The 204662-nt window shown below is 37.2% G+C and overlaps 9 protein-coding genes across 16 annotated transcripts; 6 read left to right on the plus strand and 3 right to left on the minus strand.

Annotated features, from left to right (window-relative positions):
- The first annotated feature begins 7563 nt into the window (after nucleotides 1-7563).
- On the plus strand, nucleotides 7564-11422 carry LOC122321898 (nascent polypeptide-associated complex subunit alpha, muscle-specific form). Its single transcript, XM_070283121.1, has 3 exons — nucleotides 7564-7679; nucleotides 7796-8711; nucleotides 10150-11422. The coding sequence occupies exons 2-3, from the start codon at nucleotides 7830-7832 to the stop codon at nucleotides 11389-11391; spliced, it is 2124 nt and encodes a 707-aa protein (XP_070139222.1). The 5' UTR covers nucleotides 7564-7679; nucleotides 7796-7829; the 3' UTR covers nucleotides 11392-11422.
- Nucleotides 11423-31412: 19990 nt separating this feature from the next.
- LOC108132474 (uncharacterized) lies at nucleotides 31413-32903 on the plus strand. The gene is made up of 3 exons (XM_017251907.3): nucleotides 31413-31553; nucleotides 31617-31836; nucleotides 32158-32903. The coding sequence occupies exons 1-3, from the start codon at nucleotides 31551-31553 to the stop codon at nucleotides 32550-32552; spliced, it is 618 nt and encodes a 205-aa protein (XP_017107396.2). The 5' UTR covers nucleotides 31413-31550; the 3' UTR covers nucleotides 32553-32903.
- Nucleotides 32904-45475: 12572 nt separating this feature from the next.
- LOC108132489 (uncharacterized transmembrane protein DDB_G0289901) lies at nucleotides 45476-144203 on the minus strand. 2 transcript variants are annotated; one of them, XR_001773706.3, is made up of 7 exons: nucleotides 143481-144203; nucleotides 136454-136681; nucleotides 92964-93014; nucleotides 77380-77424; nucleotides 66575-67294; nucleotides 64739-66490; nucleotides 45476-48564 (listed from the first exon to the last, which is right to left on the minus strand). XR_001773706.3 is itself a non-coding variant. In XM_017251924.3 (6 exons), the coding sequence occupies exons 5-6, from the start codon at nucleotides 67160-67162 to the stop codon at nucleotides 64790-64792; spliced, it is 2289 nt and encodes a 762-aa protein (XP_017107413.2). In that variant the 5' UTR covers nucleotides 67163-67294; nucleotides 77380-77424; nucleotides 92964-93014; nucleotides 136454-136681; nucleotides 143481-144203; the 3' UTR covers nucleotides 64738-64789. The 2 variants fall into 2 exon arrangements, 1 of the variants encoding a protein (XP_017107413.2); XM_017251924.3 differs by lacking the exon at nucleotides 45476-48564 and having other exon boundaries at nucleotides 64738-66490.
- Nucleotides 69328-161215, plus strand: LOC122321897 (angiopoietin-related protein 3-like). Its single transcript, XM_043212951.2, has 4 exons — nucleotides 69328-69393; nucleotides 69451-69919; nucleotides 69973-70456; nucleotides 161170-161215. The coding sequence occupies exons 1-4, from the start codon at nucleotides 69328-69330 to the stop codon at nucleotides 161213-161215; spliced, it is 1065 nt and encodes a 354-aa protein (XP_043068886.1).
- Nucleotides 161216-164179: 2964 nt separating this feature from the next.
- On the plus strand, nucleotides 164180-165025 carry LOC122321911 (uncharacterized). Of its 3 annotated transcripts, none has more exons than XM_043212980.2 (2): nucleotides 164180-164324; nucleotides 164382-165024. In XM_043212980.2, the coding sequence occupies exon 2, from the start codon at nucleotides 164391-164393 to the stop codon at nucleotides 164907-164909; it is 519 nt and encodes a 172-aa protein (XP_043068915.1). In that variant the 5' UTR covers nucleotides 164180-164324; nucleotides 164382-164390; the 3' UTR covers nucleotides 164910-165024. The 3 variants fall into 3 exon arrangements, with proteins under 3 accessions (XP_043068915.1, XP_043068916.1, XP_070132538.1); XM_043212981.2 differs by having other exon boundaries at nucleotides 164195-164324; nucleotides 164372-165025; XM_070276437.1 differs by having other exon boundaries at nucleotides 164197-164328; nucleotides 164382-165025.
- A 5122-nt stretch (nucleotides 165026-170147) lies between these two features.
- Nucleotides 170148-171531, plus strand: LOC108132471 (fibrinogen alpha chain-like). Its single transcript, XM_017251905.2, has 3 exons — nucleotides 170148-170798; nucleotides 170859-171342; nucleotides 171438-171531. Exons 1-3 carry the CDS (start codon nucleotides 170204-170206, stop codon nucleotides 171487-171489), a joined length of 1131 nt encoding a protein of 376 aa, XP_017107394.2. The 5' UTR covers nucleotides 170148-170203; the 3' UTR covers nucleotides 171490-171531.
- Nucleotides 171532-179342: 7811 nt separating this feature from the next.
- On the minus strand, nucleotides 179343-189896 carry LOC108132515 (dual specificity protein phosphatase 3). Of its 4 annotated transcripts, none has more exons than XM_017251960.3 (7): nucleotides 189775-189896; nucleotides 189180-189463; nucleotides 183327-183386; nucleotides 181750-181919; nucleotides 181559-181687; nucleotides 181094-181218; nucleotides 179343-180636 (listed from the first exon to the last, which is right to left on the minus strand). In XM_017251960.3, the coding sequence occupies exons 2-7, from the start codon at nucleotides 189195-189197 to the stop codon at nucleotides 180431-180433; spliced, it is 708 nt and encodes a 235-aa protein (XP_017107449.1). In that variant the 5' UTR covers nucleotides 189198-189463; nucleotides 189775-189896; the 3' UTR covers nucleotides 179343-180430. The 4 variants fall into 4 exon arrangements, with proteins under 4 accessions (XP_017107449.1, XP_017107450.1, XP_017107451.1 ...); XM_017251961.3 differs by having other exon boundaries at nucleotides 181094-181191; nucleotides 189775-189895; XM_017251962.3 differs by lacking the exon at nucleotides 183327-183386.
- Nucleotides 189897-195365: 5469 nt separating this feature from the next.
- LOC108132456 (fibrinogen-like protein 1) lies at nucleotides 195366-196816 on the minus strand. Its single transcript, XM_070276519.1, has 4 exons — nucleotides 196692-196816; nucleotides 196064-196634; nucleotides 195527-196010; nucleotides 195366-195417 (listed from the first exon to the last, which is right to left on the minus strand). Exons 1-4 carry the CDS (start codon nucleotides 196755-196757, stop codon nucleotides 195366-195368), a joined length of 1173 nt encoding a protein of 390 aa, XP_070132620.1. The 5' UTR covers nucleotides 196758-196816.
- A 1745-nt stretch (nucleotides 196817-198561) lies between these two features.
- Nucleotides 198562-201744, plus strand: SdhBL (Succinate dehydrogenase, subunit B (iron-sulfur)-like). Of its 2 annotated transcripts, XR_011444298.1 has the most exons (4): nucleotides 198562-199194; nucleotides 199251-200043; nucleotides 200699-200786; nucleotides 200876-201013. XR_011444298.1 is itself a non-coding variant. In XM_017251896.3 (3 exons), exons 1-3 carry the CDS (start codon nucleotides 198801-198803, stop codon nucleotides 201078-201080), a joined length of 1392 nt encoding a protein of 463 aa, XP_017107385.2. In that variant the 5' UTR covers nucleotides 198565-198800; the 3' UTR covers nucleotides 201081-201744. The 2 variants fall into 2 exon arrangements, 1 of the variants encoding a protein (XP_017107385.2); XM_017251896.3 differs by lacking the exon at nucleotides 200699-200786 and having other exon boundaries at nucleotides 198565-199194; nucleotides 200876-201744.
- Nucleotides 201745-204662: the final 2918 nt, after the last annotated feature.

The raw sequence follows: 204662 nt of genomic DNA on the forward strand, positions 1-204662 counted from the left end.
AACGTTTTCACCAAAAGGCCCTCTTTTGGGCCACATTGTATTGCCAATTTGGCGCTGCTTTGTGCCTTTGCCACTGCGTCTTTGCTTTTATTTCTCTAGTTTTTCTCAAAAAGCTTTTTCGAATTTGAAAATTTGCATTTTGTGGAAAGTGCAACAGCAGTCGGGGCAAAGAGAGAGGGAGATCTTAATGAATTGCCGAAAATCGTACAAAATGCAAAACGAAAATTCAATTTGCAGATACAACAACAGGCAGAGTCAAAAAGCCTTGGAAGGACTCGGAGTAGAATTCGAAATACCCTTAGAGTGGGAGGGGTATTCTATATAATATTATTAATTGATTAAACTTAAAAGCCAACCAAAAACCTCGAGAGATTATAGACAGTATACTTCTGTTCTGACCAAATTTCCACCAAAAAGTTTGCTATTCTAGCCCTTAAAAAATCGCATTTTGCTTTCATCATTTCACAAAAAATAATAAAAATATAATAATTTATATTTCCAAGGTAATGACAACAAAATCTACTGGGTATTCGGCGTGGCAACAATAAATAAATTGCACATATTTGCGAATAGGCGACGCCTTTGCAGCAACTCTGCCGGCAAATTGCCGTTGATTGAATTTATGTATGTGTGTGTGTGCCAGAGGGGGCACTGAGGGGGCGTGGCACACACACAAAAGATACACAAAAGACTCTTACATGCTTCATTATTTCTGTGGCTAAATTAAAGGATAATAGATTTATATGCTTGCCTGGGCCCGAGACGCCCGAGAGCCTAGAGCCGGAGAAATCCGTAAGATACACACACACACACACACCCCACTGCGGGTATCTTGTAGATGCAGATGCGTGCACATGCAGATACTGGTTACTCCCTCGAGAGTCTCAAGAACAATAACAACACACTCGTTCTAAGAACAAGGCCAAGAAGTCAAGAAAATATATGTACATAGTAACAGCTTTTCTCTAAAGTTTAAAGATTAAAAATAAATCATTTTGAGTTAGACTTTGTTTTAGTTTAGATATATTGTAGCACCCTTCTATTGTATCTAGAATATCTTCTATTGTATCTATTAGTCCAAATAGCTATGTACTATTTTGGACTATTTATAGATATAATAGGACTCTTTTCCGCGTTAAAAAAGTTAAAAAAATCTAATTTTTTTTAAATCTTAATTATCAAAAAATTATTTCGAGCTTTTCCTTAAATTAAAATTAAAACAAAACTTTCAAAATTGGAAAATGGTTGGATCTTCTGATTTCAATAGAAAACAAAAAACTTCCATAGGAAAATGTTTGGGAAAAAACATAGAAGCACTAAAATAAATTTATAAAATCGGATATTTCAACTTTGGATGAGTATTCCAAAGATATGGTGCCCTCTAGATGAATTTTTTTAATTTTAGGTGGTATACATACATTATCTTATCCTAGATTCCCAAAAGAACAAATTCAAAAACTTCAAAATATATTTAAAAACAATTTTAAAAAAATGCAAAACCTTTTGCTAAATATCTACCTGATTATTGTAGATTTTGTAGAAAACCATTCCAATTCTTTTTAGCAACTTAACTAATTTGAAAAATGTATTTAAAAAGAAACGAAATAAAAACGAACTAAAATATACAATTGAAAGCCATTTTCTGCCTATAACTTTTTTTTACAAAAATGTTTGAAAAATTCAAAAATAGAAACCACAGAACGTGCCATTGCACCACATTTACCGCAATATACACATATATATTTTTTTTCGGAGATGGTAGGGGCATTGACTAAGGACATGACAAAGTCCTGGCCTGTCCCATTCTGTATCCTCAATTTATTTTAACTCACTTACTCACTTAATTTTTGCTAATTTCTGGTGTTGTTGCTGCTTTGCCTGCCTTTCGGTCGTTAGGCAAATGATTAAGTAATTGCCTCTTGCCCCTAAAAGAGAGTGGGGTGGAGTGGACAGTGGACAGGGGCCGGGGACAGGGTCAGGTCATGACCATCAGTGGCTCATTAGTCGGGCCAGGAGCAGCAGCAGGAGCTGGAAAAAAAAGGCCGCCTGCTCCAAATGAGCAAAGGAATTACGCGGAATGAAGAGCGGCAAGACGACGCGGGAACTTTAAACCAAAAGTGGGTGAAGTGGCAAGTGGCAAGCAGCGAGTGGCAAGTGGTGAGCGGTGAGTGGCGAGTGGTGAGTGGCGGTTTCATTGCATAAATTAACTTGGCCAAACACAATTTTGCAATTATTCTGCAATTAATAATTTATGTGGCCGCTGTCCGAGAACCGCACACTGAAAATGATGAAGGGCAGCGGCTGTGTTGGCTTGGAAAAGGGAAAATTGCATGGCGAGAAAATCTAATCAGTTAATGAGAAAAAATATAAATATTAAGGAGAGGTTAATATGAATAATAATATAATAAATAATTAATATATTATTTAATTAATAATTATTGTTATTTTGAGTTGTAGATAATCTTTTATTTAATAACTTTTTTTTTGTGTAAAGCCTTTTTTTTGTGTTTTTTTGTGTAGAGAGCCTTGAAAATATAGCAATAAACCAACCATAAAATACTTATGGTTATATTAAGTATTATAAATTATTTCCTATTATAAAATTAATTACCATATTTAATCCTTAATTTAATTAAAAAATAATTTTCCTAATTCTTGTTCCTAATTCTTCCTTATCCTTAATTTCAAACAACTTTGGCCTCCTAAATATAACATAAATATATACATATATATATATTTTTTTAAGTACCTTAATGTGTTAAGATCACGGTCCTTTAAACGTCTTTTGAGCACCCTTTTGGACCACCCCAGCTGCCCCACGCTCCGCCCCGCCGAATTCTATTTGCACTTGAAGTTTTGCGGTCGAGTTGTCATCGTGGTCCTTTGTGGATGTCTGTCACTTCATTAATGTCACATGATAACTGGAAATTGTTGAGCCCTGCCCTTGGCTTTAAGTGGCTTTCACCTTGACGTCCGTTGGCCGTTGTCCGTTATCCGCCGTTTGCCGACTGCCACGCCCCCAGCTGGACAAGCCAGCCCAAGCTGCCCAGTTGCCCATGTGTGTCCGGGGGGAGTGGAAACTACATAAAAAGGCGATACGGCTGGCCACAAGGGAACTCATTATAGCAAAGTCCGGCTAACAAGTCACATTTCACGTGTGTGTGCTTTCGGAGTGTGTGTAGGTGTGGGTGTGAGTGTGTGGGTATAAGTGTCCATTTGGAGTACGTTTTATGAGTGACACTCGCACGCCCACGCTCACACTTCCAGTGCGCACATGTGTCTGTGTGTGAAGAGGTCCTCAAACAAGTTTAGACTCCAGATATATCCATTAATATTTTAAAAATAAAATAACTAAGGAATTAGGGAAAGTAATAATTTGGAGTGCTAGATATCCAAAAATAATCCCTATCCTTTGGATCTATAAGAAATATATATTAGAGATGCAAGGTCTATTAGATATGGGGTTCAAGGTATTAAAGAATTGAGCTTATGAATTATAGTTTTTTGATAAATCTTATAGATCTGAAACTTATAAGTAGATTTGATAGATTTTGATTTTATAAATAAAGTTTAGGTGTTTTATATGGGTCGTTATAGATATTAAGATATTAGATATTATAAATATTAGAGATCTTATAGATATAATAGATTCTGTGGTATATTTTTAATATCGTTCAGACACTATATATAGTTCTAATACTATAGATTATATACATATATAGTATAGATACTATACCACGAAGAGCATCTGTTAGAATAGTAACCTTTAGTACCTGAAATATGTTGTCTATGATACCTATAGGATTTATAATATCTCTGTAATATTCTATAGATTATATAGTATTTATAGTACCTAAAGTATCTTAAGTGTCTATAGTATCTATAGTATCTAAAGTGTCTGTAGTAACTCTAAAATATGCCACTATAAAATATACTACAGATACTATAGGTATTAAAGGTACTATGGATATCATTGATAAAAGATTAAATAGTAACAGAACCTGAGTCTTAATTTTTTTTTTAATCTTAATTTTATTTTTTTTTTAGTATTTTAAAGTCCCAAAAAACATGCCTTAAAAATATTAAAAAGTAAGCTTTTCAAAGTTACATATATCTTAATAAACAACAATTCAGTGTGATATTCCAACTCGTTATCGAATCTATAATTAAGAAGTGACACCTCGCACTTTAAAAAGTTGCTAATTTTAAGAGGAGTTTTGCAAAAAGTTGGTAATTAAAAAGGCAAATAAAAACCTTAAGACTGTTGATATTTTTAAGAGCAAAAACTTAGACTAAGAAGTTTGGAATTGGAAGTGAGCTAGAGAGCCCAAGCTACCCTTTGCTATCCAATCCCACTGGGTGTGGAGAGAATCGCATCCGCATCTCACAGGCACATTCTGCACATTATTGGAAATCGTGCGCTTCGTTAGCGGCAAATCTGTTGCAAAGTAGCCCCAGACAAGAAGACCGACCCCTGCCCTTATCCTGCTCCTGAAAAGCCTATTTTCCTGCCAGCCACCCACTTGGATAGCCTTCGTTTTTCGGGGTGACAGTCCAAGACATTTTCCTGTATTTGTTGTCCCTTGGCCTTGTGTCCTTTTTTTTTGTATTTTGGTGGCTTTGTTGCCTTGAAGCTTATCATTTATTGCTGCCGATTGCTGGCAAACCACCACCCACTCAGCACCCCAGCCATGTCCCTGAGGACACCACCCTCTGCCTTCTTTTTGTTGGATTTTGCATATGCATATGCGTGGCAAACGAAATGAAACGAATGCAAAAAGTGCCAATAAAGAAATTTAATTTAATTTCCAACTTTGAGGAATATATGTATGTGAGGAGCCCAACTCGGATCATTTCTCGTCCTCTTGTATCCATTTTTTGTCCTTTTTTGCGGCAAATGAAATCGAAACTCATTTGTCAGCAGTTCGCATTTAAGGCTGTTCATCTTTAAGGGAAATATTTGAAAAAAATGTCTGGAAGATTGAATGGATGGATTAAAATGTACGGACTTTTCATCTATTTTATCTTGAAATAAATTTAAGTTTAAGTTATTCCCAAACACAGGAAGTCGACTCTGTCCGGGATGTCAATCGAAATTCGTAACCCAGACTGTATCACTTCGAGTTCGATATTGAAGCCAGACGGAGAATAAAAAGTTCAAATTCGAAATCGCCTTGGAATCGAAGTTGGAAAATATTTTGTGCCATTGCCGTTTGTTGGGTGAGTCTCTTTAACTGCCATGGGTTAACCCAAACATCTGTTAACCCCTGGCTGATAATTCCTATAATTTTATTTTAAATGGAATCGAGGCAGAACGCAGTCAAGTGGCGGACATTAAATGGCCATTTTATAGTCGTTGTGCGATCTTAAGTCGGGATTTGCATTTATAATTTATGGCACTGGCCCTGCATACGCTTTATTCTCACATTCTTTGGCTAATTTCGATGATTTTCGCGATAAAACGGAAGCGGTTTTTTAAATGAGTTTTTCTCGCTTCCGCGTGGCGGCGGCCGCCACTTTGAAGAAAGTTTAGAGGCGTTGAAAATCCTTTGCCGTAATCCCCGACGCCAACAAGGCATTCATAAATTTTTAATTTCGGTTACAAGGGGAGGAATGAGTTTAATACATGAGTTTATTCATATATGGGGCTTAGTGGCCGAAACAACAAAGAAACCCCATAAGCCGGGCTTAAATTGTCTCGTATTTTTATTTGCTGGAAAAACTGAAAGGCCAACACACACGTAGCTCATTAGGTGGGGATACACAGTGGATATAGAGAGTCTTCCGATCCAGACCAGAGCAGAGCTCTAAAACCTACACCATTAAAGTCAGTTCTAAGCCCGCATTGCATTTTGTTTTGTAAAACATCATAATTATAATGAAATGGCGACTCTTGGTGTATTGATTTCAAAGTTCGGCAGCAATTTCAAAATGATTTATTATTTTTATTTGCCATTTTTTTGTTTTGTTAAAATTGGAATTGAATATCCGACTCTTGTCGGAGGAGAGCAGCAGGTTGGCGGAACTGAAAATGGTTTAATTATTTAGTAACCTGATGCTTAAAAGCTTAACAAGCAATGGCAGTGGAAATGCTAATGATTATGGGGAGTGTAGCCTAGCGACCGGATTAACCCAGGAGGAGGCCCTCAGAAGCCTGGCCCTCAGAAACCCAAGCCCGGCAGTCCTTGTCATAATTTGGCCAAAAATGTTTATGCCACCATTAAATCAGAGTTGAATTTTCTGCTGACCACAGACCCCACAAAAGTGTCAATAAGTGTGGCCTCCGCCTTGCCAGGACGAGGACGAAGACCAGGCCTAGCCTGCCTGCCAGCCTGCCTGGGCCAGCTGGTGTCCTTAGCCTGGGCAAACAATAAAATATTCAAAGTTTATAATGTAAATTAACCCAAAGTCGTCCGATGTCCTGTCGCATGTCGTGTCCTCGACTGCTGTTGCTGGTGCTGGTGCTACTGGTGCTGCCTCATGAATACACAATATCCTGGCACATGTATCCTTCTCTGTCTCGGTTACCCCTTTTCCCAGCATATTTCTTGGGTCCTCCAGCTACGCTTTGAGCCCCATCCCTCCTTCTATATCCCTTATATCCTTGGCCCACCCATCTTGTCCTGGCTAATCAAATTTTATTGGGCCACTGAGTGCTGCGAGGATGGGATGGGATAACTACCAAGTGCACTGTGGACGTCCTGAAAGTCCTGGGTTGCCTAGATGTCCTGGATGTGGGCGGGAATTAAAATAATCTGATTAAAATGTGGGAATCTCAGAGAGGAATAGTGGCCTGAAAATGGCCATTCACGAGTCCTTCATAAAGGAATTTATTCACCTGTCTTGGGTCCAGGTTGTCTAGGATAACAAAGGAAGTTTTCTTTAAAAAAAAACTTACAAAAATAAAAACTTTGCAACTATTGAAACCTTACTTTTAAAAACATGAAATCCTCGACTAATATTTTTAGCAATTTTTTTGCTAAAATTTTCGACTTGTTCTTGGGGGAATATCCTTGTTATTTGAACTCTGATCCCCAAGCTCCTTCTAGCCCGGCCACGCCCATTTTGTTTAAGTGATGGGCCGCCCCTGCTTAACAACTAGCCGCTTATTCATCAAAGCCCGCAAATCCAAAGTCGGGGGAATGATGAATGCCACCAGTATAGCTACAAGACTCCTGGACTCCAGGACTCCCGTTCTCCAGTACTCGAGGAATCTAGGATTTTGGGTGTGGATTGAGTGTTTGTTGTTTGTGGCTTGGGACGGTGGTGGTGGCGGGACATAAACATTTGCAGGCCCACATGAAATGTCATCTTTCATTAGATTAACGATTGTTCCCCCAGTGTTCGTCCTGGACGAGCGGAGTCCAGTGGCAAAGCTCTCTGCCCGAAATCAAATCTTCAGCAATCTGTTCTCCCAAATGCCTGTGCGGCGCACACTGCCCCAAAAAAGGAGGTTGATTGTGGGCAGTGTGTGAGCTGGCCCGGCATATGGTTCCCCACAAAAAAGTGTCAAATGCGTGAAGAGCCAAAAAAGCGAGGAGACCCAAGGGGGGGAGAGTGGAGCCCGGCAGGAGCAAGGAGCCAGGACTCGACGTCCAGGACGACTGTCAACTTGAGCCTGACAAAGTATTTGCGGCTTGCCAATCATTTTTTGTGCGTGTGGCCGAAGGGGAGTGCGGGTAAGGGGGACTTTAAGGACATGCACTGAGAGAAATATATAAATACTTAAAGCTTATAGAACCCTCTCTTCAATTAACCCTCTATAATTTAATAGATTATCTTTCGTATCTTTTAGAAGTGCCTTTTCATTCCTGGAGATCCTAGCTACAATGCCTAAGGAATCCAAGAGAGGGAAATCCTCCCTAGATGAAGCAGCAATTGATGCGGAAATAAGTGATCTTCTCCAACAAGTGATCGCAATGGATGATGACGAAACCACCCAGACTGAACCACGGCGCCGCCTTGGGGCCCAACCTTCAGCCTCACAATGCACTCAGGACAGTCAAACCACATCTTCCCACGACTCGAAAACCGAAACATTGGAGCCGCAGCCGACGAAGCCCACCATGAGAATGGTGGACGCGCCCGAAACCATTATCGAACTGGTGGACCTGTACGTTCCGCCCCCGTCGCCGTTTTTTTTTCAGCCAAGCCCGCTGTTCTTCATGGGCATACCGCCGTCTGCCGGGTGGCTGCCCAACCACCAGCTCCCGATTCAGCGCCCCTTCCACCAGCAACAGCCGCCCATCTTCCCCTACCCGAATGCAATGGGTGGGTCCCCACCGGACACCCCGCGCCGGGGTCGAGTGTTGACCCGAGGATGCAAGAGCGGCCGGAAGCCAGCTGAAAGCCGCGGGGGCAGGGGTGGCCGGATTGGACGTGGTGCCCGTCGTGGCCGTGGAGGCCCTAGAAGCCGTGGAGGCCCTGGAAGCCGTGGAGGCCCTGGAAGCCGTGGGGGCCCTGGAAGCCGTGGAGGCCGTGGAAGCCGTGGAGGCCGTGGAAGCCGTGGAGGCCGTGGAAGCCGTGGAGGCCCTGGAAGCCGTGGAGGCCGGGTTAGCCGGGGTGGACGTGGTGGTGGCCGTGCAGGGACCCGGGGTCGAGGCGGTGGGCGAAAGCGCAAGGAGCCAAGTCCTCCGCTGCCACCACTGCCGCCGCCGCCGAATTACTTTAAAAACTTTTTAAATCCGTTGGAGAACGATATATTTCCGAGGGTGAGTTTATCATATAAGAATTAATTTTTTCAAGATTTATTTTAATAACTAATCAAAAGAATAGGTAAAATTTATAGTTTTTGCTCTCGCTTTTGGGTCTCAAATGAATTTAAAACTGTACCTGGCCGCCTAGAAGTATGCTAGGAAATATTTAAGTGGCGAAAGGTTCTAATTTGTTGTTTTACTTTCAATTTGTGATTTTTGCCATAAAAGAAAAGCTTAACCCTTTGTTAAACAACTTTTTAGATGAGATCTGTTGCATAAATTTTATAAATTTTAATTGTTTAAACAAAAGTCAAATTTGTGTTAGTTCGTTGTGACTTGAAATATAATACATATATAATTATTTAGCAGATTTTTAATATATATTTACCACCAACAAACAACCCAAATTACCTACATGCCATTTTACACGATCTATTAAAACTAAATAACACTTCCATAAAAATACTCCTAACCAACGTGATATAAAACTCTTTTTTCCAAAAAAAATCATAACCGAGAATTAGAAAAAACTTTAAAATTTAGGCAAAAACAATGGCAAAAATTTAATTGAATTTTAGTTATAACCTCTCTATTTGATGGTAAAACGATTAAATTACTTAAACTTGTGCTTTTTCTGAGAAAACTTATCTTTTATGCTCGTATGTGCATTTCTTTTTGAAAAAAAAAACCTAAAAGGTTTGATACAAAAATCGGTGTGCCTTATATACATATCTAATCATTTATAACTTCTGTAATATCACTTAACAGATACATAGCTTTAAATAATTATTAAAATTATTATTTCAAAATTTTGGCATAATTTAAGTTAAAAGGTTGGGACTTCTTAGTCATCTAATTCGATTCGATCGCCAATTTTCATAATGATCGATTGAAGAGAAACTTGAATCTCCATAATTTATTGATTTTTTTTATAATCTTCTAATAATCATTACAAAAAAATGAAAGTACACACCTTTTTTGAAAACTATAATGTCGATAAGATAATACCTAACCCGATAGTAGGGTTAATTGTTTGTAGCTTATATTTGTCTTAAAACCCGAGAGATAAGGAAAATGTTGTTATTGACTTTATAAGAAAGAGCATAAATATAATATAAATACATATAAATATAAACTATTATTATAAGCCTTTCCAACAAGAAAATACCATTTTTTCCACTTGTATGGCTAAGGATTTCTTGGCTAATCCTTTTATAATAAAGTGGATCTGAGATCCATAACAAAAATTTAAATTGTTTTTGTTTTAACTATAAACCATTAATGCATTAAATTTTCCATAGTACTATAGTACGATAAAATTTAAAAAAATGCTTTCAAACTTTTATGAGAAAATCACACTGCCTTGAAGAAACTACTTCTCGAAACTCTATCCAGATCCGTAATATCCTTCCCCGCCAATGCCACTGCCCCACTAACGTCTACTTTGTCGCAGGTCATTGTACAGCCTGCCCACCGGCCCTGGCGGATACCTAAGAACCTAAACAATGTTCCACCGCCGAGAGTGTCCCGATCCCTCATCGCTCCAGCTTGCAAGACGCCGGCACCCATGCCGATGATCCAGCCCGTCATGCCGAGTTTACCGCAGGGAGCCAGCCTGGGGGGAGCGCCAATGGCACGCCCGGTGGGCAACATCACGCCCGCCGCCGCCCAGCTGTTACAGAACCTGAAGCTCTTCGGCCCGAACGTGACCATCTTCAGACTGGGAGGTCCGGAATCCAATCGATTTCGGGCGGTGTTGCGGCAACCGAACGGCCAGCAACGCCAGATGGTCTTCACTGCCGAGCAGTTGCAGTCGTTCCGCAATAAGATACGCTTTCAAGCACGACCCCGTCCGATTCAGTCACGACCCAATCCACCTGCCCTGCGTCCTCCGCCGCCGAATCCCAAGCCAGCACCGATGACCACAGCGATAAAAGGTGCAGAGTTGCAGAAGCCCCAGCTCTTCAAGATGCTGCCGCCGAGAGCGCCGCCGCCCCAGCCACCGGCCTATGCCTATAGATATTCCGGACTACCCCAGGCCACGGCGGCACCTCTGACTCCATTTCCCTTCAATCGCGAACACATCCCAGCTCCAAATTATCCAGCTCAACCAGTTGCGCCAGGACCTACTACTGCCCTTTCCACTTCTACTGCCCCTGTCCCAGCCTTTGCCCTTGCCACTGCTACTACCCCTGCTCCTGTACCTGTCCCTGTCCCTGACCCTATCCCTGTCCCTGACCCTGCCACTACAACAGCCACTCCCACTACCACAGCCTCTGACACTGCCGCGGCCGCTGCTCCTGAGCCTAAACCCCAACCAGTACCCTTACCGGAACCTGAGCCTCACCCAGTTCGTTACTCGCCATCATCTTCGACCTATCGATTTCGCAACATACCAGTGTCCCCGGCCGTTCCCGCGATCCTCAAGCACAAGTCCCAACTGAAGCTACTCCAAACCCGCCAGGCCAAGGCCAGGGCCAGAGCCGCAAAGGAGGCCCAGGAAGCCAGGGAGGCGGCGTTGGCGGCGGCGGCGGCCGCGGATGCAGCAGCTGCCCGTGAACAGGCATTGAAGCGTGAACGGGAAAGCGAACGGGCCCAGGCGGCTCAAGATCCCCAAACATCCGCCCAGGCAGCCGCGAATAGTCTGCTAGCTACCTTCAATCAGGACAACAAGGACCAGGGTCCCGTACAGTAAGCTCATCACAACAAACAAGTCGCAGCCAGAGTCGCAGCCTCTCCTCTGTATAGTTATTACTGTTCAAATATAATTTTTTTAAATTAATAGTAATATTTATTATTCAAATTGTAAGCATCTGCATGGTTAATCTGCAAGAGATCGAGTATTTCGATCAATATGCCGTGCTCTCTGTTTCTTTCCAAAAGGAACTCTATCCACAAGCCTTGCAGGCAGCCGTATGCTTCGCTTTTCAGTGAAAAATTAAGTCACTCAGGGGTCGGTACGTTGAGTGTCATAAACAGCAGCCCTATAGGTAAGATAAGGAACTAGACTTTACTAAGGTGGGCAAGTTGGGCAACTCCATCTTGATCGGCAGCTTTCGAAACTCCTAAACTAATTTGGCTTCCAACTTTCGAACAGATTGAAGGCTTCGAAAGTCTCTGTTAAGTTGGCACTATTTAACTGATTTCTGTCGGAATGAATTATCATTCTCTCCAAACTCCAAACTGTGAGAAAAATACTATATTATATAAAACAATTACAACTAAGGGGGATTTCGTGATATAGTACAACGCCTGGTATCCGTTAAGCTGAACCGATCTTATAGACTCTAGAGTCTAGACTTACACCTACTTAGTCGATTAGGCAGATAGGATTTCTGTCGAAAATAGCGTCATCTGGACTGACTCTGGAGCGTAGCTCCATAATTTTAATTCAAAAGAAATAACAGTGTATAGTAATTATGTATAATTTTACGATTTTCTTAAAGTTTCCCTTTCCAAAAATCGTCTATAAAGTTTACCTTACCACTTTACTTACTTGTCTTAAGGAATAACACCACAGAAACCCCTTTTTCAAGCGCTTTTTAGACTAGAAGCAATGAAACATAGGTATGTTGTTATATTTAAGAGTTAAACCATTTATTTCCATAACAAAAAACAAAATCCGATATGGTCTCTATCCTCAGACCTGTGGCCCTTAGACCCTCTGGAAGGCCTCCACAGCACGCAGCATAAGTGGAATAGAATCATTAATCTAGTACACAAGTATAGCTAGCAAAGGGATAGGGATTTTTGGGGAGCGAAGGCCCTTTTAAAAATATGGATTTTTGTAATTTTGAAAAAAAAATTAAACAAAAAGTCTTAATTTCACATACCATAAAATTGGAACAGCTTCAACCTAATATATTGAAAATTGCTTGGTTATGCTGCGTGCCAGATCCAAAACTGTGATTTGAGCGCAATGCGTCCAGAGTTTTAAAGTCCCTCTGTGGCACTCTCTTACATTAATTTATATTTTTTTAGAAAAAAAAAACAAACAAATGTTCATTAAAATGTTCCATGTAGTTTCTGCGTAATCGCTAATTTTACTAAACAGGGCGTATATTTTAATACTTTAATTTATATACCCTTCCAGAGGGTATTCTTATTTTGGTCAACATTGAGCAAAGCAGTAAAGGACTCAACTTTGACCTTATAAAGCAGGGGTGGCCAAGCCTATGGCTCCTCGGGCTCTCAAGGCTCCCCCCGTTATTCGTAATTTTTGGCGCCAGCAAATCGGGCCAGACGATCGAGTCTCGCGGTCAGTGAGCCGTAAAGATTTACAAAAACAATGCTACACGAATTCCGAGGCAGGTAGCGGGCCCGACCACGCGGTCCCGAGTTTGCAACAACAATTATTAAGGGTCCGTTAGATTTCGTATTGACACCTATCCCGATGACATTTTCAATCCAGACCTGACAGGCTAGCCGTCTTTCCGCCTATCTCTCCGCTGGTTGGTTGCATACGATTAGGTTCTGATAATTAACTTAAATAATTAAAAATTACTCATTCAGACTGTTCTTGTTTGATTTTTTTTGTTTTTTTTTTTTATTTGAGGCTTCTTGGTGCAAAAGAGTTCACTGATAAGCTCATGTCATTATGAAGTGTACAAAGGAAGAAAGAAGAATAAATATTTGTAGACGTTAGATAGTACACTCCATGTGAAACCCAGGAAGGGGACGGGACATATACGTCTATCAGTTGAATATCGTCGTGAGGATGATTGTCCAAAAAGGACTCGGCCCAGTCACCTTTACGGCAGCCGTCTTTGCAGTTGCATCCAAAAATATTGCACGACCCACGTCCACAATAAGTTCCAACGAGGAGACTTCCATCACCACAAACTGTGACCTCACACAAATGGTCGACCCTCTTGGCTTCAAGCGACTCACAATTGTGGTGATCTACCACGAAATTCAGGACCATTTTGTCGGTACAGCACACGGCACTGGATCCTCCCAGGAAGGACACCAAGCAGACGGCGACGAGCAGCATTCAAACTAATGTAAGCCCCATGGCGACGTAAGTAACTGAGCCAGGCACTAGCTTTCATTTGCTATTTATACCCGCCAGTGGTCGTAGCTCTGAAAAATAAATCCCTTAAGAATTCGCTATTTGATAAAATAATCTAATAATCGCACAACACAAATCGGCGCAAGTATTATGACGAAATGAAAATCCAAAATGTTATACCCTTGCAGAGGTTATTATAGTTTAGGTAAGTTTAGGTGTCCCTAAGTCCGTCTGTCTATTTTTGAAGCAAGCAAGTCTGTCAGTTTATAAGCTATCGACTCCAACCTTTGCACAGTATTTGCGGTTTATATTCCATCTTAACTGCAAGAGTATATCAATTTCGGCTTATATACTTTTTTTTGGCAATTTTTAAAAAATTTTTATAGTTAGTTTTCAGATGTTTTATTTTCTTCCAGTCAATCGGGTCAAAATTGACAAAGCTATGACAAATTCTAGACGTGATTTTAGGATTTCTTATAGATTTTCAAAACTTTAAAGCGTTTTGTAAAATGTTGCATTTTAAACTTTTTTTCTTTTAAAAATTAAACGAAATTCTCTCTAAATATCGAACTTCAATTTTCGAACTTGCTTTCTATAAATAGAATTGAAGTATTTTAGTTCGCAAGAAACTAAAACTAAAGAAGGGCTACAGAAGGGTTTCGTAGAAGTACTAATGACGATTAGGTTACACACGCTGAGGCTCAAGGTAAGTTTTCTTCCCGTTCCAGTTTTATTTTTCTTAATTACCTTTCTTTTTTTTCTATACTGTTTCGGGAATTACTTGGTGGAATTTTTCGGGGCTTTACTCTACACGTGCTATTGTAACTAATAAGAGAGGGCACACGCCACTTCCTACGCCCTTGTGATCCCGGCTCCGGCCTATTTGTTATTTTGAGTTCTGAATAATAGAAACAATAAAAAATGTATAATTTACTGTGGGAGTACGAGATAAGAATTTATGAAACATATACTTAAAGCACATTCAAATCCATAAAGTCGGTGTTGAAATTTTTTATCATCTTTTATGGTCTGGAGCGGTGGCTTTCTCAGGAGGCATTCAGGGGGCCTTAGGAATCAAACTATGTTTCATATTCATCTAATTTTAAAGAATTCCAAATTAAAAATAGATTTTACCACTCAACTAAGGGTCAAGTTCAAAAACTGTTATCAGAAGCTTGAAACCGTCTCCCAAAAATAATGTACGATTGGAGTACAAATACAAGAGACCTATTAGTTGGGTTAGTTATTCCAAAATCGCCGCCATGAGATTAGGACTAGTTTTGGCTCTCCTCGTCACTGTCAGATTGATGTGATTCCTGAGGGGATCAAACGCCATTTGCTGCCAAGCCTCCATGTATGAACTATGGAGTTCATAGACAAAACATGAGGTGACCTAGGCGCCGAGATGGAGGATGCTGACGGAAAGCCGATCAATGGCCACCGTTGGAGGCATAGCTTCCGGATAGCTTCCGGACCGCGGAGTCCGGATCCCTGAAGGTGACCTGAGCCGGAGACATAACCGTAACCAGAGGCGTGGCTAGAGCCGGAGTAGCTGACGTGGGTAACTGCCGGCGCTGAGTAGGTCTTCCTAGGAGCAGCAGCATATGACCCATGGTGAACTGAGGCGGTTGGCGAAGAGTAGGAGGCGGCTGGAGCGGAGTAGGTGGCGGCAGAGGAAGAGTAAGCGTTAACAAAGTTTTTTATCAAACGACACGATTGAGTTGACTCTTGAAGTTCAAATTTCAGAGATATGTATATACACAATAAAATACAATAAAATAATTTTAATAAATATAAAAGTATGAATATTTATCTGCGAAGAACACTTGGGAAGATCCCATGGCTATGATTGATTAACTGAATCGGGCACTAGTTTTCTATTAATACCTGAGACAGTGGTCATTATTCCGCCTTATCGAGCTCGTCATCTGATGATTCAATTATTCGGCAGAATTCATTGTTCATTATTGTGTAGAATTCATTTTAATCTAATCAACATTTGTGCAATCTAATCACCCAACTATCTTATTTCTTGATAAGTTGTGCGGAATATTTGAGAAATAATTAATAATCTTCTCCCCATTTTTGAATGCATGGAATTGGAAGACTGTAAAAGAGAGAACTATCTGGTATATCATTTATAATTCGCCAATTGTGTTACCAACGCAACGCCCAGATCAAAGCTGTTGGTATAGCTTCTGAATGTAGATACATTGTACATTGCTTTCTTACTTCAAACAATAAATTTTCTTTCTTTCTGTAAAAAATAAAACCACTATTTTCTTTTTGCCAATTTCCAAGTATCAAATATATTTTAATATATATAGAAATTTTAAAAATATATTAAAATAATATAAAATTTATGCTGTGGGTAGCAAGGATATAAAAATGGTAAAAACTCATTTACTTGAAATAGTTCAAAAGGTTCAACCACTCGAGACCCGATTTGGCAGTATTTCTAACAGAATCAGCTCCGTTTGATTCGATTGCATCCACCACCGAAACTCTGTGACGCCTGTTCCTGGCCAAAAAGGAGTCGACCCACTCGCCATGCCTGCAGCCGCCTTCGCAATCGCATCCGAAAACGTTGCACGGCCCTTTCCCACAATAATAGCCAACGAGCCGTAATCCGTCGCCACAAATTCTGATCTGACAGAAATCGTCAACCCTCTGGGCATTAAGGGCGCCACAATTATTGTTTCTGACCTTAAATTTTAGGGTCATGTAGTCGGTGCAGCAAACTGCACTTGATTCTCCCAGGAAGGAAACCGTACAGACGGCTACGAGCAGCAACCAAACTAGTAGTGGAGATCCCATGGCAATGTAGGTAAGTACTGAGCCAAGCACTAATTTTCATTTGCTATTTATACGTGATTGTGGTCAAAGCAATCCGTGGTGTGTCATCGAATTTGCTATCTAATAAGAGCTGGTATAAATTAGGTACATATATTCTTGATCAGCTCAACAGCTTGACTCAACAGCCGAGTAGATATATGTACTGTCAAAGATTATAAAGTACATAGATGGGACATCAGGGCCCAAAACGGTCAACTTTTTGGGTCGAGCTTGTTGGTGAGGGGGGAAACGAACATGCATACGATTCTTTTTTTTAGAACTCTTTACATGTATCCGTCAACAAAAATGTGAAACTATGTGTGTATGTGTGACTGCTCGCACGACGAAGTAAAAATGTTTTGGCTTCCAAATTTCAATTTCAATTTCTCGTTTCTGTTTTCGATGCGCCGATGTGGTAGTTGGTAGAACAAATAGTATTTTTGATCGCCGCCGATCGACACAGGATGGTAGAGTAATGCATAGAGTAGTTACTCTATGTGTAATTTTTCTGTGTTCAAATCCTAGTAAGGACTATGAACTTTTTCGTTCTTTTATAATTACTTTTTTTTTATTTTTCCTTAATTATAATATTTTTCTTTAATTTTACAATTTTAAAATTTTTTTGTTCTTTATTATGTCCGGCTAATAAAATTTCAAGGGAGTCCTTCCGGTATTTTGTCATCCGACACGTCCGTCACTTATTTTTAAAACCATTGTAATAGAATGCAATTAAAAATAATAATAATAACGTAAAAATTAAAAGTACAAAAAAAATAATAAAATAAAAGTAAATATAAAAAGAATCATAAAACTAAAACTTTACCAAATCTGAAACAACCGCCCGCTAATGAAATTGAATCCAGGACCCATGAATAAGGACCGCGCACTATCCATCTAGGCTACCCTCGAAGTTGATTTTATGATACTTAAAACTGGTGTTAGAGGAGGCGGTAGAATCCATACCAAAAACAGAGCTGACGAGTAAGGATAGTAAAAGATATTTCTTTACAGCGGGTTCCACGACGGAAAAAATGAAAACATTTGAGAGCGGGTTCCACGACGCGGCCTACCAAAATGCCGTAGAACCCGCACTTATAGACATTTTTACAGCGGGTTCCACTACGAACTGAGACGATGTTAAGGTTATTTTACAATTTTGTATTTTTTTTTATTGGATTATAAATTTAGGAAAACACATTAAAATAATAAAACAATAATATAAATAGATTTAAAATTAAAATAAAATTGACTTCCCGAGCCTGGTTGGAACTCGTTTTACTTTGCACACCAGCCAAGCACTCTACCACTCGGCTATTCCTCATTCGTTGTTGCGCGAAAAATTTCTCAAATTTAGCTTGTCGCGCAATGGAACCCGCTCGTTCCAGCGGGTTCCACTGCTGGAACCCGCCATAGAAAATTTTTCTTTGTATGAGATGTCCCATCTATGTACTGTATAATCTTTGCTAATAATAAGAGCTCGCCGTTCACTAAAGCGAAACCGTTTTTATACCCGGTACTCGTAGGGTATATTGTATGTTTGTAAAATAGAGAAGGAATCCTCTCCTTTCCCATAAAGAACAAGTATATACTTTATATACTATATTTTTGATCAGCATCAACAGACGAGTTCATGCCGAGATATAGCCATGTCCGTCTGTGCAATATACCCTTAAACTATACGAGTACCGGGTAGAACAAGAAAGATAAGGTTAATGTTGATCGAATATACATATTTACGTATATCGCAAAGGTTGGATGCAGTTGGCCGATCCTTTTAAGAGTTTGATTCTAAAATATTATTCATTATAAACTTTATTTTTATAAAAAATTTTAAATGCATCCAATCTTTTCCTTAATCTCTAAAAAGCCAAATGTGAAATTATTTCCGTTTCTTCTGCTATATGTAATATTATGTAGGTATATAATAGGCCGATCAGGTAGGTTAGATCGGTGGGCCCAAAATAGAATCAAGGCTGTAGCATATATAGATATAACCAACAATGTTACGTCCAATCTAATCAACCCAATCATCTGACTTCTTGGTTAGTAAGCAAATTCTAATGGAAATATAACAAGAATAGAATTACTCAAAGCTTTTCTTAAGATAGTTTATTGTAATAAATTGTTTATATTATGATATTATCATAAGGATCAGTCAACTATATTCGGTGGTTGCGATATATATTATTTTTTAACAAAAACTGTTCATTCATTCATTAACAAAAACTATGCATTATTTCAAGTATTATTTTTAGTAGTACTCATGAGTAATAAGAAGAATGAGTAATTTGAATTAAAGTAATAAGCATTTTATGATCTACTACTTAAAAAACTTTCGAAAAACTTGGTGTGAAAAAAGGAAACTTGGATAAAAAAATATTTGTTATATTTGTATATCACATACCAATATTCATATTCATGTTTAATGGCTGACTCAGTAAATAGAGACGTCATTGTCGTTTAACCAAATCGTTCCTCCTGAAGGACTCTCGTAAGCCTCCCGCATCCTTTAATTTATTTGTTTTTTTTTTTAACATAATCAGTGGCCCGCATAAAATGGCGCCCAGAATGTAAGAAAAAAAATGGATAAAAAAATGTTGAGAAAATTCAAGGAGAATGGATATCGAAGGATGATAACAAAAAATGTGAACAGGACATGGACGCTGACTGATTAGAAAAATGTTGTAAGACACAACTAGCGGGCAGGACAGTAGCAACAACAGCACCAAGTATAACAACAAAGCGGAAATAAAATAAAAGAAAATGAAAAGAAAAGCAAAAGAAAGTTGCAAGGGGGAGGAAATGAATAAAAAAGAAATTCATCAAATTTTGAAAGCGTAGCAAAAAGGACACCGCCGCCTGTTCAGCCAGAAAGTACAGAAAGGAGACAGGAAGCGGCTTGTCAGCACGCGTACACCAACAAAATATTGCTGAAAACAGTTAGCGAAACAATTTAATGATGAATGATGGTCAATACCAAAAAAAATGTCTGGCATTGTGCCCAGCGGAAAGCGGAAGGAAGCCATCGTAAAGGGAGCGGGTCGAGGAGATCCAAAAAAAAGTGTAAAATGCAAAGAAAAACTTAAAAGAGCTGTCAGGTTTCGGGGCTATAGATGATACCCTGTACTGCTGAAGTCGGCTTGCTGGACATAATTTATATATGGGTGCTGCTGCTGCCTGCAGGCAGGACTGCTAACCGTATCGAAATATCTGAAATCCTTGTCGGTTTCTTGCCAGGAATCATTATGCGAGACTTAAAATGGCATTTATCACATTGACAAACTTCTGTTCGCCTGTCTTCCCGGCCATTCCCACATTATTTTCCCCCAACCCAGACCTAGTCCTTTTCGTCCCTTCAGTCATTCGTCATTCGTTCATTTGGCAATCAGAAATGAATTTTTTTGCTCCTCTAGTATTAGTATGTGTGTGTGTTGTTTTGTTTGTTGTTTTCGATTCCTGTCAATTGGCATTTGTCAAATGACTTTCGTCCTTCTACTCGGTTCCTCTTGGCAGGGTCGGGCTGGGCCGGCAGGACGAGTACAGTTGCGCTTTTCTCCAGCGTCACAACACGATAAGGAGACACACAGGCTGAGACTACTAGGACTACTGGGAGAGGAATACTCTGTCTGAGGATACTTTCAGGCAAATCTTTTGGCATATCATTTGAATTTGTGCGAATTCGGAATTGCCATTTCCTGCTGGTCATTTATCTGGGCCTAATGCGCTCCATGACAAGCCAAAGCATCGAAAGCATCCTGCCCAGGATCAATCTCGTATCCACACAGCCAGCACCCCCTACGTACCGCCTGCTTTTGTGATTAACAGGTCCTGCATCTCCGAAGGACTGATTGTTGTGGATTCCAGCCATTCCATTCTAGCCGATGGCGAGGCACTTAAGTGGTTGGATGCAGGACTCGCTCAAGCCAATTAAGATGCACTGAGAACAATAACTAAGAGTTCTTATTAAGAATAGGACTTGGGCCTGGAACTTTATGCAATTAGTATCTTCAAAATATTTTTCACACATCTCGTATCTCTCAGTGTGGCTCAGAGAGGAGGCCTGGCTGAGCAAACGGGACATCCCCAAGATCCTTGAAGGTGGACAGGCCGGGGGAATTGGCCTCGGGCCGTATAATTTTATTGTGATGAACTGATAATGTGACATTATTGTAACTCATTTGTCAACAAATTACGGGGCGCTTGAGGTGGGCGTGGTTGTGTCCTGGGCCTATGTATCAATCAGTGGCACAAGGATACGCCACTTTCTCTTCTTTCTCTTCCTGTTCCTGTTCCTGAACACCCACACACACACACACACCGACTCACATACCATACATAATAAATGAATCGTACATGCATTGGAAAAGATCAAAAGTGTCAATAAAACAAAAGCAGACAAACAAAACCCAAAGCGAACTGAAAGCGAACCCCAAAGGGGAAAAATAAACATGGCCAGGATACCAGGGCCAGGACCAAGGCAGGACGAGGGCAGGACGAAGCCAAATGACAAAAGTGGCAAACGTGGCATAAATTACAATGCCACCCACTTGCTAGTTTCCCATTTGCGAGGAAAAAAGCCAAACTCACACACGCAGCCCGACATGGAAAAATAGAAAATCCCCGCTTAACAAGTGGTCTCCAATGATGCGCAATGGCCGACGGGAATAGATATAAAAATAGCAACAAAAAACTAAGAATCATTTATACTGTATACTACTATATACCATTTACTATACATACTATATCCTAAAAAAAAAGGGGGGTGGAGGATTGTGTCCTGCGCCCTGGACCACCCACTCCACATTTGACAAAGTAAATCAAGGAAAATTAAATGAATTATTGCCGCAATAAATGTGGGCGAATGGCAATATAAATTGTATATGTCGCCACTTGAAAGAAACGACAAAAAATATATAGATATATAAAGATTTGGATGAAAGTAAGAGGGGAGCAGATGTATATACTTCAAAAAAGTATATATGTACCTTCCAAAAAGCCACAAAAACCTTGTAAAAGATCCACAAGAAACTTTTCTAGCCTGATTGGTTCTTAAGATCCATCTAGTATCTCTCTAGAACTATAATAAGAATTTAATTTTGAATACATATTTTATTTATTAGATTTCCCTTATATATATTTCTCTATTTGCCATTTGGACTTTGATTTATTTCAATTGCTTATACTTTTGTGCACGAGTTTGGTCCTAGTTCTTATTTTTATTTTTTGTTCAGACAATGGTGATGGCGCATAAGTAGAAATAAATAAAATTGGATTAATGGCCGGCTCTCGAGTATCCCAGCGATAAATTCCACTGGCTCTGGTGAAAAGGATAAACTATTCCAGTGACTTGTGTGTTTCTGTTTGTTTTATGTTTTGCTTGTATTTCTCTAGTATTTTTTTTCTCTCCTGTCTTCACAGACATTGTTTCAACTGGTAGCTGATGGCCTCAGTTATGGTTCATTTAGCCTTGTCAGCTCTGAGCTGTGACACAATATTTTCTTATTGCATCGCAACGCAATCGCTCCACCAGGAGCCCGCAATGCTGCTGGCCCTCCTACTCGTACTCGGATCCGTCCTACTCGTACCGCCGGGGAACGTTAACAAAATATATAACAAAAACAATAATATGAAAAAAATAAGTTGTGAAGAAAGAAGTAGCTTCCGAAGGCTATATACTCTTCCTGATATAGTTTGGATTAAAATTAAATAGACATTTTTGGAAATTATCCAAGCGTATAGTATAATATAATATACTAATTAGAATGACAGCTCTTCTTCTCGCTTTCTTTAATAATTTAAATACAGGGGAAACTTGGGAAATAAATTTGTAAAACTAAATTAACAACTACAAACACTTGAATAAAAACTGAAAAGACTACATCAACACCTAACCCTCTTAATCCTGATCAAAATTGTATACTCCTTTAGCCATCCAAGCTGCCTTTTAAAATATTTGTTCTTCAATTTTCCATATATTTATGTTACCCTCTGTTAGAGTATAAAAACAGGAAAAAGAACAGGAACAGGAACGGGAACAGGAACAGGAGCAAGTAACAAGTAACAGGAGCAACAACAAAAGCTTTTAAGGCCGCATACATTTTTAATGAAACGAAATACGGCCATTAAACATTCCAGCGACTGAATCTCTCGGAGACGCTGCTGTCAAGGCATCCTGAAAGGCAACTCCTCCCCAACACCACTCCATTCTGGCAGAGACCCCCTCCTTGGGGCACACGCCCATGGCCAATGTCCCGCCTTTGGCAACAATTTAAACTTTTATTAATTTTACATACACAACAATCCACCACCACTGCTACTGTTACTGAAAATAAAACCATTGTTGTTGTTGGGGGTTATTAAAAAATGAACAAAAAACAAAATATTACACACAACCATATATAGTAAGTATGAGAGATGAGAGAAAAACACGGGATTCTTTTCTTAAATTAATATTTCTTTGGTGCAGCGGAAAATCGAAACTGAAACTGAAACTGAAAAATGAAGGCGGCCTTTGAAGCTACCGGGTCCTTCATTTATTTTCGCCACCCCGGCGTATACTTAATGTAAAGTCAACCTCTGAGAGGGGCATGGGAAAGGGGATTCAGGGGTTAAGAATTGTAATTGGAAGACTCTACGGGTAATACTTTTCATTCAGGCTTAACATCTTCAACTTTCGTTTGAAGTTCAACTCCCAAAAGAAATGAGACGAGAAAGTAACGAAAGAAAAAGTGTAACAGAATAAACTGAGATTGAAATTAAATTATAAATAAAATATTTTTTAATTATAAATATTAAAATGGAGTACTTGATATTTAAATATTATAATTTATACTTTTTTAAGTTTTTAAAGAGAGTTTTAACAATTATTCCTGGAGTCTGAAACTTTGGGTTGAAATTTTATAATTTTTCTTTAGGGTTTAATATAAAAAATTGAAATAATCTAGAATTTTAGCAAATAAACTTAAAATGTATTACATTTCTAAATGAAATTTATTTTCTGTCATTAAGGTTAACAATTTCAAACAATTTAAAGAACCGACAATCCCATCTCTGGACTTCATGACTGTCATATATCGAGGGAACCGCCCAATTTTTTCCCAGCCCAGCCCAGCCCAGTTCAGTTCTGTCGTGCCTTGTCCAGTGACCCTCTCATCCTGCTGATGAAAAGAAAAAACAACTATTTGTTATCCCTTGTAATTTGCATGGGCGCACCCAAAAACGTCAGTCAGCCAGCGAAGGGGGACAACAGACAGCAGGGCCGGCAGCTTGACACATGGACGTCTCCATCCACGTCTTCCGCGTCCGTGCCGGAGGTCCTGGCTCCTTGGTCCTTGTGCCACTTTTCCTTCTTCACTTTTGCCACCAACTTCCGCATTTCCATTTTTTTTCCTCCGTATTCTCCTTTTTTTTCTCTCGCTTTTAATTGATTTCGCTTAAGTCTCATAATCGTGACACTTTGGCGCCTTTTAATTTGATTTTATTGGCCCTCAGCATGCCACAGCCTTTAAAGGGGACCGAGGGGTGGTAAATGGGCTTGGTAAAAATGAACAAAAAAAAAGGGTTTTCAAGGAGCTGACCCGCGTCAATTGGCGCATTTTATGACGGCAACCTCGGCCGCGGCGAACTTTATTATTTTGTAAAAACACAAAACGACAAAAATATCAAAAAAAAAAAACAAAAAAAAAACATTGACATGGAACAACAAGGAAAAACACGTTGGCTGATAGGACTGCGTGGAGGCAGAAGGGTGGAAGGACATTCCTCTTTTTAAGATACTTTATGCCTTTTTACGTCCTGTTTTTGTTTTTAGAATTTTTTTTTTAAAACGTTTTTTTTTTGTTTGGTTTGTTTGCCTTAGCGCCGCCTACATTCTCGTTTTAATTTGCGTAATTGAGTGGCTCGTTTTAATTTCCATTTCCTTTTTTTTTAACCAACCGGGCTTATTCCTTTTTTTTCATTGCTGATAAGCAAAGGGTACCAGGAGTCCATTGGACAATCCTAGTGTAAGATTTTTAAATACTACACTTTAACATAAAAATACAAAAACTTACCAAATTACTAAATAAAGTATTATCTCTCCTCTGCACTTCTCAAAATGTTAAGTTACGAAACCTAGAAAATAATAAAATAATTACTGAGAAATAACTGTTATTTTCAACTTTACATACTTTTACCTTTCAAGATATTCCATTTACCTTTACACATTTTCCATTATAATATCCCCGTGAATTATTAGAAAGGGTATCCCCCATTTTTAAGTAAAGTCTCATATGAATTGTCAAAGAAGTTGAATTCAACTTTGCGTAAACGATTTGGTAAAGAAACAAAAAAACCAAGGCAAAAAAAAGGATGTGCCATAAATGGCAAAGGACCAAGGAGCATGGAGCACAAGCACAAAAGAGGGCTTATTAAATTGTTGCCTTTGCCTTAATGAAAATGACAAACTGCCAAATAGGAGAAAATGGTAAAATCCTGGCCAGTTTCAGTTTCAATTTCAGTTTCGTTTTGAACTATTGGTTGGTCACTTCAAAGGAAATTTCGTATGGTCCTGGAAGTCCAGGGAACCGGGAGAAAATCAATTTTCGAGTGGGAGACATTTGACAAGAGACTGCCCGCAAACAGTCAAGGACAAATTACATTTAATTTAATTCCGAGCTGGCAGCGAGTTTCACTTCCTACCTGACACTCTCTATCACTCAATGCCCGGCATCGGGGCATCGGAGCATCGGAGCATTTAGCCATCCATCAGTCCCTTCCCTTGACTTGTTACACTGAAATAAATGATTTGATTTAATTAGAAATTGGTTGAGCTTCTTAAAAAATAAGTAAAGACTCGATCATGTCCGATTTATACATGAAACTATAGCATACTTTTTTGGTTTCCAAAGTCAGCACAGTGTTCCTTTTGTTTTTTTCCTATTAATTCAAAATAAAAAAAAAATATTAATAAAAATCCTAGACATTTTTTTACCTGCATATTTCGTATCCTGTCCGACTTCTCCGGCAGGACATAACTGATGATGAAGTTGCTCACTCAAGCGCCACGCCCGATGGAAATTCAGTTGCCCATTGGGTTTGCCATTGATTCCATTTCGCTTCTCATCCCGAACAGGAATCCTTGCTGGCAGGACATTTAATTTATTAAAGAATTTGTAAAGCAATAAGTTTGTAGCCAGTCAGAGAGCTACAAAGTCTCCTCCATACGCTGCCCTTCGTCCTTTTTCGCCGTCGCCGTCACCGTCTCCGTCGCCCGAGTCGATAATCGTTTTCATTAAGCCAAGCGACAGGGGGCGGCCAGCGTGCAACACGGCGGCTTAATTGTCAAGCCACCCAGCCGCCCAACCCCACAGCCACCCACTCACCTAACACCACTCGCTGCCACCCACTCTTCCATTCCCACCCATCAGTCAAATGGACAGTCGCACTAAGCGACACTTTTTAATTAAAACGTAAGACCTGAGGGGGAGTGATGGGACTATATAGTGGGTAGAAAGTGGAAGTGAGAAAGTCATGCTTGATGAAATGAAAGTCTCAGGCAAATCTTTCGCTGCCTCTACCGCTGTTCCTAGCACTGCCCCTGCTACTGCCTTCAAGGACCACAAAAATTCAATCAAATCGAAGGACATTTGCCGGAGCATTCCTCATTTTCCCTCCTTTCGAACATCATTAAGAGCGAACTGTAGATGGAATTTGTTTTGTCTGAAAATTAAAAGAAGGGTCAAACTTTAGCCAGCACAATTGAGCGATTGTGTTTGGGAATAAATTCTTAAACAAGCCGGGAACTGGAAGCTCAGACTTTAAAGTCAAGTTCCCTCTCAACTCTAGTTTATTGCGACTTGAAACCATACTATTTTCTAATGAGAATTTCCGCTCTAAACATATAAGTTTCAACCCAATCTAATCCAAGACGCTGCACGCCAGGACTATGCTATAGATAGGAGTTGATATGGCAAGCCCCTGCCTGGATTTTCCCCTGCTAGCCATCCAATCTCTTGGGCAAGGATCATTAGGCGCCGACTGAAGGCAAGAGAGTTGGGTTGCCAAGATGTCCTGGCACTGCAGCTGGCTTACAGAGTAAGAAAAGGGATAACTAACATTCTAAAACTGTGTTAAAAATGTTAATATTTGTTATACTCTTTCCGCTTTCTTTGCAGTGTAGCTGCAAATTCGGATAGCCATCACCTTCATGTTGCGGCTGCTCATTTGCGTAATGCACAAATTTAATTTACCGAAACGCCGCCCGAGAAAAAAGATGCTGCCCCTCAGTCGCCCGGCATCAGCTCCTCCGCCTCCAACTCTGGCCACGGTACATCAACGGCGAGACTCGCTTACCCGCAACGCATTCAGAGCGGCCCGCTGTCCGCCACCCCCATCCACAGCCATCTAACCCTCTAACCCTTAACCTCCTGCCATCCCGGGCTCACAATTTGAGGGAAAGAGCTTACGTTAATTGTGTGTATCCTCCAGCTGTGCGATCACTGAAAAAAAGAAAAGGTTTGTTTTATTTTTAATCATTTTAGATTTCAACGAATATTCTAAATAATAAATAATCTAAAATTATTTTAAAATAATTCTTACCATTTATTTTTAACCATTTTATTTGCTTTTTTCAAGAACCTCCATTTTCCAGGTCCTTCTCGGCCAGGAGGCCAGGGTGACCCCAAAAGGGAGTGAAAAAAAACGTAAAGGAGTGCGAGGCTGGGCGAAGCACTGCCTCGGTAAGTACGAAACGGCTAAGGCCCAGGAGCAGGGCTCATTTTAATCAATTTTTAATTTAAATTTAATAGAGTAACACGCTTGGTGGCTTGGAGAAAGGGCCGGCGAGAAAGTGCGGGCGAAAGTAAGAGGCTGGGAATGGGAGTGGGAGTGGAAGTGACACTGGGTGGCTGAGTGAGAGGTCGTCGCAATACATTGGTGTCATTTTACACGCATTCCTAGGTAAATAATCTTCAGAGCGTCACTAATGCGATGACTTTGTGGCACTCCCGCGGAGAAAAGGAGCAAGGACATTGAGGGGGCCATAGCCGTAAAATAGGGGAATATGTGGCGGCCAGGGGCAGGGTGGATAAAAAGAAGGGGGAGGGGCCAGTGCGCCCCGGATGGGTGGCAATGTAAATTTGCGCGTCATTTCGGTTCGCGGCACAAATGTGGGTTAAGGTGTCACCGAGCGCCGAGCTGGCGATATTTAAAGGATTAAGTGATTTCCCGGAAATTAACACAAGTGTGGGTGGGTGGCAGGATGGATGTCCCGGCTCCCATCAACTTGGCCTTGCCTTCGCCCAGCCATTCGGTTGGTTTAAGTGGGTGTTTCATAGGGTGGCTGGGTTGGGTGGTTGGGTGACTGGATGGGCGAGATGCCATTGCGGGCAGCCGGCAAATTGCGTGTTATTTTGACCATTATGCTCGGGGGCTTAACGTAATTCAATTTATGGCCTTGCAAAGACTCTGCTCTCCTCTGCTCTGCTCGACTCGTCCCAGCCCCTTTACTGTCAATTGGTTATTTATGCCCGCTTTTTAGATTTCAGCGGTTAATTAAAGCACATTATGCCTTAATTGCTAGATTAAAATGCCTTTTTTTCTCGTCCTGAGTTCCTCCTCCTGGCAGCTTCTTTTGGGTCCTTATTTCGGGCATTTTTTTTGTCTTTTTGGCCAGCAAGCTGACCTTTCCCCGCACTTTGAGATGCCTTTTAATGACTCGTAATTAGTTGAAAATTAAAAAGAAAAATACAACTTACTGCCAATGCGTACTGCGAATTAGACGCCTCCACAGGATATTTCCATAAGAACTTAAGTAAACAAAATTAATTCGAGCTTCTTATTTAAAATGTTGGCTAAACACACCATACAATTTTGTATTCGATAATCGATGATCGATGAAATCGTTTTCCAACACCCACCCGATTTTCAGCTTTGCATCCCCCAAGCCTATACACTTTCCAACACATTTTTCTTGTTCTTTAGCTTTTCAACACATATGTATGTATGATCATCTGATTTCAAGACTTTATTTTCATATTTCAAGCATGAAATGAAACACAATAATTCAAGCTTTGCTAATGAAACCAACTGAAGGGCTCTTAAGCTGGACGTGAGTGGTAGCAAGGAAATAGAGCAGCAATGGCGGGCTTTGTTACTTATCATATTTTGCAGCGTCCAGTTTTGTCAATGGCTTCTGAGATACCGATGGCATAAGTTGACCAATACTATTTGGATCGTTAATAGGATCGTCAAGCCTCTATTAAAGATGATCAAGAAACACCGTCTTACCGGGATCCCTTAGGATCTTACTACCAGCGAGTAGACGAGCAGCAACTGGCGGAACAGTTGTTTCAAACAGAACTTGCCTGATGACTGAATGTTCCACAATCCATGGTTCGACTTTAAAAAGCCAAGTAATAGGCTTTTCAAATTGGAGTTTAAGCCGCTTTTTGAAATTTGTGATGAAAATCATTAAAAGATCCAGTAGCATGTGTTATCGCTCTGTTGTACGACGAAGTTGGCTTTTTCAAAATTACAACTTCCCGCTGGATGTCCAAGTGGCCTGAATGCGCCAGCCTAAAAGCCTGAGGATGCAGTTTGAAGGCCGCTTACTTTTGGGTAAGTCTTTAACAGTCGATTACATTTTGCTAAGCTAACACGGTTTCTATTCCCTAGTGAACGAGATCCATCCGGATACAAAACGTTGATTAGATGGATCAATACTCCATCCTCGCTCAAAACGTAAGGAAGATCTTCAGATGTGCGTCGCTTTTTCCGTTCAAAAAGCTATCGGACCCTATTTTTCCTGGACCCCCTTGGAACAGTATTTCAAGAATCTCAACATATTAATCACATAGCATAAGCATGTATGGTTCATATTTCTAGGTCTCTGTATATATTAGTTATAGTCTAGAATAGTTAATCACTCTGTAAAATGTGCAATAAAGAATCTATATCGAGTGCTTAGTTCGAGATGTGTTTAAGATTGTTTCCAAATTATATTGACCAATAAAATTGAATGGGGCTTAAAATTTTTGTAACACAGAAATATATAAATTTAAATTTTTTATTCATTTTTATTTCATTTACCCGAAATTTCCCTGATTTTTCGGATCGTTAATTCATATTTAGAAACTATTGTTTTCTGACCTTATTTTGAATTTTTTAAGATTAACCTGAACAGTTTTCTCCTTTTTGCCATAAATTATTTTTAACTTTCTCAAAAAAAAAATATCCCTAATTTTACGTCTTAATATACAATTAATAAAGTAAAGAATTAAAGTTCTTGTGGTTCCAAACGGTTTAAATAAAAATGAAATATGCCATGGCCAAATTTAAGACAAAAAGAACTTAATGTCCAATTGCCAACTTAATATTGTTACCACAATCTAATAATAATTAATGTGGTTTTAATTTTTTTTCATATGAGAAATGGAATTTTGAGATATTGGCACCTTTGTACATTGGCATACCTTTCGAGGGGGTGTCGAGTGGCGGTTGGTGGTTGGTATTTGGCGGTTGGTGGCTGGCCAGGTGACTTTGAGTGGCCGTGCACCTGTCATTTGTCAGCCAGAGTTGCACCTTTGATGGGCCTGCGATTGGGGCCCGGCTGCGTTCGGCAGCAAACTGCATTTGTCCACTTTGATTGTCATAATTGCATTTCTTTGTATGCGTGTCCTGGGCGTGTTTGAGGGACTGTGGACATGTGCGTGTGGATGAATGCACAGCCTGCAGTGTGTACGTGACAGGAACTAGAAGAACTATCACTGAAAAAAAAAAAATGATTTCTATAATTTTTTCGGTAACTTCCGTTTCGGTTTCAACAATTTACTTTCTATAAAAGGTTAATACTTTATTGTAGTGTAATTAAAGACATAGTTGACAGTATTCTAACATAATTTAAAAACTTTTACGGACTGTAGCTTTTAGTAGCTGATTCTATACATTTCCAGTGGGGGAAAACATCGCCTGGCGGAGGCTGTTCTGTCAGAGCCATCGGCAATAGGGTGGCCCAAAAGGGTCAGGTGGGCGGTAGGAGGAGGCGGCGGCTGTATAGCTGTATAGCCAAAGCGGCGTCAGCCAGCGTATAATGATATTAGTCCCGGACTAATGTATGCAAGCTTCTCTAATAAGCGCACTGCACATTATTAGTTATTAATTAGCCAGGTGAATTGCCCACGAGACTCTGGGACTAACACACACACACACAGCCCGTACCTGTACTTTACTCATACATCCGCACAAAGAGGTGTGCGTAGGTGTGGCTTTTGTTGTAAGCCCACCGACCGCATTGAACCACTATAACCCATATATACATATGCATATACATATACATAGATATAGCTACAATGGCCGGCGGTGTTTTTCGACTGCTGCCTCAACATGCTGAATTATTAGAAATGAGCTAATTGAAAAACTCACGCACAGACCCACATACACACACCCATAATACACACAAGTCTCACACTCCTGCATACTTCACGTAACGACGTAATTCATCACGTAACGTGGGATGTAAATTGACAGCTAACAAGCTCAACGCCGCCAGATGCGAAAACGCCAAAAAAAAAGGCTGAGGGCTGAGGGAGGAAAATACTCTTTAGGTTTGGGGCTCAGATACTGGCCCCACGGAAGCTAATGAATTTTCGAATTTAATTTTACATTTAGGAACTTAAAAGCGGCAACAAATAAGATCAAATAAAAGTTTTCTTAAAATATATAGTCATTCTTGCAAATAAATCAACATTAACTTGCAATCAGGGATGCATAGCTTAGATTACTATTATTCCAATATGTTTAAAATACCATGCCCATTTAAGTTTATTAAACATGATACAATTGTATATAATTGTATCATGTAATAAACGATTTTTAAGGAAAGTTTCAATCGATAACAACCCTACCCTCCCTAACAAAATCCCCAACTCTACATCACTAACTGTCAGCTTTGCTAATTCCATCACTATCATATATCACTAGAATATCACTAGCATATTCTGAAAAAAAAAACCAAAAGCGAACGGGAGAAAATGGTAACAGTTTGTAAAGTAAAAATTAAAAAAGAAAAACTAATATCTTTGTGATTATTGATTCAGGATAAGAAGCTGCGTGCTGAAATGGCTAAGCGCCACAACGCCACAGGCCTATATAGGCGCTTGCCTTTCCAGTATACTTACAAGAGTCGACTTCCGCAGAAAAAAGGACTTGTGAAGCGATGCATGATACGTATTCTGAAAAAAGTGCAGTTTAAAAATAAAAACAAAATGAAGAAGGGTTCCAAGGAACCAAAAACACGTCCATCCGCTACTGAGAGGGGTAAGTTCCATCCAGGTTATAGAAAGTAGTAAGATCTAGATAAGAAAAAGCAACATTCTGCTTGTCATCGAATGTCACCCGGGTGACACAGAAGCTTACGTGCTGGCGAATAAAAGTGTCCTGTTGAGGATTTTGCAGCCAATTGTGCAATTGGCTAATATGCTGTTCATTTTGCTCGTTATTCCCAGTTTCCATTCTCTGCTAAACTTATATAAGCCACGTGTGTTTTTCCATTTTGTTCCCACTGATTAGTTCTTTGGATTAAGTTGCCCGCTAGAAAATGTATGCAACTGACTTGTTTACCGCGCTTTTTTTTCATAGAGACAATTTCCGAGTCCGAGGCCGAGGCCGAAGCCAAGCCAATGGAGTCCGAGGCCAATCCAGAGGAGTCCGAGGCCGAGGCCAACCCAGAGGAGTCCGAGGCCAACCCAGAGGACTCCGAGGCCAATCCAGAGGAGTCTGAGGCCAAGCCAGAGGAGTCCAAGCCTGGAGGCCACGAGTCAATCCTCAAAAAGGTGGAACCAATGCAGGAGGAAGAACAGGAACCGGAGCAGGAGCAGGAGCCGGACCAGGAACAGGAGCCGGAGCAGGAGCCGGACCAGGAACAGGAGCCGGAGCAGGAGCCTATCTCTGCACCGCGTAAACCCTTTCCAAACTTACGCGGGATAGAATTTCGTCGCAAATCCCGCTGGAGCTTAGAATATGATTGTGAATGAACGCAGCGATTTTCTTGGGGTCCGGATCCAGATTCCTCATCACTGGACCACTGGACCACCGGACCGCAGGAGGTCAGAGCAACAACAAGAACGGAAGGAGAAGGCAACGAGAAAAGGCAACAACGAAATACGAAAACGAGATGAGACGAAACGTGCCACATGTATGGTAAATTAACACCCCCCGCCTTCAGAACGGGACTAACACGACAAGCCACACTACAAGAAAATAATTGAAACATTTCCAACACTTGACCACATTGCAATGAAAAACTCACTGACTGATCACAACCCTAATTGTGCAGCAGACACTTTTAAATAAAGTGGAAGTCTCCTCGTCGTATATCCTTTTGAAGGACCATTATTTCTTGCAGTGGAATCGTTGAAAAGTCGCGCTGCAACTGTCGCATATTGAAACGTTAATCGCATTGCTCTTTGCAGTTCTCTCGGCGGGGAAACAGCTCGAAGCTCGGACTTTGGTCAGCAGGGGTTGCATACTTGGGGAGGCGAGGCGGATCGGCGGTTCAGGGGGCAAAGGCCGTCATATTTAGTTTTCCTTGACGGTCGCAGCTCACACAGCTGGATGTCCTTACGACGTCCAACCATATTCCGAATCCCATTTCCATCCCACTCTTAACTCCCACCTCCCACCAAACGCCCCAAAAGCAACGTTTGCGATGATTACTTTTGGTGGTTGTTGACTGTGGCAAGTAGACCAGACCAGACCCGCCCATCGCCCACTGGCCGCAGCCCAGAAACCACCGCCCACCGCCCCCCTTTACCGTTTGCAACGCCTCTTTGTTGTTCGCCGTGTGGTCAATGACATTTGCTTGAGAGCGAGAGCTGCAGAAAAAGCAGAAGCAGCAGCAGCAGTAGCAACTACTAGGAGGAAAAATCAATGCAATGACCTGACCACCCCATCCTTTTTTGCCACCTCTCTTAACTGAAATCACCACTTTGGGGATATTCCCTCAGATGCTGAAGACTTTTGGCTGCAACACCTGCAGACAGAAACAGGAAATCCAGTTTCTGAACTATAAGGTACCCGATACAGTTGAGGGAATGGATGAGTCGCAGCTTTAGAAAGCCAACAGGTCACAAGCCTTATGTGGAAAAGTCTATCTTTTGAAGGTCCTATCTAAAAATTGTTTCTTTCATATTCCTTTTAATTATTCTTAAATAAATAGATCTATTCATGAGAAACATAAAAACCATTTGTATAACATAGACTTTATACCTAGATTTAGATACATTAGAAACCTAAAAATCTTATGTAGAGATGTCTATCTTTTGTATGATACATATATTATATAGCGTCTGAACTATAAGACACACATAGATCTGAGACCTAGTTTTTTATTGGCTTATCCTTCAGAGATACTTGAAGTAAATAGGTGGCATCAGAATCATAAAAGTCTAATGAATAATGATATATGTATGTTTCTTATAATAAAATATTTAGCATCTAATACCTATGTTTTTTTAAATCCCTCCTCAGTAAACAGAAATAAAAAGGTATATCCATCAGAAGCACAAACCATATACCAGGTACACCTAGTACGAGGTATGAAATAAAACCAAACACCTCTCACTCTCGCTCCTGCCGAGTGTTTTGGCACAATATTTCACAATTATCATAAATTTCGCCAGGCACTTTCTTTTTAAACTGGGAATTTATAGGCGCACTTGTTTCGATAATTGGATGTCGGCCATGGGCGTGCTGGCACTAGGGGTTACAGGGAGCTCACAAAAAAAAAAAAACAAAAAATTGCAACCACTTTAGTTGAGTGAATCTGCATTTACGGGAAATTTATTCCGAAATTTATGAGGCTCACTTTTTATCTCAATAATTGGATTTCTTGTTTAAATGTTGCATTCTTTATGCCTGTATGCTTGAGTGGAATAATTAAGTTTTCGAGGAGCTACCCATATACCGAGATCAAAACTAAATCATTTCCACGCCCAACCCCCAGAATACTTTAGAATTCATCAGCTTTTCTGCCTCATTTGGTTCTCATGGGCTAGGCGCTTAGGAAACATTTTGCGGGAAGCCCACCCAGTCATCCAGTCACCCACTCATCCAGTCATCCACTCACCCAGTTAGCTGCCAGCAAATCAAATTCCAGACATTGGCCAAAGGTTTTCTCGCACTTGGCCCACCTGCCGGAGAAATGAGAAATTGCGGTAGCAACAAGTCCTCCAATTAGCCGCGTGCCTCGGATTCTTGCCACCATTTGCCTCACCTGTTTGCTGCTGATTAGCTGCGTTATACACTGAAAGCAAAGCCACAAATAAAATAAGATTAACCATAGATTCTGTGAGAGGTAATATCTATTCATATCTATTAAAAGAATAACTATTAATATCTTTTGCTCTTATTTCAGAGTAAAACATTTCTCACTGCACTTGCCGTGTTAATTGCCTCTCATAATTGACCAGAAAGGACATGGAACTCTGAGGTTGAAATCGCCGGCAAAGCCAACTGACCTGAAGGCTTAATACCGACCTCACCGCTTACCCTGGCTAAAATGGTCAGAAATTGGTCAAAATCTTGCCACTCCGGCCGACCGAAAAATGGAAAACTAGAAATTGTGCCACATGGCCGATAATTCTTGTGGACAAGAGACCTAAAATCAAAAACCAAATACCAAAACGCAAACCGAAAAGGCAAAAGGAACTTGGCCAAAATGGCAAGCAGTAGCGGTGAAAAGTGGTGGCCGAAAACCAAACGATGTTCGATGCAACCAATTAGGCGAACAATTACCAAAAGGACCCATTTAGCTGCAAGGATCTGTGGGTCTGACAAATCAGAAGTGCTGTTGCCGAATTGCGTTTCTGTTTCGCTAATGAGAGGGGTGTCCTATACCCCTTGCAGAGCGTATTATAATTTTGGTCAAAAAGACAGAAGCTTGGGAATATTTTTCAAAATTTGTATTATAAAAAATTGGCTGGTAATGAAATTCTTATAAGGATCAGCCAACTATATCCTATATTTGCGCTGTATATCCAATCATAACTGCCAGGGTATATCAACTTTGGCTCCGCCCGTTAGCTTTCCTTTCCTGTTTATAAATAGGCATATATATTTTGATTAAACCTGCAATTTCAAGGCGGTTCCGGAGATTACCTACAAGTCGCTTAATTTTTTAAAATTTCCCAAAAAATAAAACAAGAAAGAAAAGCTAACCATAAGACTTTTGACCAAAATTATACCATAATACAGTCTGCAATGTTATAAAAAACCCAAAATATTTTTTGAATATTGAACCTAGCCCCCTAGAATAACTTAGAATAACGAAAACAACCTTAGCCCCCTCTTAAAATAAAATATAATACAAACCAAATTATGCTTTGATTTCTATTTCTAATATTTTGCCATAACTTTATTGAGCTTCGCAGTTTCCGATAAGATTAGCCTCCGATAAGATTGGCTAGTGCCAAAGATTATAAAGTACAAAGTTTGTGTTAATGAATAAATGAACATTTTTTGATAAAAAAAAATAAAACCCAACATTCCCCTAATAATTTTCTCGATTTTGTTGTTAATTTGTTGTTTGTGGAGAAAGGAAATACATTAGTTCTTGCCTTATGCCCAAGGATAAAACAAATGTTTTAACTTGAGAAGAGTTTTATTTTTGAGTAAAAAATAAATACCATTATGTTAAATATTCATTAGGTTACTAGTGTGTAAAAAAAAACTTTAGACTCGTCTGTGGGGTTGACAAAAAATGCAATACATTAATGGACAGATTTGGATGATTTATGACGCCCAGAACAGGAGCAAATTAAAAATCTTAAAATCAGACGGAACTGGTTATTTTTCTTAAAGAAAGTGGTAGTATTTTCCATATAATAAATAGTATTAAGGAAAATTTCGCTTTTTCCAGACCACTGGGATATTTAATTTTACTCAAGTACTTTTCAGGCAAGAAACTCTCAAATAGCCTTAGCCCCCACACGCGGCTAGACTTGCGGTGCCACACTATGAGACAGTAGCGCACCTCCTGTATTATTTTCTTGCGCTGGGGCACAGCCGACTCCAAATCCTGGGTGCAGCAGCACTCATGGATCTAACAGACCTCGCCTCAACCTACCCGAACCTACTCCCACAATAAATTTCAAATTTTGTATTGTTCCTATTAGCTAGAAATCTAAATAACAAATAGTCCGAAGCCGGGATCACAAGGGCATGTGCCCTCTCTTATCAGTTACAATAGCACGTGTAGAGTAAAGATCCGAAAAATTCCACCAAGTAATTCTCGAAACAGTATAGAAAAAAAGGAGTTCTTAGGTAATTAAGAAAATTAAAAGAGGAACGGGAAGAAAGCTAACCTTGAGCCTCAGCGTATGTAACCTAATCGTCATTAGTATTTTTACGAAACCCTTCTGTAGCCCTTCTTCTATGCTTATGTAAATGTTCTTGAGGTACTTTATAATCTTTGCTAGTACTGTCTACATAATTGGAGAGCTGTCATGTGGAATAAAGTGGATGTGATGTTAAAGGTCGGAAAACAATTAAGTAGCGACAAGAACATAAATATATATAAATATGTATATATAGTATTTATTGCATAAAGCAACCAAAAGGAATGTTTAAATTCATTTTAATATCATTGTTCTAATCATAGAAATGGACAAAAACCCGCAAAAAATTAAGATAGACTTGTTCACCAAGGAAAATACTACAGTAGTAGCAGAATAGTCTTATCTTTTAGAGTCTAAGAGTCTATCTCTTATTTCGTTGTTTATTTATTGCTTTTTTTTGCAACATACATATAAATGTTTTGCAAAAGCCTCTAGGAGTAAGTACTTCTAAGAAGAATTTAAAAATATAAACAAGTTCTTGTTGCTATCGAAATGTTTTGCGACCTTCGACAACACATCCCTATGTACTCGATCTTTAGGATTTTTTTTACTTTTTAGTAGATTTGCACTTAAGGTCCCAATTCCGAAAAAGCACTCGCACGATGACTGATCTCCTTATCGGAACCTCAAAGATGCTATAAAAAGCCGGAGCCAAGAGTCTCTCAGCATCAGTTCTTAATTAAATGAAGTGAAATTAAGTAATTTTTCAAGAAATTTTATTCTTAACACAAAAAAAAATACGAAAATGATGCTGCGAGTGGTCATAATCTCTGCAACTGTTTTTATTTCCGCTGCCCTTGGATCGGAAGAGGTAATAGCCGTTTGGATTGTTTTTATTTCGAAAATGAATTATTATTAAAATTCCACAGTCCTGCTACCTTTCGGAAGAACAAGAGGACGAGTGTGCTTCTGTGTGTTATCCAATCGTTAAGCCCCTCTTGAGGTATTTTGAGAAATGCCAGCGCAAGGATTCTCAAATGTCACAGATCCAGAGGGACTATTCGGTATTGGAGAAAAAGCACTTGGAGTTGCAGGAAAGGGAACTGGTGAAATATGCCCAGATATCGCGCTGCAAGAACGATTACTCTGACTTGCAGAAAAGGTATTCGGATGTGCTGCTTCAACTCAATGAACTTAGTGCCAAATATGAAATATTAAAATTAATACATCTGGAAGTTGACGAACTTAAAGCTCGCATAGGTGAAAAAAATACCCAAATCGATCTTTTAAAGGATCAAATTAGTGACTTAAAGGAGAAAAGTGAGCTTGGAATGTTGACAAAAATATTCAGCGAAGACATTGAAAAGATGGGCAAACTTGTGAAATCTGGAGAAATTTTACAAAACCTTCAGGCAGATATTAATAATAATACAAAGTCGCAGCCACAAAATAAAGATAAGATGGCACAAAATAAAAGTTTGGATAATAAAAAAGTGGAAGCGGAAGTAAAAAGTGAAGAAATGTTAACGAAACAACTTTCCGGAGAAAAAGATAAAGTAATTCCAAACACTAGAGTTGCGAACCCGTTGGATACGAAAATAGCTACTCCATCTCTAGCCAGTCCTACACTAGCCAGTTCGCCACCAGCCACTTCATCACCAGCCCATACGTACCGGATTCCGACCCCGAACTATCTTCTTGTACCTACCCCTCCCCCTACTTCACAGCGCCGTCCCGTTGTTGGTACTCGTCCTCTTTTCCTTCAATCACCCCAGCTGAAACTGACTAATAATAAGACGAAGTAAAACAAACCAAAGGTAAGTGGGTATAGCTCTATAATTTGCTAAATAAAACATCAAATTCTTTAGCTTTTCCAGATAGTTGTCCAAGAAACCAAACCATCGTTCAAGAAATTCAAATCCCGGGATCAGACCCTTTCAAAGTGGTGTGTTATTTCTATAATCACATTGGATCTGGTTGGTTGGAGGTTTTTTTTAAATATTATGATTCAAAAGAATTTAATCGCACATATGAGGAATATGTAACTGGATTTGGAAATGTCGACACGAAGTCGAGCGATGGGCGCTTCATCGGTCTTGAACGATTGCACCTTCTCACGAATGGAAAGCCTAATTCGTTCATTTTATATTCAAATGGAGGGTATCAAAAAGGCGACAACATTCAAATTGGGAATCGACGCGAAGGATATATGGTGAAAAGTATTACGGAGCGTAAGAGCACCGGCGCAGCTCTTAGGCTTTTGCAGGGCATTACATTTTCCACCTTTGATCGAGATGAGGATGGAAATCCTAATCATAATTGGGCAAAGGAAAATGGCCATGGCTGGTGGTTCGATAAGTGAGTTTTCTAGTTTGGTTTTAATTAAATTTATTTTTATTATATTTTCTTTTGATAGAACTGGTATCTTCGAAAATGGTTTTTTTATGAGTATGCTGATCCGAAAAGAAGATTAAACAGAATTTTTAAAAAGAAAAGGTTGTACAAATATCTATTTAATAAAAATAAAAGTATAAATATGAAATATATATGTTTCAAATATGAAATATTAATTAAAATGTAATTAAAATTCTATTATTTAAAATAAAATTGTACTCTTCTCAATATGAATTGTACTCTTCTAAAAATCATACTATATTTTAAAGACCTTCTTAATAGTTGTTAGACAGTAATAGCATTAATCTACATGTATTAGAGATTCTCGTTCTTAAGATTATTCTACTAAGGAATCGTATATGTTGTATCTTAATAATAAAAGTCTTTAAAAATGGAGATCATTGCCAAGTGAATTTTGTTTTTGTTTTTAAGGTAGATCTGTAATCTACGGAAAGGACATAAATAAATAATTTCAGATTATCTACGTTATCTGTACGTTATTAATCTGGACCCTTTTTAAGTCCTTAAATAAAATATGTATGACTTTTAAAACTCTCCTGACTTGATTTAAAATTTCCGTATTTTTTTAATATCCTTCAATTGGTTTCTAGTTAATTTCCTTTTTTTGTGGAGTTTTTATGCGTTGCAATTAATTTGTTGGTTTATTACGGCCGCCCACTCAACACTCCTGACAACAAGGCTGCCTCTTTGTCATTTAAAGCGATATTTATCATCGTTCTCTACTTTTAGGCTCATTTGCATTTGCCCCCCAAAGAGGTGGGGGCAGGGGGGTTGGAGTGGAGCTAGAGCCGGAGCCGGAGCGGGAGTGGGAGTGGCAAGGACTTGGTCAGGACTTTATGCCCCACACAGGAGTGTCGCCTGTCCGATAAGTTGGCCGTGTTTTTATGGCTTCCACGCTTCGGGCCAAGTTGTTTGTGACAGAGAGGTCCTTTCTGCCTCACACTCCTGCTCCCCCCTCAGACCTTTTTCGTTTTCATTTCATCAATTAACCAAAAGGCAGCAAAAATGTGTTTTTGCCCTCTAATTAGCATCTACATAAACAGAGGGAAATCCTATTAGCACCCGCAGGACCCTCCTTGCTTCCCGGCTCCTTTTTTTCAGCTTTTTGTTGGTTTTTACCCATCAACCGGAAGTGTTGTAAAAAACCGAAGCAACATAAATACTTTGGGACCAACAGGACATTGCAGCTCATTAGCCACTCGAACATGGAAGGACACTTGCGTCCTTTCACAAAACGGACTTGCCTCAAAAACTATAATTGAAATACAGGTTAGCTTACAAATTAGTTTTTAATTGACTGGATTTTCTTTCAAAGTCGCTCCTTTTAGTTGGTAGACTTTTAAAGATCTTAGAGACTCTCTTTCTGGTAAGTAGGGAAGGATTCCTGCGGAATAATTGACGCATAACTCCGTTTCAGTGTCACTTACCCGCCTTTGTTGCTCCTACTCCTTTTTTTCCTGGCACTCTGGGGACATTGTGTCAACTTTTGGAGTTCATTTGTGAACTGCTCCTGTTTCGGCTTCTGGGTTCTGGGTCCTCCTAATTTCTCTCCTGTCCTGGGTGTTCATGGTCTCCATTGAACCCACGACCACTTCACTCCCGGTCCCAAAGTGACGATCCTAAAAACAAAAAAAACAGGCGCCAGTTCCACTTCCACTTGCATTGGGAGCCCTTTTGGATTTTTGAAAGGGCATTTTTGGGGCATGTTGGGGGTTTAGTTAATATGTGTTTTTAAATTACACTAGGCTTATTAACCCTAATTAGGTAATAACCTTAAATAATGTGGAAATAGTGGCTTTGATAGCTTAGATAGAAAATGATGATATTTAGGTAAACTATAAATATTAAAAAAGTTTAAAGGCTGGGCTTTGAGTTAAACTGAAGGATATTGAGTTAAACTGAAGCAGTTTTTGCGCCAGAGCAGTAAGGGCCTTCTGGAGGTAAAGGTTATAATTTTTTCTATAAGGTGCAATAATATAATACCTATTACTTTCAAGGAAAAGATTGTTATGCAGTAGAAAATTTAATATTTATAATGTGATATTTGTTTGTTATAATATATTAGATATATATCCATAACATAGGTTAAAATGGTTAAGATTTTATTCAACTAATATGGTAAAAAATATTTGGATAAACTGGCAGAAAGAAACCTTATCCATAAGGTTAGTTGCAATGCTTCAAAAATTGAATATATTTAAACAAAAAACCATACCTTGTGTTAATAAAATACTCTAGAAGAGATTGTAAAAATAATATTCTTAATTATTAAGTTAAACTAATATTAACAAATCATGAAGAGTATTTGTAAGTCTTCCAACACCAACTAATAGAGTCCAACTTTATTTCGCCTTGAGCCGTCCCCATGTGTACGTATCTAAATGTATCCATATGCCTGAGATACGGGATACCAAAGCCAATTACCTGTGTGTCTGTCCAGCCCCCGTACCGTATCTCTTCACCGCCCCAAAAACAGGGAAGGGGACGGCGATGTCTGGGCCTGCGGCTGCTATGGGAAATACAAAACTGAAGCTGGGGCGGATTCTCCGAGGGCCATGCGACAAATTTGACTTTTATGCTTTTGAGAATTGCCTGTGACACAGATACAGATACGCACGCGAGGCAATGGATACAAATACCACCTGACTGCCACACACACTACCACCCACCCACCTACTCACTCACTCATACATAGATGAAGGCACATATGTATGCCCCCGACAGTTATGCAATTACAACAGGTACAAAAAACCCAACGAGGCACTTGATGCGACGCCGTCTGTCCCCGGTGATAATGATGATTCTCTCAGGACGATCATCACGGCGCGGCAAGATGAGACTGGCCAGCACCGTCATCATCATCTTCAACGTTCTGATAATAATGATGATGATGATGGAGTGTTATCCCTGCACTGAGGGATAACTTTTCCACCAGACCGCACTGAGAACAAGGACTATTTTCTTCAATATTTTAAATATTTAAGACAAATATCTGAAAGCTTAAGAGTTTAAAAATCTTAAAAACTGTCTTAATAATAAGTCATTAGGTATACTTATTTGTTTTAATGAATCACTACTAATTACTTAAAGTTTTCTTTCAAAAAACATAATTAATAAAAAAAAAATCAGTAATAATTGTAAGCTCTTTTAATCTTTTAAAAGGCCCATTTGCGATTCACTATATTTTTTAAGCTAGTTATAAATGCACACCTTTTTTTAATTAGCTTGAGGATTTTGTATTTTTTTATATTTGTTAGGTTAAAAAGGTTAGCATAGTTTTTTGAGAAAATTACGCATACGACTCGTTGTCATGGTCTTATGGAAATATTTTTTTCTTTGTTCTTAAAATGCGTAGCTATAGTTTTTTAATAAGCTACATTTTGATGAGAAATGGTCCTTTAATTGTTTTCTTTATAAAAATTTACGTTCCAAATATATTATGCGTTAAAAAGATGGATAAAAAATAATTAAATTGCGAATCCTGAGCATGTACATAAATATTTTATTTTCCCATTGATTTTTTAAATTTAATGGTAAATACCTTGTAATTTTAAGGTAATTAATTCAATAACAGAAAAGAAAAAGTTTGTGAAACAATAAAACCATACTTCTTGATCTTAAATAACTTAAATAAAGTTTTTGGAATACTTAAGTACAACGTTATCGAAAGATATGGGCTTCTATGGGCTTACAAAAAAATTAAAAATAATTCAAATAATTGAACAATGAACATTTTACTTAAAATTTTCTTTAGAAAATAATAGAAAATATTTTCTCTTCTAAAATAAATACTTACAATGGCCTTGGCTACCTATTTCTACACAAACTTTTGTATACAGACCTTAACAAAATGATTTTTTTTCAGTGTTTTTTGAAAATGGATCCCGCCAGCCAACCAGTCAGCAACAACAAAAGGAAAAAAACCAAAACAACAACAAGAGCCAGAGCAGAAGAACCGTCCCGAAATTGTTTGCCGGGTAATGCGAGAACTTTTTCGGGGTAAATAAGTGGATGGCCCTCGGCTAGGAATCTGCAACAGAACACTGCCAAAAACTCGATTCAGGAATCCGCCAGGACAGGCCGGGCCAGGACAGAACAGGACACATATCGCCCACTCTCGCAAAAGTAGAGAATTAAAATTCAAATTCCAATTCATCAAGATAATCGCATTTCAGAATTTTTATTTGCCCCAAAAGCGCGCCATACTGGTAAGTCACATGTGCGAGTGAAATGGAAATGCAATAAATGTTGACTCTCTTTCATACACACACACACACACACACACTCAAATGCGTGAGTGGTGTGTGAATGTAAGTGGGGAGGGTGTGCGTGTGTACTGATGTACTGGTGTTTGGTTTTTGTTTGTGGAGCGTTCGGGCAGCGGATGTTGTAAATATTTGCAAATAGCCGTCACAGTTCCCAGACCAGAAACTCGACCCGAAACTCCTCATTCCATCAGCTCTGACCCTCTGACCCCACGCCACGCCCACCTTAACCCGCTCTCGACTGGCCGCTGTGGAGTGCAAAAAGGGGTTTTTAGGGCCAATTATTATTAATTGCTTTACAGATACAGAACAACCGACACGCCAAACCCCAAAACGGCAAAGTAACGAGAAAAAAAGGATATCTCATGATCTCATGATAGCAGGAAGCCAGAAAGAAAGTCCTGTTGCAGTTCTAATTATCTGGTCCGATTTGGACAAAAGTCATTGGCGGCTTAAAGCCATCTCGGACCTTAAAGACGATGGCTGGCTTGGCCCACTTGGCGGAAAGTGGCTCACAAAAATGGCTAGCAATAATAATAATAACAATAAACCAGAGCTCAGTAATAGGGATAGAGTGGCAGCCAAGTGCAAGCTGTTGCATAATGCTGGAATATACATACATATATACTGACTTTTTGGCCAGATGGATGGATGGATGGCCCTGGCAATTGCCAAGCGGATTTTCCACTCGAGAGCGCTTTCTGCCCAGCCTCCGCCGGAAAAGTCTTGAGCAGAGTCGAGTCGAGTCGATGCACCGAAGCGTTCAAATTTTTAATCATAATATTTTAAGCAATATAATTGCAAAAACTAACAAAAGATGCAGTAAGCAAAAAGCGGCCAATGCCAGAAATGCCAGAAAATTCTACCAATAATTTGGCTCGTCGAGTTGTGCGCAGAAATATACTTTTTGCATCTGAATGAATCGATTGTTAAATTGGATTATTCGACTATGAATAGTTTTCCCAGAGAACAATATGAAATTGTGTTAAATCAGGGAAAAAGTCGAAGGAGCATCTTCAAGCGAGAAATAATAAAGCAGGTCAGTTCGGGCATTCAATTCAATTAAATTAATAGGGATGAGCCAGGGCTTAAGTAAGAATTTAAAAAAAATTAATTTTAAAACGAGGCAGAGATTGAAATTATGAAAAGACTATGAAAAAAGTAAAGCCAGTAGATGGTGGGTAATTTTTGTAAAGATTATCTCTTAAAGATAAGTTTGTTTAAAAAAATTATAATTGTATATTATATAAGTCCAAAAAATAAATAATGAAAGTAAATTTTTTTAAAGAAGAAATTACATAATACTGAGTATTTGATGCACCAGATGATGCATTCTCATGCAACTGAAATGTATTATTTTATATTTGTAACCTTTTTTTCGATAAAAATTTAAATTCTCAAGGGTTTTTTGAAACTGGTGTATCCAAATTTTTATATTTTAAAAACTATTTATAATAGAAGATTCTTTATTAAAAACTTAAAAAGATAATTCAAACAGCTACACTTTTATGTCTTTGTAGTTTAAAAGGACAGAAATATGATCAACATATGAAAGATATAAAAGCATAGGATAACAAAGTACTACAAAATATATTATTTCAAGAAATATTCTTGAAAAATAGACAAACCACTCTTAATTATGAAATATCTTAAGACCCACCTTTTAATTTCAATTCAATACTTATCCATTTTCCATTTAATGGTAAAAAAGTACCAAAACTGAAAATAAGAAACCGGAAATGCCGCTCTGGAGGAGCAACAAGTCTTAACCCTTGAAGTGCCCATCGAGCCCAAAAGTGTGCTACGAAAATGTTGTGTTCGATGCCTGCAAGTATGCCATACAAGTTCTCACTGCCCCAGCAACATGTTCGCCCTGCAACATGTTTGAGTTCCACATCGCCATTTGGATGCTGTTTTCAAAATAGAAGACATAAGTTCAAGTTTTGGTTTTTTTCGTTTTTTATTTGAATTTTTTTATTTTTGCATTAAATCTTTATTTAATTCTTTAGCGCTTTTGGCGCATTTTTAGCGTTTCTCTAGTTACGCGTGTACGCTTTTGTTGTTTTTTTTCGCCAAGTTCCACTCGATTTTCAATTGGTTTTTTCATAGATTTTTCTTTTTTTAAAACGTTTGTAATAATAAATATGCATAACGTTACTTACAGTTTCGCTTAAATTAATATAATTAATTAGTAATAATCAGAATAAAGTGTAAACTCTGTAAATGCCTGTTGTTGTTGGTATAGTTCTTTCGTTTCTTAACTTTTTCTTTTTCTCAATCGTTTTGTCGTGTCTGCGTTCTTTTCGTTTTCTTTTCTTTTTATAGTTTATATAAAATATCACATTTTAAGCTTTTTTTTTTTAGGTTGGAAAACCAAATGTGTTTTGAACCAAAAATCGCGGGGGAACAAAGCAAAGCAAATCTAGTAGCAAGAGACCCAAAGAACGCAAACACTCGGATCGGGGATCCTGTTTCCAGGATATATCTATTCTGCCAGCCATTTCCTTGGCGTAAGCCCATTCTTCATTTCATTTATGATTTTCTTAGTTTCTTGTTTTTATTTTTGTTTTTGTTATACATTTAATATATATTCTGTGGCTTGTGGTGCTAAAACTTGATTTTTTTGCTTGACTTTACGATTTATCCAATATCTAATGCGTTTCACTTTCATTTAATATTTATTTAGACATTTAAAAGTCTGCAAAGTGCAGCTTGGGAATTTAAAATTGTAATTTCTCATTGTATGCAATTGTTTGTCTGTCTCGGTTAGTGTGTGTCTTGTTGTTCTTGATGCTGTTTCTGTTTCTGTCGATGAAGAAAGTGCCCCAAAAGCACGCCACACTTTCTTTCAACTGCCATTTCCATTTAGTTACTACAACATTAATTTGCTTTGTATATTTCTTTTATTTTATTTTTATTTTTTTTTTTATTTCCCCTACAGTGCTTTTTTATTTTAATCTTCTTTTTTGCATGTCAAAAGAAACAGGTATGGAAAGAGGCAGGCTAAGGATTTAAAAAAGTGTGACCAGACTTGAATAGCTTCAAAAGAAGAGGAAAAATATTTAGAAAAACCAAAAGCGTTCGTGGAAATTCGTGGAGTTTTTTGTTTGAAAAGTTTTGGGGAAACTGGAAATGAAATTCTTCTAACAATTCTTGCTATTTTATTATCCACACCAGTGGGTGTGTGGGTGGTGGTGTAGACGAAGATGTGTTCGTGTGGAGACAATACCATTTATCGTAAGTATACATATAAGGTATGTATTCATAGGCTTTAATCGCTTTTATTTAATGAATTTGCTTAAGACACATTTTTTTTGAATAAGTAAGTGAAACAACTGGCCAACTGTTTGGTTTTACTGCCTTTTTTCAACTACATGCACATAAATTACAGATTTATCATTTAAATGCTTTTAATTTTCGTATTTCTCTTATATTTTTGTTTCTCTTAATTTTTTGCAAATTCAAAGTGGACAGGCAAATGACAAAATCTTATTTATTTTGCTTTAATTTTTACTTGCCTTGTTGCTGTTGTTGTTGTGCGTCAATTAAATTGTTTAAGTGTATTTTTTAAATTTGTTTATTATTTACAATTTATTCAACATTCAGAGCTTAAGTTACCACACACAAAAAAAAAAAAAATTCCAAACACGTTTTATTAAATATCGTTTGCTTTTATTATTATCAATTATTAATTATTAATATTCGTATAATTATAATCCACAATTTTTACTCTATGTACAAGCATTGCTATTTTATAAATAATAAAAAAAAATTGTTTATATTTAGATTTTCGTATATATATACTCATATAAATGCAATATGATCATGTTTTCGTAATTACTCATTAGCGTAGACAACTTGGTGGTGCGCAATCTTCTAGATTCTAGTTAACCACTTAATTATCCACAAAAAAATTTATCGCTTCTCGCATAGTCTACTTCGGATGCAATTAAAAAAAAAAATTGGCATATAACATAGATTCGTATATACATGAATAAATATATATCGCTTTATATTTAAATATATATAGATATATATGTATTTGTTTATGTTGCGTATGTGTATGTGTGTCTTGTGTGAAGACAGGGGTGTGTGTGTTTTTCTGGGCGGGTTATATATGCTCTATATTCTAGACGTTAATTATATAGCGGTGCCAGATCTGCCAGACGGTTAATACATATATTTTGAATATATATATCGATCAATTCTGTGCTTAGTAACGATAAGTTTTAAAATGTACCCCCAGGTGACCTAAAAAAAACACTTTGATATACATCTATGCAACATACACCATTCATCAAGTATCGGTAATCGGTTATCGCTTATCGTTTACCGTTTTGTGGCCTATCGTTAATCGTTTACTCTCTTCAATGGGGGGTTCGCCTATCTCTGTGATACTTTCCATTCCGTTAATCCACTTGATGCTTCTCCTTTTAGTTACTTTGTTGTAGGTACCTTGCGTTTCGCTATAATGCCCAGTTATCGTTTATCATTTATCATTTATCGCTTATCGGTTTTATCGACTTTTTCTGTATCTGGTTACAACTCTTCCCCCCATTAAAACCCCCAAAAAAAATACTCATATAACCTACTTACAACATATCGGCTATGGAACCGTAATGCTGTTCCTGGAAAATCGGACGACAGCACTCCTCTACGGCATCGTACTTGTAGTGACGCCGATTTCGATTACGATTTCGATTTCTCAGACTCCTCTGATAGTTAATTCCCCCCACATAGATCTTTTCTTCATCTATTTCCTCCACCTCTTCCTCCTCCTCCTGCTCCTCTAGGTCATCATCCAGCCCCTCCAGATCCTGCTGCTCCCGATTAAGTTCGTCCAGCTCGAAGGGATTGACTCGATGCTGGGACGGTAGGGAGTAGCGCTTCCGGGGCGGCTGCAATGATGACGTAGATGATGACGTAGACGCTGATGACGTCAGCTGCTTATGCTGATAGAAGCTACTGTAGCTATTGGGTTGATGGTAATAGTGGATGGCATGGCATGAGGCAGTCTTTGTATTGTATTCCTGGAATAAAGAATAGAGATTTGGTAAGTTAGAACCTTGGATTAATAATAATAATAATTTAGAAAATGTTATTTTAATACAAAGATAATAAATTTTTTAAATATTTGTTATCTAGTATATACAAAGTAGAGATAACGTTAACTCTATGAGAAGCGAGGAGAAGAGATGTGGTTTTTTTCTACATACTAGTATACCCTTTTTTATATTTAGATACCATATCAATATATGGGTTTTATATTCCCTCCACACTTGAATAAACAGAGTTTATTTTAAAAGAGAGAGATTTTAAAAACAATTTATCTAGAAATTGTATAGAGTTTCCAGGAAGACCTCTTAGTGAAATCCTAAAAACCTTTCTGAACTCTGCGATCTTCGGGGAAGTTCAACAAGTTCGGCACCAAGGCGGTAGGGCGGCCAGGCGGCTTCTGGTCAAGTCAAGTGTGGAGATTCAAGCAATTGACTTTTGGCAGCTTCTTCTTCCATCCACTTCCGGTTTCCTACCCTCACTCCCGTCGTCGTTCGTCCTCCTCTTTTATTCACTTTCCTGGCCTTTGGCGAAACGAGAACGAGTTTTACTAACCAACTGAATATTGTCTGCGCTAAAATTTGTTGCCACAATTTGTTGCACAAATTTTGTGCTGCTGCTTTTGCTTTTGGCGCAATGCCTTTTACATCTGTGGCCATGTGTGAGTGTGTCTGTGTGTGTGTAAATAACCAACATAATGGCATAAAGGTCGCATTCTCATAAAGTTGCCGCTGACTTTCAGTTTGGTATCCTGTGTACTGCGCCCTTCCTGCCTCCTGACTCGTGCCTCCTGCCTCACTGGCTGCCTCACTTTTTCGTCGTCGTGTGCGCCCCGAATATTATCAATAAATTGCATCTGACTGCCAAGCAGACAACAAAACGGTAGCCCTATCTGCACAGGACCTCTGCACATCCTGCGCCCCCAACCACCCCAATACACTTTCCATTTTTCACCTCACCCACGTAGTGGGGTGAGGGTTCAATGCCACCTGACTAACCAGTTATTAAGAGACAGCCAGAAACGACTTAAGTACAGGGCGAAAAAATATAAATATTTAAGGGAGATCTATAATAACTTTTGTTTTATATTAAAATTTATATTTTAATAAAAAAAATATCAAAGAGATTGAAAATGATAGAGACTATTAAAAAAATATAACACTACTGATATAACAGTGTAGTTTAGGCTCAGACCTCGCATAGAACCGCACCTTGTTCTAATTTATTTATTGTTGCATGCATGTACTTTTATTGGGTGCACCCCCACCCTTGCCACCAGCACACCACCCCCTTTAACGCTTGACCGCAATATTGGAGAAGACCCAGCCAGGACTGGACCCAGAGACCAGGTCCCAGGGACTTTAACAATTATGTTTTGCCGGGTCCGGTGAAAGTCAACACTGGAAAATGTCTGACAATTTGATGCACTTGTCGCTGCAAAATCGAGGGTGGATGGTGGTGGGATGGCTTTGCCATTTGGTGCCAAAGTTATTAAGCACTTTAGCAGCCGGTTATTTTGGGGCAAGGATAAACGATGGGTGTGTGCCCAGAAGCAAAGAGGGTTAAGGGCTCGGGTGGCTAACACCCAACCGGCAGCTGACCCAAACTGGCTGACTGGCTGACCGGCCGGCCGACAGGGAGATGAGTTTTAAAAGCGGCTTAAACAGGCAAATGTATTTTGAAACAGTCAGCCCGAGTCTGAAAAGTGTCCGCCCTGTTTGCTCTACAGGGGAAATAATATTTAAAAGGAAAATTTAGGAAAACAATTAAAGGGAAGTATTTTAGATTTTTCAGAGGGAATGTTATTAGAATTTCTAAATATTGGATATATTATATATAGATAGATATATTACAGAAGATATATTATTTTCAAAACTATTGTATATACTAATTAATGAAATTTTATAAATAATTGAATACTTTATAAAGCACATTGCTTTGGTTCTGGCGCCTTTACTGGTATTCGTTATGCTTTGGTCCCTCTATGGTCTCTATGATCTCTTGGTATTTGGTACATATTTTACAGATTTTTAATTTTTGTTTAAAATCTATTATTAGAAAATAAACAGATCTTCTCTCAAAACTGGAGGAGTTTTATTCGAAATTTTGTAACAGCTTAAGTAACATTATTTTCAAAACTATATTCCTTTTAAGGAATATTTCTTTGGCTATGGTCTACATATTCTATGCTTTGGTCTCTCTGTAGCTCTGTTATTTAAACTTTAAATCAGCTATTAATTCTACAATAATATTATATCTTAGCTTCAGAATTCTAATAAAAATGTATACTCCAAAAAAAAATTGTTCTCATCTAAGAACTAAAAATCTAAAAAACATATGTTAAATTTTTTGCTCTGTGAAGGACTGTCCCCCCTGTTGACTTTTTTGTTTCAAAATTTATTGATGGCGACGTGAGTTTTTCATGCCTCGGAAAATCGAAGAGGTAAGAGGAGGGTAGCGGGGCCTTATGGCTTGTGGCATGAGGCATGGGGCATGGGGCAAGGGGTGTCTGCAACGTGACAAAACCCATTATAGATGCGACCGCAAAGATAACACTCGCTTTTCGGTCCAGACTCGACTTCTGATGGATGCCCAAACACAAGTGTCAGCTGGGGCAAGGTGAAAGTGGGCGGAGAAAGTTATAGAGAGAGAGAGAGAGGGAACGGGAGAATGGGAGGCAGGCAGAAGGACTTCAGCCTGGCACCCCAAAGTTTCCATAAATTTCATTTTGTAACCATCAAAAAGTGAAGTCAACGATAAATTGAATGGCTGCATGATTGACTGAATGAGTGAATGAGTGAATGAATGAATGAACGAAAGGATGAATGAACGAATGAGTCAGTGTCAGGTGAAAGGGGGTCGCAGGGCAGGACATCGTGGCTGTCGTTTGCTTGTCGGTCATTGTGTGGCTCGTTGCGTTTCGGCCAGACATCAAAATCCACAAAAAATCGTTTTCAAAAATGAACAAAAATTTATGTATATTTTGGGGTATATGCATGGGGCTCTCCACAGGAGAGATAAATGGCCTGAAGGACGAAAAAAGTGCTTACAGTCGGGGTGGAAAAAGTTCAACTGCAGCCAGGTATTGTCTAAAAAACGGATTTAATCCCAAATCTGCTGATAGCCGTAGCCAAGCTTTACTCAATGGCTTAAATATATTATTTTCAAAATAGTTCAACAGTTAATGAAAAAGTGTACATTTTATTGTTATTATTATCATCAATAAAAGTTAACCGTAATTATGGCTTGTTGCGAAAATAAAGAATATATATTTCATAAAGTGGTACATACAATTTATGAAATCTGTTGATAAGTAATGACGATGATTTTAAGGGGATATTTCAGATTTATTCGTTTTAATTTTTAAAAAATATAAACATTGTATTACATATTTAAATATTTTGCAGAGCTCGGTGCATTACTTTTTCTTACAAGAGTAAAGAAATTAATAAAATACTTCAAAAAGTGGCTTTAAAAATAATGAAGAAACTTTCAAATATTAAATATTAAATATTATAAAATATATTAAAAATACATTTCACAATAATAATGTCTTTTACAAACTTCAAGTCTATTGAAAATTTTAACTAACTAAAAGGACGTTCACTAAAGAATAGTCACATAGACTAGAGAATAGTAAATATACCATAGAAGACTATAGAAAGTACTTTTGAAATCTCCGGATTCGGAGATGCTGGAATGGAGATTGACGCGTCATTCTTTATCGGACTCGAGAGGTTGCACTTCTGAAGACAATAAAGCCACGGGCTGATTCTAATCTCTGTTAGGGATGCGAGAACTTTATTATAGGCAATCGAAGTGAAGCATATGCGGTGAAGAGTATACTTCGAACCTCGAGAATGGCACCAAATTTCCGCCTTTGATCGAGATGAGAATGGCATCTTGGTGGACTTGGCTGGTGGTTCTATTCCCAGTGAGTATTCTAATATTGTTTTGGTACAAAAGTTTTGATTTTTATTTCTATTTACTATTTTCATTCGATAGAGCTGTCTACACCAATCATCCCACCTTTATAAGAATGATGATCCGAAATATAGAGGGAATAAATAAATCGAAAATAAGGAAAGAGTCAGCGCGTATAAGTGAGCTTTTCAGAAAAGAATATGGAAAGAAAACATATGCATACATAAAAGATTTATTCTTTGAAGTTTGAACTTTGCTTTTGTTAAATTTAAAGTTTTAAATAAAATTAAAATAATGATTGGAATAACTCAAGTTCAACATTCTTCAATATCGTTGTCGTTTTACATTTTTTAAATATATTTTCTCATTTTTCAGAGCCCCTTTACCTCCAAATACCACAAAAAAACAATTAAATAAAACCGCTCTATCAAAGTAATATCCACTATTTTTTCGCCCCCAGCTGTGGGGGAAAAAATGTGCGTAAAAAAGCGTCAATATAAATATAAAACAGGCGACAACAACAATGCCAAAAAGTCAAAAGCCGTCAAAAAGCATCATTGAAGCAGGGGCATGAGGGGGAAGAGGGGCAGATAGTGCGAAAAAGGGATATGTCGGGGGGTGTATGGAGGCGTAGAGGCGTGGAGGAGTGGCAGAGGTAAGCGCCAACAGCTCCATAAAACGAAAGTCTGACGTGGGCGTCACCTTTCTGGCCAAGGCGTGCCACAGACATGTGACATGTGCCATGGCAACACCCCGCCTCTCCTGCCTCCCTGGCCAGGGGGGAGTGGCAGGAATCACCTGCCTGCCCAGCCGACAATAGTGCGGAAATATTAAATCTGCGCGTCAGCCCCAAACGAGTGAAGGTACAACCGAAAAAAAATGATAAAAAAAAACATTTTGAAGTGAAAATATTCTCGTAAAAAGTAAAAAGAACGTATCGGGATTCGGCAGGATTCAGGAGGATAAAGGGCGTGTTTAAGTCTTTATATAAATTGCAATAAACACGAATGGGGTCGTAACCATCAGCAGGATGATGCCAGGATACAGGAAGACCAGCAACTTGAAACTGATTATGTATTGATGGAGAACGGAGGAACTGACTATCAGCACTGGCTATAATGGACAGAGGGAAATGGGTTTTCGATTGCTTTAAAGAATTAATACAAAGGGAGAGGGTTTTCCATTGAAATTAATGGGATTTCAATCATATAGTTAGTTCAAAAGACTAAGAAATAGATTATTAATAAAATATTCCAGTATATGTATTTTAAAGCCCAGAGCCCCCGTTAATATTTCCTTTTAAATATTTCAAAAAACAACCCCACCAATAAGCTATTAGAAGCCGCTTTAAATATGGCTCTGGGCTTCCTAAGCCCTGCTAAGTTATGGTGGGTCAGTTCTGTCTGGAAATCCTTCCTGATGCCATCCATCAACTTGAAAGGTAAAGCGGCACAACCAGAACCAGAACCAGAGGCAGGAGCAAAAGCAATGGCGGCCCAGAAAAAAAAACATTGCCTACTTAGCAGGGCGAGGAAAAGTGAAGAACACTTTCTTGCAATTTTTTTTGCATGTTGCACTTAAAGTTTCTCTCTCTCTCTCTCTGTGTATTTTGTTGTTGTTTTTCCTTCTGTGTTGGAAAATTTCTGACAGGTCATAAATTGGCGCAACGGGCGGCGGCGGCAACACCCCCTCGTTGCAACAAGGGGTGGCTTTTTTCGTTGGCGCTTCGAATGCCAAGCCCAAAACAAACACTTGCTCACCCCTTGGAGATACAGATATATATATATGTGCGAATATATATATCTGATGGCCAGGCGACTTGTTTTCTTTGCTTTTTTGTCATATATTTTTATTGCATTTGGTTTTCGTTTTTGTTGTGTTTTGTGTGTTGTGTTGTGTGGCATTGTTTGTTCTCGAGAGAAACCAAACCAAATGAAAACGCATTCCCCGCCAAACAGTGAAGGCTACAACTCACAACACACACACACAAATAAAGGTGTGAAGCTACAACAACAACAGGAGCAACGGCAATAATAATAACAAGCGGCCTTCTGGCTCTGCCTTCATTTACATACTCACTGTCCTGGAGTGTGTCTGTGTGTGTGTTCTTGCAACATGTATTTTTTTTACACTTAATGAAGCGCCAAACGACCAGGACCAAGTATGAATATAAAAAAAAAAAACAGAAAACAAACAAGAAGCTCAAAATGCACTTGAAATTAAAATATTTTATAAGTAATTATTATTAGATTTTAATATAAATTATTGTTAGACATCATTATTTATTTTTAGACTTTAAATTTTTAGATTTTAATATAAATTATTGTTAGATATCATTATTTATTTTAAGATTTTAAATTTTATTTAGAGTCATTTTAGAGTTATAGAATCATGTTCTTTTTTATACTCTTTTTAAAGGCAAATTTCTAATGGTTTTACTTTAAAAACAATTAAAAATCCTAATCAAGACAACTGAAAAGAAGACTTTTTTTTTGGTGGTAGTATCTAATAGGTCTCTCTAAGTACAATCCTGAGATTCAAGAAGCCAAGAGATGAACAGTCATTTTAAAAATATTATTTTAGCTTTTCTTAAATCGAAATAATATTTTAAGAAATTTGAAGTGCAACTTTTGAGAATCGAGGAGAAGGGTAAATGTAATGTCTATGTAATTAGTATTAAATGATATAAGTTTTTAAAAGTATTAAGGTATTATTATTGATATATTGCATTATTGGCAAATCTATATTGAAATATGAATAAAAAATGTAATAGTATTATACAGTATTTACAATTTCTTTTAGTATTTTATATAAAAAAAAGGTTTTAAAACATTTATATAGAACATAAATAACATTTATATAAAGATATAGAAAGGAATGTAGGTATACATAATAGTCCCACCTTAAGCCTATGAAACTAAAAATATTTTTATAAGCTCTTTAAAAAATTTTCATAAATAATTTCCTATTAAAAATTTTAAAAATAAATGCTATTTTAGTTTAAAGTCTTTCCTTTTTTTTCGACTTCTCCAAGTGTGACAAATGCTTTGGCACCTCTAACCCCCGCCACCTGGCACACCCTGTCACCTGGCACCTCTAGTGCCTCGTTTGTTGGGCTTGTTTATTAGCCAGGACGACCAGGACCCAGGACGACCAGAACGAAAAGCAAAAGCGTGCAACAAAACAACAACCAAATGGCCGAACGTTGCCGCGCTTAATTGTGCGGCCAGCAACCGGAAACGGAAACTGATTGTGCGGTCTGGCAGGACAACCACTCCAGTGCCTCCCTCTTGCCACAGCCCCCTCTACCACTCCCTCCAGCCATCTACCCATCTAGCCACCGCGGTTCTTCACTGATTTGCAACAAATCTCATTCACATTAAGCCAACGCGATTTGCCAGCGTTTTTAGTCGCCATGGCGGGCGCAGTCGCTGGAGCTGGCACTAGCACTGGCACTGGCGGCTTTCCAATCAACGCATTTGACATTCAGCCGAAAGTACCCCCCGCATACATCAACACCAACATACACACACATTGATTAAGCAAAGGAAGAGGGTCCTGAAGGGTTGTGGGCGGGGGTGGTAGGTGGCCACGTCAATCGGTTTGTTTGTTTGCCAAAAAATTGACTTTGAGATTCTATTTCTCTCGCTCTGTTTTGTTTTTTAGCCTTCTCCTCCCAACCAACCCACCCGCCTTTTTCCTGATTGATGTCCTGAGATAAGGGGGCGTGGCAAGGGCCTAAAGGGGGGGCTGTCGTTTGCATTTAGCAGTTGGTATGCCTCTCCTTGGCAAAATCAACAAGAAAACAAGAAAAAAGTACATCCTATTGCGTTCAATTGAAGCTGCGCCTTTCATTCTATTTTCATTTTTTTTTTCTATTTTTTGGTCCTTTGTCGTAATTGATGTGTCTGCGTTGCGTTTTGTTTTCCGTTTTCACTTACAAGTTTTCCATTTCCCTTTTTTTTCGACTCGACTTTTTTGTTTTTTTATTGGCGAAAAAAAAAGTGCAAGAACCCGCCAGGCCAGAAAAAGACTGGCACATCTCTATTATAACTTTCAGGACGGTTACGATGACGATGACGATGACTATGAGGACCGTTAAAGGAGTAATGGAAAATCCCAAAGGATCAGAAGGAAAACCCCCGAAAAAAGGGAAACCTAGATTCATAGTTTTCTAAAGGGGATTCCATCTAGCTTTGTATTTAGCTTGGAGGTTTAAGAAACTTTACTTTGGTTTTAATCGGATTTTGTTTTTGAAAGTATGGGAAAATATTTCAAATTATTTTTTAAACAAGTTTAAAAAATATACTTTTCAGTTTGCACTTCAGTAAGAGTTCAAACTGACTCTTACTGAAGTTACTAGAATTTCATTAATAAATTTTTAAAGTTTTAATCTGGGACAGAAAATGAATATTTTTTTATTTTCAATTGAAAAAAACCATTAACTTGTAGAATTTATAAAGAATTAATGATAAAATCAAGTATTGTACCATTTTTCTTCTTGAAGGATAATTATTCTTATACGAATAAGATAAGATAGATTATAATCTATTAATTTGCCACATACATTATTAAATTGAGTACTAAATATGGCTCATAAATCATAGAACAGAATATAATATTATAATATTGTTGTCTTATAGGGACTTCATTTTTATTAAAAAGTGGTTCTTATAATCGTTCATTGTCATATAAGTATGTATGTATGTGGAACCTATCATTGGTTTTAATAGAAAATGTAAATACTTCAATATCTTTTAAAATAATTTCAATTCAAAATTTTAATATTTTCTAATTTTAGCAAAATTTTGCTTAAACTTTCATACTTAATTCATACTAAGATGGTGAATACTTTTTGCATGGCTGGGACTTTAAAGAAAGATATTATACGAGTATGAGTATTACAGAAACCTTTAGCTTCCTATTAAGAGTTAAAGCCAATGAACTATTTTTATAATTCATTATTTTTATTATAAAATTCTACTGAATAACTAACAGAGCTTGAAATCCTAAACTCACAAATAGATATAATACCTCCCAATCAATTGTCTCAAGCCCAAGATCCATCTTTGAGGAGACCCTAAAGAAGATTATTGTGCCATTTATGGGAAGGTAAAACACACAATTCCCATATGCAGCCACAAAGTGAGTATAATGTGTTCACCTATTGAAAGATTTGAATAAACCTTTGATGGTGAGGGGAGGGGGGATTCATTACGCAACCGAAAGAGCCGCAACAAATGTTCCGTTTCATTCGATTCCATTTCAATCCATTTCATCCAGACTCTCATCCCCAACTCTCATCTCATCTCATCTCATCTGGCATTATCAATAGCCATTCACGCACGTTTGCCCGATGTTAATGCAGTCATCAGCTTAGTCCGCTAAGGGAGATGGGGGCATCCCCGGTATATCCAGATCCAGGCAACCCCCTTTTCAAAATTAAACCACGCACCAGCTGGGTGAGTACGAGTACGAGTGCGAGTGGGTTTTTGTAAGGAAAGTGTAAGAGCCAAGACCTCAAGTCGATAATTTAATGGTCTCTGCCGTTTAATCTGCATTGAATTTATTATCTTGGAAAAAATTAATCTTGATATGTGGCCAGCTTATGTCGTCGGAGGAGTCTGCCACTGCCAGTGGGTCTGTTCACCAAAATAGCTAAAAAGCCGCGACAAGCACGCGCTCTCTGTGCCGCCAACCAACCAACCCCCGGACCTCCGTTCGCCGCCCATGAGTAATTCCGCCTTGAATATCTCATAAAAATTTGCAATTGTGCGGGCGGTGAGTGGTGTCTCTAAATCTTTAAAGAATTATTTACTACAGTTTTCGTCTTAGACCGTGTGCGAGTGCCAGTGGTGGGTGAGTTTTCGGCTCGACTCGGTACGTTCGCTTAGACAACCCCCAAAAAAAAATATATATATGAAGCCAAGGAGTATCACTCTCCAATGCAGTGAGAGAAATATTTGGTTTCTAGAAATGCAACTGATCTGAGAATTAGAGTATATTTAGAAGGGATTATATTTAGATAATGTTTGAATAATACAAAATGATCAGCAATATATAATCTTTTTAAAACATGTATAATGAAAACAGTCAAACAGACACTTAGAACAATATACAAAAATAAGCTACTGATCGGTAGTATCTTATGACTATTAATCATTATTTATTTAATATTTTAAAACGTTATAAGCCCTTCCGGACAAAAGGATATGCGGACACGCGGACAAAAGATCAAACCGGCATGAGGACCCGCGGACAGATCATAACATCATAAATAATACATAATAATATAGAATATATATTACTTTATTAAAACAGTCTACAGGACAATAGGATACACGGACAAGGGGGCACGGACAGATTAAAAACACACCATAACTATACTGGCTTGAAAATCAAAAATAGGAAAAACCATCCAAATAAAAATCCTTACACAGAATCTAAGATCTCTTTCTCTCTCTCTTAAGACAATAATCTCTTAATTTCACAAACTAACCTCCCTATTTTCCTCAGTGTTTATTCGACGTACTCGTACATTTCGGAAGGGAACTCCGGGCAGACAATGTCACCACCAGCTACCGTTGAGCCACCCCCGAAAATACAGTGTGTGTTATTGCTCTACGCCTGCCATTGTCCTTTGGCTACGGAGCTCCGGCTCCGGCTCCTGTTCCTGCTCCAGCTCCAGCTACGTCTCCGGCATTGCGCCATTCGCTCACCACCCCACACCTTGTCTACGTCCGATTGTCCGCTTGTCCGTTCGTCGTTGCCCTTATCCTAGCCAGCCCTGGCTTGTCCTGGCGCCTTGCCAGAAAATAAGGAAACGCCTGGAGATGGGAGAGAAGGACTAGAGACCCTGGGCCAAAAAAAAAAAAAAAAAAAATAGAAAACCCGACCAAGCGGGTCCTTGTCCTTGCAAATTTATTGTGTTACCCACGCGACTTTGGCGCCAGCGGGTTAAGGTTTTCCTTCGCCTTCCTTCCACTCTGCTACACTCGCAGAAATACTGCGCATTGGATTTCGTCCTCTGGTTAGAGGGGAGGGTGTCCTTCGACTTAGAATCGACTCAGAAGGGATGACACAAACATAAGCGGTTTAATGATACACGAAAATAAGCAATAAAGACCCAGACTCCGGGTGGAGGAAGGCCAGAATTGCGAAGCTGGAATTGCAAATATTAAATTATGCGTACAAGGATTAAAATGTGTTTAGTGGCGTTGTTAAATTTCTTTTGCCGTGTAGTCTGGCCCCCTGGCGCAGTTGTACCATTTCGATGAGAGCGTCATCGTCTCGAGGCCTCCATCATTCAATTTTTAATCAGTCCGGCGCAATCTCGCTTTGGAAAAAGTCAACCAGGAGCCGGGGGCACCAAGTTCTGACAAATTTCCAAGCTCCCTGCAGTCCTGAATTCTGACCCACCAACCACCCCACCCATAGACTCTGAGTGCCCAGCCCACTCCCCAAGACGAACTTGTTTAAATAGAAATGTTGTTCATTTGGGCATTTGGCTGTTTGTGTGTTGCTGTTGCTTTGGCTTTTTATTATATGGCTAAGTGAATGTTTATGCCCGATTTCCTCGCATATGTCCCCCATTTCTCCTCGTCGTCGCCACCGCAATCCTTTTTGGCTTCATTTCTTATCGGAATACTTCTAAAGGGCACTGACAGAAATAAAAGTACTTTTTTTGAAATATTTAAAATATATAACAAAAAAATCGTTACTGTTCCTGATGGGTTAAAACTTTTTAAGAGATATATAGCTTCTCAAACTTATTTGATATTATAACTAGTGAAAGCTTCAGTTCGTTTATCGATTATTGAAAAAGGTTTGCTTTATTGAATCCAGCAAGACTGAAGACTAATAAATCAATTTTTATAAATCTAGTTAATATCCTATAGTTGCCATTTATAAAAATATCAATTAAAAAAAAACTTAGTTTTGATCAAATTAAATCCCCTATTAAAAATACACATCCGATTATTATGTATTATTACGATTACGATTAATGGTGACATTACTTATTGCATTTTTTTTCTATCCATCAGGTTCAAGTTTTTAATGTAATTTTTATAATCTTCATACTTCAATTAGTTCTAGCTCTTTATAATTTATATTCATGATAATCAATGATAATCAATACGATGTTTCATAAATGTTATTATTATAATTATAATTAAAGGTTAACAAAACTAAACTAACTTAGTGGGTATATACTGGCAGCGAAGTCTTTGGCTTTAAAGTCTAGTAGATATTGAAACTTATTCCATGTTTCATAAATATATTGAAAATTCTTAATAAAACTATTCCAATAATATTTTTTTTTTCTAAAACTATGATTCCCAATTCATTCCAGCTTTTTTAAAGAAGTAATAATTTTAAGGATGCTTTTAATCTTAATCTTATTTTTGTAACTCTAATTCCCTCTAACTCTAGTTTTAGCTCTTTTCGAGTTAAGATCTTCCAACTAATCTCCATGAAAACCCAAAAATTCTAGTGATTTTCTTTGAGTGCCACATTGTCCAGTTGGGGAAACCCTAAATCGTCGCTCCTTGGAACATTCAGAGATCCATTTTCATATTTGCCCAAAAGCAACAGCAGACGCTTTTCCCATTTTGCCGTTTTCCCCCATTTTGATGTGGCTCTGATTTCATTCCGAGTTCCTTTTCCTGTTCCTTTCTGTATTCGCTTCCGGGTCTCCTCTCGTTTTTCTTTTTTTTTCTCTTGCCTTTTCTTTATTAGCCGGCGCAAGTTTAAAATGTTTTATTATTGTTGGCAACATTTAAACGATTCTCAGAGTGAGGGAGGGATTCCTTCAGGATAGGGTTACTTTTGTAACTTCAGGAAACTGACTGACTGACTGTCAAATCGAGTGTGCACAAATCGTTGGCAGATAGAGTTGCCCAGAGACCAAGAGTTTCGGGTCACATGCGAGTGTAGGGAAAAGAAGGGATACAATATCATTATTTGGCAAAGGGAAACGGAAAAAAGAGCCTCAGGATGGGGACGAGAATGAGGGTCAAGGATGCCAATGCCAATGCTGATGATGATGAGATGTCTGGGCTTTCAGCCAAAAACTTTATTCCAAAGTACCCGAAATGAAATGCCTTGAATGGTTGCTATTGATGAGTGTATCTCTTAAATATTTACTTTTATCTAAATCGTTTCTCATGAGCATCTAGTTTTAATCTTTAAACTTGGCCTTCTTTTTTTTTTTAAGGAAATATATTCCTTTCATCATTTGAGTCAAGGTGAATGCCAATAAACTAGCTTGAATGGCAGGGAAGTGAATAAAAGTTAGTGAATGGTCGAGTGAATGGCATTCCTAGTCCTGGCAAGTGGCGATTGAATAAGGATATATGCCTACATATATCCTGTATATATCCTTATCCAAAGACCCACACACACATCCATTGAGGCAACTAACCATTCAGTGAGAGACTTACTCGCTGCTCGCATTTCAGACATTCATTCATTGATTCTTTCATTCAAATGGCATTGAATGAGTGCAGCGGCCAGGCTAGGGTTGCCCTGTTCTCCCCTCGCTTTTCAGTGCATTGCGTTTATTTCACATGCTACTTAACACCCGAGGCAAATTAGTTGCGCCTCGGCGCAGTTTCGAATATAAATCAACGCCCGGACAACGGCAACAACATCGAATGCCCAAATAAACACTGGCTGGCAGGGCAAGTAACGAAGCTACTGATACCCTATAGGGAAATCTGGATTAGATATCCAGCCACTCTTTTGGCAAAATCTAATAAAGCTTGGACTTTAGTTATTATTTAGGGAAAGCCCTCTTTCTATGGAACTTTGTGATACCCTATTCTTAGACCGACTATACCGCCTTCGGAGCCATTTCCAAACAGATTTTTTATGGTCGCCGGCGATACGAGAGTAGAGCCATAGTGTTCACCCTGCGGCTGCCACACACATGTGCCCTTCCTGCCACCCTGCCTGCCTGGCTGCCTGGCTGTTGGCCGCATCCTGCCATCCTGCCACCCTGCCCCCTGAAGGGCCAAAGTGTGTTGCTCTTCCTCTAGCCACTCCACTGTTGCAGCATCCCCCTGGGCTGGCGGATGGGCAGAGAGCCAGCCCTGTCGAATTGCATGGAGAATGAAGCCTCGTATCGCTGCCGCCTCGTACGCACAATTGTGCAAATTGACAGATTTATAACAAAATGCAATGAATAACGGTATTATTCACACACCCAGCAAAGGGCATGGCCAGAGGGTGGGCGGCTGGGGGGTGCTACTGTGGTGTGATGGCAAGATGCAATGGGGGAGGCAGTGTTGGGCAAAGGCACTCGCAAAAAAATCGCTTTCTTTAGGATAAGATTAGGGATTAGCTAAGGATTTATTTTTATAATAACTTATATCAATATATAAATATTTACATATTTCTATCATTTTAAAAATATATATTATATATTAATATTACAGGTTCTCCTATGAGTTTAATCAAAGATAACTTTAATTGAGTTTAATCATACATATTAAATTTTTGTAGCTAATTTTCATTAATATTTTACATAAATTTAAAAAAGTAAAAACTTAATAAATCATTTTAAAACTACATACAAAAGATACAGGCCTTTCTTTGAATTTAAACAAAGATTTCTAACTTAATTCTTTTAAAACGTCTAACCTTAGGTTTTTAGCAAGAAAATCGGGTAGGATTTTACATATTTAATATATATAATATAATACATTTTTATATATTTAATATATCTTTGATTTAATTTCCATAAGGTTTTTAATATAAATAAAAAAAGGAATATATTTTATTTATTTTATAATTTGTACATCTTTTCTAAAATATGTTGCTTGTTTTATATTAAAATTTTAAACCTATCTCTGTATTTTTAAATAAGTTTAAGTTAAGCTTTAAAAAAATTGCTATTTTTTATGGTAACTTGGGACTTACTAGTACTACTGATAACTAGTTTTTTTTATTAAAAATTCCTAACAGATTTTAATAAAGTAAGCTAGAAGGGCAAGTAGTTAGGGACTAAAATGGGCTACACTTTGTGAGCTACCAAGATCATCATTTTCAAATTTTAATATTCCTTCTACCATCTTTTATATCTTTCCGTTTTATCTCCTATAATAAGGGAAGTCTTTCTTATTTTTCTCTCAGTGTAATTTCATCGCTTTTTTGTTGTTTTTCATCTGCTAGACTTTTCAACAGGCTTCCTAATAGCCTTCGCTCTGCTCCCTTGTACTCCTGACGCGCCCTCATCTCGCACTTGATCCCCCCGGCTGCTGGATTCTACTTCTCCGTCTGTTCCGTTCCGAAGTTCCGAAGATTCCGGATAATCCCCGTGACCAGTATAAAAATGGGGGCATATGTGCGGCCGTGGGTATTTCGAGTAGGCTCTGGTATTTCCCACACTCCTCCCAAGGAGCATGTGCGGATTAGCCCAGTTTCGTTTATAAATGAATTTTTTCCAACTGAGTATAATTTTTTTTTGTATTTCGGGCATAGTGTCCGAGCGGTTGGGGTGGTTGGTGGTTGGATGGGTGGGTGGGTTTGAAAAATCTATGAAGTTCAATCAGTTTTAATTGATTCATTTGTTGTGGAAGAGTGAGACAGTGGAACAGTGGCAGAGTGGCTGAGTGGAAGGGATGAATCAGGTTCTCAGCCCGCTTCTCTGCAGATAATGATGATGATGTTTTTCTGTGGGCCTCTCCTCCCCCACCAGCTACCCGGCGAGTTAATAAATTTATTATCTTGGGACTTGGGACTGGAATCTGTGCAGTGCATGGCCGTCTCTCTCACTCGGAATTGTTAGCTCTCCTTCCAACGGAAGTATCTCGTTGATTGTGAAATGGAGCCGGCCGGAGCTCTACTCTACTACTCTACTATATACGAAAACGGGGCCGCAGATTTATTATGATTAAAGTTGAAAAGTTGAAATTGATGTCCAAACCAAGCGAAAGATATAGGGACTGCTGGATGGGTGGATGGTGGGGGTGGGAATTATTGGGACGATGATAAAGATAATCATGCCAGATGATCTTAAATGACAAAACGGCCATAAAAAGCAATCAAGTTTGGGTCTTGAAGCCACCAACCGGAGCCCATAAACGTTGGGATTTCATCCAAAAAAGGGGTTTACTTCTGAGCTACGTAGTTCTAGCTTAAGTTTCCTAATTTTTATTTTTGTAATATTAATTTTTTTAAATTAATAATTGTAATATTTTTAAAAATGTTCAAAGAACTCACCATAACAATAGTCCATTTCTTGCAAATGTGACGCAGCGCCTTTTTGTAGCATCACGGTTTCATGGTCCAGAAGTTCTTTTTGGGTTTCGTGCCAGTGGACAGGGCCACGTTGCTGCCACTGGTCATGGTGGTGGCGCCACCGCCCATGCCGCTGATGATGCCGCCTCCGGTCATGCCTCCCATGGACCTGCCGGAGGCGCGCTGCTGATCCGCCGAGCACCGTCGCGGATAGTTGAAGGGCGAGAGGGAGCCGACGCCGCCGCCACCCCCAGCCACGCCACCAGACTCCGGCAGGCCACCGCCCGGTCCGCCGACACCGCCGCCACCCCCGCCTACCGACAAGGTCATGCCGATGCCCTGGTCCTCGCCGCAGCTGGCCATGCTGCTCTTGGAGGTGGAGGTGCCCGACGCCGTCGAGGATCGGCAGCTCCTCAGGTTGTGCGGCAAGGTGTTGTTGTTGAGCGAGTGATGGTGGTGGTGGTGGTGGTGCGGCATGCCCTGGTGGTGCAGGCCCTGGTGGTGCATGGGGCCGGTGGGCGTGGCCGACTTGTAGTACCGCAAGCTCTCGTTGTAGCTGGCGCCGCTGCTGCTGCCGCTGCCGCTGAACCCGGAGTCGAGGTCTCCTTCGTCGAACTCCGGGTTGATGCAGCTGCTGTGGCCGTGATCCTTCAACTCCATGCTGTTCAGGGTGCTCGATAGGTTCTCCAGGCTGGCGTGCGAGGCGGAACTGGAGTTGGAGGCGCCCCCGGCATTCGAGGCCCCACCTAGCAGGCCGCCGCGCCGCGGTCGCTGGTTGATCTTGCCGGCGGACGAGGGCAGTGGCGTGACCACCGCCGTGGTGGACACGGAATGGCCCCCACCGACTGCGCCACTGGCTATGTTCGGCTCGTCGCCGGCGGCATGATTGGGACTGATGTCCGGCGGAGTCGGGGGCATGATCAGGGCCTCCAGCGACAGGTTGAGTTCGTCCAGGACCCGGAAGTGGTTGTTCTGTACCCGCCGCTGCTCCTCCTTCACGTTGCCGACACTGGAGGCGCTGGCGATCCGGTTGTCGGAGAGGACCTTGCGGATCTTCTGGTCGCTCACCTCCTCGTACAGGTTCTCCGTCGTGCCGTACCGCGTGGTATACGTGTGGCGGTCGCGCTCCTCGGCGCTCGGCGAACTGGAGGTGCTCTGGCCGTGCCCGTGGCCGGTGGAGCTGCTCTTGGAGCGGAAGCTCTTGGCCAGCAGCGCCCGTATCGAGTTCCGGGGCGGGCTCTTTTCCGGCTGCCGGGGCAGCATCTGCACCGATCCGGACACGGATGCCGAGCCCGATCCGCTGCTCCCTGCCGATCCCTGGGCCGGCACGTTCGTGTGGCACTTGGCGGCCCCCGGCTCGTAGTAGGCGTACGAGTAGACGTGGTTGAAGGGCGCTGCCGCAGTAGCTGTTCCGCCCACGGCTCCTACCCCGACCCCAGCCCCGGCACCGACTCCGGCGCCTATTCCCGATTCCGATCCTATCGAGCCCGAGCCCGATCCAACCGATCCTCCGGCGGCGCCACCGCTTCCGTTGAATGCCACGTGCAGCGAGGGATTCGAGGCTCCGGCTCCGCCGCCTCCGCCGTGCGAGGGCGTGGCGCTGTTGCTGCTGGGAGTCATCACTCCGGCCGCGAATCCGTAGTCCAGCGAGGAGGTGGAGGACGAGCTCTGGGTGTTGGGCGTCGGCTCGAAGCGCTCCATGGTGGCGGCTATGTTCTTGCGTGACCACTTGACCTGGTTGGGGAATAGAGAACACACATTAGCCCCTGATTTTCCCCAGAACCCCCCTGCTAGCTCCCAGCCGGAGCACGGACTCACCTGCTGTTCCATTTTGTGGTTGCTCCTCCGGCTGTAGTTCCTCTGCCAGCGCTCCTGGTAGCGGAATGCCTCGTCGTGTCCTCCGCTGCCCAGCAGAAACTGGTCTCCGCCGAGGCCGTTCTGGGCGGACGAGGAGGGCGGTGTCGGCATGCAAAACTCGATGCTGTCCATGTCGTCCGGATAGATCAGGTGGGAGCCCACATGGCTCATCCCGTGGTTGTGCGGGTGGCCCAGAGTGGCGGCGTTCGAGTGGCCATGCCCGTGCCCGTGTCCATGGCCGTGGCCGTGGCCATGTGATCCCATTCCGTGGCCCACCATTCCCATGCCCAGGCCGTGATTGTGCGACGCGCCATGACCGTGGCTCAAGGTCATCTGCTGGGCCCTCTGTGCCGACCTCATGGACCCGCCACCACTCACAGCACCGGTGGTGCGGTCGCCGCCCGACGGCGCCGTGTGTATGGCCACCGATGTGGTCTGCGGATGCTGATGCGGATGCGGATGCGGATAGTCGCTGGCGAACTGCGGCGAACCGCAGCGATTCTGGAACTTGGCAGCCGTTGCTGCTCCACTGCCTCCGCTTGGATACATGTCTCCGGGTTTGTCGTACACCGCTCTCGGCTAACTATTCTTCGTCCTCAAAATATTAATTTCGTTTTGGGTTTTAGTGACTTTTTGGAATTAAAAGCGACCACTGCAACTGGAGAGCTGGACGAGCATCATCTGGGGGAATACGAAAAGCCATTAATCAGCGTTGTAGAATAGTGCAAGGGCGAGGTATGGGGCGTGGGACGTGGGGCAAGCTGGCCAAGAGGCAGAGATGCATGACTGACATGCCATGCCAAAATCCCACAAATAAAAGCTGGAATTATGTGCACCACGCAGCACTCGGACTCGGACCAGAACCCAAACCCGAACCCGCACCCGCAGTCGATTCCAATTTATGCGCAAACATTGTTGCCACACTAAGTGGCAGGCGGTGGGGCACTTGAAAAAATTATCTACCTATTCTGCTAATCATTAAGGTATAAAGTAAAAGACATAAAGCGATATTTCCTTTCAGAAATTCAGAAACAATTATCAAGTTTCTCGACTTTATCTGCCTGTCAAGATCCGTGAAGAGAACTTCCACAACAAGTTGGGAATTTTATCAAAAAAATTGTTGAAAATGAAACTTATTAAAAGAATGATTATTTTTAAAAAGAACATAATGAGAAAATCATTTTAAGGACCCAATATACTTTAAAAAATACCTCTTAATTTAAGAACTTTGACTTGAAAATATTTAAGAAATAAAGAAAAACAACAAATTATTTTTTTTAAATATTTGTTCTTGTTAATTATTAAAGTTTTGGAAGGCGGAAAAGAACTTAAAACAAAATGTAAAGCCTTAAAAGTTTAAAGAAATTATTTGAAATACGTTATTTATTAAAAATTTCATAAAAAAAAGTTCCAGAACCAGTTTGCAATTGCAACAGAAAGTGGATTTTTGGATTTTGAATTTTAAATAATACCTCTCAATGGATAAATAAAAGCTTCTTGTTAAAAATTAATTAAAATAAATATGTATATATATGTATATATATATATGTTGGAACAAAAAATAAAAACTTTAAGTAATTGTATGATCAAGAAATTATCTGAACTACTTAAATAATAAAAACTAAATAATCATTAAAACATCATCGTTTTATTCCTTATAAATATTAAAAAGTTCATTTTTTATTAATTATTAATTTTTTATTTTTTTAGTAATTTAATTATTAAGTAGTATTATTTTCAGTGTCATCTCGGCACGCATGTAAAACATTTGGCGTTGGCATGCCAGGTCCTCCCCTCTCCCCGGCCAACATCTTACGGCCGCACCCACCCACATCCAAGCCCCCCGCCACTGGCCAGTTCTCCTCCTCCTTCCACGAAATGCCATAAAACAGCATTAAAGCCATTAACAGTCAAAGGAGAGACGAGCCAGCCGAGCGAAGAAAAAATAAGGAAGAAGCTAGTGACGAGAGCCACTCGCTCTGCTCCACCTCCCCCCCTCCCCCCTCCGACCACTGTTTTTTTCCGTGTAGGGCGAGAAACATAAATCAATCAGAGGGCATGGCTCCCCTTATGAGAGGCCCCGGCGTGTGTCCGAGATAATCCTGCAGGCAGACATTCCACATGTAAGTCGATCTCAAGGACGAAAGGTACTTTTCAAGCCTCTTTAATATTTTGTTGCCTACTTTTAGGGTTCCCACCCAATTATATTCTCTACGAGGAGTAAAGAGACTATAATACAAAGAGTAATAGACGGATTATTTTATACATATTTTTAATATTATTTATAACAATATAAACAATTTTACAATTTATAATTGTATATCGCCTATTTATTTATTTAATTAATAATCACACATTCCATATAAGTTAAGCTAGACTTTTAATTGTCAGAGATAACGTGACTATGACGTCATGGAAATCTATATAAAAGTACTTGCTAAACAAGAAAGCTGCTAATCAGCTTTCACTAATCTCCCACAACCTTTGACATCACATCCGTATACCTTCTGTCTGTGGGTTGTTTTGGACTCAGCGCCACAATTCCGAAGAAAGAACCTGCATGAAGACTGATCTTCTTATCGGCAAGCTCAAGCTCTAGGATGATTTAAAAAGCCGGAGCCGAGAGTCTCGCAGCATCAGTTGAAATTATTCCGGTGGCTTTTCAAGAGGAAACTTAAAAGACTTAAACTAAACTTAAACTTAAAAGTACGAAAATGGTCCAGCCGGTGGTGCTCTTGTCTGCGATTTGTTTTATTACCGTCGCCCTGGGATCGGAGGAAGTAATACCCGCTTCGAGTGTTTTTATTTTGAAAATTAATTTAAATTCTATTTCACAGTCTTGTTATCTCACTGAAGAGCAGGAGGACGACTGCGCGGCGGTCTGTCATCCGATCGTGAAGCCCCTCCTGAGGTACTTTGAGAAGATTCAGGCCAAAGAATCCCAGTTCCAAAAGGAAAACTCAGAGTTGCAGAAAAAGTTGCAGCAAAAGGGTCTGGAGTCCCTGAGAAACTATTCCGACTTGCAGAAAAAGTATTCAGATTTGCAGGAAAGCTATTCAGACTTACGAAACAGGAAGGTGATTGAAGTCGAAAATCTAAAATCTCAAATTGGTTCAAAAAATGTGGAGATCAAATTTCTAAAAGATAAAATAAGTGAATTAAATAAAACAAATGAACTTGCTACAAAAATACTTCGCGACGACATTGCCAAATTGCGCGAAATAGTAAAAAATAAAACTTCGAATAATGGAACAGCCAGTCCATTACCAACCAGGACAGTCCAGCAACAAGCTCCACCCTCCAAAGGTAAGTTGGCAGAACCCAATAATTGGCAAAATATAAAACATCGAATACCTTAGCTATTCCAGATCGGTGTCCGCAAAGCCAAAATGAAACTGAGATCATCCAAGAAATCCAAATTCCAGGTTCAGATCCGTTTAAAGTGGTCTGTTACTCAGATGAGGAGATTGGTTCTGGTTGGCTGATTGTTTATAACCATTGGGATAAAACAAATTATTTTAATCGCACGTATGAGGAATTTGAAAGAGGAATCGGAGATGTCGGGACGCAGTGGGACGATAATTACTTTATCGGACTTGAACGATTGCACCTCCTGACATCTAGAAACTCTTATGAGTTAAGAATGAATCCTTACAAATGCGACAGCTTTATCGTTGGGAATCAAAGCGAAGGCTACATGGTGAAAGATACCAAAGGGTGTACTGGAGGCATATTGCCGAACCTTAGGCAAGTCAAGTTTTCCACCTGGGATCGAGATGAGGATGGATATCCCGATCGTAGTTTGGCAAAGGAAATAGGCTATGGCTGGTGGATCGAACCTCGGTATGTATTCTGTTTTCGCTTTATATTTTCTTTTATCTCCAAAAAGAAACTTTTAACTACTTTGACTAATATCAAAAAACCTTTTTTTTAATTAATTTTCATTTAATAGAAGTGCTACATACTTCACTGCGCTTAAAATGATGATCCGAAGAAAGGATTAAAAAAGAAAACGGCGATTCTTAGGAAATGGGAAAAATTATACAAAAATGCATCGAATAAGTTGTGTTATTATTAATTTATGTTTGTGCATATATACATACATATATATTTAATATAAATGTATAAATGTAATAATTAATTGTAATTTTTGTTAATTAAAAAGAAAAAGTGTCCATTATCAAAAATATATATATTTAATAAGGATATATATTCCACAATAATAACACCCAATAAAATAAAAAAAAAAATAAAATATGAAAAAACATTTTTTATTTAAAACAAGAAAGGGCGGAGCCGAAGTTGATATACCCTTGCAGCTAAAACCGGACATATATCGCAAACATCGGATATAGTTGGTCGACCCTAATGAGAATATCATAATATAACCAATTTATTACAATAAAAAATCTAAAGGAAAGTCCCAAGCTTCTATCATCAAAAATACCTTCATCATCTTTTATAATTCTAGTCTAGCCAAGTTCTGGGCTAGCATCTGTTCTAATAGTATTAAATATTTTTTGTATTAATTTTGTAGCCTAGTTTTGGGCTACTATATGTTGCAGTTTATGATTTTTAAGGAGAGACAGAATGCTGTTACTAATGGCTTTTTGATAAAAATATACAGCGCCCATCAAATCCACAAAAAATGAAATCTAAATTCCGAGCCCTCCCCAGTGCATTCCATTCCATACCGTACCCGTGTTCTGGCTCTGTTTCTGTTACGGTTGGATTTTTATTTCCTCACTCTGATTGATATATCAAATTGATAGCCATCCGTCGCTGCCGCTCTATAGCTTTATAGTCGGATGTTTAGTGTTCTGTTTGCCGTTTTTCTGGCTTTCTTTTTTATTTTGCTTGTGGCACTGGGAATACCCAATTTCCACTGCCCCGTGGATGTATAGTATTGCCAGTTCCACTTACCAGAGCTGCAAAATGTTTTGGGCCTGAATTCTATTCTCCATTCTAGTTTTGTTCTTTTTCGCTGTTGGTTTTTTGGCCCGATTGCATTTCACATGCAAATTCTAACGAGTTGTTTGTGGTCTTGTCGAGGCGTTGCCAACAAAAGTTCGACTAACAAAAAGATATAACAAAAAAATAAGCAAAGCCATGATAACAGGCAGCAACAATGACAACAATATGCCCGTTTATTTGCTGCATTTTTGCAACATTTTGATTTCGCCTGATTGAGTTGGTCCAAGCTGGCGTTCAACTCCCCTTAAAAAAATTGCAAAAAAAAAAATGGAATATACAAAACCCATATAGAAAGTAATACAAAATGCATAACTCCAAATGGAAACAACGAAGCATCCGCACTGCCAATTGATATGAATTTTTCAATTAAGATTTTCCATGGATTTATAAAACATTTATGTATCTTTGAAATGATTCTGCAACATTGATGATGCTACTAGTTTCGGGCGGGTTTTTTGAATGGGAAACGTTATTTTCTTTTAATTTATAGAGTTTTTCTTAAGGGGTTATATACCTTTTTTATTTTCAAAAAAACGAAAATTTTTTTAGTGGTTTATCTTGAAGAACAACTCCTTGAGAACATTCTCCCATATTTTCATAGAGATTGGAGCAGTAGAAAAAAAGTTACAGCGCTCCTAATCGCACGCCTTGTTGCGGCCTTGAACTGAACTTGAAACTTTAAACGCGAATATCTCGAAATGGTGTTTCTTGAAAAATGACTTTGCGGTGACATGGATTGGCGGAAAACTACTGAACCGATTTACTTCAAATTTTTTTTAAAATGTTCGTAATGAAATTCTCTTGTGCTTGAACGATCGACTTTTCACGCGCAAACTTTTTTTTCGGCGAAATAAATTTTTTAGTGAAATTTCTAGAGACCAAAACTTTTATTTTTAGCATAAAACGCTGCCATATCCAAACAAAAACAAAAAATTTTAAAATCGATCGTTCAAGCACAAGAGATTACTCTAAACTAATGAAATATTTTTACTTTTATGGTTTAAGTTGACCTGTTTGACCTGGGGAACTGTCACCGCAAGGCTCGAAAAAAAAAAAGGCCTCTAAGGGAAACAGCCACCCCTTAAAAACTATTTAATATTTTTCCACCAAATTTTGCACAAACATTGTTAATAAAGTGTACTATCAAAAAATTAAAACATCAGTGTAATTAAATAATTGCTACATACCTAAAAAAAAATCCGAACTTTGCTCATTTTCTTCGACAAAGAAGGTATATAACCCCTTAAAGTCTGACCCCGACCAGAGCGATCTGGGCAACGAAAACACTTGCCAGCACTTGCCTAATGCAATTTTCAAATGCAAAAGCCATAAAAATATCCATTTTAATCGAACACTTTGTTGAACTATAGTATCTCGCCTTCTAGTCGCTCGTCGGCATGTCTATTTTTTAGCCAACGCATGCCATGGTTGGCAAGGTTGGCAAAAGCAATTTAGAGTCGGAATCTTCGGACGCCTCCGCTCCAAACCAATGCAATGAAGCTGAAGGAGCAGCAGCTGGCAGCCGGCAACCGGCAACCGGCAGCTGGCAGCAGCATTGAATATGTATCTTATGGATACACCTCGGCATCCTCCAGCTAGCTATCTGCTGGCCACGTTATTTGAATGCCTCAGCTGCTGGCTGACGGCAATTCGATTTCATGCTGCAATTTAATTTGCTTCACTCTGCCAGCCCAACTGCACCGAAAGCATCGATTTGAAAAGCAAAAGTAACTCAAGGCGTGCCAGAGACAGAGGGCTGGCAACAGGTCCTGGCCTGGGTCTAGGGCCACAGGACCCCTCGGCAGGACTCTGGAGTTGGTTTGTCATTAGCACATTTCGCATGTTGGCCATCATTAGAGACCTTCGATGGCATGGCACTGGCCGCTGCTCAGCACTGAGAGAAAATAAAGTGAAGCTATGAGGCACGCACTAGGCTTTGGAGGGGATTTGCGCCTTCTGATTTTTCTCAGTGCTGGCACATCTCATATGTTTCTTTATTTCAACAATGCCCCTGACACGTGGCGTCAGCACACTCTTCCCCTTCTCCCACAAAACCCCAAATTATTCATTGATGTCAATGGCAAAAGAGGAGATTTTCCTTTCAGCCCAACCGCCCTGGTCTTGGTCCTGCTCTTGTTCCAGGTCCTCGTCCTGGTCCTCGTCCTGTTGCCTTGAGCCTTCTCCTGCTTGGCATGCATATGAAAATTGGCCAATTTGGCGCAGCGTTTGGCTTCACTTTGTAGTTGTTGGCAGAGTACGCTTGTGCGACCGCTTCCCATCCACCACCCACTCTATTCACCCCTTCTTTTTACGGCAGGAGGGTTACTACAAATTTTCAGGCACTAGCTACATACACTGCTAGAAACTTGATTTCACTGAGATTTAATGCATTAAGATGTTCCTTAAAAAAATTACCTTTTTCCAATCAAATAGTGAACAAATATACCCTAATGGAGGTTATTTATAGAAGCACCTGGTATCGTATAGTCTAATATACAAGAGAGCTATTCAATTCGGGCTATATAGTCCTTTTTTGCACCTAGTTTTCCTAGATTTTCCTCTAGTTTCCATTAATTTTTAACCAACTTCTATCAAGAAAAACTGAAAACGATACTTTTGCAAAACCTTACAGAAATTTTGGTTAAATAACATATGAAGCTTATTACAATATTATTTACATTTTGTTCTTAATTTTAATCAAAAATTAGTATATTAATCTATTACTCCTAAAGGTCTAATACTTTTACCCTACCTACTGTAAAGTCATTTAAAATTTAGTATTTATTATTTAAGTTTCATTTAGTATTAAGTACACACGCTTTAAGATATTATCAATTGCAAAAAGAAACGGGAACACTTTAAATTCATTTAAAGTTTGAAAATAAAGAAGCGAAATAAAATAGTTGTATTCCTTTTCCATCCTGTACTATTAAAACCAAAAATAACTTTTACTTCTTTTTTTATTAATATTTAAAAGAGTTTCGAATAATAAATATGTTCAAATTTCCTTAATTTTTCAAAATTATTTTATAAAAGAAATACGGCAATGGATGTGTTTAAAAACTTATTTAAATAATATTTACTTAAGAACCTGGTACTTGACTTAACCAAATAAGGGTGTAAGTTCTCTTATTTTTATTTCTTTGCAAACAATTTATTTCTTAATTTTAGTATTTCTCAAAAAATGTATTTTAATTAAAAGTGAATTAAAAGGAATGGAATGGAATTATTACAAAAAGCTTAAGATTTAAAATTAAATACTTTTCTATAAATCTTTTTAACTGTTTTAAAATGAATTCAAGTACCGGGTATGATATTCCAAAACTATATTTTTTTCTTAAAAAAACTTAAAATTTTGTAAAAAAAAATTGAATAATTCTATCAAAATTTCAAATATTAAATATTTAAATATTTTCCCACAGTGCACCTGCTGTTTCCTTTTCGGTCGCTTGTTTGCGGTGGTGTCCTCTGCGTAATGACTTTAATTAACATACTGAAAAAGGGGCGTGGCAATCAAGAGGCTAGAGTCGGGCCGGGGAGGGCAAGGCGAGCACTCGAGCGGAAGCATTTTTGCCAAAATAAAGAGAGCAACAGCCATGGCAACAGTGGCAGTGGCACTAGTTGGATGCCAACAATGTGTGCCACAACTTGGTGGCCAATTGCAGCTGCAACAACACAAACAATAGCCTCGAGGGGTGGGCGGGGGTGGCGCGGGGTGCTGCACCAACATAGCTCAAAAATAACAACAAACACTCGAGGAAAGTGAAATGCATTTTCCAACGAATTGGACAAATATTTGAGAAGAAGAAATGAGTGTGAAAATGTACATAGCTGAAGAGTAAAAATTTATGGAATATTTATTAAAAAATAATATTTTAAATGTTTGCTCTTTTTAAAGAATTCTATTCAATTTCGGGCTCGAGGAGGAATATCTGGAGAATTGACACACAGAACCTGACTCGTTTTGAGTTGGGTTTAGGCCAGTAATTTGCTGTGAAGGGGTCAGGCTGGGGTCAGTTGGGCCACCGCAGTTCAACACCCGATAATCGCCTCGATATTTCTTCCCAGGCCGCCCTGGCCGCCAGGCTTGCCTTGTACCTGTAATTCATACAACTCATCGAATATTTGATTTCCGGGCCTCCTTCATCAACTCGAATCCCCAGTGCCCACTTGCCCAGTTGCCCCCATGAACCCGTAGACTTTTTCCTCGGATTTCCACCCACTATCTGCCAGCACCCGGAGCACCCACTCAGGCAAATCTAACCAAATGCCAACACAAATTTTGTTTGCCTTTTGTATTAGGTTGACAAAAATCAACAGCCAGCCGGGAAAACAGGAGCCGGTGGGGGTGATGGGTGATGGGCGATGAGCAGGAAACTCCGGAGCGGAGGGGGTGCCTGGAATCTGGCAGATTGTTGAAGAGATTTATGTTGGCACTACGCCCACGAGCGAGGCAGCCAGAGACTGTTTGTCTTTTGCAAATGTCGGGCAATATTTTGCGGTAAAAGGTGAATTTATTAGCACTACGAGGGGGGGCCCTCACTTGCACTTTTGTGACTCGGCCAGGGGGCCGGGGAGGTGAACAAGTAGGGATTATGTTTTGGAAAATGTATTAATATTGCACTAGTTTTTAACTCATTTGGTCTTTGTAGTACAAGTAAATTTCCACAAACTACTTATTATCACTACTATACTTTGAAATACTTTTGATCAAAATGTACTTTGACTCTTGACCAAAAATGTACTGGATATATAATTTATTTTTAAATTAAAACGCAAATTTGATAGTTTTGTTGAGTATAACAATCTTTCCAAACTTTACAGATACCTTTTAAATATTTTAAAAAATTTTTTTTGAATATATTTCTTATGAAAAGAAAGGGCTATCATATGCATTGGGTATATGGGTCTAAGCTACCTTTCTAGCTTAAAATATTTTTGTAAACTTGTATTAATATTTGTGGGTTATTTATTAAATATTTATTAGTACAAGTGATGTTGAGCAAGAGTATATATAGTTTATCGGGTCAAAAATGTCATACCCACTGCAAGGGTTTTAAAATTCTTAAATGATTGACTTTGAAGATACTTTATGTTAAAAATATTCTTTAAAATATAAATAAATATATTTCCAAAAAAAAACCTTTTTAAACCTCACAGATACTTCCAACATCCAAACAAAATTCACAAATCAACTACCTAGCTATTCCCACTTTCTCACCGTATACCTTATCCCACAGCCCTTCTTTTTGGCTTTGGCCGACAATTTAAAACACATTTTCTTGGCCTTCCAAAAATATCTTTTGACAAATCATAAACAAAACGCTTCACAGAGAGTGCTGTCCAGCTGCAGATGCCTTTGTATCTCTTGATACGGAAAATCCAGAAAAAAACCTCTTACCCACAATCACAATAAAAAGCCACACATAAGATGCATATCAGAAGTATTGAGCCAAGATGTGGAGCCCTTCGCCTCCTCAGCCACCCAACAAAAAATAAAAAACCAGAGACAGGGGATTATTTTTTTGGGAATGGGGGGGACTACGGAAAGATAGGCATCTCTCGTTGGGATTGTTGCTCTTCAAATTTCTTGTCTGTTTTTGGGCCGTTAAGCCGATTTCTGGGTTGCGACACAAAACACAATAAAATCGAATCGAAATCTGGGTGATGACACGAAATGAGGGGAAAAAGTTTTTCATGTCAACGCTATCATTTTGGAAATTCCACTACGGTTTTCTCAGATCTATCTCATGCCCCACTGCCATAAAACCAAACCGATTCCGTTTACTTACCGAAAATATTGTTCCAGTAACGCTGTACGACAAAATACAAAGTACCTGAAATGACAAGAAAGCGAGAAAACATTAGAACCGAGCTGAAATTTAATTAGCATGCGTATACTATACTATAACAAAAAACCAAAAAGAAAACTCCATCAATGATGGAAATGCTGAGGAATCAGTTGGAAAAGCAACCATCAGTGTACCATCACAATGTACATAAAAAAAATGTGACTTACAATGCCGGGGCCAAATGAAATTTCTCAACCCAGACCCACAGACTTTGAAGGCCTCGGGAACAAGCCCCAACCTCCATGCTTTTCTTGTAGCATTTTGCTTTAGCTTTTTCATCATTTCAAAGTCAAATGTTGGATAAATAAAACAGCTTTCTGTAGTTTTTCGTCCTCTGTTATATTTCTTTTTTTTCCTTTTTAGTTTTTCCCTGTATGTGTGCTGTTTTCGTTTATTTTTTTGAAGCATTTTCTCCAGAATTCATAATTGAATGTTTCTCTCAACTTTGTGGGGATGATATGGGATTTGCAATTGAATTAAATTCTGATGCCGTTTGTCTATGGATTTTCCAGTTTTTGAAACTTTTCTGGCTCTGACTTCTGCCGGTTGCCTTAGACTTTGCTGGAATTCTCATGATTGAGATATTCCCGGTAATAAATATTTTACTTTCAGAGTCTGGAGTTTCATTAGAGCCTCTAAAATATTGTATATAATTAAAAAGAGTATTTTTTTCAAGCCTTTCTCAAATATGTTTGAGATTTATTAGCTAAACTTTTTGAGAAGCGACGAGAAGGGTGCTTTTTTTTCTCAAAGAAACCTTCAGTTATTTATTTAAAAAGAAAGAAATCCCTAAGCTGCTTTTAATAATCATAGAAAAAGTGAAAAAAAACCAAGCCCCACAAATGTCACTGCAAAAATGTTTTAATTGAGCCAAGAATGAAGGAATAAAAAGCCAGGCCCAGACCAGACTATGCCAGAAGCTGAAAAGAGTGAAAGCATTTTAGCCACAAAGGCAACCGTATAACGAATAACGAATAACGACTAACAACGAACAGCCATGGCAAGAGTGGGCAATACAAATAAAATAGAATTTTAAACCACAGGCAAGCGTGCGTTATTCATTTTTGAATTTATAACACAATTGGGAGGAATGCGAGTGAATGTCAAAGGAGGACTACCGACTTCTCATACCTGGTATTTGGGAGGTATTTCAGTATTGCTATTGAAAGATGTTATCGGTAGGAGTACTGGGTATCACATTGTCGGGGTTTTCTTTGGAACCTGTCTTCCTTCTTATAAAAATAGAAATAAATAAGAAATAAGAAGAAAAAAAGGGGAAAAAGTCAAAGGAAATCGTGTCGCGGCAAATGTGACAGCCGGCTACCGTTGCTACATCATCTTACCTGCCAGCCATACCTCCCAGTCATACCTCCCCATCTAACCATCCATCCATTCTGAAGCTGAAAAATGACTTGAGTTTTGAGTTCGCGGCAAATTGACAAAAATGCAAAAATACAGAGGCAACACGAAATGGCATAAATAAGCTTCCAAGAGGAGTAGAGTGTAACCTGTTACCTGACAATTTCCTGACACATTTCCAGCGACACCTTTAAAATGCCATGACTTTGAAAGATAATTTTAAAGGTTTCCCTTACCCTTTTTTAACTCATGTGGCTTAATTTTTTTTTTTGGTTCAACCCCTAATCATTAGCCAATTGTCAATCAATGATCTAAGAGAAACCGCCACCATGAACCATGAAGGCTTCTATACTTTTGCTTTTTTCGGATCGAATGTCAGAAGACCCGCAGAAGAGCAACCCTTTCCCAGCTCTCGAGTTCCTGTTTCACTCCAAGATATAAATCAGCTGAAGCTTTAAAACAAAAAAGCCTATTTACTTTTATCTTAAATAACAAATTTATTGTTGTATATTTTCTTGTGGAATTTTTTCCACGTTTTCCAGAGGGGCGCTCTCCTACTTGTTCGATGTTTCCAGTACAATCAACCAGGCCGACCTTGCTGGGCCCCTACGAGTGTGCAAATATGTGTGAAATTTATTTGCCACAACCCATCGCTCCCAAAGGGTTTGAGGTTGGATTTTTGTATCCGGATCCGGATCCGGATCCGTGGCATACATATTACACGTACATACGTACGTACTACAACCCTTTTTTTTGGGTCTCAGGCTCTCAGGGGTGGTTGCTTGTTTAAAAATCACTTGATTGCACAAATGCTCATTGAGCTAATTTTATTTGGTGTGTTTAGCCCCGAAGAAATGCCAGCAGAGCCGGAGAGTCGATGGCAACTTGATGGGATTCCGATTTCCATATGCCGGGGGAAGCCCTACCTGGCCTTGACTAAATTATTAGCCGACCACCACGGCGAATGCTCGGCAAGGCGGAAAAATGTGTTGTGTCCTCCTGCAAGCTAAAAAAAACTGAAAAGGAAACTTGATCAAATTACCTAAAACCCAAGCCCCGAACCAGAGCCCGACCGTACCGTACCGCCCAAAACTTTTGATGCACTTGAGCCGTGTCGTCACAAAATGCCAAAATGGAGCTGGTTCCCCGCCTCTGGTGGCCTTCGCTGCCGACCTTTCCTTTGGGGTCGCTTTAATTAATTACATGAAACGAGTTTCTTTTTGTTGTCCAGCTAATGGCTGGCTCCCCTTCCTCCAAGAAAGGACAGACATTGTAATGAAAGACGACCAGGACGCTAGCGTCAAGGTGTTATTCAAGTGGTGGCCCTTTTCCTATTTTATTTCGCTTTTAAAGAAAAAACTATAAGATACCCGGTACTTTACAATTCCTTATTGCAGATCTAGTCCTTTCACGGGATTTTGGATTTCAATTCATAAACTTATTGCTGTAGAAACTCGTATAAAGAGGATTTAAGGTATCTTTAATATAAATGGGTTGTGGTAAATGGGTGCCACTGCCACTTGCCTTTGAAAATCAAACCATAAACCAGATACTCTAGCATCTGAAGTACAGATTCTAATTTCAAATCATAGACATGCCTTGTGTATAGTTATACACTAACCGGTACTCTGGTCTCTCAGGTACTTTGTAGAGTGCTGGTGGAAGTTTTCATTTGAAAAGTTGAGGTTGAGGTGCAAGACCTCGGCAATACCTTCTGCACTTTCATCAGCATCTTCTTCTGCAACTTCGCACTTCAAATGAGTTTCCAAGTGCGTGACAAAGTTTTCCCTCCCAATATCCCTTCTCCTTTCCTTATATATTTTGGGGACTTTTCGTTTTTGTAGTGGCCCTCTTTGAACTTTGAACTTTGGACACGAGAATAAAGCAAAAAACACTCTAGACCCAGTATTGTTTTTCTTACCAACTAGCCTTCGTGTTGGTCATGTTTGGCAATTAAATCATTTTGACCATAAATCGAATTTCGCAACACACACATCCTTGGACGGAGGGAAAGAGAGAGAGAGGGGGAAAGGACCTCAGTGTTAATCCAATTAACTTGGCTTGCATCAAACACATTCCTTTCCGACCTATTGAAAAGGCCAGGAGCAGAAGAAAAAGACGAAAAGCCGAAATAAAGAAATGAAAACAGTTTCAAAGAAAACTCAAACTTGAAGTTTTATAGTTGCCCGGGCTCGGGATCCTCCACTGGCTACAAATTTCATGCGAAACTTCTCTGGATCTGGAAAAACTTTTCACTGGCATTTCATTGGAATACCTTCCCCATATACCCATCCACCATCTAGCATCCAGTAGTAGCCCCCAAAAGGTGGGCCATCAAGCCAGAAAAGCTTGTCCTGACAAATGTTTTCATTGATTTTTACGACCAGTGAACGTATAAAATAAATTCAGCCTTGTGTGTTTTAAAATAATACAAAAAAAAAAATAAAAGAAATCAGGACTTTGTAAGCTGAGGCGCAAAAAAGAACCAAGGACAAAAAAGAAAAAAAAAAAAAACTTTATACAAAAATCTCTGGTTGTTTACTTTCGTTTGTTTTGCGTGTTTTCGTGGCTGTAGCTATTGTTCCAGAAGGTGAGGTTGCTCCACTAGTGTCAGTTTTACGATTGCCAAGCGGCCTCCTCCCCCGGCCCCCGGTCCACGCGATTTTCCGATTTCCTCGCCACAGTACCCCAGTACTTTTCCCGCCCTTTTCCGGCTCGCTCCTCCCATGCGTGTGCGGGTGCGTGTCCTGGTCGTAAACGCATCGTAAACAGCTGCCATCTCCACCCACAACAAGACCTCTTTTTTTTTTTTTGGCACAACTGCATCATCATCAAAATTATATTTCATATCCACCTTTTTTTTATGCCCAAGGACCTTTCAAAATAATGGACATTGGCCTCTCTATCAACAGGTTGTTGGCTTACGGAGGTGAGTTATCTGTACCCGTTTATGGAAATGTTCCAGACGGAATTCATTACAAGTGACGAGTTGGGGACTGGATTGGAGACGACCATACGATACCTTGTATTGCTTTAAACTCAGACTTCTTTTAATTAGATAACAGTGTAGTCTAAGAAACAATAATTAAATTCTGTATTAAATATTTCTCAAGATATGGTTTCGTAAAAGGGGATAACTCACCACTATAAAAATAAACTATTCACATTTTATTATCCATCTATGTTCAACCAAATATTATATTCCAGACTTATAAAGAATCTTCAGCTCCCACAAATATAGTAGCCTCATACGATACCCGGTACTCCTTCAAAGTCTTAACACTCCACTTTTTTTTTAAGAACAGCCTCCCATCACTCAAGCATGATGATAAAGAATAACCTTAATATCCTATCCTTCCTTTCGACAAGTACCGGATATAACTACCATGAAATAATATGGATTTCAATATTAATAAAGTGATAAACGACAACCTCCTACGATAGACACGGGGTTCATCATGAAAAGACCTCCCTGTCTAAAGATGAATTATCCCCTTTTATAGATTCATATAACTCGAAGCATTCCAGATGTCATAATATGATGTCACAATGCCTTCTCATAAAAAACACACCTTTATAAATATTTGAAATCATTAGTCTTGATGGAGTTTTGGAATTTCGGAAAGGGGCTTAGGGTTTTCATCACACATGTCATAAAAAACAGAAATATTAATCCCCTCAGCTTCTTCTAGAACTCTACTGCCTGGAGTTTGTAGTACTAATTGTGAACTATAATTCATGAAAATTGTCATAATTGCTCTGACTCTGGCTCTGGCCTAGTAGGACTAATGGCATCTCCCAGATAAGCCAACGAGCGACTCCCTCGACTGTTTATCGGCGTGTCTGTGGAAAGGTTTGATTCGCCCAGGCCCATAAAAAAGTTACATTCGTTGTTGGTGTCGTGTACTTGTCCTACGATTGCAGCTCCCCGTTTTTATGGCCATGGCCATGTCTATACTTTTATTTTTATGGGCTTTCGAATTTTCGAGTCGTAAAATGTCTTTCAACAGGGGAACAGCTCAGCGGCATTAACTTATTATTAATAATAATCCGGCGTCGCGACCGAGTTCTGGGGGCCTCAACTTTAAACCCTTTGGCTGGGTGGTGGTGGAGGAACTAAAGTTGTCCCTCTCAGAGTCTCAGACTTCCAGTCACCCAGTCTCCTAGTCTCCTAGTCTCTTGCTCTTCTGTAGTTTCCAGTTCATTCCGACACATAAAGCGAGGAGTCGAGCCCAATAAAATGTAATTAATTTGCAAAACTTTTTAGCCCACACACACTCCCCGGCCAAAAGCCAATAAAGCCGGGCTAAGAAGAGCTGGGAACAAAAGGCTTTCCCTTCCACAGAGAGGGAGAGATGAGTGGAAGAAATAGACAAGACTAAACGATACCCGGTACTAGTTGCAGGATAAGATGTATCTTAAAGGAAGCCGCCATATTCTTCTACAAGTACCAGGTATAGATGCCTTCAAATCTTTCTGCAAGTACTACGTATAGATATCTTTAAGCAAAAATAGACAAGACTATATGATACGTGGTACTTCTTGCAAGCTAAGATATATCTTAAAGTAGCCTGCATATCGTTTTACAAGTACCGGGTATAGATGCTTTCAAAAATATGGAAAAGACTATACGATACCCGGTACTGCTTGCAATAAAAGATCTACGTCTTTACACAAGTACCGGGTATAGTTATCCCAAAAAATAGATTAAAATAGAAATGAAATATAAAAGAAAAAATAAAAGCAGAAAGCAAGGCAACAGCTGCTCGACATAAACTTCCAGCCAGAACCTGGGAGAAACTTCTCTAACCAAAAAGAGGGCGCACAAAGAAGGCGTGGCACGGGGCATGGGGCATGGGGCAAGGGCAGGGTTAGCTTGCTGCTGGCATTGCTGCATTAAAAAGTTAATAAAAGTGGAGCATGCCACAAGTCGTGCCGCAATTTGCGGCAGCTGCAGCTGCGTTCCAGCCAAAGGATATAAGTAATATATAGGTAATATATATAGTAAAATATAGGAATATAAGTAATCCTAGTGCCAAGTCCTGGCCATAATGCGACTTCCCCTTTAACCCGCCAGCCACCCAGCCACCCAGCCAGCCAGCTAGCGAGTGGAACTTGTTGCTCTTTTCAGGTGGCATAAGCTGCGACTTTTGCACTTGCATCACTTGCCTCCCTTCTCCACAAAAAAAGGCCAACAATTAAGACGCTCAGCCAGGCAGGAAATCTTAAGTTGAAAATGAAGATTCTACCTAGAATTCCTACTAATATCCTAGCTCTTTCTTGATTAGATACACCAGCTGGGAGAAGCGACTGGATTTATGGACGAGAGCTCCGTCATAACGATCATCAGCATCAATAAGGTTTAGCTAAGATTGGGCCAAGATTTTCCTCATCAGTGGCTGTGCCAGAACCCATTTCACTTCTGTCATGTGTCTCCAGTATCCTTGATATCCTTGCTAGTGGCGGATAGGGCTGCAGGGGATGCTGCGGAGGGAGTGCACATTTATATACTTAAGCCCCAGCAGATGGCAACTAAATGCAACTCTGCTGCCAAGTGGCAAGAGCTCACTTCCACTTGCGGTTTCAAGGGTTACTACTCAACGCTACTCGAGTGGCAATGGGTATGGGTATGGGTATGGTATACACATATATATGTATACCTACTGTTTGGTGCACACTTTAAGTAATGCCGCCAATTGAAAATGTCGAACAAGTGCCGCAAAATGCCAACAGCGACTGCAGCTAATTAAGAACGCATTAAAACGATTTGCCAGCCCGAGAGCCTGGGTGCCCACGAGCCTGGGAGCCCCATAGCCCCAGAGCGCCCTAATGTCGCTCTAAAAGGATTCTAAACTCCACCCAGAGCCATCGATCCAATCAATGAATAGATTTAGCGGACAGGCGATTATGCAACAGCCGACAGTGCAGCAACTCAATTGCATAAGCCAGGTAATGCTTTAAAGAGTGGGGGCACTGAGGACTGCCCTTCCAAAATACTCCATAGCTCCCCTAAGCTGATTAACTGCCCGCACCCGCCAAACCATTGAAATATCGGGTTTCGAGAAACCAAACTAAATAATTTCTTAAATGAAAGTGACTTTCAAGAGAAACCCCTCGAATAGCCCTAAAATATATCAAGTTTCAAAGGCCCTATGGCCATATACAGTGTCATATAATCGTGAAATGTTTTATTAATTTCCGCCAATGAATGGGGAAAAGTTTGGAATAAAAAACCAGATGCAACAAAGCAATCAGAGAGATTGCCTTACTTTGGCAACTAACTTGCAGCCGGCCTTTGCAGACTGCCTTTCCAGCCAAACAATAACCGAAAAACTTTAGCACAGGCCATTAGAAATGTCCAACAACAAGTGGCCGAAAAAAAAACTTAAACTCCAACTTTTCTGCTTCACGTATGACTATGCCTGCTGGTTGTGTGTGTGTATACAAAAATATTTTCAATTACAAATTGTATTTTTCCGTTTAGATAAGCAAAATTTATGGCAGGACTTGGGTCCTTGATCGCAACTTTTGCGTGGCGTCGCCGCCGAGTCCTGCGGCCAACAAACACTTTTGCACTTGGTCGGCGACGCTTTCTTGTAAACAACTAAAGGGCTGCGGAATCAGAAGAAAAACCCCAAGCCAGCAGACGCCCGAAAGCCGAAAAAACTGCAGCCAGAACTTGAAAAGGACAAAAGCTACAAAGAAGGCAGTAAACTAAAGTCCTGCGAAGGTGAAATGCTCTACCAGCCACCAGCTAACCATTTTGAGAAGCGTGTAGAAGGGCGCAAAATAATTAGAGAAGGCCACCCACCAGCTAGATTCTTTGAGAAGCGCCTACAAGGGCACACAGACACCCAAGCTCTGGCATCGCTTATCCTTCATCGTAGAGACCCTTGCACTCATGAAGTGCATTAGAGGGTATTAAGAGAAGCGAAGCGAAATGGCGCACAGATTTACAGAGTATTTTCTTCTACGTGCCTCTGGCTGGCGCCGCCAAATGTCACGTACGCCGACAGTGGCGTCCAGGAAGGAAGTGGGCGGAGGTCTGCCCCAGATGGGCAGATGGGTGGATGGGCGGATGGGGCGGGGCTGCATTGCTCATATGGCTGTCACATGAATGCAATTGCCAACTTAATATGAAGGCAAATGCAACAAACTGGACAGCAAACACAGACTCAGACTCATCCTTCCACAAAGATCCTTTTTTTTTGTGTTTGCCGCCTTCCTCCAGGGTTGTCATCTTTTCCCAAAGAAAAAAAATTGCAAATAAAACTGCAGATGCATAAAAAAAATAGTGGCAGCAGCCGTTGCAGGCTCTAGTTTCAATTGAAATTCTACTGTAAGACGTTGAAGCTCGTACTACGTTTTTTTGTTGCGGCACTTAGTGCCAGCCCCAAGGGGCGTAGGTGGGCGGGGGCATGCTCACGTGTCACCGTCTGGCATTATCGATATTTAAGTTATTTTCACATTTAAATTTTCCATTCACGTTTCCCAGGAAAATAATAAAATTTAGCCCAGAACGGGATACCTGGTTTTGCATTCTGCATTTTCTTTGCCAAGATGCTAGGCGTACTTTAATGAGACACGTAAGACGGCCTGGAATATATGTATATGTAGGTATATGGTATTGTGTGTATAACTTGAGTACGAGTCTACGGGGATTCAAGTCGCTAATAGCCTGAGCCAGAGCCGGAGCCGGCAAGCGTTTTTGAAGCGTGTGAAGCCATCAAAAATGGAATTGACACGTTCGCTGCCAGATGCACGCAACAAAAGCAAAAGGTTTCCCCCCCAACCATCTACCTTCAACATTTTTCCTTTTTTTTCCCCGTTTCTCCTCTTCTGCTCCATGACCCCACCCCGACATACGTCGTCTTATCATAATGATGACGTTTACATTTCAATTAACGGCCAACAACATAATTGCAGCAGTCAAATTATATAATTACACACACAAACAACACACGCAAAGGAGCAAGCAGCTCATATGCATACTCCCATACCAGCCATAGCTCGTCATACTCCCATATATTGAAGACTGAAGGCAGCTGCATGTGCAACATGGGGCAGGTGTTGGCCCATGTGTCAAAGAATAATCATTTTGAAATCACTTCAAAAATTCAGACAGCGGCGGGCCGAGAGATGCTGAGAAATATGCGTGCGTCATGTGGGATCGGTGAGGAGGCCGAGTGAGCCGAGACAGAGACGGGGCCAAGTGGAGCCCCCACCCCCAGCCTCCAGGCACCAGGCCCCAGGCCCCAGAGCTACAGATGTCAAGTGTTCCGGGTATACTTTGTTCGCCAATCCTACTCCGGTGTCTTTCTTTCTCTTTTAATTTCCTCAATAAAAAGAAAGTAAGAAAAGTTCGGGAAAGATTATGAAGTCAGAGAGGAAATAATATCCAACTTGTCATATATAAGTCAATTCTTTAATATAAAGACTGTTTGATTTTAAAAACTATCAAAAAAAAAGAAATAGGAAATCTTTAATTTCTAACGTAGGAGTGGAACTTCAAGACATAAAATATTGGGAATAATTGGAATTGAAAATAAATAATAAAATAAAAAATATATGAAAATAATAATATTTCCGCCGAAAAGGAGTCGAATTTTAATCTGTAACTTCAATTTTAAGAATTTAATACAATAATTGAAAACAAAATAATATTTCCCTCATGCAGAAGTCGAACTTTAACCTCAATACATTGATTTCATGAATTTTCTTCAAAAAAATAGTAAAAAAAATAATATTTCCATTGAGCAGGAGTCGAACTTGAACCTAGAGACCTTAAAGGGCTTAAAAGGCTTGCCTTTTTCATGTTTTTGCTTCGTTGAAAAATACCATTTAAATACCGTTTAAAAAAACTGCAAATTTTTAATTATTTTTGTTGTCTTTTATTTATTTCGAAAAGTACCAGTTGTTTTCCGCCATTGAAACCAAAACCGAAAACGAAACTGAATCCATTGCCCGAAACTGAATTCCCACAATGAACCACCTGAGAGAACTTAACACCGTGTGGCGGGAGAAAAAAAAATCAGAAAAAAAATAAAAGAAAATTAAAGGCGAAAAAAAAAGAGAAAAAGCGAAACACACATTGAATTGTTTTCTATCGTGACACATGAGAGGCCTTCATAGGCTTGTTGGGGCATAATTTTTCATGGCACACATTATAATCTCGGCTCGTCGTAATTTATTAACGTTTTTCCTCGGACCCAGTCCCAGTCGCAGACCACTGATATTGCGATACTATATTGTATATTTTATATATAGGTACATACAATATATGCGTGTCTCTTGCGGGTTGGGCCTTTGGCGGTTTCGCTTTCAGAGTTTTATTTCAATGCGATTGAAAGCAAATTGAAAGCCGGCACCTGCCAGACACGCGGCACACGCGGCTACAAAGCAGGGAAAGGTGAACCATTTGTGGTCAGTAAAGGGGAACATTTTAGTAGAAATAAGGTATAGCCTTGAACATTGTAGTCCTCTTTAAAATATATTGATTTCCTTGCTTTTTTAGAGATATTAAATCAAAACTCCTTGGTAGGACTTGATGAAGCGCATTAAACAAATAACGCCCTGGAAATATTTTATTAAAAACGCAACACTCTGGGCAAGGGAGCTGGCCAAGGGAGGCCTTCAGATAAAGAGCCCTTTCGGCTAATGCCCCAGTGGCGTGTGTGCCGACATTTGATGGCCCGAACACAGGATGCATTTCAGCAAAAAGGTGCAATGGAACAGGGCCCTAGAAAATGGCCCTAAAGTGGCCCACTAATGGAATTCTAACTATACACTATAAAGTCTTTTAAAGTTTAATACTGAAATTTGTTTAATAATAAAAAAGTAAAGCATATTTTTTAATGCATAATTAAATGGAAAATTACACAATTGAATTAAAAATGAAAATGCCACCCACGCCCATGTCCCGGCCAATTGCCAGTTAGATTTTCAATTTGCCATTTTCCTGAAATTGACAGTTCAATTATTGTCATTATTCGTGTTAGTTGTTAGTTGACTTTCGAGTTTAAATATTATTATTATGATTATAATGTTTATGAGTTTTATTGTCGGCTTTTGTGCAGCTTTCGGTGTCAGTTTGTAGTTTTTATGGAAAATTAAATTAGCCTGATTGGCGTATGCATTTTTAATGTCTCTGCATGCAATAATAAATTAATAGTGCGACTATTTATTCATCTCGCAATGCCCATTTTCGGGGGTGGGCCTCACCTCTCCAGATATTCCAATAAAAACTTTATGTTATAATTAAAGGGCCGGCGGCGGGGCCAAGAAGTCGAGGGATGAATAATAAAAATTAACGCCGTCTTGGAGCCCACATAATTTTTCTATTAGACAAATATGACCAAGTGCAGGAATGGTGGAGGAAGGGCATGCAATAAATTTTATTAAAAACACGCTATATACAAACAAACGCATAAACGCGCAGTACCCCCCCTAGTACCTGGGAGAGGAGTGAGTGAGTGAATGAGTTTCTGGTACATTTTTTTGGGGTCATCATCATCATCATCGTCATCCAAACGTGACCGTCGCGTCGCCAGAGTTTTGGTGACGTGATGATCCCCAAAACTCCGGCACTACTTCGGTGTCCAGCTGAGACAACAAACATAGAACGAAAATAAACAAATATCCCAGAGACTGACTGCTGCTGCACAGGCACACGTGAAGGTGAAGCTTAAGAAGTTGTCGGGCAATCAAAACTCAAGATCTAGGGCTCTTTCGAAATATTCCAAAATATTATGGCACAATACGTGATATTTTGGGGAAACTTTAGTTCATATTTCATCATTTTTGATTGCATTTCAAATATTTTGGTGTATTTTTGGATAAATAACATAAATCAAATACTGTAAAGTGTGCCCAAATCTAATTATAGCTGTAGCTGACCAGGCTCATAATTATTTTAGAAAAGCATTAGTTTCTAGCTTAAGTTTGGTTATGATTTATGAATAATTGGTGAGATAGTTGAAAAGATAAATTATTATTGAAAATAGAACACATACTTAATATGCCAAAATCTAAAAAATAGCAACTGTAATGCTTAGATTTGTTCTTAATAATTATATAAAAAATAAGTTTCTAGGTTAAGTTTCAAGCCTTTAAGTTTTAATTTAAGAGTTACCCGTTTTACAATAATTCTGATTGAACCAGTGTTTCAATTTAAAACTTCTAAACATTTACTAGAGGAAATTCCAAACAAATAAATATTAAAGACAAAATCCGGTTAAGTGAGACCAAAACTAATAATAACTTTCAAATGTGACCAAATCTCAGCAAGATTAAGATTAAATCATAATTTTATTTTGAAACTTTTGTATAATTTAGAAATCAAAACTTAAACCATTCCCCATGCATCATGTCAAGTAAGAAATGTAACCATTTTCCCCACTCAAAACCGATAGCCAAAACACGGTCAAGTGTGGCCAAATTAATGGACATTGAATGAAGTTGACCGGCTGTCATAAAGCGTTCATAATTACTTTTCACACCAGGCGGCATCGGCAAACGCGTGACTAACGATTGGAATGGGGCTGATTTGGGGGCAAACAAGGAGGAACCAGAGGCGGGGGCCCAAGGGCCCAACGCCAGACAGACGTCGGCAAAGAACAGAAAAAAAATACAAAATAAGGCTGGAAAAAATATTACAAATAAACAATCATAAATTTCTATAAATTCTAATTGAAAGAGTTGGGCAATGGGGTGTCTGTTTATAGGCTTAGAGCGTATTGCCCACGACATTTGTTTATTTATGTCAAATGACAATAAAATTTAATAACTTTGACACAATTTAATTAATTTCGATTTTTCAATATGACAAAATAAAAAAAAAATGTGGAAGGAAACGAAAACGAATAACGAAAAAATAAAACAGCAAACAAACAAAATTGGAAAGCCAAACAAAAATCAACACAACATAAAAATTTTTACGATAGGCGGTTCGGTTTTAGGAGGGGATGGGTCACGATTGTGGAGTCATAAGCAAACATATTTATGAAATACATACATATACATGTATGTAGTATTTTTTTTTTCACTAAAATGTGTTTTTCTGTATGGGTAGTTTTTGTTTTTCAAATATGCAAAAAGGGAAAATTGAATTAAAATCCAACGAGGAAATTTACAAAATTAGAAAAAAATACATTCAAATAAAAAGTAAAAAGGTTTTTCATTATCCAGTATCTACTATTCACTATCCAGTGTCCAGTATCGACTGACCAGTATTGCAATTCAAATCAAATCGACTAAATTAAGAGCTTTGAGGAATCGCAATCGAAATCAAAATTGAAATCGATTTGTTCCATTCAAGTTTTGAGTCAATTAAAGGTTTTGTTTTTCCCCAAAATACTATACGAGTGTTTTGGAGTGACTCTGCCACCAAAATGTCATATACTACAGTGTTTGTCTTCATATGTCTCTCCTCCTGGACCGGCCACAACAAAAAAAACCGCAATTGAAATGCAAAATATTGTTTATTTGATGAAAAAAATGAAGAAAAATTAATTTTGAATGCCCTTGTGGATCGGGGCTGGATAGCTTTTTAAACTGTGACAACATAAAATAATTGTTAAAATCCAAAAATAACAATAAAAGTGAGTGCGAGTGTCGGGCTGGGCAGCAAAAAGCAATTTGCGATGCACCACCAAAAACCAAAAACCGAACCCCAGTTCCCAGGAGGGGGGCTAGCATTCATGTGTGTGTATATGGCGAGGTAAATTTATTGATTTCCATATATTTATTTGTGTAAAATGCCATAAATTACAATTATTTAACAGGGCTGTTGGACGACTGGCCGTAAAGTCAACGCTTCTCTATGTACGAATATGTACCGTCTCCATACTCCCCTTGTAGTTGGGTCAGTAGGACCTGCTGCTGTTGCTGTTGCTATTGCTGTTGCATAATTTGTTAGCCAAATTGCAACTCAACAGGCCAGGTAGGTAGCGTCCTGGCCCTGGACTCTATCCGGCCCGGCCATCGAGGGCCCAGAGACCCGGGCAAACAAAGACCGAGAGAGCAATTCCTGGGGCAGGCTCATCAAATATGCAAAATTTTGCAAGTCCTTGCAGCTATCACAAATTAGGGATGAGCTGTAAGTTGCGGCAACAGCTTGTATGAAGGAAATCATGGATAATGGAAGAATTATTCGTTTCTGTCTATTTAAGATTTTTGAGAATCGTATAGAAGGGACATCTTACCACCTAACATGTTGGAGAATCGCACAGAAAGGTTTAAGAATCGGGTTATGCCCAATCTTTTAAAAAAATCAAGCTTAAGTATTGTTTAAAAGCTTTGTAACTTTGGTGGCACATCTCGTAATGGCTCTGAAGCCATAAACCTTTTGCCCCGCCCACTTTGGCGCCCACTCCACCAACGGAATGCAGGCATTCCTGACCATCGCTCTCCACCGCTCCGACGTCCACCGCCATTTCGGAAAATGCCTCCTTTGGCTCTCATTCAGTTAGGTTGCCCTGATCAATCGCTTGGTCATTTGTTGGCTTTCACTCGATGAGACTGTGCTTGTGTGTGTGTGTTTATCCTTTATGTACTAGTATGTGTGTGTGTGTGCAAGGACTATTATGTCCGAAGCTTATTAACTGCGGGTCTCGCAAATGCAATGCAAATAAGCAAATTTGCAATCAAAAGAACGATTTTCATATTTAAGATGGCCAAGTGCATGAATATGGGCGTGGCCATAACAGAGGCATGCACTTAATTTGGCAATTGTCTCTCCACATACACATATAGTCGTAGGTATGTATATTCATATACAAAGACAAGATATCAGAAGCACACACCACCACCCACTGTGTGGGGGCGCCTGTCTTTGTCATTAATATTAATTTCGTGTTTAATTTATTGTAATTTACGTGCATTTGATAAATCGTGTTATTATAATCAGTTGACTGGAAACGTGAAGAAAGGATATGCCAGGGTAGACACTCGAAAAAAATAAAGGACATAAGTCTAACAAATAATAAAAGAAAGCTTAAGAGTGTAGTAACTCTACTTATAATAAAAAAAACATTATTATTAGTATTATTATTAGTATAAGTATTTAATATTTTATTTGTAATAATATTTTGTAACCCTGTAACACTCTAGCAAATTAGGCAAGGGTACTTTATTATGCCTTTGACAGCTTTACGGTTTGCACTTACCTCCTGTCTCCTTTAAGTTTTCTAGTTTCCTTCAAGCCCGAGCTTTAAAAACTGCAATGATAAGCAATTATAGAAAATAAAGATTAATTTCTATGCGTGTATGGTAATTGTTTTTTCAAAAAAAAGGTCATAAATCAATTGAGCATTGGTGTCGAATCGTTCAAGTTGCAACAAGCCATTGCCATTTTAAATTTTCAATCCTATTAGGCGAGTCTGCATAAAAACCTTTCATAGCCAGCATATATTTATGAGAAGCGCGTAGAAGGGCGCAAAAAGCACAAAAGGGCAGCCACGGGTAATGTCTGGGCAATAAACATTCCCTGGCGAACCCAGCTCATGTGGCAGAGAGAAAATGCTTAAGGACAAGTGTCGCATAAACGAATGCGTTCTAGCTTTCAGTTTTTTCTCTTTTCTCTTTGTGGATTGCATTTTTATAACAAAATAATTATATTTATGCCACTGGAGAGAGAGTCCAGTGCATTCAAGTCGAAGTAATGCAAAAAGGCGAAGCGCAAACCAACGGGTTTCTGAATGAAAATCCCCCTCGATTACCCACGATTCCGTCGATTCCGATTACGATTCCGATTCCCGATTCCCATTCTACCATTCCATTCCTCTGGCATATAACGGCATCCATTACACGCAACAACAAAATGGCGTCTGGGGCGACAATGTGTTGCATGCATGTGTATGTCTGTGTGTTGTCGTTGAAATTATTTTTATTATTTTACACAATTTTTATATGCTACACTCTGCGTTGCGAAGCGAACAAAAAAATGAACTTTTACAGCTTACAGCATGGCATAAATATTTAGTACTTACTTGTATATGTATATTGTTCTTGTTGCTGTTGCATGTTTATATTGTTGTATTTAATGAGATTTTTGAACTTTTCTTTGCCATAAGCGCCTTAAGCGTCTCTGTCCCCATGTCCCTGAAAAAACACTTTACAGAAGCCACAAAATGGAAAGCAAAACCAGAAATATTTGAGAACTTTTCTGACTTTTGCTCTTCAGGGGGTATGGGAGTGTGAAAAATATTCTTAAAGCCAGTAAAGCATCTTAAGTATTCCAACCAATCTATATATGTCTTAATCATAGTCAGTTATTTTCATAAAATTATATCATTTGGTAAGAGATAGACATCTAAATGACTTCAATATGGATTATCGTATTCCATAAATTGGACTTTAGCTTCCCATAATCATGAAACCAATTTATTGTCATCACATTTGGGTCCATTAGTTTGAGCTTTGATAGGATCTCTGATCTTAATCTCGAATGCATTAGTCAAGCAGTCTCCCCCATTCCGAATCAGAGCAGATCGCTGGAAACCAGTTTCTTCTTTTCTCGTGTGTGGGTTGCACAACCCACCTGAAAACCGGTGGCCGAGACTCCAACGCATTCATTAGTTCTCATTAGGAGACAAAACATTTTGGAGTCGAAACTCGCATCCGAACGATAAACAAAGCATTTTTCAAAATCGAAGCAATCGAAGCAAGGGCTTGCTTACCGGTTTTTATTGCCGTCTCTAATGAACCTCGATTAATAAATAAAAATATAAAAGGAAAAGTCGCTTTTGTCGTTTTGGGTGGTCCTGAAGAAAGCTGAAAACTCTCCAGTAGGTGTATAATAAAGCCATTATGAGGAATAAATACGAAAAAATTTGATCAAAATATGGTATTACCTCTGCCCAGGTATGTATCGATTGAAACTTGTTTTCTTTTCGGATCAAAATACACCCTCAAAGCAAAAGACCTAGAAATGCATAATAATTTTCCATTTAGCTTCATTATGAATTATGCAATGTGTGGCGTAGAGTTTCAAATTTTGGGGGAGGATATGACCGGCCTGGCAATGACATAAGCGTTTAAATATTTCAAAGGAGCCACCACGAGGGGAGCGAAAAATGAAAAAGAAAAGCTCCAAAAACGAAGCCAAATATGCGACTATAGGAGGACAACAAATGCAGGCCGAAGGCAAAATCGGGGGAATGTATAAAGAGTATATACACATGACCGTATGTGTGGGGTAAAGCAAACATGTGACATATGCGGCAATTAATGCCGTTAATTATTAAAGTTAACACCCAAAAGCGACATGCACAAGTCAAATAAATAAACACGCAGCAGGGAACGAAGTCAATGGCTCTCGGCCAGGCCGGGCGTACGTAAATACAAGAGGTATATGACTATATGGGTGTATGGTTAACCCCCCAAAGAACCCCCCTCTAAAAAAACCCATAAAGTGCCCCGCCCCTGAAACATACGCCCCAACAATTAAGGACAATGCGTACTAATTTCAAACGAAAACTTCCATCGCGACTTTCCAGCTGAAAGTGAAGCGGAAAAACGGGCCACAAAAACAATTTTTATAAAATTTTCAAGAAAATAAAGTTTAAAGAATAGTACTTTTGGTGTAGTAGAACCCTGGTCTGAAAAGGTAAGAATTAGAGCTTAGAGCTAAAAAAAAAATATGACTAAAAATATTAAACAACTAAAAATACTTTGAGCGAAGTCTAACCTTAATCTAAAATGCTATAATTCGGAGTTTAAGGTAAAGATTTGGTTATTTTGGGCCAAAATTTAGTTTTAAAATTGATTAAATTGAAAAAAAATCAAAGTAAAAGTATGAATTTCTCAAAGCGCAGTCGAACTGCCCCACCTCAAAAGTTTTCTCTGAGAAAAGCCAACTTTTTATGACAAGTACCGGGTATCACACACAGCACATTTGAAGACTCCCCATGACTGATGCTCCAATTCAGGCTCACAAGTCGGGGGGTATAATGATTTTTATTTATAAAGTGCCTTAACCCATGCGTGCCAGCCGGCCCGAGAAGAGCCCCTGTTGGGGAAGGACAGTTGGCACATAAATAATTTACACACGCCCCACCCTTTGGATTTTCCTGCCGTCCTGCTGACATAATTTTTCCCTCTTTCAACAAAAAAAAAAAAACCAAAACCCCACAACCCCAACTAGGGGGACCCACAATTAGGGGGCGCAATTTTAGAGAGGGTGGGCATATTTTTAGTGGGTTAAGAGGAGAGCTGAGTAGCGAGTAGATCGAGGGGTTTTTCGGTTGACAAGGGCAGTGCAATGCATAAGCAAACAAAACTTTGGCAATTTTGTGCAACTTTTTGGCTTCCACATTTTGTATAGAAAGCATTTTTTTTCCATCCTTTGTGTGCGTGGGTGTATGTATGTGTTGAGGAAATTATGTTTTTTGAAAAACAGGAACAGGAAAACCTTGGCAAGTTTGGCAGCAACAAGGATTTGAGGGTTTCGTCGTTCCAGAGAAGCTTGTAATTCCATTTTAGAATAAGCTTTGTTTAGGTCAAATCGAGTTTAACTTCTTTCGGTTTGGCTAACAAAAACAGTTTACAAATAATAAGAAGGCATTTTCCAAGATATTCAAGGATTTAATAATCTTTCCCCAAATTGAGAGTCAATTTGTTTACAGTTCTTGAAACTTTTTAAATGGTTTATGGAATCAGTGACTTGCTTAGCTATAATTGCATGTTCTCAGTAAGGGTTCGACTAGGGTTTGAGTTACCTTTTTTTTTATTTTAAAAAATTTTAAATTTTGTATTGACTGAATGTAAGCAAATCCTGATTTAAACAGACGTTTTTAAAGCTGTTAAAACTTTTTAGAGCGCTTATAGGCTTAGTCACTTGACTAAGTGACTCTACTCTCAATTATTAAAATAAAAAAATGTGTCTATATTTTTCTTAAAATTTTGAAAAAATTGTTCCACTTTGTGCTGTCATGAAATGCCAATAAAAGCCGACAATGACGATGAGCATATGATTTTCAATTTTTGCCGCAAATCCAGGCACACACACATACAATTTTGCCTAAACTCTTGTGTTTTTTTTGGGTTTTGTTCTCGACCAGAGTGTCAATGGGCTATATCAGTCCCCTCCTCCTCCACCTCCACCACCTCCTCACCCATAGCCACGCCCCCTTTTTGGAAACGTTAAGCGCCATTAGGCGGCTGGGCAGACATTAAAAACAGCTGCCATCGTCGTCTCCGTTGTTCCGTTGTTGTTCCTGTTTTCTGTCGTTGAGGCAGTTTTTTGCAGGAACGGCACTGGGCTGGGGGGCGATGAGGCACAAAAATTGCCTGTTTATATTCGCAGCGACAGCAAATTTTATTATTATTTTTGTTCTTGACAACGACAACAACGGGCAGCAGCCAGCAGCCAGCAACTAGCACCAGACTGAAGCAGCAGGCCCAACAAACTAACAAACACAGTCAGCGTTCAGTCAGGGAAGGACAGCTTAAAGCCAGGGGCGTCAGTGGTAGGGGCTACTAGCAGGGTCCGGCTTGAAGTTACCAAAACAATATTCCCGAAAACTATTTAAAAGTTGAGTATTTAGTGGAGGGTAATAGGATAATGGATGAAATATAGTTATACAACAGGATCTATGGGAATGTTTTGGAACTCTAAATTAAGTTTGAAATAGTATTTTTTATTTTCGAAAAATTCTAGAGTTTATTTGAAGCTCTTTCTAGAAATTTGTTAAGATTAATTTCTTTAAATCTGTCTAAATTAAAATTAATCTGTTTTCAATTTAACATACCAGGAATTGGGAATGGAAATGTTTTTAAACTCTAGTTTTAGTAAAAGTTCTAAAAATAAAATAGTACCACCTTTTTTCGAAAAAGTCTTGGGTTTTCTTCCAGCATTTTCTATAATTTCTTTCATAGTTCTTTTAATTCTATACGTTTTCGATTTTAAGATTTTGAAACATCTCAGGAATTAAAAATTGTACTTTAGTTTCAGTAGAAATTGTATCATTTACCTTAGAAAATCTCTAGAAGTAAATTCTTTATTTAGAAGCCTTTTTTTAAATTTCTATAATATTGTAAAAATCTTTTCAGGGATTACCATTTATTTTTTATTTTATCGACTAATCTACTTGAAGCATTTATTAAAATTTGGAATGAAACAAAAACTTAAAAAAATGTTTTTAATATTTTTTTAAGCAATATACATACTTTCTAAAGGTTTCATAAAATTGATCTCTTTTAATATCCAGTCTTGTTTTGAATTTTTCGATGCCATTTTTATTACTTTACATAACTTTCCTCATAAAAAAACCCTATAACCCTTTAAAATAGATATTTCCTCTTTGATTTCCTTTCTCTATTAGTTTTCCCACTACCCTGATGGAATCAGAAACCAAATCATTTGTTTTCCATGTTTTTTGTTGAATTCCACTTTAATTCAAAGCCCCCTCACAGTCACGGGTTAAATATGCACCGACGCATTGTACTTAGAAGTGTTTGCCTTCATTTAGTTTCGTTTCTTGTTTTTCAGAAATGATTCTTTTTTTCATATTCTTGGTTTTTGTGGTCACCGACTGCGCGCCTCCAATTAAAGAATAATTCATTTCAATTGAAGTCAATCAAAAGAAATTATTTCACGCTTAATCAATTAGAGAGTAAGAGCCCCAACCAGGGCACTAAGAAGTACCCATATTGGGGCCCATGAAGAAGACCCGAATATTCAAAAAGAAATGTGTGCTGTACAGATTTTATTCCACTCACTGGCCCAATCAGCGGGATAGACCCGACAGACAGGCCCAAGAATACCATATATAGTATCTCCAAAATGATCCTCATCATTATGATATATGGAGGAGGGGCCGACCGACCGGGCACTGGCAGTCCAATACTTGAGCTTTGCTTTTAGTTTTTTGGGAATCCAAACAAATTGATTCCGCAGAGGGTGTTGAAATGCCGGGAAGTGGCACTTGAAGAAGCATTTCGGAAGATAAGCTCATAGGCTTCCATATAAAATATGATCAGAGGGTTCTATAATCAGGCTGGGATTTACGAGCCTCAGAAAGATGGAAACTCAAGGGGCAGTAGCGGCACTTGAATGGGACTCTCTTCAAGTGTTCTAATTATGTGGCTTACTGGGAAGGAAAAGCGGAAGCGGTTCTTCAGATGGAAGATATGATAATTTTGGATAATTTCAAGGCAGATATTAAAACATACCAGGTTGGCTTGAGGGTTTTAAAGACAAAAATATTCACCTGTAAAGAGAAAAGATAAAGGTTTCAGTTAGTTTAGGATGTGTTTTCTTTAAAAGTAGCTCTTAAGTCTCTAAAGTATGTATTATATATATATCTTTAAAATAATCTATTAATTCTTGTACTGGCCCTACTTTCAAAGCATATTCCTTCCTTTATTCTTTGTATTTTGAAAACCAAGCCAGCTTTATGATGAAAAGAAACAAAAATAGACACATATTTCCTCACAACTCTCCACACTTACTGGAATAATAATAAAAAATTCATTATAATTAGCAGATGAGAGAGCATGTTAAGAGTTAGCTGGAAATCTGAAGCCATTTCTGTGCAAACTACCATGTATATATCTTTGATTCCAGACCACAATCCGCCATCCACAATCGCCAAGAAGCCAAAGCCACGTCATTCCCCAGATCTTATAAAGTATTTATAGTTATGTACACGATATATGGTGTCTTTTTGGTGTAGCAGCCCCAGTCCCCAGCCTAGGGGGATGTCGCAAACAATTTTTGCTCTTATGCAACGCCCACCCAAGTGGCGACACCAGACTAGCGAGTGGTGGAGGCGTGGCTGGAGGGGCAGAGGTGAAGGAGGCAAGCGTCGCATTAATTTGTCATTTTGCGCGTATGCTGAAAACGACGGGGGCAGAGTATACACAGAGACAGAGAAAGGGAACTTAGTGGAAAGCCACATCAAGTGGCATGCCACATAGGAAACTTTAGTTTTTTTTTTGCTTATGCGTTGCATCCCCTATTGCATTTTTTTTTTGTTTCTATTAAAATTCCTATTTTTTTTCAGGCAAGCGGCTTCTTTTACAGATTTTGCAAAAAAAAAAAGAGGAAAAGTGTCACAAAACTTTTATGGTGGCCATGACACGTCGTCGGTGGTTGGCACCGCACTTGGTGGCACCACCGGAAAAACCACCAACGCCACCGCCTCAGCTGGGAAAGCCTCTGATCCTTCTTGGCTGAGCTTCTACGGCTACTTCATTTGCCTGGGCGCTCATTAAAAAAAGTTGCGACACATACAAATGTAGGCACTGCAAGAAAAACAGGAGCTAGAAGTTCTTAAAAATTAATGAAAAATATTTAAAATAATGTTTAATATTTATAAAGATAAAATAACTAAGAAAAGTGGCTTTAAAAACTGAATACAAATATTTTGAAAGCCACCAAAGTCTTAGACCCTCAAAATGTCTCTCTAAAAAAACATCTAAATTTTTAAGTTAATAATTTTTATAACTTAACTTTAATTAAAATATATTTATTTTTAAATTTAAAACCAACTCCTTGCCTTTTTAAGCAATTCCCTAGACAAAGTCAACACGTTTCCCTGCATGTCAAGTGCCAGTCACTCTGGCGTGGCGGCACCTCCTCTCTGCCCGAATTCCTTCTCCGCAAATTTTCACAAATTTTTGCACAATTTTCACAACTTTTCCAGCGATTCCTGTACACCATCAACACTTTATGTTTCTTTTTTTATTTTTTTGGGAAAATGAATGTCAAGAACGAGTGAAAATTTGCGCTTAAATGCAGTTGAAATGAGAAAAACTATGAAAAAGGCCAGCGACCTGTCGCCATTACTGCACATTTTTCGAGGGTGCATGGAAAAATTTGTCAGTTTGTTTGTGGCACTACCGCCTCTCCAACACCCTCCCTATTTCTTCCTGTTTTCTATTTCTTCATTTTTGCTGCATTTTGTTTTCTAGCTCCCCTCGCAGTTTTGGTCATTACACATACGCGATGGTGATGACGAAAGGACTCATAGAGGTTCTCGACTATATGATACCTGGTACTTTTCTCTTTCTTTAAAGGTTTTTTTTATATTTTTAAGAAACCTTTCGAGGAATAGTTTCTTTAGAAAAGATGGTGTTGCCTACTTTTGGGGGTTTTGATTCAAGCCAGTAGAGAAAAAGACTAAAAAGCCTATAACTCTTCTAAAAATAACCCGATTTTTCTGAATTTTATTTTCTAGATATAAATAGGCCTTTAGTATACATGGTATGGAATGAAACCTTTAGCAAAACAAGAAAAAGGGCTACAAGAAAAATGTTATTTTTAAAGCCAAAAAGGGCTCTATATCTCTATCTCTTATAGCCTCTGTGATACATGAACTTATACAGATTGGTGGACACATGGACACTGCTAAAAGGACTATACTTTAAAGAACTTGAACATAATTTCCTCCCCTTATAACAAACATTCTTACAAAAGCAACATACCCTCGCACCCCACAAGTACCGGGTATTACAAAAAAGTAAAAACTGTGAAAAAGGCTTAGGGAAGTCACTGAAGCGCGGCCACCTAGGGGAATTTTACATCAAAAGCGTGCAGCGGGTAGGTTGCCAGCCAGGGGTGAATGCACCTGCGGTGTGTTCAGGTGATGCATCCAACAAAAAAAAACCCCCCAAAACTTGTCCAACACCCGAAAAATAGACAACATTTAAAATTGAATTCCAAGCCCCAAAAAGAACCACAAATTAACGGCAACTAGCCCCGCAAGAGGCCATCAAAAATAACCGAAAATCTGCAAATTATCTCAGAATGGCCATAAAAACCAGCTAATGGAGTCAAGTTTCGAATGAATAACAAAACCCCGAAGCCCCACTGCTGTGTAGGCATAAAAAAAAATCTAGAAAAGCGATAGTAGTCGAAGATGAATCTCTATATTTTCGCTTTACTGGGGCGACTGAGTCTAGGAGGCTAGAAGGCTAGAAGGAATAGCATTTGGCAGTCAGACTGCCGCCAGTGGCCCTATAAATAGTCCAGATAACACTAAACCAGGCAATCAGCTTAAGGCGAACCTCTTATCTTAATGTGTCGTCGTTTTCGTCTCTGAAGTTCGCGAGACATTTTTGCTAATTAAGCTGTGCGACCGACTGGTTCCAGGGGGTGCAGTGCCAATGTCGCCCCAGACATTAGCATTTTTATACTATATACCCTTCGCCTCTATAGATATAGTATGTATGTATTGTATATGGCTGAAGGAAGGCGAGTTTATCTGGTCAGAGTTTATGTCTGGCAGCGGTCACTACTTAGTCTGATTATTGTTATTATGGCGTCGTAGTTTTCATAAATTCCCAGCAAGTTATTTTCCCATAAATTCCCTAGGTTCCAGGTTCCAAGGATCCAAGTGAAAAAAAAAATGGAAAGGGCAGCGGCCAAAAGGGGTGGAGGTAGAGTAGAGGGAAGACCAGGTAAATGACGACGACAGCAAATGACAGACGCCAGTGGAATGAGTTGCATACACTTTGAGAAAAATTTTATCTCAGAGGTTTAAATTTAAGTTTTTATAATTAAATACTATTAATAAAAATTATTTAAAAAGGCTTGATATATAAGCCTTATTTTTATTAATGTATATATAATTTAATCGACATTTACTCAAAAAAATAATCAGTATTACTACTTTTAGTATTCTTCCTAATCAGTATTAAATATTAAAAAAACCGTCCACTTTTTCTCTAAATAGGGATTCATGTTCTAACTTTCTTTTAAGCTTGGAGCTAAAACCACATGAGAAATTAGCTCCTAATAAGGTGTTTTTCTTTAAGAAACACCTCTATAAGGTGTTTTTCTTCAAAATAATGCTTAAGTTCTATTGAAATAAATAAAATTATTCCCCAAAAGTCTCTTAATAACACTTTCTTTTATTTTTTTTTAGGATTTAAAAACGTATTTTTTTAGGATTTCTTCAAAATATTAAGAAAAAATTTGGAAAAACATGAGAATTCTAATGAAATTCCATACCTTTTAATTAAATAATTTTGAAAGCTAAAAAAAAACATAATATGTAAATAAATTTATAATTTCAAAAATTTTAAGCTACTAAACTAGAACCTTTTAAGAGCTCTCACCTTCACCAAAACCAACCCAAAAGTACAAGTTTTAAATGCAAACTTTTTTCCCCCCAGTGCATAAACGGTTAGGTACAGTAGTAAGGTTGTCCTGTCAAGACCTAGACAACTAACGAACCAAAGAAATAACAACTAAAAAGACGGTGACTATGGCAAATCTCTTGGCAGGACAACAAAAATAACAACTAGGAACGCAGAAAAAACAAAAAAACGAAAAAAAGAAAAATATCAGAAGCAGCAAACGATGCGATGTCGAGACATGTGCAATGTGCAATGTCCTTTGGGTATACAATTTAAATTGGCATTCCACATGACAATATGTGTGGCAAAGTGAACGAGGCAGGCAGGCAGGCAGCGGTACATACTAGGACAGGTAAGCTAGAGGTAGAATACCAGGCCGGGCTTGCCACTAAATGGCGAAAAAGCTAGACCAAAAGTATAGTTGATTATTTCTTTAATTTTTGATTGAATTATCAAGGATCGTCATCTCTGGGGGATATTAATGCATTTCCCCCAACGCTGCTCGGGCTGATTATTATGATGGCCAATGGGCCCAAGGGTTGCCTCGTCATCGCTTCCAGTTCGACAACGTTGATTTTTTTATTTTATTTTTTTTTTTAACTTTTTGTAGTTCCCATCATCACAATCGGCGGGTAAACAAAACAGGCAACTTGGCCTGAAACGCTTCGATGGCATTTGTTGGCCTGTTCCGCTAAAACCAAGGTCTTTGGTTTTAGTAGGTTTTTGGTGTTTTGTTCTCTTGCCTCCTGTTTTGTATTTTTTATCTGTTTTTTTATCATTTCATACCCCTAGCCACCTCAGTTTTGTGTTTGCTATCGACTTTAGCACCTTGCCCGCGTATCCAAAGGTGTTGGTAGCAACACGAATGCTTTCACCTTGGTAATATCCTACAACTAGTAGGGTATTCAACTCAGTCGATCAGGCAGCGATTAGTCCAACTGATCTATAAGCAGGGTAAATCATTACTTAAGCACTGACCAGATATACTTACGAGACACGACTCTGTCGGACGTGGACGTGTCTCGTTTTTACCGTTTTCGGTGTCTGGGGAATGCCAAAAATGTTGTGGGGAGGAGGGAGTATGGATCTCGGGGCCTGAGAGCATTTTGTACAGTTTTGTAAGGTCCCCCCTCGTGGACCCCAAACCAGATGCAGCATCCTTCTGTTCTGGTCATTTATATTGTGGACTCTCCATGTGCATGTGTCAAGTGGACTTGTTTAATAATTTATGATGAGGCCAAAAACGTAGATCGTGCGTTGCGCATTGCCGGCCATTAATCATGGCCAAGAAAAGAGCCAGCAGCAGGGAGATGGCAAGTGGCAGAGCCAGATGGCAGGGGAAAACAGGGCTTATTCGGTTTTGGTCAGAAAGCAGCCAAGGAGTTGCTTCCAGTTGCTGCTTCTGTAGTAAAAGTTCAATTACCCGCCAAATCAAAATTCAATCTGCTTGGAGGAGAGCAAAAATAAGGCAGGCAGGCAGGCAAGTAAAAAAAAAAACTTTACCAAAACCCAAACTGACACAAAAAAAAAAAACAAACAAAACGAGCCACAGTAGTCCTCCGATAAACGTGGCATGGCCAGGAGGGTGGTGTACTTTGGCTGCATATTGACTGCCAACTGGAGACTGCAGACTTCCGACTGCCGACTGCCCGATTCCCGACTCTCCACTGCAATGTGGCAAAATCAAAAATTCCAAACGCATACACCAGACAACCATGAAGTGGGTAGATGCGACTGAACCGGAGAAAAGACCAGAAGAAGCCCCAACTAAAGCCCCAACCATACCATACCATACAAGACCCGACCAGACCAGGAAGGCCAAAAAGCGAAGCGAGGAGTCGACTCATGTCATGGCGGGTGGATGGATGCTCTTTGCCTGATGGATGGGGGATATGGTATCGGTAAGAGTACATATATATATTGGAGGGGGCGGGGGCGGGACGGTGCGAGGGCTACGGAGAGAGGCCACTTAGCCACGCCACAGATCAGATGACAGCAGCCCAAGACGCGACCAGGATAACAGACGGCACAGAAAATCCACAAAAAAAAGGCAAGAAGAATTCCAAAACTTAAAAGCTGGTCAACACACACAGTTTGGTAATACACTGCTGGCTGAAAGTGCCTTAAATTGATTAGCTTTTAGGCTTAGTATAAGCTATCTATTATAGAGACTTGTATAAAAAGGGAGTCTAAATTAATAATTAATTAACATGTTGATAACTGCCTTCTTTAGGTAGAACTTTGAAAAGCGTGTAAAAGGGCGCTCTTTGAAAAAATTATTTTAAATATTTATATTTTTATTTCCTTGATCTCTACAGACTATTTATGTTATGGGATATAGAGATTATAATATAGAATATAGGTCAAATAAATGGGATAACAAATACGAATAAATTAGTCAAATATAACATTAAATATAATATATATATATAATATAAATATATATAATAGAATATATTTAATGAAGTAAAGGATACAAAATATAGGAAATAGGTATGTAGCATAGCAGTATCATCCTAAGGATATACAATTTTAAATAATTCTTAAGATATATTCCTTACAAAATATTTACTGCTGTAATAGATCAATTATCACCCCTTCCACTCTATAAAAACTATCTTGAACCTCTTAAATATTTCTAATCCCACATCTTTGGCAAAGGACTCTTTTCGATATGCAGATATTCATGTTAAACCGCCAAACCAAAGTCCCTGACAAAGTTGATGGACATCCCCCGATGTCGGGGGTACGACACACACTCGCCAAAAAAAAAAAACCTAAAAAGTAAAGAAAAGCACAAACACAAAAAATCAGAAAGCATCCAGGGAAACGAGTAACGCGGGTTTTTTTAGCCTTCATGCGTGAGCTTCGCTTCGTCCCGGACTTTCCTTCGCTGTTGGTTGTGCCCCGGCCGCCCCCCCTGGCTGCGTTGGATCTGCCACGTAGTAGGTGCAAGCATAAGCGCTACTAATCTGCTACTCAGTGGCGTATCAGGCTAAAGGCAGCTGAAGTCGAGGCATGCCACCAAACAAAACCAGCGAGCAAACAAACAAACAGATGAGATGCGAGAGTGAAGAGGCCGCAATGGCGGAATGGCAATGGCAGGGGGGGCTCCTGGGGGCAAAGGGTAGCGGGGCGACAGGTCGTGTGAGTGATCAGACAGCCGCAGATTACGTATACGCCGCATTGCCTCAGCAGAGCTGACAACTTTGGCTTCACAAACTCCACAAACAAATAGGTCATTGAATTTTTTTTATAATTTTTGATGGGAGTTTTTATTTTTTTAAGGATATTTTGTTTAAGGATTTAATATTTGATTTAAACAGGTTTCAAATCATTAGGCTACAAAATAACCAAATTTTTCCTAATATAAGCGCCCTTCTCCTCGCTTCTCAAAGTTTTGAGCTAATGAATTATAATTTACTTTTTATTTATTTGATTATCTTTTGTTTGTTTTTGATAATTTTTTAAAGAAAGTTTGAATTTTATTTTGCTTTCAAGTATCCCATAAGCTTACATTTACTTCAGAAAAGTATTTTAAATTGAAACAGCGCCCTTCTCCACGCTTCTTAAAGGTTCTAGCTGAGGGGCTAGGCAAAAGTTTTATATTTATTGCATTGCCATGCTTGTTTTTAGAAATTCTCCGTATCTATTGGCTTTTAGTGAAGATTTTATTTAAAAATACTCAAAACGCTTTATTTTTTAAAGAAAAGTACTTAAAATACTTTCCCCCAACAGCGCCCTTCTCCGCGCTTTTCAAGAGTTCAATCTAAAGAGTCTTTCGTTTCTTTTTAGTAATTTTTTGTATAAATGACTTGTATTTGTATTTAATATATTCCATCTTAATGTTTGGCCTGAAATTTGAATTTATCAAAGAAAACTATTTCAAATCCTTTTTTTCTGAAAACATCGCCCTTCTCCACGCTTCTCAAAGCTTTTAGCTAAGCAATAATATCTCTAAGATGAAAATGTATCTCCATTTAGTCGAGCCCACCTTTCCTATTATTTTGGCATCACCGTTTGAGGAAAAGCCCAACGGCTGACGGCTGGAAAATGGTAAGAGGTCGCTTAACTTTCTGACTTTTGGCTGCGGCTTCTGTGGCTCCGGCTGCTACTGCTGATGCTTCTTCTCCTCATGCTGATGCAGCACAAGTCCGTACAAAAAAAAAAACGAAGCAGCAAAAATTTATATATATATATAGAAGGAGGAAAAAAGTCTCCTCAACTCTTCTACTTTTCTGATTTTTTTGTTTTTTTTTTTGCTCTTTTTCCATCTTTAGTGCCGGACGAATCTGCTTAAAAAGTCCGCTCAGGTTTTGTTTGTGCCGCAGTCTGAGTCTGAGTTGGAATCGGAATCGGAGCCGGGAGTCGTCGCAAGAAGCGCAAGCAAGCCCCAGAAGCTGGATGCTTCATTTGTTATTCAAAAGTTTCTTGCCTTGCACTTCTTACATTCCCTCTGTCTTTATTTATTTATTTTATTTGCCTGATTTCATTTCATTTTGTTTCATTCCGTTCCGTTTCATTTCTCACGTACGCCCAGGCCCTGTCTTGCCTGATATTTCCATATAAATTCCTTATTTTTTTTTGCCCAGAACTTAAAGAGTCCAAGTCCAAGAAATGCATCCCCATTTTGGTCACAGGAATTCCCTAAAAATGTCTCAGTCGCAATGTCGCAAAAAAATAAAATAAAATAAATGAAATGTTTCGACTTAATGGGCTTTAAATAAAGACACAATAAACAATCAAAAAATAAGCACATATTGATTTAAGGAAAGCCGAGAGCAATTTATGAAAAAAAAGCTAATCCCATTAAAGGCTGAAAAAAAAGAGGGCAACTGACACAGAATGGGATTAAAATATTTATAGAACAACAGAAGCCTTGCCATTGGGTTTATCTTTATAGAGACTGGCGATACTCCCCACCCGGGGTTGGCTCATATTCCAGCATATATTTGATTTCATTTGCGGAAATTGTTTGATAAGCATTTTCCACCAAAAAAAGTTAAAAATATAAGCAAAAAAGTGGAAAATTTATGTGCAATAACAAACACAAAATTTATGGCAAACAGTTTGTGGTATTTATTTAAAAACAGATACTGACACGCACCAGATAAAAACAATGACATTTTGGCAACTGGAATAAAATATTTAACTTTTTTTCAGCTTTTTCGTGATTTTTCTTGATGGCCATTTCCGAAGAAGGTGCTTCCGCCGAGAGATAGTAACTCGAGTCACAATGTTTAAATGAAATACAAATATTGAAGATAAAAAGTATGCACTAACTTATAAATAATACGCTGCTAAATGCCTTGATTTTTGTTAAAATATTCCTGAATATTAAAGTAACTAAGGATAAGTATTTCAAGTATTATTTTAATACAAAGCCCTTCTCCACGCTTCTCAAAAACTTAAGCTAAGGTTTCTCATCCTTTGAGAAATAGAAAATATACCATTCTTTAACTTTTTAATGATGGTTTCTTGATTGAAGAAGTTGCTTTCGCAGATGGTTAGTAACTCTAGCCACCAACATTAAATGAAATACAAATATTGGAGGTAAAAAATATGCAAAAAAAAAAAAAAAATACGCGGCTAAATATGTGTAAACACTAATTATGTTAATTATACTTTTTCTGCCTGCCTTTCCACTGCCCTTCCACGACCAGCAATTATGCTAATTGTATTTTCAATTATTATATGCTTATTTATTATTATTTCTCAGCATTGTTGTTGCCGATGATTAAAATTATACAAACGGTGACTGCGACTTGTGAAAAAATATGATGCGCTGCCTGAATTTTAAGATGATTTTTTTTCATATTATTATGGCTTATATGGCCGGCCAGTTGGTAGCCGGCCAGTTGTTTGTGTAAAGTCAAAATTAAATTGATTTTGCTTTTTACAGACGGTACAATGGCTGTCTGGACATATAATTACACCCACATGTATGTTGGAACACGAACTCGCAGCCGGACATAATGTATTCACACATATTCATTAAATAATTATGTCCATAATTAAAAACGAAACGTGTGTCCTGGGCATGGTGGAGGAGCAGGAAGACCAGGATCCAGGACCAGTACCAGACCCTGGTCCACTACCCTAACTAAATGCATATGGATTTAACCCGGTAAGTCCCATTTGAACTTTTTTTTGTGTTTTTTTTTCAACTTCAACTTCATTTCCCGGTGTTTTGTAGCATTTTTTCACACTCACAGTCACACTCTGTTTTCCTGTTTATTATTCAACTTTTTTTTTTTACTTTTTTCCAACCTAATTATACCACCAGATTAAATGTCTATTAACTTATAATTTCATACATCTAACGTATGTAGGTTCGAGGGGAAAAAATCATAATTGGTTGATTATAATTATAATTATTAATTTTTTTTTGGTGAAAAAAACTCTATTTTCACTTAAACTTAAAACTTTGCCTTTTATAATTTTGTATTTCAATCAAACTTTATCTCTTTTATGGTTTTTTTATTTTTTCCCATCCGGAATGTTTCGAACTCTGGAGAGTGTTTATTGGCGCCACCTGGTGTGCGTTAAACGATAGCAGCTGCCGCCGATCTATATGCTCTTGTTTATATTTACAGACAGCAGTTCATAATTGCCCCCAGACCATTTTCATTTCCATTTCCCATCAATCCCCCATTTCTGTTTCATCTCTTGCAAAAAAAAATCCTTATTTTTTTTCTCTGTTCTGCTGCCATCTTCAAATTGCAAAAAATTGACGCCTTCTCGTGGCATTTGTTTAATTAAAGTGATGACCCTCTTCGCTCCGACAACCGCGCTATATGTATAGTAGTATGCCCCTCTGGGCATCGGCAATTTCTTTACCCCGCCGGCAAAAAATCAGAAGCCGCTGGCATTATTTAAAATGCAACGCAATGCGGCGCTCGAAATGCAATCAATGTGAATTAAATTCCCCAACTGGGACCCGTACAAAAGCCCAGCCAGAAAACCAGGCAAAAATCACCCAAAAAAATAAAATAAAAGAGAAAAGAATAAAAGCCCAAAACGATGAGGATGGCCAGGAATCACAGTCACAATCACTATCCGAATCCGAGTCTGAATCGGATTCCGAATCCGAATCCGGTGCAGGTCAGGTCAGGGATTGGGGTCAGAGTGTTTTCAGTTCGGCCGCAAATATTTTATCCAAACTTTAAAAATAAAAAAATAATAAAATGCAGGCGGCTGGCTGGCATTGTGCTGTTGAAGATATATCCTGTTGAAGGACAAAAAATTTAATTGAGCGTAAAATATTTTCAGGAGCGAAGATAAAATGGCACATTCAAGGTGTTTGCCAGCCGACCCATTCAAATTAATAAATGAATAAAAAAAAAACGTTTTTTCACTGTTAGGCATATAAATAATTAACAAGTCAACAAATTTGCATAGTTTGTGCTTTAAATGCGAAAGGAGGCATTTCTCGCCTTAATAGATAGCCTACGAATGGGAATCTAAGCTGCCTTAAAGCAACTGATTGAATTTTTAATCAAACTTTGAATGTTTTACTTCAAGTTTTGAAAGTGGTGCTTTTAATTAAAGTCTTAAACGGCGTTTCTATCAAGAATTTATGAATCTGTGTTGGTGTTTTTTTGTTTAGTTTGCTGTCTTGTGAAAAGGCGGGTATATAGCTTGGAAAAAGTGCAAGGACAATCTCACTTCCTTAAAAGTGACCTTTTACTCGTAATGCCTTTTTTCATATTTCATTTTTTAGTAATTAAAGTGTTTTTTTTATAAGGAATGAATTAGTTTATTAAAAATATGGCGACATCGAAAGGTATTTTGAATATACTGTCAAAATGTGTCCAGTAGTCTCAAAAAAACTGGTTTCGAGAACATGTCTAAAGTTTTATGTTTTTAAGGGATATGTACAAGTATGTATACCTGGGAGGCATTGCCGCAGAATGGGAAATTTCGACATTTGCCGGACTCTATCTTATGTTATGTTATTTTCAAGATCCTAAAGAACTTTATAAGCGAAAAAAAAATTTTTCAATTTTTTTGAATTGTACTCAGATGATTACCCCCCTTAAGCTACTTGTTAATTTTTTTGTAAAAGTTTTCTTGAATATTTACCAAATTAAAGCATTTTCCAGAACATTATCATACTTCATGACTTCTAGGCGCCCTTAAAAGTAGGCAATGGAAATATGCGTCTTTAGATTATCCTTTTAAAAAAAATGTATACTTTAGAAAAAAACTCGTTTTCCTTAAGAAATTATTGAATTTTATTTATTTTGTATATGTAAAGAATTTGTTCTATTATTTGCTCTCCATGCTATCTTTTTAAGATTTTTAACAAAGTTCGTTTCAAGCATCGATAGTCTATAGTCCCCCTGCCTCCTGTCCAGGAAAAAGCCTTCTTAAAAGAGCAATCACTTGATACTACAACTTGAAAAGTCTCTGTATTTAATTTGCTCTTTATATTCACACTTTTTTTTGTATTTAACATTTTTCTTTACGGCGTTTACTGTTTACTGCCTTTCAGTGACGGTGCCGGTGCTGGTTCTGGTTGTGGTTCAGGTTCAGGTTCTTGTTGAACAAACTTGTAAAATTTTAATATTTTGCTCATTTCCCTCGCCCGTTTAAGGAAGTGAAATAAAAGAATTCATTTTCAATTGCTTTCACTTATTTTTTTCTGCTTTGATTTTTTTTCCCCCCCGCTATTCTCTCTCTCTTATGGTACTTTGTTTTGTTTTCTTGGTCACGCAATTAATTTCTGCACGCAAACTTTTGTTGGCTGAATGAAACAATAGCCGCCATGCCACACCCACCGCCATGGCACTAGGCACTGGGCACCCACTAGGCATTGTCTTGGAACCCATTCGGGGCCCCCCTTTCGGGCCATGTGATCGTTATTATTAGAAAAGTTTTATGCACAATATTTTTCTTGTTCCTTCTGATTGTTGTTGGTCGTCCTCCCCGACTTGGCCTGGTCTGGCCTGGCCCTCGTTGTTGCCTTTTGGGTTTTTTTTTGTTTTGTTTGCACCTTCCACTGCTACTTGACCATGCCGACCCCCAAATACCCACGCCCCACGGCCCGGCCGATCTGTCCATTTCCATTGCTTAACCCTCGACTGCCAGCCATCATACATCGTTTATGTTACGTGACTTGTTTGCCAGATGAATGCAAAATAACAGAGAGACCCCGAAGGAATCGGAAAAATCAGTAGGTGGCTGCGGGGAAGCCCACACATCCTCCACATGGGCATATGGGTGTGCGACGGCTGGAAAAACAGCGGAAAATCAACAAAAGTACAAAACAAAAAAAAAATGAAAAAGACTGAAAACGAAAAGAAAAACAGTAGGATAAAAACAAAAACAAAAGAAAAGGAAAAGCTGGCTCAGAAAAGAAAAGCTGAAATGGGAGAAAAGGCGGCTTTGGTAATGAGACCAAATTAAACGATGGCCTACGGGAGACTTCTTCAGTTCAAGGAGTCAGCCAATTCCACTTGGAGAAAATGCCATTAATTATGAGTACTCGTAATTCAATGGTATTTTCTTATTATTTAAAAGTGGAAAAAACTAACTCCCACCTTCATTGTTTTTAAGGCTTGTTTTGAAAAGGAACATTAAATCAATCCAAAAAGGCCAAGACTTGCTTGTGAAGTACCGGGTATTATGTATATATAGTCTTTTAAAATGAAGTTTAGAGAAAAACTTCGTTATAACTCTATATACCTTTTAACTCCTTATTGGAGTTACAAGGTTTATTTTATAAGAAAAGCCTCACTTCGAAATATAGCGCAAAATTACAAGTAAAGCCTAGTTTGAGAAGTACTGGGTATTATATGATTTTGAAGCTGAAATGAAGAGAGAAACTTCTTCTAAAACTTAGTTATATTTTATCCCTTTATTGAAGTAAGAAGATTGATTTGTTTTCAACTAAAAACTAAATCTATAAAATTCAACTCAAGAAGTATCAAAGTTCAACCTGGTATGAGAAGTACCGGATAAGTTGTTAAGAAACATCTTTAGAGAAAAAATATCTTTAAACCACAAGTTTGGTATGAAAAGTACCGGATATTATAAAATTATAAACTCCCATAAAGAAAATCTAACTTGAAACTCTGTAGATTTTAAGGCCTTACTAAATAGTAAGGTTTATACGCTCAATTTTAAACCCGAAATCTTTCAAATAAAACATCTACAATTTCATAAAAAAATATATAAATTAAATTAAGTTAAGTTTACGAGAATAAGTACCGGGTAGTAAGGACACTTGGATAGATAAATACCAACTAAAAATTGTTGACATCTGGTTTTATGTTTTTATTGGAAAATACTAAAAAAATCGAATTTAATACAGCCTTTTCAGGGAAATAAAATTCCTTCTTTAAGGATTGAAGAATGATTCTATAATTATGATTATGATTCTATAATTTGGGGAAGTACGAAGCATCACATTTGAAACTCATAGTTAAGATCTTATAAGTCTATAATTTACTTTAATATATGTATTTATAATAGTCTATTTATTTATTTATTTTGAGGTATGTATAAAGGTCATGGAATTTATATAATTGAATATATAATATTTAATAAATATTACCCCCTAACTGCTCTCAGTGTGTTTGGTGTTCAATTCCACAACTCACTCCGCTTGGAGTCACTCCGAATGGCTGTCTGCCATTCGCGCCCTCACACATCGAGCCATCCGTACTTCTCGTTCCGCCCTCGCACTCGTTCCTCCCTCCCCCCACTGTCTGTCGCGCCGTAAACTTTTCCCACTGCCTACGGCCAGGGCCTTAATCATTTTATCGATTCGCTGTGTTGTTTTTGTTGCTGTTGTTGCCTTTAATGCATATTAAACAGATGTAAAAATTTACACTTCAATTACAACAACTTAAGCATGAAAAAAACAACAAGACAGCTGGCAAGGATATCCAGTAAGGAGCGGCCAAAGGAAGTTGACGGATGGATGGAAAAAAAAAACACGAAAAGGTTCGGAACTGTAAACTGTAAATGATGCTGCAAGGGGAATCACAATTTAAAGCGAAAGAACACAAAAAAAACAAGGTGAAAAAAGGACCAAAAAGGATACAAAATAAAACCAAAACATATTGAAATTAAATGCAACAAAAAATCAATAAAAAAAAAAAAGGAAACAGGGCGGAAAATTCGAGAAAAGGATATTAACGAAAAGGATAACTCCTAGCTTAATATTTCCAAAATATCTATTAATATGCAAAGTTAAATATTTCGTATTTTTTATCCCTCTAGAGAAAGTATCTATGTATAAGCAAGTATCTTTAAAAAACCAGAATACAAATACCCCTTACTCCTTGTACATTTTTGAACACATTTTACACAAAAGGATCTGCGAGTTGTAAGCTGTTTGTGTTGCGGCTAAAATTACAAGTAATTGAACCTCAAGATGTGCCTTTTTCCGCTTCCCATTTTGGTAACATGTGTGCGGCATCTCAGTATCGGAAAAATAAAAACAAGAATCCAGACTTCAGACTCCCAACTGTCGACTCCCGACTTTTGTAGCAGCAGGATGCTACAACAACAATAACAAAAAAAAGGTTTCATGGGAAAAAGGGAGCGGCGTCAAGGGGCGTGGCAAATCGCAACCCATTTCAGCAAAAAAAAAAAAAAAGGGAATCAGGGGAGAAGATTTCTTTTCACATTTCAGGCATAAATTCTGGTTCGTTTATCGATCCAACCGATCGATCATACTTAGCTGGGACATAAACCAGCTGTTCCATCCCCGCCTCTACTTAAAGACACGCCTCTTTTTTATGGGTCGAGGCGTAATAAGATCAGGCAAAGGTGTTCAGGGGATTTGTTCGGAAATTCGAGAGGATCTTGCGGTTTTGATGTCAAAATATTTGTGGCAAGTCATTAAAAGTGTTAAATGGGGCTTAAAAAATAAATAAAATAGGTATTAATAAAAATGAGAAAAAATAAGGAAATATTTAAAGCATTTAATATTCAATTCTCCATTTTTTTAAAGCACGTTTATGGTCTAAAAACTCGAATAATAAACAGGTCTTCTTTAAAGTCTAAAAATCAAAAAGAAAATGCCTAAAAAAATCACAAAAAAATTTAATTACTTTTGGGCTTTGATCTTATTTCATTATCTTAGCTATTATTTCTTTTTTATATATTTATTTGTTGTTAAAAATTCAGTTTTTTTCACACAGATTTCAAAGCAAATATGCAAAATATTTCTTAGTACCACATTAATGCATCAGCCCAAGACAGAGGCGTGGAAAAGAGAGTAAGACTCCGGAAATGGAATCTGTCTGAAAAAGACCATAAGACTTGACCAAAATATGGACTAAAAGACTTTAAAAAAAGTCAAATCCTAATACCCTTACACATGCTTAGAAAAAATTATAGTTTCCATTAAAATTTCAAATAAAAATTAAGTATTGTTACTTATTGAAAAAATGTTATATCATTTTTATTGCAGCCTTTTTTTGTGAGAAAAGTGCCACATGATATGGGAAGAAGTTTCCAGCCAGAGAGCTATGCGAAAAAAACGTGCAACAAACTATGTTTATGGAGGCTCTTAACGGCCCCGCCCTCTTAACCCCACACAGCTCGCGGAGAGCTACCTCCCAAGCCCTTCCCACAGTACCGCTTAACCCCGCAAATGTCTGGGGCCAAGCTTAAATGTTGGCGGCATGTCATGGAAATAACATTAAAAACACATTAAAACCGCGAGTTTCTGGCCAGTCGACAACAATACCAGCAACAACAAACAAAAGCTAAGCGATGTGAGAAGCTAGCGATGTGAAATATACACAGAAATATGCACATATATATTCTTATGTATATACCCACATATAACCCAGGAATGGCAAAGGCGACAAAGATGCGTTTCTCTTACACTTGAAGGAAGAAAAAGTTGAAAAAGTAAAGAAACATTTGAGATTTGGGAACAAAGTTGGGAATTTGACTGACCAACGGGCACACTGAAAGGCAAAAGGGAGTAATGGTCACACTCTAAGAGTACTCACACTTTCTATAAAATAGTACTCAAATAATCCCTTAATAAATATAAATAATTATCTCTCATGAATATTTAGAAATATATAAAATAGGAAAAAGATCTAAAAAATTTACTTCTTTTCTAAACTTAGATGATCAAACCAATACACACCAAAAATTTCCTCAAACTACCTAAAATAAAAACCCTAAATATATTTTAGCAAAATATTCCAAAATTATACACTAATATGGACACACTATAAAAAAAAAACTCACATGGTCGCACCATAAAAAATCCTCAAACTTCCTTAAATAAGAGTTCGCCTTTTTTCCCACCTTAAACCGCTAATTATATCATCAATATATAATGCAAAAAATATACCGATTCACCCGGAAAATATACACTGTGACCCTAATGATGCCAGGAATACGAATATCATATATCGATGAAGGTGTTCTTTAGAGCATTAAGGTGAACGCCTGGCGGTGACCTCAATGAGAAATAAATAATACATTGTGCGGATGTGCTTGTAATAAACGTAGTTCCTACCTTAGTTTTTCTTATTATTCTTATTATTATTTTGCAAGAGACCATCCACAACACATACCTGCAAAGAAAGAACGGAAAAATATAATCATAAATTCATAAATAAATATGTATGTAGGTTGTGTAAATTGGTTTTCAGGTGAGGAAAATATCGTTTGGGAACTACGCTTAACAATTAATTCAGATTGAGGCCCAAGCCCGAGCCCAGACCCAAGCCAAAGCCCAAACCCAATCGATTGGCATCGCATCGAAAGGCGTATAGTTAATGTTAACTATATGTTTGGCAGACACGCCTCATTAACTCAACTGCCCCCTGTCAGCGACAATAATATTACATAAATACAGAGTATGGTAGAGGAGGCATAGGGCATGGGCATGGGCATTGGATGAAATAAACAAATTGTGAATTTACAGCACGTAAAATTAACGAATTTCTCGTTAACATCATCAACGGTAGAAATTAACAATTTTGTTTGCCAATCACACATCAATGAATTATCATTAACAAACCGAATTTATCCACACGCGAGCGAGGTGGCGAGAGGGCGGACAAAAGTTACAATCATAATTGAGGTTAACCCCAAAAAGAGGAAAAAAAAAATGGAAAACTCAACAAAGAGAGCAGTACAAAATTAATGGAATTATAGACTATGAAGGGTATACTTTAGTGAAGAGCTATGGAAAATCTTTTGGTTAGAAATTTTGATGAGAAATTAATTTTGGAATGTCCGTGTCTCCGTTTGTCTTTAAGACAATAAAGCTCAGTGTATTTTTTTAAAAACACACAGAATTTTAAGCTTTAAACACAAATTGAAAAAAAATATTAAAATAAATTTAATATTCGAAGAGCAGTAAGCCTGTCTGTGGGTAAGCTTCTCCATATGTCCGTATATTAGGAAAGAAATACATTTAATAATTAACAGAAAACCTTAAAAAACAGAAAAAAACACAGAAATAACAGAAACCTAGTTAGAAAACTTTAAAAAATATTAGTTACAGTATTTTACAGTATACTCAAATATAATAAAAAACCAACTAAACATTAAAATTCAAAAAAACTATTAAGCTTTTCCATCTGTCCGCGAGTCCCTTGTTCATTTTAAAAGAAACCCCACATTTTCAGCTGACTAAGCTCCCCCTTTTAAAATTCAATTTATGGCCCTCTGACGAAATACAAATAATGATAAAAAAAAAGAGAAAAAATATTGTAAATATTTCAAATGTTATTTACCCAAAGTACTCTAGAGTGCGTCATGGTCTTTATCGTCGGATTTCTCACACTTTGCAAGCCCGCTTCTTAACCCTTAACCCCTGTCAGCCCAGTCGAGCTCTAATCAATTTGCTTTGAACTCGAAATTCAATGAATGACTTGCTCGCATAAATATGAATATCATGTGTATATATATATATATATAAAAGATATATATATATATATATTGTTTGTTGGCTTATGATTGATGATGCCATTGATTGATGCATGACGCGCTTTCTTCACTTTTCCTTCGCTGACATCGTTTGTTGCCTTTTAATTGAATTTTTCCCCGAAAATATGCTGAACCTCAACTTTTGCATGCTTATCAGGATGGCAGACAGGGTGTGTTACACCCATCACCATACACCCCAAACGAAATAAAAGAAAAGGAACAAAATCGACGAAAATATCGAATAAAGTTTGTTGAAATTCGCCTCATAATCGTCATTGTTGAACACGAAATTATTGCAATATCATGGGACGGTTAACCGCAAAGGAAAAAAAGGAATATTATTATGATAAGAAAGAGTGGTAATGGATCAAGGTGGTTATACCTGGTACTTGGGGGGTAAAATGGTGGGGAAAATGATGTAAAAGGTAGAGCGAAATGTTTCGAGATCTATAGAGTACTATTTTAAGTACTGGGTATTTTTAGTTTTCCTTTTATGTATTATCCCTTAAGTTGCAGAGCCCTATTTAATATTCCTTTTGAAAAATTTAATAATGCTGGTACTTTAAAAGTACAAAAGTAAAGATATTAATGAGTCTTAAAAAATGGGAAGCATTTTGAAAGTTAACAGAGAAGTACCGGGTATCATACTCTTTATGTTTAGTTGTGTGTCCTATAAGTAACAAGAACCTATTTAAACGCTTCTATTTATATTATTTTTTTAATATTTATCTTCAATAATGTTACCTTGTACTCAGAGACTATAACAGTATACATAACATGAAATATAAGTAATATGAAAAGATAACCGTTTCAAACAGTATTCTAGAGTACTAATATACTATATTTCTTCATGAAAATGTAAAGCAAAGTACCAGGTATAGTAAAGTACCAATGTATAGCTCCTTTTTTTAATAAATTATCCTATAAGTTACAGAGTCCTATTTTATATTTCCTCTCCAACAATTATCAACCATCAAAAACATAGGCCTATATAAGAAAAAAAAGTGAAAAATGAGTTTAGAAAATCCCTGAAAATAAGTAGTCTCTAAAGTCTGTTTCTTATGATGATGAAGTGCACACGCACTCCTCTTAGTTTCAAGACTTCCTCTCAAGGATTTTCTTTTTTTTTTGTGATAAATAGCCCCGGCAAATCAAAATTATTTATAATTGTCATATTTTCCACTGTTTTTTATTTTGGTAAAAAAAATGAGCAACTTGCCACTTGCCATTCGCATCCAACATATTTTCCGGCTGATGGGGCGTTGGGGCTGACGACTAATGCGGCACCTTGAAATGGTTTTTATGGTCATGGCGTGCGTTGGGCCATTTCAATTAAACGTCTCTGATGATGATTATGATGATTACAGGGGGGTTATGGGGGTCTATAAGGTCTTTGGGTGAGAAGGTAGTGAGCAAGACTAGATGAAGTATTTTTTTTTTTTTTTGGTAACTTTTAGTGTATCGTGGCCATAATCACAGCCACTTTGTCACCCACCCAGTTTGGCTCACTTCATGTGGGGTCGTCTCTGTCTCGAAAATCCGGTGCCCCAACCTCGTTCTAATTTTTTTTTAAGCTTAATGCAACTGCCACACGCAAGTGCCGCATAAAAACAAAATGTTTTGCGGGCTCTCCATAACTCGTCCAACTCCCCGAAAAAAATCTCCATCTCGTTCCTATTTTTTCTTCCTGTTTAGGAAGTTGTTTGGCTTGTTTCTTCTAGTTTCTGCACTGAAACAAAATAGCTATCTAGTTTCTAGAGGAAATTATAATGGTTTAAGCCTTGGAGTCTGAAATATTTCTCACACTGCACTGGCTAGTCCCTCTCCCTTTCTATTACTGGCCGGAAATGAAGATGATGCAGCACAAAAACTATGAAATAAATAAACTACATGCCACACCAAGGTGGAGAAGGGTGCACCGAGGGCATGCGGCGGCATGGGGCATGTGGCAAATGAATATACATATACACAGAAAATGCCTTCAAACTCCAATGCCACTCGAGCCAACAATTTGGCAAGCGAAAAGGAAATCTTTTGCGAAACAAAAATAGAAAAGATTTCAGATTTTACAAAAAAGGGAAGAGAAAACACAAATAGTGGATACTTTTGAGGAAAAAAAATGGAAAATCCCTTCATGCATTACTCATACATAATTAACTTTCATTAAATCATTTTAACTAATTTATTTAATTCAAGTTTTGAAAAACTTTTAAAAACAAAAGCAAGAAAAACATTCCCCAAAGTTCCGCTGTTCCCCAAAAGTGTCCACTTTTGTTTCTTCTTTTTTTTTAAACAGAAGTGTAAAAAAACTGGAGTAAAAACTATATATAAAAAAAAAACAAAACGAAATAAAGGAAAAACTGCAAAAAGGGCAAAAGAAAACTTTTGGATGTAATTTCAGCAGCTTTTAAGCTAATTAAGTTAAAATGGAAACATTCCAACAGTTTTTTCCTATTTTTGGGTGTTTTTTTTAATAAAAAATAAATCTATCTTTAAACTCAAGAAGCTTTACTTGTATTTCTATTGGTATTTTTTCAAGTCTTTGGAAAAAAGTGAAAGAAATTAAGTCAACATCGCCCCTAAATTGATGAGGTGCGGCACTTGATGCTCTTTCCCCTTCTCCCAAAAAAACAAAAAAAAAACACCCCAAATATATGTATATGTCTTATATATGTGTTTCGAACACGGTTGCGACACCTTCCCCTCGAAAACCCCAACAGTTCCATCATTAGACTCCGTCCAGACACCTTTCACCTTCTTCCGTTTCACTAACAGATGACAGGGCGTTCGGAAAGCGTCTTGCAACTTTGTAATTACTCATTAATATTTTGGGTTTATAATTTTTAAATAGTTTAGTAGTTAACGTTTGAATTCTATCTATGATTTTAGACTTCAGATTAGGTATTTCAACCTTCTAAAACTTGTATTAATACATTTTCTTAACTTTTAATATACATTAAGGCTATTTTATTCTACATATTCGCATTTTATGCTCTATAATATGATCTACTTATCTATAACAGGTTCTAGAAAAGGCTTTATATTTGTAAGTCTTTTAACAGAAACTTTAGTTTTTACTAAGGTTTTTAAATTATTAAATTTAATAAAGCTTTTAATAATTAACATTAACTAACTTCTGTACAGAACTTTTGCTGATATTTTATAATTTCTTAACCTTTTCAAATGCATTTTTCTCTACAAACCTTTTTTGGAAGTTATAAGAATAGGTATGTCAAAAGTCTTATAAAGGAGACTTTACGAATTTTTAGTTTTTCTTTTATTTTTATTCGAATTAATTGTTTATTGAGTCTATTGTTATTTGATTTTATTGAGTTAATTGTTTTGAACTTTTAAAAGATTGAACTTTTTAAAAGAAATTTCATCTTTTCTTTTCGCTTAAAAGCATCTACATATAATGCTTAACTTAAGATCTTAACTTAAGCTGAATAAAATCTTCAACTTTCAAGTATAACTTTGCGAGACTTTTTAAAAGGATTTCAATTTATTTTAGAACAATTTGCAGCTTCTATATTTGTATTGCTTAAATTAATAAATTTTAAAAATACCTAATCATTTTCTTAAGCTAAAATATATTATTTTTATATCTCTTAGTATCTCTTATTGTTCCCAAGGCCCAAACCTGCTACCCTGTGATTAGCGTTTATAATTAATTAGCACCTGCCTGCTCCGTTTCGCTTGATGCCACCAAAAAAAAAAAAAAAAGAAGAAGAGTATGAAGGCAGCCCCCATCCCCCAGCAAGTGGAGTAGGGGGGACTACACGAAGAAAATTAAAGAGGAAAAGTAAAACCAGTGGCTGGCTGGAAAAACAACAACCACACACAAGATTAAGTTCATGTAGGCGTTTTGTCTTAATGATGCAACTCCTCCTCCTCTGGCCTCGGCTGGGAGCACCCACTGCTGCCACTGCCACATTTTGTGTCGCCTCATTTTCGTGGGCATCCCGAGTGTCATCCAAAATTAATTGCTAAACAAATGTCTAATCTTTGCCATTTAAAAAGCGCATAAATCAAGCGCAAATCAAACACTACAAGCTACAGCTGCACAATCTTTGAGATACGCAACTTCAGAGGCAAAACACATGACAGTTTTTTATGTTTTTCTCCAAAAAAAAACTGTCTTTTTTTTTGGTGAATGGCAAGTGACTCAATTGGGGGCAAGTGCCAATGGAAATTAAAATGAAATACACAGAGACCCAGAAAGAGAATGGAGAATTGGGGAACGAACAGAGGGAATAAATTAAAAATTTTGCGTGACCCAAGGATGTGTGGATAAAGTGGAATATTTATTATGAATTGGAAATGGAAATATTCAAATCAGGGAGTGTATCCAGAGTCAAGGGAATAAATCAAAGATCAAAAAGGATATACTATATATGTAAAAGTAATTCAAGAACCAAACACCTTAAGAAATAAACAAAACAAAGGAAACCAGCCCCAAGGCCTGCAAAAGTGCACTTTAAAGACTTTTTCTTTTCTAATTGTATAAATTTAAATATCCGTTTATCCGAGTACTTCCATATATATATATATATGTATATATTATATATATTCGAGAACCTCAAAAGTTCAAAATGAAATCTGTGCGGTGCCAACGAGTGGCCGTTGCCATTAGATGGAAGTCAGCCTGGGCAGGCTAGCCGGGCAGCTAGGAAACTAGGAAGCTAGGCAGTAGCTGTTGGAAAAGTCCTGAAACTCATTTCCTATGCTGCTTCAGCTTCAGCAACTCTCCACTGGGCCATGCCCTCGCCCCCTTTCGCCTTTCTCTCCTTTGGCTTTTCCTTTTCCCCAAAGGTCCCGTTGGATGACACTCCTTCTTCCCTCCTTCCCCATAACTTTTCATTTTTTTTTTTTTTTTTTTTTACTTTCCTGGTGTGGACTATCATCCATTTATGATTTAGTCTCTCTTCCTCGGCTGTCCCTGTCCTTTCGCCCAGCTTGGTTGCATTTTTATTGCCAACTTTGTGTTGTTGCACACCAGTCAACACCTACACACACCCGCACAAAGTGCATATATATGTATATGGACAACCCTATTCCTGATGAATCCTACCTGGGGGTAGTACGGTTTCGCCTTCAAGTTGGTAAGGGCAAGCCTGTCCGTTTGTCCGTGTGTCCGCGAAAATACTTAAAATCAAGCTAGTTTCTTCTGTTTTTAAGATATAGGTCTGAAACTTGGGATATAGTTTCTTCATATCATTGAAAATTCTTGCACTTGCGTCCTTGTCCGCTTGTCCGTCTGTCCGCGAAGTTGCTATAAATTATATTTATATATATAGCTAGATATATAGCTACACCTTATTCTTAAGGTGTAGATCTCATAAGTGACATACAACTTACTCAATAATACTTTCTCCCAATTATCAATAATCTCTAGGACTGTCCGCTTGTCCGTGTGTCCGTCAATTAGCTTTAATTGAAGTTAGCTTCTTTTATTCTTAAGATATAAAGCTGAAACTTGAAATACAACTTCTTTAAAAATACTCATCTATAATAACCATTAAAAAAAAATTGAAAAAGCTTGTGTATGTAAAAAAAAAGCACGTATGTAAGCCTGTCCGCCTGTCCGTGTGTCCGCGAACTTGCTCTAAGTCGAGCTAGCCTCTACAATTTTGGCGTTATAAAGCTGAAACTTGGGTTACAACTTTATTTTTATATCCTCTACCTTATAAACTAAAACAAGAATTATAAAACAAAAATTTCTACCTAAAATCTTAAATTTCTTGGCCAGTTCTTGTCTTAGGAGTAGTTATCCTAAAGAGTATATCTTCTTCGTTGAAGCTTCTCTATATTTTTGGCTTTTGGTTCCCTCCCTATGGAAGTTGCTTTTCCCTTTTATACAATTTCGTATTTTCTTCCTTTTTTTAACAGTTTTTGCCTCTCACTTCGCACTCTTTTTGAGTGCAAAATGTAAATTTTGATGTCACTGGGAAATTCTCCTCTACTCTTCTTCTCCTCTGTGCTTTTTTTGGGTGTGAGTCCTGTAGTAGTCCTTTAGTTCTTCTTGGTCTATAGGCCATTGACGAGGACGAGGACACTGTCCAACATGGTCAAGTTAAGTTCGTTGGTCCTTCGTGCACTTTTTTCTCTTGCACCCAGTGCACTTTCTCCTCAACAATTTCATGCTTGACTCGAGTGTGAACTTCCTAATTTTTTTTTCGCCTTTATTTTTCTTGGCTTTCATCAGTTGACTTGTTCGACGCTTTCCCTTCCGCTCCTGCACTTTTCCACAATTTTTTTTCAAGAGTTTTTCTTTTGAAAAAATATTTATTTGGACAATTTTTCATTGGATTGTTGAAGGCGAGAAGCAGGAGAAGTATGGAAGTGGGTTGCCTCCGCAAGGTTACTTGTTTATTTGGCCACGCCTCTTTGGCCTTCTTCCGCCCCTAGCTTCTGTTGCTGGCTCTCGGAATTTCAACACTTTTGTGCAAATTTTGATGCAGTTTCTTTTTCTATTTTTTTAAATTAATCTTTTTTTCTTATAATTTTTTTATTATTTATTCTTGGTCTTCTAATGCCAGCCGCGGTCTCTGGAAATCTTCCCACAAATACAGTCTGCAGTCTCGGCCACAATTAAACTTTACGACTGCAATTTTCGTGGAAATTCTTCCTTTTTTTTGTTTGGTTTGTTTGGAAAAAGTTTTTGTAAAATTTAAAGCGCTATAGTCTCATACCAAGATACTCCGTGAACCTCTGGCAGCGACTCAGCGGGTCTCTTCTTTATGCCACATGGCATTATAAAGTGTATGTATGTACCATCTAGCTAGATCCAAGAGCCAGGGGATGGGCTGGATGGATGGACTCTTTAAATGGAATGCGGAAGAAAGAATAGCGGAATGGGCTCTCCATTAAAACTGAAACTATCTAAGAAGGGTTTCCAGCTGAATTTATGTTCAAATGTTGAATAGTCTTCTGAATTTTGAATGTTTTCCGCAGCTTGTCGCTTTAGAAGAATCGACATCTCCGCCAAAGTGATTGAATCAGGACTGTCCTTTCCGGCCAACCTTTTATCCTTTTTCTTTGGCTTTTCGGCACTATAGCTCTCCCCTCTCTCCGAAGCTTAATTAGCGAACTTTTTGTCCCGAAAATATCTGAGAGATAGGCGAGCCTTTTTGACTGGCTGGCAGGCTAAGTGGCCTAGCCTAGGTATCCAGGATAATGGCATCTCCTCTCCATTGATATTTGATTACAGGGCCACGACAATGGAACTTTTGTCCGCCAAAAAGGTTTTCGTTTTCTTCTTCTTTCATTTCTCTCATTCTTTTTTGTTTTCTCCAGCTTCTTCTTGTTGGTTTTCTCTTGACATTTGATGTTCGGCGGCTTGGTGGTCTCAGCCTCAAATTTCAATGAGCATTGGGCCACTTAAGTGGTGAGCCAGAAAGGACGAGACCAAGACGCGGCGACAGGCGGGGTTACTGTCATTCGATATTTGCCTAAAAGTAGCTCAGGTAGTGGCACTACGGGTAGTCCTCAGACCCGGGCCCGAAACTAATGCGCGGGAGGCAAAGAAAACATACTTTTAAATAAATCTTTATTTGGGTTTTTAGATACAGAGAGAGAAATGGCTAGCTAAATATTATTAAAGAAAATGTTATAAGCCATTATAAGGATAAATATAACATGTTTTCTCTGAATAGATGATATAATCTTTAACAAAACCATCTTAAAAATATTATTCCACCTCTCTATAGAAACAGTCCCCTCTAAAAACAAAAACCTGGTTAATGAAGCATTAAGAATGTCTTAAGAAAAAAACCCCAGTCTCAGGAAAGGACCAAGGAAGTCCCAAAAACAAAAGGGAGAACCCGAAAGCCGAGAATGTTGAAAACTGGAAGCGAGAGTTACTTTGTCTCTGGGCCTCGCCTAGAAGCGGAAATTGCGCTAAGTGCCCTGACACGCAAAATAAACATTCTCTCGCTCTGGGTCTCTCCCTTTCCCCACTTTAGTAATAATCCTTCTCCTAATTCTCTGCTACATAATTTCTCCTATATATAAAGTACATATATATATATAAATATTTTTTTTTAAACACTTTTTGTATTTTTGCGGGTGCAACACACTCTTGAGTACTCGAAGTGAGTCAGTCAGCGCAGTTGGCAAAGGGCTTCCCACTGTGCACTGTTTCCCCCCCTTATTTTTACTGTTTTTTATTTTATATTTTATTTATTTTTTTTTTAATGGTGAGTTGGGTGTTGCCCAGTGTCGGGCAATAACCCCTTTTTGGTCGAAAAGGGGGGCCCGCGTTACAAAATAACAACAACAAGAAAACTCCCCCATTTAACCAAAAAAAAAGGGGAAGCAGAAAAATTCCATACATTTTTAAAGGGTTTCTTATGTTTTGGATTATTTTAAAATAAAATTTAACTTTTTTTAACTTAAAGTAAAGAGGAGATCTCGAAAAAAGTCTTACGAATTCTTGAAAAGAAAATTAAAAGTTTAAAAAATATGAGAAAGGGATAAAAAGTAATGAGCTTCGAACCCAAAGCTGATTAGTGGCTTATAAATCTCCTTAGAAATCCATTATTTGCGAAAATCAGGCCTCTAAATCTTTTACATTTTTGCCAAAAACAATAAAAATATTTTTGTTAAACACTCGGTTTCGAACCCTTAGCTTGTTTTCCCCTAAAAACCAGCTTGAAAGGTCCGAGAAAAGAATCAAGTAGAGAAAATCGGGCCAACAACCGCAGTTGGTTTTTCCCGGTAGTTCCCAACTCTCCTGCTATTTTTTTTGTCGCCCCACTGTTTCGTTAGTTTTATGACTGACTCCCTCCCTTTGTAAAATTTCATTTTTTATTTTGATTTTTTTTTTTTAACTCTTTTTTCCTTGCCTGCCAAAAAGGGGGAGCAAAAAGCTGGAGCTTTGATTGAGAGTACCCGTACCCAGTCACAAAAGGCGAAAAACTACAGCCACAAAAGGGAAACCTACCGCGACCAGGGAGCTGTACTCTCTGACTGTGACTGGGACTGTGACTTTCGCAGTGACTTTGGACGGTGCTCAAGTCATTAGGCTCGGCAGAGAAGCACCAGAGGGCCGTAGTGCCGGAGTCAATAACCAACTGCTTCCCCTTGAGCCTTTGTTTGACAATTTTCAGGCGAGGGCGAGGGTCCTCTCTGTCGAAGGGAAAGAACCCCTCTCTGTTGGAAACAGCAACCTGGTGTTTTTCGCCCCCAACCTTCTGAAGCTGAAGCACAGTCATTGTGTCTTGGCCAGGCCAAAAAAAAAGGGGGAAAAAATCAGTGAAAGGCTTGCGACTTTGGGGGAAGTATTCCTCAACATTCCTTAACCTTAAAGTTGCCTTTTTTTTGGGAGGAAAAATATTAAATGATTCGTAAAGCCATAAAACGATATGAAATTGATAATTTCTTTCATCTTTGTAGAGGCCCTTTATGCGAATAGCTATTCCAGCTTTCCATCTAGAATTCTTGTTCCATTTTTTTTCTTTTTTTTTTTAAGGAAGTTTGAAGCTCAAAAGCCAGAAGGAGAGCGGGTCCAAGTCCAAGTCAAGAAGGGAATTACATACAAAATATTTTATAATAAATTCCAAAACGGCAAAAGGAGCAAAGGGAGCCAAAGGATCCAGAGGAGCGCACATGCAAATAGCACTAGTGGAGGGCAAAGAAAAAAAACACAAAGTATTGCAGAAAAACTAGTTTCTGTCGAGCGCCCCCTTTTTTCCATTTTCCAAACACCCCACCCTCCACCTCGTAATACTCATATGTAGCAGGAATTATGATGACATACAAGGCGGGGCTGGGGGATTGCTGGATTGCATGGCGCTATGTTTTGCCAACTTGTCTACTTAATCCTAACGTGAGGGAGTGGCTAAAAAAATAAAATAAAAAATATTACACATATATGTACATATATTTCAAGAATTTAAGGAAAAATAGGGAAAATATATACGTACATATATAGTACCTGCGTACATTGTTTGGAGAGGGAGGACGAGGGTCATTTGCCAGTGCTGGCCATGCATGTGCGGGGGCGGTTGCAATTGGCTGGGGTGGCAACCCTAAGCGGCGTCTCTGATTATTTGCATAAATTAATTACAAAAACGTTTCGCCTTGAGCGGCAAGCGGGGGCGAACTAAAAATAAAAGGGGGGACTGGCACGCACATGAGGTTCGCCAAGGTAAACTTTTTTAATTATGAAAATTAAGTGCAGCGACGACGGCTGCAGCATAAGAACAGCAGCGAGATGAAGAAGCGACTCTGGAAAAGGGGGGCCGTCGACACGAGCAGTACATGCAACATGCCACAGAAGGGGTATGCGGCAACTTTACGAGTGTCGCTGGCAAACAGATGGCTGCATTAATTGGATCTGCTGATTTTCTTCTTTTTTTTTTTTAACAGTAATCAAGATACAAGAACCAGTCACTAATTATTTAGTTTTTTGGTTTAAAAGCTAAGATTTTACTTTTAACTTTAACTCAATCTCTTAACTTGTCTACAAAATTTAGAATCACTGTATTTCAAAAACACCCCTGTGGTTTTAACTCCAAGTCTTCAAAACAGAAACCTTAAGACTTAAAAAAAAAATAACTATAACTATTTTCGACTATGATACCTGGTACTTCTCCCCTATAGTCCATGCTTTTCAAGGTTTTTTTATGCCAGTAGATGAAGTATTATTAGTGTTATCATGAAATTTAGTATTATTCACAAGGAATTAGTATTATACATAGTGTTAGTATTATTGTTGGAATTATTATAGTAATTATGACAATAGTTATATTACTATTAATAATTATACATATAAGTACATAATTAATACTAGTAATGTACGAAGTATTATAAGTATTATTAGAAAAAGGTTTATGAGCAGTTATAGAACTCATAGGTAGTATTATTAGATTAATAAAATTATTAGTAGTACTATTAATTATAATAAAGTATTACAAAATATTACCTGTATTAGTAGTACAGCAAGAAGTACTAGTATTTTAATACATCATACGTTTATCAATAATATAAAGTATATTTTTAAAAAAATATTTCTCCCTAAGTACCGGGTATAAAAATATTGCTTCAAAAACTTGTTTTCAACTTTATATTCCTGACCCAATTTTGTTGAAAAATTAAAATACTTAAAAATAAGGCAAGACAAGGCTAAGCCTCTACCCCCCACCCTACCCATCATTAAAAACGTATTAATAAACAAACAAAACAACCAGTTTAATGAGTTTTAATTAAATTTCGAAAAAAGAATGCAAAAGGCAAACCTCAATGAATGATATTTTCAGGTTTGTTAATATTTTTTAATCATGAATGATTTATGCATTCCTGGAATGTCATTCCACCCTTAAGAAAAAAGCTTCAAGAAGGCAATGAAATATAATCCTTCGAAACTTCCTGGATAATTCCTGGAAAACTAATTTTAAAAGTCTAGAAAATAAAGTGAAACTGAAGCTGAAGTCAGAGGGGCTGACTTTGAGACTGAATCTGACTCTGAAACTGACTCTTAGTCTCAGAGAGTCAGAGTTTTTTTTTGGCGGGGATTACTGGTAATTCATTTTTGGACCATTACCTGCACGGATTTAACTGTTTTTCGCTAAGCTCTGACGGCGGCTCTAACCCTCTGGTTGCTGGCTCTGGAATGACGGCCACTCCCATTCAATTTGCGGCCCCAGAAAACCGAAAACCAAAAACTGAAAACCAAAAACACCTGAGAAAAAAGCACTTAAAATTCCACACAATTCGCCGTCAAACGCTTAACGCATGCGCAACAAAAGGCTTCAGAGCAACTCTACCTTTTCTTTTTTTTCTGTCGTTTTTGGTTCGAATCGGATCGCTGGGCAAAAATTACTTTTTAAAATGGTGTAACACAAGTTTTTTTTTTCCCTCAAATTTTAATTTTTTTCTTGGCTCTAATTAGCTGTTAAATCAGCGTTTCGGTTGCGGTGCGTCAGGGTGTAGGTGTTGCGGGTATTAGTCACTCCAAAGATTTGTTAAAAGTTTGTTAACTTTTAATTTGATTTATGTTTATAATTTTAGTATTCATTGTAGTATTTTTACTGGTATTAAACACATTTCTTATCGTTTTGTAGCACCCGCATTTTACAATTTTTGTTATGAAAACCGGAAATTTTTATCATTAGCTGGGAAATTTTATTTTCGCTTCGTTTCATTTCCACTGATATTTCCACCCATCCGCCTTTTCCGCATGTGTCTTGTGTTTTCTCTTCAGAGTTTTCCTTGTATTTTCTTTCTAGAGTCCCAAGCGTTTTCCTGACCTTATCCTTCCTTTTAAAAAGGAATGCGGCATGAAGGGGGTTAACAAGAAGTGGCATAGGAATTGAATTGATCAGGGGGTTAGGGGTATAGGTCTGCTCTATAGGGGTATTGGTTCATGTAGTGGTACCTTTTATGATAAGTGCAACAATTGTTAATTTATTATTATCATTCTTTAGGTAAGAGGTAAGCATAAAATTATAACCTTATTAAAAAAAATGTTTTTCTAAAGCATTTTCCTTACATACAACATGCCTGATATAGAAGGATTATATGGGTTTACATTTTACATATTTTTTTAAACATTATTATGGATATTTTTCTTAAAACCAATCCCTAAGAAACTATAGTATTATTTAGGTCGTATCCCTGATCTAGCTTACAAGCCCCTCATATACATACCTATGTATGTATTTTTTAGTATATTTTCTTGAGTTGTAAGCTAGCTCTATAATTATTATATTATTAGTAATATCTTTTTAAATACTTTTCTTTTAAAATCACTTCTAAATTAATTTCTTTTATTAACTTAACTTCCTTTTTATTTAAAATTTAAAGAGTATTGAAGCTCTTCTTGAAGCTGCCATTGGCCCTGCACTTTTTTGTGTCATTTTACTTTTTGGCAGTTTTTCGCCTTTTTTCGCCCAACAATTTTTTATCGAGCACTGGCTCCCCCAAACCCCAAGCCCCCTGCCCCTGTCCTCACTCCCTTCCTGGCTGTTGCTTTATCATTTTTCTTCGTCTGCTTCCAGACCCCTCCTCCGCCCCCTCCCCAGCCCCTTTATTTTTTGGCCAAGCTTAGTTTTTTGGGTTCGAAGGCGACGCGACTTCCTGCACTGCCAGCGACATACATTCCCAAAAAAAAAAAGAGGACACTGAAGGAAGCTGAGGAGTGGGGGTGGAACTGGGAGACAGGAAGCAATACATTCACGTTTTGTATCACTGTGTGTGTGTGGGGGGCGGGGAAGGGGGGACAAATGATAAATGAATTTGTGATAAATGAAGCATGTGGCCAAAAGTTGAAAATACTTTTTACACACAGTTTTGGATTCCAATGGGTGGCTGGTGGGTCTGATGGTCGGTGGGTCGGAATTTATATCGAATTATGAATGGAAGCCCAGCCCCATCCCATCTCAGTCCAGCTCAGGCTGGCTCATTGGCCCAACAGATATCAAAACTCCCGACAGTTTCGGACAAAAGCCGGGCTTCATTACCATTGGCTTTTCCGGCATTTCGGCAAAAATGGCCAAAATGCGAAAAGGATCAGGTTTTACAGGAAAATAAAAAAAACTATTTGAACATTTTTCGCAAAAAGATATTTGAAACGTGTTGAGAGCCAAAATGTCACAGAATTTCAAAAAGGAAAATGTCCAACATGTTTAAAGGGAAAGTTTTTTGAAAAATAATATTATGTTTCAGAAATATTGAAAATAAAACTGAAAAACTGAAAATAAAATGATTTCAAAAATGAACTTCTTAAAATATTTTCAAAAAATAATATAAGAAAAAAATAAATTTTATATTTTGGTAGTATTTAAAACAAAATTCGAAAATTCAAACTTTTTAAAAATAACAGAAACAGAAAGAACACAAGTTTCTGAGTTTATTTTTCAACTGACTATATATTTACTATATATTTCTCACCTTTCATTTTTTTATCCTTGCAGAGGGTATTATACCATAATTTTGATTATAAATACTTTCAGTATTTTTGACAAGTTTAAAAACCCTACGTTATTTGGATTTATTTCTGTAACTGCTGGTCATTATTTGCTCTTCGATTTGTATACAAAAATCTTTTTTTATTTTCTTCATTCCTTTGCCTTGTTTTTACTTTTTATTTTATTTATTTTAAAGTTTATTTTTTTAAGTTTTTTTTTTTTTGAGAAAGTAGCCAAACAAGTGAATCGGGAGGGCGGGAAAATAAGTGTGAGTCAGAGGCAGAAGTGGAGCGATTACTTTTGAATAGTTTAACAGCTGTTCCGAGTGACTGTGCATTGGAGAAATGGTAGAGAAATGGTGGAGAAATGGTGGAGAAATGGGGGGTGAATGGGGGGAGGGAGGCAGAAAGCGCTGAAAAATGGGGGAGGATGCAGTAAAATAAATGGTCAAGTAATTGCGAATTGAGATTGGTGCGGGGATTAAGTTGAAAATGAGTGGCTGATTTTTTCTCACTTTTTGGAGATACATACATATATATATATAGGATAGTTAAGTGTATAGCAGTAGTTCTCATTGCAGTTATAGGAGAAATGGGAATAAAATAATGTGCTACTTTATAAAGTTAATAAAGCTGAGGGTTTTATTTTATTTCTTTTATTTTGTTATTTTCCAGCCCACTTGCAAGACTTCACTTTCCGAGTTGCTATTGAAATAATAATTTCCTTTTCTTGGCAATTCTTTCTCCATTTGATCCGGGAAAGTTGAATCCGCACAATCCAATTCCAATTCCAATCCGAGTCCCAAGCCCAAGCCCAATCCCGAGACTCTTTATTTTCTGAATCGTCTAGACGGGGTCTCAAGGTGCCCATTGTTTTGTATTCATGAGTGAGTGTGTTAGTGTGTTGGTCAATCCATGAGTCTGTCAATGTATAGGTCATATATATATATATAATGTATATGTATTTGTATTGCCATGTAAATCAATGCATTATTTTCCCACGTCGTTTCAACAAAAAAGCCAAAACTCATTTATCAGAGGCGGCATTTCAACAACAAAAGCGGTAACACCAATAACAACAACAACAATAAAAACAACAACAACAAACAAACATCAGCCCACCCACACACACATAAAACAAAGTAAGAACAAAAACAACAACAATATTAAAGCCTATATCGAGAAAGAAATGAGCAGCATCATCATTTATATAGTCCATTGCCCATTGGCCTTATAAGTCTGTATTTTAGACTACAATATACACACATATATTTGTATATTCCGGGTGTGTAGGAATCATCAGAATCGTTTGTGAATTATAAACAATCGACTGCTGATGATTATTTAGTGCAAAGCCTATTAAGGCATCAACCTCAGAATAAAATGAATTGAAAAAAGACTTCAAAATTTACATAGAAGCTTCTCTTAGGTTAGACAAGGGCATTTTCTATATAAAGCTGTGGATAGACTTTTACTTTCTATAATGGAAGGCTATTATTTAAGGATATTTACATTAGTTTAGTTTTTAAAAAGTTGAACAAAAACTTTTCTTTTCTGTTCTTTTAACATGTCTTGAAATGGCTGAAAGAAGTTTCATTTTTGACTAAAACTTCCCTTTTTGTTGGATAACTTCTTTAACTTTATTATAACTATAACTTTATATATCTTTTTTTTAAGACTTAATTTTTCAGGCCTACAATAGCTTCCTTAATGTTTAGGGCTTTCTTCTTGAACTATGATACATGTATCTTAATCTGACTCTACTAACTCTACTTTCTTCTTAAAATAGCTAAGTGATTAACTTACTACATGGATAGCCTACTAACATTATTTAAAAATAAGAAGTTTTATATATTTTTATATATATAAATATATATTTTATATTTTAAAGTCTGAAGAATTTACATATTTTCCGGTAGGATTTTAAAGAAACTAATCTGTTTTTGGATATTTAAGAAAAGTATCTAAAACATATCGTAGACCTTTAATAAACAATTTTATTTTCAAAGTTTTCTTCTTGAATTGTTATATGTTGAATAATTTTTATTCTTTTAACATACTCTATTTATGCTCCTCTTCTTAGTTACTTAATATAATAATGCTTTCTTTTAAAGTAGTGTCTAAAACATTATGAAGGCATTAGGATATCTTGTCTCCTTATATTAGACGTTTATCGAGAAACATCGATTTTTAAAGGACTTTCATAGCAAGATAACATTTACAAGTCTCTATTTCTCAGGTCTTTGTGATAGACCCTTTATATTATTCTCAGTAATTTGAAGTAAATACCATTGTATCTTAAGATGTTACAAGTTTTATATTTGTTGCAAATATACTAATAGTTTTTTTCGATTGATCTTGAGAAGAGACACTTCAAATATAAAAGACTAACATCTATCTAATATTTTTCTTAATAAAAGCCCTTAGAGAAATGCCTTACAATGCATATTTCTTACCCCCTTTTTGTGTATATTAGACCAGCCCTTTGTCCTAAGAGCTCCTCCCTTCTTTGCAACATCCTCTTGAAGATTTGTTCTCTTGTTTTTTCCTGTTTTTCATGACAAACAAATAGACAAGATTTAATTTATGGCCAGCCATTTAATTGCGAAAAATTGGAGCTCTTGCTGATCCCCCGACTTTCTGGAGCGTAAGCCCAAGGCAGGCACACATATCGTATCTTCTTGTATATAGACCATGTATATGTATATATATATATTTCAAATAATGACCACAAAACTGTCATTAGACACGGCGCATAAACAGCAGAAACAACAATAATGGCCAGTAAGCAGGGCGGCCGGAAAAAAAAAACAAAATTAAAGTGGATGGCAAACAGAGCGCATCGATGGCATTGAATAATAATAATTCCCGACTTGGCCAAGTTCTTGGGATAAATATTAAAGAGTATTCCCAAAAAACAAAAGACAAAAATTATAAGAAATAATCTTTAAAAAAAGACTATTTTTCATGAGAAAAATAATATAAAATATATGTCTTTTTTTTAAAACCTTTTTTAATATTTGGTTTCTTAAACTTTTTCCCGCAGTGCCTTATTTTTCTCTTCTGTTTGTTCATAATTTGTTTGTGTTGAGTGTTTGTTGGAAGCTCCAACCTCAGTTTGTGTGCATATTCCATTGATTTAATTGATTCAAAAAAAAAATGAAGAAAAAAATATTCAAATCACAAAAGTGTTAAGAATCTCGAACTAGAAACCCTTTCCTTATTATAGCTCCTTCCCTTTCTTTTCTGTTTCCCCCTCTCTTTCCATCTCTTTAAACAGGTTCTGTCAGCGAACTGTGAAGAATTCTTTTTTTTTGTTGTTGTTGTTGTTTTCTTTCTTCGATGTGCGAGTTTCGTGTTATTCTTCTGAACCTGCGTGCCCAAGAGTCCAAGTCCAAGTCCAAGTATCCGAGTATCCGAGTACCAGAGCCCAAGAGTCAACATTCCTGGCTCCCCCTCTCCAAATACAGCACATAAACTGAAAAACCTGTTTTCTCAATAATAAAAACTAATTTATTTACTAGTTGTAGGTACAAAGAAATACCAATAACAACAACAACAATAGCATCTACTTTGAAAACCTAAAAAAAACCATGGCGACAAAAAAAAAGAGTGGAAGAAGGTTTCGAGAAGAGAAAACTGCGTGTGTGGCTAATCAGAATCAAATTGATTTAAATTTGAATGGTTCGACGGTTAAAGTGCGATCACACACACACACTGGAGAAAAAAACCAGGCAAGTGGTGGGGGAGCTCTAAAAAGTGAGAAAAAAAAGCGACAAGTTGTTTTCAACTCAAGTGAAGTTAGGGCTGCTTATCGCAAACGAGTTTGATTTTTTTAGAGGCGGCCTTTTTCTTTACTTGATGGGCTAAGGGTTTTGTTATTTCGGTAACAGATTTTTAATATTTAAGTTTAGTTAGGTAAGTTAGTTGAATTAAGTACCTAAAACATCGCAAGAGAAATAGAGTCCACGACTTCTTGTCAAAAGCGAGGTTAGTTTCCACCCCAGTCCAGACTATCTTTTATCCTTAATATGTAGCTACGTAATAGGTATTTTCTTCATGTAATAGGTAACCTTTTACTTTTTTATAAAACTAAATTTTAAATTTAAAGTGACATAATCAAATAATTAAAACACCATATCTCTGCTAATTGGAAAATCAAATATTGAAACAACCTGAGACAAGAAAATCACGAAGCCAAAGACAGAATATACCAAGAACATAGTGCATATATATAGAATAATTGAAGAAATTTTCCGCAGATTTTGCAGCTGCTGTTGTTATTTTTTTGTTGGAAAATTGCAGTCTGCGGAAAAGTATTTAGAGGGAAAAACTGAAACTGAAACTGAACTGAAACTGAACTGAACTGAAGCTATAGAGGAGCCAGCCGGAACAAAGAACAATAACCGAAATTCGAAGAAAGTATCTTAAAGATACCAAAACTAGCCAGAGCTGGAGCCAACTCCTTGGCTCACAAACACAAACACACACACATAGGGAAAAGCCAAACAAAAGCAGCGGAAGTAACTGGGGTGGAGGTATACTATATGTAGTCGAAAGCGCAAACTTTTGCGCTCACTTTTGACACAGTAGATGAGCAACAAGATACACACAACCCAAAAGATACCACCATACTATAACAGATACGGATACTGAGATACTGAGATACGGATGACTCAGTCAGGGGCGACTATGGTTGGAAGACTTTTCCGGAGCTTGACAACAGGTGGCTTCACTTACCTGTCTGTTTATGTTTTATTTTTGATGTTTTTCTCTCCTCCAGCTTCAGCTACTCCTTGGCTGTATCCTTATCCTTATCCTTGTCTATTGTTGCTGTTCAATTACTTGGTTACGGTACCTTTGTTTTTCCACCTGGACTCTTGGTTCTCGGTCCTCGGTTCTGGACTGTAGGCGGCCCTCTTCGCATCCAATGGAGGCGCAAAAGTTGCCCAAAGTTCGCCGGCTTAGCTGCAAAAAGATAGCAATTTCATCAAGAGTTTCGCCAATTTTCCAAATATAAACAATAATAGCCTCCGAAATTGATAAACAATGCACTTTTCGTCACGAAAATATTTGCCCTAAGTGCGGATTCTTTGAAATATTTTGCCCAGAAAGCCCTCCACTGACTCACTTCTCCATGAATATTCATTAGATTCTTGGTTTTTTTTTCAAAAACTATTCAAAATTAACACTTTTCTGCTGGACAATCCAGTTCGTCAAGCTGCCATTAAAAATCGAACCACTTTCTGAGTCATAAAATGGCAACCGCAACCAAAAAAGACTACATCTCTTTTCGATTTACATCTGATTTTGAAAGTCTATTAACTTTAATTTTAAATATTTTCCAATATAATTCTCATTAGATTCTTGAAAGACACAAAAAGAAATGTTCATTTTAGACGTCTATATTTTACTTTACAGTTTTTACATCTATTTTCATACTATCTCTTTTAGGAAAGTCTTAACTTCTAAAAAATGTAAAAGCTCTACTCTAAATACAAATATAAACCACAATAGAGTCTATATTTCATCTTTCTCTCATGAGGTTATATGGCAATATCTGCTTACTATATGGCAATAATATATATCTATTATTTTTAAGGTTTCATGAGATTTACTCATGAAGTAATAGCTAAGGTATTAGATATTAGGATGGTTGGAATCTAATTTTATGTCGCCTGAATATGATTCTTTTGGAAGTTAAAACCTACACATATGTATATATACACATATCTCACATATGTATTATCCAATGAATTATCCCTAGATGCAATTAAAGCTGAATTTATCAAATCTCAATAAGGATTATTTAGAATGTATTTTGATATAATAAATAAATAAATAAATATGCAGATTCAGCAGGAACTGACCCTCTATAATGTTTTCAAGATTTTTCAAAAATGTTTCTGAGAGACTTCTAACAAAAGGTTAAGATAGCATAACTAACTAACTAAATGCATACATATGCATATATATATCTGGGACAGCTAACATACCATTTGTAAGAGGTACATATGTTTTAAACAGTTTCTATTTGAATTCTTTCTTTAAACTTTATAAATACAAGACCATAATCTAAGAAACTTTGTAGTATATTTTTATACCCTTGCAGAGGGTATTATAATTTTGTCCAAAAGTGTGCAACGCAGTGAAGGAGACATCTCCGACCCTATAAAGTATATATATTCTTGATCAGGATCACCTCCTGAGTTGATATGAGCATGTCCGTCTGTCCGTCTGTCCGTCTGTCCGTCTGTCTGTTTCTACGCAAACTAGTCTCTCAGTTTTAAAGCTATCGTCTTGAAACTTTGCACACACCCTTCTTTCCTTTGCACGCAGTATATAAGTCGGAACGGATCGGCCGACTATATCCTATAGCTGCCATATAACTGATTGATCGGAAATGGTATAACTTTGGTGTTTTTAGAGTTAGAGAGTTCAAATTTGACATGAGAGCTATTTTTGGCAAAATAATACGACATGCCAAATTTCATAAGGATCGGCCGACTATATCCTATAGCTGCCATATAACTCAACGATCGGAAATGACCCAACTTTCGTGTTTTTGAAGATAGAAAGCTGGAACTTGGTACAGATTATATTTTGATCCATCCTACCAAATTTCATAAGGATCGGCCAACTATATCCGATGTTTGCGATATATAACCGGTTTTAGCTGCAAGGGTATATAAACTTCGGCTCCGCCCGAAGTTAGCTTTCCTTTCTTGTTATATATTGTTTTCATCATTTTCTCTCTCAAGGCAATCTCTTAGTCACTTTTTTAGTCCAAAACCCCAAAAAAAAAACACACACACCCAAAGATACTCAATCGAATTAAAATGCATTCGAGTAGCAATGACAGTGACACTTGCCCCAAAAAAAAAAAAAGAAAAAGCCAAATACGCAAAAAAAGACAATAAAAAAAGGCAAACAAAAAAAAAAGAGAAAAAAGAAAAGAAAAAGATACAGATACAGATACGAAATGGCACGGCGGCAGAAACTTAAACTGTGGCAGAAGTTATTGTAACTTTTGGCCGCCGGCGAGGCAGAGCCAATCGAGGGGCACATTCAGAGCGGAAGTGGCAGAGCACTGAGAGAAAATTCATTGATATATATAGTATTTTTGAGATATATATACATACGTGCCTAAGTAATATTTTTCTCTGGTTTAAGGTTTTAAGGATAGAACCTTTTTTGGGACATCTTCCAACTTCTGACTTTTAACTTCTGACTGTTTTTTATCCAAAAGAGAAGCAAGGAATAAAATTTCTTATTATTCCGGCAACGTGGTGTGGGCATTTCCGTACAAAGATGCTCTTTAAATGATTAAACGCTCGGCATTACCAAGTTTCTCTCAGGGCCAGCTTTGGCTGACGTTGTCTTTTTTTTTAATATATATATAATTTTTTTTTCTGCTGAGATTTCATATGAAATGACATCAAGTCGAGCGAAACATCACGCAGAGCCACACTGCCTGCCTGCCTGCCTGCCCTTCTCATTAACATTTTTTTTGTTAATCGATTTGAGTTTTGATTTGATTTCGTTATGATTTCGTTTAGCATTTTAATTCGAAAGCATCATAAAAGCGTTTAAAATGGTAACAAGATGGAGCTAGGGGGTGTCTCACATTTATCTGAAAGATGAAAGAACATTGGACTAGACTAAGTGCTAAGGTTGTTTTGAGGAAATACAACTCCCACGCAGTCCAGATACCGACTTTCCCAAAGCAATTCCATTCAAAAGATTTGGAAAAAATGTTGCAAACCCGCTGACATGAAGACATCAACATGCGACACCAACTGCCGGCCAGGTCAAGTGGCTGAACGTGAATGGGCAGAAAGCCCTGCCATCCTGTGAGAAAGAGCATGACCCAACGGTTTTCTCCACTAGCGGAGCGTAGAGATAGCCGTCTGTCGGGAAGGGTATACTGCAGTATCTTATAGATCTTGTATCTGGCGGGGTGTCGCTGGGTGATGTGCCCTTTTTTATCAGCCATCAGGCCTAGTCATAAGAGCTATGAACTCTTTTCCTCTATCTATGGTTGTTGTTTGAGAAAATTAGTGTTTTTTACAAATCAATTGAAAGAAGTGACAAGAGAGGGCAGCTATGTGATAACCGGTACTTGGTAATAGGTCTTTTGTAATTGGTTTTGTTTGTTAGGACTAACTAAGTTTCTAACTAAGATTCTAACCAATTTTTGTGAAAATAAACGTTCTACCCTATAAGATATATGCTTTTCTATGTTAGGTTTATACTCTACAAGTATCAGAGTATCAGGTTAAAGCGATCAAGTTACTTATGTATCAACAGCTAACATTATCAACTATAAAAAAAACTATAGAAACCCGCTTTGTAACACCCGGTATTGGTTAGATGAGGATAATATGGAAATATGTATGTCCAAAGATGGAAGCATCTATAAGGTAGTTTTTAGAAGGTATTAGATTAGTTGAAACTATATCCCTCTTTTCAGATAAATATTATAACTAAAAACCAAAATATCTACAATACGGTGCTCTAAACCTTAGAGTCTTTCAAAAGCGTGTTTAAAGTCTTCTTTGTTTAAAGATATATATGTATACTTTATATCTATCATATTTTATTTATTTTAAGGCCTACCTCGCTCTATTACCTACAAGTACCGGGTATAACTATTAAGTTAATCACAAATATCTCCCGAATCACCTACTTATAGGCAATAAACACAATAGACACAAGCACAAGTACCGAGTATAACCACCAAGTATTATATTAAAATTTCTCCAGAAAGTTTATTTTCCTGTCTAGCACGCGGCGACTGCAATAAAAGTTAAATAAATATATAAACCTCAAGCCCCAAAAAACCCCAAAAAAAGCAACAAAAAAATAATAATAAACATGAGAAACACCAGAGAGGCAAGAACCAGGCCCGTGGGCTTCCAAAAAAGGGGCAACCCACTGATAGCCGGATAACCGGACTTGGAATCAGATGCTGACAAAGGAAGTTCAAATTTAATTGTTGGAGAGCCCGCTGCCCGGAATTCTAGCAAATATTTTATTATGTTTGTTTTTAATCACAGCCACAAATCTTGGCAGACTCTCTTCTCCCATATCGCCGTCCTATATCTGCCGAGGGTCTTGGAACTTCATTTAGTTCGTTTATATAGTTAGTTTTATTCCATTTATTCTCTTCTACTTTCATTCCGTTTATTCTGCCTTTTGTTTTTTTATGGCCCGGCCGGCGGTTCACATAGTTCTCCTCTAGTTTTAAACTCTCTATTACGGTTAATGGGAGTGTTGTTCCTAGTCGGGGCTCTGGGCACTGGGCTCTGGGTGGCGAAAAAAAAAAAAAATTGAAATAAAATTTCGATTTCGCTTAATTGGCATTCGAATTGGCGGCGGCTCATTAGTGCCTCGGCGAGCTAAGCTCCCCAGCAAACGATTATGCAACACACTGCCCCAGCCATTTAACAATGTCGGCCCGTCAGGTCCCCAGCCCCTGCCACAGAGTCCCCCTGCCGCAGAGACCATTAAAATGTCATATATGTACTTGCCGCGTGAGATAGAAACTAAGACTAACAAAGTCTATCTTTTTTGGTTAACAAAAATTAAACATTTTAACAAGGAAAGTATTAGGAATTTAAGGTTTTAATTGAAGCTTTGTCGTGGACTTTATTTGAATAGAATAAAATAGACTATATTAGAAGTAGACCCTTTAAGAAGAGGGTCTAGACTCTATAGAGTCTGCAGATCTATAAAGAAGGACCCTATTTCAATAGACGCTTCTTGAAAAACTAAGGAATTTCCACAAAAAAAAATCTAATATTTTTAAAAACATGAAACTTTTACAGTTTTGTGATAATATTGCAGTTTTTTTTTTAAACAGAATTCTAAGAATACTCTTTAAAAATAATACATAACAAAGCATTAGGCCACTTTTTACCAAAATAACGATTATAATTTTAATCTCAAATTGATACAAAATATTTGTCCCACAATCCAGCCAATTATATATAATCATATATATTATATATAATATGATAATATTTCTATAGTTTCGCCTAAATCTAACATTCTATTTTATTTTTTTCTTTTACTTTTCTAACAAACATAGACCACGCAAAGCTTCTACTGTAAGTTTAGATATATGGAGAGACGATACTTTTGCGGAAATGCACTGATATGTTCATGTACCAAGTATAGCTGCCATATGTATTGCTTCTTTACAATATTTCCATTAAATGACCCTTTTTTTATGTCGAAACTGTGAAAGCTAATTGAAAAGCTGTTTTATTTGAAATTTTTCAAAACTTCATTCACAATACACCATTTGTTGAAACTTTGAAACATTTAAATTTCTTTACTTGAATAAATCTTAACTATTCTTTGAGATTTAACAAATTTTAACAAAAGTTTTAACATACCCCCGAACTGGTATCACTTTTTCAGACAAATATTCAGGAGTTTTACTTAATTTTGAACATTTGTAGAGATTGTTTAAACTTTTTGTAGTACTTGTAATTTCTTTTATTTATGTGTTTTCTATCAATTTTTCCCATCCCTTTTCCCATCGTGAAAGTTTAATTCTTGGGTATTATTTGAATTTTCATACAGCTTAGTTTTATTTTACGATATACATCAGCACTTTTTTGAAGTAAAATTCACTAATATTTACGTGTTTCTAACTTTTAAAATGTTTTACAGATTTTTCAGATTGTTTCTTTGAAAATTCCTAATATGTACATATGTGTTTTTTAAACTCTTAAAGATTTATCAACTTTTTTAATAGCTATACTCTACTGATACTCTACTCTACTATATACTCTACTATACTCTACTGTGTTCTCTGTAATATCACTATAAATTTTCATACATACATACATATGTTTATAATCGCACTATATGTATGTATGCATATTCAGACTCCGAAAATTTTTTTAAGATTTAGTTCAAATTTTCAAAAAACATGTACAACGAAGTATATCTTTTTAAAAAATCCTAACTACATATAACCCCTTAAAATGTCAAGTCAATTATGGACTGGCCCGTTTTACAATTTTGGGACAACAATTTATGAGTTTTAGAATAAAAATACAGAATTTTTATAGAAATATTCCTATCTAAGCCCCTAAAGTCAAAAATTCAAGCATTTTAATAGGGTTAGGGTAGGTATGGTTTGAAATTCAATAGGTCTATAAGGTATACAATTTTAGAAAATTTGTAAAACCTTTCATTTTTAAAGCAACACTTGGAAGTTAAACTGAAACCATTTAATGGAATTATTATTTGTGTATTATTTTTGGCAAATAAATGTAATTTTAAGAAAAGAATACAAAGAATGGGAAGCAGACCTGTAGACTGAGGACGAAGGACAGAGGAAGAGCAAAGGTGGGAAAGGTGAGAGGACAGAAGACAGAGAGGGCTGCTCAATTACAAAATGGGAAAACAAGAAATGAAACCACAAGAACTGGTAAAAATATTGTAATGAGAAAAGTGCACAATGCAAGATAGAGAGGGAGTGGCACACATACACATACAGTATCACTATCACTCACACAGACACATACCAAAAACACACACACTGACAATGGACAGGTAGGCAAAGGCAAGATCGCGTACTAACTCGTTCTCACTCTTTGTGGTACAAAGGTATGCAATTGCATAGCATCTCTTCTCGCTCTAGCCCGTGCAAAATGCAAGTGAATGGACAAAAAAAAAAACAACAAAAATTAAACAGTATTTTTCTCCTTTTTTTTTCTATTTCACCTTTTTGGATGCCGTTTCTTACCTTTCCTCCTTAATTCTTAGGAGTCTTTATAGAATTTTTATTTTTGTGAAAATTTCGGTAAGTATTTCGCAATTTTTGTTTTGTTTCTCGTACTCCTTTTTAAAGATTTTTGAAATGAATTGAAATATTAATATTTTTTTACTTTTGGCACTCTCTTCTTTGATTCTTGAACTTTATTTTAATTTTTCTTAAATTTTTCTTTTTTTTTTGCACTTTGGCTCACATTGAAGAAATTTTTCTCTTGGGCTTGGGACACAGAAAAAAAAATGCAACGATTGTTGTTTTTTGGGATGATTTTGATAGGTTTTATTGGATAGTTTATATCCTTCGTCCTTTTATTTCGGAGGCGAAACGAATAACGATTTTGATGCGATTTTTTTTTCTAGATATTTGGTTTTGTGATTCTTCTCAAAAAAATCGTGTATTTGTTGGTTGGTTGTTGTTGTTGTTGGTGGTGGTACAAGAAGTAGAAGAAGAACCGGTTTGTTACAATTTCTCCTTTACAAATATACACACACACACACACGACGCACGCACACTCGCACACACACCAACAACACAGAAGCAGGCACCAGGCACCAGAAGAAGCACCAACACACACGCGCGAGCGGCGGCCGTATTTTCCTTTCTGGCCGACAAAAATGCCGAAAAACTCACGAAAAGCCGATTTTTCTCGATTTTTCCCGTAGCCTCTCACCGAGAGAACTGCTCACACCGACTTACAATTCCGTATTGAGGCGAGCCGTTCCCGCTAACGTTTCAGAGAGCGACAGAGAGCCATTACATCCAACATCGAACCGTTCGCAGCAAACAACATCGAACCATCAAACCAAACACCACCACTATGGTTTTGTAAAAGAATTTATTTTAAAAATTTATAATTTCTCATTTAACATAGTATTTTAATTAAATTTTTATTATTTTTATTTTTTTTATAGATTTTCCTTATTTTTAGAAAGAAATTAAAAGTGATGCTGCTGGGCTGGCTTCGAACTTCAAACCAGCCCCAAGTGTTCGATGTTCGATAGGGGACTTTGTGGATTCCATTTGACTTATATGAATATATCATTATTTTAATATTGAAAAATATAGAAAAACTATTTTAAAAAATAGTAGATCTAAAAAACTTCACTTAAAAAAAAATGTAATTTAGCTTAAACTATAACTTCTATATAAAATAAAAATAATAACTCAAATATTTTCCACCATTTTTGAAATAAAACTACTATTACTACTGTAGTATAGGGTATTGGTCTAGTCTAAAATTCCCCTAAAAACTGTGAAATATTTTTTTGCTTTTATTTTTTTTGTTAAGCTCCACTATGGGTGAACCGGTTCAACAGGATGCAGGAACAGGAGCCGGAGCCGGAGCAGCAGGAGCTGGAGGAGAGCCAGGCAAAATGCTACCAAAACAAAGGTTTGCTTAAAAAATAAAATATTACAACAACAAAAAAAAAAATGAAAATAAAAACAAGGAGCTGATCTCTCTCTTTCGGTTTTTCTAAAGAGAGCAAACCGACTTGACAGCAATTTTTGCCACTTCTCTGGCAACTAAAATGGCAAAGCCACACTCTGGAAACTGGGTGAGAACCGGTTCAGGTTCGTTCGCCCAAGGAATGCACAAAAAAAAAATACAAATCCTAAAAAAAAATATAAAAAATTATACAACAACAACAACAAAAGCGGCAGCAGAAACAGCAGCAAAATGCAATGCTGGAAAAAATATCAAAAGGTGCAAGGCAACAAAGCTGAGAAACTGTGTAAATTATTTCTAAAAAAATATTAAAATTTCTATTAATATTGAATATTAAAAGTCTCTTAAAAATGAAGAACAAAAGTATTGCAAAATTTAAAATATTTAAATTTATATTTATTAAAAAAACATATTTTAAGCTTAAAATTAAAAAAAATGCATTTGAAAAATATAAATATATATATTTAATATAATTTATACTAAAAAAAACCATTAAAACCAAAAATATTAAATATTTTAAAATTTAAAAAAAATGGGTTTTTTATTTAATTTTTGTTTGAAAGTACCACTGTAGCCCAATAGTTTGGTCAGCCAGCCTCCCGCCTCACCCCCTGCCCCCTCTCCAGGCCCTCTTTCGGCGCAAAAACCAAAAGGAATGACATAAATCTGCGTGGCAAACAAAAGACTCAAGCAACGAACGTGCCACAAAAGCGTGTTGCAACAAAAGCTCGAGCCTGCAACTGGATTACTGTTACACGACATGGCACATAGTGCAAGAGGAAGCAGGACAGAGCTACCGAGAGAGTGAGACAGCAACATGGGGTCAAATGTTGCGGATTGCGGGCTGCGGGTCCGCGAACTTTTGTAGGTGAACTGACTTCTGAGACTGGCGGCTCTCGAGTCACCCCAAAAATGGTAAACGGATGATGGGAAGCCGTCGGGATGGGTGGCTAAAAAAAAGAGGTGAGGCTTAGAGGGATGGAAGGGTGAATGGGAAAGAAATGGGGAAAATTTGGGACCAGGTAACGCCTGGCTTTTAACAAACATATTGTCTTTTTATTTTTTTAATTTATGAGAAAATTAAATGTTGTTTCGGGAAAAGTGAATATATTTGTTTTTTATATTTCAAACAAATTAAATTTTAAAGAGTTTATTTCTCGAAAAAAGAAATAAATAAAGTTTAAGCTTATCAATAAAAAGAAATATATCGGTATTATGCGGAAAGTCCTAATGTATAGTAATTGTAAATGGCTTTCCAATTCCTACACATTTCTTGGTCTTGTTTTGATCTTAACTTGGTCTACCTCTAAGGTATCTTGCCCCTACTAAGGTACATATTTCGAGAAGTGCCAAGACAAGGATTCTCAAATATCACAGTATCAAAAGGACTGGTCGGCCTTGCAAAAGAAGTATTCAGATTTGCAGGAAAAATATCAGGAAAAATATGGCCAGGTAAACTGGTCAGGCCAGAATCAGTCTAAATTGCTAAAAAGGCTTTTCAGCTTCAAAAAAAGTAATTCGGACTGGGAGAAAAGGTATACGGAAGTGCAGGATAAATTAAATTTGTTGCAATTTAGTCATCTGGAAGTTGAAAGTCTTAAAGATTTAGTGAATGAAAAAAATAAGGAAATCCAGCTATTAAATGATAAAATGAGTGTCCTTCAGGAAAAAAGCGACCTTGCAATGTTGGCAGATCAACTTCGCGAAAATATTGTCAAATTGGAAAAATTGGCAAAGATTGGAGAAATGAGGAAAACTGGAGTTGCAATTTCAGATAATGAGGCAGGGAAAGGGGAACAAATACATGAAAAAAAATCAACAAATCAATTGGCTAATACTAACAATCAAATTAAGTCGGAAGCTGAAATTAATGGTAAGTTGACCAAACCGAATAATTTACCAAATAAAACATTTCCCAACTTTTCCAGACCGTTGCCCATCAAAAATTAACAATGAAATGTTCCGCCAAAAAATTAAAATCCCAGGATCAGATCCATTCGAAGTGATCTTTTTATCAAATGAGCTGTTAGGATCTGGTTGGATAATCGATTTTGTTAAATTCAATTCTTTTGATCCAAAAATGTTAAATAGAACGTATAATGAATATAAAAGTGGATTCGAACAGTGAATACTTTCCTGAATACCGGTAGTGAATACTTTATCGGACTTGAAAGATTGCACCTCCTAACGAATAGAAATCCTTATGAGATAAAAATAATTTCGAATAAAACGATTGAAAGCTGCGACAACCTTGTTATTGACAACAGGAGTGAAGGATATATGGTAAAGAGTATTGGCAAATGTACTGGAAAAACAATTCGGAGCCTTAGTCAGGGCACCAAATTTTACACCTAAGATCGAGACGAGGACGGAAATCCCAATCATAATTGGGCAAAAGAATTAGGGTTGGGCTGGTAGTTCGATTCTAGGTGAGTTAAATACAATTAAATACAACTTCAGTCAAGTATTGTATTGTTTTTGATATTTAAAGAATATGAACCCATTTTTATGAATATGAATTAATTAAATTTTAATTGTAATTGTTGGCATAATTGTTCCACAATTGTCTAATTATGGTTCTTGCTTATCTTCAAGCGCACCACTCGGTTGACCATTTAAATCGGTTGAGCATTTGGAGGCCGAACTCTGAACTTTATTGTTTCGACTAACGGCGGCTGGCTGGTATTTTGGTATCATTTAAGCCGCATTTATTGTTCTGCGGTTTTGTTTTCGCTTTTCTTTGCCTTGGCTTGGCTTGGTCTCGGCTTGGCTTGGCTTGGCCACTTAGAAGCCGCCAAACAAAACACTCGACTCTGCGCACCACAAAACCAAAAAAAAAAAACAAAAAATATGACCTAAAAAAATTAACAAAAGTAAAAAAAAAGGGAAAAGAAACAAGCGACGGTGGCAACAAAAATAAACAAAATGAATAAACCGCAAAATAAATAAGACAAGAATTATGCAAAGCGCAGACAAATGCGCAAATTTGAAAAATGCCACAGCAGCTGCGTTTTTGGGTAAAAAAAATCTATAAAATATAAAAAACCTAATATAAGCAAAGACAAGTAGATGTTTAGGTTGTCACTAAGTATTCTTTAATTTTGTTTGAAATATATCTAAAGTGAAATTAAAGATGAAAACTTGCCAAGAAAAGTATCTAATAAAAGCCTTAATATGATTAATTTGATAAAAATAACTGGCAAAAATAAACTTATAAAGTATTTGTTTTATATTAAAGTACAATTATTAAACATATACAATTTTTCTGGCCCTTGAAACCCAAGTAACCCCTCAAAAAATAAGCAACTAATCTTTAAATAAATCACTTTTTACAAAGTATCTTTTTATTTTTGTTTTTAAATTTCCAACTAATTTCTCTTCACTTTTTTTTTGTCTTTTTTTAGCTTTTTCTTTAAAGTTTCAACGTTTTGAATTTTAATTTCCAAAAAAAAACGTGAAAATATGTGCCTTGGCTTGGCTTGCTCCCCAAATAATACCCCACCCTGACTTTTAATTGTAAGCTATAAAAAAATAAATCAAATATAGATATGATATATTTAAAACTACAAAAAAAGAGAATTTTTCAATTAAGGTATTTACTTGTTTAAATATTATTTTAAACAAAATAGATCTTTTTTATTATTTCATTGTAAGATTTCTGTATAAATTTTTAAGGTTATTTAAGACTTTCAAGCTTCTGTGATTTTGATTTTTTGTATTTTGTATTTTTTTTGAATGATTTTAATGATGGCTGGCCGATACAAAAGGGCGTTGCTGCTGCCATTGCCTGGCTAGTATGTTGAACAAATATTACTCATGGCTCTTGGCCCGGCCCGATCATGTTGAACAGCATAGCTAACACCCAAGAACAACGTGACGAACAACCCGGCCAACAACGAGTCAGCCAGTCATTTGGCCAGTTAGTCAGTTAGCCGACCAGCCAGTCGATGACAAAAAAAAAAGAAGAAAAACGAACAACGATCGAGGCCCAAAAGTTGATTTCAAGTTGTGTGCTCAGGCCGCTGACTGATTGTCATGGCACGATAATGAAATAACATGGCTTATACCATGGCCTATACCCTAACGAACAAAAAGTGTCGAGTTATAGCTCTTTTTTGGAAAAATAATTTTTTTTAATAAACTTCACAAGGGGTCCATATAAAATGATAAATCTAAGGATAATGTTTCTTTAAGGTTGCGGTTGGATTAGTATTAAAAAAAAAAGTTTAGTAGAGCTACCTCTATCAGGACTGGATTTTTTTGGGATCCTAAGATGTGCAAAAACAGCTAATTCTTAAATTCTAGAATAGAAGTTAGGAAATTAAATGCAGGACTAAGCAATATACATTATTTTTGTTAATAGTTGGCTTAACTAAGCTTAAAAATTATAAAGAGTTTGAAGTTATAATATTTTAGTAAACTAATAAAATGAAAAGGACAAAAATAATTATAATACCAATTCTAAGATTACTTTTAATAATACCTAGATTACTTTTTATATCATTTATAACATTCCTTATGAAACGAAATACCTCCTAAATTATACCATATCTAAAACCATTTATAAAACCACTACTTATAGTACCTTTTTGAATAGAATTTAGAATACTATAAATAATAATTACAATACCATTATAAACACTTTTTTATAGGACTTACAATACTACCAAGAATATATATACATATTAGCATTTATATCATCATATCATTTATAAACCATTTATAACACTACAACCACCGACAATACTATTCAAATCACCAATTATAATACCACTTGTAATACTTTTTATACCAAAGCTTACAATAATATTTATAATATATTTAAAACCCATTTAATACATTTAAAAAAAAGGAAAATTTTTCAAGAAACTAAGAATTACAATTATACACATCTTATTTATATGTGTCATATTTAAAATACCATTTATATATCTTATAATCTATAAAATCCCATTAATAAACATCTTTCTAATTTATAGATCTCATGCATCTTGAGGACAAATATTTATATAGAATTCCTTATTTCGTATGGAGGTTACGTACTGTTGGTAAAAGTATCTGAAATATATGTGACTTTATGTGGCATAGTTTCTCGAACGAAACGTGCAACAACGCAACGAGGCATTCCTCATCTTTGCTGGGCTTTGGTATTGTGTCTTTAAATACGTATATTTTTATAATTTTTTTTTTTTTTGTCAAATGACTGGAGACTTGGTTGGGACTTTGGGGTTCTCTTGCCTCTTTAGAATGCAAGTTGCGCCTGCGCAGTGGAAAGGATAGGGGGCAGTGTGTGTGTGTGCCACAATGTGGTATCATAATCATATTATTTATGAGTGTATTTGTTTTGTGCCGGGCCAAGCGGATACGTCGCCTCAATGGCAATGTGGCAACGTAATTGCCGTTTTGTGGTCACATCTATATGGTATATGGTATCCGTTTTTATGGAACTTCACTTTATTCTGCTCATTTTTCCAGGCATCTTTTGTGTGCCACTCACTCACTGTTTGTTACTTCACATCACACTGCTCCACTCCACTCCACTTCACTGCATAGCACTATAGTATATTAGTAGACATATCTGGGTATATATACAATATATGAATATAGTTACAATATCCACATCAAATGGACTGGCAACTGGCGACTGGCCACAAAAGAGCAGAGACATGAATGCAATGCCGTGGAGCATGTGTTTTTGCCATTTTCAAGGGCATTCGGTGACTTACTTTAACCCATTCAATTGTGGCTCTTAACCCTATAAAAATTTGTCAGTTAAAAGCAATAAAAATACTTACTGTGGTTCAAAAAATAGATCAGTTATCAGTAATGCTTCTTCTTAAGGAAGAAAACTTAGAGAAGGTTCTTATGGAACTGAAGATAAATTGAAGACTAAGGGAACTATTTTTTTTAATTTAAAACAAAGATATGGAAAAAACCTTAGACGTTAAAAAAGAGTTCACAATTCTTCAAGTTTCTCTACAAAAGACAAAGTCTATATTATATTGAAGTATTATAAGAAATTGCAGCCTGATTCTTAAGCGGATGTTTCGGAATTAGCATTTTACTTCCTGGTGTGGCATCAACCTGAATAAAAACTCTTAATAATTTTATATTTTTTAGAATTTTTTTATCAACCTGTTTTTCACAAAACTATTATTTTATATTTCTTGTCACATTTTCCAAAGCGATCCCTATAAAAGAAGCCAGTATGCCCTATGGCTATATTTATATCCACTTTTAATGGATCTGATCCTGGGATGCGGATTTCCTGGATCCGTTTGTCCATTTGGGTTAGCCCAGTAGTCCCTTTGGGTTCTTTGAAAACCATCTGGAAAAAATAAGGAATTCAATGTTTTATTTAAAAAAACAGACTTCCTTTGATTTCTGCTAACAACTTCGTTTGAATAGTAATACTAATAGACTATAGTAGTATTAGTAATAGTATTAGTCAGTTGATTTCTTGACACTTTTCCACGTATAAATAAGTCCCTTTCTCTGCCTCATTATCCGAAATTGCAACTCCAGTTTTCCCCAATTCTCCACTCTTTGCCATTTCTTCCGATTTGACAATATTTTCGCGAAGTTGATCTGCCAACATTGCAAGGTCACTCGTTTTATCTTTTAATAGCTGGATTTCCTTATTATTTTTGCTTACTAGATCTTCAAGACTTTAATTTTTCAGATTCCTTTATTGCAACTGAACTCTGAGAAATCCTATTTAATCTGGGAATCTCTTTCCTGGCACTTCTCGAAATACCTCAGAAGCGCACTCGTATTCCTATTCTGCAGTTAAATAACACGACTGTGGAATTTTCAAATAAATTTATCCGAAAGCGGCGGAAAAAAGTCGCAGAGATGAAGACGACGGGCAGGATTATTATTTATTTTTTTGTTTGTAGAGAACTTTGTTATGGAAGAGTCGCTGGAAGAATTCGAACTGATGCTGCGGGGCTCTTGGCTCTGGTTTTTTAAATCACTCCCGACCTTGAGCTTGAGTGATTCTGATAAGAACAGTCTTCTGTCTTCTTCGGGATTGGGTCAAAAATTGCCCAGATTCTGGGGGATTTAAAGGCTATGAGGGATTAGTGAGAGGGAGCGAGATCAGCAATAAGAGCTTCTTTATATTCTTATATTTTACATATATATATATGTATGATATGTAGGTATATACCCCAATTCTTTAATTGATTTAAAGAGACTAGATTTAAGACTAGACGATTTAGTGTTTTATAAATAATTTTTTCTATATTAATTATAAACATTATTGGCAGAATTAGACCAAGAGAAGAATCTAACAAGATAATAGAAATTGGAATCTCCCTTTCTCCTTTTCATTTGAATATTTAAGAAAAAAAACTGATCGTGTACCATACACACTTATATGCTACTGCTGGCTGTTAAAAGAAACAGCCACTTAAGTGCAAGCTAAGTCCTAAGTAAGCCTTCCCCACATTTTAGTTTTTAAACAATTTCAATTTATAAATAGCAAAACATAATTTCAGCTGCCACTCAGTTGAAGCTGTCCAGCCCGTAGAATCGCTTATCGATCGGACAGCCTCTACTCCAAGCCAGTGTTCTTTTTTCGAAGCGAGGCCTATGAATCATTCGTCACCATGTCTCGTTCTCCTCCAGATGAATCATAAGCAGATCGGCTCTAGGGCATTTTTTTTAATATATAGTATCTGCAACAATAGGTTCTAAACATGTTACATTTTTTTAACAAATACTTTTTAAGAAAAAATGTTTAAAAGTCACCTGAGATATGCATTGGAAGCAAAAAAAAGGAAAGAAAAATGTATTGCCATGCAAATATGCGTGACGATAACGGATCCCTGACTTTGTTTCAAGTTGAGAGGGCTCCACCTTTTAATGCACTCGGAGAAATTAGGGACTGCCCAAATATATATTAAGCTTTTAAAATATAGATAGATTTTTTTATAGATAGCGATTTTAGCAGAAGATTTAAACATTTTTAGGACTTCACGTTTTTCAATTTCCATAAGATTAAGATTTTAGATTTAAGATTTCTAATTGTTTTTTGATACCGTTTTTTGTCAGTGTCTTAGCAACTTGTTGGTTAGAACTCTTCTGGAACCACTTGGCCAGTCTCTGGTATCTAGTCTCGGGGCCTTGCTCTCTTGGCCACAATTCATTTCACATCCATGGACCAGGCCACAACTGAAGGCCACTGAGCAATGCAGGGAGATAACCCTGGCTTTCGACTTTGATATTCCATTTCAAGCTTGGATTTTCTGTTCTCTATAAAGTGCCCCCCCTTTCAATGTTATTCTTAGTTGTGTTTTTTTTTATTTTATTTTGGTTTGATGGCATCATGCTGTTCACAGCAAGGAAAAACAACAAACATTTTCGGATGCAAAGCATTCGGCCCAGGGGCGTTGTAGGTGAACGGGAGGGGCGGCCAATACAGTGGACTATGGGCAATTTCATTACTTCATCTGGGAAAATACCATTTTTTGATAGAGAGACCATTAAAATAATTTAAAGAGCAAAGCATTTACAATAGAGGAATATTCAAGTTTTTTTAAAGAAAGAGGGCAACACTTTAAAGTTATCGGCTCTTAAAGCCATTCCGATGAAAAATAAAATAATTTTAAATTTACAAAAACATTACTGGAACTTAAGAGGACCAAAAAACTGTCACTTTAGGAAAAATAACAATTTTTTTTATTTTATTCTAATATATTATTCTAATAATATACTACATGGATCAATAAGTCCCGAGACTAACCCAGAGATGGCGATCGTAGTAAGCCAGTAACCAGGTCTTTCTACTACAGTACTAACCATTACTTAAAACGTGTTATGTCGATTCAAAATATTAAATATGAATTAAGTAAGTTGGATATTCCAAACCGTGAAAAACGAGATCACCGCTCACAAGATCCCAATGGCTACAGAAGTGAAAAAACAAATATATTGCGGGGAACCCCTTAATAAAGTAAAATTCATAAACTTCTATTCTTGGGGAATTTTATTTTTGCTAAAATGAGTGTTTTTAAAAATGGCAATTTGAATATTTATATTTTAATTTAAGAAATGTATATTTAAAGACGTTAATTTTAAAAGCTTCGAACTTTTAAAATGAATCTATAACCATTTGTGGAATTATATCGATGTTTTATGGCTTTAAGAGTAAGCCAAGCCTATTTTTAAAGCCAATTTTATTTTTTATTGATCTGCTAATATAACATTAGGTAATTAATTTAAGTAAAAAATAAGCTATGATAAAATATTTATCTTATTCACTTTTTATTTTATTACTTAAAGTGGTGAAATGCCCCATAGTGCAGTGGACGAAGGGGATGGGCCACTCGACCCAGCACAGTGGGCCGCCGGCGAACAAGTTCAAATTAAAATCACATTCCAAAAGCCCAAAACAAGAGAGACACTAAAAAGCCCAAAGCCCAAATTGAAAATTTAATTATTCTCATAAAAAAACCAAAAGCTTATGAAGCTCCACTTAATCCGATCTAATCCAGATTAAAGATTTCCAAACAAAATTGGAGCTTACAAGGAAATAAGAAATAAAACAAGCTCAAGTAAGTTTCTCATAAAAATCTTGAAAAATATGGCCTTTATTTTAGTCCACTGTGTTTGGCAAATGCCACCCTTTAACCCCTGTTCGCCCCACACCAGCTGGATTGGTTCGTGTAATGCGATTCAATCAATCCGTTCATCGCAAAATGCATTTCAACTTAAAAGTCGAGAGCCAAAAGCCGAACTGGCCTGTTCACTTGGTTCACTCTGATGATCACTATCGTGGCTGCTGTGATCTTGGCCTCGTTACTAAGAACCTGGCTGAGCAATCCCCCTTCGCCAGCTCCTCCCCCAGAAGCCCTAGTCTCGACAACGTCTTATAGTTTCCTCATTTAAAGCCTCAAGTCACATGGCATTTAATTTAAAATTTAATCAAATATAACACTAGTTTGTTAACTAGTGTAATTAAATTCACAAAAAAAATGCAAATAAATGCACAATTTTGTTTTTCCACCTGAGGTGCCATTCACTCAGTCACTCGGTCACGCCCACAAAAAGGCCACCTCCATATGATTATAGCGGGCGAGTGGGCACCCAAAGACAAGTGCTACCAATTTTTTTAGTGAATGGAACTAAATGGTAACAAAAACGAAAAGTCACAAACATCAATAAACTAAACCAAAAATAGAGAACTAAAAAGGCGTGCAAACAGAAACGGAAACAGAAATCGTGCTTTAAAAATAAGTTAAAAATAAAGTGGGGTTTTTAAAAAAAAAATAAAATCACACAAAAAATTTGAATATGCATAATATTTCCGGTACTTTCCCATTTTCCTTTTGAACACATATATATTTTTTATTGAACAAATCTTGACAAAATCAACTAAAACGTATCAAACAAATAAAACCAATAAGTAAAGGGAAGGTTATTAATGAATAACAATAAAACAAAAAGTAACAGAGGAATTTGATATTCGCTCATTTATTAATAGACATTAAGGCATTAAAACATTTCATTTTACAGACTTTGTTGGTCTAGTAAATTAACTTAATAATCAAGTCTATTAAATAAAAGCTCACTTTTGGTGAGAGTATTTAAAAATATATAAAGTATGATGTTTTCAAAGCTATACTCAAGTAGTCTATTTTTGGAGGTGTCTATGACGTTATTTAAAACAATTAAAAAGTTAAGGTATCACGATGCCAGGAGGATCACCCGCAATTGCTGAAAAAGCTTTCCAGCTTAGAGAAAAGTATTTCGGACTGGGAGAACAGGTATACGAAAGTGCAGGATAAATTAAATGTGTTGCAATTTAGTCATCTGAAGGTCGAAAACCTTAAAGATCTAGTGAACAAAAAAATGAAGAAATCCAGCTATTAAATAATAAAATAAGTGACCATCAGGAAAAAAGTGACCTTGCCATGTTGGCAGATCAAAAATATAATCGCAAAAATATTGTCAAATTGGAAGAAATTGAAAAGAAGAAATGGGGAGAAATGGGGATAGCTGGGGTTGCAATTTCGGATAATGAGGCAAAAAAAGGGGGTCAAATACCTGGAGAAGTGTCAAAAAATCAACTGGCTAATACTAACAATTAAATTAAGTCGGAAGCTGAAATTAATGGTAAGTTGAACGAACCGAATCATTTACAAAATTAAACATCGTATTTCCCAGCTCTTCCAGACCGTTGCCCATTAAAAATAACCGGTAGTGAATACTTTATTGGACTTGAAAGATTGCACCTCCTAACGAATAGAAATCCTTATGAGATGAAAATAATTTCCAATAAAACGATTGAAAGCTGCGCCAACCTTGTTATTGGAAACAGGAGTAAAGGATATATGGTGAAGAGTATTGGCAAATGTACTGGAAAAACAATTCGGAGCCTTAGTCAGGGCACCAAGTTTTCCACCTAAGATCGAGACGAGGACGGAAATCCCAATCATAATTGGGCAAAGGAATTAGGCTTGGGCTGGTGGTTCGATTCTAGGTGAGTATTCCGATTTTACTTTAAATTTTGTTTTATCTTCAACAATTTCTTCAATTTTTTTAATTTTATTTTTTTATAGAGATGATTACACCTACGATGGTGGTGATATAGGGATTATTATCCGAAGAGCTGACTGAAGGAAAAAGCAACCTTCTTGGACTTGAAAAATGAAAAATTACAAGAAAATATATCGAATATAAATATTAATTTAAATGTAATTATTTTATAATTTAATTTTTAGATGTACTTTTATTAATTTTTAATTATTTGATTCTCTGAAGAAGTCCATTTAACTAACATCACCTTTCAAGAAACATAATTTTTAAAACATTTTAGCTTATTGGAAAAATTATGAAAGAATCTATACTTTATTTTCCATTTAGCAGTTAGCTTCTTTTTTGAAATTTTTTTTTTTTAAATATTCCCAGGACTTGAAATGCATTCGCCAAGCACTTCAACTTATCGAATAAATCAAAAGTCAAAACTATTACACATTTTGCGTTTCGATTCCCAGACAATGTGTGGCACCTCTCAGCCCGCAGGGCCCCAAGCCCCCTAGCCCAGCACCAACCTCCTACTCAGGCAACCCCTGACCCCTCTTGGTCCGCCACTAACCCCTGATTATGTCTTGGCTTTAATTGCTTCCAATGGGCGCCTGCAGTTGCTGCCGCAGTTGCAATTGCTTGGCCACAGTTGGGTGTTGCATTTGGACACACTACTCGAAAATACACTGCAAAAAAATATCTCAAAAATAGAGATATTAAATAATACAAAATTCAAACATAAGTTTCAAAAAGCACTTTATGATTGTTCTAAATATTAAGCTGAAAATTGTGATTTTCATCAGAAAATTGAATACATTTTTTTCAGTGTAGAGTGTGCACTGTGTCGCAGTCTGAAGTTGTCTAACATTTGACAGTTGTATGAGATTTATGACGCCGCGCACTCGATCATATTTGACTTAATTGACAGCGGCAGCCACGACAAACTGCCATCGGCATCTGTCGGACGTCGCTGTCTCGGTCGCAGCTTCAGTCGACGTCGCAGTCGCAGCAGCCAGTGAGAAATCAAAACTAAAGCCTTATTTGTTTTTCATTGCTCTAATTTAAGCTCATAACTAGTAATTGTAGACCCAAAAAAAATTTATATTTTTCCACAAAAAAGTGTTTAGAAGCCGGCGGTTCATTTCGTTTTTTTATTGCCCTGTACTTAGAGGGGTATATATGACTGCAAGGAACTGTACATTTTAATTCAAAATCCATTACTTGTTAGATCATAACTTTTAGAACTTTTATCTTTAAAACCCTTAATATTGTAACCAAAATAAAATTATTTTTTCAAAAAGTAGTTGACCCGCACTCAGAGGGGTACGTAAGGTAGTAAGGTACTATAAGTTTCAGATTCAAGCCCAAATATTTTTTAAAGGAAATGTTAAGTACATTGATTCGTAATTCGTAATCGAAACAAAAATAGTGCAACTTTTTCGACAAAGGGATATTTAGAACCCTGAAATTTAATATGAATTTATTTTTGATGAACTGTAGTTAGAGGGTTATGTGAAACTCTAAGAAACTTTGATTAAAATAAAAATCAACTAGTTTTAAAACAAAAGCCCTCTTAACTCTAAATTAAAACCCACAACAAAAATATTTAATTTTGTTCTGCAAAAAAGTGTTCAGAATCGTGAAGCTTTCTTCGATTCCTCATCCGATACTCAAGCGGAGTACCTAAAACGATTTTTGTCCGATTCTCAAGCGGAGTAGCTTTTACACCTTCTGTATCGATTCCCCACTATTCTGCATTTTAATTCTGAGACTAAATATTTGTTGGATGTTTTGTCAATTTTTCGTAGGTGGATCCTTTGAAAATGGTGCTTTCCCCTGTAGACTCCACAGTGATGGTTATATATTCCCCAATTCTTATCCCATTCTCAAGCGGAGTAGCTTAAACACCTTCTGGATCGATTTCCCACCATTCTGCTTTTAAATCCTGAGACTAAATATTTGTTAATGTTTTTTTCCATTTTTCGTAGTGGGATCCCTTGAAAATAGTGCTTTCCCCTATAGACTCCACAATGATGGTTATATCTTCCCCAATTCTTATCCCATTCTCAAGCGGAGTAGCTTTTACACCTTCTGGATCGATTTCCCACCATTCTGCTTTTAAATCCTGAGACTAAATATTTGTTAGATGTTTTGTCCATTTTTCGTAGTGGAATCCCCTGAAAACGGTGCTTTCCCCTATAGAGTAGCTTATACACCTTCTGGATCGATTCCCCACCATTCTGTTTTAAAATCCTAAGACAAAATATTTGTTAGATGTTTTGTCCATTTTTCGTAGTGGGATCCCTTGAAAATGGTGCTTTCCCCTATAGACTCCACAATGATGGTTATATCTTCGCCAATTCTTATCCCATTCTCAAGCGGACTAGCTTATACACCTTTTGGATCGATTTCCCACCATTCTACTTTACAATCCTGAGACTAAATATTTGTTAGACTTTTTGCCCATTTTTCGTAGTGGGATCCCTTGAAAATGGTGCTTTCCCCTATAGACTCCACATTGATGGTTATATCTTCCCCAATTCTTATCCCATTCTCAAGCGGACTAGCTTTTACACCTTCTGGATCGATTCCCCACCATTCTGCTTTAAAACCCCGAGACAAAATATTTGTTAGATGTTTTGTCCATTTTTCGTAGTGGGATCCCTTGAAAATGGTGCTTTCCCCTATAGACTCCACAATGATGGTTATATCTTCGCCAATTCTTATCCCATTCTCAAGCGGACTAGCTTTTACACCTTCTGGATCGATTCCCCACCATTCTGCTTTAAAACCCCGAGACAAAATATTTGTTAGATGTTTTTTCCATTTTTCGTAGTGGGATCCCTTGAAAACGGTGCTTTTCCCTATTGACTCCACAGTGATGGTTATATCTTTCCCAATTCTTATCCCATTCTCAAGCGGAGTAGCTTATACACCTTCTGGATCGATTGCCCACCATTCTGTTTTAAAATCCTGAGACAAAATATTTTTTAGATTTTTTGTCCATTTTTGTGATGGGATCCCTTGAAAATGGGTTTTTCCCCTATATGGTCCACAGTGATGGCTATATCTTCCTTAATTCTTATCCGATTCCCAAGCGGAGTACCTTAAATGATTTCTAGATCGATTCTCCACCATTCTACATCAAAATCCCGAGACAAAATATTTTTTAGATTTTTTGTCCATTTTTTTGATGGGATCCCTTGAAAATGGGGTTTTCCCCTATGTGGCTCACAGTGATGGCTATATCTTCCTCAATTCCCATCCGATTCTCAAGCGGAGTACCTTAAACGATTTCTAGATCGATTCTCCATCATTCTGCATCAAAATCCTGAGACTAAATATTTTTAAGATTTTTCGTCCATTTTTGTGATGGGATCCCTTGAAAATGGGGTTTTCCCCTATATGGCTCACAGTGATGGCTATATCTTCCTCAATTCCCATCCGATTTTCAAGCGGAGTACCTTAAACGATTTCTAGATCGATTCTCCATCATTCTGCATCAAAATCCTGAGACAAAATATTTTTTAGATATTTTGTCCATTTTTGTGATGGGATCCCTTGAAAATGGGGTTTTCCCCTATATGGTCCACAGTGATGGCTATAACTTCCCCAATTCTTATCCGATTCTTAAGCGGAGTACCTTAAACGATTTCTAGATCGATTCTCCATCATTCTGCATCAAAATCCTGAGACAAAATATTTTTTAGATTTTTTGTCCATTTTTGTGATGGGATCCCTTGAAAATTGTGTTTTCCCCTATATGGCTCACAGTGATGGCTATGTCTTCCTCAATTCCCATCCGATTCTCAAGCGGACTAGCTTATACACCTTTTGGATCGATTTCCCACCATTCTACTTTAAAATCCTGAGACTAAATATTTGTTAGACTTTTTGCCCATTTTTCGTTGTGGGATCCCTTGAAAATGGTGCTTTCCCCTATAGACTCCACAATGATGGTTATATCTTCGCCAATTCTTATCCCATTCTCAAGCGGAGTAGCTTATACACCTTTTGGATCCATTGCCCACTATTCTGCTTTAAAATCCTGAGACTAAATATTTGTTAGATGTTTTGTCCATTTTTCGTAGTGGGATCCCTTGAAAATGGTGCTTTCCCCTATAGACTCCACAATGATGGTTATATCTTTCCCAATTCTTATCCCATTCTCAAGTAGAGTAGCTTTAACACCTTCTGGATCGATTCCCCACCATTCTGCCTAAAATCCCGAGACTAAATATCTGTTAGACTTTTTGTCCATTTTTCGTAGTGGGATCCTTTGAAAATGGTGCTTTTCCCTATAGACGCCTTTTAACTGCAAGGGTTTATTAAGTTTAACTCCGCCCGAAGTTAGCTTTCCCTTCTTGTTTCCAGTATATTTTAAAATAAAATATATTTTTTCATTTTTATTTTATTCTCTCACTTTGTTATGTTTCTTTAAGGTTTTTTTTTACATTTAAGAGGAAAATATACTTATATTATTATGGAAAATGTATCTTTTTAAAATATATTTATTTGTGATAATGGAAACTTTTTCTTTTAATTAACGAAAATTATAGTTAATTATTAAATTTATACATTTATATTAAATACATATGTATGTATATACACACATAAATTAATAATAACACTAGATATTCGATGTATTCTTTTATAATTTTTCCTTTTTCTAAATCCTCTTAGAATCGCCGTGTTCTTTTTTAATCCTTTCTTCGGATTATCATACTAAACGCAGTGTAGTACTTATTACCTCTATAAAATGAAAACAAATACAAAAAAAAGGTTTTTTTGATATTAGTCAAAGTAGTTAAAAGTTTCTTTTTGGAGTATAAGAAAATGTAAAGCGAAAACAGAATACATACCGAGTTTCGATCCACCAGCCATAGCTCCTTTCCTTTGCCAAATTACGATCGGGATATCCATCCTCATCTCGATCCCAGGTGGAAAACTTGGCTTGCCTAAGGTTCGGCAATATGTCTCCAGTACACCCTTTGGTATCTTTCACCATGTAGCCTTCGCTTCGATTCCCAACGACAAAGTTGTCGCATTTGTAAGGTTTTATTTTCAACTCATGAGAGTTTCTAGATGTCAGGAGGTGCAATCGTTCGAGTCCAACAAAGTATTTATCGTCCCACTGCGTCCCGACATCTCCGAATCCTCTTTCAAATTCCTCATACGTGCGATTGAAATAATTTGTTTTACCACAATGGTTATAAACAATCATCCAACCAGAACCAATCTTCTCATCTGAGAAACAGACCACTTTAAAAGGATCTGAACCAGGAATTTGGATTTCTTGGAGGATCCTCGTTTCATTTTGGCTTTGCGGACACCGATCTGGAATAGCTAATGAATTCGATGTTTTATTTTTCACATTCTTGGGTTCTGCAAACTTACCTTTGGAGGGTGGAGGTTGTTGCTGGACTGTCCTGGTTGGTGATGGACTGGCTGCTCCATTATCCGAATTTTTATTCTTTACTATTTCGCCCAATTTGGCAATGTCGTCGCGAAGTATTTTTGTAGCAAGTTCATTTGTTTTATTTAATTCACTAATTGTATCTTTTAGTAATTTGATTTCCACATTTTTTGAATCAATTTGAGATTGTAGATTTTCGATTTCAATCACTCTATTTTGCAAGTCCGATTTATCCTTTTGCAAGTCCGATATAAGTTCCAGTTCTCTTCTCTGCAATTCCGAATGGCTTTCCTGCAAATCTGAATACTTTTTCTGCAAATCGGAGTAGTTTCTCAGGGACTTCAGACCCTTTTGCTGCAAGTCCGTATACTTTTTCTGCAACTCTGAGTTTTCCTTTTGGAACTGGGATTCTTTGGCCTGAATCTTCTCAAAGTACCTCAGGAGGGGCTTCACGATCGGATGACAGACCGCCGCGCAGTCGTCCTCCTGCTCTTCAGTGAGATAACAAGACTGTGAAATAGAATTTAAATTAATTTTCAAAATAAAAACACTCGAAGCGGGTATTACTTCCTCCGATCCCAGGGCGACGGTAATAAAACAAATCGCAGACAAGAGCACCACAGGCTGGACCATTTTCGTACTTTTAAGTTTAAGTTTAGTTTAAGTCTTTTAGGTTTCCTCTTGAATAGCCACCGGAATAATTTCGACTGATGCTGCGAGACTCTCGGCTCCGGCTTTTTAAATCCTCCTAGAGCTTGAGCTTGCCGATAAGAAGATCAGTCTTCATGCAGGTGCTTTCTTCGGAATTGGGGCGCTGAGTCCAAAAAAACCCACAGACAGAAGGTATACGGATGTGATGTCAAAGGTTGTGGGAGATTAGTGCAAGCTGATTAGCAGCAGGAACTTGTTTAGCAAGTACTTTTATATAGATTTCCATGACGTCATAGTCACCTTATCTCTGACAATTAAAAGTCTAGCTTAACTTATATGGAATGTGTGATTATTAATTAAATAAATAAATAGGCGATATACAATTGTAAAATATAATATTAAAACAAGAAAGGAAAGCTAGCTTCGGGCGGAGAAGAAGTTGATAAACCCTTGCAGCTAAAACCGGATATATATCGCAAACATCGGATATAGTTGGCCGATCCTTATGAGAATATGATAATATAACCCAATTTATTATAATAAAAAATCTAAAAAAAAACGTCCCAAACTTCTATCTTCAAAAATACCAAAGTTGGTATTTCCACCAAAAACCATTTCCGATCGTTCCGAGATATATGGCAGCTATAAGATATAGTCAGCCGATCGTTATAAAATTTGGTAGGTTGGATCAACTGACCAAAAATAGAATCTGTACTAAGTTCCAGCTTTCTATTTTCAAAAACACGAATGTTGGGTCATTTCCGATCGTTCAGTTATATGGCAGCTATAGGATATAGTGGACCGATCCCGGCCGTTCCGACCTATATATTGCGTGCAAAGGAAAGTATAAAAATGAATTTATCGTTTTACCTATACCAGTTACAGGTTATGCCTATAACCAGTTCTGGCTGAGGCTTTATAAAGAGGGCAAGTTGTTTGGAAAATTAAATTTTCTTTTAATTTTCTTTTAATTCTTTCTTTTAATTAGCCAAAGATCTCGCACAGTCATTCCGGTTTTCGAAGCCCGAATTGGGTCGACGATACCCATCGGTATCCGAAGCTCTGGTCACGAGCCCCGTCGAAGTTTTGCTTTTTTCTCAGATAGGGCTCCTGGCGCATCAAGTAGCGGAAGTTCTGCGGCGGCTCTTGTGGATAGATCCGCACCAGATCCATGTTGTCATTGTCATATTACATTATTTTAAATATTAAAGTTGCGGTACCCCTTCGTATGCATGGTGGGATTCGGATTACCAACCGGTCCCATCGGAGAGGCATTACGCCGAGGACTGGGACTTTTCTATTCCAGATTTTGCGGCGGCGGTTGTAGGGTTCCTGAAGGACGAATATCCTGCCCACCACCGTTACCGCCATTCCAATTGCGAGGCCTACCATTCCAGTCGCTGTAGTTCTCGGTAAAGGTGCGTCTGATGAAGGGTTCCATTCCCACACTTTCACGAAAATTGGCTGAAAGTCCTCCGGCTTGCGGTAATCTCCACCCAAATCGAATCCGATCAGAACCAGGTAGCCCATCAAAAAAGACTGTTTTCATTAAAAATTGTAACTTCTTTTATAAAAATTAGCAGAATATTTATCGACCTTAAATTCCTAACAATAGTAGTAGGCGATGAAAAGAATTTAAAACTAATCGCCCCAAACACAACTCCATTTCTAAAAGGAGCTCCTACTGCTCAGTTGTGCTCTAAATTTTAGTTAGCTCTTAAAAATATCTAACACATACAATTTTACAAATAACTTAAGATTCTACCGAGAAGTAAGTAAGTTAATATAACCAAAAAATAATAATAATAATACATGTAGTTATTTGTAGTTGGACAGCATGGATGAAGTCTACATTATTGCATGGATGATTTCCCTTTTTTGCCATAAGAACAATCTCTTCTACAATCCCATCGAAGGCACCATGGAGTCGATTGTGTTCATATTCCTCACCGTGCTGGCTTTGAATAAAATCCTTAGCCAAGATGTGGATTACACTGTTTGGGAGAAGATTGCGCAAGTCCTGATCCTCTGCATAGTGGTCCAAGTCCTTTTGGTCGTAGCCTGGTTTCCCCTCAGCGTAACTGTTCACTACCTCGTTAAAATGGGATGTCTTTATTGGCCCTGGGGACGAGGCTGGGTGTTCAAGCGAGTCAAGGATAATGCAGCGTCCCTTATCCTAGTGGCCTTGGAGTTGGTTGCTCTCTTCAGGGTCTTCGATATCGACGACATGCACCGACTTTTTGGTTCAAAGGAGGACCTAATCTCAAGGAGTGCCATTGCGATAGTGGAAAAACAGAAGGAAAGGGTTTTGAAGCGGCTAAAGCGAAATTCGCGCAACGGGAGGAGCTCCACCTGATCCAAGGAAAAGGATAACCACATACTTGGAGAAATGGAGTCACGTTAGGACTAGTTTACCAGAAACCACTCTGTAAAAGCTTTTGAAATAAAAATACATCCGACATATGTACAACTAATATATCCAAAAACGTCACCTTTTGGTTTCAATCTTTTAACATCAAAAGGAGGCAATTCTCCTGGAAGGAGCTAACACACCCATATTTCTTTTGCATGCAGTATATGTCGGTACGACCGGGATTGGCCGACTATATCCTATAGCAGCCATATAACTGATTGATCGGAAAGGACCCAAATTTAGTTTTTTTGAAGACAGAAAGTTGAAACTTCGTACAGATTTATCATTGTTGATCCTACCTACTAAATTTCATAACGATCGGCCGACTATATCTTATAGCTGCAGACTATATAATCATGGAGACTCCTACAATGCCCACGCAGTTCAAGTTTGTTCCAAAATTTTTCCATGCCCACTCCCGGAAAAGTATGCAACAAAAATATGTTTCCGAGAATCCATACCGTTAAAGTTTGAATTAAAAATGTATGTTAAATTGTGGGTGGAAGAGATGAGTACCGGGTATAATATAGTCGGGGAAACTCGACCATAGCCGACCTTTCTTGTTTTAATTTAAATATTTGAAAAAGTTTAAATTACATTTTATTAATATTTATAATAATATTATTTTATATTAATTATTTTAACATTTTCCATAGTTTTTCTTTTTGATTTTTTCTCTTAAATATTTGTTTTCTTATATACCGGGCCTATATACATAGATCAATATATATTATTTTTGATAGGTATTACTCATTCCTCACATAAGTAGATCTGATTTTTATCTCCTTGCCTTGCGCATCATAGAAATCAATTACAAAGAAATCTGATTTCTTCGAGTTGTGTCTTTCTTTTCTCTTATTTTTGTTTTTGGGTCCACCGCGTCCTCCACCCCTGCACGTGACAACTGTAAATGGGCGTCGAAAGTAATGGGGGGTGGGGCTGTTAGTGGGGGCATGGGTGTCAGGGTTACTGCACTTTTCCTAAGTGCGTCCGAGACGAGCAATAAAAATAATAAGAACGAGTCGAAAGAGTGCCAGATTGCTGGGAATGGCAGTGGTGGTAGGGTATGGTAGAGGGGATCAGTGCTGGCCAGCTTCTTAGCCAGGTTGCTTCCTCTGTTCTTATTTTTTATCAGAAAATGATGGAAAATATAATATTATTCTATGAAACTTTATATTGAGCGTTCTATATTCTATATTCTTTAGTTTTTTTTACATTTTATTTATTTGATTTTATTTTTTTAGAGTGTAGAGTTGTTGGTTTCAGTGTACATGCCTCTCGCCCACCATAAATTGGACACATTGTTGATAAAAAGCAACTTTATATGTTTTATATGGAGCTCTCTGGGTGGCGTGGTGTGTCTGAGTGTGTGTGCCAGACATCGTCATTATCGTTATCATCATGATTGTCATTGTCATGATGATTGACGTGATTGGTGCAGCAGCTTCCATCAATGGCTTTCATCATCCAACATTGTTATCAGCGAAAATAAGAGAAAAGGACAACACCACAAGCACTTGTCATGCCACACCACCCTCACACTGCCCTATAACCCTACCATCCCACCACCGTAACACCCTCCAGCCCCCCTTTGGTTATCCCTGCTTTTAACTGGGCTATGAAATTACGCTGCAAAAATAGCAAAATAAAACCCGAAAGGAGAGAGGAATAAATGCTGATAATGTTGAATGTGCCGCATAAATGGCGCTCAAATGACACCCACAGATACAGAGCCACAGGCGAATACTGGGCCATATAGCTAAGAGCTATAGCCGCACTTAGATCCAGATACCAACCAACAAAAAATAGACCTCAAGTCAACTTTTAATGAACTGAAAACCAAAAAAAAATATTCTGAAGACAAAAAATAGCTGAAATGGCACAAAATCCGAAGCCTGGCCCATCGAGGAATTTCATTTTCATCCACAAAGAACCAAAAGTAATGAAGAATTAAGAATGCATAGTGTTTGGAGTTTTAGCCTTTGAGTTTGCAAATCTTGGAAATTAATTAGAACCAAGAGTTCTCCTTCTAAGCTTTGGAGGAGGAGGAGTTCAACTCCATTCTGACACATGCTTCCTTTAACAAAAGACTGTGTCTATAATTCCATGAGTAATTCCTACACTTTATTATCCTAAAATATATCCAACTCTCAATTAAAGGTGTGTAAAAGTATTTAATGCGTTATCACAATAAGATTTGTTACAAAACAAGATTAATTCAAAAACCAAAAAATTGAAATAAAAAATTTAAGAACAAATTATAGTTGATCTTTGAGTCTGACTTTCGCTCCCTATTAGTTGTCCTAAAATTCTTCCCAAAAATTAAAGAAAATATTGAATTTAAAAGAATAACAATTATATAATACAAAAATCTGTAAAGATTACAGTTTAAACCTAAACATATGCTAAGTTAAGCTTAAATTTCTGTAAAAAAAACCGACCACTTTCACGAATATTTTTTTCAATATACCAATAGCGTAACTCAATCAATAGAATTTCAATTTAATAGCCCAACATTTGAAAACTATTGTGTAAAACTATTGTAAAACTATTGTAAAACTAAGAAACTATCATTTGAATAGAGAATTATTGAAAATTTATGGAGTTATTGGGAATCTTCAGGGGCGCCAGAAAAAAATAAACCGAAATGATGTAATGATTATAATCATTTGATTTATTAAACTAACAAAGTTGCAATCAACTAATATTAAATACCAACAAGAATTAGTTTTAAATGAGTTTTTGAATGAACCTGTCTAAACTTAACATACAAATTATGATTTTAAGCCAAAACCTGTATAAGAATAATGATATTTTTAAATCAAAACCATAACACACCCATTCCATTCCATTCCAAGTTTTTTTTTTCGATTTGCTGTGTATTTTACTGCGTGATTTGGCTTCATAACATAAATGTTTATTTGCATATTCCACTGGCATTAAGCCCTTCATTTTTTGGCATTTATTTAATTGGCATATTTGTCACTCGGACAGACAGTCGTTGAATACAAATTGTTATGGCCGAATTTTTGTTACTTTATTAATATTTACATAAATCCCATTTGGCCACAATTTCCATGCGAAGGGATACTTGCTTTCTTCTTTATTTTCTTTCTGCTTAAATTTTACTTTTTTTTATCATTTATTTTTTTGTTTGTTATTTTGTTGTTTGAATTGCATTTATTTTTGTTTTTATTTTGTGTGCAGTTTGCTTCCTTCTGTTTCTGTCTGCAGGCGTTTTGTCGGTTGATAGATTGCAGCTGGTCGAGGATATCTGGTTGCCCCAACTGTTTTCATACCCTGGACAAATTTTTTTCAGGCTTTATGGGGTATGATGGAGTCAGATGTCATCTAACAATATTCCTTAAACATTTTTTAATCATCATCTTGATTTTAATGGCAAACTTCAAGTGGGTACTTTATTTTCTTACATCATTTCAATGAGCTAAACATGACTAACATGACATGACTTAAAAACATGACTATTATAACCTTATTAATAATGTTTAAGGCATATATTTTAATTTTTTTTAACAAAAAAATGTAAAATAATATTAAATGTACTATATGACACCTGTTACTTATCAAGAAACTACGTGAAACTATGGTACCAGGTACTTAGGTACTTATCACGTTAAAGAAAAAAAAATACTCATATTCCAGGATCTCTTTTATAAAATTGTATATACATACATGTTTTTTCCTAATTTAGCTTATTATATACCATTTTATCCGGTATTTATTTTGTGAAGAGTATATCCGGTACTCAACATCCACATATTATGGACAAAGAATTAACATCTTCGGCTATCTTTCACAAGATACATATTTATATAACAGATACTAGATATACGAAATATATTTAATATAATAGATACTCAATATACTGAAATTTACTATATGATACCCGGTACTTGTTTCAACAAACTGCCTCCATCTTAAGCTTATCTAAAAAAATGTCAAAATTTTTCTGGACATTCCACAGTACTCCCCTAGTTCATACGCATACACTTTTTGCTTAAAAAAAATATCTGCTTCTTTCTCGCGCTGTTTTTTATGCGTTTCTGCCAATTTTTCATACATACTCGACATACACATGACTGTCTGCGTTGAGAAAATTGCCCAGCTAATGGCTATTAAGGCAGACTCTGAACTCCGAAACAGAAAACTGAGAATTGCGAATTGCAAACTGGCAAGCTGGCCAACTCGAATTGGGCCCAAAAACTGCACGCCCGAAATGCGTTCCCGAAATTGCATTTGTCGCTCGTTGAGTTTTTGTGCCATTTACAGCTTACATTTGGTGGGGGATTTTTTTCCCAAAACTAATTTATTACTGAGAGCTTGGAGGACTTCTATCCAAGACCATCCATCAAAGGTCCTGTCAAATTATTAATTATTGCTTATAGAATAAAAACTTGGTGATGGAAAGAACTCTTAACTTAAAGAACTTAAAAAATTGTTATGAAAAATGTATATTATTAGTTTTCTTGCTTTAATTTTTTTTCTAGTTCTGCTAGTTTTTTCTCTCTAATCCGCCATCAGGGTAGAAGTGTATATAAATACGTAATGCCATTCAAAGCTCCCAAGATTGATCACCATTAGAGGTCGCCCATGCCCCTTATTTTATTTTACCCTTGCAGAGGGTATTATTATTTTGGGAAATAATAATAAAGTGTATAAACTATATAACTATATAGTATGTATAACTATATTTCTTAATATTCAAAACCACTCTATTTTGCCGAAATACTCCAGATCCCGAACATAGTCCCCTTTTTATCGTTAAGTAGGGATGTAAGTACAATATACGACGCTTGCAGCAGAACCACAGACGTGGAGGAACATTTTTTGAAGCGCTTTCTCTACTTCTATTTTCATTAAATGTAAACTTAATCAATACATATGGCTGCAATATAATATAATATGGCTGCAACAATTTGAATGCATAAATATTAAAATAGGTTCTTGTTGCTTATCACCTTACAGTAATCTCTAATAACCTTTTACATCCCATCCCTCATAGCACTCTGTCTGAGAAATATTTTGACTCTTGAGTCGATTGTTCGAATTTTGTAGACTGCCCTTTCATGAAGACTAATCTTCTTATCAGAAACTCTCCAGCTCTAGCTCGTTCTTAAAATCAAGAATGATTCATAAAGTCGGGTCGTGAGTCTCGCAGCATCAGTTGAAAGTGGAACTTCAAGAAGAAATCTCCATCCAAACCCGAAAAATAGAAAATGATCCTACTGGTGATCTTCCTTTGTGGAAGTTTTTTGATTTCCCCTTCGCTGGGATCGGAAGATCTGGTATCGCAGTGCCAAAGTAATTACCTTGACTTGCTTAGAAAGCATTCGAGCTTGCAGGAAAAGAATCTGGAAAAATATGCCCAGATAATTCAGTGCCAGAGAGTTCACTCGGAAGTGCAAAACAAATATACGGAAGTGCTGCAGAAACTCAACGATTGTAATGTTAAATATGACAAGTTGCAACCAAAGCCTCTGGAAGTTGACACTCTTAGAGCTTTCATAACTCAACAAAAGGAGGAAATCGAACTTTTAAAATATCAGATTGGGGAACTAAAAGAAAAATGTGAGCTGGGAAAGTTAACAAGTCAATTTCGCGAAGATATTGCCAAGCTGGCAGAAATAGTAAAGAATGGAGAACCGCCCAGAAGTGAAGTTGCGAATAATGATAATCAGGAGAATATACAAGCAGCAGAAAATACAAACTCAAATAATAAAACGGAGACAGTTGAAGTAAAAACTGAAGAAATTCCAACAACTCAAGAGGATAATAGTCGTAATCAGACCAAGGTGATACCACAACCCAGTGGTAAGTGAACAGAACCTAAAAACTAAAATATCTTCAAAATAAAACATCCTATTATTCCAGATCGTTGCCCAGAAAGCCAAGACTATCGCGATATCCTTCAGGAAATCCAAATTCCAGGCACAAGTCCTTTTAAAGTGAACTGTTTCGCAGATGAGGATATTGGATCTGGATGGATGGTTGTTTACAATAAAGTTTCTTTTTCATTTGCATTTAGTCGTCCATATGAGGATTATGAAAGGGGATTCGGAGAGGTCTCAACGAAAGCGGATGATGAGTTCTTTATCGGACTCGAGAGACTACACCTTCTGACGAGTGAGAAGCCCTACGAGGCTAGTTTATACTACGATGAAGGGCTCACAAAGTGCGACCACTTTGTGGTGGGCAATCGAAGCGAGGGATATGTGCTGAGGAATATTGGATGGTATACCGGTGGATCTACGATGGGCCTTAGCCAGGGCACCAAATTTTCCACCTTCGATCGAGATGAGGACGGTCATGCTGATAACTTGGCAATGAAAAAAGGATATGGCTGGTGGTTTGATCAGTGAGTATTCTAATTTTGTATTACCATTTATTTTATCTACTACATACATATATACATTTATTATTCTATTAAAAAATTATATTTTCATTACATAGAAATTATACCCGCACTAAAAATTTAATATTGCTGATCCGAAGAACAGACTAAACAGCTTTCTGCGCAGACTTTGGAAAGGGAAAAATTATACGGAAACACATTGAAACCAAATATGCATGAAATTAGTTACTTTATTATCAAGATTTTGATAATGATTTAAAATTTTCATAACATTTTAAAATAAAACATAAGCCTAGTTCTAGAAAAAGAAACCTATATACTGCAAACAGGATGTGTTTTCTTGCTTGGGGTTTGTAAATATATTGTCTAAATTGTCTAATTATTTATTTTTAAAAGGTTAATGGAATACTTTTTAATGAATTTAAAAGAATTTTTGTTTTTGAGAAACAATTTTTTTTCAAAACTATATTATTTTACTGACTGTGGAACTATGACTAACTGACTGTTCTGTTCAGTTTCAGGCTTCCTTCAGAGGCTCCCATCAAAGATAAGAAGAATGACTTCAGTCTTTCTTTAGTCTTTCCTTCATTTTTCCTACGTTTGTTGCACTTTCAAAGCTCAAAGGCTGCGTTGCATTTTCAGGGGCAGCTTAGCAATTCGTCACAAGAGCGGCGGCGAAAAAAGGAGAGCTCTGGACAGTGGTTGGGGTGTTACTTACTGGCCAAAGCTATAACCTAGAGCTATAGCCACCTACCTCCCTCCAACCATTTCTGTTCACACTTCACTCCACGCAAGTAATTCATCAGACACGCATTCTCATTGTTTCCCTTTTGTCGATGTATGTAACTTCCCCTTTTCACCTTTCAGTGTATATTTTATTCTATTTTTTTTTTTCATTTTCTCCGCTGACGCATGACACCCCCACCTGTACAGTGTATACTTGCCACCAGCCATCCCTGCCGCTTGACAGGAACGGATGCGAAGGTGGAACACGCACTTGCCGTCGATTTGGTTAATTAGTAAGCACAAGAAGGCCTCAAGGCTCTGCACCTTAAAAAATAAATAGTTCACAAATTTTATAAGAAATCTATTAAACGAATAGTATATGTATGAGGAAGAATTCTGACTAAAGATCAGCAAAGTATTATTTTTAATATGGGAAATTACAGGGTATTACCTTTATTTGTTTTCACTTTCTTAAGAAACCTTAGAAGTACCAGATATCATATAATTTAAACTAGTTTCTATATATACCTGATTAGAAATGGGTATTATATTGAATATTAATAAATATTAATAGCCTGTTATATCTATAGTCTGAAATAATTGATTCTAATTTCGTCTAAAATAAACAAATAAAACGACACTCGTACCCGGTATTTATAGTTTTTTGTAAATATACCCTTTTAAGCCTTAGTTTTGTTGAAAGTGTATGAGGAACAAGCCAAAAACTATCCAACTTAGTAAACTTTTGTTGCCAAGACATTATTTTGTTAAAGATTTGTAATGAACTAGGGAAGTACCACCACCTCAAGTGTAAATGAACTCAAACTTTAAGATATTCATCTGATTTTCCTATTTTTATGGCCGCCTTTTTCTCGGACTCCTAGGTTTATGGTTCTTATCGAGTTGTCGTCTCGTCGATCAAAGTTTGGTGGGCTTTTGGACTTGGACCTTGGCTTGGTACATCTATCTTGGCATTTTTCCATTTTCCTATCACTTCATTTGTTTTATTTCCCATTCCCCCCAGCCACTCGCTAGTGAATTCATGGTCGAGAAAGGTGCGTGTGAAGTTTTTAATTTTCAACATTAATTTAGAGACAGTTCTTTTGTGTGTGTCGCCTCCCTTCTTGTGGCGACGAAGCGTGTCGAATTCCAAGTTTTGTTAGTTTTTTTTTCATTTTTTTTTGTCGGGCGGGGAAGTGCGACTGGGGAAAATTAATGAGAAGTGCAAAATCCACAGAATGTCAGTGCAGAAATCAACAGAGTGTCGGCCCTGACAGAAGCAGCCAGACCATAATGATCTCTAATGGCCGCAGCTGTCTTGCCCAGTATCCCCTTCATACAGCCCCTTCTTGAAAAAAATCTAAGGTGTCAGCAGGCTGATCTTCCCCCAGGTAAGGGGGCGTGCCAGCAATTTGCAGCAACAGGTAACAAAATCCCCAAAAAAATTGGAGTTTGTATGCCATGTGGTGGGCTTTTTTGGAGCTACAGACTCCCAATCCTGTAGCCTTGGGGCACGTGGCTATACTTAAGGATGTTTCGGGGGTCAATGGCTGGTCAGGATTTTTTAGGCAAAAAGGTCTTTTAATTTTAAATAAGAAGAAGGTTTGTAGTCTAAGTTTTAGAGTTTTCTTCTTAAAAAATAATAGATTTTATTATTTATATTTTTATTATTATTTTTTAGTTCAAAATACCTCTAAAATGAATCTACCATTTTCCTATTGTTGAAACTTGATTTTTTGTGATGAAGAAGAGCTTCTTCCCCCGAAAGTCGCTTCTCATGTTTCACTTTTTTTTGTGTTGCCAAAGTCGTCTCCATCAAGCCAGCACTTCTCCCGCTGTTAGACCCCCTTTTGTGGCCTTCCCTGGCCCGCTCTGGATCAGGCCCCGTTCTTCTTCCGTATACCCTGCCCGGCACTTTGCTATCTGCCTGTAGATTTATTGTGTGAATTGGCATTGACAAAGTGCATTTGATTGGTTTTCGTTGCGATGCGTTCGGGTTGCGTGTCCGTTTCAGTCCCCCTGCCCTTCCCAGGCCCTCCATCAGCCAAGTGCAACAGCTATAGCTACCCATCTGCCCCCCTTTATACTCAGACCCATGGGTGGAGTCAAAAAGAGGGTACTATTTTGGGCAAAAATAAAAAGCTTTGTAATTATTTTTTTTATGAAATTAACTAGTATTATTAGTAAACTAAATACATTTATTGGTATTATAAGTATAAGTATTATTTTTATTGCTATACTATACCTGGTACAGCATTGATGGTACTTTTTTAGACATATTTCATGCATTATTTATTATTCTTAATATTATAATTTTAAGAATTTATAGAAATATGCATTTTTTGACCCTGTTTTCTACATAATAATAATTATAATAACCTAATAAAAATCATTGATCATAATTAAAGGGATTTATAATAATATGAATTTACAATAAAAATCATAATATTTTAATAATTTTGCAGCGGTATTAACTAGCTTTAAACAATGCCTAAAGTGTATGATACCTGGTACATTTCCTTAAGTCTTTCCCCTTTTTCAACTTTGCCTCCAGCTTAATTAATTTATACAAACTTGAATAAAAACAAAACAAAATAAAACCATGACTAAAAAAAACTTACTTAATCCCCTTTTAAAAAAATGATTGCCTACATCCCTGGCCGCTCACCCCTTTTTTTCGCCAGCACTCACTCATTTTGCTTGTCTGTCGTTTTTAATGTGTTTTGATAACAATTCCATTAAAAGTGAAGAAGTTTATAATAATAATTTCGAGTAGCCGAGAGGTTGGACGACCCGTTGATGTTGCTTTTGCTTTTGTGTTTTACAAAAAAAAAAAACTCGATTTTTTTTGGTTTTTATTTTCTCGATCAGATGCTGGATTGGGTTGCCGTGTTCCTGTCAAATTGCATTGATTTTTCTGGTTTATTTTGTTGCTCTTTTATAGTAATACTCTAAAATAATATGAGAGTAGTGATTGGTGAGATCTACAATGAAAAATAACAAGGAGGTTTAATTTGAATAGGAAGGACTACAAAATAACAATGATTTTTGGATAAAAAACTCTACAAAATAAATAAATAGAGTATGTAGCTTATTCGTCTTGTCTTCTTGATGTTGTGTTCTCTGCTATTTGATTATTTTTTATTCCTTTTTTTAATTGATTGTTGTCAGTCCATCACATCACGCCAACCAGATAGATGACCATAACATATATCCCAACATGCTTTCGTGTAGTACATATATCCATAGATAAATGCATGTTTTGCGATATACAACGTAGAGTACAGTGCTGCATATAAGTTAACCCACATGCCATGCGCTTTATTGCATTCAATTTGCTGTTGTTTGTCAATTAGTTGTGTGTGCGAGTGTGTAGGGTAGTGTAGTTTGTTGGCTGTGGCTGTGGCTATAGCTCTTGGTGTTGGTGTTGTTGAATTTGAAGTGAAACAGCCAAACTTTTAATTGGCTGCATTATTTATTGTTTTTCACTTGGTCGAGCACATACACACACACACACACACACAACTTTTCCCTTTTTATTCAATGACCACTGTATTGTAACGAAAAATGCATTTAATATTTGCCAAAGCTATCCAAGCTGGCCAAGTCTTTCATGCATTTTTGCATTTTACCCAAAAAGGCCCCAAAGGTCCCAGGGCTTGTTAATAATTTCTAAAAAGAATAAATTAAATGAAAAACAAAAGGCAAATGGAATTTAATTAAAAGCTTTCAATTAAAAACATTCCAGGTCCCTTAAAGTGCAATCTGGCCTTTCTCTTAATTGCTCCTTTTATTTCTTAAATATTAATATTTAAAATGTAAACTTAAAGGGCATGCGTGGAGATTGTGCCAACATTTGCAGGTGCTCCAAACAAGCCAATATCGAGGTAAGTCCCCCTGGTGACTCGGCAGTGCCATCTATCTGCTCCTGATTCGACAGGACCCAGCTGCAGGTCCTTCAACTATTTGTAGAGAGCTTAAAAGGACAATTTCCACGGCGACAGAATGTAAAGCTACACGGAGGAAAAATCTGCTTAATTTAAGGGTTAAGATTTCTTTCCTTAAAATATTTAGTGGTGGTTAAAATGTAAAACTTTTCTTTAAAAAAAAATTAAGTAAGAACACTTTCAAGAGGTAAAATTAGCAGTGACGAATGCTATTGCAATCGCTTCGAAGTAATTACCTACCTTTTTCTGTCTTTATTAAAATTATTAAATAAATAAATAATAACATGTATATTAAATAGCCCAAAGGTGGAAATATTACTCACTTTATATTGTTAAATTACCATTGACGAATGCTCTTGCAAATTTTGTAGTTACTTGCCTTATACTTTCCTTGTTAAAATAATAAACAAACCAGAGATAAAAATATTACTTATTTTAGGTTTAACTATTTTTTTAACTTTTACTTATAAAAAAAAACACAATTTTTTCCAAGTGCCCTTAAAGGGTTTGTATAGAACCTCATCCCCATGTGGCTGTGTGACTGTTTGTCTGCAAATGTATGTTGTGTGTGTGTACTTATAATTATTTAACTCTTTTGCATGTTATCCCTCCCTCTCCCATCACCATCACCACCCCACACTCCTCTGGCCACTATTTTCACAGAACCCTAGATGAAGATTAATTATGAGAGAGGAAAATTCGTAACATTTTTCATGCTTAATCTTATAGCGCAATTTTTGGAATAACCCAAGGGGGGGCTGGGAAGTACACATACGAATGGTAGGTAGGTGGAGCACGTGGAGGAAAACTAACTTATTAATAATAATAATTGTTTCATGTGCACAAAAGTCCTTCCATCTATTTACCCCCACCAATGCCATCCAAACATGTGTCACCCTCCGGATCAGAGGGAGATGGATAGAGCGCTGTGCGACAGAGACGGCCAGACGGGGGCAGCTGCGGGTCTTAAATGGGCGCTTTGAAAAATGATTTTTAGCGGCTTACGACGACGAGTGCGAGTGTAGGTCTAGGGGCCTGGGAAACCAACAAACAAAAAAAACTAGTTTAACCATCCATAATGCCCACTCCCTCGACAAAAAAAAAAGTCGAGCCGAAAAATTCAACGCCGCTGGACATCGACTCTTTTGGCATTTGACCAGAAAGTGAGGGTAAACCTTTACAGAAACTTTAACGAGGTGGTTAATACCCTTCCTTTTTAATTAAAAATTAACTCTACAAATTTCTTTATACTTTTCTTTTGTTTTTTATCAAATATATTTAAGCTTATGTATTTTTGTCTTAGTTCTTAGTCCTAAACAGCTGTACTAAAGTTTTAGGTATATTAATTCTAAGCTAAAACTATTATTAAGTCACAGTCTAATGCACTTTTAACATTTCTAAAAGGTAAATTTCAGAATTTTATTGATCTACCAATATTACTGATTTTTTTTAAAGAAATTTTAAGCCTTTCTTGCAAACTTAACATAAAATAAAACTGCTTTTTGAGGTAAAACTAATTCTTTTGCCATTCTTTTTACCAAAACTATATAATCCATTCTAAAAATATATACAATTTATGTTAAAAAAATGTACCTATGTTCTTTATACTTCTGACTTTAATATTTAAAACTTTTTCTTTAACATTTAAATAAAATTTAATGTTTTATAAATTTTTGGTTCATTGGCTCAAAATAAGATCCACATGCAGCTTGAAAAAACAGTGATGTTCCATTTGTTGTTCAACGACTTTTAACAACTGCTACCTGTTTAGGGTTTAGTGGCATTCCATTTCGGGATCACTTAAGTGGCACCCGCTGATTCTGACCCCGTCCATCCCAGTCCATAAACCCCGTGAACCCGAAAGCGGAGACATTAATTTTATTGTTTTGACTGTGGGCACGATCGAAATCTTCCCGGTTCTTTTATTTTATTTTTGGTCGGTTTGTTCGTTCCTTCTATTCTGGAATCAGTTATTGATAGTTCCAAATTAGGGTCAACTATGCGGTTTCAGATTCAGTTAAAGTATTAAAGCCCATATCCAGATCCAGCGCCAGGTAGCCAATATCATCTGTTTTAATTACGCACTGAGGTGAGCTACAAAAACAAAACCCATACAGAAGACGATAAGATGATGGCTCTAATATGCCTCTGCAGGTGTTTTTCAAAGGCAGTTAGCAGGCGCATTTAATGGTCAAGACCCCACAAAAATCCAATGGATTATATAGAATGGTAGGGGTTAACAAAAAAATAGAACATTCTTCTTCAAAGGAAATTGATTTCCATTTTCTTCACACTTTACGGGAGGTGAGATATTTTATTGAAAGTTTTGAACTAATTCGATGGGAAGTATGTATGTAATTATGAATATTAATGGTATTAATAATGTAAATCATATTAATAATATAATTAATTTAAATAAAAAAAACTATATTAATAACTATTTAATTTCTTTCAATGCAAAAATTACTAAAACTCACCTGCAAGGATGTACTGTCCTTGATGTAAAATGTTTATCTACACATGTCTTTTTTCACCAATTTTCATACGCATGGATTTTCATAATGTAGATAAACGCAAACACCCACACGCATGCGCTTAAGGAGCAGCCGCCATTAAATTTTCCATAGGAATTTTAGTTAAAAACTTAAAAAAAAGTATTAAATAATTATCATATTCTAGCCAAAAATGGAAGGACATATAGTAGTTTATTAACGACTTATTTTTACGAAGTATCAGAGTACTTTCTTTCAAAAAACATAAGCGAAGAACTGATACTCAGGGGATTTACCGCCATTTCACATCTAATTTAATTGGGAAAATCATCTTTATGTAAATATTACTTTTAAAAAACACATTGAAGCAAATATTAAGGAAAATAAAACCGGAAACAGGAACACTGCAGAAAGTAAGCATGTGAGGGAAAGCTTTAAAGAGCAGGTGTTTTTGAGGTATGTAGGACCATCATAATGGTTGAAAAATTAAAGAAATATTTATAGTATAAATTTTATACCATTTTGGAACTAAAATCCGTTGTAGACAAAAATCCTTTAAAAAGGATACTTTCCTAGCTTTTTGAAAAATTAACCATAAATATTGACCCATTTCAAATGTCGATTAAATGAAAGCTTAAGTCGTCTAATTCCGAAAGAAAAAGTAGAGTGCTTGGGATATCCTAAGGAAGTAACCTAAAAATAAGAGCTGAAAGAATTATACATATGTAAGCTTACGACAATATATATGTACATATGTAAGTTTACCCCGTAAACCTAATATTATAGATTTAATAACGAAAACCCCAAAAACCTACAAATAAAAGTAGTTTTAAGAATATTTTCATTCTTTTTGTTCTTGATTTTTTTGTTGAATTTTTATTATTTTTTTCATTTTGTATTATTAATCGTTTCTTAAACATAGTTTTAGTTTTTTTGGTTTTAGTTTCTTGTTTTTTTGCTCATTTGATTTTTGGTTTAGTTATTTTGTTCTCATTTTTTCGATTTACGTCGATCCTTGCACTTCATACATGTTCTAGAAAATATGAATTTGGTTTTTGTTACACTTTTGGTTTTCACACTTGGTGTATGTGTATATATATGTATATATATATCGTCGTATATATATGGTATAGGTGTATATAACGCATGCTTTGTATATCCGTTACACAGTTTTCATATATCAGTTAATGGTTTTCTTTATATATATATGTATATATAATGTATATATGATCTTGATCTAGTTTTTTCAGCTCATCTTATATACTTATGTAAGTAATCTCTAGGAAATGGATTTAAACAGAAAATCTAAAAAAAAATTCAAGTATAGTTGTGGTTCCGGAATACATGTATATAAATCTGTATGTCTAGGTATAGGCAAGGTATATAGGTTCGACATATATATTCTCATATATATAGATCTGGGATAGCCCAATTATTGCTTCGATCGTGGTTCTAACAATCTAGGTCGCTAAGTGTGTCTGTGTTTCTTTTTTTCCTGTGTATGGTGAGAGTGAAGATAACTTGATTCCCTTCTGGCTATATAATTATATATATAACTATGTATATATGGGTATGCAGTGATTATATAATTTCATTTTTTTGGGATGAACCGTTTTCTTTATATATCAGAAGACCAAGTTACCATAATAAGTCGTTAGCTTTTTAGGCTTTAATATCTTATTATTTTATTTTTTTTTTTTTTGTTCAGAACAACGCTTGTTTTAAATATTATTTATTTTTTGGTTAGTTTGCTGGATCAATTTTCATTTTTGGTTGCGATCCAAAGTTCCCTTCCTTTATATTTTTGTGATCAATGGGGAATCAAAAATCACACTCCCCAATAAAACCCCTTATAGATTTTCCCTCTCTTTTTGATCTTTGGTTTTTTTTGTTTCATTTCTTTTTTTAGCCAAATATTTCATTTTTTTAATAGGGATACAGATTTTTGCGTTTGAGTTCCATATCCAAGTCGGCCAATTGCTGAAGGAATCCGTCGTTGGGACGAATATCACGCCGCATCCGGACCGTACGTATCGCGTCCACGGCGGACATTTTCCGGCAAATCATCAGGTAGGCCAGAACACAGGTGGCCGAACGCGACATTCCCACCAAACAGTGTACCAGAATTTTTCCTAAAAAATTATTAAAATATTAGAATTTTGTTTATAAAGAAAACGATAGAGTTCCTCAGTAATTTCTTGGGGATTTTATAAAAAATTCATAAATATTATAAATAGACAGTGGAAACGTTTCAAAAATTGGTAAAATGTGTTTAAGAGCTTCAGTACCGGGTAAAAAAATTATAATTACAGCCAAAAAGTTAAAGCCATCACAAACTGCCTTAAAAAAAATTATTCAAATTGAAAAGGATCTTAAGCAATCGAAATCCTAAACAACCTAAACATTAATGTTAAATAAAAGTTTTTTAAATGTTCTGTACAATTATAAAAAACCTTAGGAACAAGACGAACTATTGTGTAAAAGAAATGAAATAAAAATGTGCCTCATATCCTTAACAAAGAAAAAATCAGCTCCACTAATATTAATTACCCATATGATTACTGTGGAACCAATTACCGAACCACTTACCACCGCTGCTGATGGCGCTGTCGATGAATTTGGAGGCCACATAGAAGTACCGGGAGATGTCTGTCGTGGGGGCGTCGATCATGGGGAAGCCCATATACCTAAAAACACAGTCCTTATGGTTGCGTCTACACCACAAACACAACAAAAACACCCACACACACACACAACAAAGAGCAACAACAACAAAGTTGAGCCAAAATCAAGGTGCAAGTGAAATGTTTAAAGGTAATATGTGATTTTTTTTTGAGTGTGTGCCAAAAAGGATATGTACATAAAAGAAAATAGAAAGAAATGAGAATAAAAGAAAGAAATTTTGAAATGTGCCAAGAGAGTGATAAAAATAAATAATAAATTCATTACGAAAATAAAAATGAACAAATTTTGAACGAAAGTTGTGCCTTTCCATAGTTCATTATTGTTGCATTTTGTGGGTGGGTCTTCCATGGATATCCTAGATATCCTTACCTGATGCTAGGCATATCCCTGTAATAACTGTGGCCAGTGTCCACTTGGCCGTAACGACAACCCTCTGCCGCATTCAGGACATGTGTAATGCCCATCATTCTCAGATACGTTTTATTTTTGGCCGCCGCCCTGTAAAGGATGTTTTTATATTATATATATACTTAATGACTTTTTTGATTTTATTATCTTACGCATCTCCAATGTAGATGCCCGGGTAGACCTCATCACAGTCAACATCATGAATGGCACACTCGGCACGCCTTAATCCTGGCAACGCCCGGCTAGGAGCCATCGAATAATGAAGGACTCGCTGCAATTGGCGTCCTGTGGTCTGTTCGGAGGATTCCAAGCGGCTGGGCGACTGAAAATGCAAAAAAAATATTTATTTTTATTAGTATTTTTCAAAATCATGTTTTATAGTAAATAGTTCTTTGCTAGAAAAGTTAGCAGAGTTCGAAGCTGAGAATGAAACAAATATCCAAAGTTCCAATAAAATCATAACATTTTTCAAAAACTTAAAAACAGCAAAGCAAAAACAATTAACAATGAAATATATATATATAAAATCTTGCGAAAAACAATTAAGACTTAGACAATAATAGAACAATTAGAAAGCAGACATAAACTTTTACATAGACATGTTTTCAGTATATAGTTAGTATTAAGCAAAGTCAATTTTTTTGAATTATGGTATCTTAATCACCTATTGAGTTGTGATATCAGAAAAAATACCACTTGAAATTGTTTAAAAAAATACCATTTAAAGAATGTACATAACTCCTTTAAAGCCCACTAACCATGGAGCTATAAAAAATATTTGGTATTTAACTGAATACAAATTGAAAATCAGAGTACTTCGTTTTTCTTTGGGTTAAAAACCCTAAAAAGAGATAGCTTTTTTCCAAAATATTTTTCAGTATATACCAGCCTTAAAACCCCCATAACCATTATGTCACACAAATGTCCTTTTTGATAATTAGATTTTGTGTGGTATTTTCGTTCCCTTGGTAGGCTTGTAAGGATTCCCATACAAAGAATGACATCACAGCGTCAATTTGCCAAAAAAAATAACCGGCAAAAGAAATGGCTTACAATGCAGATTTATGGCAAGGCGAAGGTCGCAATTTGGTTACAAAAGATGACAAATCAGACAGCAAAGGAAAAATAAAATAAACCAATAAAAAAATATATACAACAAGAAAATAAAAGGCCATTTTTTTATGGTTGTCTGACAAATATTTTCAGGGACAAAAAAGTGAAAACTTTGCTTCTTTACAGTTCCTTTCATGTTTGTCTTTTTTTGTGTCATTTTTTTTATAGATATATATGTACATATATTGGCTGTCTGAGTTGTCAAAATACAATCCGAGGTACTAAAGGTGTTCACGTTTCAGAAAAACTTTTGCTTTTTCTGCCGGCATGCGACCCTGAAAATGAAAATGAACAAAAAAAAAACCCAAATAGAAAATCATGTGAAAATTTTGAAACAGCATCCAATGCCGAAAGTTCTTTAACATTTTGTCGTTGATCTATTGTGACTGATCTGTGGCGTATATATGTCTAAATATATATGGTAGAATTATATAGAGCGAGAGCAAGGTGTGTGTTAATTGTTCTAAATATATTTTTTGATGAAAGCTTGGCCGAAAATAGCCTATATTTGATGCCTTGGCCTATATCAGGTTAATTTTCGTATTAGTTTTAACTTTTTTTCATTTTTTAACTCAAAAACAAAATCATGCCAATGAAAATGTTCTTTTCATCAAACCTGATAATAGTGGGGACTATATCTATCGCCAATACTGCTGCTGTATCTGTCGGTGAGAAGCTGAAAAGAATGTGTTTATAAAAATCATAAAATACTAAAATTAACAAATAAATAACTTAAGTGAAAAATTCGTAATATAATACGGAAAATGGGGGGGAAAACTAAAAACGGAAATAGAGTAAGCGGAAAAAAAGCTTTTCAGGTGAGAATAGAAAGCTGCGGAGACATCGCCTTGACCTTGTCCCCCTTGCCAAGAAAATTACGGGCGGCTATTTGCCACCCATCACCCCCTCCTGATTTGCATCTAAAAATACTTGATAGAATTAAGTGAGAGAGGAAAAAAATTTTTAAACAATATTACTCACCTATGCATTGGAAACAAGTTATTGTGAATGACTCATCCCACGCCCCCCATCCCTACATATTTTTTTGAAAACAAAATATATATATGTATATTTTTTTTCAAAAGGTGAAGCCCGCATGACAAGACAATTAGCTGGACACGAAAAATATATTTTCCCACTTTCGGGCTTTTTGGGGGTGGAGAACAAAAAAAAAAATACAAAATACTCGTAATGCCAAAAGGCAATGGCATGTCGACTAATCGCCAGCATATATGCAGACTCGTACCTATAGATCCCATAGCCTATATATTTAGTAATACCCCCACCCGGTACCCATAGCTTTTTGTCTGTTCTCGTGCGACTAAATCCATTGACAACTAACTTTGAAAGCGATTAAGTAAAAGCTTGAAACAAAACATTCGATGGATAGGAAAAATAAATCCGAAAATACCTGAGAGGTGAGCAATGGGAAACAAAAGAGCAGAGTCGTGGGTGGGGATTCAGTAAAGGGGGATCTATTTCTTTCCTTTGATAAATAAAGTTTTTATTTTAGTTAAAGATTTTAAAATATGTTTTATGACAAAAAGGTACATCATTTTTGGGACATAGGCGAAAAAATATGGAGACGGACAGCTTAATGGACAGGGAGCCACTAGTAAATAAATGGAGTTTATACATATACAGACATACATATGTATATTCCTAAAAAAGATCTTTAAAATTTACTTCAGCTTAAAAAAACAATGTACAAGCTGGAACCTGATCACCAGGTACCGGGTATTAATATTGCAAGATATAATTTCAAACATTGACGGAAAACCAAATGGACAACCGCAAAAAGCTATATAGGATTACTTCTGATCAGGTATATTTCTAATCAAAAAAATATTACACAATATCTTATCTTGTATTATCTTAACGAAGATCCTAACAATGAAGCATAAATTGGTAATATCTAAGTACCGGCTATTTACATTCAAAGACACTACCGGAAAAGTGAACGTATAGATGCAGAAAGCTAGACCAAATTATTATTTTAGGATTTATTTTGATCAAGAAAATATTTCATTAGAAAAAAGAAACTTTGGGGTTTTAAAAAAATACATTTTAAACTCGTAATACTAAGTAGTTATTAAACGAGTACCAGGTATTTAAAGGCACTAACAAACCAGTTAACAGACATCTTAATGGCCATACAGATATGGTTAGATGTGAGTTTCTTATTTTTAAGAAATATTTATAATTGTATTTAATATTTTTTTAAATGCTATAACTTCTTATTTTACCTCTGGAACCTATAAAACCTCCATGAAAAGTCAATTGGCAAGAGCAACCGCACACTTTTCCTCCATTCTTTCCTGCCGAACAACGCCCTTCCTTTCGGCGAGTTTATTTAGTTGATTGCATTGTCTAGCCGCCACTTGATATCCCTCCCTGCCACCTAGCAGAGTCCAAAGGCCCCCCCTGACACAGTTCCCTTTTGTGTTCGTTTTTTTTTTGCGTTTCTGCTACCATTTAGTTTGCTGCACTTCCTGCAGATAGAGGAAAAATAAAACCAGAGAACTGTGTCAGAGGCCCAGAGGTCAAGCCTTTGCACAACTGTTGCAATTGCCACGAGGCACGAGTATTGCGAAAAAATAATAGAAAAATTGATATATTTGCAACCTGCAACATGTGGAGCGGATGTGGGTCAGTCGTTGGATAAAGACCAACCGCTTTCAAAAGGACATCAATGGGTTTTAAGGCTTTATGATTGCCTTTAAAAACAGTGTATATACTTTTCTAATTTCTAAAGCATTACTGGCTCATGGCCTTCAAAACACAAAATTTCCCAAAATAGAAAAATACAAAATATATACCGAGAAATTGTTTTATTCCCAAATGTGTGAAAATTCTCTGCTCAAAATTGATGTGCTTTTGAAAATAAAAATCAACAACCGAAACATCGGCGCATCAAGAGAGCAACAATTAATAATCGACCAAGAAAATTTACAAGTATTTTGTGTCTGACTTTTGGCATTGATATATCTATAGATTTAAAGGTATATATATCTATAAAATCTCTGCATATATCTGTACAATCTGTATAGTTTTTGGGCTGTAAGCCCCCTTGCAAATCGCATTGACATGCAAGTCAGTTTCCTGTTTTCATTTTTTTTCCTTTATTGATTTAACAGTCAACGAACCAACAAAAAGAAATAACTTTCCGCCCTGCCCCCAAAAACAATAATGTAAACAAAATTCTCTAGATAATTATGAAAACAGCATTTTTCTTAAAATGTACGAAATTCCTCTAGCCTGATTTCGAGATATTTCAAAAGTGAGAAAAAAAGCCACTTTGGCAGCCACGAAATCTACAAAATCAGCCAAAAACCAAAAACTACTTTTCAATTAAATGCGCAATTTGCCTTTTAAGGTATTTTGTTCGTTTTCGTTTCTGAGTAGATTATAAATTAAAGATAAATGCAAAATGACGGAAAATTAATTTATGCAGTTGTATGTCAGTTCAGGTATTGAAAGTAATTACTCATTCAAGGGAGACAGTTTAACTTTTTAAATTATGACTAAATGTCAGGCCATTTAACTTTTGAAAAATGGCCATTTTTCCGTTTTTTCCCTTCTGGTTTCCACGATAATTGTAAGCTTTTTCAAGGCCATCTATACAGATCGCCAATGATCGACCTTGAGCTTGAGACAAAAAAAATTGGGTGGGCTGCTCCGGCTCACAACCAAAAGGGGAAAACGCTTTCAAGTGCCCGCTTATGCACTGTTATATAGTAAAATAATAAGATATTCTATTCTACTATTTCCTTGTATTTTTTCTAAACTTTCTAAGAAATACCTTTCAAACCTTTCTTAAAATTTTAAAATTAGAAACTTTTCTCAAATAAATGTTGATAAGTTTTCAATTTTTTCTCTGTTAAAAATTATGAAACAAAAATTCCAATTAAATCTGTACCTTTTTAAGAAAAACCCGGAAAAGGCAATGATGAACAATTAACTGATTAGTAATCTTATACATTTTTTCCGAGTGCAACTGGAAGCGTTTGCCTTTCGCTTTCTGCTCAATCAGGCGCAACAGCTGCGATGCGGCACGCCCACAACCGACTCAAAGCTATAGTCTATATATAGTATATGCCTACACTTAACATACGTATACATCTCTTCATATATATATATATATATATATATATATATCTGTTTATATATATATAAATATGTAAGCCTACAGTGCTCTATCGATTGTTCAATTAGCGCTCCCGATGGGCTTGACACTGAGCCAGTAGAAAATTCAGTGGCAATAGCAGCGGAAAACACTGATGACATTGACATTTTAGCTAAGCTATTGGGCTTATACTTGCAACAACAACAAAAAATAGATAAATAGATATATATATATATATGTATATATAGGGCTTGTAATGCTTAACAATAGCCTTTACACGGAAGCCGAGCAATTAATTCAAGCCACTTTTTTGTCGAGTGGGAGGAGGAAACCACTTGCTACGCTTCATTGGCTTTGAATTTGATTTAAATTTTGGTTTAATTAAGTAGATGTTATATTTGTTTTTACTATACATTTTAAGAGACTTTTTTTTTTATTTAAGGGCTCTTTGTTTCTTCCACTTAGTTGAAGCCCAAGTGGCGTATGAGTAATCTGTTTTCGGAAAACTTAAAGGAAGGAAGAAATAACACTTGATATGCTTTATTAACTTGAACTTGATTAACTGAAACATATTTCAACTATTTAGATATACATTTTATAATACTTTAGAATCTACATTTGTGGCTTAAAAGTAATCTACTTTAAAAAGCTTAAAAGAAACAGCATAGGATACGGGCATTAGAACTTTTGTATTACTTCGTTGATATATTACTCGTTGTTTAAGATTAGAAAATATTTGTTATTAAATTAATATTGGTGACAGCCCTGAAGTATATACATATACATTGTATATCCTAAGTCAACTTTCCAAGTAAGCCTTAATTCAAAGCCTAAGTGCAACAAAAGTTCAATTTTAAAGGAAATACACCCAAGAACATGTATTTTTAATGAATTCTTTGAATAAACAATGATTAAGATTAATATAAAGTCATAAAAATGTAAAATATTAAGACAACAACAATATTACCAACTAAACCGCTTCTCAGCAATTCCAACACTATTATTGTGTAACAAAATAGAAAGCAATAAAATAAACACTAGACCCCTTAAAAAAATGCTTTAAAAATCTTAAACTATTAATTAAACATTAAAATACCAAACAAAAACAACTCAAGTCTCTCTCCCATCCCAAAAAATAATGCCTTTTCTATGGCTTTGTATTAGAAAGCCAAGGACTAGGCCCTACATTTGGAACAAACCCAGAAAAGGTGACCCAGAACCCTCCGCTGGTGACCCAAAAAGTGAGGCGCCAAAACCGAGTTAATGCCAGGATAATCGCCCGATAGATGACAAAAAGTGTGGGGCTCTGTGGCTTTCTGGGCCATAAGTGGGTGGTTGGTGGTGGTGGTGGTGGTGCTAGTGCCACGCCTTGGAAAGGCACTTGAACTTTGCATTTGCATTTAGAGGCCTTCAAGTGGGCGGAGTGGTCGGTGTGTGGGCTGAGAACACACACATGTGCCAAGGCCACTGTCCCCACAAACAAAAAATAGAACAAATTCTATTTTCTTTGGCTAAAAAATGTACCTCTTTTCTTGTACCTCATTTTAGTGTGTATGACCGTGTGTGTGAAGTGCTGGGGGGGGTGTGGTAAAAAAAATTGGGTCACCAGAATGCTGTGAGGATATGGGGAAAATGGAGACACAAGTCAAGGTCATCATCATATTTGCCCATCAGCTGCCACTGACAGATGGCCAAGTTAGCGTCGCAAAGTCTGCCACGCGGCACTTGACGGCCAAGCACACACACACAGTCACACCCCCTTTGGGCCTACGCCCCTGTCATTGTCCTTAGCTCATTACACAGTTAATAATTTTTATGATTAATAACAGGATTAAAGTAAGAAAGTAGAATACAATTTTTATATTATTATATAAATATTATAATTTATATTATTATAAATTTATTATTATTCTAACTAAAAACTTATTAATAACATTGCTTTGGTTTAGCTTGTAAACTTTTGTAATTTTTATGTAGTTTTTTAAAAACTTCATTTTCTAAACCTATTTTTAAGTAAACAGACAAAATATTAATTAATTTTAACTAACTAAACTTAGATGAGTTAAACTAACTAATAATCTAACAGGATAAGCCTATACAAAATATATATATCCTTAAAAGTTGACGGTCCTTTGTTATTTTGAAAATTTTAAGCCACAAACAGGATTTTAAAAATTTTTTCAAAATATTCAAAAATGATTTCCTTATTTTCTTAAATTAATTTCCCGATACTCCCCTTAAGAATTCTCCTAGTGTACAGGATACTTAACTATTCCCCCCACTTCCTGTATGAGTGACCCCTTTTTGCCCCTACCTCCCGCTCAGCCCCTTTCCTCCACTTACCGCATATCTCCATGACATCTTTGTTGTGTTTGTTTGTGTGTGTTTTTTTGTTGTGTTTTGGTGGATCCTGCTCCTTTGCCTGCTCCTGGCTCCCTCACACTCTCTCTCGCTCTGTCGCACGCTCTCGCTCACACTCCTGCTACCGCTCGCCTGCTTTCGTCACCTTGCTATCCTGGATTTAACCTGGATTTTCGGGATGTTTTTGTTGATTTTTTATGGATTGATTGAAGATGGAGGAAGGAGGTTACGGTGAAGTCGTAGGTCCTGGGCAGCTTGGTTCGAAGCTTGATTTGAAGAGTTTACTTATTAGTTGGATAATAAGATTAAAATGCGAGAAGAAGAAGAAGTAGAGGCACACACACACTTACACCCACACACCACACACACTGACAGACACAACAAAAAAAAATCAAATATTAAGGACATTAAATACTTTTGTCACGAAATCTCCTCTCTTTCTCTCTCTTTCTGTTAGATTTTAATTAATTTTCTTTGTATTTTCTTCTTATTATTTGGTGGCAGGCACTCTATCTCTTGGTCTCTCTTCCTCTTGCCTCTAAAAGTATTAGTACATTTCTATTTCGAATTTATTTACTTGTTTTTCGTTTGGTCTGCGATTTAATTTTGTGTTGAATTATTTTCTGTTTTTTGCTGGCGTTCTGGCGACGGACACTTTTTTGCGACTGATTCGCGATGCCGCTTTGGGGTTGTTTTGTAGGCGTCCGAAAGCTCTTGCTCGCCTCCGAAAAGCGGTTCCACTGTGACGTAGGCACCGCCACTAAAGCTTCGCCGCCCACAAACCTTCCCCCCCCCCCTTTGCCGAGGGTTCTAACCACCTTCCTAACCCGCTGCTCCCTAACGAAGCTCTCTCTGGCTGTGCGACGCCAGCTAACTGTCCCTCTCTCTTTGGAGGCGACGCTTTACGGGGCGCTCTTACACGTGGCGACCGTGCCTTCTCTGCACTTAAAAAAATATATTATTTTTGTTATTTTATTATACCTAGTTAAAACTCTGGTCTAAGGGGGAATTGATTACTAATCTACTAATTTCAATTTTAATATTCTATAAAAAAATTAAAAAAACTTTAGAAACTTATAGAATGCTATTTTTTTATATTCTTAATATTCAATTTACCTTTGAAAGATCTGTGTAGAAAAAAAATACCAAAAAATTACTCAATTATTAACTCAAACCTAAGATGGAAATGGATTTTAGCATTTCTTTCAAGGAAAACATATTTTAAGAATAGTTCCCCTATTAATTATATATAATTACCCAAGAATATAATAAGTAAATAGGTAATTATATCTCTACTAATATTTGAAACTTAACATTATTTCTTCCAGTGTATTAACTCTGTTTTGGCGTCTGTTTGTTTGCCTGGCTTGCCGACACCCACTTACGCATATGTAAATATTTTCATAGTTACACTGGCTATTTACGAGTAATTCATTTACATATTATAGCCACGAGAGAGAGAGATAGAGAGAAAAGCCAAAAATTGTACTACTAAAGAGAGCGAGCAACAGAGGGATAGAGTGAGAGAGATGTAGCCCTGGCGTGGGTTAAGACTAAAAGCTTTTCGGGCCCCAAAGTTATCGGCCAAGTTCAAAAGAAAATGGTATTCACCTTAAAGAAGCTTCTAAATTCATTTAAAAAAAAATTAGATTTTCAGAATCAGAAAATAGTTTATTGATGAAAAAAATATATAAAAATCTGTTACAAATTTTATATTTTCTTTAGATTTTTTAGCTAAATACCTTTAAAATATTTATTTAGTGAGTCGCTATTGTCATTGAACAAAATAAGTTCAATAAGCTCTCTAATCTCTTTTTTTTCGAAAATATATTTTCATTCTATTTTTGCATTTCACAGTCATAATGAGAAATTTTAACAATATTGGAGATTTTTGAAAATTTGAGAAAATTCTTTTCTCAGATTAAATCTTTTCCTTTTAATGAGTAGTTGAAATAATTGAAACTGTTTTATTAAACTGAGAAATATTTATAGACCTTTTTTAAAAGATATATTAAAATCTTAAAAAAACTTCTAGAAAATTAAATTTGTAATAGTTTTTTTATGTTTTTTTACTATCTAAGTTTAAGGGGCCTTATTTTAGCTTGAGAGACTTTATGAGACTTTAAATGCAAAACCCATCAATGAGATCCTGGCATGAATGAAAATTTAAAACCAATAAATTCTGATCCGTAAATCTGTGGCATGCAACAGCGTGGCAATCATTGATGATGGGTTCCCCCCCATTGCAGTCTATTTAGCAATTTTAAGGCTATATTTTAGCCATATTTTTAGCCTTGAAAATTGTCATCAAAAATAAAAAAGGTTACTGAAGGTCCATCAACTTTTGTTATTACTCTTATTTAATTTAATTATTAATATAATTTATTTGGTATTTTTTGTTTAATTTATAAAGAAAATTAGTATATTAGTACTATGGTTTTTTAGCTACTCTTTCTACCATACAACTCAAGTCACACCTGGCAATCCAGGCTAATTCCAGCACGCGTCTATGACGAAATATTTTCTTTTATTTTATTTTGTTGTTGTTGTAGTTACTTCTTGCCACCTGTCAGCCGTCAACGAGGACTTAACAGCTTAAATAATAACAGGGGCGTCGCCAGGAGGGATGGGGCAGATGCTCCACATTGTCACCAGAACCGAAATGCCTTGGAAATGCGACAAGAACCACTACCCAGCCCCACATAATTTGCCTCAAGTATTTCCAAGCGAGACTGTGTTTGTGATATATTTATTTTTAATAACACTAGGCAGCAAGTTTTATGTTCTTATCTTGTCTAAGTTAGACGAAATAATTTTAAACTCAAAATAATAAGACCAAAATGACAAGTTAAAAACATATATATATGTAAATATTTGTAATAAATAATTATGGGCATAAACAACTTTTATAAAATAACCTTTATTTTTGATAAAATAAGAATAAACAATGCGTAGTCTAAAATCATATAAGTTTAATCATAACTTCAGCATATCACTATTAGATCATTATATGAAAAATCTTTCTAAAGTGGATTATGGATTTTTATTCATATAAATAAAAAATAAATTATAAATAAATAAAGCTTCTTGTATTTATTACCCAGTACTTTTAGTAAAAATTGGAAATAATATAAAATCATATCAATTTTATCATCAAATCAGCTACTATTCGATTTAATTATAAGTATTCAAATTAGAATAACAATTTTTTAAATTTCGAAAGACACCCACCTTCAGTTTCTTAAACCTAATTGTTTCCTCTTGCTCTGCTGGCCAGTGTAATCATCATGTTCGTCTGCTCATTGTTGACAATGTCGTTTGTCGCTGATATCTGGACGGCAGGTGCAAACAGGCGCATTGCTGGAATTGCCTTTTAATTGTCTCCTATCCGCCACACTCCACACAGACTTCTCTGGAATATTCTGGGAGAATGCAGCAAAGCCCCGGATCAACAGGCTTTAGTTTGTCTTGAGACCCAGGAGCTTCTTCAATCCAATGGCTTTTCATCTAATTTTGTGATGAATCTGTCAAGGCGATCAGAGTGATGTTGGAGATAAATTTAAATCAATAAGATTGTGGTTTATTGATTCCATTGTTATAGATCTGACTTACAAATACTCTTATACCTATACGCCAAGAATAAGAGTCAGGTAATACAATAAAATTAAAATAGAAATTTTTGGAATAAAGAAAAGTTTAAGTTTAATAATACATATAGTTTAAAAATCAACATCTGGAAAGGATAAGGATCGAAAGACTATATCATATAGGGGTAACGAGATCGATTGGTTACAAGTATTTTATTTTTGTAGATCTAACATTTTTTACAAAGTTATCGAAAAGAGTTATATAGCGTTCATAAAATAAAAAATTCATATAGTTACCACCATTAAAAAGAAACGAACTGGGTTCGAACCAACAGACATAGTTTAGACAGTACCCTACAAATTTGGCTTTTTGCCATTCCATTCATCGGAGGAAGTCAATTGTCTTAAAGCCACTCTTTTGGAGAGACTTGCAACATGTCTCACTTGCAACAATTTGGGCTAATTTCAATGACATTTAAATGAACTGTTCGAGCTTTGTATGGAAAAGTTAAGGTTTAAAAACGGCCTACAGGGAATATTTGAATTGTTTTCAATTTCAATATTTTAAGAGTATCTAGAAAAAAATTATTAAAAAAAACAGTTTTTTTTTCTATATCTGCAAGAAAAGTTCAAGTTGTTTTTTTTAGGAAAACGTGACAACATTTCCCACTTTTCCCCGGGCTTTCCCCGATTTTGTCGAGACTGCTGACAAGTTTGGAGTGGGGGGTTTTTTGGGGACATGTGTTATTTTTAAAGGAAACAACATTCATGTATTCAAGTATTCCATACCAATGCCCATTCCGATTCCCGATCTTCAATCCAAATCCAAATCCGTATTCATTCCGTTTTCCATTCTTCGGTTCGTTGGAATTATTTTTAGAACACCCTTTCGGAAACGTTAAGAACGTTTTCACAGTTGGTTTCATTCACAGCCACGCAGCTCTACTACTTCACTTTGCTTAAAATTTATTTTTAAATTTTAATATTTATTTGCAGTAGAACTTTTTATAATTTTTCTCTAATTACATACAAGTTTTGTTATTTTTTTTAACCTTTATCAAACATCTTTTCGAAATAAAATAGTATATTTTTTTGCAGTGTGGGAAGTTGCTCATTTCATGCGATTGCACTCTTTGTTCATTTGACTTTGGATTGGTCTGGTGCAGACACGAACATTAACATCCACATAGCTGCTACATTTTCTTCACTTAATTGCAACGCCAAGTGCAGAAAAGAAAAAGCAGACATGGGTATGGGCCCGGGCCTCTGGGTAGGGGGTATACCGAAAATTCCGAGGATTCACTAAAGTTTCCAGCGTGCTAGATATCCATCTTATCGACTTGAAACTTTTCCATGTCCGCCTGTCCGGTTGTCCGCGGAATTTGCTTTTTGGTATACAGCTCTCATAGCTCTCTAACTCTTTAACCTTTTAAATGCTATTATTTTTTAATTTACAATATTGAATATGCTAGCTTTATTTGTTGCTGTTCAGGCACATTTCTTCTGGGAGTTCTTTTTCAGACAATTTGTTGAATTTTGTTACATAATATACAAAGTTTTATTAATGTTATATCATTCATTCAATCTTAATTTTTAAAGTCGATTTTATTTTAATTAATTATTAATTTTCAACTTTTTGTGTTTATTGCATGGGGGGTAAAGTAAGTCTGTCAGAAAGTCTCTGTTTTAAGCAAGTATATTATATATCAATTAAGCTATTATGCCTTTTTTATATTTATTAACTAGCTAAAATTTAAATTAGATAAAAAGAAGTGTGTTTCGCAGAATATTTTTGCAGCTTTCCTGCTATGCAGTGCAGTACACAATCACCTCATGTTTCTGTCCATTCGTCAAGAGCGTTAAAGCTCTGGATCTCCTTATTCGAGTAATAAACCACTGTAATGGTATGGCAGTTGTAGTATAGGCAGATGTATGTATAGGAGGATCCTGGCTTGGCTTCATGGACAGCGATCTGAAAGATCTCAAAAATTCCATGTTTTATGCTGCAAATAATGGGGATCTGCCAACTTACCATACCTTTGGGATCCGACTTTGTTGGATTTTTAATATTAGAATGTTCTTCTTTTATATTATCTGAATTTTTATGTTCAGCCAACTGTTTGGATATTTGACATTTCTTCATTTTTATACCCTTGCAGAGCGTATTATAATTTTGTCCAAAAGTGTGCAACGCAGTGAAGGAGACATCTCCGACCCGAAATCTCCGACTCTGACTCGATTCGCCACCATTCTGCATCAAAATCCTGAGACAAAATATTTTTTAGATTTAGATTTAGACTTTTAGATTTTTATTATGTTTCTTTAAGGTTTTTTTTTTACTTTTAAGGGGGTACAATTATTGTGGAAAATATATCTTCATAAAATATATATATTTGTGATAATGGAAACTTTTTCTTTTTAATTAACAAAAATTACAATTAATTCTTAAATTTATACATTTATATTAAATACATATGTATGTATATACACACATAAATTATTAATAACACTTTAGATAGTCTATGTATTCTTTCATAATTTTTCCTTTTTCAAAATCCTCTTAGAATCGCCGTGTTCTTTTTTAATCCTTTCTTCGGATCATCATACTAAACGCAGTGTAGTGCACACCACTTCTATTAAATGAAAATTAGTAAAAAAAAGGTTTTTTTGAAATTAGTTAAATTAATTACAAGTTTCCTTTTGGAGATAAAAGAAAATATAAAGCGAAAACAGAATACATACCGAGGTTCGTGCCACCAGCCATAGCTCCTTATCTTTGCCAAATTACTATCGGGATCTCCATCCTCATCTCGATCCCAGGTGGAAAACTTGACTTGCCTAAGGTTCGGCAATTTGCGTCCTGTACACCCTTTGTTAGCTTTCACCATGTAGCTTTCGCTTCGATTCCCAACGACAAAGCTGTCGCATTTGTAAGGATTTATTTTCAACTCATGAGAGTTTCTAGATGTCAGGAGGTGCAATCGTTCGAGTCCAATAAAGTATTTATCGGTCAAATGCGTCCCGACATCTCCGAATCCTCTTTCAAATTCCTCATACGTGCGATTAAAATAATTTGTTTCACCCCAATGGTTATAAACAATCATCCAACCAGAACCAATCTCCTCATCTGAGTAACAGACCACTTTAAACGGATCGGAACCTGGAATTTGGATTTCTTGGAGGATCCAAGTTTCATTTTGGCTTTGCGGACACCGATCTGGAATAGCTAAGGTATTCGATGTTTTATATTTTGCCAATTATTGGGTTCTGCCAACTTACCTTTGGAGGGTGGAGGTAGTTGCTGGACTGTCCTGGTTGGTGATGGACTGGCTGCTCCATTATCCGAATTTATATTCTTTACTATTTCGCCCAATTTGGCAATGTCGTCGCGAAGTATTTTTGTAGCAAGTTCATTTGTTTTATTTAATTCACTAATTTTATCTTTTAGTAATTTGATCTCCACATTTTTTGAATCTATTTGAGCTTGTAGATTTTCGACTTCAATCACCCTATTTTGCAAGTCCGATTTATCCTTTTGCAAGTCCGATATATCCTTTTGTAACTGTGATATAAGTTCCAGTTCTCTTCTCTGCAATTCCGAATGGCTTTCCTGCAAATCTGAATACTTTTTCTGCAAATCGGAGTAGTTTTTCTGGAACTGAGATATCTGGCCATTATGTTCCTGACCCTTTTCCTCCAAGTCCGTGTACTTTTTCTTCAACTCTGAGTAGTCCTTTTGGAACTGGGATTCTTTGGCCTGAATCTTCTCAAAGTACCTCAGGAGGGGCTTCACGATCGGATGACAGACCGCCGCGCAGTCGTCCTCCTTCTCTTCAGTGAAATAACAAGACTGTGGATAAGATTTTAAATTAATTTTCAAAATAAAAACACTCGATGCGGGTATTACTTCCTCCGATCCCAGGGCGACGGTAATAAAACAAATCGCAGACAAGAGCACCACCGGCTGGACCATTTTCGTACTTTTGAGTTTAAGTTTAGTTTAAGTCTTTTAGGTTTCCTCTTGAATAGCCACCGGAATAATTTCAACTGATGCTGCGGGACTCTCGGCTCCGGCTTTTTAAATCCTCCTAGAGGTTGAGCTTGCCGATAAGAAGATCAGTCTTCATGCAGGTGCTTTCTTCGGAATTGGGGCGCTGAGTCCAAAAGTATACGGATGTGATGTCAAAGGTTGTGGGAGATTAGTGAAAGCTGATTAGCAACAGGAACTTGTTTAGCAAGTACTTTCATATTGATTTCTATGACGTCGTAGTCACCTTTTCTCTGACAATTAAAAGTCTAGCTTAACTTAAAATAAATAAATAAATAAGCGATATACAATTACATAAAATAAAATTAAAACAAGAAAGGAAAGCTAACTTCGTCGAAGTTTTGCTTATTTCTCGGATAGGACTTATATTTTTGGTCAGTTAATCCAACCTACCAAATTTCATAAGGATCGGCTGACTATATCTTATAGCTGCTATATCTTATATCTATAGCTATGGGATATAGTCGGCCGATCCCGGTCGTTTCGACTTATATACTGCGTGCAAAGGAAAGAAGGGTGTGTGCAAAGTTTCAAGTCGATAGCTTTAAAACTGAGAGACTAGTTCGCGTAGAAACAGACAGACAGACGGACAGACAGACGGACACACGGACCGACGGACAGACGGACATGCTCATATCAACTCAGGAGGTGATCCTGATCAAGAATATTTATACTTTATTGGGTCGGAGATGTCTCCCTCACTGCGTTACACACTTTTGGACAAAATTATAATTCAATGCAATATTTTTGTTTATTCAAAAGTTCCGAAATACCTTTCTAAGTTCCTTATTTATACACTTAATAATCTTAGCAGGATAACAAGAATTTCGTTGTCCTGTTTTCCTTTAATATTTACGTTTCGTTATTTCAATGTTGATTAAATTTAAAATTTAAGTCTTTCGAATGGGTTTTAGGAAAGGACCTTAAGATCTGAGGTGGAACTTCGAAATCAAAGTAGTAAACCCTTAAGCGAATCCTTATCGAGTTTGCTTTTTTTATTGAAAGATCAAAGTCTTAAGCTTTAGGATCAATTAACATTTGGTATCAAACAAATTTTTACATTAAGTTTTGTTTGAATTTTTAATGGTACAGAAGGGTAATAGTTAGCAATAGCCCGCAATCATAAATTCATTAATATTTTTGAAAAAGAAGAATCAAAAATAATGATTATACGTCGTTTTAATATGCTTTTTGTATTAAAATGAATTTAATTTCATTGTAGAAATTTAACTACCAACGGAAAACCAACTTATTCTTAATATGTTAACCATTTTCTTAATGGAATTTAAGAAACAAATAAAACCCTCAATAATATTGGATAAGCCCCAAAATATCCCACGATCAAACCCAAGTTCAACTCCTTCTAGAGAAAACCCTTGTCAACCGTAAACGGTTCATGTGCCGAAACAAGAAGGCCTACCTGCTGCTGAGCGAATCCTACCATAGACATCCCAACTACTCCGATGGCAGCGACGGGGCCGTGGGATGTTCTTCCCCACCAAGTGGCCAAGAGGTATCTCCAGAACGCCACCTGCCACACCTGGGGGCTTCCGGCAGGACAAGTTCGAGGACAGGAGGAAAAAAAGGCGGACTTTAAAGAGACAAGTGCGTCCTGTTATACTTTCAACAAACTACATTTGGTTTTACTATTTTTCTAAAATTGTGAAACAAGCAGTCCATGCCATTACAGTTTAGCTTTCCTATCATGTCGTAGCTCACAACACCTTCAGTTTTGATACATTGTTCGACATAACAACACCACATTCCCTCCACTCCCAAAACCCAAACTCAAATACAATATTCAACAAAAAATATTCAGTATATTTATTTATTTTTTTTTTTTTCAAAAACCAAAATAAAATACATTTTTTTTTTAATTTGAAAAAAAACTACAAAAACGAAAAGTGAAAAACGTAAAAGTATCGGGAAAGTGTGCGAATCGGGAAACGTGAATCAGGATAAGGGCCAATGAATTTAATGCGTCGGCAGCCCAGGCTTCAGTTGATACGTGCGGTGTGGAAGGAGGGCCAGGGTCAGCTGGGCGCATCGGTGCTGGGTACACCGGTGTCGACCAGGTGGCCGCCTCTCCAGTATGTGCCCCAACCCGTTTCCGGTACTGCGGCGCCTATGTCCACCACATCATCGTTATCCAACGCCGCCGCCATATCCCCAGTATCCGCCGTATCCGTGGTATCCGCATCCGCACTATCCCGACCCCGAGACACGCAAAAAAGAGTCCAAAGAGCAGGAGCAGGAGTCGGACCAGGAAGTGAGAGAGGACAAGGAGGAGCAGGAGGACTCCAAGGATCCAGGACAGCCCCCGGAAGAACCATCACAAGAGGAGCCTCCACCTCAGGAAAGGGTATGAGCTCTTCTCTTTTTTTAAATTTCCAGAAAAGTATTGAAGAAATCCTTTAGCCGGAGGAAATGCACCACCGTCCAGAGGAGCCGCAATGGGTGGGGGATCCAGCCCCCCGCCCCCCGCCAAGTCCGATGGAGGAAGCGCCCCGCCCGCCGCCAAGTCCGGTGGAGGAAGCGCCTCGCCCGCCGCCAAAACGGATGGAGGTGGAAAGGATAAAGGAAAACCACCCGGCGCCGCCCCCCCAGCCGGAGGAAAACCCGCACCTCCACCACCCCCACCAGCGGCCTCCAAGCCGCCGCGTATGAAGAGCTTCGAGATCTATCGATGGAAGCCGGGTGATCAGCCCCAGACCCAGACCTACCAAGTGGATCTGGAACAGTGCGGCCCCATGGTTCTGGATGCCCTAATAAAGATCAAAACCGATTTGGATCCGACGCTTACATTCCGGCGCTCGTGCCGCGAAGGTATCTGCGGATCCTGTGCCATGAACATCAATGGCACCAATACCCTGGCGTGTGTGGCGGCCATCGATCAGAACGAGTCTAGATGCTGTCGCATCTATCCGCTGCCACATCTCTATGTGATAAGGGATCTCGTGCCAGATCTCACCCAGTTCTACGAACAATACCGTTCCATACAGCCCTGGCTGCAGCGCAAGAATATGAAACACGAGGCGGGCACGGCACAGTATCTGCAATCCGTGGAGGATCGCAGTGTTCTAGATGGATTGTACGAGTGCATCCTGTGTGCCTGCTGTCAGACATCGTGTCCATCGTATTGGTGGAACAGTGACAAGTACCTGGGACCCGCCGTTCTCATGCAGGCCTACCGATGGGTCATAGATTCCAGGTAAGTTTTCCAACTTCTTGTACATTTATTTGATTTCCTTTTAATTTTTAAATTCAATTTGTCATTTTAAATGCCTACTTTGCTGAAAGCATAGCTGTCAGCTCTAAAAAAGCTACATTTCAACGCCTATCAACACTAAAATGGCACCTATCGAAAAGATGCACGCTTTTCAAGTTTTTTAAACTGAACCTTTTACTCCAAAATTTTTTCATTTTGAATTTTATATAAATCATACTTTACTGAAATTATACTTGCCAGCTCTAAAAACGCTCTATTTAAACGTCTGTCAGCACTAAAAAATCAGTTATCGAAAAGAATCGCTCTATTCAACACTAAAGCCTTTGAACTGCTCTCTTCAACACTGGCAACCTTTCATTTTAACAAAAACCTCATTGCTGGTCATTGCATTGAATGACAGTTCAAATATCAGTTGATAAATTCCTGCTTTAACGAAGAGAATCAAATTAAATCGACAATTACGACATGGTTTAAGAATTTGTATTGCTTAAGTCAGTTTTTTGTTTCTTAAAATTGTAACCTTATATATGAAGTTATAAATTGCCAAGGTTTTTATTTTTCTCCAATTATTTTCAACTAACCTTACTTTTATGTTGGTATACTTACTAATATTCTATATTAAATACAATCCAAACAGGGACGAGGACGATAACATCGTTGCTGCTTAAGTCAGTTTTTTGTTTCTTAAAATTGTAACCTTATATATGAAGTTATAAATTGCCAAGGTTTTTATTTTTCTCCAATTATTTTCAACTAACCTTACTTTTATGTTGGTATACTTACTAATATTCTATATTAAATACAATCCAAACAGGGACGAGGCCACGGAGCAGCGCTTGGGCTTTCTAAAGGATCCATGGAAACTTTACAGATGCCACAGCATCATGAACTGCACCAACACCTGTCCGAAAAACCTGAACCCCGCCCGGGCGATCATCGCCCTGAAACAACTCTGCGTGGGGCTTAAGAAAAAGGAGAAGCCCCAGATGAAGACAGACGCCCTATTCCAGGGCAAATAACTAATACACTCAAAACTCGCCCAACAACTCATGCGGAGGGAAACATATTTTAGATATATAAGGTACACTGCCAAATATTTGGAATACTAAAAAAAAGTCATATAACGTCAGGGACGACGACAGGGACTTTTAAACACATTTATGGTTATTACGAACATGAAAAACATTGAGAACATTATTTACATGAAGAAAAAACGTCACCAACCATCAGACACACACACAATGAGGCTGATAATTACGGCATAACGTTATGGGACTACATTCAAAATCAATTCTGATTGAACTTAAAACAGAGCGCTACACTCAACACACCACTCAACACACCAATGCTACCGAATGTGCAGAAAGCTTGCCCAACGCCCCGCCCCATTTGCTATTTGGAATGATGTTTCGAAGCTCGTCACCATCGTCTAGAAATTTGGACAATGGGAACATAACTACATATGTACATATCTGATTGGAAACGAGGCTTCACAATTAACACTAAAGCGTCCTGATTTGTCTTGATTTCAACAAAGCCAAAACCTGCACACTTTACTTGATGAATGCTACTACAATATGGATGGATACCAATGGATCGATTTTAAGTACTTGATCCAAATATGGGCTGTATATCTTTAAGAAACAAGAGCAATAAATAAAATGCAGAACTGCGAATGCAAAATGGTGTTTTTTTTTTAATTAATTTTGTTTTTTTGTAATTTATGATGTAACTTAAGTCTCACCACACGCCGAGACAGGTGGCATTGAACAAAGTTAAGAAAGTGGGGTTGAAGGGGGTACTTCAAACTTGTAGTACGGGGGAATGGGTGGAAAGTAAAGACGACAAGCCTAGCCGCAAGACAGAAGGAGCAGTCATATGGGCTCAGACTCGAGTTGGGCCATTCCCGACCACGGCAGGTAGCCTTGCTACGAAGCGAGTAAGTTACAAGTTTGGCGTGCTCCTTACCGACTCCTGAAATGCAACTAAAAGGCGTGATCCTGGGAGACAAATGGGTCGTGAACTCACGCCCAGTTAAGAAACCGTTCGGGAAGACCCCGGTCACCAGTCAAGGAACTCCCGATCCGGATTCACTAGCGCGTATGAGCAGTGTTTCCTTGGTGTTGCGGAGGCGCGACGCCCGGTGTTTGACGAAAACTCCTGATCCGGACTCGCTAGCTCGGTGTTTCGCAGGTGCAGGGGAGGCGGGACGACCCACCGGCCAACTCCCGATTCGGACCAGCTAGCCCGGTTGCGCGATGTTTCCTTGGTGCAGCGGAGGCGAAAGTCAGCGGCCAACTCCCGACCCGGACCCGCTAGCCCGTATATCCTTGGTGTATCGGAGGAGTGACCCCCAGCCTGTGACCTATCACTCATCCAGTAGCGCGTATGCACGCAGGTGGGTGAAGACCAGTCCCCGACGACCCAAGCGTGTCTGTCCGAGAGGTAGGAAGGCCTGCGTGCGGCCATCGAAAGGGCGACATTCAAGGGAACCAACGGCAACACAGCAAGAAGAGCAGCAGCGGCGACCACAGCAACAGAAACGGCTAACAGGAGGAGCCCAGCGGAAACAAGGAGGAGCAGCGAGGATCCGGAGCGGAGCCCATTTTGGAAACAAGGAGCTATCTATATTGTATTTGGAAAGGCCTCTGAGTTTATAGGGTTTATAAAGTTGTCTGCTATCTGTTTTACTTTTGGGCTCTGCCAATCACGTCGATCTTTAAATTCGGTGGAATAGACCCACAAACTCTGTGAGCGAGCCGCGGCATGGCAAACCTTAAACCTATTTATTTAAAATATATATAATTAAGGTATTTTTCATAATAATGTTTCTACAATATATTAAATTTCCAGAAACTGTCTTCATTCATGCATAAAAATCCAAATTCAATTTTATTGGATGAGGTGGCAACCTTAAACACCTTTCAAGTCAACCCTGGCCTTAGCTTGCGGCACCTTTCAACACTGTCCAAGTTTTCTTATTACCAAAACCCACAGGGAAAATCATTACTTCACCGCTGCTCGAAGCAGCAAGACGTCTTTTTATTTTTATTTGAGGTTTTTTTTATTTTATTTTTTTTTGTTCTTTTTCATATTTATAAACTTCTCAAGATAAAACCGAGAAGGCATTACAACAATATTTTCTTTTGTTTGGGTTTTTTTTTTTAAATTGTTTAATTATTTTATTTTGGAATTTCGGGAGCGCGAATCGGACTTCGAACGGGATCGGGATCTGGAGCGTGAATACCGAGAAGGCATTTCAACAATATTTATTTTTGTTTGGTTTTATTTTATTAATTATTTTATTTTGGAATTTCGAGAGCGCGAATCGGACTTCGAACGGGATCGGGATCTGGAGCGTGAATACCGAGAAGGCATTACAACAATATTTACTTTTTTATGTTTTTATTTTTTAAATTGTTTAATTATTTTATTTTGGAATTTCGAGAGCGCGAATCGGACTTCGAACGGGATCGGGATCTGGAGCGTGAATACCGAGAAGGCATTACAACAATATTTATTTTTGTTTGGTTTTTTTTTTTATTAATTATTTTATTTTGGAATTTCGAGAGTGCGAGTCCGACTTCGAACGGGATCGGGATCTGGAGCGTGAATACCGAGAAGGCATTACAACAATATTTACTTTTTTATGTTTTTATTTTTTAAATTATTTATAAACCATCCAAGGTAAAACTTGGCTACTGAGAAGACATCGGAACTTCATTATATTATATTGACTTTCCTTTTTTCCATCATTTGGTTTTCTTTTTTTCTCTCAGTTTTGGTTTCTTTTTGATTATTCATTTGTTTTTCTTTTAGAATTTGGAAAACCAGATCGAGAGTCGAACTTTGAACGCGATCGGGATCTAGAACGCGAGTAGGAACGTGAATGCAGTTCTTCTTTTCTTATTTTAATATCAATATCAACCATTTCTTCAGTTAAACTTCCGAATTATTATCCGCTATTTCATTTTAATTATTTTGCTTACTTGCAATTTTCATAACGATCGATATGTATGGCATTGGTAAAAATACCAATTTTTTTTAGTTTTGAATTTATTTAAATTTATTAGAAAACGAGACCGGAGTCTGCCCTCGAACGCGATCGGGATCTAGAGCGCGTTAGGAACGTGAATGCAGTTCTTCTTTTCTTATTTTAATATCAATATCAACCATTTCTTTAGTTAAACATCCAAATTATTATCCGCTATTTATTATTTTGATTGCCTAGCAATTTCCATAACGATCGATGGGTATGGCATTTGGTGAAAATACCAATTTTTTTTATTTTTGAATTTATTTAATATTATTACCTTTGCAACAATGATCCTTTCAATTACTATAAAGTAGCCTGGTCGACAAATGTAGTCTTTTAAGAAAATGCCTAACAAGTGTGTAGTTGAGATCATAAACCTTATGTATTCGAGCAATGGTAATTCAAGATTTTGCTGCAAAAAAACTTTTCCTTAATTTCTTACTTAATTATCATTATACTCGTATTATAAACATAATAACTTTTATACGAATAATAGCTGAAAAGCCTTTTATTTAGTTTTATCTTTACTTTAAATCAGTGGTCGGCACCTAACACATTGATATGA

The sequence above is a fragment of the Drosophila bipectinata genome, chromosome XR, assembly GCF_030179905.1.
Source record: "Drosophila bipectinata strain 14024-0381.07 chromosome XR, DbipHiC1v2, whole genome shotgun sequence".
NCBI lineage: Eukaryota > Metazoa > Arthropoda > Insecta > Diptera > Drosophilidae > Drosophila > Drosophila bipectinata.

Excerpts from the sequence above, each read along its gene's own strand:
- LOC122321898 (XM_070283121.1), top strand. The coding sequence starts at position 7,830 with ATGCCTAAGGAATCCAAGAGAGGGAAATCCTCCCTAGATGAAGCAGCA. Across the intron at positions 8,712-10,149 it reads AGAACGATATATTTCCGAGG|GTCATTGTACAGCCTGCCCA; the intron begins GTGAGTTTATCA and ends ACTTTGTCGCAG.
- LOC108132474 (XM_017251907.3), top strand. Across the intron at positions 31,837-32,157 it reads TCCATCCGCTACTGAGAGGG|AGACAATTTCCGAGTCCGAG; the intron begins GTAAGTTCCATC and ends TTTTTTTCATAG.
- LOC108132489 (XM_017251924.3), bottom strand. The coding sequence starts at position 67,162 with ATGTATCCAAGCGGAGGCAGTGGAGCAGCAACGGCTGCCAAGTTCCAG. Across the intron at positions 66,491-66,574 it reads ACCACAAAATGGAACAGCAG|GTCAAGTGGTCACGCAAGAA; the intron begins GTGAGTCCGTGC and ends TTCCCCAACCAG.
- LOC122321897 (XM_043212951.2), top strand. The coding sequence starts at position 69,328 with ATGGTCCAGCCGGTGGTGCTCTTGTCTGCGATTTGTTTTATTACCGTC. Across the intron at positions 69,394-69,450 it reads TCGCCCTGGGATCGGAGGAA|TCTTGTTATCTCACTGAAGA; the intron begins GTAATACCCGCT and ends TCTATTTCACAG. Across the intron at positions 69,920-69,972 it reads ACAAGCTCCACCCTCCAAAG|CTATTCCAGATCGGTGTCCG; the intron begins GTAAGTTGGCAG and ends CGAATACCTTAG.
- LOC122321911 (XM_043212980.2), top strand. The coding sequence starts at position 164,391 with ATGGATGAAGTCTACATTATTGCATGGATGATTTCCCTTTTTTGCCAT.
- LOC108132471 (XM_017251905.2), top strand. The coding sequence starts at position 170,204 with ATGATCCTACTGGTGATCTTCCTTTGTGGAAGTTTTTTGATTTCCCCT. Across the intron at positions 170,799-170,858 it reads GGTGATACCACAACCCAGTG|ATCGTTGCCCAGAAAGCCAA; the intron begins GTAAGTGAACAG and ends CTATTATTCCAG. Across the intron at positions 171,343-171,437 it reads TATGGCTGGTGGTTTGATCA|AAATTATACCCGCACTAAAA; the intron begins GTGAGTATTCTA and ends TTCATTACATAG.
- LOC108132515 (XM_017251960.3), bottom strand. Across the intron at positions 181,688-181,749 it reads GGCATCTACATTGGAGATGC|GGCGGCGGCCAAAAATAAAA; the intron begins GTAAGATAATAA and ends CATCCTTTACAG. Across the intron at positions 180,637-181,093 it reads CAGCGCCATCAGCAGCGGTG|GAAAAATTCTGGTACACTGT; the intron begins GTAAGTGGTTCG and ends ATAATTTTTTAG.
- LOC108132456 (XM_070276519.1), bottom strand. The coding sequence starts at position 196,757 with ATGGTCCAGCCGGTGGTGCTCTTGTCTGCGATTTGTTTTATTACCGTC. Across the intron at positions 196,011-196,063 it reads ACTACCTCCACCCTCCAAAG|CTATTCCAGATCGGTGTCCG; the intron begins GTAAGTTGGCAG and ends CGAATACCTTAG. Across the intron at positions 195,418-195,526 it reads GGCTGGTGGCACGAACCTCG|AAGTGGTGTGCACTACACTG; the intron begins GTATGTATTCTG and ends TTCATTTAATAG.
- SdhBL (XM_017251896.3), top strand. The coding sequence starts at position 198,801 with ATGAATTTAATGCGTCGGCAGCCCAGGCTTCAGTTGATACGTGCGGTG. Across the intron at positions 199,195-199,250 it reads AGCCTCCACCTCAGGAAAGG|CCGGAGGAAATGCACCACCG; the intron begins GTATGAGCTCTT and ends GAAATCCTTTAG. Across the intron at positions 200,044-200,875 it reads CGATGGGTCATAGATTCCAG|GGACGAGGCCACGGAGCAGC; the intron begins GTAAGTTTTCCA and ends CAATCCAAACAG.